Source organism: Notechis scutatus, chromosome 8 (genome assembly GCF_049901735.1).
Source record: "Notechis scutatus isolate UNSWTSFEM ecotype Mainland chromosome 8, rNotScu1.2, whole genome shotgun sequence".
Taxonomy (NCBI): domain Eukaryota; kingdom Metazoa; phylum Chordata; class Lepidosauria; order Squamata; family Elapidae; genus Notechis; species Notechis scutatus.
In genome coordinates, this window is record NC_142016.1 from 4,928,532 (window position 1) to 5,178,529 (window position 249,998).

The 249,998-nt window shown below is 41.6% G+C and overlaps 2 protein-coding genes across 4 annotated transcripts; both read right to left on the reverse strand.

Annotated features, from left to right (window-relative positions):
- Positions 1–23,566: 23,566 nt before the first annotated feature.
- TINAGL1 (tubulointerstitial nephritis antigen like 1) lies at positions 23,567–61,560 on the reverse strand. Of its 2 annotated transcripts, none has more exons than XM_026673685.2 (12): positions 61,279–61,560; positions 56,727–57,059; positions 51,691–51,754; positions 43,920–44,012; positions 43,102–43,216; positions 41,094–41,217; positions 40,569–40,719; positions 39,633–39,822; positions 38,403–38,448; positions 35,893–36,016; positions 28,461–28,506; positions 23,567–26,775 (listed from the first exon to the last, which is right to left on the reverse strand). In XM_026673685.2, exons 2-12 carry the CDS (start codon positions 57,025–57,027, stop codon positions 26,632–26,634), a joined length of 1,398 nt encoding a protein of 465 aa, XP_026529470.2. In that variant the 5' UTR covers positions 57,028–57,059; positions 61,279–61,560; the 3' UTR covers positions 23,567–26,631. The 2 variants fall into 2 exon arrangements, with proteins under 2 accessions (XP_026529470.2, XP_087826638.1); XM_087970512.1 differs by lacking the exon at positions 61,279–61,560 and adding an exon at positions 59,213–59,380.
- Positions 61,561–88,581: 27,021 nt separating this feature from the next.
- KCNQ4 (potassium voltage-gated channel subfamily Q member 4) lies at positions 88,582–217,695 on the reverse strand. Of its 2 annotated transcripts, none has more exons than XM_087970513.1 (14): positions 216,847–217,695; positions 142,220–142,310; positions 129,830–129,956; positions 127,484–127,659; positions 124,906–125,031; positions 124,078–124,188; positions 120,740–120,835; positions 115,036–115,124; positions 106,893–107,048; positions 96,838–97,055; positions 96,339–96,441; positions 95,123–95,254; positions 94,410–94,545; positions 88,582–91,744 (listed from the first exon to the last, which is right to left on the reverse strand). In XM_087970513.1, the coding sequence occupies exons 1-14, from the start codon at positions 217,164–217,166 to the stop codon at positions 91,526–91,528; spliced, it is 2,100 nt and encodes a 699-aa protein (XP_087826639.1). In that variant the 5' UTR covers positions 217,167–217,695; the 3' UTR covers positions 88,582–91,525. The 2 variants fall into 2 exon arrangements, with proteins under 2 accessions (XP_087826639.1, XP_087826640.1); XM_087970514.1 differs by lacking the exon at positions 88,582–91,744 and adding an exon at positions 93,614–93,726 and having other exon boundaries at positions 216,847–217,267.
- Between the last annotated feature and the right edge of the window lie 32,303 nt (positions 217,696–249,998).

Consider the following 249,998-nt stretch of genomic DNA (forward strand, 5'->3'; position numbering starts at 1 on the left):
ATTAATCAATCATTTGACTATACTTTTATTCATTCATGTTTTACAAGATAATCATAATTTACTTAGTTTGTTTTATAACAGTTCATATTATCATCCCAAATCTATCCTAAAATCATTTTGTAGATATAATAAGAAAGAAATACATCTTTATATATTTATTATTTTCTAAGAGTCTACAAATTGTGGTCTCAAAATTATAAAATGACAATGTCAACAGCATATAACGAAAATTTGTATAAGATGTTTTACAGGTGGCATTTCCCCCCGACAAGAATAGCAAGAATGTTCAAGAACAAATCGGAAAAATGTTGGAAATGTCATCAGACACCTGGCTCATATTACCATATGTGGTGGACTTGTGCGGATGCTAAAAAAATACTGGACTAAAATGCACATGTGGTTGGAAAAAATGACAAAAAAACATATAGACTTGAAAACAGAGATATTTTTATTGGGAATTTTACCTGAAATATATAGTAAAGACTTGAAATACCTGATTGTAAATGTATTAACAGCGGCTAGAATTGTATTTGCCAAAAACTGGAAAAATGAGAAAACACCATCACAGGAGGAAATCATTAAGAAAATATTGGAATGTGCTGAAATGAGTAGATTGACATTTGAAATTAGAAAACAAGATGATAAACAATTTTATAAAATCTGGGATCTATTCTATCAATGGTTAGACAATAAAATACAGTAATGAAATATGTAAACTCTTAGATTATTTTGTTTTCAGTTAGCCACCAGCATGTCTTTGATTTAAATTATTATGACTAAATGGTCTGAAGACTTGAAATCAGCACTGTAGAATTTTAAAAGGAAATTCCAAAACAAATTGAACACCAAGGATGAGCGAAAAGCAAATCAGAAAGGATGGATGAGTTTAAAAACTGAGTTAAAAATATCAGGGCAGGCAGGACTCTCCAAAAATAGACACACTTTCCTCTTTGACATAGTCTCAAAACATCCCAGAGTTAAGATATTTCCCAACACTTTAAAAAAAACCTGATTTATAATTGTAGCCAATGGAGTAAATCTGTACTCAGTTGTACTGAGAACAAAGGCTATTGAGAAGTAGGAGATGCAGTATTCCCTCTTCACCTTAGGAAGCTAATTGTCACAGCGTGTTCTGTGAAGAAATTAAATTCAACAGTAGACTTTGCATGCAAAACATCCCCCTGTCTGACTCTGGCAGGGCTGCTTTTAGCCTTAGAACCTGCCTTCTTGTTAGGGATATACACCCTAGCAGAACGTGCAATGGCAGTCTAGCAGACAGGCAGATATGTGAGACAAAACGTTGTAGTAGCTTACACTCAGTAAGACAGATACACTGTGCAAGTTAAATAGTTTTTATTCCAGTAAGAGTTATAGCATAGTCAAACGGTCCATATGTCATACACTAAGTTTAGTCAGTCCGGGGGTTATTCAGTTTGCAAAGTCCAGTGTTGAAAAAGAGTTCATTAAACTTACAATCAATCAGTCCAGTGATATATCTCTTTTGCAGTCAGAGATATGAAGAAAAAATCAAACCCCTTTTCTTCTCTCAGCAAATACGCAGTTATCACCATCAATCTATCATTGTCAGCATTCCAGTATAAGCCAGGGACAAACAGTGAGCTCTCTTGCTCCCTCTTATGGTGATTTTACAACCGCACCCAAAAACTTGGTTTACAGTTTAAAGTGATACATACACTTAAACTCACTAACATAGTTTATATATTATTTTACCCAAACTAAGTTAGGTAACCAATGTTATCCCTAACACTTCTGAACAGGACATACTAAATAGGATCGATCAGTGAACTAACCTTCCTAGCAGGCAATCTTATCTGGCTTGTAAAAATGGCCACCATCTATTTTGGTAGGGTCATTACTTTACAAGAAACCATATGCCTGCATACCAAAAGGGCCATCATTCAAATCATGGTCAGGAAAGACTACTGCTCAGAATGGACAGGGGGATGTGCAGCTCCAGCTTGGGGAGCTGGTTCATGGTTTAATGAGCCCAGTGCTGGCTGGGGAATTCTGGGAATTGAAGTTTACTTCAGTGGTGAGAACAGTAAAGTCCTGCACCTTGAGAGGAAAAAAATCAAGTGCATAAAGTATAGAATAGACAGTACCTGGCTCAATGGTAGTAGCTGTGAGAGGGATCTAGGTGCCTAGTGGACCACCATGGGAGTATGAGCCAGCAGTGTGGTGTGGCTGCCAAAAGAGCCAATGCAATCCTAGGCTGCATTAATAGAGAAATGGCATCAAGACCATGAGAAGTGATAATACCGCTTTATACTGCACTAGTGAGGCCACACTTGGAGTACTGCATCCATTTCTGGTCACCACAATACAAAAAAGATGCTACTTCTGGTTTGAGCTTCTTCGGCGACAGACCGAAACCTCATCTCTCCGAGGCTTCGATCCGTGCTCACCACTGGAGCACCCCGAGCCGGCTGGTTTTGGGGCTAAGCCACCCCGTAGAGGTGGTGAAGAAGGGGGAGACTGCCTGCAGGGTTGAGGAGAGCCGCATCTCTCCTCCCCAGCTGGCCATTACTCCCTTTCCCAAAGGCGGTTGTAGCAGTGGTCAGAAATGGCCACCATAAAGAAGAACTCAACCGGAAAAGAATGTGCAGGAGGAAAATAAGAAGAGAAAGTTTTGGTTGACCGAGTCAAACAGCAAAAGCAACAATTAAGGTACCCTGGAATTTACACTTAACAACATTGTTCCCAAAGAAGATTTTGAAGCTGCGAAGAAGAGAGAGAAGGGAAAGGATTAGTTTTTTTTTCTTCCCTTCCTTATACTGACAGCTAAGAGACTTAAGCAAGAAATTGGAAAAAAAAATCCACTTTGACATTAATAGGCATCTAAGCTGAAAATAAAAGTCAAAGGGATAAATAAAGATTTCTGGACATTTAAAAGTTTTTAAAAGCTGGAAAGGAGAAAAAAAAGAATAGAAGGGCAGGATCTGGAAAAATGGAGGAGACTGCCTGGAATTAAGGAATGGAACTGTAATTAAAAGGAACTTACAGTGAAATTTTAACAAGATTCCTCAAAGATACATTTTAATGGAAACTTGGTAACAAAATAATAGAACCCCAGGAAGAGAAAGTGGAAAAAAGAAGCAAGTAGAAACAGCCTTGGATTATTTGGATTACTTGGTGATTTTTGGTTTTTGCATCTAGATGACTAAAATTAACTGGGTGGTTGTTTAAAAGTTTTTAAAATGGTATCACTCTTAGAAGAACTGAAAATGGAACTTAAAAAATGGAAAGAAGACACACAAGAAGGAGCAGTTCTTTTGGCTTCGTGTTTCAATTCTTAGAAATGGAGATCTGGAACTATGAGAAGCAACAAGAAATGCTTGCAGAACAAGAAGATTGGGACAAAGAAGAAGCCATCTTTAATGATCAAATAATTTTAAGTGGGGGAAAAAGAAAAGGGGGAAAGAGAGTGAAAGGAGTGAAAGGCTTAAGATTAGAAAAAACAACCAAAAAGAAGAAGAACAATTTGAAAGATGAGTATAAGATTAGAAAGCAACAGAAGAGGGGATTACAGATGAGAGAGTTAGAAGTAGAGAGACGAGGGGGTAAAAGGGGAGGGAGAAGAAAAGGGGGAAGAAGGCAAGGAAAAGAAGTTGTAAAAGACAGAAGCAAGAAATGGAGAAACAGGGAAAAGATATAAGGATTGTAACCATAAGTTTGTTTAGAGATAATGGGTGAAAATTTAATTGTAAAAGGGATTCTGCAGAGGTACATAAGATAGCTTTGTTATATTACAAATAGAAATAACTTTAGAAAATATGATGATGGATAAAATATTTATTGTAATGCAGTGGGATGTTTGTTAATAAATAAATGAATTAAAATGATTGAGAAAATTAAAAGGGAACATTTTTAATTATTAGTAATGATTTATAAAAATATAAGTGAGAAATATGGGGGGGAAAAGAATTAACTATGGAAAGTTTATAAGTGTTCCCAAGGAAGTATGATATGTTGAAAGAAATGTTAAAGATGTTAGATTTAATGCATATTAATGATAAATTGAATTGGAATGGATATTCAGTTGAAAAGAAATGTTAAAGATGTTAAGATTTTAATGCATATTAATGATAGAATTGAATTGGAATGGAATGTGTTTTATTTACAAACTATATATATATAATTTTTCTTTTTAAGAATATAGTGTCTATTTTAAGAATATACCAAGCAGAATTCGATTGGAAGTTATGTATTATATTGAATGCTATAATCTTAAAGCTATACATTGAAACTTAAATAAGAGCTTGAATGGAAAAAGTTAAAGGATATAAAGGTGTCATACTGTAATTGGTAGCTACAGGGAAAAATTTGTTTAATAAGAAAAGATAATGTGAAATTGTAACAGGACAGACAAAAGTATAAATATAATGATTTGAATTGAGATAATCAAAACAAAGTTGAGAAAATTAGAAGAGGGGGGAAAACTATGTAGAAAATAAAAAATGGTAATAAGATATGGAATAGAATATAAAAATGAGCATGAAATTGAGTTTTGTGTCTGTATGAAGAAGTGATCACCTGGGACCATGCTATTTTCAAAAAAGATGTTTTATTTGTATTTTGTTTTTGTGAAAACCCAAATAAAATTTTCCAAAAAAAAATAATGCAAAAAAGATGCCGAAACACTAGAAAGAATGCAGAAAAGGTCAACTAAGATGATAAGGGGTCAGGAGGCTATATCGTACAAGGAACTGTTAAGGGAACTAGGTACGTCTAGCCTGATGAGGAGAAGAATTAAGGGTGGTATAACTGCCTTACAGTACCTGAGGGGCTTCCACAGGGAGGAGGAAGTTGACTTATTCTCCAAAGTTCCTAAGGGTAGGACAAGAAGCAATGGGTGGAAGCTCGTTAAAAAGAGATCCAACATGCAATTAAGGAGAAATTTTCTGACAGTGAACAGCTTGCCTCCTGGAGTTGTGGGTGATCTGTACTGAAGGTATTTAAGAATAGATTGGACAGCCATTTGTCCAGGACGAGATAAGGTCTCCTGCCACGGGTAGCGGGTTGGACTACAAGACCTTCCAATCCTATGATTCAATTCTGTCCAATTGAACTAGTTGGGGAATTCTGGGAGTTGGAAGACCACCCATCTTTCTGAGTTTGGGGCACAGTAGTCTAGATTGTTAAAGTACCCAAGAAATTTTAGGCTAAATCATACTATTGCTCTAAACTGGCCAGCATTATTAACACATTATTAACAAGGAACCAGATGTCTACTGGGACTGAAATTCCCAGAATTCTGATGCTGCTTGGGAAATTCTGGGGAATTTCTGTTCTGTTCCCCAAGGCAGTGTTCTAGGACCAACTCTCTTCATACTCTACATAAACGACCTCTGTGATCATATTAAGAGCAATTGCGTTCTCTTCGCTGATGATGTAAAGCTGTTCAATACCACAGACAATACTGCTACCCTACAAAAAGATCTTGACTATGTATCAGAGTGGTCAAACAAATGGCAACTTCAAATCTCAACAAATAAATGCTCTGTCTTACATATTGGCAAAAAAAATCAGAAAATAAAATACAAGCTGAATAGTCAAGATCTTGTTGATGACTCAAGCTCTGTAAAGGACCTTGGAATACTCACCTCTAATGATCTAAGTGCTAGAGCCCACTGCAACTACATAGCCAAAAAGGCATTAAGAGTTGTTAACCTAATCCTACGTAGCTTTTTCTCTGGTAATATCACACTACTAACCAGAGCATACAAAACATTTGCTAGACCAATACTCGAATACAGTTCATCAGTCTGGAACCCACACTACGTATCTGATATTAGCACAATTGAGAAAGTCCAGAAATATTTCACAAGAAGAGTTCTCCACTCCTCTACTCGTTGTAGAATACCTTATGCCACCAGACTTGAAATTCTAGAACTTGAAAACCTTGAATTACGCCGTCTTCGGTCTGACTTAAGCATGGTATATAAAATCATACATTGCAATGTCCTACCTGTCAATGAATACTTCAGCTTCAACCATAACAACACAAGAGCACACAATAGATACAAACTCAAAGTAAACCGCACCAAACTTGATTGCAGGAAATACGACTTCAGCAATAGAGTGGTCAATGTCTGGAATACTCTACCCGACTCTGTAGTTTCTTCCCCAAACCCCAAAAACTTTAACCTTAGACTGTCTACTATTGACCTCACCCCTTTCCTAAGAGGTCTGTAGGGGCGTGCATAAGCGCACCAACGTGCCTACCGTCCCTGTCCTATTGTTTCTCTTATTCTTTTATTTTTCTTATATGTACCCATTTCATGTATTCACAACTATGTATACATTTATACTTATTATCTTGTAAACAATTGGCAAATCAAATAAATAAATAAATATAAATAAATAAATAAATTGAAGTTCCACACATTTTGAAGTTGACAATATTGAGAAACATGAATCAAAACAATGGAATCTTTGCCTTTGCATATGGTGTCTTGGAATTGACCCAAGAAAGTCAGTCCAAATCCAAAGTGAGGACAGTGAAAAAGCATGAATTGCTCTAAACTCTAATGTACTTTGATTGTACTGTTTTATGTTATATGCATACCAACATCAAGGCCATTTTCACTCAACTAATTTGGCAGTGGAATGGGCTTAATTAAATGGTGGTGCAAACCCAGCCATTGCATCTTAAGACACTCTGGTTAATGACTTCATACAATATGTTGAAGACATTGAATGCAACAAGCCATGGCTTACATAGTGATGTGCTCTTTGTTCTGCAATTCTGATTGCCCAAAAAGGCATCCCAAAAGATTGTGTTCTGCAACTTCCCCATCTCCCAGATCAAAGGGCATTTTGGTATACTACCCAGTTCTAGTTTCCAGCTGTTCATGTACAACACTGACTATAATCATGTCTTTGCTGCATCAGCTGCACTCTGTGATGTCCTTCTGGGCTTGTGGAACACATTACTCCACTCAGCATGAGGTGAAATTCTGCTAAAGCTGCAGAAGTTTGTAGTAAGTGGGTGGGGAGAATATAATCCCATCCATTGTGGTGCATATAGCTGAAATTCCTTTAGCAGTGGCCATTGAAGAGCTGTCAGAAAAGGTGGATACAGAGTCAGTTGGTGAAAACTACCTGGGATATCATAAAAATCAGAGAATCCTATAGAGTGGAAGGGAACACAAGGAACCTCCAGCCCTGCTCTGTTTCAGCAACTTTAGAAGAAGAAAACTTCAACTCCCAGAATTCCACAGCCAGTTAATCATTAGAGCTTGGTTATTTGTGCTTTCAGTGAGAACTCTATATTGATTTGTTCTACAGTCCATTTGTTTGTTACCTTGACCATCCATCGTATTCTCAGGAGTCTTCCCCAAGATCAGTGTTCAAAACACTTCCTAATGTGCTTCATCAAAGTCCATTTCTATAGAAACAAAGAGAAGCACCCCTTGCAAAGTTCTGATCTTTGTACAAGTAATCCTCAGGTTTCAACCATAGCTAAGCCAGGCAGTTAAGGTCATAAGTGGGTCACTATGTAATTGGACTCAATTTGACAACCTTTTTTTTCATGTGATGGACATTAATGTGATGGACATTTTTTAATGTGATGGACATTAAGCAAACCTAATGATTTGCATGGGCTGGTTTTTTTTTTCCTGAAACAGGAAGTAAAGGCTGGCAAAACCATCATAAATCACAGCCAGGTGATCAAGACACTGCAAACAGTTGGAAATGTGGACTGGTTGTCAAATGCCCAAAATCTGGTCATGTGCCCACCAGGAGGGTGAGGTCAGAATTTTGAAACTGAGTCATAAGTAGTTTTTGAGGATCTGTCTGTCATAACTTTGAACAGTCACTAGGTAGCTGTCATAAGTAAATGACAACCTATAGATTAGATTAGATTCAACTTTATTGTCATTGCCATGGATACAGGCAATGAAATGCAGTTAGCATCCGACCAGAAGTGAATAGAATAGAATAGAATAGAATAGAATAGAATACTTTATTGGCCAAGTGTGATTGGACACACAAGGAATTTGTCTTGGTGTAAATACTCTCAGTATACATAAAGAAAAGATACATTCATCAAGAATCAAGAATCATAACGTACAACACTTAATAATAGTCATAGGGTACAATCAACAATCAAATCATACTAGGAAACAGTCAATATAAATTGTAAGGATACAAGCAACAAAGTTACAGTCCTACAATCACAAGTGGGAGGGAATGGGTGATAAGGAGTGGTGAGAAGATTAACAGTAATAGTAGTGTACACTTTGTAAATAGTTGAACAGTGTTGAGGGAATTGTTTGTTTAACAAAGTGATGGCTTTCGGGGAAAAAACTGTTCTTGTGTCTAGTTGTTCTGGTGTGCAGTGCTCTATAGCAAAACAACAGTAAAATATAAATATATGTATAGACATTAGAATACCTTTCTCAAGGCCTTCGTTGTTGTGCTATCAAGTGCTCATTTGTGGCATAATTCTTGTCTGGCAGTTTCTTTGTTAGTGGTTGATCCTACATGGCAGAAGCTCTTCAGTATCATCATCATTACAAATATATTAAAGTTGCTTGTTAAACCCCTTTGCCATTAGCTTGGTACAAATGTTCCAAAGAGCTACAAATCAAAATATATGGCATAAACTGTAGTAACCTTAGTAACAATAAAGTGAAAAATCTCAATGACTTGCTCTGCCTACATGAGATCAGTCTATTAGAGATCTGGCAAAGGACCAGAAACCTGTTAACAAATAAAAGGATCTAATATAATGAGTTCCTCCTGAATCAAACAAGCAGACCATTAAATGTACCCGAGAGCCTGGAATTTAACTAGAGGAGCTAAATGAAAAAACAACAACATCCTAATGTTTTTCAGTATGGAGTTCTGAAAAGGCACCAAGTGGAGAAAGATAGAGAAACTGCAGATTTCATGAATCTTAAATGAAGGAGGGAGAGAGAAAGAGGGCTCCTTGCATTAAGAAAGACAGCTTTAAAAATTGTCATGGAGGTAGAGACTTCAAGGACCGCCAAAGTCTTGAAAAGGAAGCAGGACTGGTCTGAATCTCATGTAACATTTTCCTAGGTCTCACAAAGGACATCAGAGAAGGAGGCACCTGACGTTTCCATGGAAGCCACACTTTTTCATCTTCAGATATGCCACGCTGACAAACTCACAGCTTCCACGCAGAAGGTAGAGAAGAGCAGGTATTTTGGGCCGACAATCAGCTTGACCTGAGATGTGTCCTCTGCATTGAGATTAAGAGGTTAAGAGTGGCCTGGAGAGATGACAGACTCAGCAGTCTTCAAGGTGCTGGGGATGTTCTTTATACATCAAATGATGGTTAAAAGGTTTGCAGTCTATAAACTACTTCTGGCAGTCATTTGGATTCATCTCTGAAATGGGAAATGTACTTCTGCTCACTTACACCCACGCTAGACTCAAAGTGTTGTTCATGCTTCAGGTCCAAAAAGCTGCATGTCCCATTTTGTGGTTGGAAAACTGAATGTGTGTGTGTGTGTGTGTGTGTGTACACCAATTTTTTATTATCTCATGGGTTTCAGAAGATCAAGTTTCAAGGTTTTTCCATGTGTTGTCTTAGCAAAAGTAAATCGTCTTAGCAAAAATAAATTGATCTCTGCAGCTTTTAATATCAACTAAGACTGATTTTTTTTTTTTGTCCTTCACTCTGTTTAATCTTTTCCATGTGTTTGAGCAGAGCTTCTGACTCAAGAGGTTTAAAACCCATTGGTGGAAACACTGTACTTCTTACCATTTCATTTCATTTGTTTTTCTCTTTAACTAACGTGTTTCTGCTCTTCGGGCAAAGGGGTTTATGAACTCTCCGTAGCAATTTTCAATGCAGAAAAACAGCAGGAAAGGAAAGAACAAAAGGGATGGAACACAGAGAGAGAGAGAGGGGGAAGGAGGGAGAGAGGGAAAGGGAAGGGGAGAGAGAGCATACTGAAATACTAGACCTTAATATTATAAAAGTATTCTTATTATCAGCTTGAATGGGAAGTGATTTTCAAACAGCCACTCAGCCAACCTAGTTCAGTTACTTTCCAACTAAGGCATCCAGAGTATTAATTTCTGGAACTTAGAAGACCTTGGGTGAGGAGCTGCTTTCTAATCCTACCATTCTGCCAAGGGGTTTCAAAATATCCTGTATTGAATAGATTTTTGCCTGCAGTATTTGTTTTACTTATTAATAAAGCTGTCCAGATATGTGTCTTCCTCCTTCAATAAACTCTTTATCTCTGGCATCTGCTGTGGGCTATTAAGAAAGACTTGGTGGACTGCTTTCTGCCTTTAAGTGCATGTTTCTCCATTTCTCCTTTAGGGAAATATAATATTATGCCTTTTTAATATTTTCCAAAATAATTCATTCTTTGGGAGGGGGGGCTTCCCACACTTATTAGCAAATTATTACAGACTTTTTGCAAGGGATCCATGGATGAGCTTCATCCAGTGGTAGGTACTTCATCTTCAACGCTCCATTTGTGCTTTTGCTGGAATTAGCAGGCAGTCAGCACCTGCTTTGACAACTTTTCACAAAGAACTAAGGGGGGGTGACTCCAAATGGTAAGAAGGATCAATCTAGTGGGCAGGATGTGACTTTGTAATCGTGCTGAAGCATTTTGCATAATATGTCACTACATGGTATAAATAAGTTTAAAGACTGATTAAATTTTATATCAATGCTAAAGGGGCACGTTATGGTTCTCTTTTCCCTTAATTATATTTTTCAATTTTTTGTTTATTTTAATTATAATGATTTTTATCTATAAGATAATTAATGTGTGTGTTGTGGATGTGTGTGTTATACATATATGTATATGAACACACATATACATATATGTATGTGTGTGTATGTGTATGTGTGTGTGTTTGGTATTCAGCTTTGTTCCGGTATTTTCCCATGTCATTATGGTTGTGCTTTTAAAGTTGTAGCAACATTTCGGCAGAATCTCATCTGCCATCATCAGGCTTCTGTATTGTGTTTGTCTGTGAGTCAGACTTTCACAGCCGTTTCTGTTTTAAATTTGGTGCTAGCCTACTGCTGTGCCAGAATGGTTTTTTCTTCATCCTGATTGGTTGGGAGTCTTGGTCTGTGTTTATTGGTCTTGGAGTTTGCTGTGTTCTGCTTGATTGGTGTTTCTAATATCTATAATATAAAGCACAACTATAATGATGTGGGAAAATACCCGAACAAAGCTGAATACCATACATAATACCAAACTTAAAAAATATATATATATATATATATATATATATATATAATACTATATATATATATAAATATATATACATACACCTATGAGCTTATATATATATATATATATATATATATATATATATATATATATATATATATATATATATATATATATATATATATATATATATATATATATATGTTTTCTTAAGTTTATATATATCTTTTATCTGTGTGTATGTGAGTGTATGATTTATAGTCTGTATTTCATTATGAAAATACAATTTAAAAACTTTTTTAAAAGTCCTAAAAAGTTCCTTATTAGCATGTTAAAAAACACACTCAGACCTACTGAGCTTAGCTTCTTAAGTTCAACTGCCTGTATGTTATGGGAAGTCACCCTAAACTGCACATGTCTTCAATAAATCAGGAAGAAAGGATGAAATATCAGGAAAATCTGAGGTGCATAGGTGGTTTTATGGTATAGGAGTAGCTTGTGGAGTGTCTGCAGCCATGCTCGATTTGGACTGGGGTCCCAAGCTTTCCTTCTGTGCAGACATAAAATATTGGATCCCAGGTTCCTCTATCAGCGTGATTATTGGCTCATTGTGCTGGGTAAAAGGAACCAGTGTTGGGCTGGGCCAACCATGCATGCAGTTGACCTCTTTTAATGGAAGATGCTTAAGACATCATAAGAGGGGTCATCCTCCCTCCAAGCTGAATGCTGTCATTGCTCATCAATTCCAATGGACACATTAAAGACCTGCCTTGACATCACATTGGAATAAAGCAGAAACAAGAGAATGCTGTGCGGAAAGGACCCAGCTTATGAAAATTGCATTTTGCTTAGATAGCATCATCATCAAGCCCAACAGGACAGCTCTGAAACAGAACGGAGACTCATGGCGAGAGCACCATGTGCAGTCTCCTCAGAGGGCAGAGATTTCACAAATGAATGGTCTGGCTCTGTATGAATCCAGGACCTTCGCCCTTCCTCCCAGCAAAACAAATAAAAGGCAGTTCAAAGCTCAAAGTCATGCAGCCTGCAGCCTTATAGGAAACTTTAATTATGAAAGTAATTTATAGCACCCCAGGATGCCTCCAGAATACAATTTGGGAGTTGCTGTTAGATGAGTTAACCCTTCAAATCTCCCTGGAGGTTATGCAGTTTTCATGGCAACACTACATAAGTGGTCTGACCTTCTGTAATGTCATTTTGACTTTCCAGTCTAAAGTCAACATATCCTAAACAAGATGGATAAAGAGAGAGATAGGGAGGAGAGATAAGTAATAAATAGAGATGAATGAATAGTTGGATATATGGATGAGAGAGAGATGAGAGAGAGAGAGAGAGAGAGAGAGAGAGAGAGAGATAATAGATAAGAGAAAGATGAGAAAATGATGGATACAGATAATAAATGAATGGATGGATTGATAATGATAAAGAGAGATGAGAGAAAGATAAATAGAGGAAAAATGGATAGATAAATGGGTAGGTATATCATACTAATAGATAAAAGAGAATTAATAAAGAGATATAGTTATAGAGAGATTGATATGGAGAGTGGATGTAGAGAGAGAGAATACTCAAATACTAGACTAGAGAATGGACAGATACAGTACCTATGCATGCCATAAACAGAAAAACCCAAAGCATTGTAATTTTCTTTTCTTTTTTTAAATAAAGTTTTATTTGGGTTTTCACACATACAAAATACAAGTAAAACATCTTTTTTGAAAATAGCATGGTCCCGGGTTGAACTTCTTTATACAGACACAAAACTCAATTTCATGCTCCTTTTTGTGTTCTATTCCATATCTCATACTATTCTGCATTTTCTATATAGTTTTTCCCCTCTTTTAATTTTTTTCAATTTTATTTTGATTATCTCATCTCAATTCAAATCATTATATTTATACTTTTGTCTGTTCTGTTTCAATTTCATATTATCTTTTCTCATTAAACAAGTTTTCTCCTGTAGTTACTAATTGGAGTATGACACCTTTATATCTTTTAATTACACCCATTCAACTCTTATTTAAACTTCAATATATACCTTAAGGTTATAACCTTCAATATAATACATAATACATAATTTCCAATCGAATTCTGCTTGGTACATTCTTATAATATACACTATATTCTTTTTTTAAAAAAAGGATTAGAAATATACGTAATTATAAACCCTCATTCCATTCCAATTCAGTTCTATCATTAATAATCATTAAAATCTTAACATCTTTAACATTTCTTTTCAATTAAATATCATATTTCCTTAAAGACACGTATAATCTCCATAATTAATTTTTCCCTTATTTCTCTTCACATATGTTTTGTAAATCATTAAATATTCATTTTGTTACATTGATTTATTGACAAGCATTCCACTGAATTGCAATAGCTATTTTATCAAACATTTTAATCATACATTGTTGCATATTTTCTAAAATTATTTCTGCTTCTAATATAACAATACTATCTTATGTACCTTTGCAGAGTCCCTTTTTCCATTAAATTTTCACCCATTATCTCTAAATAGGCCCTGTTTCTCTATATTTTGTTTCTATCCTTTATAACTTCTTTTCCTTTTTTTCTTCCCTCTCATCTTCTCCCTCCCCTTTTTACATCCTTGTCTCTAGTTCTAATTCTCTCTTCTGCATTTCCCTCTTCTGTTGCTTTCTGATTTTATACTTATTTTTCACTCTATTTTTTTTGGGGTTGTTTTTCCCAATCTTAAACTTTCCATTCTCTTTCCCCCTTTTTTTTCCCATCTAAGATTACTTGTTCATTAGAGATGGCTTCTTCTTTGTCGCAATCTTCTTGTTCTGTAGGCATTTCTTGTTGTTTCTCATAGTTCCAAATCTCCATTTCTAAAAACTGAAATACGAAGCCAAAAGAACCTCTCCCTCCTTGTGCATCTTGTTTGTACTTTTTAAGTTCCATTTTCAGTTCTTCTAAAAGTGGAACCATTTTAAACAGTTTTAAACAACCACCTGATTAATTTTAGTCATTCAAATACAATAACCAAAAATCCAGAGATCATCAAGTAATCCAAATAGTTCCAAGCTGTTTCTTCTTATTTCTTTTTCGACTTTCTCTTCCTGGGGTTTTTGTTGCGATGTTTCAGTTAAAATGTATCTTTTGGAAGTCTTGTTGAGATTTTGCTGTAAATTCTTTTTAATTCCAGGCAGTCTCCTCCCTTCCAGATCCTGCCCTTTTATTCTTTTTCTCCCCTTTCCTGTTTTCAAAAGCTTTTGATTATCCAGAAATCTTTATTATCCCTTTGACTTTTTATTTTCAGCATTAAATGCCTATTAATGTCAAAGTGGATTTTTTCCCCAATTTCTTGCTTAAGTCTCTTAGCTGTCAGTATAGAAAAAGGAGAAAAAAAACAACAAATATTTTCCCTTTTCTCTCTCCTTCGCAGCTTAAAAATCTTCTTAGGGAACAATGTTATTGTTTTTTTTAAATAGTTTCAATTCCAGGGTACCTTATTTGTTGCTTTTGCTGTTTGATCCGGTCAACCAAAACTTTATCTTCTTATCTTCCTCCTGCACATTCTTTTCTGGCTGAGTTCTTCTTCGTTTCTGACCACCGCTACAACTGCCTTCGGGAAAGGGAGTAATGGCCAGCTGGGGAGGAGAGATGTGGCTCTCCTCAACCTTGCAGGCAGTCTCCCCCTTCTTCACCACCTCTACGGGGTGGCTTAGCCCCGAAACCAACTGGCTCGGGGTGCTCCAGTGGCGAGCACGGATCGAAACCTTGCAGAGACGAGGCTTCGGTCTGTTGCCGAAGAAGCTCAAACCGGAAGTCCCCTGTAATTTTCAACAAAATAAAGAACTTGCAAGTTAGGAAAAAAACAGCTTACAAAAATGTGTGCACTGGCAGAAATGCTTAGAGGTTCTTTTTATATTTATACCATGAATCAAGAATGTAAAGAAATAACTGTCACATCATTTTAATGGAGAATTTTCTCACCCATCTCTCTATCTATGAATCATCTTTATCAACCCAGACAACATAGTCTGATCAAAGAAAATCAAGCCAGATCATTTCAAAGACAGGGATGCCTGTTTGAACTTTCAGCTGCCTTTGGCTGGATTAGATGTGGCCCTAAAATCAACCCTTTTCAATCCACACTAATACACTACAATTTCTATGGATTATTTTGCTTTTGGCATCTTGGCATTTTCTCTTTTGGGCCACAGACTTCCTTTCCTTGCTTCACCTACAGAATATATTTTAATTTTCAATCCCATATCCTGCTTCTCTTTTCCCAAAATACTCTCGAAATCTTGGCAGAAGTCCATGAGAGACTTCAGTGTGTCTCCAGCCCCGCCTGCAGGACAGAAGCTGAATTGCATATCTCATGCTCATCAGAAGGTGCTCTGTTGTTTTATAACGAACAAAATATGATTCATGGCCCTACGGGCTGTCAAAATAGTATAAATGAATCCCTAGTAGGCAATTAAGAGCTGGGTATAAATTTCAGTGACCGGATTCTATAAATTCACACAAACTGCTATTAAATTTATATAGAGATGGTCAACTAGATTTAGGCAGCAGGAAGGCTGTTTCAGTGATAAGCAACGATTTTAGTAATAAAAATGGACTTTGGCAATTTCAGGGAGATTTCCTGGCATTTTGAAATCTGTGTTGGGTTTTGAAAAGCGTCCCTCACTAAGTTGCATTTTCCATTTCCTGCTTCCCTGCAGCTCTCCCAGTTCTTCCCTTGGATCCACACGATACATTTGCGCAGCAAAGTTGCAAAACTTAATCTAACCTCAGTTTTTAACTTGGTTGCTCAGACTGTGGTGTGAACCAGACCTGATGAGGGGGTGGGGGATAGTTTATGATTCAGTGTGTTGTTGAAAGCGGTAAAATATATTGCAGAGTGAATGTTGTGAGTTATAACACAGATTTTAGATCTCAGAAGATGAGTCATTTGTCTACGACATCTTTCTCTAAACCCAGCTTCTCAATTAGGGTACCTTTTTAAAGTAAATCTATAATTTTTCCTAGTCTGGTGTGTGTTTATTTCTCATTTCTAGTGGTTTGCTCTGTTTAACTGCTGACATAATTAAATCATTAGAGAGACAGTTGGTTCTAGTGATTAAAGTGCTGGTCTAGGAACCAGGAGATTGTGAGTTCTAGTCCTACTTTAGGCATGAAAGCTGGCTGGGTGACTTTGGGCCAATCACCAAGAGACATTAAGTACTTAGTCCTGCCTTAGGCATGAAAGCTGACGAGTGATTCTGGACCGCTTGCCCTTTCCCAGATTAACCTACCTCACAGGATAGTGGTTATAGGGAAAATAGGAAGAAATATTAGATATGCTCTCTGCCTTGAACTGTTATAAACAAAATTACAAAGAATGTAAATAAAAAATTCACCGTACCACAATTGATTAATTTCTAGAGAAAATCTCGAGCAGTGTTTCTCAATCTCAGCCACATTAAGATGGATGGACTTCAACTCCCACAATTCCCCCATGGGAGTTGTAGTCCACCCATTTTAATGTGGCCGAGGTTAAGAAACCCATTCTAAATGTGTTTAACAGAGTAGATTACATATTCTCTGTAAAGTGAGACATCTCTATCAGTGTTTAAAATGTGAGGAGATTAAGTGACACTTAGATACGCACACTGGGAAAATCTGGACTTCACATCAATTACTGGAGACATTCAAATCCATCCCCAAGGCAAATTCTCCTACTTATTCATGTGGAGTCACACATTTATTTAGGATATATTTAATTGTCCTTTAACAAAAGCTCCCAGAGCAACATAAAATAAAATGATAAAGGCAATAAAGAGCTAAATGGAAGAAAGCAGCCAAAAAGAAGGTTTGTTTTAAAATCAAACCTGCAGGACAGACAACAAAGGTTGGACATCTGCTGACTTTTACTCAGGTAAAATGATCAAAATGACACACCAATGTGGGTGCCAGGTGGGCCTGGCTGAGAAGAGGCTGAATTTCTCCACCATCTGGACTCAGCCAAAAGGCTTCTTGTCTTTCTGTCTCTGGCCAATCATTCAACAAGACTGTAGTGGGAAATGTTTTTGCATTTATGTTTTTGGTGTCAACTAGAAAGAAATGGATTATATTTTCAAGGAATTATTTTTAAAAAGTTCCACTGCAACAGACAAAATGTAAAATTTCAAAAAACAAACAAACCCGTATTTCTATTAAAATGGTTCTTTCCAAGAATGTGTGGCTACAATTCAATGCAAAAATGTTGTATCTCCTGCCTATGTGCCTATTGAGGCTTATAAACGCATGTGACCTCATCTTGCCTGGAATGTTCTCCATCTAGCTCTGTTTCCTTTGGATGCCGTTTGATTCTGAAATAAATAATGGATTCTTTCTTTCATTAAGCCTTTTTAGGAATGTATGGGGCTGCTGCTCTCAATGCCTTATTTGGCAAGGATTGGCTAAGCTGAGAAGTCTTTTTCCTACCTGGTGTCAGAGTGAGAAACTTAGTTCCCCAAACTACCCCCTACACCTGGAGAAAAAGTTCTTATTAAATTCAGAAATAGCAAGGAAACTGTCTTTTTGTTTGCACATAATGAGCCAAATGTCCTGTATGATAAATGCATTGCCCCATTTTCTCCAGTGAGCCATATGCAAGTGAGCCACCAGGGGGCAGCGGGTACTATGATTTCAATTCAGTGTTAGATTTTTCCCTATGCAGCCTGCAAATGTGCAAGATATCCACTAGGAGGCAGAGGTATCCAAACTTGGCAACTTTTAAGACTTGTGGACTTCAACTCCACAAGACCTGTGAAGTTATGAACCTCACAAGTGTCACAAGGACTGTTTCCCAGGGAAGCCCTGCCTTCTTTCTTCCTCTTCTCAGTTTAGGATATTGGGGGATTTTTTTAGACCTCCTATTTGATCTACACTGCAGAAGCCTTTCTTAAATGACAACTTTTCAGCCACACAGATCTGAGGGACAAACCCCCCCATCGCATGAAGTCAAAAGATACAAAACCCTCAGTTCTTTGCTGCCCTCTAGTGGTGGAAAGGTTAAAGAACCGACCCATAATCTTCAAGCACTGCTTAGTTTTATTCCTTAAAAGTGGTCCAATGATTCAGGGCTCTGCAGAATCAAAATGATTTGCCAAATATTGAAGATATTTGCAAAAATGGAGAACAATGTCACTCTTCCCATTATTGTTACAAGTAAGGCTGTTTTCATATACATTACTATTTAATGGTTTTAATATTGTAATTTTTATATGATTCTGTAAATAAATATTCTACCAATGGGACAATTTTAATTTTTCATACAAGTAAATATCTATAAAGATAACCATACAAGTAAAAGCTCTTTTGTGGTCCTCCATAATTTTTAAAAATTATGAGGAAAATTTTTAAGAAGCACCACTTAAAAAAAAAAGCAGATGATAGTACAACAGGAAAGAAGGAAAAAAATACAGTACACAGAGTAAATACAGTGTTGTGCATGTCAACTGGAGAAAGCTTTTCTTTAAATGGCTTTAGGCAGGGTGGAAAATACCAACCCTTGGGATGCTGCGCATTAAAACTATAGATACAATCCCATTCCAAGTATGTAGACTGAGCAAGGGCAAGGGTATGTGGGAATGACCTTGCGGGGTTGTTGGGGGAAAATATGCTGCCTAGGTAACTATCCAATAAGAGACGGGGAGCCCAAAACTGAATAACGGGCAGAGAAAGAAACTTGAAAAGGATCCTATTTACAGCCTCCTTAGGCTGTAAAAGAAACGGTGAGAAATTTGTACTTTCAGACTTGCAAAATGTCTATTAATTTACACCAAAATAGAATCTCCTGTTTGGGCAGGTTGTTAGACTAGTTGACCTACAAGACCCTTCCAACTTTATTGTTCTGTTCTCCTGGACAGCAGAGGAGCATCGCAAAGCAGCGATGTGAATATTGTCTTCCATACAGAAGTCGGAGGACTGATACCTGAACATATATTCTTTCTTGTGGAGAGACTGGAACGAGGTTATTTCTAGGTCTCCTCAAGACAATATATGGTAACAAGCAGAGGTGGGATTCAGCAGGTTCTGACCAGTTCTGGAGAACCGGCAGCGGAAATTTTGAGTAGTTGGGAGAACTGGCAAATCCCACCTCTGACTGGAGATTTTACAGCAGTGATCCCCAACCTTTTTTACGCCGCGGCCCGGTATCCCCAACCTTTTTTATGGCGCGCCCGGTACGGCATTAGTTGGGCGCTGCTTTTTGATGAAAAGTGCCCGTGAGCTTTCACCCGGAAAAGCTCACCGGAAGCACTTTTTCATCAAAACAAGATGGCGGCGCCCAGCAAGCCAGCGGCCCGGTAGGACTTGTTCCACGGACCGGGACCGGTCCGTGGACCGGTGGTTGGGGACCTCTGTTTTACAGTATCCTTTCCCTGCCACGCCCACCAAGCCCACAGAACCGGTAGTAAAAAAAAAAGGTAGTAAAAAAACATTGAATCCCACCACTATTCTGAAGAAAGGATTGCAGGTAGCTTTTGACTTATGACGTCAAAGGAGATTCTCAGTCATCAGGTCATGGTTGTCTCACAAAGGTGCTTTTTCCAAAAGGCACTTGGACTTTCTTGGTTTCTTCCTTTGAAATCGCTCCACTTCTCATCCAAGAAGCTTCTTCAGTTCTGACTTCAGTTCTAATTGAAACTTCAAAGGAAGAAACCAAGAAAGTTCAGCTGCCTTTCAGAAAAACACCTTGGGGGCTTAACTTATGATCACAGTTGAGTCATAAGTCTGGAGTCAAGCAATTGTATGACCCTTTTTGCCATAGTTCTTAAGTGAATCTCTGCAGTTGGTTAGTGAGTCATGTGGTCATTAAGCAAGTTTGGCTTCCCCATTGATTTTGCTTTTGGGAAACTAGCTGGGAAGGTCACAAAAGGCCCTTTAGGTGACCCTAGGACATCGTAACCATCATAAATGCATGCTGGTTCCCAAACGCCCAAATTCTGATCATGTGACCATGGGGTGCTGCAATGGTCATAAGTGTGAGAAACGATCATAAGTCACTTTTTTTTCAACGCTGCTGTCATTTCGAATGGTTCCTAAACAAATGGTTGTAAGTCGAGGTTGTAAAGAAAGGGGAAATTGTTGTCTTCCTAACAAAAATGTGGAACTTGTCTCCCAGATATGGCTTAGCGCCAGAGCGTGGGAATTTGGCCAACTTTTAAAAAGAGAACAATTTTTTTTTTTTTTAAAAAAAAAGGGAGACAAGGAGAGATCCAGGAAATTACAGGCCAATCATTTTAACATCAATTCCAGGAACATTATGAGAAAAACAATACACTTACAAAAATAACTCCTACAGATGGACGAGCACCATGAAGGCTGCAAAGACTGAGGCTGCCTTGCAGTCCATGGGCGCCAGAATAGAGGCAACCCTCTTAGCGTCGCATGGGTTCCCTTTCGAAAGATCTTTGACAGAGTTTGCCTGGAGGAAACTTAATTGCTCTCGTAGATGGGAGTTCTCAACTTACAACAGTTCATATAGTGATCACTCAAAGTTGCAACGGCACTGAAAAATGTGACTTATGACCATTCCCCCATTTACGACCGTTGGGGCATTCCCTATGGTCACGTGATCAAAATTCAGAGACATGGAAACGGACCCATATTTATGACGGTTGCAATGTCCTGGGAATCCCTTTTGTGACCAATAAAGTCAATGGGGAAGCCAGATTCACTTCACAAGCGTGTTACCAATGTAACAATTGCAGTGATTCACTTAACAACTGTGGCAAGAAAGATCACTGAAATTTCACTGAGCCAATGTCCCACTTAACAACAGAAATTTGGGGCTCCATTGTGGTCGTAAGCTGAGGATTACTTGCAAAAGAATCTGAACCTTCTGAAAGTTTCAGTGCTTCTTCATTTTTGCGGAAATTTTATTTATTTATTTAAAACATCTATATAGCATTACATGTAACACACATTATACTTATATAAAGGCAACTATATCGTGTTTTATGTATATTATGATAATGTATATGTTGCATTACATATAACATAACAGCAATAGTGTTTGACTTACAGCCGTTTGATTAGCAGCCAGTGAAAGTTGCAACAGCATGGGAAACTGTGACTTACGACCAGTCCTCACGCAACTGTCACAGCATTCCCATGGTCACATGGTCAAAATTGGGGCACTTGGTCCTGGCAGGTGTGATAGAGGCCGTTGTAGCATCACCTGATGGCTATTTGTCACCTTCTCAGCTGGTTTCTGACCCGCAAAGTCAATAGGAAAAGCCAGGTTCACTTAACAAGGGCAGTGATCCTCTTAACAACCAGGGATCAGGGATGACTCGCTTAGCAACCAACTTGCTTAGCAACCGAAATCCTGCTCCCAATTGTGGTCTTAAGTCGAGAACTACCTGTGTTTGGGCATGTGTCTGGGTGTGTATGTGTGGTTGTGATAAAGAGTGATAGAACAAATAGACTGTAACTCCTTGCCTATTTGTGTTGGCCTTGTGTGCCCTGATTAAGTGGGTCAGCATTCAAAACAAGGCTCAAGGACAAAACAGGCCCTTCCTTGTAGCTTGAAAGAGCCAAACAAAGTAGAAAGGAAGATGGGGGCCTCTGAGCACATCAGCACACACGTAGACACACCTGCACACACAGAGAAGCATGCACGTACTCCCACACACACGCACATGCACGCCCATACACACCTGCATGTGTATTTTGCACACACACAGAGAGACACACAGATACACACACTGCCCGATGCTCCGGGTTGCCCTCTTTTTGGCGCTAAGGGCTGCAAAGGAGGATTTCCAAGGTGACAACATCCCAGCACAACAGGAAAGCGAGACAAAGGCAGGAGACCTTATCTCGGCTGTCCAGCTTCCCAGGCTTGGCCTTTCCACCACCGTGAAAGCATTCCAACGGAGAGGAAGGGAGCCAAGACTTTGCAAGTCGTTCCCCCCACTTCCTAAGGGAGGCCTTGAACAGGGTGTGCAGCAGAGGTGCAGGGAAGACAGAAGTTGCCTCTGAGCCTTCCACTGGCGGTGATACTTCCTATTTGGTTTTATTGGATGGTGCTTTATTTGCAACCCATTATTTGGATGGCCCCGAATGATACCGGACTCTGCTCTAATCCAGATATAACAGTGGCATTTTCAATTATTTCATTTGCACTTTTTTTGTTGCGGGGCGGGGGGGCGGCAACCCAAACAATTTCAATCTGGATAAAAAAAAACAGACACATCTGGATTTTCAGGCTTTCTTTCCCTTCGCAGCCAAAGAAAATGTACCCTTGCATTCCGCGGCGGTTTGCCATAAGGAGTCCCTGACGTGACGGGAAAACTAGAAAGTTGGTATCCTCGTAACAAAATGGATCGTGCTCCTTGGGGAACAAGCGAAGTATGAACAAAACGCCACTTTTCCTACGGAAAAGCTCTCCCTAAGTCTCCCACTTTCACTTCCTTCATCCTTTTCTTTTTAATTTATTTACAGCAGGTGGCAGCAGTAAGTCAAAGCGGCCTAAGCTCCAAGGAGGGAGACCAGCAATGAAATTTGAAAAGCATCCTAAAAGGAGGGCAGGGCAAAGCATATCTGAATGATCAAGAAAGCTATACAGGTATTTCACCAGGAACCAGCCACCTTCATAGGGGCTTTATCTTTCATTATGATAAGCCACGCCCTATTTCCCCCCCTTCTCCCTCTCTCTTATCTATCATCTATCTCTATTTATCTGTCACCTTATTCTCTCTCTGTTTTCATCTATCTATCTATCATCTTATTTAGATTTTTCATTTTCTTGCTATATATCATCTCTATCATTCTCTCATTATCATCTCTATATTTCTTTCTATCTAATCCAGGGGTGTCCAACCTTGGCAACTTTAAGACTTGTGGACTTCAACTCCCAGAATTCCTCAGCCAGCTGGCTGAGGAATTCTGGGAGTTGAAGTCCACAAGTCTTAAAGTTGCCAAGGTTGGACACCCCTGATCTAATCTATCTATCTATCTATCTATCTATCTATCTATCTATCTATCTATCTATCTATCTATCTATCATCTATCTATCTATCTATCTATCTATCTATTATATCTATCCTATCTTTATTATCTCCTTCCCTTTCTCCCTTTTAATATTTCTGTTACCTCATGTTAATCTATATCCATTACATTTTCAGGCTTCAATGGCTTTGTGAAAATTCAGTAGTTCTTCATGGAGAAAAGAAAAAAAAAAACCTCTCTACAAATAACTTTCACAGCGCATCAACTACCAGTTCTATAAGCTTTAAAATATTTAGACTAATCATCACATTTAATACAGGAAGGGACCTAGATAAAACTTAGCTGGGAATCTAAGACAGGGCTGATAAACTAATCACACACAGTTCCTGCCAGCATCTTCGATGCACTTTATTCATGTCACAAATAAACAAAAGCAAAATAATAAATACTGAAATTGAACTGAAGATGTTTCGTGCTTAGTTAAAATAGCAGTATTTTTCTTTTCCAGGAATAAAGATTTTTACCTAATAAGAGAAAATATTTTTTTCTTCTTTTTGAAATGACATTTATCACCTGGGGAATTTGGGGGAGGGGAATTTTGTTGGCGTTTTGCTTATTCACTCAAGTGTCAACTTTGATTAGGTAACAGGAAGATTCAGAAGTTAGGTGAGGTTGGTCCTGGGAGACGGTAGACTTCTAAAACATCCCAGGGTTGTAGACCTAGACTGGGAAGTTGAAAAGAAATCTGAAAAAGATCAATTGTCAACTATTTCCATAACGTAGCCAAGGAAACTGCATATGTATAGATGCACATGCACAGTGTCAGATCAACAGAGCTCAACTGAAAGGAGGTTTTACCCTTTGGATACACATCTGAACTTTAACTTCTACAGCACAGGGCCTAAGGCTAAGCAAGGGATAGAACAGACAGATAGGCTGGCATGGAGGTCCTCCTTGCCAAACTGAGTGGCTGTAAAACCTACCAAAAATGGAATTACGGATGCCTATGGATGGTGGTTGCATATCAACAGCTCTGTTTCAATTCACCTGAAGGAACTTCATCTTTGTTTGGCCTGGATTGCCAAATGAAGGCCAATTAGACCAAATAATGATTTATTTATTTTTAATAGTCATAAAAACGCCCCTCACTGAGAACAGGACAGATTCAAGCCCAGCCTGAAAAGCTAGCTTTCTACCCTGGTTTGCACAACTATACTTTAAAGCAGATCTGCTACAAATCTAGCAGCTGTGTTTATGGACCATGCTTCGTTGGACTAGTTTTCATTTGATTTTGTTCTTTGGAAACTTAGCCTATGGTACAAGTCCAGCTTTTGGGATTTCCACCAATTGTTCCAATCCATAAAATGGGTGTTTTCAGTAACCAGGTTGAAAGAGACAAGGGATGTTCCTTTTCTTTCAAATGAATGCAACTAAGCAGCCCATTAGACCAGCTTCTAATGGCAGCCTGAAGGCTAACCTTGATTAGTCCCCTCCCAATTCCCCACCAGGACAACTCGGCCGAGATTCCCCTAATCTCTGCTTTGATCAGGTATTAGGGGAGGAAGCTCCACTTTCTCCCTTCATCCTCACATAAAAGAGTTTTCCGGCTCCATGGAAGGACTGCTAGCACAGGCACTTCTTCCAAAGCTCCCCGCCTCGGTCATGCATGAACACGCGCCTTTTAAAGCGCTTTTTTCCGCTTCTTTCACACAAATGGCAGCCGCTCGGTGTTTACATTGGCGCTTGCAAAGCTTGCAGAATGGGACAAAACCAACCTGCCTAGCTGGCTGAAGGCCTTCCCTTTCAACAGCCTTAAGTTCTCAACAAAGGGCCACTAAGCCAAGGAAGGCTTAACAGCGAGAGACTCTCACGCCAGCACGGAAGGTGCAGAGACGGGCATCAAAAGCCAGAAAAGGACAAAGAAAAAGAAAAAGAGGAAAGGCAGTAGGGTAAACCGAGAGTGGGTTCAGGCAGGAGGATAAAAAGTTTTCACTGTGGGTCAGAGCCAGGATGGTGCACCAAGTCATTGGACTCAGCAAAAGTTGGTGTTTGGCTATGCGGCAGGGACATGAAAATAAAAAAAAATATCCATGGGGGTTGAAACGAGGTGGAGGAGACAGGAGGAGGAGAATTTCCTCTTATTTTCCAGTTTAGATGGGCCTAAAACAGGTGGCCTGGGGGCTGATTTCAACTTGGCTTGGAAAGTCAACTGAAGGACTTTGGCAAAGCACTCAGCTGCTGAAGCTGTGGTGGAATTGCATTGTCTTTGGAGCAGCAATACCTCATGGTGGGCTGAACAAGGAAGCTTGAGAAACACAGGACGTCCTCCTTCCATTGTGGTAGACACACAAGGCAGCTTGACCTCATCCTGGTACTCTCCAGGGATTTGTGCCTTGATGTCCATAGATGGCCATGTTAGTAATTGTGGGGCTTGGAAGCCCAACATAGCTGAGAAGGACTGTTGGAGAAAGGGCGGTGTTGCCTAAAGGATATCAAACACTTTCTTCACTTTGATTACTTTGATTATTGCCTTGGAAGACCTGTGAGGTCTCTTCCAGCCCTGTGATTTTATGTTCTAAGATAGGATAGGCAGGAAAGAACTTGTTCCAGGTTGACAGAGAATCGAGGCTAAGCCAGCCTCCCCAAGTCTGGCCTCTCTCCGGATGGGTTGATTTCAGCCTATATAGCTGTTCTTGAAAGGACACATTGCAGACGCATAAAATGAGGCAGGGTTTCTTTCATCTAGTTCATCCGCCATTTTGGAGTCAGTGGCCATTGCTACAGACATGCTTGCTAGGACTAAAAATCCACTTATATGTAGATGTACTACCTGAGATGCTTGAAAATTTGGCCCAAGAGGATGACAACTCTTTATTTTACCATGGTTGCCTCTAGGGAAGGTCAAGCCAGAGATGCCATCACTTCCAAAAAGGTTCTGTAAGGTAGATCACAGAAAGGGCTTTTTTTTAAAAAAAAAAAAGGTGTTGGTTGGTCTCCCAGTCAACAGGTTTCTTCAGATCACTTGCAACTTTCCATCCTTGGTAGGGAATCCTGGCAAGGTTTCCTTCTGATATCTTCAGGTCCCTTTGGTTGTGGGTATGTGAGCTATGCATAACAGAATGTCAGATTGGATATCTTCTCTTGGTCCTTTTCAAGAAACTGTATCATTTTGGTAGTCATTTCAGAGGTTCTCAGGTGTTTTCCCCCCCCACCATCTGAGGAAGGATTCTCCAAAAGACTTTCCAAGTCCAAAATCCATATGATGGTTCTAGGCTTCCCCCAGAACAGAGATAAAGGCTGCTGTCTTTGGAGGCCAAACCCATAGTAGTTATGTCCTGTTGTGACTGTTCTAGATACCAGATGCTTTGAGGAGAAGAAAACATAGGTCCAACAGAAGGAAATAAGTTCTTCCTGTTATCATAATGCAAGGCTGAAGGATCCAATCTCCTTATTTCTTGTGGTGCATATCTTCCATTCCAACCCGGCCCCAGACACCCACCACAAAGGATTCGATCTCGCACTCGTTGGTCCCTCTGGCAATGCGGAAGTAGCCGTGTTCACCCCATGCCTTTCCCCAGGAGTTGGCTGCAATCTGAAGACAGAGATAGAATAGGCTATGAAAGGGGTTTCCAATAGAAAAAGCATTGATGTTTGTCTAATATAGCAGTTTTACATTTGTATTCTTTTTAAAATGCTTACAACAACCCTGGAGAACAAGTCAATAGGTAATCATCGGTCAATAGCAAGAGCCAGTTTCATAACTAATAATCTGAATTAGTCTCTCCACACATCATTCTTAGTGAAGCATGCAAACCAGAATCTGCATTTCCTGCATCGGGTGAGGAGAGCACATCTTTCTCCTTCTGTCCTGGCCACTTTTTACAGAGGCACAATTGAGAGCATTTTAACAAACTGTATGACTGTTTGGTTTGGTGGCAGCAGTGCCTCAGATAGAAAGTCCATACAGAGAGTGGTAAGGACAGCCGAGAAGATTCTGGGAAGCTCTCTTCCCGTTATTCAGGATGCTGCTTATAAGTGCTATGTGTTTAGAGCTCAAAGTATTATCAGAGATCCCCATACACCTACTTCATGGTCTGTTTCTGTTGCTCCCCCCTGAAACCTTGAAGGAGCTTTCAAAGTATTTCTAGTAGGATTTCCAGATTCTGTAACAGCTTTGTTCCCTAGGCCATCCGTCTGGTAAATTCACAAGATTCGTTTTTCTCACCATGTACATGTAGACACCCAAACTACATTGTGTTGTTTCTCTGTGACATGTATATATGTGGGTACAGGCATGCTTTTGTATTTATTTATTTTGCCATGTTTATGTAGTGTATATTGCAGGTGGTGACCCTTTGAGAGCTGTATGCAACGAAATTTCCTTTTAATGTACATTCAAAGTGACAATAAAGTTAGTCTAATTGTAGTGGTTAAGGAGGTAGGATAGAAAGCAGCAGTCTGTGAGTTCTAGGCCCACCTTAGCTATGGAGTTCAGCTGGGTGGCTTTGGGCCACTTCCTCTCTCTCAGCTCACCTCACCTCACAGGGCTGTTGTTGTGTGGAAAATCAGTGGAGAAAGATGTGTTGGATATGTTTGCCATCTTGAGTTATTTTTAAAAATAATAAAGGCGGGATGTAAATAAAATTAATTAATAAACTAGTGTAAGTTTGTAAGTTGTGATTGGGTTAGGTGACTGACCCAATTTTATGACCTTTTTTGCAGAGGTCATTAAGCAAACCAGTGGTTTGCTATGAGCTGGTTTTTGACAAAACTGTTGTAAAATGTGGTCACATGACCACAGGATACTACAAGCAGCCGTAAATGCAGGAGGGTTGCTGAGCACCCAAAATGCGATCATATGATTGGGGGAGGGGGCAGACCCAGATGTTGGAACTTCAAAAAGAAGTCATAAATAGCCATAGGGAGGTCCATAGTATCTTTGAACAGTTGCTAAGCGACCAGTCCTAAGTTGAAGATAAGGATAAGTTCTGGTCACTAAAGGAATCCAGTTAGGATAATAGGCCAGATTTTTTTTCAGAAGTGTAGTAATTTCCAGATGTATGGCCCTCAACTCCCAGAATTATTTGCATTGCCTGTGCTGGCTGAGGATTCTGGGAGTTGAAGTCCATGTGGCTTAAATTTACTAAGATTTAGAAACACTGGTCTAGATGGAAACTTCTGGTTGACCTAGTTAAGTGAACTGAGCTGAAGCATGATATTGTGAACTTATTGACAGAAGGAATACATTTACTATCGTTCCTTGGTGGTGGCACTTACCCAATATTTCCGATTTGACCCATCCGGCTTCCGTTCTTCTCCCCATCTGTGATAAAACAAAACAAAGAGTTTGTTCAATGGGAAAAGAGGAAGTAGGTAATCTAATCTTCTCAAGATGGATATTAGGATTTTTGAAAACTATACATGAAAATATGGGAAAGAAACTGGAATGAACATAGAATCAAAAAATTAAAAAGAAATGCAGACTCAATGGACAATATTGTCAATGGGCCACCATCACAGCTTCAAATTATAGCAGCTACATGGATTTTCTTCATGACAATCTGGTCTTTCGAATCTTCCAACATTGTACCCATCACCCCATAATAAAGTTCCATCCCTCTTGATGCCAATCATCAATTTTCTCCTCTTTCCTTCTACCTTTCCCCAAATAACTGACTTCTCCAGAGAGCTAGGACTTTTCACGAGATGTGTTCAAACAAGGAAAAGTTGAGCCTGGAGACTTGAGCCTCAAGTGGGAATTCTGAAATAATTTATGATCATAGGCCCAACCATTTTACTGTATCCCCTTAAAATGTAATCATTTTCAGCAAGTTCAACCACATGTAAATTCTACTGATAAGCACAGGTAGTCCTTAGCTTAAGATGGGTGGTTAAGAAATAGGAAAAATAAATACATAAGTAAAACGATTGATCACCTAGCAACCATTCAAAGTTCTGACAGATCTACTGGGGGGGGGGTATTTACGACCCAAATTTGAAGTTGCAATAGTCACACACACACACACACACACACACACACATCCCAGTCATGTCATTGCACTTCAGGTGCCTAATAACCGGACTGCATTTATGGCCATTTGCAGTGTCCCACAGTCCTGGGGTCACATTTTACAACTGTTTTGCTGAAAATCAACATTTACTTCCAGTTTTTGGCCAAACTCTGCCCATAGCGGACCTTCGCCTTTCACTCAATGAGTGCGGCCATTTGCTTAATAATCACAATGATTCACTTCATGATCAAAGGTTATAAAATTGGGTAGGTCACATGACTCACTGCTTTACAACTGCCAAGAGGTACAATTGTGATGGGCAGGCTCCATTACGGTTGTAACTCAAGGACTACCTGCAGCCACCCTAAATAAATATGATTCCCACAGGTCGACTCCTTCTCCACAATTCCCCTTGACTTCCTGATGTGCAAGTGATCTTCTGAAAACCACAGCTGGTCAGGAAGCTCTGGAGAAAATGCACAATGCAGACACACACACACAGCTTATTTCTTCTCTTCGGAAATGAAGAGAAGCCGAAGCGAAGACTTGGCGCTCAATCGAGGGATTTCCCATTTCATTTCTGGCTGATAAGCTTAAAGAAAGAGCCTGATTTTGCTTCAGCCATCAGCACGAGACAATAAGATTAAATGGAAAATACAGCACGGACTTTCTGGCTGGGGGCCACCGCTCGCCCTGTGCTTCACTTTTTCCTTCATTCCAACAGAAAGGAGAGTTGCATACCAGCATTTTTGATATTCTTCCTGAAATGAGTAACCAGGACAACCCTGTGTTTACTTCAACTCAGAAATCAGGATAAAATGAAGCACACAGGCTTCCTGAAGCTAAGGTTTCCTCAGAGCACTGCACTTCAAATATGACTGGGGGATTCTAGAAGTCCACCGTCTTCAAGTGGCCAAGTTTGGGAAACACTGCCCTAAACTCACCCAAGTAGCATGGTGGTACAAGAGGCTCAGTTCTCCGGATTAGAACATAGAATCATAGAGCTGAAAGCAATGGTGGGATTCAAATTTTTTTTACTACCGGTTCTGTCGGCGTGGCTTGGTGGGCGGTGCAGGGGAAGGATACTGTAAAATCTCTAGTCAGAGGTGGGATTTGCCGGTTCTCTGAACTACTCAAAATTTCCGTTACCGGTTCTCCAGAACTGGTCAGAACCTGCTGAATACTACCTCTGGCTGGAAGGGACCTCAGAGGTCTTCTATTCCAACCCCCTGTTCAGTCAATACCATCCCAGCCAAATGGTTCTCCAGTATATTTTTGAAAACTCCAGTGATGGAGCACCCGCAATTCTGGGAGGTAAGCTGTTCCACTGATGAATTGTTCTCCCAGTCAGGAAATTTCGTCTTACTTCAAAGTTGGGTCTCTCATTAACAAGCCTCCATCCATTACTTTTGTGCAAATGCTGAGTGTTTTCCCGGAGGGCATTTGTGATCACCAATGTGAAGACAATGCAGCTCTGTTTGGGAAATTCAGGGAATTGAAGTCCACACATCTTAAAGTTGCCAGGTCTGGGGAAAAAAAAATCCTCTGTCTTACCGCTTTGCAGCTTTCCTGATCTGCTGCAATCCAGTTCAAATTCTCCCTCAATTCTTGCCCAAATGGTTCAGAAGCTGAGATGCAAAGATTGCCTTTAAAAGGCAAGTGTGGTTTGTGTGTGTGTGTGTTTGTGTGTGAGGAGAAGGCATCACACTGACTTGTGAGGAATCCAGCTGCCAAGACCATACTCTTGGCAGAAATCCAGAAGGTTTAATCATCTGCATTTCACAGCACAAAAAATTTTCCACAACGCAGATAAAAACAGGCCAACTCTTTCATCCATGCCCAGCACCAAAACAGAACTAATACCAGCTTTGGACCATCCTGCCCGCTTCATTTTCATGACCAAGTTTGATCTAGTTCTAGACAGAGAAATTCTCATTTGTGTGGTTTCCCTCCCCCCCTCCCCATGCTCCTCAAAGAGCAATTTCTATCAATTAATAATATTTATTCAGAAAATGACCGGCCAAATTTAAAAGAACAAAACAAACAAAATCAGAGTGAAGCAAATAAATATAATAAATCAGCAGCTAGCAAAGACCAATTATATCCTGCTTTCATTGAGGCAATAGAACATTGAGCCTCTGCACATGTAATCGATGGTTTTAGATATTAAAGGAGAAAGTTCATCTAAAATTGATCTGGCCACCCAGGTTATTTATCTATTACGGGTACATGTCTCTGTAAAAGGTACAATGTTGTAATGTTGTAATATGTGTGACACGGTTTCAGCCTCCTTGTCATCACATGGGCTAATACGGGCAGTTACAGCGATTGTACTACACCTCTCTTTGTTGTGACTAGGAGGTTTGAACCTGCTCTGTCAGAAGACATAGACTCGAGTGATGAGGAAGATCTGGCATTAAGGTTTGAGCCTGCCTTGTTGAGTAACATAAATGGGAGTCAGGAGGAGGAGGAAGATAGGGCATTGGGGTTTGAACCTGCTTTGCTGGAAGTTTCGGAATCCTCATCCTCTCCCGGACCTTCCTCATTAGTTACACCTGTGTTGGCAGATAATCAGGAGAACGTGCCAGAGCCCTTGGATGAAGATCAAACCGAAGAATCTTGGTTTGATGCAAGGAACAGACGTAAGCAGAAACGTCAAGCACAAACTGGAAGGAGACGTTGAATCAGGGACTGACTAAGAGACTGACACGCCCCTTCAGGAAATATAAGGAGGTGTGTTAGCTCTGAAGCCCTGTTCGGATCAACTTGTTGATTTGCGTTTGCAGTTGGACAATTTATCCTGTTTGGAATTCATCTCTGATTTATAGTGCTGCTCGTTATCATAATTGGCTGACAGCTTCTGGGAAAACTGCCAACAACAAATTCAGACAAAGGAAAGTTAACTCTGTTGTTCCTGGTCTTTTCTGTTTGTATATTTTCCTTTGGACATTAGGACTCTCACCTCGTGGCCACAGGTGAGACAGAACATCTCTTGATGAAGTGCAGAGGGAAGAATGTTAAATCTAACTTTAAAGAATGTGATTCTCAGCTTAGGAAACTTCAGATTTAGCAAGTGATTTTCTGCTCCCCATGTTCCTCAATATAACCATGTTGATCGTATTGAGGGAGCCTATTAACTTCAATCTGAAATTCCACATCCCTTCTTTAAATAATTAATGGCTTGGCTTGATCGTAACCTAATGATTTTAAGAATGGTGGAGAAAGCCCATATGAAGCCAGCTTATGCTCTACCGCCTGTTTCCAGGATGAGGTACAATTACGTTAGAACTAGAAGGGGTCAAATCCACTGGCAAAAATTGCATTTTCAACCCTTGAAGAAGAAACCTGCAAGCTTGGTGATAGCATTTGTTTCTTACAGGGACCAGCCAAATGCCTCTGGGGCCCTTACACATATTTTCTGGTGATTGATGCTCTGCAAATATGATTTGGAGACTTCTGTCCCTGAACCAGAGGTAACTTTGGCTCTTCAAGAATGGTAGACTTTGACAATGCTGTCCTTCATGAACTGGACCTGGTTGTCTTCTCTCTTAGCTTCTTCCTACAAGCTGGAAGAGTTGGCATGTTCTGAGTGCTATCAATTATATAGTGTCACCTAGTGGTATTCAAGAAGTGAGCCTTCTCCGCTGTAGGGCCTCCCGCTTGGAATGATATCTATCTTGCTCTTATTCAAATGAGCCCTTAAAACCTGCCTCTTTCCTCAAGCTTACACTAAGCCAGTTTGGCGTAGTAGTAAAAGCTGATAGTCCACAAACCAGAAGATGGTGAATTTCAGTCTCATCTTAAATATGAAAGTTGGCTGGGTGATTATACCCAATCACCAAGAAAGGTGGACTTTGGACCACTCACCAAAATGATGGTGAGTTCTAGCCCCACTTTAGGTACAAAAATTAGCTGGAACACTTCAGGCTAATCACCAGGAGGTGGTGAGTTCTAGTTCTCCCTTAGTCAAGAAAGCCAGCTGAATTCTTTTGGCCAATCTCTCTCTCTGAGTCCAACCTACTTCAGAGTGGGAAAAATAGGAGGAAGAAAGAATATTAGGTATACCGTATATGCCGGCGGATAAGACGACCCGGCGTATAAGACGACCCCCCAACATTTCCACTCAAAATATAGTTTGTTATATACGCCCCTCTTCCGCACGCCTTCCACTTTTGCACTTTTTTTTTTTTTTGAGGCACTTTTGTCTCACCGTGGAAACGAATCCCGTGAAGCCGAAAGGAGCAGCCAGCCTTCTCCCAGCTCCCAAGGAAACGAGGCTCGCACCGCCTGGGCTCCGCTGAGGTATCCGGCTGGGGCTGTCAGGAGTTGTTACCGCTGGCGCAGCTCCGCTCGGCTCCAGTCCCGCGTTGCCTCGGGAAGGGAAAGGCAAAAAGGAAGAGCCGCGGCGGCGCTTTGCAATGGCAGCAGCGGCTCCTGGTTTTGCCTTTCCTTCCCGAGGCAACGCGGACTGGAGCCGCGCGGAGCCGCGCCAGCGTGTAACAACTCCTGACAGCCCCAGCCGGATACCTCAGCGGAGCTCGGGCGGTGCGAGCCTCTGTTTCCTTGGGAGCTGGGAGAAGGCTGGCTGCTCCTTTCGGCTTCACGGGATTCGCTTTCCACGGTGCGCAAAGTGCCTCAGCCGCGGGCAGCTTCCCAATTACTATTTGCCGGCATAGTAAGATGACCCGGCATATAAGACGACCCCCCCAATTGGAGGCATCTTTTTCAGGGCAAAAAAGTCGTCTTATACGCCGGCAAATACGGTATTTGCTGCATATATTTTTTTTAAAAAAGATAAATAAATAGAGTAGATGGCAGATTTTTCCATGGCTGATTGTAATAATTGTGTATTATTTTTATATTTTCTGTATTCTATGGTTTTACATTCATATTGTATGCTGCCTAGACTCAGGATGGAGTTGGGCAATCTATGAATTTAATAAATACATAGTTAACTAACAAGCTAATTAACTAACTAGTGTTTTTTTAAACCATCCAAGCGAATAGTATTCATCATTCCATCTTGGGGTGATAACGTTTACAGATAAAATAGTGCAAAGGTATTGCGAGGAAAGAACATAAATCTGAAGGATAAAAAAATGAATATTTGACCAGCAGTGTAAAAGCTGTCCAAAAAACTGCTTTAAAAAATCAGTCTGAAATCACCTGTTATCAATCTACTACCTGTAAATGGCAGGTGCCAATGGCTGCAGGACTCTGCCTGGCATTTGTGTGGCTGACAGGAGCTATCTAAAATGAACAGGTTGAGATAAATTCACCACTGTGACTAGGAACAGAGGGGTGGGGGGGAGAAATAAGTGGCTTTCTTTTCAGCTGTCGTACAGAAGAGCCAATAGAGGAACACACCTCACAGGTTAATGGTCTGCTGTGTGAGAGGAAGTCATTCATTTCGCCTGTCTGAAATCTTTTGCTCAGCATTACCTATGTTTTTACTCCATGTCGTACATGACTTGATCCACTTCAATCTTCAGTTGACGTTTTTCTAGGTGGAAGGATCCCAAACTTTCCAGCCTTTTCTTAACTGAAAATGTTCCAGTTGCCCTTTTCGAGCCTGTTATTATCCCTTTAGTCCTTTTTCAACCAGAATGGTACATACAGCAGATTTGCAGAAGACAGTGGTGTCCTCAGACGATGAGTATAAAAGTAAAAATTGTGGTTGTGATGGTATGGTTGAAAATCTGCCTGTTTTTTTTATAGCTGCAATAGCACTTAGACTTATATACTGCTTCATAATACTTTGCAGCCATCTCTAAGCAATTTATAGAGTCAGCATATTGCCCCCCAAAATCTGGGTCCTCATTTTATTGACCTCAGAAAGATGGAAAGCTGAGTCAATCCTGAGTTGGTCAGAATCAAACTCCTGACAATGAGCAGAGTCAGCCGTCAATACTGCATTCTCACCACTGCACCTTCATGACTCTTTGTAGATGACACTAAGTGTGTATGAGAGAGTGTTTGCATTCTTGTTAGCACTATCACTTTATAAAATTTCTGCCTGCTTTTGCAGTTGCATTACCTTTTGTTTCCTCAGTGAAAATGGGGTAGTATAAAGTAATAGATCACCTAGGAGTGACATCTGGAAATTTAACAAATACTAAGTAATATACTATTATAGTGTATTAAAAATACCAATAGAGTTCAGAGTTCTGGCTGGTTCTGAAAGACTGGATTGGGGTAGACAGAAAGCAAAATAATGGATTTCTAACACATTTCCAGGGCCAATAAATAATGGGTAGGATGATGAATTTGAGCAAAATTTTGGAAGCCAGATGTAAATAAAGCTATAAACCTCCAGAGAAGGCCCATAATTTCATATATGCAGGTAGTACTCAACTTACAATGGTAGTAGAGCTTGGCCATGTGGCTGACCCGATTGTATGATTTTTTGTAGTGGTCATTAGTGGTCATTGTTAATGCTATGGTCATTAAGCAAATCCATTGTCGCTATGAGGCATTTGTGCTGAAAACTGGAAATAAATGCTGTTTTTTAGCAAAAACATCATAAATCAAGTCAAGGACTAACTGTAGTTTTGAGTGTTCCTGACACTGTTGTCTACTGCTGGAACCACAGTGCCAAAACAAACACAACTTTGACATTTCTCATTAGACAAAGTATTCACTCACAAAGGGACACCTTGGATTTGGGTTTCTCATTGACTGCTAGTGATCTCACTCACCCAGTAATTTTGACAGAATGGGTACCATGTCGTCGGTACGGTTCTGGCTTCCCAGCTGCTACAGGAGTATGCTGATAAACCCCACTTCGATACACAAAGAAGTCTTCATGCACTTCCATGATGGCTGCAGTGGAATGGAAAGGAGATTATGCATATAGGCTCGAAAAGAATCTGACATGAATACTTTATTCTTCATAACTCAAATACCAATATTTCTGGTTTCACCCACAATACAAAAGTTAAGTCTAGAACTGAGAAGAAATCTAGAGCTTATCGAATTCTCCAACCAGTTTCTATACTTTTGGCACCAAAGAGGACTGTGCATAGGCCCATGACATGTGGAACTTTGTTGCTTACATAGAAGGTGGAACCAGGAAAGACCTTGTTATGGTCAAGAAACGTGGCCTGTTGGTGGCAGTTGTGCTCTCCTGCCTTCCCCATCAAGCTACCCAAGCTTAATGACACTTGACTAGACATAACATTTTGCACCCTTTGTTCATGCAGTTGTGGAAAGCTGAAGAGCAGAGTTTAGTCCTCTCAAGATGAACCACCAACAAGCTTCTAAAGATCAGCACCTTAGGGGGTATCTTCTATCCCAATTTCCAAGATGGCTGGTTTCCCCCAATTCAACTCATAAGAACCCAACCTCGGAAAGTTAAGAAAGCCCACTTAAGGAAGTGGGATGAAGCGGGGAGGCAGGAGGGTCACAGGAGCACTGTGGACTGTTCCAACCAAAAAGCATTAAAATAGCATGCAAGGAACAGTTTTGGGCATCCAGCAGGTTTGAAAGTTTGTTTCCTCAGTTTACTTCTGAGTTGCCATAATGCCCGTGTATTTAACCCTGAGAGTTTTTGGAAGCAAATCTGTTTCCTGATTCATTATTGGCCTGGATTACTAAAACTGCAAATTAGTGTCCAGAGAGAGTGTTGCTGATTTTCCTTTTCCTGGTGACCTCATGGGCAAGTCCACACAGGTTTTTAATAACATTATGGAAAACTTTTCTTATTACTTTCTTCCTGGAGTTTTTGTTCTTTTCGCTTCCCTGGTATTTCCTTGGTAGATAGCCCTGGTATTTTCCATTTCCCACTGAAATGATAACTAGTTAAATCCTGGTTAATTCTGAGCCCAACCAAGCTTTGCTAGGCACCACCACTTTCTTGCCCAGCCTGCTTAAAACTAGTGTGGAAGAAGCTTTGCGGGTCAAAGGCAAACACACAACTCACTTCAGACTGACTGAATTTACCCTCTTTCTAGATTGGCGGAAGGCACCAGATCATTTAATACTTGGAAAGGCTACGTTCACACAAGTTGCTAAACTGGATCAAGCTAACCAAGTTGAAAGCTGTCCACACTTGAATGAAATTGCTAGATTAAATAATCTGGTTAAATGTGGACAAGGCAACACCCTCAGTTCCTGCCAGTTTTTGTAATAATTGTGCTGTGAAAACTATAGTGGGAACTTTGCTCTCCTTGTGGCTTCCAGCAAAGTCATGTTTGACTTTTTGGCCAAAATAGTTTATTCCTTCATTTTGGAAAGAACATTTACATTCCTACAACCAGATAGGTGAAAGGTTTGTCATTGAATGAATTATGAGAAGCATCCTTGTATTTTAACTTGCTATATGAACCAGAGCCTCATGTTAAGTAGCCATGTGATTCATTTTCTTTGGTCCCTGCATATTCTGTGAACACAGCTATTGTTCACAGTCCAACAACACTGCCTTTGTTCACCCAGGTTCAGGCTTCAGCATGCTGTGGGAATCCAATGGTAGTTAATTTTCTGTAGCTAAGAATGGCTCCTTTTCAAAAAAAAACAGATTTCCTTTGACTCCTTCCTTTATTTTATATTATGTTCTCTTTTTGGTTTTCTGTTGTAGACCAATTCAAGGATATTTCCTTTTTCCTTCTGGAAAACAGAAAAGTGGTTTGTTGCTTCCTAAGCAGCTTAAGATTTGAGAGATCATTGTGCAAACAGCTAGCTGCAAACTTCTCCGTTAAAAGTGAACATAACTTCACCAAATCATAAGCAGGCTGTTACAAAGAAAATTAGAACATCTGTATGGGAATAAATAGGTTAAATACAAAAAAAAATATTGCTGGAATTAGCTTTTTTAGATTCTTTCCATGCCTAATTCTCACGGAGTTCTCTTTAGCAAGATTTATTGAGATGAAGTCAATAGGCTACAAGAATTCCAGCAACTGGACTATTTCCAATTTAAACCATTACATCCCTGTGAACATTAGGGCAGAGACCTTCTGATTCTCTTTCTGGCAACCTTACTACAATCTCGTGAGTGAGATGGTCTGCTCACTGCCACTGGAGGAGCTTGCAACTGGTTGTTTACACAGCAATCGCTTGATTCTTAGTAGTCTTGAAATAAATCATTTCAACAAAAAACAGACATTGGATACTATTAAAGGAGGCAACTCAGCCAGCGCTTTCCAGTACAAATCATTTCTCCTTTGTGTGATTTTCCACCCTGATGTATATTTCAGAGAGCCCACCTCACCTTGCACAGGTCCATTTTCCATTAACTCCTTCATGATCTCCTTCTCCTGCAAACAAATGATCGATGTTAGATCAACAGAGAATCAAAAGCAATTATTCATTTCTCATGGCTTCTCCCTAGATGAGGAACTTGTGTTTTGATCAATCTTGGTGCTTCCTAGTATTCATCATCAATCACCAGCCCTTATGGTTAGAGTCAGAGGATTGATGTGTTCTATTACACTGCACATTTAGGGACCGCCTGGTTAATCTGAAAATCTATATATAATCGTGCTGATATTACTTAATAATGGAGACTACCAAGGACTCCCTTAACATTCTTCACTTTTCTCCCAATAATTTCAACACACATTTTCAGAGTTGCAAAAAGTTAGCTCAGGGGCAGGTTCAATTTCAGAGTTCCTTGCTTTGTTGGGCTTAAAGTAGCCCATTATCCTTCCAAAATAGAGCCTGGTGCATCCAGTTTTGACAGGCTGTACCAAAATGGGCAACCATATTCTCCCAGTCTTAGTAGATTAAGCCACTGACTACAGGTAATCCTCCATATGACCATAAGAACAGGGGTGGGTGCAGTGGTTAGAATGCAGTACTGCAGGCTATTTCTGCTCACTGCCAGCTGCCAGCAGCTCGCAGTTCAATTCTGACCAGCTCAAGGTTGACTCAGCCTTCCATCCTTCTGAGGTCGCTAAAATGAAGACCTAGATTGTTGGGGGCAATAGGCTGACTCTATAAACTGCTTAGAGAGGGCTGCAAAGCACTGTGGAGTCTAACTGCTATTGCTAAATGCTATATGCTAAATCCAATTTTAATATCTTTTTTGAAGCAGTCGTTAAGCAAACAAACACCATGTTTGTAAAGCAACTATTGCAATTGTTCAGCAACTATTTTGGTTGTTAAGTGAACCAATTATTCACAATGGGCCAGTTTTGCTAAAACCCAGAAATAAATGCTGTTGTTTTGGCAAAGTTTTAATTAGAGATGTTGTTTTATTGTCCTGTTAATTTTTTTCCTTCCCCAATAGTAAATTGTTGTTGTAAACTAGTTCACTTTTTTATTATACCCTTTTTATTGTAAAGATTGGTCAAACACTGTAATAAAGAAATTTGATTTGCTGACCGTTGCTCTACTTAAATGGAATAGCAATGTCTGCTCTTATTTCCATTCCTCATAGACCTTGACCCTCCTCACAGATTTTACCAGCATGGTAATAAGAAGAAAAGGCAGGACTTACATTTGAGGAGAGACGATATGCAGGTGTGGATTGGTAGATCTCATTGGAGTCAGTTTGTAAGCTGGGGCAGCGTGCTGTGGCTTGTCTCTTTCCCCTGCCAGTGGATCGGGTGTGCATCATGCAAGGTGGACTGGCAAGGGAGCTTTCCTTTTCTTCGCTGGTGAAGGGGTAGCATTCATCGGTCACCACCCTAGAAGACGCAAGGGAGAAAAGAGAATGGTTTGGAGGTGTCTTGGAACTCAGGACTCATGCCCAGGCTCACTTCCAAAAATCAAACTCTTCTCGAGCTAGCTTAACAGTGCTTGAAGATGGCGGTGATAAATAGCAACTTAGAGAAATGTGATCCAGACTGTTGACTAACACAAAGCCATTGAACCATAGAATCATATGCTGTCCACCCTCTACCCTATGTTCTCTAAACACCTTTCTCCTGAATTTCTGCAGGAAACCAAGGATTGTCATACGAATACAGAATAACAGAGTTGAAACAAACATGACAGGTCTTCTAGTCCAATCCCCTGCCCAAGGAGACCTTACACCATCCTGGACAAATGACTGTCCAGTTCTTTTTTTGAAGAACTCCAGCATCCAAAACTCTGGGAGTTAAGCTTTCCACTCAGGGGTGAAATTCAACCATCTTGCACCACCTCAGGAGAGGTGGTAGGGACAATTTGAATCAGTTGGCCCTGCCCACACCCACCCTCCTTTTCTTTCTGAGTCCCACCAAGTGATGCTCACAGAGCTGGTAGGGAAATTTTTTGAATTTCACCCGTTTCCATTGATTAATTGTTGTCACCGTCAGAAAAGTTCCCCTTAGTTCCAGTCATAGTCTAGTCAAATATCATAGTAGGTTGTACTCTTGGAAATGAATGTCCCTTTCATTATTCCCATATTGTCCCAAGCTCATTTGCAAAAAAAAGACCATCAGCCACCCACCCTCTCCCGCGCAGGAACCACCAGGCTCCATCCACGCGGCCTCCATTGCAGCCTTGTTGGTGGCGAGTGTTGCAAGACAGCAGATTCTGGGGGGACAAGGCAGGTGTCATGTGTCCCATGGAATGGATCGAGATCCGGTCAGAAGCCACCGCTGGAGAGAAAAAAGAAACTTGTGGTTAGAAACCTGTTACGTTTCTTGCATCCAACTTTCCAGTTACAGATCCAGAATTGAAGAACAGGAAAAGGGAAACTGAGGGCCAGTGAAGAGAGGGACAAGTGCAATCCCATAAGCATGAGAAAACGGAATCAGATTGTGCTTGAGAAGGCTGGTGCAAAATATATCCATTTGTATCAGTGGAGAAAAACCTTACCCTACTTACCCTGGACAGTCATTTATCCAAATGGTATATAAGGACTGCTATCTCGGGCAGGGGTTGGGCTAGAAGACCTCTAAGATCCCTTCTAGTCCAAGGATTCTAGGATTCTAATGCTCTGACTGTCACATATGCATCCAGGGGTTTCTACCTGCTGTGGAAAAGGCCCACGATCCTGCACAGTTGCCTTGATCAAGAGGCTCATGGATCATCCCAGACCACTTATCGGCAGCATTGAAATGGGAAGGGAGTACTTCGTTGGTGCCCATGTTGATCTGCAGAAAACAGAGGAAAGCAGAAAGAGAATGAGACATTCAATAAACAGAACAATTTTCCCAGGAGTCATAGGAAAAGTGGGATTGGGGGAGCAGGGCTATGAACATTCTGAGATCCCAACCAGATCCCCTGAAGCAGGAACTGCTATTCCATAAACCTTTCCGCAAAGTGGTTGTTGTCCTTTATGCAACTTGGAATGGGGACACTCAACCTTTGTCAACAACAGCAAGAAGAGCAGTGATACAAGGAAGGTAAAAAGTTTAAGATGAGCAGCCACAACAGTATGATTGGAGCTCCACTTTTTTTAGATATGTTGTGAGAGACACATAAAAAAAGAGGTTGAACTTACATTGCAATGTCAAATATACCATTTTTTTTATTTTGAACCCTACCCCGCAGAGTATCTACTCCAATGTTTATCAACGTGGCAACTATAAGTTTTGTAGACTTCAACTCCCAGAATTCCATTATGATGACTTCTGGCATTTGACACAGATCAAGCGAGCAAGAGAAAATGATATTGTTGGTTGAATAAATTGGTATTTCTAGGCAATTTTAAGCTGTGTGGACGAATCAGCTCCCAGAATTCCCCAACCGGTTGAAGTCACCCAGCTTAAAATTACCAAGGTTGAGAAATACCAATCTATTCAACCAACAGTATCATTTTCTGCTATCTATTTCTCAAAGTAACAATGATTTTCAGAATAGATTTAGGATTTAGCAAGAACTTGAGCAAATTTTGCAATCTTTTTATTGGTGAAAATGCAGGCTGCAAGAGGACAAGCAGTTGAGCCTACACACATTTCCATACCCCTAGGCAGCAGCAGGGCTAGTTGCAGATCTCCAAGGCTGTAACTTACAAAACATCTCAATGTTCAAAGCATTTTTCTCTTTCATGGGACAGATTCCAAAACATGATATTTTTGTTCTAGACCTTCTTGCCACTCCTGTTATTGATTCAAGAGATTACAACTAGCATTCCAAGTATTGTAGAGATGCCAAAGCTGGGGTGTGTGTATGCGTGTGTGTTCCCTTCAATTTGTATGGTGCAACAGTCTGGCCATTCTACTGTGTCAAATGCCAGAAATCAACATAATGGAACAACACACTTTCTAGTCCTTGGATATCACTGATACAAACATAGTGTGAAATATTTACTATATTCTGCTTAGATTCGACTTTTCCCCCAAGGATTTTAAAACACTGAAGAGCTATCTTGGTACAACACAGCAAACTGAACCTGGATTTACTGAATGGACCCAGTTCCTTCAATTCCCACAATGACCACAGCCATAAAGCATTTGCCCCTAAAATGCTGTGTGAATCAACCACTGTCAATCTCCTCTCCTTCTTGTTTTATTCAGGTAATTTCAAGACCGGTCCTAATATTTCCACACAATTCACTTACCAAGATTATTTAGCTAACCCAGTTTCTGGACTAACATACTACACTGAATCTTTACATAGCCAATATCAAAACAAAGCTATACTGCACTCCTAGGCCTTGTAAACCATGTCAGCCGATCTAAAAGACACAACATGAAGACTAAGTTTGTGGCTTGGTTCTCATAAGACAGAGGATCTAATTATGAATTCACCCATTTTCTGGATTTGTGTAAAACCCTAAACCACAAACTAATCAAACAAACACCCATCTACTCTCCCTTCCAAAAACTGTAAAGTTTAAAAGAACCAATCTTAATGGGTTGTGTGAATGAAACTACTAGCTCTTCAAAAAGTATGCTGTGTAAACACATCATCCCAGTCTACTTGAAGGTTACAGCTGTAGGGATGAAAGTAGAGGATGGAAACTATGCACCCCTGGTGAAGTTCCTGCCAGAAAAGCAGAATAAATCTAACAAATACATGAGAAAACCACTTACATGAAGCTCATTCATATTCATGACAGATGTGGGAGGCTTGATGGTGCCAAGACGGTACCGAATGCCCTCCTCCAGTGTCATCCCCCAGAACTGGCTGTAGTTTGAAGCTCTCCAGCTGGAGAAAGACAGAAGACAATCTGCTAAAAGGACAATGCTTAGCTTTGCCAAGGAAGAATACTCAGAGTGAGCCATGGTAACATTTCCGTCTCAGGTTGTAACATCTGGATCCGTTGTAGGATGAATTTAGTTTCCTCTTTCCTGGTTGCTAATTAGCTCAGAATGAAAAGCAAAAGTCCGTCTCTCTTCCTGGAGCCTGAACTAGTGAATGGGTTAAGCATCTAAGGCAGGGGTCCCCAACCTCTGGACCGCGGCTCACTAGTGGGCAGTGAGGTATTTGCAACTGGGTCGCAGAAATGGTGGGAGAGAGCACACACACATGCACGTGCATCCTGGCATGAGCAGTGGGCAAGCACATGAAAGCATGCACACTCCATTTGCATGAGTGGCAGGTGCAGGTATGTACTGCTCATGCAAACGGAGCTGCCCATGCGCATGTCTGCTCACACGGAACCATCCCCTCCCCACCCACCACCCACCCTCGTCAGTCCACAAAGCCGGAAAGGTGGGGGAAATTGGATCCAAGGCAGCTGGTTTATTCCAACTGGTTCAGAAAACATGAGCCTTAATTCCCAGCGGTGGTTTTATAGATGCCCACAGTTTTTATTTTGAATTGATCTACTAAAGCATCTGAATGAGACCCAACTTCTTCAATTCAGCCCACGCTTCATCAATTCAAAGAATAGAATTTTTGTTCTTACCCATAATTCCCTCTGTTGATGGCATCGATCATGTCCCCATTGATAAGACAGACACGGTTTTCACACTCCCATTTGCCATGCCCACTGCAAGTACTGTGGAGAAAAGGCACAGAAAGGATCATTAAGGACTCAGAGGAGACTGAGTTAATCACAAATCCAAATCTGAGACCTGCAATGTTAGGTAATCCTCAATTTATGACCAAAATTGAGACCAGAATTTCAATTGCTAAGCAAGGCAGCTGTTAAATCAGTCATATTCATTTTATAATCTTTTCTGATACGTTTATAAGTAAATCACTACTGTTATTAAATGAATAATCTGTTGTTAAGCAAATCTGACTTTCCCCCATTGGCTTTGCTTGTCAGGAGCAGCTGGGAAGCTTGCAAATGATGATCACATGATGCTGCAACCATCATAAATACATGCCAGTTGCCAAGCGCCTGAATTTTGATCACACGACTGGGTGGAATGCTATCATGGGTGTAAGTGCAAGGACCAGTCGTAAGTCACTTTTTCAGTGCCATTGTAATTTCAGTCGCTAAATGAATGGTTGTAAATCGAGGGTTATCTGTATATCTAGGTGACATGATTTTGACTTGTTGGTTTGGAAATATCAAATAAGGCAATGCCTGGTGTTTCAAGTAAGAGAACAGAGAAGATAGGAGAACAGAGCAGCAGAACAAGATGGGGAAAATCTCAAAGAGCGGTGAAAGGAAGGGAAAGGAAAGGAAAGGAAAGGAAAGAAGGGAAGGAAAGGAAAGGAAAGGAAAGGAAGGGAAGGGAAGGAAGGGGAGGGGAGGGAAGGAAAGGAAGGAAGGGAAAGGAAGGGAAGGAAAGGAAAAGGAAAGGGAAAGGAAGGGAAGGGAAGGGAAGGGAAGGGGAAGGAAAGGAAAGGAAAGAAAGGAAAGGAAAGGAAAGGAAAGGAAAGGAAAGGACGGGAAGGAACGGAGGGAAGGAAAGGAAAGGAAAGGAAAGGAAAGGAAAGGAAAGGAAAGGAAAGGAAGGAAGGAAGGGAAGGAAGGAAGGGAAGGAAAGGAAAGGAAAGGACGGGAAGGGAAGGGAGAGAAGGGAAGGAAAGGAAAGGAAAGGAAAGGAAAGGAAGGGAAGGGATGGAAAGGGAAGGGAAGGAAAGGAAAGGAAAGGAAAGGAAAGGAAAGGAAAGGAAAGGGAAGGGAAGGGAAGGAAAGGAAAGGAAAGGAAGGGAAGGGAAGGGAAGGAAAGGGAAGGGAAGGAAAGGAAAGGAAAGGAAAGGAAAGGAAAGGAAAGGAAGGGAAGGAAAGGAAAGGAAAGGAAAGGAAAGGAAAGGAAAGGAAAGGAAAGGAAAGGAAAGGAAAGGAAAGGAAAGGAAAGGAAAGGAAAGGAGGAGTGGGAAGGGGAAAAGGAAAAGGAAAGGGAAAAGAAAGGTGGGCAGTGAGGCAGGACTGATCAAGAGATAGCAAAGAGTTTGTACCAAACTACATGTTATACAGAACAGATTTTCACCTGACTTTTTCCATTGGTTGCTTTCACACTCTCAATCTGATTATAGGATTAACCCATTCTCTGGCTTTGCACATACTATATTGAGAGGGAAGATGATTGGGGTAAAAACATCTTTATCGTAATTAGACTGAACTGTTCAAGATTAAAACCAAACAAACAAATCTAGCATATTGTGCCAAGCAGCTGCATGGGTTAGCACCAACCTTCTTAAGGGGGTTGAGTGAAACATCATACCACAAAAAAAGGTAGAAAAGAAGCAGCTTTTGGACTACTTAAGCAAGTGTTCCTCAAACACAGCAACCTTAAGACAAGTGGACCTCAATTCCCAGAATTCCCCAGCCAGCATGCTGAGAAACATTGATTTAAACCTAAAATACAAAAGTAACAGCTCAGGGACCAAGTGTGATCTGGCACGGATCCAGAATGCCTCAACATTCCTAGACTTCGGAGATTCCTGCACTGTTTAGTGAGGTTATATTATTTAGAGATCAAATAATCTCCTGCTATTTGTTTCCAGGAAACGGAACCCAGAAGCATGAAGGAAGTGTGGGAAGTGTGAGGAGGGCTCAGCAAGAATGAGTTATTTGTGACTTTTGGTAGAAGACATAAACTTTTAAAAATAAATGGATATTTTTTAAATAGCCCTTTCCACTTGGATCTCAGCTCCACCACCTTTTCAAGGGCAGACCTTGACTTGCTGCACAAGAGATAAAGTCCTAATTATGGAATTGCCCTAAAAAACTCATGTGCGTGTTTGTTTCTTGAGTGATTCTTTCCGAGTGCTCAGTTGGCAAGCATACTGCAGAAAAGCTACTGGGTCTAGAATGGGAGTGCAAAGGTTTGACAGCAGGAGAAGTAAACGGTGTTAAACAGGAAGACTGCATTCTGCTTGCAGCGGCTGCTGTTGCTTTTCAGGCCAATGTTCTGGGTCAGACATGTACAAGGACACACACACAAGCTGCAACATTCCTCTTTACTCCTGTGCATTTGATGTAAGTTACTAAAAAAAGGGGAAAAATGACATCAGTCCTTTCCTGCCCATCAATAATCTCTTGATAGAAAGTGGAGATGGGGCACCCCTCCTTCCCACTCCTCCTTTATGTGTTGCCCATTCAAAGTCTCCTTCAAGTCAAGTACAATTCCTGGTGACATCATGAATGGAGTGAGGTGGTTTTCTTGGCAACCACCCAGAATAGGTTGGCCATGGCTTTCTCTCAAGAAGAGTTTTGACTCCCAACTTGCAGCCTTAACAATCCTTGAAAAGCTTCCATTCACCTTCTTCCTGGGTCTTTCAACCCTCTTGATTTTTAGAGATCCACCAAGCTCAACTAATTGGGCATGCATTAGACCTTAGATAGCACAATGGGATCTAGTCAATTTCACAATTCTTTCATCATAGCCAAGTTAAAATCACCATGCTCGGTGTTCCCATGTGATGCTTTGGTGTACTTTCTCCTAGTAGCAGGAGTAAACTCAATAGTTACATTCTCTATTTATTTGTATCCCGCCTTTATTATTTTGATAAATAACTCAAGGTGGTTCACATACCTAACAGTCTTTCCTCCTCCTATCTTGCTCACAACAACCCTGTGACACGAGTTGTGCTGAGAAAGAGTGACTGACTCAACTGGCATTCATGCCTAAGGCAGGACTAGAATTCACAACTTCCTGGTGATTGGCCCAAAGTTATCCTACCAGCTTTCATGCCTAAGGCAGGACTAGAACTCATGGTCTCCTGGTTTCCAGCTTGCCGCCTTCACGCTAGACCAAATTAGCTCTCTTAGTAAAAGTACTGAGTGAACATGGACTAGAAGCTTCAAAAGTCTGAATGAATATTAGCAGCCAGGGAGCTAAGTGGATTTTTTTGGGGGGAAATAACTTCATTAAATCTAGTTCTACTTACTACTTTATTATGGGTCACAGACAAGGAGTACATAAAAATGCAATATATAATAAACAATATGGCATGCACAACAGAAGGCTGGTAGTTATGTTTAGTCTGCTGTCAATAACATTCTACAGGCTGCAAATATAAACTGTGCAAATGAAGAGAGAACTTTGGATTTTTTTTTTCACTCCCAAAGAAGCTGCATTTTCTGTCCAGCCTGGAAATTGGCTAGTTCTTCTGCATGAGAAGCAAAGAAGAAATCCTTGCTAACTCCTGTAATTGAATGAGGCAGGATATCTCCTCTCTCCCCAAACTTTCCATTTTTAGCCCTAACCCCAACCTTTGTAGATTGCTAGAAATCTCTTTCAATTTGTTTAAAGTCTTAGTAGTTCATTCAGAACTAGGCACTTGAGTGCCTAATTAGGAACCTGAGGGTCAGTTTGCTATAGTGGTTAAGGCATCAGGCTAAAAACTGGGATAATAGGAATTCTCATCTTGTCTTGGGCATAAAGCCAGCTGGGTGACCCTGGGCCAGTCCCTCCCTCTTGGCCCTAGGAAGAAGGCAATGGCAAGCCACTTCCAAAACCTTGCCAAGAAAACTGCAGGGATTTGTCCAGGTAGTTGTCAGGACTCAACATGGACTCAAAGACACAAAAAAAACATCCCACAACAAAGTGGGTTTAGCAGCTGTGTGAACCCAACTAGAGACAACAGTAGCTTCGCTCCCCAAGAAATCCATATTATGTTTATGGATGAACTAATTTTGAAGGCTCATTAAGCTTAGTTTGGACGTACACATTTAAACCTAGTAGAGAAAGATATTAGCTGGGGAGTAGAACTGGAAAAGAGAGCCAGTTTAGTCTAGTGGTTAAGGCACCAGAATAGAAACCAGGAGACTGTGAGTTGTAGTTCTGCCTTAGCCATGAAAGCCAGCTGGGTGACCTCTGTCCCACTCTCTCACCCTAGGAAGAAGGGAATGGCAAACTACTTCCAAAATCTTGCCAAGAAAACTGCAGGGATCTGTACACGCGCACACACACACATGCACACACATGTGCACTTTAGTTTTCAAAAGCTGAAGTTATCAAGAAAATAAGAAAAGTCTTGCTGAAGGAAACTAAGGTATCTACTTAGAAGTTTTGCTCCTGTGGCAACCAGATGCTGTTGAGGATAGTAATATTGAGGAAAGGTGCCCCCAACCCAGAAATATCACTGAAACTTTAAAGTTTGTAATGGGCCTTTGCCTGCATGAATTTAGCCCTGCCCTTCTTAAAGCCATCCAGGTTAATATGCCATCCAGGATGTGCAGTAATGAGAGGTCCTTGATGCCTCTGTGGTTGGTTGTTTTCTTACTGACATTTCATTACCCAGCATCAGTGCTACCGGTGCTACCGGTAGCAGTGTTAGTTTTGGGTAATGAAATGTCTGCAACGAAACATACAAGGCTCAGAAAGCATCAAGGACCTCTCATTTCAAGCTACACATATGCTCCTTTATTGGTGCAGAAATGGATTTTACACAATAATGGCATGGAAATTCTAACATGATATAAATATCATCCCCTACATCTGCCTTCCTTTGAATGACGCTGTCCAAATTTGGCTCCGCTGGCTGGCTGGGAAAGGGAGTCATGGTCCAACACATCTGGCAGGGCCCAGGTTGGGGATGACAGCTGTGCAGGCTGCATCTGGGGGTTGGAGCTGCATTTAAGCAGCCACCTTGGCTGTGTGCAATACAACCCTCCCTTTCATAGAAGATTAAGAAACACTGATTAAGAACCTTTTGCCTCTTTGACTGAGAGCTACAAGCAGTATTAGTTACCCTTCATGCAATGCTTGGCATTTTTATTTGGTCCAAAAATCCAACCCACCCACACACACCCCTTCTTCCCTCCCCGCAACCCTCCCGGGACAGCAAACATTTCTCCTTTTATGGACTGGGTTAGCAAAAGCAGCTCATAGGTTTCTGAGTGATGGTGCTGAGAGAGGCCGGTTTCTGGAAGCCTCCCAAGGTGGGAAGTCCTTCAAGAAAATGCCAGCTGGAAATCAGACTTTCTGAAGGTGCTTCTGAAGTCAAGAGAGGCCCAGCTTGGCCAGTTGGTGGCTACACTTCTGGTTTTCAGATTAGAACTCTCCTGATTCGATACCTGCTTCTAAGAATAGGCTCAGATTCATTAGACAGGAAATTCTCTCCCATCATTTTGGGAGAATAATCCCACCTTTTCTGAAGTGATTGTTCAGAAAATATGATTGTTGTTTCCATTTCATCCATTTAGCCTGTGGCTGTATTCATACACCCCTCTGAACTGGGGCAGTGAACAATCTAGCTGTGATTCAATTTCTGAAACCTAGTTAGTTTTCACTTGGATTTTTTTTTTAATACAGCTGAGTGGTGGTGTGAACCCAGGCTGTTCCTTAGCTTAGGGTTGACTTCAGCATCTTGGCTAAACCCAGAAATAGTATATAAAATCATTCATACATTGCAATGTCCTACCTGTCAATGAATACTTCAGCTTCAACCATAACAATACAAGAGCACACAGTAGATACAAACTCAAGGTAAACCGCACCAAACTTGATTGCAGGAAATACGACTTCAGCAACAGAGTGGTCAATGTTTGGAATACTCTACCTGACTCTGTGGTTTCTTCCCCAAACCCCAAAAACTTTAACGTTAGACTGTCTACTATTGACCTCACCCCTTTCCTAAGAGGTCTGTAGGGGGCGTGCATAAGCGCACCAACATGCCTACTGTCCCTGTCCTATTGTTTCCTTTTATTTTCTTATATGTATCCATTTCATGTATTCATAACTATGTTTATACTTATACCTATTATCTTGTAAGCGATTGACAAATCAAATCAAATCAATCAATCAATCAATAAAATAAACTGTATTGAGCAAGTTGTATGAAGGCAGTGGGTGGGAATAAGAAGGATGGCAACTGAAACTCCAGTTTCAAGGCTGACATGCCCAGTTCTGTTCAGTGTATCTGTATAGCTCAGAGTAGTCAGGAGCCCCAGGCACTTGCAAACGCACATAATTCAAATTCCTCTCCGTTCCAAAGTTTCTCCCCTTTGCCCCCAATCATAAACAGGCCCACAAGCCCTAGCTGGAAGAGTGCCCCACCCTACCCCTTTAAGGCAGCCATTGGCCTCTTGGCCTTCATTCCTTTTATAGCTCGTTTTGGAGGGAGAAGGCAGTGGAAACAAGGGTGGGGTGAGAGATGGAGAAAGAGGAGAATGGAAAGAATGGAAAAGAAGATGAGGAGATGTGCCTTGCTTTCGTTTTGTCTTTTTTTAATACTGTGGAACTACAATACCTAGAATCCCAACTCTTAAGCATTGGCAGGGAATTCTCAGAGGACAACTTCCAGATCTATTCTGTAGATATTGGCAATTTTGCAGCTCTTCAAACTTATGGGCATCACATTGATTTAGGGGGGACTGGCCCTTCTACACACAGTACTGTCCAAGTGCACTGAGTTACAGCTCCCATTATTCTTCAGCCAGCAGAGTCACTGAGTGGGCGTTGTAGTCCAATACCTCTGGAAGGGATTCAGATTAGAAATGGCTGCTTTGGACTGCACATTGACTCATTAACCCACAACAAGCCCAAGGTTAGAATGTGGTTTCCCTGAACAGATGTGTTGAGAAAAGTCCTTGTAGGACAAACGGGGTTTGTTGCAACTCCTCAACCTCCTATTTCACTGGCAGGTGGGAAGCTACCATGTTAAATTTCCCAGAGCATTCAGTATCGCATAACCCTGAGGCATGACAGGAACATTTAAATCATTTAAACATTTAATTTAAACAATTAAAATGGGGATATTTAAGTCAGAGGTGTCCAACCTTGGCGACTTTAAGACGTGTGGACTTCAGCTCCCAGAATTCTATACTGGCTGTGGAATTCTGGGCGTAGAAGTCCACAAGTTTTAAAGTTGCCAAGTTTGGGCACCCCTGATTTAAATGTTGACTTTCTAACCATTTTGGCACTTTCTCTGACCAGCCAGCAACCTGGGGAACCTCAATCACCCCCATAGCTTGTCCTGATCCAGAGTGTTAGAACTTTTAACAATAAGGAGTCTCTTTCTATTTTTCCAAGGAACTGCTGAAGAATTTCTCCTAGTGTATTGTGGGATTCTTTTTCTGGCTCTTGTGGGAATACAGATAGTCCTTGACTTAGTAACATTAGTTTAACAACCATCCAAAATTACAATAGCATTGGAAAAACTGACTTACAACCAGTCCTCATGCTTACAATCATCATCGTGTCCCTGCAATTATTGATCAAAATTCAGCACTTGGCAACCAGTTTGTATTCACAACAGAGGCAGCATCCTGTCTGACAGAGCAAAACCGAGAGAAGAAACAGACTGAGATCCCAAAACCCAAGACTTACCAGAGGTTGCAGTTATCATGGTAAGTTGCTCCAGCATGGAACTTGACACCATTGCGAATGCAGCCTGGGGTGGGAAAAGATGCCAGAACAAAGAGGGTTATTCTACAGAGCTCTATATATTTTAAGATGGCTCAGCATTTAGACCAGGACTGTCCAACCTTGGCAACTTTAAGACTTGTGGACTTCAAGTCCCAGAATCCCCCAGCCAGCCATGCTGGCTAGGGTATTCTGGGAGTTGAAGTCCACAAGTCTTAAAGTTGTCACAGCTGGACGCTCTGATTTAGATTAAATTTTTGAAGTAGCAGCAAAGACCTTGTTCTGTTCTTAGCCAAAATCATGGGTATGTCCAAAGAGGGAAAGTCCATGGCATCACATGGAACATGTAATGGCACAAATGGCATGAATTATGTTGTTGACATCAGCTGCAAGGCCAGTTACATCATCCAGATGACTTTTGCAACGGCATCACAATGCAAATGAGGCCTCCACAGTTTGTTCTGAATGCCTATGATACAATGGCTTGCAAAAAAATTGGCTTATGACATGGTCTTTCACTCAGGGGAACTTGAAGTTGGAGGCTTTCCCCTTTGGCAGCCAATCTCTCCCCTCCTGCATCTGGAATGCTCTATTCCTTAGAACAGTATTTGCACAGGTGGTAGCCTCCAGACCCTCTTTGGGCTATCACTTCCAGGATTCCCAGCAACAGGCCCTGGACATTCCAGAGGTTGCAATCCCCCACATCTGGATTGGAAAATTCAGGTTGGGAAAGCTTGTGAAAGAGGTGAAAGGTGAGATAAAGCAGCACCGAAACCTTTAGAATTACAACCATGCAGTTTGAATTTTTAAGAATATGGTACAGGAGAGAGAGAAGAAGGAAGAGAGAACTGAGGTTGACAAGACTGCGCTCCACTTGCTGTTTTGAGGAGTGCAAAAAGAAAGGTGCAATTACTTTTACTGCACTATTTAGTTGATTAATCAAATTTATATGGCCACCCTCTCATGGAAAGTGATTCTGGGCAGTGAATAACATTATTACACTGTACTTTGCTTGTATATTTTTTCAATAAATCAGATGCTACAAACACAGTAACACCATCCATGGCAATGTTTTGTTGTTCTATTTGCAGGCAGTTAAAGGATTGTTGTGTTTTTACACGTGCAAGAGAACACAATGCATTCACAAATATGCACCCTGGAGTGGTTCTCTCCCACTCCCTTTTCCATCTGAACAATTACTTATAGTTTCAGGACCCCACTTCCTTATAAATATACATGGATTAGACAAATGCCTGGCTTTTAACCTCTCCAAAGCACAGTGGAAGCTTGTAAAAGTAAAACTGTATTTAAACCCCCACCATTATTCAACAAGGTTAGGTGGAAATGGATCCAAGGAGGCCAAAGTTTGATTTTAATCCAAGACTTCTGCCCAGAAAAGATTTTGAAGGTTAAACTTTAGGTCTTGAAAAGGTAAAGGGTTGTGTTGAGCCTTCGGCTCATGGAACAGGACATCTTTCAATCAGAGAATGTTTAAATCCAATTTAATTTTAAAATTCCTAACTTTTGGGAAATATTTTTCTACAGATCTTAGAAGAGGCAGTGCAGACTAGACAGGCATTTCCTTACCTGCAGGATTTCCTTGCCTAATAACTTATTATGGTTTGCCACATAGTCAGTCAGATGTTTAGATTGGGTTACACTTTTTTATCCACCTATTGAGTGCTTCCCAAAGACCTGGGTTAGACAGATTTTATCGTTTGATGGTGTTAAAGGGAACAGTGATAGGCTATTCTAAGTAATATTGCCTTTTGCAATTGACCAATGGTGATTTTCTCAGTGTTGATGGATTTCTAGAGATTCTCTATGGAGATTCTCAGTCATCCAGATCATGGTTGTCTCAAGGGTGCTTTTTCAAGAGACTCCTGAACTTTGTTTTTCTTTGAAGACATTTCGCTTCTCATCCAAGAAGCTTCATCAGTTTTAGATGAGAAGCAAAACATCTTCAAGGAAAAAGTCCAGTTGCCTCTTGAAAAATGACCTTTTAGAACAACTTCTAGTGATATTCCAGTTGTTTTGGAAGTTCACCCAAGACACCTGTTGCTATTGGTATTACCTTTGGTTTTTTTTGCCATGATCATTCTACTATTGGCAGATTTTTATATTTTTTTATTTTCTCTATTCTTTCTCTTCTATTCTGCTGTCTCCAGCTTCTGCAAAGTCCATTATCCAGACTTCTTGTCTTATCAATAATTGCTAAGTCTGGAGTGTTATGTGGCAGGTGCTTGTCTGTTTGAATTCTAAAGGAGCCATGGTGGTGCAGTGGTTAGAATGCAGTACTACAGGCTAATTCTGCCAACTTCCAGAAGTTTGATTCTTACTGGCTCATAGTTGACTCAGCCTTCCATCTTCCCAGGTTGGTAAAATGAGGACCCAGATTGTTGGGGGCAACATGCTGACTCTGTAAACTACTTAGAGAGGGCTGTAAAGCACTATGAAGCAGTATATAAGTGCTATTGCTAAAGCCCTACAGCAGTTTAAATTCTTTATTTTCTATTATTTTATGTACAGTATCTTGTGGTCCCACCAGTTCTTGCTTGCAGGCAAGTATTTCTTGCAGATCTTCCAATACACCATTGTTGCTACTTTGTCATGCAGTTGTTTGTAGTCAATCTATGCTATTTTTCTGCAGCAGCTAATTAGGTTGTCCACTGTTTCTTCAGCTTCCTTGCAAAGGCAGCATTTGCTTCTTTCTTATAGGCAGAATTTTCCATTTCAGTTGAAGCAGAAAACTTTGCAGCAATGCATCAGTAGAGAATGCAATGAATGAGTCAACACCTAACAAAGTAGAAACCATGCCGTTCTGGGCAGATCTACAGGACAACCCAAAGAAATACAACAAGGATGCAGCTTGGATAAAAAGAGATGGATAAAACAGAAAAGAAGCTGAAATGAAAGAATTTGCAATAACAGCAGAAGCGGTGGAGAAAAGAGCAAGGAAGAACAAGAATTGGTCAGCACCAGGTAAAGATGAACTGCATGGCTTTTGATTGAAATGCCTGATTGTACACCACACACTCATTGCCAAACAGTTTGACAAGATACTGCAAAGCAGTGAAATTGAAGATTGGTTAACATCTGGCAAAACCTACCTGATAATGAAAGATCCAACCAAAAGGGCAGCACCCGCCAACTACAGTCCAATTATTGCTTATCACATTAAGATATGGGAGATTACAGAATATAGACTACAGTTAGTCTTCAATTTACGACCACAATTGAGCCTAAAACTTCCATTCTTAAGAAAGACAGTTGCTAAGCAAGTCTTGCTCCATTTTACAGCATGTTTTGCCACAGTTGTTAAGTGAATCACTTAAGCTAGTAACACGACTGTTAAATGAATCTGGCTTGTCCATTGACTTTGCTTATCGGAAGGTCACAAAAGGTGATCACGGGATCCCAGGACACAGCAACCATCATTAATACATGCCAGTTGCCAAGTGTCCAAATTTTTAACATGTGACTAGGGGGATACTGCAAAAGTGTAAAAATGCTCATTTTTTTTTAGTGACATTGTAGCTTTTGAATGGTCACTTAATGAATGATTGCAAGTTGAGGGCGAGCTGTATATAATTCTGTTTTTTTTTTCCTACCTCTTCCTCCTTTTCTAAATCCCAACACCATAAAAGCAATCCAGAAGGAGGCTTAAAGCAGTACTTAGGTTAATATTCTGGGTTTGGCCAAAGGCAGATGGCTGGGAGCATCTTTTCCAGCCTCTCAGTCAGGAGGCCAGCAGAAAGAAAACCATTGTACCAAAGCAAGAAAATCAGATTTTCCTTATTGGGGGGCCAAGGAAGCAGATGAGGTTGCTACAGAAGTGACTTGTATACACGATGGGACAGATTGTGGTTGTTTGAAAGGCTGCCTCATAAACCCAGGGATGACCTCTGAAATGTGGGTGGGTGGAAACCCATATGGGTTTAGCAAACAACAATGCAACTACACATTCTCACTGCTCAATTTTTGAACTAATTTATGAAGGTTTAAATTCCTAATGCTTAACACTTCTTAAATGAAAATGAGTCACTAGTTTGTAATATTATATATCAATTAAATAACAATGGTGATGCCCCTCCCGTCCACAACATGTCAGTTTCTCTCATTGTCTTTTAACGGATGTATTATTTATTTTTAATCCTTAGTGAGCCACCAGAGTTGTTCACAAGTCTACAGCCTTAAAAATTGAAATAATAAATAAATACAAAGCTCTATTACTGTACTACTGTTGCAGAAAAGAGCACCATGAATCCTTAAAAAAAGAAAAAGAAAAGAAAAGAAAAAAGGCAAAAAGAAAAAAAATCTAAAATAAAACTTCTTTTAAAAAAGCACGCACACACATAAGGCAAAAAGTATACTGAATTGCAAAGGTGGAATTCTTGGTGCTTTCCTAGTTTCTTCTTGATAGACACTACCAAGAAGAAAACCACATTCCCACCAATGCTGAGAGAGCAACTCTGTTATATGTAAACACTCCCTTCCAGCACTGATTATATTACCTAGTTGGGTCATGAAACATCTGCAAGAAAACAACCAAGCTCTCAGAACACCATTGGCCCCACAGTTCAACCCAGAGCTACAAATATTCTCCTTTATTGAATTGCAAGTATAAACAAACAAAAAATAATAATGGCAAGTTGTCAGCCCAGTGTAAGACTGGTGGTAAGAGAAGGTGTAAGACTGTAAGATTCACAGGCCTTCTTTCCATTCTGATCAGCCCTGCATCCACCACTAGATTAAGGGTGTGCTTAGGATATCAAGGGAAAGGGACCCCCCCTTTTTTTCCCCCAGTCCTGTTTCAAACAGTTTCACTGTTTTCAGCCCTGAATGAATCTTAGCATCTTGTCAGTTAACCCATGGAAGGGCCAAGGGCTGGGCTTAGGGTATCCATCCATCAGTTGGACTTGATTCAGCCCTTATTCTGGTTCAGCAGGAAATTCCCGCAGTACCTTCAAATCAGGTGTAACTTCAAATCCACAACTTACCTTTCTGCACTGGATATGGTGGGTCAATGCCCAAACAGTATTCCCAAAAATCAGGGCAACAGTCAGAGATGGTTCGGTTGCAGAAGAGGTCACAGTAGCAAAGGGTATCGAAGTAGAGGACGGTGCAGGCGTCATCCCTCCCATGACAACAAGCATCCTGCCGACCACAGTATGAGCCTTCTGCATCGCGTATCCCCTGTTCATGCAATCCAGGTGCTAGTTCCCTCCGTGTACGATGTACCCGAGCAGGAAGAGTCTCACCCATCAACAGCAAGGTGCACAGAAGAATCCAGTTTTTCATGGTGTTTTCTGAGTTACTGAATCACAGATGTTCTGGATAGAGGAGACAAATAAATCTGGAATCACATAGCATGACTTCTACTTAGCCCAGTCTGCTAAGAACGGACCCCTTGGAAAGATATGAATTGGAAAGCACTGGGAGAAACATTGATTCTTTTGCAAGTATATTTCCTAAACTGGATCATCAGGAAGTGGAGGGTGAACATTCTCCTAAGAAATTTTACTAACTATAATCACATGCAACCTGAGGTAAATCCTTCAAGACAGATTAGACCAGGAATTCAGTATCATGCAGGTCAAATATTTTTTTGTTGTAAAACTATAGGAACAGAACCTTTCTGTCTGAATATGTTTTCCCTGCCCTCCCTTTATCTTCGTGAGAACTAGGAAGGGTCTTGTGTGAGATGCTTCCTCAGGTTACATTCCTGTTCCAACTCAAGTTCCTTTTATCTGGACAATGTCTTGGTAGCCATTTTTCCTCCTGTCCCACAAGGCCATTTCCTCTTTCCTCTACCCATGGTTTTCACCTGGGTTAGAAATTCCAGGACAATAGGGGAAGGTAGGACTAGACCCATCCCTTGTGTATTACAGCCACCAAAACTACATGAAGGTATCCCTATCAGGTGCAGGCAATCAGATCCATATACGAAGGGTTCAAGTTTATTATATCTACCTATAATACAAGAATCTCCCGAGGCTACTTGCCCTCTCTTGGGAATAAAAAGATAAGGACCCATGAAACTTAAGTGTGTCAATCCTTGGTCTCTTGCTGCTGTGCCACAACTGAAGACTAACTCCCCGCTTGATCCATCCTCTTTGTCTGGCTGGGAGTTTTCCAACAGTTCAGGGAGTCACCAGGATTTTGAGGTCAAGAATACCTTTGCTTCGAATCATATACTCTACAAGTCCCTCTTGGAGTCTCTTGTCCTGCCTTTCCAGCATCTTGACACGGGTAAGTTTTTGGCAAGTGTTTTACCTATAAAATTCCAAATCTGGCCTAAATCATTTCTATTATATTGTCATGTCCATTGCTAGCCCCATCATGTCTCTTGAGCACAGGCTTCCTAACCAGCTCTCAGAAGGGAAGATTACACTCAGGACATTGTCCTGTTTATACAGCCATCCAGAATGGAGAAAAGCAAACAAAAAGTTTGAACTCTCGATCGGAAAGAGCTCACTTGAACTGCGAGAGGAGAGGATAACCATCCCACATCAGAATGTTTTGGTGGAGACTCAGAAGCAGCTACGTCACAGCAAATTAATTCCATGACTGTTGGGCTCCTTCGGCTTCTCACTTTACCCTCACCCACAAAGTTGCAAAATAGATTTGATTAAGGGTCACCATATGTCTTACAAGTAGCCCACTGACTTTTCTGAAGAAAATGGCTGCTCAGCCTTGTCTTCAACACACCTACTGTCTATAGCAAAAGAGCACATAGCCAATAGCCACAGCCACGTCTTTCCTTGCTGCACTTGACAAGTGTCATTTTTCCACTTTGGCTGGTTCAAAGCTTAGCCGAGCAGTCATTCTGCAGTGGATTATTTCAGGGTAAGCTTAAAGACAGAGATGGGATGAGGTTTAGGGGCTGGATGCTCTGTTTCTATTGCCCCACAAGTGCTGAGTAGACAGGCCCCAACTCTGATCCTGTGCTAAGTGGGGATGAGGAGAATCCTAGGATACCATGAGGATTCCTTCAAGTATGCCAGGACTGTGATTGAGGGGTGCCTTGAAGTTGTCCAGCTCATTTATCTGCTCTATGTACAAAGATAGTCTGGCTCACACAACATGCTAAGATAAGGCCAGAGGGTCTCACAATACACTGACCCCCAGATTACCCAATCCTATTTTCGCTTGGTCTTACGAATTGTGGGAACCCAGCCAATCTGAATGGCTTTCACTTTCTCTTCCCAGAGAACTGGACACTAACACTACACCTACTTGGCTTCTTCCCCGGATGTTTTTCTCTTGTGCAAGTGAACTAATCAAAAAGCAGAAAACTACAAACCTAGAATGCCCAAATAAACCCACTTGGGGGAAAAGGTGTTCCTACAGAAGGAAATCTGGGCTTGAAGTCCTATATCCCCCGTTTCAGAAGCCGTGCACCTGATAGGCACCATCTCCACCCCTTTGCACTTCTCCTGCCCTTCCAACTTCCCCAAACCTTCCCCTCATAAGGAATGAAGACCACTTGGATGATCTCAGCCTGCAGCAATGCAGTAGGGTCACCATTTCCAAAACCAGAGGCAGCAGTGGTGGCCACCAACTCCGGAGGAAGGAGCCAAAGGTCAAAAGCCAAGGAAGGAATTTCCTCTGCCTTTCCCGTGCACCTTTCACTTGGTTTTCCAGGATGCAGGGGCCGTCCCACCGAGCTTCAAGTTTCATTTTGATTAACTTTGCTCCCTGAGCTGTTTTAGCAAAGTCCAAGGCAACCAAAGGTTTGCTTTTATACACATCTGCCTTATCTGCCCCGCCCAGCAGTGTGAACTGTAAGATCTCTAGCTTCAGAGGTATGTCCAAGTTCAGAAGTTTCTTTCTTTTGTTTCATTTCGGAAGCATTTTGACAGGGGCAGCAGGAGTATGCAAGGATCCCAGAAGACATTCCTGATCTACTAGAGACCTCCCAGGTCCCTCTGGAAGGCTTATAGAGTTGTTAAAAGCTGCATTGGTGGCTTTCTAGTCAAAAGGTCTGTTGCTGCCCCACCCAGCTACACCGGATAAAGGAAATCTATGCCTGACCAGCCACTCAAACACAAACATCAGCTGCACATTGAATACATGTCACTCTGTCTAAGTACTCAGAGTCCACCTCTACTTGAATACTTACCTAATATGGATTTAAAAAACAATTCTGAAGTTTTAGAATAGCATTGGAAAAATTGTTTATAAAATGGGGAAATGCCCTTCTAAATTACTTTGCATGCCACTTCTGTCACCTTGGGAAAAAGGTAAGCATATTCTTTCCAAAATGATTTTCCCAACCTTCTTTTAGGTCTTGATGAGCTTCCTCTGGCAGAAAGAGGATAAAAATCAAGGACATCATCATTTAGGGCTGATGGGTGGAATGATCGATCAATCCATTCTTTTATTTCAGTACTCCTGAGTCTTAAAGAAATGCACGGGGCATTTTTATTCAATAAAGGAGAATATTTGTAGCTCAAGGTTGAAATGAGGGATCCTTGGTGCTCTCTGAGCTTGGCTGTTTTCTTGCAGATGTTTCATTACCCCAACTAGGTAACAACACCCACTGACTACCAAGTTGGGGTAATGAAACATCTGCAAAAAAAAACCAGCCAAGCTCAGAGTGCACCAAGGACCCCTCATTTTAGAAATGCTTTTTTCCAATATTGTACTAGCAAGTAGCATTGCATTCTTTCTTGCCTATTCTGCATTTTAATCACCTGCTGTGCCCACTTAAGCCAGTTCCGCTTCATCAAACCGCAGGGCTGTGTTCACACACTGCCCTTCACCTGCTTTCAGAATTAACCCATTTTCTGGAAGGAGGATCACCCAATGCACTATCCCTGAAATGATCCAAATTACTTGAGTTCACACAAGGTTATCTCAAAAGTCTCAGTAACCAAGCTTGGCATATAGCAGAAAAAGCAAAGGTCATTTTTTTGAAGGCACGCTTGACTCCAGCCAAGAGACGACACACTTTCAAAGCTCCAGAAGGAACAGAGATTTCGACTTTGGGGGTCCAAATCGGAAAATTGCAATGGAAAGTCAGGAGTTTATTTTATTAAAAGGCATCAGCTCCTTGCTCACTTCATCAGGTGCCTCTGTGAGGGGCAGCTCCTAAAAGTTTGTTGCCATTTAATAAAATGTGTCTGAGGAAAACGGTGCAACGGGTATTAGACATCCTTAGATTTTTCTTGCCAGGTAAATAACATTGCTCTCCTTGCAAAGGAGTTCTCCTTTCAGATTCGGGAGTAGATAGAAAGATGCAGACCTAAAGGACGACTAAGCATCTCCTGGAGGGCATGTCCTTCTCACCTTTCAAAGCGGGGAGCATCAGCGGACGCAACCCCCTTCTAGCTACTGCCCAAATCTGGGGCGCTCTACTTTTCTCTTCCTCCCGATTCCTGGGACCGCATTCCCCCATCATCCCCGCCCCCTCCCCGGGCGCTAACCTGCCTGTAAGCATCAGAGGAAGCGAGGTGGAGAAGGAGAAAGAAAAAAAAGTGGAGTGGGAAGAGGGAGGGAGGGAGGGAAAGAGACAGGGACTTTTGCCCCCGCCAAAACGGCTTGTACCTGGCGCGTCTGTGCGCAAATGGAGCGGTCGGTCTCTCCGCCTCTGGTCGAGCGCGCCGGGCCAAAGTCAGGCGTCGCAGGCGCACGTCCCTCTCCCCTCGCCGTCCCGGCCCTCGCCCTTATATGGAGCCGGGGACTCCCAGCCCACCTCCCCTCCCTCGGGCCCTCCCTTCCTGCCCACTCCGGAGCCCCGAGAGAGGGAGCCAGGTAGGGCGGGCGGCTGGCTGGCTGGTTGGCAGACTGACTGGCTGGATTCGCTCCTCAGATCCAGGGGAAGAACTCGAGGCTCAATCCGAGCGCGACTCGGTACCAATCTCGCCCGCTGGCCTCGAAAGCAGTCGCTCTCCAGCTTCGGCTTCTCCTAGAAACCGCTGCAGCTGCGATAAGCTACCGAGGTCAAAAAAGTCAGGATGGCGACCGCAGCGGTTTTGATACACATCGCATATCTTGTGGACATTCTCCAATAAGAAGGAGCATCGCGTTCGTGCGAGCCTCCCCAATGGGTCATTGGCGCATCCAAAGCACCGGAGGGCAGGACAAGAAACAATGGTTGGAAACGAACCAAAGAGAGAAGCAACCTGGAATTAAGGAGAAACTTCATCACAGTGAGACCAATTAACCATTGGAACGGCTTGCCTCCAGAAATCGTGGGTGCTTCATCACGGGAGGTTTTTAAGAAGAGATTGGACAGTCACTTGTCTGAAATGGTATAGGACGGTTCTCCTGCCTAAGCAGGGGGCTCGACTAGATGACCGTTAATGTCCCTTCCAGCTCTATTCTACAGCATTCTATTCATCTGTGGAGGTCCACCTCATTTCACTGCTAATGAGCCCCCTCCTGGTTCTTTTGGTCCTATCAATGGGCCAAACTGGCTTACCTCCCCAAGTCAGGTGATCTTACACTTACACTGCAAAAACATATGGACTACACAACTCGATCAGGGCAAAGCAATAGACTCAATCTACTTAGACTTCTGTAAAGCCTTTGATTCAGTGGTACACAACAAACTACTCCTAAAACTAAAATCTTATGGTATCTCTGGACACCTGCATAACTGGATAGAAGCATTCCTGTCAAACAGACAACAAATGGTCAAAATTGGGAGCATCCTATCAAATTCTGTACCTGTCAACAGTGGTGTCCCCCAAGGCAGTGTTCTAGGACCAGCTCTCTTCATACTCTACATAAATGACCTCTGTGATCATATTAAGAGCAACTGCGTTCTCTTCGCTGATGATGTAAAGCTATTCAACACCACAGACAATACTACTATCCTCCAAAAATACCTTGACTATGTATCAGAATGGTCAATCAAATGGCAACTTCAAATCTCAACAAATAAATGCTCTGTCTTACATATTGGCAAAAAAAATCAGAAAATAAAATACAAGCTAAATAATCAAGACCTTGTTGAGGATCCAAACTTTGTCAAGGACCTTGGAGTACTCATCTCTAATGATCTAAGTGCTAGAGCCCACTGTAACTACATAGCCAAAAAGGCATGAAGAGTTGTTAATCTAATCCTGCGTAGCTTCTTCTCTGGTAATATCACACTACTAACTAGAGCATACAAAACTTTTGCTAGACCTATACTTGAATACAGCTCATCAGTCTGGAACCCATTTCATGTATCTGATATTAACACAATTGAAAAAGTCCAGAAATATTTCACAAGAAGAGTTCTTCGCTCCTCTACTCATTGCAGAATACCTTATGCCACCAGACTTGAAACTCTAGACCTAGAAAACCTAGAACTACGCCGCCTTCAGTCTGATCTAAATATAGTATATAAAATCATACATTGCAATGTCCTACCTGCAAATGAATACTCCAGCTTCAATCATAATAATACAAGAGCACACAATAGATACAAACTCAAGGTTAACCGCACCAAACTTGACTGCAGAAAATACTACTTCAGCAACAGAGTGGTCAATGTCTGGAATACTCTACCTGACTCTGTGGGTTCTTCCCCAAACCCCAAAAACTTTAACCTTAGACTGTCTACTATTGACCTCACCCCCTTCCTAAAAGGCCTGTGGGGGGCGTGCATAAGTGCACCAATCATGCTTACCGTCCCTGTCCTATTGTTTTTTTTTTTTTCTTATAAGTATCTATCTCATGTATTCAAAACTGTGTTTATTCTTATACCTGTATCTTGTAAGCGATTGACAAATCAAATAAATAATAAAAATACTAAATTCTGGAAGGAGAGTGGAGTGAGAGGGAGAGACAAGGGAACCGCTCCAGGTCCAGAAGGTCAAAGCATAAAGCTTCATGGCTCGGTGGGATGGTGCTCAGGGACCCCTTAACTGTCTGGTTTAAGAACATAATGCATTTGCTTGCCATACCAGTTTTGACTATGGCTTACATACACTAGACTCCTTCCTCCTATTTTCTTCACAACAACAACCCTGTGAGGTGGCTTGGACTGAGAATGACTGGCTCAAAATCACCTAGCTGACTTTATGCCTGAGGCGGGACTAGAACTCACCATCTCCTGGCGATTGGCCCAAAGTCACCCAGCCAGTTTTCATAACTAAGGTGGAACTAGAACTCTCTGTTTCCTGGCTTCTAGCCTGGTGTCTTAACCACTAGACCAGTGGCTACCAACCTTTACAGCTTGGTGGACTGGTGTGTGGGGGGGAGCAGATGGTTCTATGCAAGAAACAGGCATGTGCACTCACGCGCACAGCTCCATTTGCACAAGCGGAGCTGCACACGTCTGTGCTCGTGCACTGCTTGCGCAGCCTGGTTCCGAACAGGCCATGATGGCCCGGGAGTTAGCTGTGGCCCAGGGATTGGAGACCCCTGTACTAGACCACATGTGCCTATAGCGTATATACAGGTCAACTCCAGCTCACAAAAATCGAAATAAAGAAATGCATTTATTTAAGAAAGTGTATATGGCCACCCAACTCACTCTCAGTGACTCCAGGCAGTTTACAACAATACATTGCCACAGACTGACTGACTCTCTCTCTCTCTCTCTCTCTCTCTCTCTCTCTCTCTCTCTCTCTCTCTCTCTCTCTCCTCCCCACCTCCCTCCCTCCCTCCTCTCTTTCTCCCCCTCTCTCCAAAGCCTGGGTGAAGAGCCAGGTCTTCGTGGCACTTGTAAATAACAGAGGGCAAAGGCTGCTGCAGAGAAGGCGCCCTTCTGGGATTCTGAGGAACGGTATGGTTTAATGGAAGGATTAAGGAATACTCGGAGGAGTCCAGAGCGTGCTGTGAGAAACAGGCCATCCTGCAAGGAACTGGGCCCCATGTTGCGTAAGGCAGAGGTCCCCCACCCCCGATCTGTGGATGGTACCATCGCCCATTGGGAACCAGGCCATGCAAGCAGCGGGTGAGTGCGTGAAGCTTCGTTTGGGCATGCACTGGAGCTAAGTTGCGCGTGTGAAATTATCCTCTTCTCCCTGCCAAAGCTGTGGTGTTCCCCCTGGCTGCCGTCGCCATTGCAGCTGCTGGTCCATGGAGCCAGAGAGGTTGGGGACTCTGTGGGGCTTTCTAAGTACAGATAGTCCTTGACTTATAACAGTTCATTTAGTGACCGTTCAAAGTTACAACAGCACTGAAAAAGGATGAGCTTATGACCATTTTTTCACACTTACGTCCAGTCCAGCATCCCATGGTCACATGATCAAAATTCAGGTGCTTGGCAACTGACTCATACGTATGATGGTTGCAATGTTCCAGGATCATGTGATTCCCTTTTGCGACCTTCTGACAAGCAAGGGAAGTCCATTATTGCAGTCATGAAGCTAGTAACACGGTTGTTAAGTGAATCTATCACTTAACCACTGTGTTATACTAGCTTCATGACTGCAATAACTCACTTAATAACAGTGGGAAGAAAGGTGGTATAAAATGGGGCATAACCAGTGGTGGGATTCAAATATTTTTACCACTGGTCCGGTGGGCGTGGCTTGATGGGCACGCTTGGCACACATGCACACAATTTGTGTGCATGTGCGCACCAGACACATACTTTGCGCAGGCACAGAGGCGTTCTAACTCACCTCCTGCAAGCCTGCATGATCCCAGTCGCTTCAGCAGCTGCCACTCGTCGCTCTTCTGTGCCGCGCAAAGCAGCTGCGCTTCAAATTCAGCAGATAAAGGTGAATATGGGAGCCCGGGTGGGCGGATGGGCCCAACAGCAGAGCAGTGGAGAGAACCGGTTTGGTCTCTGCTGCTCATCGCTGCTACGGGATCACCAGAACTGGGCCGAACTGGTTGAATACCACCACTGGGCAAAATGCACTTAACAACAGAAATCTTGGCCTCAATTGTGGTTGTAAATCGAGGATGACCTGTAGTGAATCGCACCCAGAAGAAACTGGCAACCAGTGCAGCTCACACAGCTGGGGTGTCCCAGGGCATCCTGAGACAAGCCCATAACTGCCCTTGGTGCTGCATTCCACATGCTGGACCAGCTGAGCAAATGAAATATTTCCTGGGCAGGGTTAAGGCTTCAAGGAGTGATAAACAGGGAGCAAAGGAAACGCCTATTATCTCCTGGAAGACCTAACTCTCACTTCCACCGAGCAAATTCTTTTCACGGGCATTTTTGCTTCATTCAACAAACTTCCCCTTTTGTTAAGAGACCACACACTACTCCCACCCTTTCTGCCAACATTTGTACATCTTCAAACTTTCCCCCTTCTTTAGTAAATCCATTCTTCCTTTCTGCAAGGGGGTGAATTCGATAACTCAATTAAATAGATTTTAAGGGATGGGTTTCTCTACTCTACCTGGTTAAATCACTTTTTAAGATCCGGACTTCAACGTTTTCAAGAAGAGATCTTCCCTAGATGAACATCTGTTTTAAGGTAGGGTGGTAAGGGAAGCAGACAGAAATTCATTCCTGGATATTTGATGGATGAATAGGCATTAGTGGAACGAGTCAAATAGAACCTCCATATTTGGAAACAGTATAACTCGGTTAACCAGAAAAAAATGGTTTAAAAAACCCTCTAAGCTCCGTGTTCTTTTTACCTGCTTCACTGTATGGACCAAGTAGATTCTCAGGTGTGAAAGTGAAAAACTGCAGGTGGGATGCAATCTGTAGGACAGTGTTTCTCAAATTTAGCCATTTTAAGCTGCAACTCCCAGAAATCCCCAGCCAAGCCATGCTGGCTAGAGAATTGTGGGGGTTGAAGTCTATACAGCTTAAAATTGCTAAGGTTGAGAAACACTGTAATAGAGTAATACAATGTCCAATGAAAGAAGACTTCTTTATTTAGCACACACATACACACACAGAGAGAGAGAGAGACTGCTAATTTCAGAGGAAGGAACAGGGTGAATTGAAGGATGAATTGACCTGTTGGGGGGCGGGCGAAACCTGATAATCCAATTCTGCTCAAATTTCCATTGCCAGGTTGCTTTCCTCCCTCTCCAGTAGTATTCAGAGGCAATATCTGTGCCCAAGGCCAGATTTCTTCCCCAGAGTGAGTAAAGCTATTTTCGCAAACGATGTTTCAAAGGAAGGATTCCCTAGCCTGTTAGCCACACCCTCGTTTTGCAGAAAAGGGGCCACAACGCGTGCCATCCCAGACGACACTCTGTGCCAAGCCGGAATGACACAATGCCTGGTGATGTGAATGCAAATGCAAGCCTTGCGTACGGAGACCAGGCATTCGTGTGATTTAAATTTAAATCTACAGGCAGGCTGCCAACGGTGACCTCAGGAAGTTGAAGGGAAGTCAGGCGGGCTGGTCGTTGCTGGTTCAGGCTGGTTGGAATAGGAAGAGGTTTAGGTAAATTCAGAACTGGCCGGAGCTTGGCCTATTTTTTTTTTAACCCAAAGTTTAGATAGCAGAGGAACAGTTTTCTGACTGACAAAGGAAAACATGCTTTGTCTGGAAAAGATGGTTTGGGGCAACCTGTACAGGCAAGTTCAAAGCCCAGAAAAATGTATCCTAGGTCTGTAGGAATCTCTTTTCTGGAAATATTTCTTCCTGAAAGAAGGGAAACCAAACTACAATAAAGATTTGTAGAAGCAGCCGATAAACCAGAGTTTTAAAATGTTCTTTTGAATTGTGCAGGAACTGAACACAATTGGATGAAATGTCTTTCATGCCCATGAGATTATAGGTTTGCATTTGGAGCAAGATCTGGCTGCAGTTTTGTGGTTTGAATATTAAGATTTGTTTTCTTCTTTCTGATTCATGAAGTATCTCTTATTTTAGAGGGAGGTTGAGTAAGACCGTCAGATCAAATGCCATGTGGGTGCACATAGTAACATTTATCCTCACGTGTTTAGATAAAGGGCCAGCAGCATCAATACTAATTGGTGGGAATTTGGGTCCAAATGATCGTGCTGTCAGGACTCCGACATGCACCCCCATCCATAAGTCTCTAGCCACATCTCTCAGAGTAAAAAAGATTGATTTATTAGGACTTGACATGTCGATGTTTCCTGGTGGCAGCCGACTCTGACACATCATTCATTTCACCCTTGACCCTGGTCTTCCCCCCACCCCTTGGATGTATATTCTCCAATGAGACACATCCATAGCCAAGAGTCATCAATCATGCTCTCCAGTAATAATTTTGCGCGCCAGAAGCTTTGGTTGCCAAAGCAATTATCTGAAGCATTTAAGGAATGCACTGCTTTCCGCCTTCCCTTTCTGCTGACAACTCAAAAAAACAAAGAAGTATTTTTTAGTTGACACGTGCATTATTCCACCAATTCAATGTTTTTGTGAAGAGAATATCTTAAAGGAACCCTTTTATGCAAGAGAATTTAAGGATTCAAAATATAACTGGGCAGGTTTATGTGTCAGGGAGATGACTGTATGGAAGGAGACCACCCACAGAATGCACTTTTGGGGGGAACAGAAAGGAAATCCATAACTGGCCATTGGATTGGATCATGTGATCTTCTGAAAGCCCTCCAGTGGCTGGAGATAGACTCATAATTAGAAAATGATCACCACCTCTTGATATTAACTCTCATACCTCCTTGGAAACATGTAAGAGCAGAAACAATATACCCTTCTGCTCTTGAAAATAACAATCCTAAGGTGTGAATTTAAATGGAATGATGTTAATGCAATAGAACTTCTTAACTGGATGGGAGCCCCAGAAACTATAGAAATTCATGCACACCTAATGTCATGTCTACAGAATATAGAATAACAAGACTTTGGGGAACTTTTAGTCCAATCCCCTGCTGGAGCAGGAGATCCTAGTATTTTTCATTGTACAGGGAGGTTGAAAAAAACACTAGCTTGGCTACTATTACCTATCAATGACTAGCATAGCATTTGAACCAAGAATTGTCTGATTCTATGGTTGGTTTCAATAGTCTTCCTAGTTTGTACAACTGCTGGCTGCTGCTGTAGCTACCTCATGCATGGCATCAGGTGGAAGAGGGTAACACATAATAGATAATCAGAAGGGACCTTGTAGGTCATCTAGTCCAACCCCCCGTCCAAGCAGGAGACCCTACACCATTTCTGACAAATGGCAGTCCAATCTCTTCTTGAAAGTCTCAAGTGATGACGCTCCCACAACTTCTGAAGGCAAAAGCTGTTCCATTGGTTGATTGTTCTCACTGTCAGAAAATTTCTCCTTATTTCTAGGTTGCATGTCTCCTTGTTAAATTTCCATCCATTATTCCTTGTCTGGCCTATGGGGGCTTTGGAAAATAGCTTGACCCCTTCCTCTCTGTGGCAGCCCCTCAAATATTGGAAGACTGCTCTCATGTATCCCCTGGTCCTTCTCTTCCCTAGACTAGCCATGTCCAGTTCCTGTAACCATTCTTCATATGTTTTAGCCTCCAGTCCCCTAATCATCCTGGTTGCCCTTCTATGCACTTTTTCTAGAGTCTCAACATCTTTTTTATAGTGTGGTGACCAAACCAAAATGTAATTATGGGTTTGGAGATATTTAGCAAATAGAAAGGATTCAGAAGATTCAGAAAAGGAATTTGGGTGGGTTTTCCTAAAAGATAAAGATTTATTTAAGTCAATCTTGGAAATCTTGCCCAACTTTGATTTACACTTCCTCCCAAACCATTGGCCATCAAGACTTTTTGTAACAATCTTACTTCAACAGTAGCACCTCTTTTTGCTATTGGCTACTCAAAAGCCTGGATGGAGGACTTTCCTTTCGGTGGACCCAATGTAGGTATATTGATCACAATAAGATCAGGAAATAAATACAGGTAGTCCTCAACGTACAACCACAATTGAGCCCAAAATTTATGGTGTTAAGTGAGAAATCTGTTAAGTGAGTTTTGTTCTATTTTATGACTTTTCTTGCTACATTGGTTAAGTGAATCACTTTTAGTTGTTAAATTAGTCATATGGTTGTTAAGTGAATCTGACTTTGCTTGTCAGAAGGTCACAAAAGGGGATCATGTGACCCTGGGACACTGCAACCATCATACATGTGAGTCAGTTGTCAAGCATCCAAATGTAAATCACGTGACCATGGGGATGCTAGAACAGCCTTAAGTGTGAAAAATGGTCATGTCACTTTTTTCAGTGCTGTTGTAACTTCGAACAGTGACAGTCACTACACGAACTGTTGTAAGTCAAGGACTATCTGTAATTGGAAATAAGTGCATGCACAGTCTTGTTTCAGGTTAAAAAAAAACCAGGACCCATGCATAAAACATACTCAATCTAACCTATTTCTTTAATGTCCACATAATACATTAAAACATAAACTGATCCAGCTGGTTGGTTTTTACAGTGCTGTAAGCCACAAATACAAAGTTAAAATGAAGAACCTAACCTAACTAAATTTACAGTACAAGTAATCCTCAATTTATTGCAAGTGGTCGCTTAGTGACCATTTAACATTACATTGGACACCCCCAAAGATAATTTTTTTATTTTATTTAACCAAACCACCAAAAAACAAAAAAAAAAAAAAAAAAAATTTTACTTTATAAAAAAAAAAAAAAAAATAATTAACCCCCCCCCCCCCCCCCCCCCCCCCCCCCCCCCCCCCCAACCCCCAAACCCCCTTACCCCCCTACCCCCCCCCCCCCCAAACCCCCCCCACCCCCACCCCCCCCAAAAAACCAACCAAAAACCCCCCCCAAAAAAAACCAAAAAAAAAAAAAACCCCCCCCCCCCCCCCCCCCCCCCCCCCCCCCCCACCCAACCCAACCCCCCCCCCCCACAAAAAAAAACCAAAAAAAAAAAAAAAAAAAAAAAAAAAAAAAAAACAAAAACCCACACAAAAACACCACCCACCCCAAAAAAAAACCCCCAAACCCCCCCCAACCCCCCCCCCCCCCCAACCCCCCCCCCCCCCCCCCAAAACCCCCCCCCCACCCCCCAACCCTAACCAACCCCCCCCCCCTACCCCCCCCCCCCCCCCCCCCCCCCCCCCAAAACCCCCCCCCCCCCCCCACCCCCCCCCCCCCCCCCCCCCCCCCCCCCCCCCTCCCCCCCCACACCCACCCCCCCCCCCCAACCCCCCACTCCCCCCCCCTAAACTCCCCCCCCCCAACCCCCCCCCCCCACCCCCCCCCCTTTACCCCCCCCCCCCCCCCCCCATTATTTCCCCCCCCCCCCCCCCCCCCCCCCCCCAAACCATAAAAACCCCCCCCCCCCCCAAACAAAAAAAAAAAAAAAAAAACCCCCCCCTAAAAAAAAAAAAAAAAAAACCCCCCCCACCCCCCCCCCCACAAACCCCCCCCCCCCCCCAAACCCCCCAACACCCCCCCCCCCCCCCTCCAACCCCCCCACCCCCCCCCCCCCCCCCACTTACAAACCAGTTCCACACTTCCAATGGCTTCCCCTTCCCATCCATGGTCAAATGATTGCATGTCAGGCACTCAGCAACTGGACTGCATTTATAGACGTTTGCAGCATCCCACAGTCACATGGCCACATTTTATGACATTTTTGCTGAAAACCAGCATTTACTTCTGACTTTCAGCAAAAATGGCATATAACAAACTATGGATTCCACTTTACAAGCATGGTTAGTCATTTGCTTAAATGACTGCCACAGAAAAAGGTTCTGAAATTGGGTTGGCCACGTGAGTGATCTGCTTTACACCTGTCATGACTTATGACTGCAACGGGCAGGCTTTGCTACAGTCGTAGGTTGAGTATGTCCTACTGTTCATCTGCCTGCCTCACTCTTGTCCAGGGGTGTCCAAACTTGGCTACTTTAAGACTTGGGGACTTCCACTCCCAGAATTCCCAGGATGGCTAGCTGGGGAATTCTGGGAATTGAAGCCCACAGGTCTTAAAGTGGCCAAGGTTGGACAGCCCTGTTCTACTCTCTTCAGAAGATCACAGCTATTTCCTCTGCATGGCCTGGGATAGACCAATGCCCTATTGCACAATTGCAAATGTGAAGTTCCTATTGCAGCAATGTTCTCGTTTGCCCAACAGCACAACTGTCACTTTTGCATTACAAAGGAGAAATTAAGGAGAACTGAAAGCTAGCTTTCGTAAAGAACTGGGCAACCATCTTCTAAGAAAAGAACAAAGGAAGCTACCCGTTCTGAGTAAATCGTGATGGCCCAGCCTTACTCGGTTGGCGAGTCTTGGAAAATGCAAAACAGCATCGCTGAGTCAACCCTTGAGGTCAGGTCCGAACAAATGCTACTAAAGCAAGACCTGCTTGTCCCCTTCTGCTTCCATAGCATCACTTCCCTTCTTCTCTCTCTCTTGCCTGACAAAGAAAAAAATGCAGAACACAAAAAATGGAAAATGCAGTCAGGTGAACTTTTGAAAGCTTTCCACTGACTGAGTGTGCTGAATTTGCTTACTAAAATAACCCACTTTCTGGGTTCCCTAGTACATGGGAGGATAAAGTAATCATTCATGCTGGCTCCATGCCACAATGGCCCAAAACTGATGAAAATGGATGTGGTGACATTGGAAGGCACTCACACCCCAATGCACTTGCATGAGACATTACAGTTTGGCCCTCAATGTGCATTTTGTCATATGCTGTCCAGTTCTATGTCCTCCAATATCATTCTCCTGGGTGTCTGGAAGAAACCAAATATTGTCATTACAGAATACAGAATAAGAAAGTGGAAGGGACATTCAATGTCTAAGTTTAGTCTAACCCTCTGCCCAAGCAGAAGACCCTAACCAGGGGCCCCGGTCCCGGCGGTCGGTCCGTGGATCTTTTTCCGGGCTGCAACTTGGGCCCGCCATCTTGTTCGCCTCGGGTTCGGTTGCTTCTGGGTTTCGGTTGAAGGCTCGGGTTTCGTTGAAGCGGGTTGGGGCCTTGTTTCCAAGCAAACCCCGATGGTGGGGCCGTACTCAGGTCGTCCAAAAAAAACCCTGGTAAGTGGGGCCCTATACAATTCTGAACAAATGGCTGTCCAAACTCTTCTTAAAAACCTCCAATGATGGAGGACTCACAACTTGTGAAAGAAACCAATTCTACTGATTAATTGTTCTCACCACCAGGAAATTTCTCCTTGGTTCTAGGTTGGATCTCTTTTTAATGATCTTCTACCCATTACTTCTTGTCCTGCCCTTAGGTGTTTTGGAGAACCCCTCTTTTCTGTGACATCCCCTTAGATATTGAAAGACTGCTATCATATTACTCTTAGTCATTCTCATCACTAGGCTAGACATTTCCAGTTCCTACAATTGTTTTAGCCTCTAGACTCTTAATCATCTTTGTTGCTTTGTGCAAGATTGTATGAATTTATTCTCTATAGTGCCCAAGGGCAGAACTAGATAACATCATCTGTGTTTATTAATAAATAAATTAATTAAATAATAAATACATAATAAATAAACAATCAGTAGCTCTTTTGAATTCTGCTGTATAGTGCAGTGTTGGTGTGGTGTCGGGGATTTTCAGTTCAATGTGTGAAGGGTGACGGATGTGTGTTTGTGTTTATTTTCATGGTCATGGTCATGATGTGCACTGAAGATGGTGTTCGATTTTGTTGTACAAGGTGCAATGACAATAAAACTAAACTAAACTAAAAGGAAACAGCCGAGCTCAGAGAGCTCCAAGGATCCCGCAGGAAAAATTCAACATTCCTGCTGACAAGTTAAGCTTCCATTCCTTGGCTGAGAGAGATTCACCTTCGATGCCTACATTGCAAAGGCCGGTTAGTTGCACACATGAATTGTGAAGGGCGCCACCTCTCATATTTGACTGTCATTTTAACAGACTGTCAGTATGGATCTCTTCCAAGTTTTATTCGCCTTCATCTCTTCATTTCTGTTTATTTAATCAGCTACACTCTTTGCTGGAGCCCTGTCTGCCTTTCACGCTACAGGGAAGATGCTTAACAAAACATTTTGAGAGTGCCTAAATGAAAGCTTCTAAAGCAGCAGAAAACTGGCTTAGTTGCTTTCTTAGCAAGATGGCATGGGTGGTAGGGTACCCTCCTTGTTTTCTTTTCTTGCCAAGCAAAAAATGCATCCCTTCTTCATTGTTTCAGACCCAGCTCAATGGCCAATTTGCATCAGACCAGAAGGCAGTATACATTGTATGGTTTTCCCCAGCCCAAAACTATTTATTAATTGCTTGATATTTTTTATTATATTATCATTTTCTTCAATTAAAAAAAAAGCAGATATCATGATTCCAAAAGAGTTTATTTACCGGGTAGTTTAGAAAGATCTGTAAGGCAATCAGTCAGGGATGTACAAACTTGCTTATGAAATGTTAAAAATTCTCTCTAGCATAAAGCAGAGGTCTAACGCAGGATATCGACCCGTGCACTCCTAACTAACTAAGCTTCCTCTGCTCTACCTGGCTCACATGTTTAGAAGATGTTTTTAAAAGATATTAAGACTTCAGCTTCTAGCTTTATTTTTATTTACACAGATGTTCTCTAGAGGACCCATGGATATCTCAGGAAATGAAACAGCTGGATGATGGGAGGCCAGAACTTTTCTGGGGAGGGCACTCACTTGTCCTCAAAAGGTGAGAGTAAGCTGGGGAAAGAGAAGCCTCGTGAGATGTTGCTAGATGGGGAGCATCTACACCAGCGTGTCTTCTTGCCTTTTGCAGGTGCCTATGGGCCCATTTTACTACTCTTTTAGAAATAGAGGAGTCCTTGACTTACCTCTATTCGTTTAGTGACTATTCAAAGTTACAAAAGAACTGATAAAATTGACTTAGGACAGTTTTTCACACTTATGACCATTACAGCATTCCCTGTGGTCACAAGGTCAAAATTAAAATGCCTGGCAATTGGCATGTATTTATGACGGGTGTAGTGTCCTGGGGTCATGCGATTACTTTTTGTGACCTTCTGACAAGCAAAGTCAAAGGGGAAGCCAGATTTACTTAACACAGGGATTCACTTAACAACCGTGTCAAGAAAGGTCATAAAATGGGGCAAAACTCACTTAACAACTGTCTTGCTTAATATTGGAAAGTTTTGGCTCAGTTGTGGTTGTAAGTTGAGGATTACCTGTAGAAGATTCCTCTCCAAATTTGGCCATTTTCAAAGGTCTCCAATATCTTATTGTTCAAATCTGCCTACAAGAAATTACTTGTTCCTATAATAGAATAAGTCCTCCCCCCTCCATTCTTTCCCCAGCTTTGAAATAATTTCAGCCACTGTTCCCTCAAAACAGGAAAATTATACAGGAAGACCATTCTTTTAGTTCAGAAAGTACTGATCCAAGTGAGAACTCTCCTTGAGCTTAACTGTGTCAGGACCAATTGGAAATCTCTGACAATGGACCGATTGGGGTGCCAGACTGAGTTTCACTCTTTGGCTTTTGCTATCAAAGAACTCTTGATCTTAATTTCCAACTGAAAATTCCAGGGAGAGTTAAATATTCACCAGGATGATGTTGTTAGAACAAAAAAAAAATATGTACAGAATGTCAGGAAATATGACTCATCAGTAAGTGCCTCTTAGGCATGCTTATCTGAAAGACCACGAAGGATGGGGTGGGGTAAAGAAACAGAGATACCAAAGAAGGGCCTTGGTTCTTTCTCCTGTGTTCTCTGTGCCAAGTCTGTGCCATGTGAATAATTAACCTCTATAACCCTATGCTAATTTTTAGATGTCGGTCCTGCAAAACCTTTTCAAGTCATTTTCCTTGTTTAAATAATGACAAGTCCAATCAAAACTAGCCTTCCTGATGTTCAGCATTACTGTGATTACTTCACCTCCTTCATATTTATTGAAGAGGCACTTTTTATATTCATTTTTGACCCAAGAACATGTGGTAGCAAGTGCTGAGCCCAGAATTCCTGGAAAGCTTGAATAGTCAGCCACGCTATTCACATGAGAGCAGTTTCAAACTATTCAAAAGACAAGGTGGGACACTCCTGCCTTCCTATCATTCATATGTGAATATCATATATGGTGTCAAAAGGGAGGGGTTATATTTGAAAATTGTGCCCATGTTGAAATTTGACAAAGTTCAGAGGAATCTCTAAACAGGGTTCTGCATTTTTGGACATCTTCTAGACGCAGTGATTTTAAGTGCTAAGGTATTTCCTGATGGCCAAGCTTTCTGTTGCCCACTTCTGATTTCAACTGAAGGTGCGAATTGGAGCTGCTTTGATATAAAGGTTTCCCTGTCCAGTTGTGTCCAATTCAAGGGCATGATGCTCATCCCCATTTCTTTAGCCGAGAGAACTAATGTTGTCCAAAGACCATTTGCTGTGGTCATCTGGCCAACATGGCTATATGCCAAAGGTACACGGAACACTGTAATTTTCCCACCAAAGTGGTACCTATTAATCTACTTGCATTTGCATGTTTTCAATCTGCTAGGTGGACAGGAGCTGGGAGGAGGATGGGAGCTTACTCCACGGGGTGTCCAGGTCTTAAACTCAGACTATCAGCTTTCCAACTGAGAAGCTCAATGTCTCAAACTACTGTGCTACTTTGACACCCATATGTCCCTGAAAATAAGACCGGGTCTTATATTAATTTTTGCTCCAAAAGATGCATTAGGCTTATTTTCTCAGTTAGGTCTTATTTGTGGGGAAATACAGTACTAAATGCGTCCATGTGGCTGATGATCTTAACTGGGGCATATATTTGGGGTAGGACTTATATTATAAGCATCCTGAAAAATCACGCTAGGGCTTATTTTCCAGTTGGGTCTTATTTTTTGCGAAACACGGTATATATACTACTAAAACATTTGTGTTTGTTTGTAAACTTCAATTGGGCGAAATGGTGCATCATAGAGCAAACGTTTTTGAATCAATGTACCTCAGTTGGCCTAATTTAAAGAATGTGTCCAAAATCCAGCTTCTCTGGAATTGAAATTCGGAAAAGTTGTGGCCACTTCAGTGCAACTGCACTCAGATACAGCTACGTGATCATCATTTCCAACACTACTTGCCAGCTTCCTACGAGGAAAGCCCTACTCCCATTGCTTTTTTTTGTCCATCTGTAAAATAAGGAAAGGTTTAGGTAAGGAAATATCTATGAAATGCAATGGGTCATGGGTTATCTAGTTGCTTACAAATCTGTAGAACTCATGAACTGACAGCCAATCAACATTTGCCATTCCTGGTCAATACTAGTGCAGAAATAAGTGCTCAGTTGTTATTTAGGAACTGACAATTCCTAAAGTATGTCAATTGCTGAGAACTTTAGGAGTTGAAGTATACACATCTGAAGACTGAACAGATTGGGAAAAGCTACTCTAAAACAATGGCACTTGGTACTTGACCTAAGTCTGATGGATTTTTGATAACTAACTTTATTTCTGTTTTTATTTATTTACCAAATTCAGGGCAACTTAAATCAATGTACTAAAATGCTGTATAATTTTACACAACTTGATAACACCAAACAATACACAAGAACTATATCAGTAGTATGCTTAATTATTAAGTAATAATAAATGTCATCCAAATAAAGATGGCAAATGGTCATTCCTTAAGGACCTTCTTTCTGGAAGAGTCAGGTCTAAAAGCTTCTAGAGCTGGAGTGTCAAACTCACATCATCATAGCGGCCTCACATGACGTATTGGAACGTTTTCCCCTTCACTAAAGTGGGCATGGGCATGGCCAGCACATGACACATCCAGTCTGCGGGCTGGGAATTTGACAGTTCTGTTCTAGAGGATCATCATAGAGGAGACCAGTCTGATTCATCTCTAGAATTGAGTACTAACTCAAATACTCTGACCATTTTAGGTGGGTCAATTCCAGTTGGAGTCAGCTATCCTACAAGGATCTGTTATGCCAGGTAGAGCTGGCTTTATAAATCAAAATCATTTGAATTGTACTTAGACATTTACTGGTAGGAAGTACAAGTTCTGCAAGATAGGTATTATGTGCTCAGGATGATTAATAAATGGGCCACCACATTTGAACCAACTCTCATTGCAAGTACTGTAAACTTCAAAAGCAGACCCAAGTAGAGTTCCCTGCAGTAGTCTAATAGTATGGGGACAAGGGCATGAGCAAGGCAAGCCACTAAAGTTCTAGAAGATGAACATAAAAGACTTGAAAAAGAACTACAGAAAACGCCACAGAAAAAAGACATTAAACTAAATTTGGACATAATTAAACACAAAATGGGTCAAATAGAAAAAGAAGAATTAGCACAGAAAATTAGAAGTGCTAAACAGAACCATTTTGAAGATGCAAACAAACCAGGCAAATGGTTAGCATATAAATTGAGAAAGGAGAAAGAATCAAGGAAAATATTGCAGTTAATAGATGAACAAGGTCAAGTTTGCTACGGCAACAAAGAGAAGAAGGAAGAACTTCTGAAAGTTGGACTAGATTGAGAGAAAAGCGAATGACCAGAGAGACTTTATCTTGTCTGCATGACAACGGCTAAGGCTAATTCCAAGAAGAAATGTCCTTACTGCCAGAGGGGAGTTTTGCTTTTCCCCAGAGGTCCATGAGAAAACACAAGAGGTAAAAGATTTCCCATCCACTCTGTGTTACCATCAAATGTGAGATGTTAGTCTCCAAGTGGTTGGACCTTCCTGAGAGACAAGCCAACACCCTGTCTCCTTCCCAGGCGGTGGGATTGCTACTGCTATATTTTCCCATTTTTCCTGTGAAGAAAAAAGGAACCTTGTGGATTAGAGTTCAATCAAAATAGTATAAACATTACTTATTGGCGATGACCTTTTTTAAGGACGAGGTCTCTGGAAAGCTTGCAAGAACACTAAAGCAACAGCAGCAGAAATGTCAAATTAAATTCCTTTGTTGATTTCTGCGGTTCCTTTGTCAAAGACAATTCTTCCAATGCCATTTTTAGGACCGGCTTTATATAACTGACTTCCAAGAGGAAGAAGTAATCATAACTATCCAACACTTGCGTAGATTAGGTGATCAAATGGAAAAACACTGGCCAAACATGTCCAAAATTAAACATCAATCCAAGTTTTTCAAAAGTGTGCAGCAGTCAAATATTATTGCCAACTTCAAAACAGATCTGGGCTGCTACAGCCATCTTTTCATTTCTCAGCTGGCTACACAGTTTGGGATGGGGGAGAGGCTTGGAATGTCAGACCAGACAATAACAACAGATCATCCCGTGGGAACCAAGGTCATCTCAACAGGTGCCGGCCAGAGACTGGAAGGAGTTATCAGAGAATCACCAGAATACCCAATTGGATAATGTGACAAGGACAGGGGGGGAATATCTATTCTTTAATTATACTAAAACCATGGGAAATAGAGTTGGTTTTGCTTTCATGCGTGCAGAAATGTTATATTCAATAAAACAGTTCTTTGAGAAAGCTGTTTGTCTCAGAGTGCTGAATGGGTTGGGTTCATCAGTCAGAACCTTGACAATTATATTTGTACCACAAGAGGTTGTCCTGTGAACTTATTGCTATAACACACTTTGTACCACTATATTGTTAGGGTTAGACAAGACAATTTCTGAGAGCTAAAAACATACAGAAAGGAAAGGGGGTGGTGGAAATAAAGGCACAAGAATTGCATATTGATAATTGCAAGTGGTCCTATCAGGCAATGCACTGCAAGAACCAAGCCTGGTCTTGGGTGATAATCTAAATGATAACTGAAAGCATCTTGCAAAACTCAGACTGAATTATTACTTAAGAAGAAAGATGGAGCATAAATTACTGTGTTCAGAAACTTCCCTCACTGCATTGATCATGCTTAGATTGAAAGGACCATGATTAGGTTTTCATGACTTCCAAATATCAGCATTTCAAACACTTTGTCCTTCCTATGTTGACCATCAGGAAATAGTATGTGACCAATTTGTCCTCACTGGAACTAATCAGATAATACTGGTACATGGCCTATTCCATCAGGTCTAAACCCTCTACAAATATCATTGCACTTTAGATGACTATATACAGACATTACCTTTAGAAGATATTCAGATCCTATGTTCATCTAGCTAGCTAGATAGCTAGCTATCTCTATCTATCTGTCTGTCAGCTATCATCTATCTATCCATCCATCTATCTATCATCATCTATCTACTATCTACTATCATCTATATCTATCTATCTAACTATATCTATCATTTATCTAATGTATCTATCATCTATTTATCCATATTTATCTAGCTACCTAGGTATATCTATCTATCTATCTATCTATCTATCTATCTATCTATCTATCTATCTATCTATCTATCTATCTATCTACTTATCATCTCCCTCTCCCTCTCCCTCTCGCTCTGTCTCCTGAGAGCTTAAGAAAAAATGGACCGATACCATTCTGATAGATACTCCTTTTTGAAGATATAAGGTTATGTTCCTGGTTTCTCTGTGAGAAGAACTCCTCTTCAAAATCTGAAGTCAACATCCCTGTGAGCTTGTATGCAATTGTGAACAAATCTACATATGTATGAAGACTACAAAGTCTCAGTCCTATCTTTCTGCCTCCATCTTCTCCCATCTCACTAGCGGTGCACTGAAACGCACCATTAGATAGCATTAATTGTTAGCAACAAAATGGTTAGTGTGGCTCTTCATACCAAAATAATGAGACGGGTTACATTAAAGTTTTGAAAATGCAAGGATAAAACCAGGAATTTCCACATCATCTGAACAATTCAGAGGCCAGAGAAGCAGAAGACGGAGGAGCCTCCAAAGAAAAGAGATCCAGAGCAAAAGATCTGCACCTACAGAAGACATAACTTGGGTTTAGGTGTGATTATAATCAATCATCAATATGTTTTCTCCAAAGATCTTAAAGATGTTACATGACCAGGAGCAAAGTTTCACAAATATGTGAGATTAAGTCTTATAACCCCTTGAATATTTAGGTCATCAAGAATAGGAGGAACATCAAGTGGAGGTATTTTGAACTTTGTGAATTTTCTGGCTTGTTTCCAAAGACAGTGTTATGTGAAGAGCATTGTTTTATTTTCCTGCTTTTATTGTGTATTTAGATAGCTCTCAAAAATTTCCAGGCAGAACCTAAAGGTTCTAAGAATAAGAGGCCCCAAATGCAGCCAGTGTTGTAGAAGAAGATCGCCACACCCTACTCTGGTAGGAAGGCCAATCCAGTGCTTAGGCAATGTTTCTCAACCTTGGCAACTTTAAGATGTTTGGGCTTCAACTCCCAGAATATCTTAGCCAACATGCTGGGAATTCTGGGAGTTAAAGTCCACACAGCTCAAAGTTATCAAAGTTGAGAAACGCTGGCCTGCTGGAAACTCAGGTAAACTCTAGATATTCTTCAAATGAACCAGGGAACAGCAATTGAGCAATGTCATTCCAGGAATCAGAACCTTCTTCTTGATGTTGCTTCTGAACCACTGATATTCTTGGAGTGTGCTCAGGCTGTAAATCCTCAAGCAATTTTTGACACAATTCCCCCTGGCAGAAGAATGAACGTGCAAATAAATTCCACAGAGGTTAACAAAGGCGCTCCTTTGAAAATTCAGAAATATGTCGGTTGAAGATCAGCTCTGATCTATGAGCTGTCAAATGCTGGCCTGGGCATGCTAAATAAAACACTTGTTTTATGCTTGTCCATTAATAATCTTTATTCTTTGAGGGAAAAGTTATTATCATTATTATTATTATTATTATTATTATTATTATTATTATTATTATTATTATTATTATTATTATTGTTGTTGTTGTTGTTAGGAATGTAAGTTACCTAACAGTTGGGTTGGAAAATATATAAACCAGGATAGACATTTTAATACTGTCTCTTTAAGAGAGTGCTAAAATTGTAATTGGGTGTGGTTCCTCAAATGGCCATAAGATGGAGCCAGAAACCTGGCTTGTCCTGTTCTGTTCTGGAGAGTGTTGCCTTCCTATTGACTGTTGCTGATCATAGTTGGATATGATGTAAGTCTGTTACTGAACTGTTTTTGATACTGGACTTTGTTATTGGATTATCCCTGGACTGAAAACTGACTGCTTTAACCGTGAATGACTTGGACTGTTTTATTGAACTTTGCTTGACTGTTTTACTGGAAGTAAAAACCTACATTTTACTATACAGTGTAGCTGTGTGCTGTGTGTGTGTTATTCTTCACCACTCTCACTACGTCTCCCTGTGTGCACTCATTCTCCTAACGGGGTATTACCTCAACAATTATTATTATTCAAAATCTCAGCATTGGGGGCACATTTGGATAGATGTGTGACTGGCCCTCTATGAGGAAGATGCAAAGTTTCTAAATTTGATAAACAAACGAACAAATATACATACATACATCAGCCCAGAGCAAACCATGGTGTTTGCTTAATGACCACAGAGGTGACTTTACAACTGTTGCATTTGCTTAATGGCCACTGCAAACAAGTTCATAAAATCAGGCCAGTCACATGAGTGATCCAATTTATAATGATCATGAGTTAGAACTGTGATAGACAAGCTCAGAGGTGGTGTTTGGCAGGTTCTGACCAGTTCTGGAGAACCAGTAGAGAAATTTTGAGTAGTTCGGAGAGCTGGCAAATACCACCTCTGACTGGCCCTATCCCCATCTATTCCCTGCCTCCTGAGTCCCGGCTGATCAACTGGGTCTTCCTCTGTTGCCCTGCACAGGAGAATGGAGCTGGAAAGCAGGTTAGTGAGGTAGGGAGGGATTGGGATTCTGCAGTAACCTTCCCCCCAGGAGTAGGGAGGGAATGGGGATTTTGCAGTATCCTTCCTGTGCCATGCTTACCAAGCCGCACACACAGAACCTGTATTAAAAAAAAAAATTGAATCCCACCACTGGGCAAACTCAATTACTATAGGCACTGAGGTAGAAGATGTAAGTAGAATGCAATGAGAAATGCCCAAAAAAAACTGCCCACACTGGTGCATTTCTGCAGTTTCTGAGTCCTCTTCAAATTAGGGGCTCTTGGTGCTGTCTGAGCTTGGTTGTATTTATGTAGACATTTCATTGCCCAAACTAGGTAACATTACGACTCTGTAAACTGCTTTGAGAGGGCTGTAAAGCACTATAAGGCAGTATATAAGTAAGTAAGTAAGTGCTATTGCTATTATCAGTGCTGGTAAGGAGTTGGGTTTGTGAATTAAAGTAGAGCACCAAGAACCCCTCATTTCAACCCTGAGCTATAATTATTCTTTCCTCAGCTCTTCAACTTATATGGATTTGGGGTGAAACTGAATAGGAAAAATGATTTCCCCCTCCATGGTATCTATCAGCCAAAGATGGACCTAGTGACTGTCCCCACCCTCCTGCCAGAGAATTCATGTTCCCAAAGACATCCCCAAATAGTTCAGGCATTCAGAGACAGAAGCTCTGAACTCTGTCAAACAACAGCCCTGTTCTTCTCCTGGCTAACCAGAGGAAACTCACGTCTGCTCAGAATGGTCACACAAAACCTACATTGTCCTGATGCACATTTTCTTGAGATGCTTCTGAAGTCAGAGCCCATGGAATGAGTGGGTGGATGTGACAAATATGACTCTTGGGATGAGGGGGAAAAAAGATGTGCGAGAGCCTAAAGTTGGCATAGGGATGTCGTAATGGTATGTGAGAATGATCTTGGGAAACAAGGGGAGGGGATGCTGCCTAGGGAACAATTGAACAAGAGAGGCAGGAGCCCCGACTGGCTAAAAGGCCAGAGGGAAAAAAAACCCGGGAAGGATCTTCCCTAAAGGATCAAGCAGTTAAAAGTGCTGGTGGGAGTTTGTACCTTCAGACTTGCAACATTCTGTTAATGCCGCCTTACCATAAAGTAGGATTAGCTCATCTAGACTTGTTTCCTGTTTGGTTTGCCCAGGAGGGCTGGGATCAATCTTGCACGCCTAAAAGTGCAAACCTCCCACTGCCGCTTTTAACCTTCTGATCCATGAGGGCAGGTCCTTCCAAAAGTCTCTTCCTCTGACTGTTAAGCCACTGGAGGTTTTGTATAATTTGTGGATAGGACTTAAAAAATAAGCATAATTGGGAGCCGGTTGGGTATAGTGGTGAAGTCACTAGCCTAGAAATCAGGAGACGGGGAGTTCTAGTCTTGATTTAGGCAAGAAGCCAACTGGGTGCCTGGGGACTCCAGTCCCTCTCTCTCCGCCCTGGGAAGAAGAATACAGTGGTAATCCACTTCTAAAATCTTGCCAAGAAAACTGCAGGGACTGGTCCAGCAGTCACCAGATGTCAACACTGACTCAAAGGAATTAAACAACAACAACAACCAAACAAGGTGAACAGTAAAGAGATAATGTATTTGATTATTAATGTTTGAACTGCGGCTAGAATTGTATTTGCTCAAAATTGGAAAAATGAGAAAATTCCGATGGAAGAGGAGGCGATTAAGGAAATAATGGAATGTGCGTCGTGGTGCATGTGTGCTCTACTCCCCCTTGGATGCCGTGCATCTGCGCATGCGTGCGTAATTCCCCCCTTGCGTGCAGTGCATCTGTGCATGCACGCATGTCTCCTGTGCACCCCCCCTCCACCCCCTGCACATGCGCACCAGATACCTGACAATCGGCTGTTGGGCAGCGGCAAGTGCACGTGCGCAGTGGGACTCTTCTGGGCGACCTCTCGCGTGCCAGGAGAAATGGCTCTGCATGCCATTTTTGGCATGCGTGGCATAGGTTCGCTACCACTGGTCTAGACAGTCACTTATCTGAAATGGTGTAGGGTCTCCTGATTGAGCAGGGGGCTGGACTAGAAGACCTCCAAGGTCCCTTCCAGCTCTATTCTATTCTAAGTGAGACAAAGGGATGAACCCAAAGGCATACTTGTGAGTTCCAAAGACTAGTAAGGGCTGAGAAGCAGGTTCCTCTGGTCCAAATATAAGGTAGCCCTTGACGTAGCAACCACTCAAAGTTCTGATGGACCCAAAAAAGGCACATGACCAGTATTTTAAGTTCTGACAGCTCCTCCCCACCAAGTCACATGATTGCATTTTGCATGCTCAGCAATTGGCCTGCATTTGCAGCTATTTGTAACACGCTACTGTCAATTTCTTTGCTGAAAACCAGCATTTACTTCTGGTTTCTGGGAAAAAATACCAATTGTGGAGAATTTGCTTAATGACTCTGGCATTTGCTTAATGATTGCTCCAAAAAGTTTACAGAATCAGGTGCAGTCATGTGTTGACTCACTTAACGACCAGCGTGATTTACATGAATCATAACTGTAACTCCAGGCTCAATTATGGTTGTAAGTCAAGGACTACCAGTACCATGCCTGAGTCTCACATGGTTCATGGTTTATTTTGATCCATTTAGTTCAGGGGTCTTCAAACTTGACAGGTTCAGGACTTGTGGACTTCAACTCCCAGAATTCCTCCTCCAGTCATGTTAGCTCAGGAATTCTGGGAGTTGAAGTCCACAAGTCGTAACCTTGCCAACTTTGGAAGACCCTTGATTTAGTTGTTCGTTTGTTTTTTGCAGGTCTAGAGTCACTATTTCCTGCAGTGTCACACTGAGCTTCCTTGAAATATTTCCTCTGATTAAACATCCCAAGGGATGTGTACAGCTCACTCTGGCCTTGTTTTCAGAACGAAGCTTGCCCAAGGGCAACGCGGGCAATAAAACACCTGGCTGGACCAGTATAGAAACCCCTATGGGTGAATAATTTGAGTCTTCCTGTCAGAAAACTCACCAAAGAGAGGGAGGGGCAGAGCAGAAAAGGTACTAAGCAGAAGTGCCAATAAGGGCATGGACAGTGGTGAAAGGAGTGGAACACTTTCGCAAAACATCTTTTTTTTTTCTTTTTTTTGGGGGGGCGGGGAGGAATACTGTATAACAGGGGTGTCAAACTCAAGGCCTGCAGGCCGCATCTGGCCCGCAGGGTGCTTAGATCTGGCCTGCAGGGCCTCCCTGGAAAAGTGAAGGACCAGCACGCAGTGCCTCTGTCCGCAAAAACGGAGCGGCTCCGTTTTCAGCCAAGATGGCATCCTGCAACCCTCTGCCAGCAAAAACGGAGCCCGGGTGGGGAACGGATGGGTGCTTGGATTTGACCTGCGGGGCCACCCTGGAAATAGCAAAGGATCAGTCCGTGGTGCCTCTGTCAGTGAAAACGGAGCTTGGGAGGGCCATGCACAGCCTTCCCAGGCTCACTTTTCGGCTGCGACGGCCTCCTGTTAACCCTCTGCCAGCCAAAACGGAGTTTGGGAAGACCATGTGTGGCCCTCGCGAGCTCAATTTTTGCCTGCGACAGCCTCTTGTAACGCTCTGCCGGCAAAAACAGAGGCCGGGGGGGGATCATATGCAGCCCCCTGAGCGCTATCTTCACTGGCAGAGGGTTGCAGGAGGCTGCGAGGGCCTCACCTCAGCTCCCCCTGAGGTATGAGGTAAAACACAACCCTGATGTGGCCCTCAATGAAATTGAGTTTGACACCCCTGATGTATAGGATAGAAGCAGTCTTTGAAAACCTGGGTATGGGAGATAATTAAAAACAAGTAAATAAAATATATAAAATATAAAATATAAAATATAAAATAATATAAAATATAAAATATAAAATATAAAATATAAAATATAAAATATAAAATAATATCAAATATAAAATATAAAATAATATAAAATATAAAATATAAAATAATATCAAATATAAAATATAAAATATAAAATAATAATATAAAATAATAATATAAAATAATATAAAATAATAGTACAATACAAGCAGTCTTTGAAAACCTGGGTATGGGAGATAATTAAAAACAAGTAAATAAAATATATAAAATATAAAATATAAAATATAAAATAATATAAAATATAAAATATAAAATAATATAAAATATAAAATAATATAAAATATAAAATATAAAATAATATAAAATATAAAATATAAAATATAAAATAATAATATAAAATAATAATATAAAATAATATAAAATAATAGTACAATACAATCTTATAATAATAAAATAAAATAATGAAATAAATAATAAAATAAAAGTAAAATATAATAAAATTGTATGCTAATCCCCTCTCATCTATTATTTGGGCTTTTATTCCTCTTGTTGAGTAAGGGGAAGTCTGCTCTTTTGCTGATTAACTGATTTATCCCCAGTAATAGCCCCCTCATTATTTTACCATACCAGCAGAACTGTCAATAGTTTTATTGCAGATTTTATTAAAAACATACCATCATTAGCAATAGCCATAACCCAAATCTTACAATTCGGTAGTAAGAGAGAAAAGTAGGAGAGTGATTCTCACATCCAGATAATTCATGTTGCTTATAGAGATTTTAAAACTATATTTTATGGGTATTTTTCCTCATTTCATACATTTCCCACAGCTATTGGAAAGCCAGTTAATTTAAATAAATCATAAAATTAAATAGTAAAATTAAAAGGTGCCCAAGGAGCAATAGTGAATAATGATGTCAATGGTGCCAATAATATAAACAGTAATTTATATCATTCCACCAATGGCTTTGGGTTGCTGTGAAAGTATTATAAGCCCTCAATGGGGAAAGGAACTGAGCTTCTCACAAGGCTAAAAAGTATTTTTCATATCAACAGGAAATGCACTTCATTTTACCTTGAAAAAAATGTTCCCGTTTGTTTGCCAGAAGTCCCTAAATCCAGGAATCTCAAATTAGGATGCCTGGGGTCACTTGTTAGGGAAGAAGAGAACAAGACATGACAAAGTACCAAACCTATTTTTGCAAAGTGTCTGTCTGTCTGTCTGTCTGTCTGTCTGTCTGTCTCTCTCTCTCTCTCTCTGTGTGTGTGTGTGTGTGTGTGTGTGTGTGTATTCCTTTTCTCTTTGATCCAGGTGTTTAAAAACAGTTTAGAAAAGCAATGGCTCCACTTAGAGGCAATGAAAAGGAATAACCAGAAGCTTTTTCATTGTTTTTATTTAGTTTTGCTAAACTGAAGGGAGCCTTTTATTGGCAGGATTCACATAGCAGCTAAGAGAGTGGAGAGGAGAGATGGTCTTGATAAGAAGGGAAACCCAATTGGAAAACAAATAAGTTATGCCTGTGATAGACCGGCGGTTTTCAAACTTAGCAATTTTCAGATCTTTAGATTTTACCTCCCAGGATTCCTCAGCCAGTATGTGAGAAGTCTGCTATCTGTGAATTTTGACCAGGGTGGGAAGATGCTCTACACAGAAGACCATCCCTGGTTAAAGACTTTTAGTTACTAACTAACACCTTAAATTGTACTGGTAAACAATGTAGCACCCACATCCAATATTGGTAGCCATGCTAAAGTGATTCTCATCCACCAATATCCTGGCCATCCCCTCCCCCACCCCCCCTTTTTTTGGCACCAGCTGAAGTTTCAAAATAGTCTTCAGGGGCAGCCCCATGTAGAAATCTTTGCAATACTGCAATAATGTCAAGAAGGAATGAGGGTGTGAGTTACTCTTGCTAAAACCTACCATTCCATATATTAAGTCATACTCTCACTCATTTGTCCAATATAAATATAAACCAAATACTGTATTATGTCCAATTTGGTTCTTTGCCAATCAACCCTCTATTTATGTTTGAAAATATTGACTGCTGTACAGTTTGATCTTCTCTTAAGATCATTGGGAATGGGAGGGGAGAAGAGGAGGAGAAGGAGGAGGGTGAGGAGGACGAGGACGAGGAGGACGAGGAGGAGGAAAGGAAGGAAGGAAGGAAGGAAGGAAGGAAGGAAGGAAGGAAGGAAGGAAGGAAGGAAGGAAAGAAAGAAAGAAAGAAAGAAAGAAAGAAAGAAAGAAAGAAAGAAAGAAAGAAAGAAAGAAAGAAAGAAAGAAAGAAAGAAAGAAAGAAAGAAAGAAAGAAAGAAAGAAAGAAAGAAAGAAAGAAAGAAAGAAAGAAAGAAAAGCTTTGTGTTCTGCCACCCAATCTTATTGTCTTTCCTTCTCAGACCACTTTCTCAGCCTTGTAAAGCAAGTCAGAGGACACCTGTTCTTCCCCAGCCCTTCACCTCACTCTAGAAGTTATGAACCATCCTTTCCCAGATATTCATTTCTCCCAACAAAGGCCCCATGGAATCTCCCATGAGCAAAGAAGTAATGAGACACACAGGCAGTCATCTACTGAAAATTTTAATGAAACAAATAAGTTAATAAGTTAATAAAGTGAGGTAACTATGCATTGTCTCAGAAACAAAATTTATTAGGAAAACTACCCCGAGGCCCACCTTATTGTCTTTGGCTGGTCAAAGCCATCCCCTGCTCCCTTCCTCCCCCTCTTGCCCTTCACCATGCAGCCCCTCCCCTATTTCTGGAGATGACCATCCTGGATGAAGACTTGGGTGTGTTCTCCAAGGAGGGTGTGTTCAGTGCATTGAGAGGAGAAGAGTCATAGTTTGATGGGGGAGAAGCTGTGAACAGCTCTCGCCATTTCTTCAAAACACATGCATGGACATGCAAAGTGAAGATGCAGTTGGGCAAGTGGGAGATTTTGGACATGCAGCCTAAAGGAGGTGTGAAATGAAAGCTGGACGTGTCCTATGGGACAACTCAACCACAATGGTATTGGTGGAGCTAGCTCTGAGAGGATGGAAAATTCTTCCAGATTTAATTCTGTCCCCTCCCAGTAAGTTAGCCTTCTCCCACCAGATGCCCTCCAGATGTGTTCTATCACCATTCCCATAATGCCCAGCCAGCTGCCATGCGAGCTATAGCTCAATACAATTGGAAAGCCAGTATCTATGCAGCAATCATAAAGGTGAGAATGATGAATGAAGACATTCAATAGAAAAACAGGACTTCTGCTGGTTCTCTTGTTTAAAGTCAACAAGACAACCCACAAGGAGCAGATTTTGATAGCTAAGCAGAGAGCCAAGCAAAAGGACTGGAAGGAAGGGGCTGTTTGGACTTAGAACTTGTTCTGGGATGGGTCTGTGGTTCAAAAAAAAAATCAGTGAATGACCATTGGGAAGAAAACCATAACTACAATCTGTACCAGGAGCAAGAGTAGAAACTCAACAAAGAAGTCACAGATAATCCTGGCTGATGATCTATTCATACATTACATAGTATTCAATGTAAACCTATGAGTTTTCTGTTTTTCAAATGCTGGGCTCCTAAACTCTGAATGTGCCAAGAAGGTCTGCTTGTGTTATTGATCTTTGCTAAGGAAAACACACTCAAGACCAAAAGTCCACCATGAAAGCTGCAGAAGTTAAAATTCATGCAGATGGGCAAGGAGGAAGGTGAGATCTGAAGGGCATCATCAGAGTGGCAGGTGGAACAATGGAATAATTGGAACAATGGTGCTTCTTATCCTAAAACAGTGTTCCTCAACCTAAGCCACTTTAAGATGTTTGGAGTTCAACTCCCAGAATTCCCCAGATGAATTCTGGGAGTTGAAGTCCAGATCTTAAAGTTTGAGGAACATTGTCCTAGAAAGGCTGCAAGGGGGAAATGTCTCCAGAAAAACCCTGGATGGAAATCATAATTTAAAGATTTTCTACTAGTAATAGAAAGGATGTGTTCACAGCTAGTGGGAAATCTGAATCTAAAGCAATGATTCCCTCCAACCTGTGGACCCCAGATATGTTAGATTTCCAAAGCCCAAGTAGTCATATTAGAATAACCATCCAACCCAACTGGAGGACCTCAGCTTGGGGAGGGATACTCAAAAACTACACCAGAGCGCTGATAATTCTACAAGTGTATAGTACCTGAACCAAGCGCTTAATTCATTGCTGTTGAATGAATGGGAAACTCACTCACTCACACACACACATACACACACAAATACATACACACAGTTCCCTGGGAGAGAGCAGGACTCAACTCTCCCTCCAGAGACGGCAAGCTGATGAAATTCCCCCTGAGAACACCAGGACCCATTCTACTCTTAGCTACCTGAATTGGGTTTCCTTCAAAGGTGCACATGGAGAGCACCAAAGGACTCCAAATCCCTGCTTACTTCCTAGGCAGAGAAGGCACCTTAACCACTGCTAGAAATTGGTTTCAGGTTGCATATTCAAGATAGTTGCATATAGCGGTGCTCATCTCCCCCTAAACATGTTTCCATTATGTGGCAAGTTCAACTGTGTGCTCATGAACCAGGGGGAGGTGGGGCATAAAGTGATGCCTGCTACCTAGTGGAACGGGGAGCTAAAAGAGAAGTAGAAAGGTGCTTCAAGGCTGCCAAGAGTAGGGTTAGGCATTGCCAGTCATTAATTGCTTCTAAATGCAGACAAGAAACCACATTCAGTCAAGCTGCAATGTCCCTTGTCGAGCTCGGCTGAAGAAAAGAGTAACCTAGCTTTTGCATAGCTGAAAAAAAAAAAAAGCATCGCCAACCTGGTTGCACAGTAAAGTCAAAGTTTAGAGTCGGTGGCTGTCCCTCCGTGGCTGTCACCATTTGCATGGTTTTCCTTGATGGGTTGGCCATCACAATGAGATCATAAGAGTCCAAAGTAGCCATTTCATCTTGACTGCTGTTTGTCAAAAGGGAATTGAATTCCTCGGTAACCTGGAGGCACCTGAAAACACCTGGAGTTAACTGGGAACCATGACGGATGTCTGCAGGAGGCCGAGAGATTAAAGACAGATCCCTCTGCCCATTATTTCAGGCTAACAAGGCTTGCCTCCCAACAGAGAAAGCGGCTGACTGAGTTTTACATTCCATCACGATCACTGTAGGAAGCCCAGAAACACTGGTGAAGTTACGACTGACTGACAGATGATGGGTGCTGGGACCACCCTGATGTGTCAGAGACCTAACTATTTGTCTACATTTGCTGTAAATGCTCTGGTGCTAGTGGCTTTGCCCCCAATTGGAAGACTTCAAGTAAAGTTGAGGTGATCGTTCTGGTGCAAAGGCAGACGAATCGGATGAGGAAACACCAACAGGGTGAGGCTGGAGAAGATTTCGGCTCAGTCGAGCACGGTCCATAAGAGTAGGCAGGAATTGTCTCCCGTGTCCTCCTTCAAAGGAAAGACTCCCTCCCAGCCTCTCCTCCCCTCGTGTAGCTGGCGTGTGGGTTTTACACAGCTAGTCTGGAGTGGCCATGTTAGTCAATGATGGTGCTAGCCGATTGAGAGATGTTCAAGGTCTGAGCAGAGACAGAGATGTCTTCATGGTCCACAGGACTATGATAGTCAGAGGTGATGTCCGGTTCCCCAGTGCGAACTGGTATAGCGGTCAAGCTAATGGAGTTGATGGAACCCTTCCGTAGGCACTGGGAGTAAACACCGAGCAACAAGTCCAGCTTGTGCTCAATAGACTCAACCTGGAGAGAGAGAGGAAGGGAGAGGGAGAGAGGGAGAGGGAAGGAAGGAGGGAGGGAGGGGGAGAGACAGAGAGGGAGGGAGGGAGAAAGGCAGGGAGGGAGGGAGGAGGCAGATTGGGAGAGGGAGAGGATGAGAAATATCTGAGCTGTAAAATATGGATCAAAGTTATGAGGCTGGACATTTATTATTCAGAATCAGCAGCTATAAAATGATGGTAATTCAGGTGTATAAACTAAAGGGACTGAGGGATGTCCAAGAATTTGACAAGGCAATGGTGAAAATGGGCAAAGCTTCAGCATTCGTATAGGTGGGTCTGAGATTTTCTAGATTTGGGGCAGAAAGTCCTTAATTTTGTTTTTAACTCTGCAAATCCCATTCTTCCATTTTCGTTGCAGGCCAAGTGCCTTATTCCAGGAAAAATACCCAGTTTAGCAAAAGCATCATCAAAATTGGGCTGTAACATTTGTATGGCAACCACAAGTTGGGCCCAGAATTTTGGGCAGTTGTTAAGCAAGTCACCATGTGACCAGATTCAATTGTATGACCATTTTTAACAATGGTTGCAAAGTGAGTCACTCTGGTCATTAAGCAGTTTCCATGTGGTCATTAAGAAAACAGCATATTCAATGGGCAGCAAGAAAACAGCAAAAAAAGTTGCAAATCACATGCTTGGCAGAATCAAAAGTCATGTGAATGCAGGGGGCAGCACAACATTTTATGATGATCAGAATTGCTTTCCAGGCCATTAAGCATCTTTTCTGAGGCCTTAAAATGGTCATTAAGTGAATATTACCTCTATCCCTATGTTGACCAAGACTACTCAGTGTAGCCATACAATATTAATCTATTTCCAGGTGCAATTTCACATAATGAGTATCATGTTTAAAGTCCTCTCTGATTTGGGACTGGTTATCCATGGGATTCTGCTCTCCAAATAAAATTTGCTTACAGGTATTTGTGGTTGAATGTTCCCAACCCATAGGAGTGGAAAGGCATTTCTATCGAATTCCTAAACTGCTGCAGATTCAGAAGATCATGATGTAAAGCAGTGATCCCCAACCTTTTTTACGCCGCAGCCTGGTACCGGCATCAGCTGGGCGTCGCGGCCCGGTACTGGCATCAGCTGGGCGCCGCCATCTTTTTTTGATGAAAAAGTGCTTCCGGTGACCTCACCGGAAGCACTTTTTCATCAAAAGATGGCGGCGCCAGCGCTCGGTGAGCTTTTCCGGTAGAAATGGCTTTCTACCGGAAAAGCTCACCGAAGCGCGCGCCGCCATCTTTTTGATGAAAACATGCTTCCGGTGAGCTTTCTACCCGGAAAAGCTCACCGGAAGCACTTTTTCATCAAAAAGATGGCGGCACCAGCAAGCCAGCGGCCCGGTAGGACTTGTTCCGCGGACCGGTACCGGTCCGCGGACCGGTGGTTGGGGACCCCTGATGTAAAGAACAGCAAGCTTCCCTGTTGTACATGAGAAGAACCAACCTCCTCCCCAGGTCATAAGAAGGTTGTTGCAAATCTTAAGGGATCTGCCTAACTTAATAAATGGGAATGTTGGTCCTGAACAGAACAAATTCAGATGTTGTCATGTTCGTAATTCTTTCCTGTTTCTTTCACTACCTCTTGCTAAATAAAACTCTGTAAGAATCATATTTGGAAAAGTGACACTTTTTAAAGCATCTACCAAAGAGTCACATTGTGCTAAGATGGGACGGAGGAAAAAAAGTCATTTCCTTTCACTATCAGAAATCAGCCAACTTTTTGGCATATGAAGGAATGCACAGGTGTCAGAAGTTGGGAAAAATTTCCTGGGAGAAATGATGGGAATAACTTCTCTGCTGTGTTCAAATAACATGCCTAACCAGGTTATTACAGCAGCTGCCTGTGCATAGCATGTTAAGCTTGGTTACTTTACAACTTGAATAGGATTTTGGGCTTTTCAGGTATGGTGTAAACTCAGGTTCAGCTGGTGTATGGATCAATCTGTTGGGCAAAACCATAAAATGAATTAATTCAGCCATCAGGTTGAGCATATTAGATTAATTCAGCCTCTTTGTTCCTAAGAAGAGGATGACCAGGATCAATTGTTGGCTTGTGAACCAAGACGATCTAAGAAGCCTCCAGTGGAAGCTACAATAATGTCACATATGACATGAAATCATGATGCGCACAATGCAAATTACCCCATTCATGCCATCTGCATGAAAATGTCATTATGCCGTTGATGTCACTTGAGATTACCTCCACAGATGCTCATAATGCTTTAAGGACTTGAACTAGAATTGGGGGAGTCCGAGTTCAAGTCCATCCTTAACTATGGAATCTCCCTGGAGAATAAATCACCCAATTTCAGCTCAGCTCATTTTAAAGGGAAAAATGAAGAAATGCATGTTAGGAATACCACCAAGAGATCTTAGACAAAAGGGGAGGATGGAAATCTAATTATCCGAGAGATGAAATAGAAGATTCAAGCAGTGGCCGATCATAACATGTATAAGAGGGGTGTCAAACCTGCATGATGTATCGTGACCTTTTTCCCCTTCACTAAACTGGGTGTGGGTATGGCAAGTGTGTGATGCATCGGGCCTGCGGGCTGTGAATTTGACACCCCTGATGTATGAAGAGCCCACCTTCCTCTACCCATTTTCCTCCAGGCCCAGCCTTACCTGCTTCTCCACCTTTAGCACTCGGCCCATCATACTAAGTTCATCCACCAGGTCAACCTCCAATGGTGCTTTTTCCCCTTTTTCCCGTGTCTTCTTATCCATGGCGATACCTCCCCGGCCCACAATCTGATCCACACTGAAAAGAGTGAAGAAGAGAGAGATGTGGGGGAGATGACATCAGGTGAAACAAAATGAGGCTATCTGGGTCACTTGGGGAACTAGATCAAGGCAAGGTCCACCTCAGAGAATTCCACCTGAAAGGGTTTTTTTCTGTCTAAAAATTAGAGGCTCCCTGTCACTTTCTAATTATAATATACTCTGGAGCTGTATATCCCCAACATCTCTGCATAAAAATAATTGCAACAGTCCTCTCGAAACCTAAGTCTTTAATAGCAGAAGGTTGGAAAAGACCAACTGCTTTTGCTTTCCTGCCCAAGTGGTTGTGCAGATGCTGATCATCTTTTTACATTTTGTCACTGGGACTTTTCCATTCTCTCGCAGTATCTTGTCTGCAGCTGCATCTTAAACCTACGAAAGAAACTCAGGTCTTTTAAGACTCTAAGTCCAGCTCAATTAATACTGGCCAAAATGTAGTTGTTTCTGAACCTGCTCTCCAGTGGTAGCCTTGCCACCAGCACCATCACTAGTTTTGGCTTCTCAAGTTGCTGGGAAAATAACACTGAGCACCACCGAGCCCCAGTCTTTCTCCTCACCGTGTCTGGAGACTTTTGATTCTGCCAAGCATGTCCAGGTGGCCAGCTGAGTATTGCTCAATCACATCCTTAACATCATATGGTCTCAGGGTCTCCTTGAATTTTCTTTTGGCTACCAGGAATTTAAGAATTCTGCAAGAAAACATGCTCTTTTTTTAAAAAAAAAAAGTTAACATGCGAGGCACCAAAACCTGGAGGAGAGATCCAGATAACCTTTTACTGGTCTGGGTAACCTTGCTTGACCTACCCCCATTTAGTAACTGCTTTTCAGAACTGCTGGTGGGGAGGAAAGTCCTTTAACCACAGATGCCAAAAATACAACCTGAAAGCAGGAGACGCTGTGGCCCAATCATCTTCAATCCAGTGCCCCCAGATTTAATCACCCATAATCCTGATCTTATAGAACAAATAGACTTTCATATTTAGGGGTTTCAGGTCAACCACTTCAGCTGAAGTTCAACAAAGACCAGAGCAAACCCTAAAATGTTAACTAAATGACTAAGTTATAATCACCCAACTGCTCTGCTCTCCATTTTAAAAGCCCACAAGGCAAAAATTGCATCAGTATCAAAGAGTATAGAATTGCTGGGCCTACCAAAGGATTTCCTACTTGAACAAAATCAAGCACAATTTTTAAGATATGTTCCGGGGATGGCCTGAATATAGTGGCAGCAACAGTCAGGACTGAAACAGGTAATCCCACTCCAGCTACTGTATAGCCTAAGTCTTTAGTCATGGGTGGAGCATTCTTCCAACGGAGCCTGGTAGACTACCAAAAATGTCTTAAAGAACAGATGGACACACTTCAACCCATCTCATGGATCAATCAACTTCAAGGAGCAAAAGAGAGACCATCATATCTTCCAATTGTGAATTTCACTGTCATCCTTTTTTTTTTTTTTACTGCTAATGTACAACTGGGATCTCTCCCTTGGTTTCCAGGGATTTCTCCAGGGCAGTTTGCCTGCAAAGTATATATTCAGTCATCCCCTTCTTCTTTTAAAGCCAACTCTAATTGGCTTTAATTTCAATTTCTTTAATCTCAATTTCTCTTGAGAGCAACATCTAGGCGAGAAAAAGTTTTTTCTAGTTCGTTGTGCAATCCCAAATGCTGAGACTTTGATTTGAGAGGACCAAATCAACAAAGCAAAGGAAGAAGTCCTTGTGGACCCAAACCTGGAGCTCTTAGCTTTGATTCCAGCTTGACAGCACTCACCTGACTGCTCGGATCAAGGTCTTTACAGTAGGCATGATGTCTTCAAAAGTCAAGTCACATTGATGGGTCTTTTCCTCACTACTTTCCTCTGTAGGACCATCAGCTGTGGATGGAAACGTGACTTGGTGGGAGGACTAGCCTCTAGGTCAGGATTTCCCAACTGTAGTTATTTCAAGATATGTGGACTTCAACTCCCAGATTTCTTCAGCCACGATGTTGGCTTTGAAATTCTGAGACTTGAATTCCACACATCTTAAAGTTGCTGAAGTTGGGATGCACTGTCCTAGGGGAAATGTGTGCAATATAAAAATAAGAAATAAAATATATCAAATAGCAAAACTACCACATGTTTCGAACTCTTCAGAAACACGAGTAGCAATGGAATAAACACAAATAATCCTTAGCAAGCTTGGTTGATTTCCTCTTAAGATCAACTACTATGAATTAAAACCATATGAAAATTTCCCAACCACCAGCTTTGGCTGCTTCCAAAATTTACCATCCACTGGTGTCCGGGGCTTCAGCCTCAATGAGGCCCGGAACTTTGTCCTGTCATTGAAGCTCCAGCTCTTTTGTACCTTGCTGGGGCTGATGCCTTCATTGACGTTCTCTGTGCTAGGGGAGCGATGGAGCGGAGGCACCAGATGCTGTTTCCCCCGGCTGCCTTGCTTCTGAGAATTGCTCACTCGGATGCGGTCTTTGAGTCCCATTTTATTGCTGGAAAGGGTTTAGAGTGGAAGTTAAGTGGGGAACATGTGACTTGGGGAGGATGCAAAGCCACAGCTGAAGGGGGCCCTAGACTCAAATCTGCTGCACTCCTCTGCTTACCCTTTGAATAGGTTACAATTTTGACTGTGGGCTTTCATGTGATCACAGCAGGCTCTCATTGGCCCTGAAATCCTATATAATTCAGATAGTCCTCAACTTACAAGTGTAACTGAGCCCAGCATTCAATTATAAGCCATGCTGATTGTTAAAAGGGTCACCACATGACTGTGGCTGATTTTATGACTTTCTGAGGCAGTTGTTAGGTGAATCATGACTGTTATTAAATGAGCACCGTAGTCACTAATAGTAATAGCCATAGCACTTAGACTTATATACCATTTCCTAGTGCTTTACAGCCCTCTCCAAGCGGTTTACAGAGTAAGAATTTTGCCCTGAACAATCTGGATCCTCATTTTACCAACCTTGGAAGGATGGAAGGCTGAGTCAACTCTGATTCATTCAGAATCCAACTTCTGGAATGAGCAGTGAGTTAGCCTGCAGTACTGCATTCTAACAACTAAGTGATCTATTGTTTACAATGGGTATTTTTTTTGCTGGAAACTGGAAGTAAATGCTGGTTTCCAGCAAAAAAACATGATAAATCACAGTCATATGTCTGTGGGAACCTGCAAATGGCCATAAATGAGGATGCCAAGTGTCCAAAATGCAATCACATGACTGCATGGGGTAAGGCCTTATTGGGACTTTAAATCTAGGTTATAAGTAGCTCCATGGGGGTCTGTCATAACTTTGAATGGTCGCAATTTGAGGATTTTATGGAAAAACCCCTAAACATGGATGAGAATCAGAGGAAAGTTTGGTCCCCAAATAGAAAGTCATAAAATCAGGCACTTGGAATAAAATAGCTAAGTGTTTTAGCAAGTCATCATTCAAACTTGAAATAATACTTTAGTCAATAAGAGCTTCTATCCTACAATATATATATTTTCTGCATACACAGCAATACTTTAGTATGTGGATCAGCTGCCATCTTACACTTGCTTCTGTTTTGCTGTGCAGTGACAGTCTGCCATGAACTCTAGGGAGGGTGGACAGGAGAGGGACTGCTTGGGGGAAAGTAGCCTCCGTATTACCTGAGATGCTGCTTCAAAGTCAACTGGCTGGGAGAGGAAAGCTGCTGCATACCAATCTAGACTTGAAGTGACTGTTCTGAAAACATCTTGCCTGAACCTGATTGGTCATGGTGGGGGGTGGTCAGCAATGGGAGGCAGTTAAGGGAGGGAAAAATTGAACTTAGGGATTTGGGCACATGATTCTCAGTTCTGACTAGGACTTCTATTAAAACTATACTTTTCTCAACAAAGGAAGCTAAGGATTGTTTCTACTTAGGTATTTCAGTGGTGCCAGGTCTGAGAGTGTGTCAACCTGATCCTCTTGGTTTTGTTTTTTCTGGAGATGTGCCCAATGATTCCACTTCCGAATGAGGTGCCAAGGATTGTTAAATGACATGTATCTTTCCCACTACCACCAACTAGTCTTTGCGGGTAGAAAACAAGCATATAAGGAAGGTAAGTCTTTCCCTGTAGCACTAGTTTTCTGCAAAAGATTAAATAAAAGGTCTCAATAAAAGATTAAAAAAGGATTTTTAAAAAAGTCTCAATGCAAATCCACACCAAGTTCTCCGCAGCACCCACCTCATTCAGTGGTGGGATTCAAATTTTTTTACTACCGGTTCTGTGGGCGTGGCTTGGTGGGTGTTGCAGGGGAAGGATACTGCAGAATCTCCACTCAGAAGTGGTATTTGCCGATTTTCCAAACTACTCAAAATTTCAACTACCGGTTCTCCAGAACTGGTCAGAACCTGCTGAATACCCACCTCTGACCTCAGTGTAGAATTTATGACTTTGGTGCAGTGCGTTCATTATCCATTTGTAGGGTCTACAGGTTGGACCACAAGTCAAGCAGCTGATTTCAGTTAGAGAAAGGATAGAGGAAAAGGGCCCAAACTAGCTCATGCCACAACCCCATTCATAGTCCGGAGCCCTTTCCAAAATACTTACAATAAAGATTGAAAGGAAACAAGCAAACAAACCAAACATGAAACGTTAGAACAATTAAAAGATGAAGAGACTGAAAGACACAACAAGACCAGGGATGCCTGCAGAGGAGATGTTTGGAAGCTCAGCAAGCTCAACCACGAGATAAGCTGGCTGAGAGTTTTATTTAGGATAATGTTTGGCCAATAAACCAAGAACATCTTCCTTGATTGCAAGGGAAAGCCTACAGACCAAGCAAATGTGGCCGTGGAAGGAAGAAGCCATTGTTCCCAGATAATACTTCTCCTTCCTTCCTAACAAGATATTTGACCCAACATAAGAGAATAGAGTGTCGCTCAGGGTTGAACTGTGGAGTCCTTGGTGCTCTCTGAGCTTGGTTGTTTTCTGGCAGACGTTTCATTACCTGATTAGGCAACATATATGCTAGCTTTCTTTTGCTAGAAGACACTGGGGTTTGCTCTCTATTTATATACAAGTGACTTGCTCTGTCAGAGTTGGTGGGAGTTGTTCTTGGTGGTTCCTCCTAGTTATGATCTTATTTAGTTGGGTAATGAAATGTCTGTAAGAAAACAACCAATCTCAGAGAGCACCAAGGATTCTACGCTTGTCCCAATTTGCCTATTTATTCAAAGTACCCAGGAGGATTCAGATGGAGATGGATCTGTGGGGGACAAGAGCTAAAAAAACCAAGATGGCCGCTACAACCATGTGATTGAAGCCTTGGGTCCTTTTTACATGCACATCACTTGCAACTGTTAGATAAATACATGTTTTGCTTCACACAAGCGCAAGGGGAATTGTGGGGGTTGGTAGTGGTGAAAAATGTCACGATCACAGCCACATCAGTACAAATAAAGTCCTGCCCCATTTTGAAACATGTTGCATGTGCAATGAATGTTTAAAAAAAACAGGAGGGGCTTCAATCACAGTATTACAGACATATCTTTCCAAAGGAATCTAACCATAGTTAACCCTAATCAAAATTAACATATGTTTCAGTGGCTAACTTTAAAGTTGACTAACTTTCATTAACTCAACTGAGGTAGTTTGCACTCTCAAAACCTTTTCTCTAGCAGAACATTCAGCTTTATGAATTTGTTCAACTAACCAAACTGCTCGGGTTCATACCACAACCCTAAGTCCTTGGAAAAATTAACCAAGTTAAACCTAACTAATTGTGGCATGTTTAGTAGCCACAGCCAAATAGCATGAAACAGGATATCTTTTATAGTAATAGCACTTAGACTTATATACCACTTCACAATGCTTTCCAGACCTCTCTAAGCAGTTTACAGAGTTTGCATATTGGCCCCAACAGTCTGGGTCCTCATTTTACTGACCTTGGCAGGATGGAAGGCTGGGTCAATCTTGAGCCGGTGAGACTCGAACTGCCTAACTGCCAAAATGCTGGCAGCTGGCAGTCAGCAGAATTAGCCAGAATTAGCCCTTGCCATCTCAGACAGTGTCTTTTTGAGCAAGGGCTCCAGAACTGAATTGTAAAACACAAGAAAACACCGAATTGCTTCTCCTTTTCAAGGATGGCCTCTGAATTCTGCTCAGTAGGAGCACTAGAACCAAAAACAGAAGTCCACAGATCCAAATGGTATTTGACCTAACAGACCCAGCAATGGTTTGGCCAAGAATTTGACTTCAATGGACAGAGCTTCTTTTTCTTCCCACCCAAGCAGAAAAAGGTATTTCTGACTGCACTGTTACATTTCTTTGCTAACCATTCCCCACATGCCTAAGCTAAATATAAATAACAGTCCCTCGCTCACAACCATTGTCTCTATCCCACTCAGCTTCAAGCATGCATTGCGTAACACTTTGGGCTCATGTCTTGATCAAGGGCATCCACCAGGTGTGAGATCATAAAGGTGCCCACAATAGTAAAATCAAAGTTCTGGGTGGACCACTGAACCTAGAAAACAGGCAAACCTTCATGTCACTGTCATTAACCACTAGCCTGTGGACATTTCTCTTTTTCTTGAGTTGGACAATTCTGCTTCCAGCTGGCAAATGGAAGGTTACAAAAACAAATAGTGGTGGCTATCATCTCTGTCTTTCTGCTTACCATCATTCCTTTTGGCAGAGAGGAAAGGCATAGCTTTAAAACGCTGATTGGTCACCAAATGGGAAGAGTCAAAAATCTACAATGGTGAGTTGGAGAAAGGGGATGACACCGTAGAATAGTGTCTTTGTGTGTGTGTGTCAGGAGTGGGGAAATTCCAGCATCTGAGAAGGAGGAAGGATAGGATTTTACCATCTGTAAAAAAAAAAAACCTGCTCCCTATAGTTCCAAGGAACCGGCAAAATCAAAAGCCCCCGATTTTGTGGACATGGAAAGTTGTGCAATGTCAACTTAGCCCCAATGTAGAATTGTCTGTGATCCAAAGGAGATGAAACAGTTCTTACTGGATTAAAGAGGCATCCAAAGAAATAGGAAAGGTTGCCTCACCCATGCCTAGCATAAAGAAATCACTGCATTGTGGACTTCAAGACCATCTATAGCCCAAAGTATGGAAGAAATGCCTCCAGATTTATAGGAAATGCAAAGCCCAGGAAATTAATTCCTCTTTTCAGCAAGGGTCGGAGATTGGTGGAATAAAAGCAAGATAAAATTGGCATGCAGAAATGCCAGTTGCCAAATTTGGTTCAGAGAGACAGTTTGGTGTAGCAGTGAAGCATCAAGTTAGAAATCAGGAGAGAGATGAGGAGCTCTGCTCTCACTTTAGGTGCAAAAGTAACTGGGTGACCTTGAGTCAGTCCCACTCTCTCAACCCTAAGAAAGGATGAAAGGCAACCATCTTGCCAAGAAAATTCCAGGGACTTCTCCAGGCAGCTGCCAGGAGTCAATCTTGGCTCAAAAGTACCACCCACACTACAAACAAACCTTGGTTAGCTATCTTAGAGCCATTAATGGACATAATTCTCACTGCGCAGCTGGCTAAGTAAGGAATCACAAGTGGCCATTTTCTCCAGAAGGCTTGTCCAACAAAACATCCTGTTTTCAATTGGCTTTTCAACTGCAGGTATGACTTGAACTTAGGGAAATAGATGATATTTCATATGTCCCATCTCGTTCCCAAGTAACAAACACCTAAGCAACATTTTCTGACCAATCCTCCAACAAGCACCAGGTTTTTATTAGATACTTTTCATGCATTGTTCCCTCAATAGAGATTTGGAGGATTGCAACTTTGGGAAAAATGCCTTAGTATTTCAAAAAGAGAAAATGACAAGAACTGCACTGCTACATTTGCTTTACACAGGTGACTCTATATCAGTTCAGGAGCCCATGGATTGATTCTTGGGAATTATTTTCCTCACTCCCAAGAAATATTTTTGTCCTGCTGTAGCAATTTTCATAATTCCAGAAGATACATTCCTGCATTCTAAAGCTACCTAGAGCTGCCACATGTCTGGCTTGTCTTTGCTACATTAGCCCTATGAACATCTGAGATCTCCACCTGAAGCAAGCCGTGAAGGAATAAGGCAGCTGCAACAGCAGTGGTCTCTGGTCACTGCCATGACCCAACAGATCCCAAAAAGAGGAGTGAATACTTTTTTTAATGAATCACAGGTGGATAATTGGTCATCTAACTTGCAAAGATGTCTTTGCACAATGACTGGAGGCATTGTGAAAGGGTCACTCTGGAGGCACCATCAGTAAAAGTAGAACACTGATCATTGACCTGCTAATTTCTCACCATCTTGCAAGAATGCACCATTGGGATCATCCACATTTCCCATGGAGGAAAACTGGCAGCTCTTTTTGGCCTGTCTTACTGGGCAGCATGGTCATCAGTGTTGATTTTCTTGAGGAACTTCAAAGCAACTCTGCATTCTCAGGTGAGTTGCCTTTTTCCAGGAAGGACAGAGGACCCTGGTTTTTCCACCTTTGATTGGAGATTATTCCAACAGCCAGTTTTCAATCTCCAGAATTCCCCGTTCCTTTCCCCCATGCAGCTCAATTAAGAAAACTGGAATAACTTCAGGGCCAGCCCTAGGGCAAAATTCCCAACAAGGTCAGATTCCTTCTTCAGCTGAACATAGTTTGGATGGGACTTCTTCCATGACAATCACCAAGTTTTAATGTCATGGATAGAAGAAAGGGGGCATGAAATTGTACATAATCAAGATTCTTTCAATACCTTCTACTGTATGGTTCAATCTGACAAGCCAATGGACTAAGTCTTTCCAGGACTGCTAGGTTATCCAGCCAAGGTGTTCATGGATTGCATCCATATCTTAAATCGAAATCTGCCCATTTGTAAGAAGTTGAATCACTGGGATCAATCAATCAATCATTTAGAAGAATCACTCTGCTAATGGAATCACTACATCTGGAAGGATGAGGGAGATGTTCCTGTCTTCATGCATTCATGTTTCCAAGTGACTACCACTGGCCCTAAGAGTTATTCCAGACCCAGAATATAATCAGGCAGCTACAAGAAGGTAAATCTCCAGCGCAGCTTTATACTTTTGTTTGAAAGTACAACCTGAGGAAACCAATCTTTCTGATTTAAGATTTGGGGGTATGAAAAATCAGAGAGAAACACAAAAACTCCCAAAATAAACTGAAGCAAGGTTGAGGTACAAAGTGTCATGATGGTGGCCCACTAGATTACTATCTTGGCCTGAAATGATTAATTGCATTCCATGTTAGACTGAATATTCAATCATCAGGTACCCTTTTCCATTAGGTTCACTCTCCAAGACTTAAGGAACACAGAAACTTTTTAGAATCATCTCATAGTTGGTTGCTTTGGGAACCTGGACAAATTCTCCTGCCCTACATTTTAAACATCCTAAGAAATCCATACCATGTTGAAGTGTTTTGATTTCTTTTGATTAATCCAGATATTCTCTTAGGGTTGTCAGAAGTCAGAATAATGTGGCTTGGATGGTTGGGGCAAGGATGAAGAAGAGAAAAGAAGCAGGAGGTTTTAGAAGAAAAGAAGAATTCAGAAAGTATTAAGCAGCAACAGGGGTCCCTGGGTTCTTTATCTCCCATCCCAATGTAGCCCATGTTGAATCCAAGTGCATTTGTTTTGACTCTTGCTCAAAAGCTGCACTGAAGACATACCATTATTTATTTTTTTCAGGAGAGCAAACATATCTCCCACCCTGGAAGGGCATCATAACAAATGGGAAGGAAGGACATCCCCATGCACTTCTCCATTGCACATGATTTTTGCAGCATGCCCTCTCTGATATTAAAAAGGGAAGGGTTTGAATCAATGGGACAACCATAATGCAAATAGAATATGAATATCAAGACAAGTCCCCAAACATCTCCTGGACAGCAGATCCAAAGCCTCGGTACCTCTGTTTCCAGCCGGTGGGAATCCGAAAGAAATTCCTTTTACTACTAAAGATCTGGCTAGAGAGAGGAGAAGGAAAACAAAAACAAAAAAACAAGAACAAAAAGAAGAGGGGGAGGGAGAGAAGACAAGAAGGAAAAAGAAAGGAAGAGAGGGGAAAAGGTTAGTAAGGGGAAGGGCAGAGGGGAAAGCCATGCTGAGGCCAACAGGACATGATGAATGTTGTGAGAGCACCATCCACAGAACACCTCACTCAGGATATCCCAAAATTCACTATAATTTCCAATCCTATCATTGATATGGACAACTCACTTGGCCTCCATGAAACAAGCCAGCGTCACCAGAGCTTGCTGGAGGAAGGCTTGGTTTAAAAAATGATCAGTGTAGTTCAGATCTGGAAATGGGCATATTGGCCAAGAAGGTCAGATGTCACATTACTCATGTTCTTCTTGTCTATTGATAGCTATTTCCAATACCTCAATTAAAGGGTCCTCCTCTTGACTGTGAGTAAAACCAAAAAAGAATAGTTTGCTGTTCTCACTGCCAATCCCAATTGCTTTTTTTATGGCTTACAACCAGGCCTTAGCTCAGAGACCTTGCTGCTTTTAATATGAGTTTAACAGGTCTCCTGCACAGGGAGTGGGCAAATAAGATGTCTCTCTGTTGCTTCACCATTCTCTAGACCTGTCATCTTTTCTTTATGCTTCTTTTGAACATAACTTCATTGCTCTTCTGGAAGAGTGCTCAGTAGTCTTAGGACCACAGTTGATAGGTGCTCGGAGAACTATGCTAGGGAGCAACAGAGAAGCACCTCTCATTTCTACTTTCTTATATGACTTCCACACCACCACTGATGGGGAGGTGCTATTCAGGTTGATAAAAGTTTCTGAATGAGGTATAAGAGATGACTCTACTTTGAAAGCCTGTTGCCCAAATCAAAATAGACCTGGAAGACTCTTCCCATGGAGAGAAGAGTCACCTTAAAGTGTTCATCTGACTGCACCAACAGAATGCTTGGTGAAATATATCAGCTTGTGCCCATAACAAAGCTTGTTGAGGACATTATGGGGAAAATATTGTTTTAACACTGGAACGGCCAAAGATGATTGAACACTAATGTCCCGGGCTAGGGACATGATGAAGATATGTGGACATATCTATGGAGATTCTCAATCATCCAGTTCATGATTGTTCCAAAGATGCTTTTTGTAAAGGCAACTGGACTTGATTTTTTTCAGTTCAATTCCAAAATCATTATATTGCATTAATTATATTGTTTCTTGCAAATTGGGCAAATCTATAAACCAAAATAAAATAAATACTGTTTAAATCTTATGGGGGCTTAAGACAACCTTTAACCCTTAAAAACCCTATTCCTTCAAGAGAAAAAACAATCTCATGGAGACTTTTTTCCTACTTGGAGAAATGAAGAGAGAAAACACTACCCTCCCTCACATCCCTGATTGAGATGTTTGGTCTTTCCACTTCTGGTGACACCACAACATGATTAGAAATACCACTTGAGGACTTAAGGAATTACTGTAAAAAGTGGGCCCTGGTTTCCTGCAAAATTGACCTCCCTCATCTCTAAGCACTGATGCAGCAAACAATTCCCTTGGTTCCCCTGTGTTATTTCCATTTTCAATGCTGTTTTTCCTTTCACTCTCCCCAACACACCACGTTATTCCCCCTACCTCAGCAGGAGATGCAGACCACCACCAGCACCTCTTGTAGGAAAACCTACCGTCCTGCTGCCTCCCTCTCTCTGAGGAGGGAATAAAAGCAGACACCACCATTTTAAAGGGAAGGGTTACCTTAGGCGCAAACACTTGGGTGGCGGAGCATCTTCTTCTATCCAGCTTCCGGAAATGATTAGGGAATGGAGAAGTGATGAGAAGATGGACAGAGAAATAGGAATCAAGGGAGACAGAAAGGAGGAGAGAGAGAAAAGATGATGAAATGAGGTGGACTGCAAAGGAGACTTGGAAGGTGGAAACCGTCCAGACCCAGCCATACTGACCCACTTTCTGGAAAGAAACTGGTGCTGAAAACGTTTTGCCACAAGTCCTGCTAGAAAATGAGATTCTGCGTTAGCCATGATGTTATGTGTGTTGGGTTAATCTTTTTGGCGGCACCACCTAAATTTCTCCCTTGAAAAGGCAACTATGAAAATGATCCAGGGGTGGGGTGTAACGCTGGCCTCCAGCCAGAAAAGGGAGATAAAGAATCGTGCATGGTTGTGCCTTTCTTTCAAGGGCCAAGGAGGAACCCAAAGGAAGCCAACTCAACTCGTACCACACGTAGAAACAAACAAAGGAGTAAAACCAGGAGGGAGCAGCAGCACAAGACAGAGTCCACACACCAGAGAGAAAGAGAGAGAGAGAAGGGCATGAGACACACCAGGGGCACGAAAACGTGCAAGGAGGTGGCATCAACCCTACCTTTCTCCTGTGCAAAAAGTAGGAGTGGAGGCTTTCAGGCCAGAGGTGAAGGAGTGATACGACAGTGGAGCTCCATCAGGAAATTTCCTCACCTCAGAGATCCTAAGCCCTCCGTTGCGAGCTCGGTGCAAGTTTTCAAACATAGGGACCAGTTCTCTAGGGTTGGGTTCAAATAAAAACATGGAGAAATTAAAAGCTTTCAAATTGAGAGAAAGGGGAGGAAACAAGCAAGCAAGCAAAAAAAAAAAAGTAGAATGTCAAGGAAAGTTTTGAAAATAGAAGAGGATTAAAAGAGAGATAGAGATAGAGATAGAGAGATAGAGAGATAGATAAAGATAGATAGAGATAGATAGATAGAGAGAGAGGGGGGGAGGGAGGGAGGGGAGAGAGAGAGAGAGAGAGAGGGAGAGAGGGAGAGAGGGAGAGGGAGAGGGAGAGGGAGAGAGAGAGAGAGAGAGAGAGAGAGTGAGAGAGAGGCAAGAAGAAGAAGCAATGAAAAACCTAGCAGAAATTTAACAAAATTAAAACAAACACATTTGTGGACCACTGCCCATAAATTCTTTATAGAGACACTTGTTTTTCTCCATAGGAGAAAAGAATAGCTATCACCTAATTGTTCTGTTTTTGATTGACTTATCTGATAGACTAAATTGATTAGTATTGCTTATAGAATTAGGGTGCATGTCTGATGGGTTACACTGGCCTTTGTTCACATATGTTTAATCTAACTCCAAATCTAATTTAGAAATTAATCCATTTTTTAGTTTGTGGAATATATGGAACTATAAATCAGCCAGATGGCTTATATTCATAAAATACACTAAGCCATGAAAGTGAATGATCAAACTGTCTAAGCTTATCAAATGAAACCAAATTTGTAAGTACTTTGGTTAAGTGTGTTGTGGGAACACTAATTTATGAGCACGAGTTTCTATTTTGGGAAGGCAAGTAAACAAGTTGTCATGAATTATCATAATTTTGTTCTGAGTGTAATGCAAGCTGCAAACCAGATCTGTAGAACATTTCAGATCCTCAGATCTGTAGAATATTTCATTCAGAACTATCTAAAGCAACAGTACCAATCAATGAATCTTACCATTAATTGAGATATTCGGTCTTCAATGCTAAACAATGCCCCATTTCATACTGTTGGGCTGTTCATCATTGATAGTGTTCAGTAATAAACATTATTGAATTCAGGATGGCTATGAAACTTATTCCATATATGTCTCCCAAGGGCAGGCAAGCATACAATAAATATACATGGCAACTGAAATTAGTCCAAAAATTTGCAAAAGGAAAAACAAGACAAAAGGGATGAAAAGCTAGTGCTGGCCATACTTCCATATTGGACTTTGGTCGGAAAATAACAGCAATTTGATGTGGAATTAATCACATAGAAGAACTATCAATTCTTCCTCATTGGATGTCTTCAAGTAACAGAGGGAGTGCTGGACTGTTCTACCAACTCTAGGTTGTGGGCTCCTTTGTACTCTCCAAACTTGGTTGCTTTCTTGCAGATGTTTGATTACCCAATTAGTTAACATCATCAGTTCTAGAAGGGAGTGGTGTTTGTCCTCTCTTTATATACAAGTGGCTTGCCCTGTCAGTGTTGGTGGGAATATTCTTGGTGGTTCCTCAATTAGGCTGTTGTTTCTTGTTTGACTATTTGTTTGAGTTGGTATTTTCTTGAGTGGGATATTGTTTACTTCTCCATTGTTGGTCTAGTGTTAATCTTGGTGTTAATATCTGCTGATCTATGTGTTGATGGCTGTCAAGGATTTTTTTTCTTTTATTTCCTTTTTAGCTTTTTTATTGTCTTTTTGAGTGGCATGTAGATGTTTATCTCATTGTGCCTGTTGATGTTAATCTGTCTAAGTGCCAGGTTTCCAGAAATTCTCTAGCATTTTGGTTTCAGATGTTCAGTTTCCCAGTTGAAATTATGGTGAAGTCTGCTCATGTGTTGTGCAATTAAGGAGTATTCATCATGTCTTCTGACTGCTAGTTGGTGTTTCTGGATGCATTCTATTAGTCTTCTGCCTATTTGTCCTATATATCAGAGCGCACCAAGGACCCTGCAGTTCAGACTTGAGCTGCAAACATTCTCTTCTGTTGATACAAATCTAGATTCACTATACTCAATAGCAACAAGAGGGTTAATAAGTTCTCCTCCATCTGACTCTAGGGCCAAGCAGAATCTGAATTTAGGAGTCAGAGTCAAAGAGTACTGGATAGTCAATATGCCTTGAATATAAGGGTATAGCCAAAAATGATCTAAGAATCCAAATGGTGGATAATGGTCTTTGCTTATAAAATATGTGCTGTTGATGCTAAGTTGTTAGTGTTGACATTCACATCATTACTGTTAAGCTCTAAAATTATCTGCACAAATGGGCCAAATATAAGTTTAATTTGAAGCAAATGCTAGGAAGGTCTTCCTCTTTCACAATGATGTTTCTCTACATAGGATGCAAAGAACCTCCAACTCATAAGACCTCCCATTTGGACCAGTGAAACTGGGGTGGAGACCATAGTTCATCATTAAAACATCACTACTCCAGATCAGTGGTTTGTCCGTGAAGGAAGAAAATAGGTCTCCATACCATGGCCAGATGCTCTCTAGACTATCCTATATGGGGGGAGAGAGAGAGAAAGAGAAAGACGGGGTGCAATTTCATAGCCAAACCACTGAATAGGGGAAGATGGGAATTCTTCTCCCTGATGTTTGGCAAATGTTAATCTTTGGAAACTTCCAATCGGGCAATACTAACCATCATAAAGGGAGCAGGTTTTGCATAATTTATTCTTTCTCCTTAGTGCAGAAACTGTAGCCTTCCAGAATTTTTTTTTTAAGTTTTCTAATGAATTTGGTCAAACCCACCAAAATTTTGCATTCAGCACTGAATGAGTGCAATTCAAAAGGCTTCAGGGTGCAGCTTCCAAGCCTGTGTCATGTACATTCAGAAAAAAGTCCTTGAGGCAAAGATGTTTGGCATTGTATTTTTTTAAAAAAAAAATCTTCATCCCTAAAAAATGTAAGATATTTTGAAACGGGAAAAAGTGAAATGACAGCACAGGCTTCCTGAATCCTGATTCTTCTTTTCAATCATCTTTTCACATAAGGGATAGCCAATGATAATAAATCTCCTCTCCCCTTATTACACTGGTTAATGAAATTTGTGATTCACCAAGCCACACACTGTAATATGGAAGTAAATCAAGGGTATCATCTTCTTGGTCTCCTTGTTTATTAAAAAGGTCCATGAGAAGGTCTGTATGCCAAAAGTACCCAATCATGAGGTATAGAAACTTGTCATTTTTGGCCCTTGTTACTACATTTCTTCTCACTTACTTTCCCCCCTTCCATCTTCCTTCCTATCTCTTTCTCCTGGTCTTGGAGGAGGGTCTAATGTCAAGGTGTCTATCTTGACGGCATGATTCAAGTTCCAACCCTTTTTACATGCAGATGCCATTTTGACATTTTTATTTCTCCCCAGGTGGACACTCATACCCTCCAAATACAGGTTTCCCCTTATTATATAAGGGACACAACTATGAGTTTAAGTAATTGTGCGTTCCAGTTCTAGTAGGAATGAACTGGTGAAGTGGGGTTGAAGTCCCACCTTTGGGGAAGGACATGAGTTGGTGTTCTTTTGGTCAGATCAGCCTCTTGCACATAGTGTTCTCCAAGTCAATTAGTGCTATCTTATCTTGGAGGCAAGATTGAAAGCATCTTGGCAACATTTTGACGAGGTCCCACTCGCCATCTTCAGGCTGGTGCTTTTGGCTTCGTGCTTCTGCGAGCAAAGCGTGATCGGAGCTGCCATCGCCCTATATATACTGGTGAGGAGTTTGTCTGTGTTGTCATTTCTTGATTGGTTGGTGGAGTTGATGTTTGCAGATTGGCTGGCTTTTTCATAAGAACATGTGTGGCTGAGGTATTGGCTGTGTGTCTATCAGCCTCCTTTGTTGTAACGACCTGGGTAATGGGCTGTGTGATGACCTTCTGAGTTCTATTGTTTTGACATCCTGGGTCTTGTGCTGTAATCTCCTGGGTCGTTGGCTGTGTTGCAACATCCTGAGGTTTTGTGGTGTGACCTCCTAAGTTCTGTGATGTGATATCCTGAGTGGGTGGCTGTGATGTGACGTTCTGGGTTTTGGTTTGGCTCCGAATTTGAGGCCTGGATAGTGTTCATGGTGTGTGTCTGTTTGCTTGGTTTGGGGATCAGGGTGTGTGGCAGCTGGTGATGCAACTGTGGTCTGGTTTCTGGATGGTGGTTGTCTTTCATCTATGGGATGGGTTTGGGTTTGAGTCTGGTGAGGGACAATGGTGGTGGTTTCATGTGTTGTTTTGGGTCCGGTGTTGGTTTTCATGGCTGGGATTCATTTGTTGATAAGGGCTAGTTTCCAGATGTGTGGTAGGAGGGAGGCATCATCCCGTTTATTCATGTTATGGGGGTGTTTCTCTATTTCAATGGCTTCCCTGATTATTCTCTTGTTGAAGTGTTCAGTATTGGTTCCCTCAAAATTAATTTCATGTCCTGTGGCTTTAAGGTGCTGGAAAAGGGAGGAAGTATTTTCTTCTTTTCTGACTGCGTTCTTGTGTTCTGCGATGCGTGCATTTATTATCCTGTTGATTTGTCCAATGTATGTGGCTGGGCAATTGTTGCATGGTATTCATAAACTCCTTGGTGTTCTACCTGGATCTTGTCTTTGGGGTTTCTTAGGATGTTGGTTATTTTTTGGTCAGTGCTGAAGGCTGTCCTAATATTGTGTTCGTGGAGAATTTTGCTGATTTTATCTGTGGTGCCTTTGATGTAGGGGAGGAGGGCGATACCGTTGTCCTGTTCTGTGTCTCGGTTTCTGGGGGTTGTCTCCCTTAGGATTAGGTTGGTAACTGTGCTTCTTTGGAATCCGTTGGAAATTAATATGTTAGTGAGGGTGTGTAATTCTGTTCTCAGGTGGTCTTTGTCTACTAGGTGTTTGGTTCTGGAGATGAGGGTCTTGGCTACAAAGTTGATCTGTGCAGGGTGGTGATGGGATTGTGCGTTTAAGTAGCGGTTGGTGTGTGTTTTCTTTCGGTGGATGGTGTGTCCTAGGGAGCCATTGGTTTTTTTGTAAATTAGGATGTCCAGGAAGGGAAGTTAGTTGTTGGCTTCTGTTTCTATGGTGAATTGTATTTTGGGGTGTAGGCTGTTGAGGTGTGTGAGGAAGTTGTCCAGTTTTCTTTCCCGTGTGGCCAAATTACGAAAGTGTCATCCAGTATATATAGGGAGAGAGCAGCTCCGATCACGCTTTGCTCGCACAAGTATGAAGCCGAAAGCACCAGCCTGAAGATGGTGAGTGGGGCCTCATCGAAACGTTGCCAAGTTGCTCTCAATCTTACACGGGAAAAGACCCGAACATGCCAAGACCTGCATACCTGTATGTGTGAAAATCTACACATATATATATATATATATATATATATATATATATATATATATATATATATATATATATATATATATATATATATATATATATATATATATATATATATATATATTTTCTGAGGTTCTCGGGTATTTGTATGTGGATCTTTGGTTATTCGGGTTTTCTCCCGCGTAAGATTCAAAGTATCTAGGCAAGCGGCGAGGTCCCACTCGCCATCTTCAGGCTGGTGCTGGCTTAGTGCCAGTGCAAGCAGTGTGTGACCGGAGCTGCCATCTCTCTATATATACAAGTGGTGGGGGATGGTGTGCTGGGCTGGTTGGCTGTGCTGCAGCCTCTTGATTGGTTGATGGAGTTGATGTTGGTATAATGGGCTGTGTAATGGCCTTTTGTTGTAGAGATATCCTGGATCTTGTGCTGTCATCTCCTGGGTCGTTAGCCTCTTGTGTTTTAACGGCTTGGGTAATGGGTTGTGTGATGGGCTTGTGAGTTCTTTTGTTGTGGTATCCTGGGTCTTGCTTTGTAATCTCCTGGGTCGTTTGTGTTTTGATCTCTTTTCGATTAGCCTCCTGTGTAGTAACAGCTTGGGTAATGGGTTGTGTGATGACCTTGTGAGATTTATTGCTGTGGTATCCTTGGTCTTGTGCTGTGATATCCTGGGTCATTTGCTGTGTTGTGACTTCTTGAGTTCTTGAGGTGTAATTTCTTGAGTTTTCTGATGTGATGTCCTGAGCGGGTGGCTGTGATGTAGCATTTGGGTTTTTAATATGGCTTTGAGTTTGGGGTCTGGGTCTGTGTTCGTTTGGCTTGAGCAGTATGTCGTGCCACATCTTCATGGTGGGGTCAGTTCGCTTCATGTATGGTTCAGAGGAGTTTGAAGTGGGTAGTGATGCAGCTGCAGTGCGGCTTCCACAGACCACAGACCAGAAGCCGCACTGCAGCTGCATCACTACCCACTTCAAACTCCTCTGAACCATACATGAAGCGAACTGACCCCACCATGAAGATGTGGCACGACCACGAACTCAAGCCAAACGAACACAGACCCAGACCTGTTACTACACAGGAGGCTAATCGAAAAGAGATCAAAACACAAACGACCCAGGAGATTACAACGCAAGACCCAGGATACCACAACAAAAGAACTACACATAACACACACACACACACACACACACACACACACACACACACACATATACATATACATATATGCATTATGTTCCATTATGATGCTGCATCTGTCACTTTACAGATGTTAGCACTCCCCACCGATGCCTCTTGATGCTTCTCAATGAAATTCCCGAGTATGTCCACTCCGCCCCTCTGCTACTTGCTTTTGGATGTACAATCCACAACTTTCCCCCTCAAATAATCAGTTTTAATCGTTGTTTTGTGCTGCTTCTGCCTGTTTGGTCTTTAGTTTTGCTTTGATTTTTGAAGACAGTCACTTGATTCCACAGAATTTGTCTCCTTTGTATTTTTGTCTTGTTCTATGTTGAAGACAACTGAAAACCTGCTTCTATACTAAACATTAGAAAAGTGGGAGATGCATTTAGACACAGAGATCCTTGTGGACTGCCACAGGCTGTTTGAGACTAAGAAAATGCAGTCAAAGTAAGTCTTGAAAGAGGACAGCTTTTTAATTGAACAAATTATGCTTAATAATAACAGTCTACCCTGTATGTATATGCATGTGACCCCATTCATGTCTACATGTATGCAAAGGTCCAGAATCATGCTCCCATTAACAGCCCAACTCCTAGCCTCATACCTCTCCATTAGTCTCCATTGCAGCTTCCACCACCTAGAAGATCCTGGAGCCCAGTTTGAGTGGAGGAAACGTCACATGTTATGAAAGATGTGAATGGAATTATGATGCCTTATGGAAAGGGCATGGAATCTGAACATTCAAAGCCCAGCAAACATGTTCAAAGGAAGCGAACTATGAAGCACCAGCCTCACTGATTTTAGCCCTTTCACCATGGCCAGTTCCTGTTCTGCAATTATCCATAATTAATCTACCACCTTCTCATGATGGATGGGATTTAAACACTGGATTGGATAAGAACTCATTTATCAGAGGAACTCCATGTCAGGGAATGGCCACTTGCACGGGAGTGCAAGGCCAGATGAAAGGCACTCCTCTAGCTGGCAAGCAGGAAACAACATCTCCCCACCATCAAAAGGTAGTTCAAAAGAAGGTCAATGGGAACAAAAAGGCTGAAGGACACATGCATCCAATTCCCATGATTCTGTAACCTAATCTTGCTTTCCTTTCCGAAAATTTAATTAATTAGACTCTGGGAAAATCTAGCATTTTGGATTGTGGGCAGCTGCTAAGGCTGGCTGACACTCACCTTGGACCATCACAAGAATATCAGGCACCAAATATCCACCATCTACCACAGTATAGATGCCAGGCCTCCAAGGCCATCATACAATCTCCATTAATTTCTCTGCCCTGTTCTCCCATAAAGTGACTCACATATTTCTCTGGAAATGTGGCAGAGGCAAAAGAGGCATATTTAGCCCTACCAATTACTTGCACAAGTTTGGCTCACTCTGATCTATTTTCCCTACTCCGGCCCATCTCATTGCAATTCCATTAACTTGCTCTTTCCATTTCCCTGCTCATGATTTCCAAGGAACGCCTACCCCCAGCTCTAACTGCCATCCCTCCAAACCCCCAATGTAACTTCACACATACCTAAAAGATGGAAGCATGCTGTCATAGTAACACCAGGTAGCAGTCAGGTAGGATCGGTTGATGTCTGTGGAGTAGAGGCGCCAAGCAGCCTAAATCAAGGAGGAAGGACAGGAGAAGAGACAGAAGTCAGAGCTAGACCAACTGAAGAGGGCTTCTTCTCCACCCAGCCTTAACAAAGCAGGTGTCATGGATGGTGGGCCCCAATCCCACCCCTTGCATTCCTTGTTTGATGCATTTCCTTGGTGAAAGAGACCAGGGATTCCCAAGGGAAGGCTCAGAAACTCCAAGGAACAAAGTTATATGCATAGCACAGCCAGAGACAATTGGAAAGTCAAACTTGAATGAAGATATTAAAAAGAATTTAATTAAAAGATTAAAGCTTCAAATAAAAGCATGATGGCCGTAGCTTGCTAAACTCTAATCCTAACTATAAAATACAAGCAGTATTTTTCCCAGTGAGTTGCTTTTTGTCATCATCAGTCACCATCATCCTTAAACACATCATAAAGGGAGCCTTACCAAGAAGTCACATAAGTAAAGATGACAAAAATACAACTCATAAATATGACAAATTTCAAAAAGATGCAATAGCTTAAAGAAATGGCAGAATCCAGCTTCATAGCCCTTAATAAATACTTTTTTAAAAAATCAGCATGAAATATTGCTATGGTTTTCTTTGCTGGTTTTTCTGTCAGCATAGAGAAGCTAGGAGTAGGAGAAGAGTTGTAGGCAATAAAGAACTGGCTCCAAAAGAAACAGAAATGAGGTGGTGCTGCCACTCATCCCATAGACCTAGTGAAGATACAACCATCTTCACAAATCAGGATCCTGGTGCCTGGTGCTTTTTTCTCCTATTCTTCTAATCAGCATCCTACTTATAGTGAATTACCCAGGTTGACCTTCATCCTAATCTCGTCACTGAAAAACTGAGGCTATGGTTGGAAGTGGCTCATTAAATCAAAGTTAAGGGGTAATGTGGTATCCGTTGGCTAGGTTGGTTGTCAGTATGTATGTGAAACATACTGAAGGGAAAGGGAATAAATATTACTCTGGCAAGTCCTGTAGTAGATTTACCAGATTGGATATTTCTAAATCAGAAATCCACAGACTATGGTACAGGATCCACACAGGTCAAAAGTGGAGACAATTTTTTCCCCTTGAGTTTGACAACATCTGCATGACCTTGTCAATTACTATATTTTCTGAATTGGACTCAAACAAAAAACTCCCTTTTAAGTAGGTTTCATCCCAGAGATGGGCAAAGTTGGTGCATCTCCTGAAGCTTTGCCCTACAACCCCCATCTTCCCAACCAACAAGACCAGAAAAGCCTGCTTCGTTTCTTTCAACATCTCAACACTAGGCTGTCTCCATTTCACACCTCTTGGAGGACACAGGCCAAGACAAAAGCAATGGCGTTGATTGGACCTGGGGTGTTCCACATATTGGATTATTACTAGGAATGTGTGGATACCTCCTCTCTCTCTCTCAAGAACTCTCAAATTGCAGCCACTCTAAATGTGGAGCTGGTTCTGCTTAGTTTCTTATGGCTGATTGAAGGAAGGCGGGGGGAATTCCTTTAGAGATTAATTATCAAGGAGAAAGAACAAGCAGACATATCCTGACCTTTCATCTGCTTTGGAAAAGAGGGCTATGTGAATTGGCCAGTGGTATCAGATGGGAAGAGGACAGCATCCTCACTCAGGAAAGAGGAGGCCAGAGCTGTGTCCCTAAGATAGTTTTGTGTGCCAAAGCAACTGCGTGCATCCCTTTTGTCTTGCCCACATCCATTTCCAGCTGTTGTTGTAGGCCTCTCAGCCCAGGAGTTGAATGGCAGGGCAAGGCTGCCAGAAGGAGACCTTTTGTTGCATGGATTCTCTGGACCACAGAGATAACGTGGTGTCAGAAGTTCCATCTTTCTGACCACAATAGGAGAGGAACCAATCCAGACAGGAGAATGATAGGGAAGAATATTGCCGGATCAGAAGTAATTCTTCAACATAAGAGTGCAAAGCCAATGAAAGAGAAGCCAGAAAAGCAGATCTGGATTTGAGCTTATGGATGGGGAAGGAAATGGGACTGGAAAGGAGGTCATGGCTTAGGATGGGGCTGAGTGGGGAGTGCTATATCTACCCCTGAACTGTACAAACCATAACTCAAAGATGGAAGAATAAGGAAATACTCATAATGAAACAATGGGTTGTGAAGGTGGCAAAGCTAACAGACAATGCAAAATGACTTGTTTGACTAAGGAGTGAACAACAGTTACTTTTAGAGAAGACTGGAAACTCTTTATGTTTTTTCTGCTGAAAATGGACAAAAAGGAATCTGAAACTTTGGGATTATTGATGAAAATGTTTGTTTATGGAAAAAGAGAATCAAGATATGCAATTTGTAACTGTTGCAAAGAAGATTTTTTTAGTTACCTTTCTTTTTCTTTAGTGATTCTTTAGTTATCTTTCTTTTTCTTTTGTTATCATCCCTTATTATTTTGTTTTTTTTATAACTTTCTTTTTTCTACTTTCTTTTTTGTATTTCCATGGCTTTCTAAATCTTATGTAAAATGTTCTCTTAATAAAAATTGTTTTAAAGAAGAAGCAGCAGCAAACTGCTAACTCAGGGTCTCAGCTACTTTTGGAGGAAGGCAGGGGGTCAGGAAGACTTCCAAGGAAATTTTAGAAATTTACTTGCTCAGCAGTAGAACAGTGTGCTTTGCAATTATTCTTCCAAATGCTGAAGAGGTTGTCAAAAAAAAAAAAAAACAGTAATTTTTTAATTTGTGGTGGTCATGTGATATACCCCTTTGATGTGTGTGTGGGGGGGTGTTGGGGTTTTTTTTTTTTTTGTTTTTTGTTTGCAGATTTTGCAAATTTCATCACTAAGCAAAGACTTGAACGCTCTTCACTTGGCATTAGACTTATTAGACTTCTTTACAGTACCAAACCACAAGCTTAAAAATAAAGAACTTATTATCTGTAAGATTCTAAATAGATATCAAAATAGATTCTATTTAATTTTAGCAGCAAATAAAACAATAATTATGCAACATTGGAAAACTCTACATAATGATTGAATTGTGGATTAGCAATGCCTGTTCAATTGCTAGATTAGGAAAAAAAAATCTCAGATAAATTAATGAGACTTCAGAGACAAAAAATAGGGAGATATGTCTGCCACCTTGAGTTGTTTGTAAAAATAATAAAGGTGGGATAGAAATAAATAAATAAATAGAACCCCACAGTTTTATTGGATGTTATGATTTACCTTAATAGCAATAGATTACGCCTTGGTATAATCTTTATTTATGGTACATTTTTATAGTATAGTACCCATCCCTTTGTTCCTATTGTAATAGATCTTTTTATTCTACTGTCCTGAAAAAAGTCAGAAGTCATCACTGTTTCCCCTTCTTGCACTTCTTTCTATTTGTATTTTATCGTATAAGGAACTTTAATATTTTTAGAAAACATCATAATAGATCTTTTTTGCATTTTATATAGCAATAGCAACTTATATACATACCACTCCATAGTGCTTTACAACCCCCTCTAAGCAGTTTACAGAGTCAGCCTGTTGCCCCCAATAATCTGGGTCCTCGTTTTACCCGCCTCAGAAGGATGGAAGGCTGACTCAACCTGGAGCCGGTCAGGATCGAACTCCTGGCAGTGAGCAGAGTCAGCCTGCAATACTGCATTATAATCTCTGCGCCACCATATATCTTTTTTATTTACATCTACAGTATGATAATTACCTGATATTGCTTTAAAAAATATTTTTAAGTTAAAAACACAATACGTCTTGCCTTGAAAGCTCTTAGGTCCCAACTGGGGCACTCCCAGTTAGAAAGGCCGTGTTTTGGGATTCAGTCAAAGAGTGAGGCCTGATGGAACGTTTCCTACATATTTACTTTAAAGGGCAGTATTAGACAAAAGGGCTGTTTTCTTTCAATTTTTGTGGCTTTTATCCAAAGATTCTACGGATTTCATGAGGGACTTTATCCACAATCCTTTGCAGAGAACCCCACTCTTCCGATCTTTGGTTACTGCTCTGCCAGTAAGACATACCCAGAGTAAAGTCTTAACTCAACAATGATAGGAAACTAACTAGCAGAATAATTTCTGTCCTTATTACCTATCCCTATTCTGCCCCCCAACACACACACACACCTGTTTTTCCAGGCAGTTCTAATCCCTTGACTTTCCTCCAAGGAGAGAAATGACACAGCTAGATGATTTTACTTACCCTGAAGCTGCCCTTGGACAGTGTCTGAATAAGGTTGTGGGGGAATGGGGGAGGGGAGACTACTTCATCACTAGTACAGCTAAGGGCAATTTAAGGTGTTCTCACTGCAAGGCTGGGTGGGGGGGGGGGTAAAATCAGGGTCTGTTGGTGCAAGTGGGAAGAGATGGTGGAGCTTTCCCATGGCAACGTACAGAAGGGTTGGGGTGGGTGGGGACGGCCTTGAAGACAGAAGAAAGGGTTGCCACCAGGGTAAGTATCAAAAAAGAAGGTCTTGAAACCAGGCCAAGAAATTAACTTGAGAAAACATCTCAGACAAGCCCCTCCTTAGTTTACCCTGAAGGAGGTGGGCAAGCACATCCAGGCTTGCAAAATTCGGTTACTATAAGTGTTACAATAAAAATAGTTCAGACATACATAGCCTTCTTTCTTACTCCCATCTACCTTGTAGGGCTGACATGTGGGCCCTTCTGCGGCTCTGCCACTTATTTTATAGGTGACACTAGGTCTCCATCTCCTCCTGTAGCCCTACCCCAAGTAAAAAGTTCAGGAATGAAAGAGCTACAGGAAAATGTAAATCTGACCTGTCAATCAAACCTAAACCTTTCAGTGCAGGTAACAGACAGAGCCACGTGCCTCTAGCATGTGCCAGCTGCTAACTGAATGGCTAAGAGAAGAAAGGAGCTTTGCGAATTCTCTTCTCCTGAAGAAATAAAATTTTCATTCAAATAAAGAGAATTGTGGGAATATACCTCATAATTCCAGGAATGTAGGAAAATAAAATAAGGATCATTGAGAAAAACCTTAGGGATATCTGCTATCCAATGTTTCTCAACCTGGACAACTTGAAGACACTTCAGGTTCCAGAATTCCCCAGTCAGCCTTGCTGCATGGAGAATTCTGGGAATTGAAATCCACACATCTTACAAGTTACCAGGTTGAAATACATTGTGCTAGAGCAGGGGTCTCAAACACAATTTACTTGGGGGCCGCTGGAGGCAGAGTCTGGGTGAGGCTGGGCCGCATAATATTATACTTTATATTATACTTTATATTTATATTATACACTAATATTATACTTTCATATCACGGTGGGGGCCACAGGATATCGTCCTGCGGGCCGCAATTGGCCCGCGGGCCACGAGAATGAGACCTCTGTGCTAGAGAGAGAGACAGACAGACAGACAGAAGGGCCAACTACCACATTCAGACATACATGTGTAGGAACATCATTGTATCTGCAATACTGAGAAGAATCCAAGGCTGTGCTTTTCACAAATATACATGAGTTTGTTAATATTATCTAATAGTTCTGGAATGAAGCTATAGAGCACAAACCTGCAGTTGCTTGCAGAAAGAAACTTATTCAAACATTCCTTGGCTTCTAGCACTGAACACATTCTTTAAACATAGAGGGAAGGAGGAAAAAAAAGAGGGGGGAATCCAGGATCTTCCTTTTTGACTCACCTGGATCAAGTTTGCTGCAGGTGTCCTTCTCTTCTCAAAATGTTTTTGTCGATGTTGCTCTTGGACTTTGAGAGCAAACCCTGAGCCTAGAATTCCCTGTGTGAAAAGACAAGCAACAATGGACCTTTCAAAACAGCAGTTCAGTTCTAACTAAAAGGAAGTTCTGAGAAATTGGGAAATTTGTACTATTTGTTGAGAAAATCCAACTACCGTATTTGCCGGCGTATAAGACGACTGGGCGTATAAGACGAGCCCCCAACATTTCCACTCAAAATATAGAGTTTGTTATATACTCGCCGTATAAGGCGACCCCCACTTGGAGGCATGTTTTTCAGGGCAAAAAGTCATACGCCGGCAAATACGGTAAGTTGTAACACTTGGGGTATTCTGGATATAATTCTTGATTGACACCCCCGCCCCTTTCCCCCAAACTTACAAAGCCACCAAAATGCTTTAGAGAGGCAGCTTCGCCTTTCTCAGGCTGGCACTCAATTCCTCTCCCTTTCTTTGTGACACCATTGAGCGATCTGCTTTTTCAGGGGAAAATAAATAAATAAAAATAAAACTGACGAAAAACAGTCGAGTTGTTTCTTAATATCTTTCTACCTCCCCAACCAATTTGTCTCCAAGGGTGCACCACACTGATTGCGACATTAATTATTTCAGAGAGAGAGGGTGGGGGGAGAAATCTTTGCTTCCTACTGTGGCTTTTTCCTGCGCATCGTTTTTTCCCTTGGCTTTGTGGTTGTTACTTCTTACAGGGAGGGATAATGAAATACCCACGCTGGGAGAAAGCGGAAAGGATGTCTATTTTCCTGCTCACTAACTTTCCAGAAAGCGTCGAGTTCCTACCCGAGACTTGCCAAAAGTCCAGTTCATTCATTTGCTACCTTTCTCCAATGAGATCCAGATCTGTTTCCACAACGCGCTTTAGGATCTTATTTTATTATCTTATTATTATCTTATTAGCCTTGCTCGGTCCATCCAAGAGAGAAGAAGGCAGACGGTTTTGCGCTCAGGGAGAAAGAAAAAGAGCCTCTCGCTCACGCTGCACACTGCCCCCCTCCACCCCAGCAACGCTTAGGAAAAGAGTTACACAAGCATCCTTTCCAGAAGTGAATCGGGGGAGGATTCGGAGCAAAGGCTGAAACCGGGAAGAGAAAAATTCCCAAAGAAAATCGTACGAGCAGCATCCCATTCCTGGGAGAAAAACAAAAACAAAAAACACGAACTCTTCCGAAGCACAAAAGCAAGGATGGCGCTTTCTCAGCTTTGAGCTGCGTCGCTGCTCTCCCACCCCTCCACTCGTCCCCACGTGCGGCGAAGTTTCTGCCACTGGGGGGTGGAGGGGATGAAGGAGGTGAGGGATGGGGGCAAAGCCTGGAGCCTGCCTGTCCGCTCGCACGAGGCGGAGTGGGTGGGTGGGGAGGAGGAGGAAGAGAGACTCCGGCTGGGCTTGAAGGGGCTTCGCAAGTTGCGGAGCTCCGCCCCGTCGCTCTTGCACCGAGTGACAACAATGTATTTGCCGGTGTATAAGACGACCTTTGTTATATACTCGCCTTATAAGACGACCCCCACTTGGAGGCATGTTTTTCAGGGCAAAAAAGTCGTCTTATACGCCGGCAAATACGGTATCTAGGATGGTGAGAGGTCAAACGTCTAAGCCAAAGAGATTCCCAATATTTCAGCATCTTTTCGGGGGCTAAAAGACTTTCTAGATAGCTGGATCATAGGGACAACCAGTGCACAACTATGAAATTCTTCTCCTTTTTGAAAAAGAAAGACAAAAACTACAGATAATTATCAGCAGCTAGCTATCTAACTTGGAGACAGCCACTTTGTTACAGTGGTAAAGGCACCAGGATAGAAACTGGGAGACCAAATTTTAGTCCCGCTTTAGATTCAAAGCCAGTTGGGTGACCTTGAACCAGTAACTTTCTCTCAACCCTAGGAAAGCAGGCAAGGGCAAACCATTTAAAAAAAAACCTTGCTAAGAAAATTGCAGGAAGCTATCTTTCTATTAAGAAAGCTAACTTGGGATGATCTCCAAAAAGCTAAGATGGGTCTAACTTGGTTACTCTTTGAGTGAGAGAGTTCTTGAAAACCCCAGAGTATATTATAGAGTATATTAGAAAGTTTAAAAAATATCCCAGAAGATTAATGACAAACCATTAAATACATGCATTCATGTAGTCACCAGGAGTCAAATTCAAGGAGCCTTTCTCATTTTCTCTAAGCAGCTCAGAGTTGTGTGATTGAGATCTCAGCTTATTGTATCCCTAAACAACCTTATGAATTGATTATAACTGAGACTGGTGGGATGGTGGAATCACTGACTAAAGTAGAGCAGCGAGTTTTAAAAAAAGCATGTCACACAGAGTTGCTCTGTTGGAGGAAACATCCTAGATGAGTTTAACAAGGCCTTATTTACTGGTTCCCAAGAGAATGTAGCCACACTGACAGGATTCTTGTAATATGGATGATCAACAATAAAGAAACTGCTCTAGCGTATTCATGAAATTATTCTGGTTTCTTGTACCTGATAGATGGGCCTGAAATTACCTAGTAAGATTGCAAGATTGAATGAGAATTTGCACGTAGATAATCCATGTTCTCTGTCACAACCAATCTACTACCCTGATAGTAGGCAACCACCTATCCCTGGAGTCTGGCCTAGGAGATTACTAGCAATTCCTGCATCAAATGAGGAGAGCACATCTTTCTCCTTCTGTCCTGCCCACTTTCTACAATTGAGAGCATTTTAACAAACTGCATCATTGTTTGGTTTGATGGCAGCAGTGCCTCAGATAGAAAGTCCATACAGAGAATGGAAAGGACAGCCGAGAAGATTATGGCAAGCTTGCTTCCTGTTCTTCAGGATACTGCTTATAAGTGCTATGTGCTTATAGCTCAAAGCATTGTCAGAGACCCCCACACACCCACTTCATGGTCTGTTTCTGTTGCTTCCCTCTGGGAGGAGGTTTCAAAGTATTTCTAGTAGGATTCTGTAACAGCTTTGTTCCCTATGCCATCCATCTGGTAAATTCACAAGATTTGTTTCTCTCACCATGTTCATCTATATATCCAAACTAGACTGTGTTGTTTCTCTGTGTCATCAAATATATGTGGGTATATGCATAATTTTATTTATTTATTTGTTTATTTGTTTTATTTATGTTTTCATGTTTATGTAGTGTGTATTGTAGGTAGAGACCCTTTGAGGGCTGTACGCAATGAAATTTTATTTTAATATATGCTGATTAGTGTACATTTCAAGTGATAATAAGGTTATTCTAAGTTTCCCGAGAGAGTCGGAAGTTCTTCTCATGGGGACTCACCGCAGGAAGGGCAAAGAAGGAGATTCCCAGCAAGGCGAAGCAGGCTGTCAACACCCGGCCCAGCCATGTTTTTGGAACCTTGTCCCCATAGCCAATAGTGGTGAGTGTGATCTGAAATCACAGAAGGAGATACCAGATAAACTTCATAGGAACCTTCTCCTATTGATTGGTTGATACCACGACCATTTCTTTCCTGGCATCTTCCATCCCTCTGGACCAACAGCAAAATCCACTGTTCCTGTGTTCTAACCCAGCTCCCCAAACACGACAAAACCTCTATAGTTAAATAAATGTTCCCTTTATTAGGACCGCCAGCAGCCCTGGCAAATGTTTTTCTCTCATTGCAGGGTACAAATCCGCCCATCCGGAAGATGAATAGTTGTCTGCCACATCTATTCATCTCTGCCCCTTGCCTTTTATCCTCAGAACTAGGGTGGGGCTTCGCTAGCAGTGCTGGGTCTTCCTTCCCAAGGACCAGCCCAAAGATTTCCACTGCTCTGCTCTCCTCTCCTCTGCCTTCTGCGCATCCGCAGTCAGGCACTGGGCCCAGCTGTTCCTCCTCTTCCTCATCAGCCACCTCCAGACCTGGGGGCTGTTGACTCTCCACCTGAGGGCTGACGGCCCAGGCTCTGCCCTCTCTCTCTCTCTCTCTCTCTCTCTCTCTCTCTCCCAGCTCCATTCCCTCTTCCCCCTTGGAGTTCCTGTGCCGATCCTGGTGTTTTGGGTGGCTTTCTACTATTCATTCCCATGTTCTTAGGTTTTCAGTTCTTCCGCTTGCTTAGCAAAAAGAAGGGGGCAGATTTTTTTAAAGAGGGGAAGCACACTTACCGTACCCCACCACAGAGAGTCTGCATAGGTGAGAAAATCATCATTGGCATCTTTTTCCACCAAGTAAACCAGGAAAGAGGAAAAGATAAGGACAAGGAACCCAATGTACCATGCTGTGATCAGCTCCTGCCAGAATCCACCAGAGAAAAGTAGATTTCAGCAAAAGAAACCATAGAGAGAGGACAGAAACTTGCCTAAGGATCATCATCACCATCGTCACTGAACTCAAAACAGAATGTATCGTACTCCTTCTTCCCATGTCATCCACACAGCAGCACCCTTGTAGGCAGCTTGGTCTACAGGTAGCCCTCGACTTAAAACAGTTCGTTTAGGGACCATTCAAAGTTACAACGGCACTGAAAAAAGTGACTTGTGACCGTTTTTCACGGTTACGCCCTCAGTAGCATCCCCATGATCGTGTGACCAAAATTTGGATGCTCGCCAACTGGTCCATACTTATGACAATGGCAGTGTCCCAAGGTCAAGTGATCCCCTTTTGTGACCTTCAGACAAGCAAAGTCAGCAGGGAAGCCGGATTCACTTAACAACCGGGTTACTAACTTATTAACTGCAGCGATTCACTTAACAACCATGGCAAGAAAGGTCATAAAATGGGGCAAAATCCACTTAACAAATGTCTCTCTTTACAACAGAAATTTGGGGCTCCATTGTGGTTGTAAGTTGAGGACTACCTGTACCAAGAACTTTTCTGGCCCAGCTCACTAATTTCACCACTCCACCACCCTGGCCTACTGGAAAAAACTAAGGAAATGCCAAAGGCTTCACCAAGTTTCAGTCTGCATACCTGAAAATTAAGGGAACAAAGGAGCTAATAAACCCCATTTTGTCTCTATTTTCCTACACCAAGGAAAAGCACCTGAGTTGTTCATACATTTGCAGGTAGATAAGACGCCAATAGAAGTGACAGGGTCATTGGACAGGTGGGTAAAGTTGGGAATTGGACACGAATGCCAACTAATTGACAATGTCTCCTTTCATCCCTCATACTAATACATGATTGATGATACAGTGCTAAATAAAATGCCAAGAAAGATCACTTTATCAAAAAAAAAAGAGAGGAAAAAAGCACTGCCTGCCTAAATCATGGAACATTCCTGTATTACCACAGACGCACACACATGCACACACACATGCACACCTGGTGATTCCCTGGGGCATTTGAGAATTGCAAGGTTTCCCTAGGGAACGATAATGTCACTTACTATACTTTCATCTGTCTCTTTCTAATTAATTCCAATTTGTAGATAAAATCACACTTATGGAGAGACCCTATCAGATCTGCACAACACTTGCACAATCCCTGTTCAGTGCAGGTTTCCCAATTGTGCTTTCGCAAGGTGCTACAGTAACTGCATGTCCATCTTTTCTTGGTCCCAGGGAACTACTGGATATTTTCCACCACGCACCTAGAACCACTCAACATTGGCATAGGGATGGGAAGTCAGGCTGCAGACTAGAGTGGAAGAGTCAATGTGAAAGCTAGCTTTCTTACAAGGAGGCATGGACCTCATTAGAGATACCTCCAGGAAATCTCAATCATTTCCTCTCAGGAACTTGATGCCTCCCTTGCAAAATCAGGACCCATGTGGGATTAAATAAGTTACAGCATGCAGAGACAAGCAATCTAGTTCTGACCAAGATCAGCTTCTACAACCAGGAAGAATCTAGGTCCACATGCATGCAGAGATTGAAATCTTTTTTTTTTTTCTCCTGTTCTTTCGTAATGGATTTTTCTATTTTACTCCTGCTGGCTGACTGGTGGCAACTGGCCTGTGTTTCCAAAATGGTTCTCTGTGTAGTCCTCATCTTCTGCTTTGAGAATTTCAACCCTCATACCTCATCACTCCAACATAACTGGAGAATATCAATGAGAATGGAGCCCAAAGAGGATCACAGTAGTTCAAAAGACAAACAGTCCCATGCACAAGAGAACCATTACCTCCATAGGTTGCATGCAACAATAATTTGTCAAACCAACCAATGAAACAATTGTTTCTTTCTCATAGCCTAATAAGGGCTGGAAGTACTTGCTGATTGGTCAACATTGTCAAATGGAACAAAAAAAATGGGGTATGGAAAGTATCCTGTCAGATGAGGATGGCAATGAACAAGGCATTCTGGAGAAGAGCATAACAGGTTGGCCTAAATATGAGCATGAAGATTCCTGCTGGAAGAAAGAAAGTCTGTGATATTTTACTGTAGAACTTGTCGCTTCCTGATCTCAATGTGGAATCATCTAGAACTCAACAGGAATCCCTCTGCTTTGCACTGGTGGCCCTCCAGAGCTCTGTAGAATTACATTTCCCAGCAGCCCTTGGCCAGTGTGACCAGCAGTATCTCTGGAAACTCTGGAAAGTTATGGGTTCTCCAGTCTTCTCTGCTTTTACACAAGCACTTCTTCTGAGATGAAGCAGATGTGGGGAGAATCCCTGAACTTCCTGTTGTGTCAATACCCTCTCCCAAAATGGAAATAGAACAAAAAGCAACTGTCTTTATTTCCATCTTTGAGAGCAGATTCCTGTGCATTGCTTGGGCTGATGTGCCTCCAGGGACTCACCTTGCTATGGGCATAGACCACTGAGCCAAGAAGCTTCCAAGTACCGCCACGGCGGTCCATGCGCACCATGCGTAAGATCTGCAGGAAGCGCATGCTGCGTAGGGCCGAGGTAGCAAAGATGTTCCCCTGGGTGCCAGCTGCAATGACGGCCAGAGAAGCAATAAAGACGATGAAATCTGAAGCACAGGAAGAGAAAGGAAAGACAGGGCAACTTACAATCTGTGATCTAAGCAGTAGCTTGATGGGTGCATTGCCCGGACATCAGTTCCTTGGGTGCAAAGCAAAGAAACCAACCTTGAAAGAAGAGCTAAAAGTGACAAATTCGGTCAAGCACACCCTTACGCTTGTTGTCCTCTATGGGAGTTGTCCTCTATAGAGATGGTGCCTCTGAATTAGAATTAGCAGGTGAAAAAAATAGGATGTTCTCCACAATACGAGGTTGCTCTTCTGTGCCATTTGGGTAGTTCTGAAATCCCTAGGAAAACCTTAAAATATAAATTAGCTTGGTGGACTTAAGTATCAGTCAAGGATTCAAAATCAATAGTCAAAAACAACTGTGGTCTGAAATAGCCTCTGGGTATCTACAGAACCATGGCTAATCATGAGAGGGGAAAATGGCAGCTGGAAGATGGAAGACACCACCTCTATTACCATGTCACAGAGCAGAGATATCTGAGATTACATCAAGGTTTTTGCACAATAAAAACATTCCATCTTTTAAAATCTCTTTGGAGTTAATGGCTGGGTGGAAATAATTAAGGCTTTTCTTAACAATTATGCACATAACTATCAGAAGGACAAACCCAGGCTTGAGAAGAAGATAATTCACTTGACCTTGGGGGACCAGGTGTGTTTCTGGCATCCAGACTTTTCTGATGACCACAGCAATGAGGTCTTCCCATCTTGACCCCAAGAATATCCTGCTTCCAGTTCCACCCCACCTATTTTCTCTGATTTAAAGAGAACATGGTATCCATTCTGGTAACATTGTCAATTCTTCTTCAAGGACAGCTTCCTGAAGGCTTCATGGATAAGGTATGTCAGTGTTTTGGTGACAGTGCAGAAGTGGTTTTCTATGGCTGTTTTCCTCAACATCTTTGTCTAACCTTCAGCTTTGTATTCTCTGGTCCTGTCCCAGCCAAGTCCTAATAGATCCAACCCCATTTAGTTCCTATGCAGACCAAGTTTGCCAAATGCTTTCATCTGCTACTCAAATGGAAAAAGGAAACCCCTATCAGATGCCTCCTTGGAATTATACAAACTCCATGAACTGCATAGTTCAGATGACTTTGAGTGAGGGAGAATTAAGTGATACAGCTTACATATCTGGTGGGCAGAGAAGAAAGTCTGCAACAATGGGCTTTCTAGATGTTGCTGAATTTAAACACAAGCAGCTTTTCAAATGATTGGAAATAACTGGAGTTGAAATCTTACATACTTTGAAGTCATCAGCTTAGAAGTCATCTTACATACCTGGAAGTCATCATGCTAAGTGTCAAGAGTAAGCATCAAGCTGTACTTTCTATTTAAGGGTTGTGTTTATCAATATGTGGTTCGATGCACTGAATGCATCCAGATGTGATGTTTCCCTTGCACGACTCCTCAGGTTCTTCCTCAAGGAGGGATGAGCTCATTTCTGGCATGTCAGGAACTAGGTTAATTAATGACTCTGAACAGCTGGCCAAAAAAGATTTACAGGGGGTTCTGGCTGGGGAGAGCTTGCAGGGCAAGATGGTCGAGGAGGAGGAGGAGGAGGAAGAGGAGGAGGAGGCTTCCATAACGGATCCGAAAGCACACAGGGCAGAGAAAAGACAAGAGCAACTGAGATCTGCCAGATTACTTGGGAGGAGGCCCTACCCATCTTGATGGGTTGCACCGAAAAGCTATTTATCAAGGCAGACAGAGGGAGGCATTGCTGATAATGTGTTTGGCCCGGTGGATTTAAGTTTGTTTGATGGACTTATTTGTTGGAGCAACTTTCCATTGTTTTATGGACTATTGGCCATTGCCTTGTGGACCAACCTTGTCCTGCTTGTGGCTGGATTTATTTGGGACAGTTCTGAGGCTGGGTGAAAGGAACTGCTGGGAAACATCAATAAACTCTCTAAACCACACTTACATGTATGTGTGAATGAGTGGGGCGGCACACCAAAAATTAGGACAATTCTGTGTGTCGTATCAATGCAACCAATATGAGTCTACAACTACAAATGACAATTGTCAGAGCTGCCTGGAGTACAGGATAATTGAACTTTTTCCATTCTTGTTCCTTCTCTCCCCCCCATTAACGATGGGGCACATCAAGAATCCTTCTGACATGCCTTCTTGTCCCCATCAGATGCTTACCGATGACACAAAAGGGTTTGCGGGCAAACCGTAAACGACCTTGCCATCCTCGATAGCGACAACAGCAGCCCGCCGACCAGACACGGACAATGTATTCCACTCCAAAAACAACAATCATGACAAATTCCTACAAGGAAAAAAGAAAGGCAAAAAAAAAAGCCAATGTGAGATTGTATGCATGGAGTGTGAGCAGAAAGAGTGGTTACAAAAGCCCCAACTTACTTGAAGGACTTTAGAACAAATAATGGCTAGCCAGATCAGCATGCACACCAGTGGTTTTTCAACCTTGGCAATTTTCAGATGTGGAACTTCAACTCTTGGAATTCCCCAGCCAGCATACAAATGATACCACTAGGAACACTAAGGCTTATTGCAAAGAAGACACTGGCGAACCCTTTGTATACTTTTCCAGGAAAACTCCATGGAATCACCAAGAGTCAAGCTGGACTTGAGGATATCTTTCTATTATGTTTACCTTGTTTTAGAATCTAATTGTTTGCCGTCCAATTAACTGGGATTAGAACTCCCATTCATATTTACAGCCATTGCTGAAACCCTCAGTATTAATAAGAGGATGATGAGCTATGGTAATGGTGTGTGGGAGTGACCTTGGGAGACGGGGGAAGAGCCACAGTTGGGTGAATTGTTAAATAAGAGACTACTTAGCCCTCAGAAGGAATGTGGACATAGCAAACATCTCACTCTTCCCTAGTTTATTGGGCTGTAAAGTCAAAGAGGGAGGAGAACGGCACTTTCAGACCAGCAAGATACTGTTAAAGTAACCTTACAGTGAAATAGAATTATTTCATCTGGACATGGTTGCTGCTTGGACTATCTCCCAAGACTGACAGTTGCATGAATTCTGATTAAGCACATATAGCTGCATTCAGTAACTGCTCCTTCTAATAGAGAGCTCATGTAAACAGGTTTTGTTTCAAAGTCGTGTGATTAGAGAAATTAATTATTTAAAGTTGTTGCCATGTCAAGTTGTTTAAACCATCTGAATTATTGCAAGAAAAAATATGGAAAATCTGCCTAAAATTGCCAAATCACAGGATATTTAATGAAAACATATTTTGAGTTCACCAATTAGTTCAAATGCATTAGTAGCATTTAAAAACCCCTGGAGGAGGTTGTTTCTAAATTGCCCAGAGTCACTTCTAAGCAGTTATATAAACTAAATGAGAGAGAGAAAGAGAAAGAGAAAGAGAAAGAGAGAGAGAGAGAGATTCCAAAATTAGCAATATATTTTAACGAAACAATTAAAACATTGCTAAGGAGCTATTTGCAAGAATTTTGGAATAAAGAATAGGACTGTTCCATATTAACAGACCAGTGGCAATTATAGATATTCAGAATGTTTCTTATCGTAATTCAGACAATTTTTCCCATATTACCCTTATGAGAGCTTTTTAAAGGCCTGATTATCAACCCATTAGCCCTTTGCGTTGTCCAGGCAAGAACCACCACAACAAATCCTAGTCCTACCTTTCTTGTAGAATTACAGCAACAGAATAAAAGCATTTCTTTCATCCTTTCTTTTTACTTTCTGGAAAAAATAGAGGGGCCCTTCTTTTCTTTTCTTTTTTAAATAAAGTTTTATTTGGGTTTTCACACATACAAAATACAAGTAAAACATCTTTTTTGAAAATAGCATGGTCCCGGGTTGAACTTCTTTATACAGACACAAAACTCAATTTCATGCTCCTTTTTGTATTCTATTCCATATCTTATACCATTTTACATTTTCTATATAGTTTTTCTCCCTCTTTTAATCTTTGTATTTTTCTCAAGTTTTTCTTAATTCAATTTTGATTATCACATCTCAATTCAAATCATTATATTTATACTTTTGTCTGTTCTGTTTCAATTTCATATTATCTTTTCTCATTAAACAAATTTTCTCCTGTAGTTACTAATTGGAGTATGACACCTTTATATCTTTTAATTACATCCATTCAACTCTTATTTAAACTTCAATATATACCTTAAGGTTATGACCTTCAATATAATACATAATACATAACTTCCAATCGAATTCTGCTTGGTACATTCTTATAATACACACTATATTCTTTTTTTAAAAAAGAAAGATTGTAAATATATGTAATTATAAACCCTCACTCCATTCCAGTTCAGTTCTATCATTAATAATCATTAACATCTTAACATCTTTAACACTTCTTTTCAATTAAATATCATACTTCCTTAAAAACACATATAATCTCCATAATTAATTTTCCCATATTTCTCTTCACATATGTTTTATAAATCATTAAATATACCTTTTGTTACATTTATTTATTGACAAGCATTCCACCGAATTACGATAGCTATTTTATCAGACATTTTAATCATATATTGTTTCATATTTTCTAAAATTATTTCTGCTTCTAATATAACCATACTATCTTATGTACCTTTGCAGAATCCCCTTTTCCATTAAGTTTTCACCCATTATCTCTAAATAGGCCCTGTTTCTCTATATTTTGCTTCTGTCCTTTATAACTTCTTTTCCTTTCTTTCTTCCCTCTCACCTTCTCCCTCCCCTTTTTACCCCCTTGTCTCTCTACTTCTAATTCTCTCTTCTGCATTTCCCTCTTCTGTTGCTTTCTGATTTTATACTTATTTTTCACTCTATTTTTTTGGGGGAGTTGTTTTTCCCAATCTTAAACTTTCCATTCTCTTTCCCCCCTTTCCTTTTTTCCCCCATCTAAGATTACTTGTTCATTAAAGATGGCTTCTTCTTTGTCGCAATCTTCTTGTTCTGCAGGCATTTCTTGTTGTTTCTCATAATTCCAAATCTCCATTTCTAAAAACTGAAATACGAAGCCAAAAGAACCTCTCCCTTCTTGTGCATCTTTGTACTTTTAAGTTCCATTTTCAGTTCTTCTAAAAGTGGTGCCATTTTAAACACTTTTAAACAACCACCCGATTGATTTTAGTCATTCAAAACAATAACCAAGAATCCAGAAATCATCAAGTAATCCAGATAGTCCCAAGTTATATCTTCTTATTTCTTTTTCGACTTTCTCTTCCTGGGGTTTTTGTTGCGATATTTCAGTTAGAATGTATCTTTTGGAAGTCTTGTTGAGATTTTGCTGTAAGTTCTTTTTTAATTCCAGGCAGTCTCCTCCCTTCCAGATCCTACCCTTTTATTCTTTTTCTCTCCTTTCCTGTTTTCAAAAGCTTTTAATTATCCAGAAATCTTTATTATCCCTTTGACTTTTTATTTTCAGCATTAAATGCCTATTGATGTCAAAATGGATTTTTTTCCAATTTCTTGCATAAGTCTGTCAGTACAGGAAAAGGAGAAAACCAAATCTTTTCCCTTTCTCTCTCCTTCGCAGCTTAAAAATCTTCTTAGGGAACAATGTTATTGTTTTTTAACAGTTTCAGTTCCAGGGTACCTTATTTGTTGCTTTTACTGTTTGACCCGGTCAACCAAAACTTTCTCTTCTTATCTTCCTCCTGCACATTCTTTTCCGGTCGAGTTCTTCTTTGTGGTGGCCATTTCTGACCACCGCTGCAACCGCCTTCGGGAAAGGGAGTAATGGCCAGCTGGGGAGGAGAGATACAGCTCTCCTCAACCCTGCTGGCAGTCTCCCCCCTCTTCACCACCTCTACGGGGTGGCTTAGCCCCGAAACCAGCCGGCTCGGGGCGCTCCAGCAGCGAGCACGGATCGAAGCCTCGCAGAGATGAGGTTTTGGTCTGTCGCTGAAGAAGCTCAAACCGGAAGACCAGAGGGGCCCTTCTGAAATGCTTTCCATGCCCTCCCTTCTTCTGTGGATGAGATCTATTTTACATGCCAGTTGTCCAGTCTGTGGCTCTTTCTTCCATCTCCCAAGGTCATTGCCACTTACCATTACACAACCTCCTTATTATTGAAAAGTGTAAATGGCTGACAGGAGACCTACTCATAGGAGCTGGGTCTGTCCCAACATTGCCCTGTGTCAATTCAAAATCCATCAGAGAGTTCAGCTGGTCAAAAAAGATCAATACCTTTAAAGAACGTACTTTTGAATTACTAAGTGAAGACTTATGGTTGTATTACTATATGAAGACTTGAGCATTTAATTGAACAGGGGGGTTGGTGGCAGGAGTGGGGCTTACTGTTCAATGTCGTGATGACAGTGTGAGCCCAAATTTAATATCCAGAATGGTTAATACAGGGTTGCTTTTTGTTTACAAAATGACTCTTCATTGATGTAGCGCAAAGACAAATCAATATTGTTTCGTGTGCTCAAGGTTTAAGCATGCCTTGAAAAATTAGGCAGAATAATTTCCCATACGTAACAACATGATGCTTTAGCTGTTTCTCTTTTAACTTTTCTCCCTCATCCCTCCACATCTGTCTGCCATTCTCTTCTTACATTTCCTTTTGAAAACATTTTTCTGTATATTAAAGATAGCAAATAAAACAAACTAAAAAGATAGATGGGAAAGATAATCTACCTTTGAATCTCAAAGGCTGGGGGAATTTACCACAAGGAAAACATTTGAATTTCACAAACCATTTGCCCATTTGCCAAGACGTTCAGCAACCTGAATTTCCGCTGACTTGGAAAACCTTGTCACGGGAAAGGTCAGATAAAATTCTACTTCTGTTCTTATCAAGGAACTCTCTTCCTCTCTCTTCTTCTCTTTTATGGTTGCCACCGTGGTGTTAATGATCCAGCATTTCGACCAGACCTCATAGAGGCCACAATCAGAAACGATGACTCCAAAAGGGCAGGATGGCATAGGGAGCTATTTGCTAAATATAAATGTGCTCGTTGCGACTCATTGATCCTCCCCACACAAAGGCTGGACATCAGCAAAGACATCTTTGGAGCAAAGTGTGGCATTTCATGCTGGTGCTGCAAATTCACTTTTGAGCAGACATTTTGGGGACACATCAGGAGACAACTTGGCATGCAAAGGCCTCCATGGATGCAACATTCCCCAGAGAACAATTTGCTCTCCTGACGTGGCCTTTTCAAAAGTTGCTCGGGGCTAATACCAACTGTGACTGGTCAGCCGGTTGTGAGTCTTTGGCCTCCCTTGAATCCCTGGGAAGTTGTTAATGCTCACTCAGGTAAACTGCTAAAGGTAAATGGGAGGCTACAAAGGACGCATAGTTCAGGTCCAATGAAACAAAAGTGACCATTTAAGGTGGGGAAGAAACCATTGGAGAGAAATGGGGTGGGTGGGAACAGGAGAAGACAACAGAGTTGAAAGAGAATCCATAACACCTGAGGAGTTCAACTCTCTTGTTCCTGAGTTCTCCTTCTTATCTGGTTAGCCAATACAGTCCGTGTTTAAGGATGATGGAAAGTGGATTCTAAATGAGGGTCAATCAATCTGTCCTTTTGATGACAGCATTAAATTGATGCACTAAATCCAGAAACTGATTCTGCAATCTTCCATCCTCTCAGTCTGGTCTGGCATCCTTTTTTATGTCTTTCCAGGATCAAGAATTTCTCTTCTCTTATGTTTTTCATTTATTCCTCAGTTCTTTATCACAAGTTAATGCGAAGATTTGAGGCCACCCACTATTTCTGTAGATGCATAATCTGATTGTTTTGAATAGAAGATCCTTCTTTTTATTTTTATTCTTAACGGATTCATCTTCCCAGCCCTACCTGAAGCTGCTGTGGATTAAGGTTGCATTCAAAGTAAGGGCTCCACCAGTGGCCTATGACGTTTCTCCTGGATGGCAGACTCGGGCACAAATGTCCATCATTCCTGCTCCAATGGGAAATGCAAAATCCTGGACCTGCAGTTTTGCCCCCCAACTGGTCTCACTGTATCCCTCCGTGCATGAATCAGAAAGGGCCTGTTTTCCTGCAATGTCAGCTGTGGCCTCCTTGTCACCTCCCTCTCTATTTTTGTACAAACAGGTACCTATTTTGCTTACTACGGGAAAGTCACACGGACCTTCTTAATTTAGTTTTCAACTCAGAAGAAAGCCAGTGTCAGCTATTTTTGAGAGTTTGGGAGAAAGTTGCTTAAAAAGGCAGATATCTTTCTTTCTGAGATTTTCCTTCCTTCCTTCCTTCCTTCCTTCTTCCTTCCTTCCTTCCTTCCTTCCTTCCTTCCTTCCTTCCTTCCTTCCTTCCTTCCTTCCTTCCTTCCTTCCTTCCTTCCTTTTCTTCCAACTGTTACTTGTTTTTTTCCTCCCTGCGCAGATGAAAACAAGCAAGTTGTGCTGATGGCTGAAACATCCAAATGATTTGTCTTTCTTCTTCCAGCCAGTCCCTTCCATGTAACAGGGCCTTCCTTCTTCCCTTCCCAAGAAGTAGTAAGAGATCATCCTATTCCCAACAGTGAAGGCTTCACTGACTGTTTCTGAATGCTGCAGGGATTATTATTATTTATTTATTGTTGAACTCTGACTCATGTATCCATTGATCATTCCTTGTCTCCTCTCTGGTCTCTTCACTTTCTAATCCTGTCAGGTCCATCTGGTGTCCTTCCTCTCCCTACTTGGCAGTGCCTCCTCCTTAAAACCTTCTCCTAATTCCCTGTCCCTTAATTGCAGACCCAGCTTCCTCCCATCCCTTCATCCATCACTCTGTTTTCCTGGTGCCTCCCCGCCAATTATGTTCACTTATCCAGCCTCATCATCCAAAGCTCTCTGAGGAGTTCTCTTTGCCCGATCAGTACCACCTCATTGCCCTTGATGCCTTTCCTTGCAGGGGCTTTAAAATTGCCGTTTCTGCAGGAGCTTCTTAAATCCCTCTGCAAACAAGCCAAACTCAAACTCTTGCTGTCTTTAATTTGTGGTAGGTCAATTGGAACAAGTGCCCGTGAAACTGCTGCTTTGTGACAAAAACTGCCGTTCATCCCTACGATACTAGAGAAATAAAACAATAACGAGAAGATCTAATAAACATTTACATTCCTCTCCTTCTGCCACAAAGCATGCTTTTTCTGCTAGAGTTTCTCTTTTGGAAGGTCGCTGAAGTTTTGGGGCTGCAACACGCCTACCGTCAGGATGGAGTTTTCCTTATTTCTGGCCTTGCCAAGTCAGTCTCTCTCTCTCTCTCTCTCCTCTAACTTTCTCCCACACACAGCTATTAATCCCAGCCATAACCTTTCATTAGTGCCAATGGGAGATTTCCTTTTTGGGAAATCTAATAGCAAGAGGGGCTGCACTGGAGCGGAAAAGGGTTACCTCGTCCTTCCGAAATGCTTTACAGGTAGTCCTTGACTTACGACCATCCGTTCAGTGAGCATTTGGAGTTACGATGGCATTGGAAAAACAATGACTTATGACCAGTTGTAATCATCTCAGCATCCCTGCGGTTGTGTGATCAAAATTCATGCACTAGGCAACTGACATGGAATTTACAACAACTGCAGATCCGTGTGTGTGTGTGTGTGTGTGTGTGTGACATGATCACTCTTTGCAACTTTCCCAGGGTGGCATTCAACCAGCAAAGTCACTAGTGAAATATAGTTTCTTTTCATGAGCATGTGATTCACTTGATGACTGTGGTAATTCACTTAAGGAGCACAACAAAAAAAGGTTATAAAACAGGGTATAACTCAATGACATCACTTCACGACAGAAATTCCAATTGTGGTTGTAAGTCAAGAACTATCTAGAGTCTCCTTTTCATTTCTGGATTGTTAAACATTAGCCACTAGGAGGCAGTACTGGATCAATTTGATCTGGGCTCAGAAGCTAAGCAGTGGATGGGAGACCACGATGAAATCCCAGGATTGGAAGCTAATTTGGGGATTCTGGAAAAATAAACAAACAAAAGCATCTCGGAAGGAGATTTTATCTCTTCCACAACATGCTTCCATACGATTTCCAAGAAAGCTGCACAGATCTGTCCCCAAAATTACCAGAAGTCAATCTTAGCATCCGAACTTTAGTAGCAGAAAAGGTGTCCCGCAGACTAAACTCTTTAGGGTAAATTGGTGTCTTGGGCAGCATTTTAGAGGCCAAGGAGAAGAGAAATAGAATAACTGAGTTCACCCAATATTTTCAAGGAGTTCCAATGGTTGACCTTTCAGGATTTCTTTCTTTCAAGGCCAGCCAAGACTTTTGGCTGGAATTTCTAGAACTTTGATGGAATCTCTTATCAACTCCACAGTCTCTCCATCACCTACCCGGCTGGATTGCCCCAGCTCAAGAAGATCTGCTTTCATTTCTTAAAGAAAGATCCTCACAATGGAGCCTCCTCTCAGTCCAGGATGGTCTAAGACAGTGGTCGCCAACCAGTGGGCTGGGGACCACTGGTGGTCCATGAGAAAATATCACCCCGCAGAGAAATGTCACCCCCAAAGCAATTAATCCAGGCTGTGTGGGGACACAAGGCTGCACCGCCTACAAGGCCTGTGGGAACACAAGGCTTGCATTGCTTGCATTGCAAACAACATGAGGTAGTGAGGGGAGGGGGGAAAGGGTGGAGGGGGAGGAACTTGCCCTACATGCCCCACATGCCTGGCCTGGCCACTGGGCTGCTTCTTTCCACTTCTTTCTTCTTCTGCTTTTGGTTGCATGTGAGGAAAGCAGCAAAAGTCTTTCTTTCTCTCACCCAAACTCCACCAGAAATGAGTCTTTGGGACCCTGCAAGGCATCCTGCTCCAAGAGGCTGAATTTGGGGGACAGAAAGAAAGACTTCTGCTGCTTCTGCTGCTTTCCTTGCATGAAGCCAAAAGTCTCTCTCTCTCTCTCTCTCTCTCCCTGAGAACGGAGCTGCAGATGGGATCCTGTGATCCCAAATAAAGAACGATCTATAGGAAAACAGGGTGGGGAATTTTCCTGCAGACTTTTTGGGGGGATTTTCCCAGGGTCTCTGGTCCACAGGGTTTAAAATTATGAGTTTGGTGGTCCCTGAGGTCCAAAAGGTCGGTGACCCCTGGTCTAGGATCCCTCAGGAAAGTGGTGCTTCTGCTGGAGAAGGGAAGAAGCTCTCATGTGCATTCATTCAGAGTTGCATAGTTGAACAGCTTAGGTGACCCCTGCAAGCCAAGGAGCTTTCCACCTCTGTGGCTGTTTCTGCTTTAGCTCCCAGAGTCGACAAGCCTTGCCCAGCAGGAGATAATCAAAAAAAGTCGAGATAGAGCCTTGACAGTGTGAAGTTCCATTCATTTTTATGGATATCACAACCACAGTTGCTTTTTAAAAATTTGAACATGTTTAAAATGGTTACAATAATGCCATGCAAAAGGAAAAAGTCTACCCTTAACAGTAACAATGTACTGCAGAAATATTCTCTGAAATAACGGTGTAATGGTATGTGGGAAAGGCCTTGGGAGAAGGGAAGGGGGACTAGGGCACTGTCAGATAAAGTCGGGGAGCCCACAGCTGCATAATGGGCATAAAAAGAGATACATAAAAGAAGCTTGCTAATTTCTCGAGCTGTAAAAGACATTTCTGCATTCAGACTTGTAAGATTCTGTTAATGTAGCCTTACAATAACATTGAATTAGCTCGTTGTGTCTGTTTCCTGTCTGGTTCACCTGTGAAGGCTGATAGGTTGTTTGAAACGGAATGATTTGGAACTGAGTCTCTACTCTCCAGAGGTTCATTTTTGTCCTAGCCCTGCTGGCCTTTTATACAGCATTAAAAACCTGCTTTTCCCTCAGGCATTCAGGCTAGGATGCTAATTGCACCCATCTTGGAAGATGCTATGCTATGGCTTGACAAGCAGATGGTATGTCTGGTCTTTTTAAATTTTTAATGGTCATTTTTGTTGACTGTTTTTCCTGTCATGTTAGCTCAACAGAGCCACTCCAGCAAAATAAATAAATACTATATATTTATACATATAAATATTAAAGATTTACATATATAAATTATATAAATATTTCAGTGGTTGAATCAGTGTTACTCAACCTCAGTGACTTTATAATTATGAATATGCTGGCTGGGGAATTCTGGGAGTTGAAATCCAAACATTTTAAAACAGCTGAAGTTGAGAAATACTGGATTATGTGAACTGAGCAAACCACCAAAAACAAATCCATTAATTAAGAAAAGGAAAAGACCCACAAAATAAGTATAAATATCTATCACGTATGAAATTAATTCAGTTGGTGTCAGGTCCAAGCACACAGATAGGATACTGTGAAACAGGGAGATCCAATCAAGTTAGGTCCTTTATTTGCTTATACTTAATGGACAGAATCTTGCCTAACTAAAGTTATAATTTTCTAATAAAAAAAATTGAGGAAAAAAATAATAAAGTTATAATCTTCTAACCTATTATATATAACTTGAGAGATATTAATGTTATTATGATTATTCATGCCTATTTCCTGTATTCTTACTCATGTTTATACTTATATCTATTATCTTGTAAGCGATTGACAGATCAAATAAATAAACAAATAAAAAAATACCCTGAATCTCTTCCCTCCTCTCCCATCCAGCTCAGGACTGTGCAATCTCTCAATTTGGGTCTCTTTCTGAGAAACCCTTATGTTACGACTACTCTCTGCTCAGTGCCTCTCCGGTGCACATTCCATTGCAGTTGGGCTTATTATCAAACCAGGACCATGGAGCCACACCAGAGGTCATCTTCTCTCCCCAAATATTCCAAAAATGAGAGACCAGACCCATTTCTGGGTTGCAACAGTTGCAGGAGTAAAGAGTAAATTTCTGCCAGCCTTATTCCTGCTGCACCGCAAGAGTGACCTATGGATCAGTGGAGGCGAAGTACTTCTGGGCAAAGAGCCCATTCAGTCAGTTTCTGTAGGAGCTGCAGGCCCATCAAAACCTCGTGGGGAAGGAAGAAACAGGACCCTGCCTCCAAGTAACCAGTCTGTGAGCTATATCTGAGGTGGGGGGCGGGGAAGAGCAGGGGTGTTAATTCTAAGCTGTTGTCTGGCTCCAAAAACCCAGAAAGACACAAGATTCTTCTAATCAGACTTCATTATTGTTCCACCTATGAAACTAAAGAAGACTACTTAGCATCATAAAATGCATCATAAAATATATGCTCTATGAATTATTAGGACAGAGCTGTCTTCACCCTCTTTCTCTCACACAAACTGTTTAAACTCTGTTGTCTCTTGCTCCTCTGAAATGCACTCCCTGCTTTCTGGGAATCCAGGCTATGTCTCATCCCATCACTTCTTGGGATAAGCATGTATGAGCACAAGCATAGCTGGTTTGGTTTGGTGGTTAAGGCAACAGATTAGAAATTAGGAGACTATGAGTTCTAGTCCCACTTTAAGTATGAAACCATCTGGTTGGCTTTGGGCCAATCATCAGGAGACTGTGAGTCCCGCCTTAGGCATAAAAGTTAGCTGGGTAACTTTGGACCAGTCTCTCAGAGCCCAACCCACCTCACAGAGTTGTTGTTGTGGGAAAAATAGGAGTAACAAAGAGTATTGTGTGTGTGTGTGTGTGTGTGTGTGTTTACCCCTTTGAGTTATTTATAAAAGAATTAATAAAAGACAGGACATAAATAAAATAAATAAGTCTCAATTCTGATTCATTTATGGATCCAGAAGAGGGCAGAAAGAAAGCTGAGAGCAATTAGTGGGATCCCAGGTGGTTCTTTAAGCCTTTCAACAAATTAACAAAGGTGACCAAAAGGAAGGAATTAAGCAAGTCAAAACCAATTTTAACATGCATCATTTTGGTAGCATAGTTGTGGCTGCCCTCTTGACTTTTCTGACTCTTCCCAAGCAGACACCTTGGAACAAAATGTATAATTGCATTAATTGCTTCAAAGCCTCAGGGTTAGAAAAAAGATCCAAGTTCAATTTGCAGGGACTCTTCTGCTGAATTGTAATATTTGTATTCCATAGTTGGAACACACCAGCAATCAGAGCCAGAGCATCTTCAGCCAACATACCCCCCAAAAATCAGGCCAAAACATGATAGTACCATCTGTATGACATATTAAGCTCGGTTACAGTTCATCTTGGCCAGTTTCTTGGTAGTTTAAAGGAACATTCAACCCTTGCTGGTTTGGTTCCTTCAGGTTCAGTGCATTGAGTGAACCTGGAAAATTAAGCCAATTTAGCAGCTAAACTTTCCTGGATGATGTGAGTCCAGCCTGGGGCTATTTATAGGAAGGGAGCTTAAAGCAAAGACCATGCAATCTTGGAATCCTGGCAAATGTTCTTCACCAACCTGCCCTACCTCACCTCCTTGTAGCAATGAAAAACAATGACTATAAGAACTTCACTCCCCATACTTACCTACAGAGAAGTTGGGTTCACAATACACTAAACTGTAAAGCTCAGTTACTAAACCAAAATGCATGTGAGTCACTCACTTCCCATGCAATGCCCAAAGAACCACCATTCAGCCAACAGGCTGAGACAATGGCTGGCTTCTCAGAACATGTGGAACCTCAAGTGACTGCATCTGGCTTTAACCAAACAACATAGGGAGAAAATCCCAGAAGAAAGAAGAAGGAGATCTCCCTTACCAGGATGAAGAGATACTCATTGGCAAAGTCGTGATGCTCAGGAATAGTTGAAAACACAGATAAAATCAGACAGCTGAAGACCAGGATAAATCTGCAAGAACAAAAAGGAGGAGAACCTAGGTTAGCCCAAGCTAGAACCCCCACAAATGATTGCGTCATGTGAACACAGGACTTTCTGGTATCACAACTTGTCTGAGAATCAAATCTTGGAGTGAGTTAGGCCAGTGTTCCCACTCAAACTGTGCCAAGCCTGATAAAAAATGTGATTCTGTCCTCAAGGTTTCTCATGATCCTCTGGGGATCCCAACCCATAATTGGAAAAGACAAAAACAAAACTCCAAATGATCTAAAGAGGTTAGGGAAATGTCCTGAAAACAGCAGAATGAAACCTGAAAGACACAAATGCAAACTTCTTCACTTGGAGAAAGAAGTTAAACCCCCAGTTACAGTTGAACACTACTTATGCACAGATAGAATGTTTGTTACAAGTGCATTTGAATGAAGGTTGAATGTGAATCACCAATGTAATCTGACTGCAAAAAATTTCAATTTTAGACTGTTGCAATAAAAATATGCTTCCTAAATTATAATCCATATTAGCTGTACTTTATTCAGAATCTGTTGGCTCCCATCTTGAGTACTTGGCAATTCTGGACACTTATTTTTTGAAAGATACTGAAAAGCTGGAACAGACATAGTGAAGATCAGGAGCTATGGAACTGGGCATGGTTTGCCTTAATGTTAGAACTGAAGGGATTTTCCATAGATAAATTACCTCAATGATAATTATGATGCTCAGTTTCAACTGTACAGGAGCACAGAATTTGGAATGCCAACCCTGAAGTTCCAGGAAGGAAAACCTAATTAAATGCTGGGGTGGGTGGGTGTAAGACCTCTTTGATAAGGGAACCATTTCAGCAGACATGGGACAGACTTCCCTTTATTGAATGGATTCAGACAGAGGATGGATAACCATCTTTGTGGGATGCTTGATTTGGGATTCACTGAGCAGGTGGTTGGACTCAATGGCCTCTTACAATAGTATAATTCAGTGGTTCTCTCTTGTATAAAACAGGTGGGCAAGGAAAGTTGGGTTAGTTGAGCCCAAACCCTAAGTTAGCGAGCAGTGGTGAAGACCTCCTCTTGAGTCAGAACCTGGAAACTTGATGAAGAGCAAATAAATTTGTCCCAATGTGGTGAGTTGGTGAAAGTTTTGAGACCCCAGTTCTAATCCTCCCTTAGCTCCGAAATCTTCCTGGGGGAATTTGGGCCAGTCCTTCTTCTCAGTCTCAGCAACAGGGTAGTATAGTAAAGAAGGAGTTGGATTAGGCAACTGAGTATTTGAATCTTAGGATCCAAGAATCCGAAGGAGCCCTTCAGGCCATTTTGTCCACTACCCTGCCCAATGCAGTGATCTAAATTAAAGCATCCCTGATAACTTATATCCAAGCTTTGCTAGAATACACCCAGAAATGAGCAGCACACCACTTCCCTTGGGAACTGGTTCCATTATCAAACCAACCTGGTTTTGTAAGATATTTTCTCCTACTATTTTCTAACTCCTTCCTTGTACACCCAACTGAGTTCCTGTTTCCACCTTCCAAGCTTTGGGAAATGGAGGAGCAGCAATGCAAGCCATGATAAAAGAGAAATAGGACATTGAATTTTAGTTCACCATATATATCAAGGGGCTGGATCTGAATGTGGGGCTGTCCTCTCAGAGGCTTGCTCCATCCCGCGGTGACAAGCACCATGGCAGATCCAGACCTCTTTTAGCTTGAAGGAGACCTTGACTTATGTAGATCAATGCCCATCTGTTGAGATGGAAATGAACATCACTGCCCATTAGCCATTCATTTGGAAGAGGCATCATTGTAGCCAAAAAGGAACAACACCAGAAACCACATGTTTTTTCCTGGTTATCTCCTCTACTCTTGTGGTTTGCTTCTTTCTTCTGCTTTTTGGATACAAACAATTTGGATTTTGCTTAATCCATAAGCAAAAAAGTCCACGTTTTAGGTGCATCTACCAAACTGCAGATGTACACTTTGTTGATAGGTGGCAGCATGGGACAATCAATGGTGATGGAGAAACTTCCAAATCTGATATTCTGAGCTGAACATGATTGTTTATGAGGGTCAGAAGCTTAAGAAATAAAATAAAACATCCTGGGTTCTAGGCTTTTCCCAAAGTGTTTCATTTCCTGTATTTATCTCCCAAACATATATCTACAATGGAATCTTCTTAAATTTCTCCCACTTGAAGCTAACTTACTCAAAATACAATTCTTGTTTCATTTCAATGTATAATAATAAGGGGGGAGTTATAATTTTGGGATGCTCCCCACAAACACATATAGAAATAAATCCTTGGCAGTTAAAGGTAGCTAATGCCCTGAGTCATACCCAGAAGAAAAAGATTCTAGCCTAGATCAGTCCTTTTGGAGCTAGCTTTATATCTGTTGGATTTTATTTTATTTTATTTTTAATCTGATCAGCAAAGAATTATAAAATTGGAGGTTCTTAGTCCATCACTAAGGATACCAGGGCAGGATTCTACCTACCTTTCATTCTTCCATGAATGTACATGGAAGAAAAAATATCCATGCATAATGGTAGATAGAGATATATACATTTCATACATGCTTCAACCTTGTATTAAAATGTGTTTAATAGCATTATCATCATCAATGTCATGTCATATTTTTTCCCTAGAACTCAAGTAAGCGTTCATCAAGAATGGTGAAATTACTCAGTAAGGAGGATTTGAGGGCCACCAGAAAGAGACACCATAAAAAAGGAAGCTTGAAATATGTCCTTTTGTTGCAAGAAGTTTGGCTTTTTCTTTCTTTCTTTCTTTCTTTTCAACTATGCTTAGCCCAGTTAAGGTGCTTACATGGGTTATTTTTTTGCATCGGAATAGGAGAAAATTAAACCATTATTTCTGGCAAAGACAAAGGGGCATCTTGAGGACTCAATAATGAATATTTAAGGAATATTTGCAGTCCTGGCCCTACAGAATGCAAATATGATTCTTTCCAGCCATACAAACACACCACACTTTGTATTTACCTTTGTCACCAACCTGCCAAGTTGGGTGGCTAGGCTGAGAGAAAGGAGCTCCATGACTGAACTCCGTCTAGATCAGTGTCCCACAAACTTGACAACTTTAAGATGTGTGGACTTAAACTCTTCCACCTGGGAATTTTGGGAGTTTCAGTCCACACATCTTAAAGTTGCCAAGTTTGAAAAACAGAGATAGATAAAGAACGAACTTGAGGAAAGCAAGAGGAAACCAATACCAGAGCTATGAAATGCATTTTATCAGGCAAATACTGATGACCAGATATGAAACAGGCAACGTACAATCAAAACGAGTTCACTAATGTAAAATGTTGCGAGGACTAATATTAAAAAGTTTTTTTGAAAAGTAAAAACAATAAAAATTTACAAAAACACAAAGTAAAGCGATAAATAAGAAAGTAATGAATAGAAATAGAAAAAAAAATATGGAATTACTTCCAATCTTTACATACATAAAATGCATTTATATTTTATATTCTCTTTCTATGTTTACATCATGTCTCTCTTTTTTCCATACTCTACCCTTTCTAATGAAAAAAACTCATAAATCACAAGTTCATATATTTTTCCATTTTAAGCAAAAAAAATCTATAAAGTATTTCCAGTCACTAACAAATGTAGTTATTGTCTTTTCCCTAATCAACAAGTCAATTTTTCTGTCAACTCACCGTTTCCTCCATTGTGAGTAAAGCTGTGGCAATGACCGTTAGCTATTTTAAAAATAATAATAAACTTCTGAAAAGAGGTTCAATGACAATTGCATTTTCAGTCTGCTTGTAAGAAATGGTTGCTAAGCGAATTACATGGAAAGAGTACATACAATCAAATCCAACCCCAGGCAACATAGAAAATAATTTAGAAACATTTTCTCCAAAAGCCTAGAATGTAAACTCTAAAGTCTCTCAGCCAAGATCATGCATCAGGGAGAAGGGGTGTCAAAAGAAAATCAAGATAGCGTCCATGACTACATGACTGAAGTATAAGTAAAAAATAATAATAATTGGAGTTTCTAGGTTTGTTTTAGGTTCGGTGACCCTTTAAACAATGTAATATTGCTTTTATCAATGTATGAAACTGTGATTAGTATTATAACAGGCTTGTTAGGCTTCCTTTAAGGAAAAAAGCAGTAAAGTAGAACTTCCATTTTCAAGAGAAATATATCTCAGATGCTAACAGAGGGGAAATTACTATTATTTGTGATGCATTTTGGTTTGGTGATGGCTGGAAAGAAGATGGATGCAGAAAGTAAAGAAGAAGACCTTTATAGAGATATGCATATGACCATCAAAATTATTCTCTAAATGAATGAGCAAAATGCAATGAGGTTCTCCAATCAGGATGAACATCACAAAGTTTCCTGATAGTCAAGCATCTAGATTTAGATCCAGATTTAGATTTGCAGGACCTAAGAAAACATGGCTAGTCTCAAAAGCTGGAAGGGAGGTTGACTGGTTCTGGGATAGGAGACCATCAGGACATCCCAAAACAACCAAAGAGACTGAAAAGACCTCCCCTTGCACCCACCCACCCATTCAGAAGAAAATAAGGCATATTGCTTTCATAGCCTGCTAAGAAAACTACAAAAACAAAGATGGCCTTGAAGAAGATACAGTATTTAGCATATCTGGAATTTAGCCTAGAAAAACAGGAAAGAATGAGGAAGAAACTCAAAATTATCTACCTTGGCTCACTTTAAGAGGGAGGGGAAAGAACCACTGTCAGCTTTCAAGATTCTGCTATTACAGCTTAATAATACAGGGGTGTTCAGTTAAATGGGTGGCAAGTGCTATATTCTGGCCAAGCCCTGAGGCTCTGATTTGATTCATTTATCATTTTAGAGCAGTGTTTCTCAACCTTAGCAACTTGAAGATGTGTGGACTTCAACTCCTAGTATTCTCCAGCAAGAATTGTTGGCTGTGAAAATCTAGGACTTGAAATCCACCCCTCTTAAAGTCATCAAAGTTGAAATATGAAATGGAAACTTATTTAAAGATGAGTGAAATGGATAATGATATGAGATGATATTGTGGAAAGGGAACTTCATGAGGACAGTGGTGACACCCAAGCAGGAAAAGCCCAAAGGGAACATCAGGCCAGCCATAAAACAAAATTGCATAGGAAAAGGAATCAAATAAAAGGTATTAAAGAAGCCCCTTAGACAAAAGCCCAAATAATTAAGAAAACTAAGGAAACAAGAAAAGAAAACCCTTACAAACATAAGACATGCCAAATCAGCTAAACAAACAGACAAAAGACACAAAATATATTGCAAAGGAGACAGACAGGAGATTGCCACAAAACAAATATAAGAAAACATTAGGAAACTGATAATCTAATCAAACTACCCTGCAAAGTTTGCCTTCTGCACCCCATGGAGTTTACCCTCTGGCAGAAATGAAGACAACCTCTGACAGGATTTAAAACATTAAGAAATACAAACACAAGCACTCACACACAAAAGGAGAAAAAGTATAAAATTCAGGGCTTTATTATACTAAGAGAGCTAGCTCCAGGAACGCAGACTTCTTGCTATCTCTCGCCTTCCTGAAAAATAAAAAGAACCAGCTTCCAAGCAGTTGTCTGAATCTTTGCACTGGAGTGCTCCCAGCAGGAAAACCGAACCCTCAGAAGAAAGGCATTTTCCAGCCTTTCAACACTATTATTATTATTATTAGATTAATGGAAATGAAAGTATGATTATGTACAAGTGTTATAATCCGGAATCATGTTGCTCATGTGAAGAGATGTGTAAAAATAAAAAAATAAAAAACTTTTTAGAAAAAAAAGTCATCAAAGTTAAGAGACATTGTTAAAGGATCCCAATATCTTTACGCTTGAAACTTCCTGGCTCAATGTCTTTGATACCCCAGATGCAAAGTCCACCATTCCAGATCATTGTGTGATTAAATCTTAAATTACAATTCCGTGCAACCCCAAGGAAGTTTTAGTCGCCCTTCTCTTTCTGAATATGCAGATATTGGGATTTATTTATTTAATTACAAGTTATTAAACTAAAATACCAAAAAAAAAAAAAAAACCATCCCAAATCTAGTAAAAAAGAAAACACCCAAAATATGATTGATCGCAAACAATAATAAGCAAAATAAAAAGGGGGAAATCATGTAGGGATATCAACTGTAGAACAAGTATTAAACAATATATGAAAATTGCAGACTAGAGGGAAAATCCAATTATTGTAAAATATGAAATTACAAAGGAAACCAGAGACTGGTTTATCTATTATATGGGAGGAAAAATTATTCTCATAGATTAGATCCAAACAGAGTTGGAATTCAGTGAAAATGTAAAAAAGGAGCAAGCAGAGGGAATGGGGTGGAGTTAAATACACTATCAGTCTAGAGTCCTTGCATTGCCACAAAAGACCCAAATCCAGTCGTCCCCCCCCAGCCCTTGAATTCAGTTGGCCCTTATGGGGCACCAATTTAGTGCTGATGGTTAATTGACTAGATTCTTAATAAATCTTAAATGCTGCAACCTTATAAATAATCCTGAATCTTTGTGTTTCACAGACATGTACACAAAAGCTAACTTTAATCTTGGCTTAATCATTTCATTTTCTGCTTCAGCATGTTGAGAGAATCCACCTTATCTGGTTGGTTTATTTTTGAAGTATTGAGCAAATCCAGAAGGAAGGAACAAAATTAAGCATGAATGCAAACTTTGGGCAGCTTGAGGAACCCCTGCAACACTTTTTTCAGGTAATAAACCCTTTTACCAATTCTAACCTTCCATATGAATTTCTTTTCTCACCCAAGGTATGCTTTTTATGGCTCACTTGCTGAGATTTTCAGCTTTTCTACTGGCTACAGTATTTTCCTAGCTCCAGCTGCTTAAGTTAATTATTTTGGTTTTATCTCTTAGTTCAGTTAATTGCTTTGATTTCTTTTTTAAAGCATTTAATAATTTTAAAGAATAAGAAAAACAACATTCAACTCCATGATCGGACCTAAAAGCTTTTTGATTTCAAATCGTAATTGAAATGTTAATGAAATATTTGAGTGTTTCAAGTTATGGTATGGAAAATTTCAGGAGGACCTTCCTTCCTCCTTCCTTCCTTCCTTCCTTCCTTCCTTCCTTCCTTCCATCTTTCTTTCTTTTTTCTTTCTTTTTCTCTGTTTCTTTCTTTCTTTTCTCCTTCCTCCCTTCTTTCCTTTCTCCTTCCCTCCCTCCCTCTGACCACATAAATAAAACCAGACAGCAACATTCATTTTGTTGGAAATACTAAAGAAATGTGAGTCAGATTCTTTGGAGCCTTTGGAAGGCATCTTGCACCAAGTTGGAAACTGAAGCCCACCCAAAAGGTGTTGAAAAAAAGGATTTGAAACTCATTTCATGCTGAGTTGGAAAAGGCAATGCCTGAAATTCAAACCCACCGGATTTCAATTCTGCCGATACTGGTTGTTTCTAAAAGCTGAGAAAACCTGCAGTCAAGCTAAATATATCAGTGTCTTTGCATTTCTTTTGACAAAGGAAAGAAGGGGATCCTGATGAAAGAAAAGAAAGATGCAGTCAGGAGAAATCACCACAGTTTTAACGGGCTGCTTCAACAGAGACTGCAAAACGTTCCAACAAACTTCAGGAGAGACAGGAAGAGAGGAAGGGACAGAGATTACAGAATTACAATGCTTTTTTATTAATAATTTTATCAAAACTTACAAATACAACGTATTTGTAAACTTTAATGATAAAAGATTAATACAAAGTAAGAAAAATTTAAAAACCAAAAAAGACCAAGACAAAAGTACAGAGAAAAAGAAAATAAGAAAAAAACAATAAAGAAAAAAGATATTTTTCCTCCATTTCCTCCATCTAGATAAGTATTAACAACCTTGGTAATTTAAAACCTTCTCTAGTAACTTAATTTAAAAAAATCTCTTCTTCCCATCACTCATATCTTATCAATCAATACAATTGTAAAAACATATCACTCGGCCCTAACCAGCGAAACTCTTTTAGGGCTACCAGAAAAAAAATAGGTTATATATTTTAACCTTAATCAAATGAATCCATTCATATTCCAACTTATTGCTTTCCCTATGAAATAAAGCAGTAGAAATCTCTCCTGCTATATCATCTGTTATTTATAAACAAATCATTAAAACCTCTTCATTCAATACTGGTGGGTTTTTTTTTTAAAGGTCCATTAATAGCTACCAGTAACCACAACACACGCACACGTATATATTAAATTCAGAATGGCACTGCTTTTAAGGCTGAGCAGATTGGAAGGGCAAGCATCAATTAATTGAAAAGGGCTCGGTCCCATTATTATTTTCCCACCCATGCCTGTCAAATGCTTGTGCTCCAAAAGATCTGGATTGGCTATGCCAAATTCCAGGGTGTGGTGCTATTGGCTTGCTTCAAGGGCCAAACTCTGGGTGCAGAAGCTCCACACTGAGAAATGACCTCTTGGCTGCAGAAAAGCAGAACCTTTTGGTGATGGCACCCAATATTTTGGGACTTTCTGCTCAGCAGCTTTGCTATTTTTTAAAAATACAGTGTGAACTTCCTGGCCATTGATTAGCTCCTAATAAGCACTAAAGGTAACTTGAATTGCCTGGTCTATGGCATTTTATTTAAGATTGCAATTGCTGTCATCCTGATCTATCTCTGATGTCTTTTCAATGCTGCCCAGCATCCATCGTATTCTTCCAGCAACTCATGGCTCTTAATGGCACAGAGATATTTATAACTGCCTTCTATGAGAACACTTATTTGCAATTAAAATCACTGTCTTTACTGTTCTATCTGCCATTTTTATTTTGTCCTTTAATATAGATGCTTTTTTCCCTCCTCCAGCTTATGCATTTTAGTATTTTAAGGCATCAGCCTTTCTGTAGCCATCTCATAAAAGGCAAAATAGAAATGCTATATATAAAAACAAAGGCACTCCAGACATGGATTGAGATAGGAGCCAACTCATAGTTGTGGGATGCTGCCAACTTTGTGGGGTTGTGGTACTCTAGATCACTTGCATTTTTCCCCTCTTATGCTACATACTAAAATATGGCATTATTTCTTTCCGTACATGAACATCAGTCTGTTGCAACAATCATAAAGGTGCACAGTTGCGTGCCTACTGTCTGAATAAAGCCTTTTGCTCAAAAAATGGAATTGTAACATCCCAAACTGGACTAATTTGAAGTGTCAAAGCAATGCACTGTGAAAGTGCTTGCTCCCTTTGTTACCCAGGTGTCCTTAAAACAGAAAAGTATCTTTGGCACAATTAGCAGAGAAAGAAATAAAAGGGAAAACAAAGACTGCTGAAGACAAAGAAATGAGATGTGTGCAAAAATATATTTTCCTCCTGATTCAGCAATTCTAAATATGGAACATGGAAAGATTAGGCCACAAGCTTGCATAACGGTTTACAAAGACCATCCATCTCCCAGGTCAGCATCCCGCCTTAGAGATTAGCAGCAATAACATGCATGCATTAAAACTGGACATATTTTTAACAGATGATATGGGGCAAAACAGAATGCTGAAAATTTTGATCACTCTGGAGGACATTGGTATGTCCTTCCTAGCTGAAGACAAGGAGAAACAACCCAGAACTCTTACAAAGGAGAAGTTTGAGTTTTGCCCATGCTGGCCATGTTTCCTAAGACTTACCAGCCAAACCTAGTGAAGATTTGTCCATCCTTACTAAAGGATGTGATGACCTAATAATCCTTGTTAGTGATGATGATCCAACTTGATCAACACAGGCATGGTCTGTAGAAACCTTCTCCTTGTCCCATTTGATGCTACAGCTGAAACTCAGCTGGGATGTTGATTAATCTAACATTGACCACAGGAAGCTGTATTACCCCAAGGTAAGATGATCATCTCATTTAGCCCAACATTACTGCTCTGTTGAGCAACAGCTCTTTGCCAACAAGCTGTAATCTTCAACTAAACTTCAGACAGGAAGACAGTGCAGAGAGTGGTGAGTAAAGAAATTATTGATTCCTTTCTATCCAGGACATGGCATATAAGCATTGCTTGACCAGGGTTTGCAGGACACCTTACGACCTGTTTTCCTTGCTACCTCCTGGGAGGATTTTTCGTGGTATCCAAAGCAGAACATCCAGATTTAGCCAGTTTTATTCTATACAGTATCAACCTTGTATACTCTCAAACTTTCTCTTTCCACTATGTATTCAAGATGGACAGTAACTAATATTTATATGTTAGGGTACATATGTATGTCTTGCCTTCTTGGCAGTTGTTTTGGCCTGTAATTCTCAAAAACCATTGGTAGTACAGGCCAACTTCAGAAACAGAGGATTTCCCATTGGAAAGATACTTGGTTGTTTCTTCTTGTCTTAAGCTAGGAAGTGGAATCTACTCTACTTGAATTAAATGGAGTTCTTGGTCATCAAAAGATTCAGGAAGTGCCTTTACCCACCCTAAGGGAAAGCAACAGAGAACCCAGGAGACTAAACTCGAAGTCTGAGAGTTCTTCAGCCTGTTTTGCTTCTGAAAAAGCCATAGAAAGTCCTTCCCCAACACATTATCAGAAAATTCTTTATTTTAAGCTTCAGCTCTGGTCAATGGCTGAGAAGAAGAGGAGGGGGCAGTTGCTTGGAGATTTAGTCTATCACTATGTATTTGTGTGATGACTATATTGAGGTTCCACAGACAAAAGAAATATACCATGGAAAATTGTTGGCTGGGGAGGAGATGAAGGAAAGAGCTTTGGGATTTCAAGGTTCATGGCACTGTTTGGCATGTGGAAGGGGCAAGACTTAAATACTCTGGACTGTAGGGCTCATAAAAAAACAGAGTTGGAAGGAACCTTGGAGGTCATCCAGTCCAAACCCCTTGCTCGAGCAGGAGAGTCTATTCCAAATATTAGCTTCTACCTAGGATCAAACTCACAGCCTCCTGATTGTGAGGCGAGAACTCCACCTCTAGGCCACCGAAGAGAGGGTTGTTGTTGTCATCTTGAGTTCTAAATATGTTCAACTTGTGAATGGAAAACAAATGCTAATCTGCAAAGAGGGCTGCCACAAAGAAGGAGTCAACCTATTATCCAACTCACCAGAAAGCAACGGATGGAAACTAATGAAGGAGAGAGAACCAACTGTGATGACCCGTAGTCTCTCAAAATAACCCCAAACCCAAAACATACATTAAAGTCCAGTAATGTCTTCAACTTAACTTCACTGTTTTATTAGGCACAATTTAAAGTCACAAAAGTAAATAATGAGGCCAAAAGAAAACCAAAACAAACTGCATTGATGAGAGTTCCAAAGCAAGCCAAGATAATTAATCATACATTCCAGGAAGATAACCAAGGAGAGTCCATGAGAAGAATGCCAGCAAAGATAAACCTCTTTCAAAGTAAACACTAAACTTTGACTCCAGCAATTCTGACTATGCAGTTAGAAACTTATATACATAGCTCCCAGCTGCAAGCCACAAGGAGGATCATGGTAATCTCCTCCTGAGTAGACCTCACTTTTCTCTGATCCTCTCCTCCCTGCGTGACCTAAGATGGATAGGGGATGGGCCTGGATCCTCCTCTGATTGCTCAGCTGGCCTCTGCCCTTCCCCAGCCTCCTCCACCACCTCTGGAGCCACACTCCCACTCCCTGTTGGCTTTTCCTCCTCTTCCTCAGAGTCAGTTTCCACCAGGGGCATGACACTATCCCCCCCGCATGGCCTCCTCCCCCAGGACCAGACGGAACAGGATGCTGAGGAAACCGAGCATGAAAGTCCTGGACCAAACGAGGAGCATGAACATCAGTGGCATCGACCCAGGTGAAGTCCTCTGGTCCATAACCTTTCCATGCCACCAAATACTGAAATCGGCCTCACAACTGGCATGAATCTTGGATGCTATCCACTTCATACTCCTCCTCTCCCAAAGGGACTACTGGGGCTGGCTGTGATGGAGCCAGTTTATGTGGACTGTCAGCCGAGGCAGGGACTAACAGGGAATGATGAAAAAAGGATGGATACGCATGGTCTGTGGCAGGGAGAGACGATAAGCCACAGGATTGATCACCGTCTCGACCAGAAAAGGTCCCAAGTAACGGTGATCGAGCTTTTTCAATGGTTGTGTCATTGGTAAGAATCGAATAAAGAGCCAAACCCGATCGCCTACCATTAAAGGTGGAACATCATGACGATGTCGGTCTGCAAACCATTTATAGTCCTTGGCTCTCTAGTTGATCGCGGACCATGTGGTGCATGGCTTTTAACTCCTGCAAGAACATATCTACTGCCAGTACTGGGGAATCAGATGGGGCTCAAGGAAAAAGTCATGGATGAAACCCATAGTTAGGCAAAGAAAGGGGGCACATGGGTGGATGCATGTTGAGCATTGTTATAAGCAAATTCTGCCACCGGCAGCACTTCCACCCAATTGTCTTGTTGAGTATTGCTGAAACAGTGGAGGTACTGCTCCAAAATAGCATTCACTCTCTCTATCGCCCCATCAGTTTTGGGGTGATGAGCAGACGACAGACATGCCTGAACCTGCAGTTTCGCGAGTAGGGTCTGCCAGAAGCGTGCCATACATTGTACCCCCCGATCTGATATCATGCGGTCTGGTAACCCATGCAACCAGAAAACATGGGAGATAAACAATTGAGCCGTTATCTTGGCCGATGGAAGACCCGCACATGGAATAAAGTGGGCCATTTTAGTCAACATATCCACCACCACCAAAATGGTTGTGGCACCATTCGATGGTGGTAACTCAACGATGAAATCCAATGAAACTGCCCCCCCATGGTCGTTCTGGCGTGGGCAAGGGCTGCAAGAGACCAGGGGGCACACCAGGAGCATACTTGGCTTGGCGACAGATCCCACAGGACGCCACATATCCCGACACATCAAGTTTAAGTCTTGGCCATCAAAATGTCCTAGAGATGAGGTGCAGAGTTTTGAACACCCCAAAGTGTCCCACCACCGGACTATCATGACATTGACATAGGATAAGGCCACAAAGAGGACCTCCAGGCATGTAAATGCGATCACGGAACTGCAACAGGACCCCAATATATACCCAAGGAGTCTCTTGTCTCCCATTCTCATCCAATTCTCGACGTCGAGCTGCCACAAATGGGTCCTGCCGCTGTGCCTCCTGAATCCTCACTCAGAGGTCCACAGTTTCCTCGGTGGCCGCAAACCGCTCCAACGGAATCACTGGCAAGATTTTATCCTCCCTTCAGGTATACTCAGGCTTCCGAGATTGGGCGTTGGCGCGTTGATTCCCTCCACTCAGAACATAGGTCATCTGGAAATCAAATCGAGCAAAGAATAAGGACCATCTCACCTGAGGCTGGTTCAATGTCCGAGCTGTACGTAGGTGTTCCAAATTGCAATGATCCGTCCGAACCTCGATTTGGTGATGAGGCCCCCTCCAGGTAGTGCCACTATGTCTCAAAAGCTACCTTAACCACCAATAGCTCCTTGTCCCAAATCATATAGTTGCACTCTGAAGCTGACAATTTCCGGGAATAATAAGCGCACAGGAACAAGGTGCCTGCAGGAGCATAGGCCTGGAGGAGCACTACACCAACAGCCACATTGGAAGCATCTGTTTCCACCACAAATGGCTGTCCTGGATCAGGGTGTTTGAGGATAGGCTCAGAAGCAAAGGTGACTTTCAACGCCTCAAAAGCTGCCTGCTCCTCAGCACCCCAATGGAACTTCTCCCCCTTCTTGAGCAGATTAGAAAGGGGAGCAGTCAAGGCAGCAAAGTGGGGAATAAATGCGTGGTAGTAGTTCGCAAACCCCAACAGTCATTGCACATCCTTAACCCGCTGTGGAGGTTCCCACGCCTGCAACGAATGTATCTTTTCCAGGTCCATTTCCACCCCGGCAGGTGAAATACGATGTCCCAAAAAGTCAATCATGGTTTGTGCAAACTGACACTTCTCACGTTTAGCAAACAGGTGGTTATCATGCAAACGTTGCAACACCAGCCACACATGTTGCCCGTGGTCCTGCAGGGAGTCTGAGTAAATTAAAATGTCATCTAAATAAATGACCACAGATTGATCCAACAAATCACAGAAAACATCGTGCATGAAATGCATGAACACAGCTGGGGCATTGGTTAATCCAAAAGGCATCACGGTATACTCAAAATGCCCGTACCTCGTCAGGAAAGCTCTTTTCCACTCGTCCCCTGCATGAATGCGAACCAGATCGTTGGCCTCACACAAGTCCAACTTCATAAAGATCTTAGCTTGATGAAGTTGTTCAATCAGTCCAGGGATGAGGGGAAGCGGGTACCGATTCCTCACTGTGATTGCATTCAACTTGCAGTAATCACAACACAAACGTAGCTCCCCTGGTCTCTTTTTTACAAAAAGCACCGGTGCAGCCAATGGGGAGGTAGAAGGCCAGATAAACCCTTTCTGGAGGTTCTTGTCAATAAAATCCCGCAATGTGGCCAACTCTGGTTCCAACAGGGAATATATCTGACCCACTGGCAATTTTGCATTGGGCAACAAGTCGATTGGACAGTCATAGGCCCGATGCAGAGGCAACTGATCTGCCTCCTTCTCCCCAAACACATCAGCAAAGTCCACCAACTCCGCAGGTAGATCCAGGTCCACGGGCGTAGCCACACTCCCTGCACAGGAGCACAAGCAATGGTTTGTGCACTTCCTATCAAGGAACTGCACAGCTCCAGATGACCAGACAATCTGTGGATCATGGGCCTGTAACCACTCCAAACCCAGCACCACCAGAAAATGAGGCACTGTGGTAACGTAGAACATGGTTTCCTCCACATGCTGCCCAATACGCATGCAAAGGGGTTTGGTTGCAGCAACCACAGGTCCCGAACGAAGGGGCCGACCATCAATCATCTCTATCATTACTGGCGGGGACACTTGTTGCTGAGGAATGAACCACTGCTCTACAAAATGAGCATCCATGAAATTGGCTGTGGCCCCTGAGTCAACCAAGCTTGGATCCCCACTGCTCCCACACCAGGCATGAACACACTTGCTGTCAGTACAAGATGCTTCACCAATAACAATTGTGGTGGAGATGTCAAAGGTGGCAAGGTTGGTGAAGATGGCGGGCCTAAGGACTTTACACCCCGACCTACAGACCCCCGTAGGCTGAGCGATGCTTGTTTCCCACCACCATAGGCATCACTGCTGTGGATATCTTAATAGGACACTTGGCCGCAAAATGGCCTCAATTGCCACAATAGAGGCATAAACCATCACGATGACATCCATCCTTTTCTACTTGAGTCAGGCGAGGGCGGCCAGCCCCCAACTGCATGGGTTCCTCCAAAGACACTTCCACCAAGGGCACCGTCTTGCTGGAAACAGATATGGTCTCTGTCTGTTGTCGCACCCATCGCTGCTGAAGTCTAGCATCGATATGAAGACACAGATGCATGAGCTCCTGAAGGGTGTGAGGGCATTCAGTGCGTGCCAACTCATCCAGGAGGTCTGATGACAAACCGTCCTGGAACTGGTCTAATAGTGCTGCCTCATTCCATTGTACATCCTGAGCAACCACCCGAAAACTAGCAATATAATCCATGAGTGAGCCACGCCCCTGCTTCAACTCTCTCAAACATCTGTTTGCTGTTTGGCTTCTAACAGGGTCCTCAAGCATGGCCTGAAACTGACGTCAAAACTTGGCATAATTGTCCAACACTTGGTTGGGCTGGGTCAACAGAGGCATCGCCCAACGTGCTGCAGAGCCTGACAACAAACTAATCAAAAACCCCACCTTATCCCAGTCAGTGGGAAAGTCCTCAGGCTGAAGGCTCATGTAAAGCTGGCACTGCCCCCAAAATGCTGGAAATTGGGCCAGCAAACCATCAAATTTATCTGGCACTGCCACTGGGCATTTTCAGCATGCCAGGCAGCTTGCATTTGTGCCACCTGTGCAGTCAAAAGAGCCACTTGCTGGCTTAACTGGGCAATCTCTGCTCTGAGCTGATCCATGGTCACCCCACAAAAAGCAAAAAAAAGTTGAAGGGGAGCCTGGAGTCAAAATGTGATGACCCGTCGTCTCTCAAAATAACCCAAAACCTGAAACATATATTAAAGTCCGGTAAGGACTTCAACTTAACTTCACTGTTTTATTAGGCACAGTTTAAAGTCACAAAAGTAAATAATGAGGCAAAAAGAAAACCAAAACAAACCACATTGACGAGAGTTCTGAAGCAAGCCAAGATAACTAATTATAAACTCCAGGAAAATAACTGAGAAAAGTCCGTGAGAAGAACGCCAGCAAAGATAAGCCTCTTTCAAGGTGAACACTGATTGACTTCAGCAATTCTAACTGCGCAGTTGCAAACTTATATACATAGCTCCCAGCTGCAAGCCACGAGGAGGATTATGGTAATCTCCTCCCGAGTAGACCACATTTTACTCTGATCCTCTCCTCCCTGCGTGACCTAGGATGGATAGGGGATGGGCCTGGATCCTCCTCTGACTGCTCAGCCAGCCTCTGCCCTTCCTCAGGCTCCTCCACCACCTCTGGAGCCACATTTCCACTCCCTGTTGGCTGTTCCTCCTCTTCCTCAGAGTCAGTCTCCACCAGGGGCATGACACCAACCTACAACGAAGGAGAAATTTCCTGACAGTGAGAACAATTAATTAGGAAGACTTGGCTCCAGAAGTTGTGGGTGCTCCAACACTGGAGGTTTTTTGGAAGAGATTGGACAACCATTTGTCCGAAATGGTCTCGGGTTTCCTGCCTGAGCAAGGAGTTGGACTAGAACACTCCAAGGTCCCTTCCAATTCTGTTATTCTGTTATTCAGTGGCATGATGAATGTTTAATCCAGCGCTTCTCAACTTTGGAAACTTTAAGATGGATGGACTTCAGCTCCCAGAATGCCCCAGCCACCATCTTAAAGTTAGGAGATGCAAATTTATTCAAAGGAAAGTTACATGGATATTACATCAGCCAAGTACTTTATTACTCTCTTGCCAGCATTTAGAAATCTACCAGAATATATCAAGAAGAAACAAACAGCTAGTTCGGTTCTTGATATGGTATAGAAAGCTCATCAATTTTATATACAAACTTTTTTTAAAATCAGTTAGATGAGTTTCTCTGGGAAGTCTTCAAAAACATAGGAATAAGATTTCAGCTTTGAACTTGATGAATCTCAACAGAGTTCTTTCTGGAAGGGAATTCTTTTTAAATCCATTTCAGTGAATAATAAATAGATAATAGTAATAATTCACCAATGGCATTCTACTTCATTAAAATTTTATATATTAAATGAGTATGTTTTCTAGATTGGTTTGGCAATCTAGGGTGTAAACAAATAGCAGATATGTTCATTTTAGTGGCAATATACAATAGCCAGATTCTTTTTTTTGTGCAACTATAATGACGTTTTAATCATATATATATATATATATATATATATATATATATATATATATATATATATATATATATATATATATGTATGTATGTATATATGTATATGTATATATATTTGTATATATATATGTATGTATGTATATGTACATATGTGTGTGTGTGTGTGTGTGTGGTATTCAGCTTTGTTCGGGTATTTTCCACGTCATTATAGTTGTACTACTTAAAGTTGTAGCAATGTTTCGGCAGAATCTCATCTGCCATCATCAGGCTTCTGTATTGTGTTCGAAATCTGTGAGTCAGACTTTCACAGCCGTTCTGTTTTAAATTTGGTGCTAGCCTACTGCTGTGCCAGAATGGTTTTTTTTTTCATCCTGATTGGTTGGGAGTCTTGGTCTGTGTTTATTGGTCTTGGAGTTTGCTGTGTTCTGCTTGATTGGTGTTTCTAATATCTTCTCTCTGTTTTGTAGCTTTTTTTGTCTTGATTGGCTGGCAACATTGTGTTTCCTGTATTGGAGGCTTTTAGTGTGGCTTGGCTCCAAGTAAACAGACAGCTATCATTTATTAGGAAGCTAAGTTTCATCTGGGTGCCTGGTTGGGGTGTGTTTGAGCTGGAGGTATCAGGGGGAGTCTGCTTGTGCCCAGGTGTTTGCCTGGCTTGTGGTGTGGAGATTTTTTTGTTTGTGAGTACAGGCTTCCAAATAATTGACAGTCTGGTGGAGTCATCTCTTCTATTCATGCTGTCAGGTCTTTTTTCAATCTCTATGGCTTCTCTGATAATTCTGTAGCTGGGGTTTTCTATAGTGGCTAGGGTTTTGGTGTCATTGAAGTCGATGCTATGACCTGTGGCTTTCATGTTGTGGACTAGTGAAGAAGTGTGTTCCAGCTTTTTTACTGCATTTTTGTGTTCATCCAGGAGGGTGCTTATTCTTCTATTGGTCTGTCCAATGTATGTGGCAGGGCCGGTTGGTTTACAACTTGTTTTTTGCTTCCATTTTGTAGTCTTCAATTACAATTACATTGTATATATTCTCATATTTTCAATCAAGTACTAAATACATTAATATCATTGTTAATCAATCATTTGACTATAGTTTTATTCATTCATGTTTTGCAACACCAGCCACACATGTTGCCCGTGGTCCTGCAGGGAGTCTGAGTAAATTAAAATGTCATCTAAATAAATGACCACAGATTGATCCAACAAATCACAGAAAACATCGTGCATGAAATGCATGAACACAGCTGGGGCATTGGTTAATCCAAAAGGCATCACGGTATACTCAAAATGCCCGTACCTCGTCAGGAAAGCTCTTTTCCACTCGTCCCCTGCATGAATGCGAACCAGATCGTTGGCCTCACACAAGTCCAACTTCATAAAGATCTTAGCTTGATGAAGTTGTTCAATCAGTCCAGGGATGAGGGGAAGCGGGTACCGATTCCTCACTGTGATTGCATTCAACTTGCAGTAATCACAACACAAACGTAGCTCCCTGGTCTCTTTTTTACAAAAAGCACCGGTGCAGCCAATGGGGAGGTAGAAGGCCAGATAAACCCTTTCTGGAGGTTCTTGTCAATAAAATCCCGCAATGTGGCCAACTTCTGGTTCCAACAGGGAATATATCTGACCCACTGGCAATTTTGCATTGGGCAACAAGTCGATTGGACAGTCATAGGCCCGATGCAGAGGCAACTGATCTGCCTCCTTCTCCCCAAACACATCAGCAAAGTCCACCAACTCCCGCAGGTAGATCCAGGTCCACGGGCGTAGCCACACTCCCTGCACAGGAGCACAAGCAATGGTTTGTGCACTTCCTATCAAGGAACTGCACAGCTCCAGATGACCAGACAATCTGTGGATCATGGGCCTGTAACCACTCCAAACCCAGCACCACCAGAAAATGAGGCACTGTGGTAACGTAGAACATGGTTTCCTCCACATGCTGCCCAATACGCATGCAAAGGGGTTTGGTTGCAGCAACCACAGGTCCCGAACGAAGGGGCCGACCATCAATCATCTCTACCATTACTGGCGGGGACACTTGTTGCTGAGGAATGAACCACTGCTCTACAAAATGAGCATCCATGAAATTGGCTGTGGCCCCTGAGTCAACCAAGCTTGGATCCCCACTGCTCCCACACCAGGCATGAACACACTTGCTGTCAGTACAAGATGCTTCACCAATAACAATTGTGGTGGAGATGTCAAAGGTGGCAAGGTTGGTGAAGATGGCGGGCCTAAGGACTTACACCCGACCTACAGACCCCGTAGGCTGAGCGATGCTTGTTTCCCACCACCATAGGCATCACTGCTGTGGATATCTTAATAGGACACTTGGCACGCAAAATGGCCTCAATTGCCACAATAGAGGCATAAACCATCACGATGACATCCATCCTTTTCTACTTGAGTCAGGCGGCGGCCAGCCCCCAACTGCATGGGTTCCTCCAAAGACACTTCCACCAAGGGCACCGTCTTGCTGGAAACAGATATGGTCTCTGTCTGTTGTCGCACCCATCGCTGCTGAAGTCTAGCATCGATATGAAGACACAGATGCATGAGCTCCTGAAGGGTGTGAGGGCATTCAGTGCGTGCCAACTCATCCAGGAGGTCTGATGACAAACCGTCCTGGAACTGGTCTAATAGTGCTGCCTCATTCCATTGTACATCCTGAGCAACCACCGAAAACTAGCAATATAATCCATGAGTGAGCCACGCCCCTGCTTCAACTCTCTCAAACATCTGTTTGCTGTTTGGCTTCTAACAGGGTCCTCAAGCATGGCCTGAAACTGACGTCAAAACTTGGCATAATTGTCCAACACTTGGTTGGGCTGGGTCAACAGAGGCATCGCCCAACGTGCTGCAGAGCCTGACAACAAACTAATCAAAAACCCCACCTTATCCCAGTCAGTGGGAAAGTCCTCAGGCTGAAGGCTCATGTAAAGCTGGCACTGCCCCAAAATGCTGGAAATTGGGCCAGCAAACCATCAAATTTATCTGGCACTGCCACTGGGCATTTTCAGCATGCCAGGCAGCTTGCATTTGTGCCACCTGTGCAGTCAAAAGAGCCACTTGCTGGCTTAACTGGGCAATCTCTGCTCTGAGCTGATCCATGGTCACCCCACAAAAAGCAAAAAAAGTTGAAGGGGAGCCTGGAGTCAAAATGTGATGACCCGTAGTCTCTCAAAATAACCCAAAACCGAAACATATATTAAAGTCCGGTAAGGACTTCAACTTAACTTCACTGTTTTATTAGGCACAGTTTAAAGTCACAAAAGTAAATAATGAGGCAAAAAGAAAACCAAAACAAACCACATTGACGAGAGTTCTGAAGCAAGCCAAGATAACTAATTATAAACTCCAGGAAAATAACTGAGAAAAGTCCGTGAGAAGAACGCCAGCAAAGATAAGCCTCTTTCAAGGTGAACACTGATTGACTTCAGCAATTCTAACTGCGCAGTTGCAAACTTATATACATAGCTCCCAGCTGCAAGCCACGAGGAGGATTATGGTAATCTCCTCCCGAGTAGACCATGTTTTACTCTGATCCTCTCCTCCCTGCATGACCTAGGATGGATAGGGGATGGGCCTGGATCCTTCTCTGACTGCTCAGCCAGCCTCTGCCCTTCCTCAGGCTCCTCCACCACCTCTGGAGCCACATTTCCACTCCCTGTTGGCTGTTCCTCCTCTTCCTCAGAGTCAGTCTCCACCAGGGGCATGACACCAACCTACAATGAAGGAGAAATTTCCTGACAGTGAGAACAATTAATTAGAAAGACTTGGCTCCAGAAGTTGTGGGTGCTCCAACACTGGAGGTTTTTGGAAGAGATTGGACAACCATTTGTCCGAAATGGTCTCGGGTTTCCTGCCTGAGCAAGGAGTTGGACTAGAACACTCCAAGGTCCCTTCCAATTCTGTTATTCTGTTATTCAGTGGCATGATGAATGTTTAATCCAGCGCTTCTCAACTTTGGAAACTTTAAGATGGATGGACTTCAACTCCCAGAATGCCCCAGCCACCATCTTAAAGTTAGGAGATGCAAATTTATTCAAAGGAAAGTTACATGGATATTACATCAGCCAAGTACTTTATTACTCTCTTGCCAGCATTTAGAAATCTACCAGAATATATCAAGACGAGACAAACAGCTAGTTCGGTTCTTGATATGGTATAGAAAAGCTCATCAATTTTATATACAAACTTTTTTAAAATCAGTTAGATGAGTTTCTCTGGGAAGTCTTCAAAAACATAGGAATAAGATTTCAGCTTTGAACTTGATGAATCTCAACAGAGTTCTTTCTGGAAGGGAATTCTTTTTAAATCCATTTCAGTGAATAATAAATAGATAATAGTAATAATTCACCAATAGCATTCTACTTCATTAAAATTTTATATATTAAATGAGTATGTTTTCTAGATTGGTTTGGCAATCTAGGGTGTAAACAAATAGCAGATATGTTCATTTTAGTGGCAATATACAATAGCCATTTTTTTGTTTTAATCATATATATATATATATATATATATATATATATATATATATATATATATATATATATATATATATATATGGCCTTCGGCTTTGTTCGGTATTTTCCCACGTCATTGTAGTTGTTCTTTTAAAGTTGTAGCAACGTTTCAGCAGAATCTCATCTGCCATCATCAGGCTTCTGTATTGTGTCCGTCTGTGAGTCAGACTTTTACAGTGGTTTCAGATTTAAATTTGGGGCAGCCTATTCATCAAGATACAAACCCATAAACACAGACCCAACCATATATCTGGAAAAATTAACCAAGAAGAAAATTATAACCAGCCAGATGAGCAAAGAGATCCAACAGATGATCATCCCAAGAGAAAAATCTTCCAGATGCCCCAAACTATACGGCCTCCCAAAAATACACAAAGAAGGCATACCTCTCAGACCCATAGTCAGCTCCAGAGGAGCACCACTACAAAACCTAGCTAAACACTTAGCAAAGCAGCTACAGCCCCATGCTGAAGCAGCAGCTTCACATGTACAAAACTCATACCACTTCTTGGAAATGATCAAAGATCTACATGTGGAGCAAGAAGATCTGCTTGTAAGTTTGACGTGGTTTCACTATTCACTCAAGTCCCGATAAAAGAGACCCTTGAAATCATCAAAAATAAATACCAACCAGCTAAACACATCATGGAACTAACAGAACACTGCTTAACCAACACATATTTCATATACAAAGGGCAAAGATACAAACAAATTGAAGGAGCCCCTATGGGATCACCACTGTCACCCGTCATTACAAACCTGTTCATGGAAGAATTCGAATCCAGAGCCCTGGCCAATGCCATCCACAAACCCAAACTATGGTTAAGATACATCGATGACACATTTGTGATTTGGCCCCATGGAAAAGAAAACCTAAACAATTTCCTAACACACCTAAACAGCACACACCCCAAAATCAAGTTCACCATGGAAACGGAAACAAACAAACAACTACCATTCCTAAATGTACTAATCTACAAAAAAACAGATGGCACACTAGGACACACCATATACCAGAAGAAAACACACACCAACCGCTACCTCAACGCCCAATCCCACCACCACCCAGCACAGATAAACTCCGTGGCCAAAACACTAATCGCCAGAACCAAACGCCTGGCAGACAAACACACATTAAGACTGAACTATGCACCCTGACTAAAGTACTGACAGCTAACGGCTTCCACAAAAGCAAAATCACCAGCTTGATCCACAAAAACACACTGAAACATAATAGAGACCCAGAAGATGAACAGACCTATGGAACAGCTGTCCTGCCCTACATAAGAGGTACTACAGACAAAATTAGTAAGGTACTACACAGACATCACATCAAGACTGCCTTCAAAACAGACAGAAAAATAGCAGCCATCCTTAGCAACCCCAAAGATAAAATTGACCTGGAAAACCAAGGCATATACGAAGTCCCCTGTGCATCATGCCCAGCCACATACATTGGACAGACCAATAGAAGAATAAGTACCCGCCTGGATGAACACAAAAATGCAGTCAAAAAGCTGGAACACACTTCCTCACTAGTCCAACACATGGAAGCCACAGGTCATAGCATCAACTTCAATGGCACCAAAACCCTAGCCACTATAGAAAACCCTAGCCACAGAATCATCAGAGAAGCCATAGAGATTGAAAAAAGACCAGAAAGCATGAACAGAAGAGATGATTCCACCAGGCTGTCAATCATTTGGAAGCCTGCACTCACAAACAAAAAATCTCCACACCACAAGCCAGGCAAACACCTGGGCACAAACAGATCCCCCTGATACCTCCAGCTCAAACACACCCCAACCAGGCACCCAGATGAAACCCAGCTTCCTAACTAATGATAGCCGTCCATTTACCAGAAGCCAAGCTGCACTAAAGGCCTCCATTAAAGTAACACAATGTTGCCAGCCAATCAAGATACAAAAAGAGCCAAAAAACAGACAGAAGATATCAGAGACACCCATCAAGCAGAACACAGCAAACTCCGAGACCAATAAACACAGACCAAGACTCCCAACCAATCAGGATGAAGAAAAAACCATTCTGGCACAGCAATAGGCTGCCCCAAATTTAAATCTGAAACCACTGTAAAAGTCTGACCCACAGACGGACACAATACAGAAGCCTGATGATGGCAGATGAGATTCTGCTGAAACGTTGCTACAACTTTAAAAGAACTACAATGACGTGGGAAAATACCCGAACTAAGCCGAACACTATATATATATATATATATATATATATATATATATATATATATATATATATATATATATATATATATATATATATATATATATATATATATATAACACACACACACACACATACATACATACATACATACATACATACATACACATATATAATTACACAAAACAGCCTTTGAAAAAGAATCACCCAGCAGGGTTAGTGTATATATTTTGCACAATAGAAAAAAAAACCTGCATAAAAAATTATTCAGTTTCTAATCTAAGAAGCCAGATGGCTCCTGGATGAAATGTATTCTAAACAATGGGAAATTATATTAGTAGGAAACTAAACTCAGCAATAAACACATTTGAAAACCCCCATAATGAAAAATAGTGTTTGTTAAATTTGGATATTATTTATTGCACATATTAAAAGGTTTTCCTTACTAGATGGTCCCCATCAGCAGATATGTGATTTTGGACAAATTTGTTTAATGTTGATGATTAATCTGTATTCTCAATTATACATACACTAAATCCCCAGTTATAAGCATTTGTTTATTTATTCTTTTATTTTTATTGACTCAGCCTTCCACCCTTCCAAGGTCAGTAAAATGAGGACCCAGATTGTTGGGGGCAATAGGCTGACTCGCAGGGCTGTAAAGCACTGTGAAGCGGTACGCAAGTCTAAGTGCTATTGCTATCAAAACGTTGTGAAGTGTGGCATGTGAATTGTAATTGATCCGTGTTAAGGCTGTTGTGTGAATGCAGCCACAGAGTCGAAAAGTTTTCTTTAAAAAAATAGCTGGGCATCTTTAAGTCGCTGAAGATAAATGAGAGGCAGGCAGAAAGAGGGTCTTCCAGAGGGAGGGAGGGAGAGGGAGGGCTTCTAGCTGAGAGAATGAATGTCTCTCTTTTTTTCCCTTGCTGACCTAAAGACTTACAATCAAATCAGCAGTAATAGGAGTTGTGGGGACATAAGCCAACTAAGAATATGAGGAAGAATACTTCCTCAAATTCTAACTCCTTGGCTTTTGAGCTCTCACCATGCACCATGTTAGATCAATTCCTTCATCATCTGCAGAATTCCCTGTCTGGCTATAAGCATAATACCATCCCCTTCAGCCTTACTGTCTCCAGGAGCATCTCAGTGGCGCATCCAAACATCCTGGACTGACTTTCCCCACCAGATTGATTGAATGACTATCAAGGTCAATGCTGATTCTTAACAACCACATAAATAGATTTTCTCCATGGGGATCGGTCCCTAACTTGGTCTTCCAGGTCTTCCAATGATGGATTCATTACCACTGTAGCAGAATCTATCCCATAATGATAGATAGATAGCATCACAGAATAGAATTGAAATTATCACTCTCATAGTATTCAGACTCAGCACAGCCAATGGTGGTTCAGGAGTGACATCCCAATGCTGCTGAAGGATGCCAGGTTGGAAGGAGGCCCTCTAAATCAAGCACCTTTCCATATGTATATGATGACCAAGGTAGGTAGTATCGATGTCCTGTGTTTGCATTTGATTTCTTTTTCTTAAATGAAGAACTTTGCATATCTCTGTCACATACCACAATTTAATTTTCAGCTATTTCTCTACCCTGTCAAAATCATTTAGGGTTGTGGTCTATATGCAGAAGACACACCTCCTAAAAGCTAAAAATAAGCCAAAGAAGGAAGCTGTCAAAAGAACCAGCATCCTTCTACCTTGGGGAATGTTCCACATCATGGTTCTCCCAGTCTTCTCCAATTTGGAAGAAGTACAACTTCTTTTACCCTCAGCCAGAAGGGCTGTGATAGAATTGTGGGTGATGGGAGTTGACATTGACATTTCTACAAGATGCCAGGTTGGAAAACACCAATGCAGAGAAATCTATTTCTTTCTAACTTTAAGGGTTTAAGTAGCTACTTTAAGTAGCTCAGTGCTACTATGGGGAAGAGAGAGGCAGTGGAGGGGTGGGTGGGGATAGCAATATCCAACCTGTCTCAGTCCTCAGACCTATCTGCATGCCTAGACCAAGACCTAATTCCCAGCAGTAAACAACAATGACATCATCTGAAACCAAAGGATAAAGAAGTAAATTAGAAAGAGCTAACACAGTTTTTCCACCGGGATGAGCACCGCCTGAGCAAAAGTTGCCTTTTATGGTTGCCTTTTTTCCCCACAGGGTCTCCTTGCATTGTCAGGAGCTTCACATTCCTCCAAACAACATCAAATAAAAGATATCCATGTGAAGTTTCAGATGCCACCTACGGTCAAGATAACACTTCCTCTGAGTCAATCTCAACTCCTGGGGACTACATGAGCCTGTCCATTTGTGTGTTTTGGAGAATGTATGTTCAAGATGATACTCTGGCTTTGTTACTGTCTTTTAAATATAAAGAGCAAAGCCATCAAGTTAATAACATAAGCAAAATATCAAGAGTTTTCCAACTAGTTCACGATTCCTACTATTTTGCAAACACCGCAAAAAGACTGCTCTGATTTAGGTCAAAAACTCAGTTGAGCTCCAACTTTAAGTTCCGTCATCAAGCATTCACTTTCAGTCAAGGTATTCTAGTCCTTGATGGCTCAAGGGTAAAATCGGTAGAAGGTTTGCAAGTCATTGAGGCCTTCTTCTCCTACCTGATCTGTCAGCAGAACATGCTAAGAATTTGGTTAAAAGGGAATTCTGTGTAAAAGAGGGAAGAGTACGGTTTTCAGAAATCAACAATTCCTCCACAGAATACAGCTCCTGTCATTCTTAACCAGCATACCTTGGTGGACTGAGGTGGTCTTATATCTTGCATTGAGTTAGCCTTCACAACCAGACATTAGGCTCTTCCTCAGAACTTGCTTATCACAGCACAAGAATGCTTTACTAACTATTTTTGAAGGATGTATCCTCAAGATCTCACCTCTACATCATCCGGATGCCCTAAAAAGAAGTCTTTAGCTAATCTCTTAACCTCTTTCCTAAGAGGTGTGTAGGGGGAATGCATAAGTGCACCAACATGCCTACCATCCCTGTCCTATTGTTTCTTTTATTTTTCTTATATATATCCATTTCATGTATTCATAAATATGTTTTTACTTATACCTATTATCTTATAATCACTTGACAAACCAAATAAAATAAAATAAAATAAAAATAAATAAATAAATCTAGTTTGGAATTGATGTTTTCTTCTTTGGGACCAAAACATTCTGTGAGGTTACTCTAGGAGCTCAGGGTTGAATGTGGGATGATACTGTCAGAGACGTTGATCTGCTTAATTCTACCTGGTCCAGTGATGCTGCTGTGGAAATGGCCTTTCCCTATCCAATTGCTGGACATTGTGCCTCTCTGTCCCTGTTGGTTTTGGCTGCAGAGAAATTGGACAGCAAGTTTTTTTTTTCCTTTGCATTGGAATATTGAATGTTCAGGCGATCGATAGATTTGTCAGCCAAGAACTTTGCTCTTTGGTATCCAGATACATCAGGACATTCTCTGTGAGTGTGTCTGAGTTGGAGATGAGGTAGTGAAGCAGAGAAAGTGTGTGAGATACACCCACACACACACTGGCGTTGAATGGGTGGTGTTGGGGAAAAGCAGCTCTTAATCTAGAGTGGAAAAGCAAGGAGAACATGATGATACAGGATCCTCTGATTATATTTCAGCTCAGCTCTTCCTTTGATATGGTCAAATGACTAAATCAATAAAGGTTCCATTCTATTCTGCTCCATTCAATTCCATCTATTCTGTTCTGTTCTGTTCTGTTCTGTTCTACTCTACTCTACTAATACTTAGCAATTCCAATAACTGAGACAGACTTTTTCTTTGCAGAAGATAGGGAAGGGGTTATTTGATACAAGTACTGTATATTGACTTTTTTTGTTTCTCAGACAGAACTAGTGTCAAATTCCCAGGAGATTGATAATCCTGTCAGAAGAAGCCATGCATCCAAAACAGTGTTTCTCAATCTTAACAATTTTAACAAGCGTGGACTTCAATTCTCAAAATTCCCCAACCAGTCATATAGGCATCAAAGCATCCTGTAAGACTTTAGCCCCCTCCCTCCCTCTCTCTCTTTCTCTCTCTCTCTATCTAAACATCTATCTCTCGATCTCCCTACCTCTATCTCTCCCCAGCCTATCTCATAGGGCAGACAAGGGAAAAAATTGGAGGAGGCAGAATTACCTTGAGGTCCTGAGTACAAAACTAATAAATAAAACCTAAATAAATTAAGCACAGTGGTGATCACTAAATGAAACCTTCTAGCTCACAAGTGTAATACTTGTGATTGTTAAATCATATAAAAAGAATGTCAGTGGATGAGTAATTGGATGCTTCTTATCGGAGAAATATCTTCAAAGGGAGTCAAAAAGACCTTACATGAGTCTTGTAAATAATGAAAAGTAGCTGGAGATGAGGACTGAGCAGAATACACGGCCCTTCACTGCTCATTTGGGTCAACCGTTGTGGGGGAGATGGGGGTCTTTGAAAACCTACAGGATCTGTTTGCCCCAAGGCAAGACTGGGATCAAGAAGGGGTTGATTTTGTTGGTACCTTCTTCCCTCTCCCTTACTGTCTTGTCTTTAGCATTCATCAGGACAGTTTGCACTGGTGGAGAAGGAGGGATAGTAATTGCACCGCCTCATCACTATGGGAAGAACTGCTTGGCTGAAACTCCTGGACAGCTTAATGCTCCCTTTAGAAATGCAGAAGGACTTGCTGGCCTGCTGAATTATTAAAGAGCACCCTGCCATCTTCCCATTCAGCATTTCTGATCTTAACCCTTTTGAAACAAGAACTCAGAGGCAGGATGGGGATGTGAGAAGAGGTGAAACATCCAGAGACAGAGACCTCAGGTAGACAGAGGGCAGCTGCAGGGGAAAGTGAACATGGAGACAGAAGAAGAGGGAAAGATAATCTACTGGGGTTCCATAAGGGATTCAAGAATCTCAGTATGTCAGCTTTAGGGGGGGGGAAATGATTTGAAAAAAGATGCTCAAAAAATGAAACCATGATTAAGGAAAGCTAAATCAAAGCCTGATCGTATGTCTTGCTTAATCAAGTCAGGTGCACCCTACCTGTTATTTTTAAATAGGGTTATCCTTGTGACCTGATCTCTCACTCTTTGATTAATTGATGGTCCACTGTATTGTATGGATCCAGAATGTGGGCTTTTGATTCTATCCTTGGGTCACAGTCTAAAAAAAAAACCATCTAATTTCTTGTGGAAAAGCACACACAAATATCAATGCCCCTCAATCCTTCCCAATCTGATTATCTCCCAACTGCACTGATACTACAAGTCCCAGAATTCCATGTTGAGCAGGTAACTGTAGAAGCTGCAGACTATTGGGGGCAGTCTCTGTAAAACTGATTTTAAAAAGCAACAATATGAAGAGAATGCACAAATTCCCCTGACTGTTGTTCTTTCTAATTTCTGTTTACATTACAGTTCCTCTCTCTCAGCACAATCCACCTCACAGCGTTGTTGTAGGCAAAAAAGGAGGAGGAAGGAGTATTAGGTATCTTTGCCACCTTCAAGTTATTTATAAAAGATAATAAAGGTGAGAAATATCTACCTACCTACCCTACCTATCTATCTACCCCACAGATGAATTCTGGGAGTTGAACTCCACAATATCTTAAAGTTTCCAAGTCTGAGAAATACTGACCTAGCCCACTACAACAGTGATGGTGAACCTATAATATGCACGTCAAAGGTGACACACCATAAAGTTCTGGTGACGTGCCAGCATTCACCAATACCTGACAATGACTATTCTAGGAAGCATGCCTTGTTCTTGCACATTTTCGGAAGCTGAGGGGTGTGCTCAATGGGGTGTGCTCTCACACAGTCTCTTAGCCACCCCCAGAAATCACTTGAAAGGGCCATGCTCTTATGTGCCCTCAAACCTTCTGAATATAAGTGTGATAGTTTATTTCATTTTTGTGATCATTTGATATTTCTTTATATGATATATAACACACACGTGATGAGACTGGCTTGGGTTTGTTTTTAAATAAGTGAATATGCAAACCATTGCTTTCCTTTTGTTTGAGTGTGCGGTGGTGACATGCAATCAGAGTTAAGTTGGGCTTTTTCCTAATTTTTTGACATGCCAAGCACATAAGGCTCACCATCCCTGAACTATACAGTGCCTCATCTCCTTCAACCCATCAGAAAACACGATTCTGCTTTTTAACTGCCTTCTCTTTGGTATCTAGCATACAGTCTCTCCGTCCTTCCATCGGCCTTCCTTCCAAAGGTATGTTTTGCATATCCCCGGCCATCTTAAATGTCCTCCTCCAAAGTCATTCTGCCTTTCCGTACTGCCCATAATGTGCATTCTCCTGACCCAGATATAGCACTCTAGGTATTGACTAATGAGGAAGAAAATAGAATTTTCTCTTCTCCGAAACTAGGGAGGTGATTGGCAGTCAATGAAACAAAACAAAGCAAGCAATTCTGATAGCTTAAAATAAAAAGCAGAGAGCTTCCTAGAGAATTGTTATTTTATGTGCTCTGATTAGCTTTGCTTAACCCAGCATTATCGCAGACAAGCTAAGAACTACAGCTCCAGCAGATCCTAGGTTAACGAAAGCAACTCTGAAGCTGGGGGAGCTTAAGAAGAATTTGGATCTTCACAGATGCATGGAATCGATCTGGGGACGAAAAGCAAACAAGGATGCCAATAACACAGTGCTCTGCCTATGAGTTTCTATCAAGGTGGACACCAGAGAGAGCAGAACCATCATAAGAGTTGGAAGGAAGCTAAGAGCTCTCTTAAGGTCACTGCAGGATGTTGAACTCAATGGTTTTTCATCTGAGTCTATAAAACTCTTTCTTAGTCCCTCTGCCTCCCACTAAGTGGGCAAGCCAACGTTGATGGGAAGAGCAGCTTTCAGAAAGGAAGGCATAGAACAGATTTGAGCACCATCCACTCTTAAACATCACAGAAGCCAGTAAAGGTTTTCCTCCAGTTGTGACCAACTCTAGGGAACGGTAGTCATTTCCGTTTCTTGGCCAAGGGAGCCAGTGTTAACTGAAGACATTTTCCATGGTTTATGTGATTACCAAGGCAAAAGGCCAGGGCACACGGAACACTGTTGCCTTCCCCTTGAAGTGATACCTATTTAACTACTTGAATGTGCATGCTTTCGAACTGCTAGGTGGGCAGGAGCTCAGGCAAGTAGCAGGAGCTCATACGTTGTGTGGCACTCAGGTCTCGAACCCAGGCTGTCAGCTTTCCATCTGATAAGCTCAGTGTCTTTAACTGCTGAGCCATCGCACCCCCTTATCTCAAAAGCATCTTAAGCAAAAATCTTGCATCATTTGGAGATTTTTAAAAAAACTACCCACCCATCCAGACATACCAAAGCAAAGTCTGGGTGAGACTACCATTTATAGTTAACTGAAGAAAGAACAAGGATTTCATGTAAACCTTTAATCAGATCAGCCCTAAATCTTTTGATTCCGTGTGAACATGCCCCATACAATACAAGGCGCCTGCTGCAATTCACTGTTAAGTTTCCCAATGGTTCCTTTGGGGAAAGGCTGACTCAGGTGCTTAGCTCCTCAACCACAGCAAACTAAGAGCCTAGCCCTTATGGTTGCAGAAATATTATGAGAAAAGAGCATGCCAGCCGTCTTCCGTCTTCCTGCCCCCTCAGCCCAGGAGTGAAAGGAAGCCGTTCACTGCTCTGTGAATATTATGCATGCATCTCTTCTGCTGGCAGGCCAATATCTAGGCTAGGAGATGTCCATATATGGCAAGGGAATGTCATTGCAGGACACAACCAAGCTCTGAAACGTATTCCGTAGCAAAATTGGGAGTCTTTATTTTCTCTGCAAATACTGGATGCACAGTACCATCTTCATTTATAGAGTCTGGAGACTGTGATCTAGAAGGTGCCGTTATAAGTTTAACCTCTGTTTGCAGCTGGGAACCAAGCAATTAGCTCAGTTTGTGCCTTCTCCAACCATCTCACTATTCTTAAAGGATTAACTGCAATAGTTATTCCACTCTAATTTTATTTATTTATTTCTTGATTTATTTATTTAAAACATTACTGTAGCGGTCTATCTTAAACCAAACTTGGGGCAGCTCCTGGCTTTAATACTGTACACGATATTTCAGTTTACAGGCATAATGCATTTTCATTTTCTCTCTGGTAGTCATTAATACAGATTATGCAAAAGGCTATTTGTATGAATTGTGTTATGACACATCCCTGAACAGAAGAGATTATAGAATTTCTAGACCGAGGTGTCTCTGAACATGAACAGAACAACTTTCTTATGGTGTCTGTCATGATGAGTCTTGTGCTGCAACATTAGAAGCAGTGAAATAGAAGTTGTACGCAACTATAGCTTAGCCTGAGGACAAAATGCTTAAATAAGACATCCTCATTTTCCCATTTCTTCTGTGTGCAGGATTCGGTTTCCAGGAGGGAGGGAGGGAGGGAGGTGAAAGGTGAGAGGGAGGCTTCACAACTTTTACATTGTTACTTGTGCTCAGTTCTTGTTGTGTATAGAGCATGCTTTAGCCCAACACTTTGGCACCTTCTCCAATGTTTGGGGCATTAATTCCTTAATAAGAATTACTGATTACTTGATCCCCTTCCTTGGTCTTAGCATACTTAGATGCTATCTGAGCACACCTCTGGACAGACCAAACAAGGTATTATTTGTGTTAGGGCAACAACAGTTCCTGAGCCAAGGAAGCCAAACTGCGAAGTGGGGCTGGTTTCCCAACCATGGGAGGAAGGAGGGTCACCCTTCCCCCTGTTCTCCAGGCCTTTAGTCCCTGGAGTTTCTGGACTGGCATCAGCAAATGCCTTTGAGGATGTGGGGAGATCCTTTGCCCCCTGAAATTGTGCTGCTAACGTGTTCTCAAAGACTCAGTAGACAGTTGTCCCATCATTTATGGCGAGCTGAGTTTGGATGCAGCTGGCTTCTGTTCATGGACTGTGAAAAATGCCGGATCACTGCTTTACTGTGCTTAGTAGTTAGGAAAACTTTTACTGATTCACATGAGCTGAACTGAATTGAGCTAGTCAGATAACAATTCCGAATTACTCCTTCAATCTGGGCAGATGTGATGTGAGACCCTGGCAGATGACATCGAGGGAGGTCCATGGAAATGCAGTAAAATGCTAAGAAAATCAGCCAAGTTTCTAGCAGCAGTTCAACTATTTAGAATCATAGACTTTAGTTCATTTGGCATTACACTTCTAACAAATTTGGCTATCAGCATATATATTTTTCCTGCAGATTAAGCGTTTCCTTCATTTTAATGACTCCAAAAAGTAAGATCAGGCTTCATCCCTGGTGACTCACACAGGCTTTCCCCCAAAAGACCCTGGTGCTCCGCCATTCCTCCTCTATCAGCTTAAAGGCTACTCCAGCTTCCACCCAATTTATTGGAAAGATGGAAGTGACATTGGAAGAGGGTGTCAATGGCACCATAGACTCAGCCATGAAGATGGTGGAACACCAATAATACAGATGTTCAGAGCAGCCCATCAACTCAGGTGCAGTAGCTTACCTCTTCATTGGGACCCAAAAAACTATCACTATTAATTCACTACAAAAAGCATCTCCTGAATTATCTTCAGCTTGTGATCCTGAGAACTGCAATATCCTCTCAGTGGATAGGACCAGATTCAGAGCAGATAAAAGGAAAACTCTTTGTCTCCTTTTTAATCCCTTCATCTTCTCCATCCCTCCATCCCACATCTCAAGACCTGCACTCCAGCTGGTCCCAAGACTGGCGTTTCTCAACCTTAGCAACTCTAAGATGTATAGACTTCAACTCCCAGAATTTCCCAGCTGGGCATGCTGGCTGGGGAATTCTGGGAGTTGAAATCCACGTATCTTTAAGAGTTGTCATGGTTGAGAAACAGCGCCCCAGACCACCAGCCTCTATTCAGAACACTCATTCATTTTTCAAAACAGCTGCTCCTGATCCTATAAAATCTTGAAAAGAGATGGATTTCTACCCAGGATAAAAAAATAATGTCTCTTTCAAGGTACACAAATTCTAGGGATTACAGGAGCATAGCCAGGTAGGTGGGTTCCTTGGCATTTCAAGGAAATCAATTTATCCTACATTTCTTCCAAAATTTTCTTTTCCTTCTTAACTTCCCATTCTCCTGAAGCTCTGAAATTCCAACCAGTTACCCATCCATGGACTAACCATGGCAACCGAAGTTGAACGACTGAGATCAGCCAAGGTCAGCAACATGGAGAAATAAACAGGCGTGGTTATGCACTTTATACTAGTAGTCAAAGTGTTAGAAAGTCAGATTCAAGTGACATTTAGAATGCGCCCTGAGGGAGAGTAATTCTCTTACACTTTTTCTTCCCTGTTTCAAATATGATGAAAGAGAAACTGCTTTAGAAATTATTTCCAAGAAGCAACAAATGTTGGAAACAATCGCACAGATTAAATCCAATCTAAGTATAGTACACTACTCAAAAAAATAAAGGGAACACTTAAACAACACAATGTAACTCCAAGTCAATCACACTTCTGTGAAATCAAACTGTCTACTTAGATAGCAACACTGATTGACAATCAATTTCACATGCTGTGGTGCAAATGGAATAGACAACAGGTGGAAAGCATAGGCAGTTAGCAAGACATCCCCAATAAAGGAGTGGTTCTGCAGGTGGTGACCACACACCACTTCTCAGTTCCTATGCTTTCTGGCTGATGGTTTGGTCACTTTTGAATGCTGGCGGTGCTTTCACTCTAGTGGTAGCATGAGACGGAGCCTACAACCCACACAAGTGACTCAGGTAGTGCAGCTCATCCAGAATGGCACATCAATGTGAGCTGTGGCAAGAAGGTTTGCTGTGTCTGTCAGCGTAGTGTCCAGAGCATGGAGGCGCTACTAGGAGACAAGCCAGTACATCAGGAGATGTGGAGGAGGCCGTAGGAGGGCAACAACCCAGCATCAAGACCGCTACCTCCACCTTTGTGCAAGGAGGGACAGGAGGAGCCCTGCGAGAGCCCTGCAAAATGACCTCCAGCGGGCCACAAATGTGCATGTGGCTGCTCAAACGGCCAAAAACAGACTCCATGAGGGTGGTATGAGGGCCCGACGTCCACAGGTGGGGGTTGTACTTACAGCCCAACACTATGCAGGGCGTTTGGCATTTGCCAGAGAACACCAAGATTGGCAAATTCGCCACTGGCGCCCTATGCTCTTCACAGATGAAAGCAGGTTCACACTGAGCACATGTGACAGACGTGAGAGGATCTGGAGACGTCATGGAGAACATTCTGCTTCTTGCAACATCCTCCAGCATGACCGGTTTGGCAGTGGGTCAGTAATGGTGTGGGGTGACATTTCTTTAGGGGGCCGCACAGCCCTCCATGTGCTCGCCAGAGGTAGCCTGACTGCCATTAGGTACCGAGATGAGATCCTCAGACCCCTTGTGAGACCATATGCTGCTGCGGTTGGCCCTGGGTTCCTCCTAATGCAAGACAATGCTAGACCTCATGTGGCTGGAGTGTGTCAGCAGTTCCTGCAAGATGAAGGCATTGATGCTATGGACTGGCCCGCCCATTCCCCAGACCTGAATCCAATTGAGCACATCTGGGACATCATGTCTCACTCCATCCACCAATGCCACGTTGCACCACAGACTGTCCAGGAGTTGGGGGATGCTTTAGTCCAGGTGTGGGAGGAGATCCCTCAGGAGACCATCCGCCACCTCATCAGGAGCATGCCCAGGCGTTGTAGGGAGGTCATACAGGCACGTGGAGGCCACACACACTACTGAGCCTCATTCTGACTTGTTTTAAAGACATTACATCAAAGTTGGATCAGCCTGTAGTGTTTTTTTCCACTTTAATTTTGAGTGTAACTCCAAATCCAGACCTCCATGGGTTGCTAAATTTGATTTCCATTGATAATTTTTTTGTGATTTTGTTGTCAGCACATTCAACTATGTAATGAACAAAGTATTTAATAAGAATATTTCATTCATTCAGATCTAGGATGTCTTATTTTTGTGTTCCCTTTTTTTTTTTGAGCAGTGTATATAAAATCATACATTACAATGTCCTACCTGTCAATGAATACTTCAGCTTCAACCATAACAATACAAGAGCAAACAACAGATACAAACTCAAGGTTAATTGCACCAAACTTGATTGCAGGAAATACAACTTCAGCAACAGAGCGGTCAATGTCTGGAATACTCTACCTGACTCTGTGGTTTCTTCCCCAAACCCCAAAAACTTTAACCTTAGACTTTCTACTATTGACCTCACCCCTTTCCTAAGAGGTCTGTAAGGGGCGTGCATAAACGCACCAACGTGCCTACCGTCCCTGTCCTATTGTTTCTTTTATTTATTTTTTATTTTTCTTATATGTATCCATGTATTCATAACTATGTTTTTATTTATACCTATTATCTTGTAAGCAATTGACAAACCAAATAAAATAAATAAATAAATAGGGTGTGTTTGCATTGAACAGGCAGCACTTTACACCAGACCTTTCATCTGCTTGTGTATTTAGCCTCTTTTCTGACTTCCACTGAACCATCAATTAAGCAAAGTATTTTATCTCACCCATTTGTTGTGTGGTACATTTTTAATCCATGTATATTTTTAAACCACTGACCTAATAAACATTATGATTAAGTAAATGGTCTGGCTTCACACCACATATTAAGGCTCAGCAAACAAGCAAGCTAATGTTAAAATTAACTAGATAGCCTGTGCCCTATGGGGGGTCATCATTTCAGAGGTGTTTCCTGACCTAAACAGATAATCAGAATGACTGCAAAACTGACCGCAAAAAAAATCAGTGGAAGCTGAAGTGACTTCTGACTTCCTGCTGGCTTCTCCTTTGAGTTTCCTTGCTGAAAACTGGCAGTATTAATCAGAAATCCTTCCTTCCTTCCTCCCTCCCTTCCTTCCTTCCTTCCTTCCTTCCTTCCTTCCTTCCTTCCAGTGGTGGGATTCAATTTTTTTTTACTTCCGGTTCTGTGGGCATGGCTTGGTGGGCATGGCAGAGGAAGAATACTGTAAAATCTCCAGTCAGAGGGGGTATTTGCCGGTTCTCCGAACTACTCAAAATTTCTGCTACCAGTTCTCCAGAACTGGTCAGAACCTGCTGAATATCACCTCTGCTTCCTTCCCTCCCTCCTTCCCTCCCTCAAATTCTTGCTTTCTGTGAATTGGGAAAGTTATGTGTGGGTGCACAAGAGGTGCCATGCTTGTGTGGGTGTGCGCAAGAAATGATGCATAGGTCTGGGAAGGGTACATGGGTGAGTGGTATGAGTTGGGAAGGGTCTGTGCTGCGCAGTTAGGGAGCACAGGGAGGTCAAAAAGGCTACGTGGGGGGGGGTCATGGTGGTGTGTAAGAGTTGCTGCATGGGTTGGGAAAGCCATGGGGGCAGCATGGGTTGGGAAGGGTGCCTGGGGGCCCATTGGGAGTGCCTTAGAAGTGCAAGCCAAAGATGGCAAGTGGGAGGGCAGTGCTGGTCATGTGCATGAGGGCGCCAAGGGGTGTCAAACAAAACAGAGAAAGGAAGCTGGGGCTGCATTGGTGTGCAAGAGGTACTGTACTATGCAGGTTGGGGAAGGCACATCGGGATCATTGCACAGGTCGAGGAGGGTGCGGGGGAGAAACCATCCCCACTGTGAACATTGTCAGGAGCAACACTATTATTCCAGCTAAGAAAAAATGCCCCCCTTGAGAATAAGATTGGAGAATTCAGGGACAAGTTCCAACTTGCCATTTTGTCTCCAACAATAACCAAAACATCTGAGGACCATCCAGAGAAGGGTCAACAGGAGCTTCTGTAGAAAGTTAGCACCCACCCCTCTCCTAGAAGAATGAAATATTTTGAGAAATATTTAAAAAGCAGAATATTATATTGCCCTGGTTGAGAAGCTTTTTTAGAGGGAGAAAGCAGCCCCCAACTTTTCTTAATAGCTCTCAGCAGATGTCAGCACTTAAGAGATAAAGAGCTTATTGAAAGAAGCCAAGTATCTAGGTAGCTCTATTCATAGGCAAAGCAAATACTGCAGGCAGAAATCCATTCAAGACAGGATATTTTGAAATTCCCTGTAGCAATATCTGAACAAAGGTAGGATTAGCCCTCAGCCACAATAGGAATTGCCCAACACCCTTTCAGAACACAAGCACCCTCAGAAACTTCAACCAAATTTAGCTCAAACACCTAGGATTTGTACTTTGCCTATAGAGCCAGCTATGACCCCTACATAACCTCTATGTGGCCCCATGGGAATCTGACAACAGCCAGTAGAGTACATGTTCTTGCACAGGAACAGGAAGCTCAAGTGCAAAGCTTAAAGAAGATGTAAAAACCCCTCACTCTCAACTCCATGTGGTCAGTTGCACCAGAACCATGTGCTTGTTGGTTCTGCTTCATCGTTAAACCATTTTTCCAATCAGCCTCCATGTTTCCAGTGTCTTTCACCTGGCTTGGAATTGAACTAGATGGATATTTCTTCCCACACTTCCCAACTCTAGACTTCTTCATCTCTGAATTTTGCCAAGAGCCAACCCAAATGAAAATTTCACAAGGCCTTCCTCCAATGAAAAATACAGGAACCGCACGGGAGATCATCTGAGTGGTCAACTTTACTCATTTCATTTTGGTTTATTATTTTGTAACACAAACCACCCTTCTCCTACCCCCCAAAAAACAAGTTTGAGTAAGTTTTATTAGCTCGGATCCAGAAAGCACTGAATTGGTATTTCAAGTGGAATGTTATTCCTGCAGTTCCAAGAATGGAGCTGTTAAACAGAGATGTTCTTCGCAAAATTATGCAGCTAAATGATGTAGCAGCAGAAATTTGGAGCACCAGTGAGCTACGAAGAGGCTCCAAGTATTTCCAAGAACTATAAGCAGTTCCCAAGAGGGCGCTTTGGTATCTGGGATGACTTCTTTATGATATGCTTGAGCTCAAGTTGGGTGCCTGCCTGTTTTTCTGCTTTTGCTTTAGAGACTCCAGATGGGATTAGCATCCCAAGAAAAGGATCATCCAAAGCATGGTATTTGGAGGGGGGTTATGTGGGAACGCTATTAACTTGATCATTTGATAGGTATTAGTGTCTAAAATAATAGCTGACTTTTTAATGGATCATCGCACAGTCAGACAAATGTTTAGACCGGGGTGGGCATTTTTGTGCACCAAGCAAGTTCTTCTCAAGGGTCTAGGATAGGAAGGTGTTCCAATTTCATGATATTAAAGGTATTGTCACAGGATGTAAGCTGTTCAAATAAAGCTGCCAGCTGGAATTGACCGATGGGGATTTTGTCAGTGTTGATAGTGTTCAAGTGGTGCTCCAATTGTTTTGGGATTTATTTATTTTTTGACAGTCATTTTATATCTATTTGCAGCTCTTTGTATTTTGCTATCTTCTCTATTTTTTTTCCTTTTTTCTTTTGTTATACTTCAGACACTGCCACATCCACAATTCATACTTTTTTTTTCTTTCTTATTGACAATTGTTAAGTCTGGGATATTATGTGGCAAGTGCTTATCTGAATTCTAAAGTCCCAGAGCATTTTAGATTCTTCATTTTCTAGAACGTTGTCTATTTTATGAGTCCAGCAGTTTTTGCTTGCAGGCAAATGGTATTTCTTGCTGATCTTCCAGCACACTATTGTTGCTACTTTGTCATGCCGTTGCTTGTAGTCGGTCTGTGTGATCTTTGCAGCAGCTTACCTGGTGGTCCAATGTTTCTTCAGCTTCTTCCAAAGGCTGTTGATTGCTGACTTCTTTTTATTATTATTGGTAATATTAATTCCTGGGCTAAAACCCACCGACTTTTATATCCTTTACCCAAGAAATCACATGTAACAATGGGCAGCTAAAAGGAAGGAAATGAACTGAATGAATAAAGAGGAGAAATCTGAGGCAGGGTTGGGGATAAAAAAAATTAAGATGTGGCTGAACTAAAAAGAGGAGCGGGCTTTCAATCTATTCTTGCAGTCACAAGTTCACTTGTTTGAATTCTGCCTTCCCCGCCAGCATCATTCATGCTCCATAAATATAACTAAATCTTAACAATATTCAGTTGTCATTCATTTGTTAGATTCATATCAACTTGTTGAAGGGTTCTGGGGGGTTCTAGTAGACCACAGATTCGACATGAATCAGCAGTGTGCTGCATCTCCCAAAGGAGCCAATATAGTCTTGGATTCAGGGGTGGGATTCAAATTTCTTAACAACCAGTTCTGTGGGCGTGGCTTAATATCTGGGTGTGGCTTGGTGGTCATGTGACTGGCTGGGCATGGCTTATATGTAAATATTATAAATATTGATGTAAATATTATTATTTTTATTAAAAAAGAGCAACTTTTACCCAAAATCGGGCAAAGCAGGCAGGCAGATTGAGTTGCTCATAGAATCACAGATTTCCTCAGAGATCTACCATTCTGCCATCTGCTACCTGCGTCTGCACTGAAAAATAGATGCTTCAATCCTAAGGAAGATTCAGCTCTGCTTTTAAATTAGCTAGAAAGCAAGAAATCCAACAATGTCCTGCTTTCTAGCTAATCTAAATCTCCTGGCACAGCAGAACAGCTGATGGGGGGGGGGAATAGCAATTTGCCAAATGCAGGCAAGTTTGATGGCATGCATGCCAGGTAAAAGTGACAAGGCAAAGAGGGGAGGGGAGGGGCCAGACAGTGGTGCGATTTACCAGTTCTCCAAACTGCGTAGAATCATAACAACTGGTTCTATAGAACCGGTCCAGCCAGGTGGAATCCCATCTCTGCTTGGATTGCATTAACAGAGGCATAATAATGCTGAAATCATGGGAAGTAATTGTTTTTCATCTATACTGCAGTAGCCAGGTCGCACCTGAATTATCGTGTCCAATTTGGGTCACCGAGAAAGTTGCTGAAGAACTGGAAACAGGACAGAGAGCAGAAGCAGAAACTCGAAGGTGGATTCTCTAATGATTAGTTAAAAGAACTGCATATAGCAATAACAATAGCACTTAGACTTATATACCATTTCACAGTGCTTCACAGCCCTCTCTAAACAATTTATAGAATCTTGCCCCCAACAATCTGGCTCCTTCTTTGATCATGGTTTTACAAAAGATTGTGGATATGTTCTGTGACCGTGATGCAATGATATGAGAAAAATTAATAATGTTTGACTAATCTGTTGGTCAGGATTTTTTAAATGATGTTTTCAATTCCCACCATCCATTGCCAGGTCAGCATATCTACACATCAGAACAGACCTCAAGATAAGCCCTCATCCAAGTTGGGTTGCTTTGTCTTTCTCTTTTGCAACAGGGCGTGACAATCCTAATGTGGTTTGTTTACACAGCTTTGTAATAAAACTATATAACTTTCTCTTTAACGCAGGGGTGTCAAACTGCATTTCTTCGAGGGCCAGATCAGCATTGTACTTCTCCTCCACAGGCCGGCTGTGCAGGGAGACAGGATGGATGCCTCCTGCAGCACCCTGCTGGCCAAAACAGAGCACACGTGGAGTAGCACCCCCCCCGTTTTGGCTGGCAGTATGCTGCAGGAGGCCATCCTGGCTGAAAACGGGGCACGGGAGGCTGTGCACGGCCCCCCTGCACCCTGTTTTTGCTGCCAGAGGCACCATGGGTGGGTCCTTTGCTGTTTCCTGGCCGGCCCCACAGGCCAGATTTAAGTACCCCATAAACCAGTTCCAGCCTACAGGCCTTGAGTTTGACACCTTTGTCAGATACAGATACAGATAATCAGAGTTGGAAGGGACCTTGTAGGTCATCTAGTCCACCCCCCACCCCCCCCCGTCCAAGCGGGAGACCCTACACCATTTCTGACAAATGGCAGTCCAATCTTTTCTTGAAAGTCTCAAGTGATGAAGCTCCCACAACTTCCGAGGGCAACTTCTGTTCCATTGGCTGATTGTTCTCACTGTCAGAAAATTTCTCCTTATTTCTAGGTTGCATGTCTCCTTGTTAAATTTCCATCCATTATTCCTTGTCTGGCCTACAGGAGCTTTAGAAAATAGTTTGACCCCTTCCTCCTCCCTGTGGCAGCCCCTCAAATATTGGAAGACCTCTATCATGTCTCCCCTGGTCCTTCTCTTTACTAGACTAGCCAAGCCCAGTTCCTGCAACCGTTTGTTGTATGTTTTAGCCTCCAGTCCCCTGGTTGCTCTTCTCTGTACTTTTTCTAGAGTCTCAACATCTTTTTTATAATGTGGTGACCAAAACTGGATGCAGTACTCTAGGTGTGGTCTTACTAAGGCTTGATAGAGTGGTATTAGTACTTCCCTTGAAGTGTTGTCTTAACAGAACACGTAAAGTTTAGACAGCAAGCATGCTGGCTGTCTTTTTAATGCAATTATAGCATAGCATCTAACTATTGAGACATTAATTGTTGTATTATTTACATCAATAATACTATCACCTAGTTAACACTGAGCCAAAAAGAATATTGTTATTTACTATATTAGGCTCAAGTTCCCTGCATTTCCACTTTATGGTAAGAACTCAAAAATTTCAAGGTAATTCCTTGCATTTGATTTTATCTTCGATATGTATATGCCATAATCCTCATCTACTTCCAACAATGTAGTTGCATGGATTTTTTAAAAAAAGATGTTTTGCTCTTTTTTATCCATATAAATACATGATGGAAACAGACATTTATTTATTTATTTATTTATTTGCCCTTGGGCCATTTAATAACTAAAGGAAGTAGAGCCATGAAGTAAACTGGTCCCAGCAGAGCACCCTAGCATGGGAATTCACTCTTATGGTATATTGTCTACAGGTGAAAAACAGATGCAATTGCACTGCACATCAAACCAACAAAAATTCAATTGCACCAAACATGTCTAGTAAATCAGCCAACAGGGAAGAAAGAAAAAGAGATACCCAAATATGACTATCCAGAAAAAAGCCATCAGACCATAAGCAAAGATAAATAAATCATCAGAGTAATAATTGTCAAGGAGATTGCAAAACATTGGAACATACTAGGAAAAAATGTCCAAGAAAAAAAAAAGCTGTCTCAATCAATCAACCATCAAACTGATAATCCATGTTTTGGTACATTTGTGTTGCTGAATTGGCCCTGCTCAAACGAAGGGACATTTTATTTGGCTGAAGCTCCTCTTTTTCCCCTAACAAATTTAATTTAATTTAAAAAAAACCTGATACCCAATGGGAAAAAAAAGAGCCCAAACTTTAACCTCAAAAATATATATGATGTCAGAAGAGACAATCTTAGTTGAAAAAAGAAATGTTGCTACTGTGTTGGGTGAATTTAAAGTTTTCTGAAACAAAGTTAAGAACTGGTAGGAATGGTAATACTTTTTGAAGCTCTGGTTTTGGAAAAGCAGACTGATTTTTTTAAAAAAAAATCTCTTTCAGACTCTCAGAAACAAAAACAAAATGTGGGACAATGTTCAAAATTTGATGTCCCCCAAAAGTGAAGATATAAGGCATTTAAAAAGTTCCTGCTTACATAAAATAAATAAGAATGTCCAAGTGATACAGAAATTCTGTGTCTCACAGAAGAAAATCACTCTAATGGCCTCTAATGTCAATTAGAAATATATGAAAAATATAAAAAGCAGTCTCTTTGTCAAACTGTATTACAGAACTTCCATTAAAATTCTCTCCATGAATTGGGTAAAAAAATATATCACCCTGTGATGACCTGGGGGGGGGGGATACAAAATACACACAGTCACAAAAACCCAGTGAAGCCCCTTTTATTCCTTCATTTTGCTTCCAAGCTCCAAATATCCTTGACGGAAGACAAAAAACTCCCACACAAGCAGATACAAGAAGGAGGAAATGCCGTTTAAATTATAAAGAGTGAAAAACAACACAAACCAGGCAAGATAAGGACTTGAAGATGTCCACAGATAACAGCACACACACTGGGAAGGACGCCAAACTCAGAGAGGAATCATAAATTAGAGATATTTCCACACTTTGTTTCCAGCGCTCGCCTGTGCGCATGTCCGTCCTCTTATTCAGTTGTTACAGCTACAGCCCATGAAGAGGATCAAGGCCCTCTCCTCCTGAGTAGACATCTCTCCCTTATCCTCTCCTCCCTGCATGCCCTAGGATGGAGAGGGGACGGGCCTGGGTCCTCCTCTGACTGCCCAGCCGGCCTCTGCCCTTCCCCAGCCTCCTCCACAACCTCCGGAGCCACACTTCCACTCCCTGTCTGTTCCTCCTCTGACTCAGAGTCAGTCTCCACCTGACACACCCTCTATAAATGTGCTAAACCAGGAGCTGAAAATAAATTTCCTTCTAATCCAGATCTAGGGATGAATTTGTTTCCAAAAATATATATTAATATTTCCTAGAGAGAACCCACATTATACTGGAATACGCTAGATTTTCAAGCTACCATTCAGGAAGATCCCAAAGTTGTTCATAAGAAGTTCCAGAGAAATGGGCTGAACTTCCTTGGAAGGCATCTTCAATCATCTCTCTATCATAACAATCACAGAAGCACCACTAAGGACATGTATGGCTGTGTCTCTGAACTCAGAGCGGTCATGTGGAAGTGTCAAAGGACAAACCAGCCCACTGTGCTCAACATGCCTAAAAATCCAATGCAATGGATACTGAGTGGTGAATAGAATGTAGGGCTTCCTTAGATATCTTTGGGAATCTAGAACCATAAGACCAGAAAACAGAGCTCACTCAACTGCCCAGCCCCCAGCTTGTGTGACTTATAACTTCACCATCCCTTCCTCCATCCCATCCCATTATTCCTCAAATAAAACCCTAAAAGAGGAATGGCTTTGCGGGCATTTGGACTCATGTTATCTGGCCCAAACCCAACCCACATTCACCCTTGACATTCCCTAGTGAAGGGCGTAGGGACTTCTTGGCTGCCTCTAAGTCAACACTCAACTCCTATGGGAACTGGAAGGGCCGCTTGCCTCTTGTATAAACAGTGTGTCTTATAAATCCACGCATGCCCTGAATATAACTACCCCCACTGGTGGAGCAGCATTTGTTTTCATGGGTAACCATGGCAAGGGCTGCGAGCTGTTGTTTTCCTTGCCTGTGTGTTACACTCCAGACCTGACTATCTCAGCATTGCAAATGCCAAAGCAAACCTGAAAATTTGCAATCCCCTGAGGAAGCTGGCTCTAAGCCCAGCTCCAGCTTTGGTATCTTACAATCCAACAGGCCAAATTTTATAATACTATGTTAACATTGGAGTAATTAGATCCAAACATTAATCCAGTGTTACAGAACTGCCCCGGGCATAACCTTCTGCAATCATTATATTCCTTAATTTCTTGTATCTGGAAGAAGGATCATATCTACAGATGGAAACCCCCAACTGTTAAGTGGATGAAAGTTCTGCAAATCTGAAGAGGAAAACATAAACAAGATACAAGTCATCTATTATGTCCAAGTGATTATGATATTAAGTTTTTATTAAATTAAGCAGAAAGTTCACGTCCGTTTCACTCAGCCAGAAGAATGGCCCTGTGGGATGTTCTGCTTACTTGTACGCTATGGAAAGGCAAGTTAATTTTCCCATGGTGCTATTTTCCCTGTTGCCTTCTGGCCTACCAGCTCCACCTATTTTTTTTTATTTTTTTTTTATTTTTTAAAAAAACAGAAGTTTCAAAGAAAGGCCATCATCTTTGTTTACAAGGACATCTTTGAGCTACTCAACGATGGGTTTTTAAAGAAGTGAAAGTGGTAAATAGCTAGTGCCCGGTTTTGTCCAGAAGAAGAAAGTTTCCCATTTCATATAACAAACAAAAGCCCTAAACCCAGAGTTTTTTTAAAAAAAACCACAATCACTATGGTCATGTAACAGAGCATGTCCATACAAATAAACCATCTTCTGGTTCAAAACAATGGTTTGAATCAGATAACACGTATGGTGATGACCATTGAAGCCCAATGACCAAATCCTATTTTTGACTAGGTAGATTTTATGCACAAAGATAAGAGAATCTGGAAGGAATAGAGAGTAGAACTTATAATCATAGGGCTGGGAGGGACCTCAGAGGTCTTCTAGTCCAACCCCTTGCTCATACCATTCTGGTCAAATTGTTGTCCAGTCTATTCTTGAAAACAGAAATGGAGCACCTACAATTTTGAGAGGCAAGCTATTCCATTGGAAATTTCTTCTTACTTTTAAATTGGATCTCTCTTTAACAAACTTCCACCCGTTATTTCTTTTTCCTGTCATCTTGAGCTTTGGACAAGTGGGCAGGAAACTAGCATCCTTATCCATCCTCCTGTTAAAACCTGGCAGATACATTTTGTACCTTTGTGATCTTTCAGTGGAAGCCACTGTCCTTAAAGGGCCATGGCCCCTGCCATAAGAAATGGATGGCTGGATGATTATGCGCCATCAAGTCATTTCTGATTCTTAGCAACTCAATAGATTTTCTCCATGATTGATCCCTACCTAGCCTGTTCTTTTCTTCCCAATAGTGCACTTTGTCACCCACCATTGCAGTCATCCACCTTTCTTTTTTTCTTTCTTTCTTTCTTTCTTTCTTTCTTTCTTTCTTTCTTTCTTTCTTTCTTTCTTTCTTTCTTTCTTTCTTTCTTTCTTTCTTTCTTTCTATCTATCTTTCTATCTTTCCCAGCATTACAGGCTTTTCCAGAGAGCTTCACATAATATGTCTGACACTATAAGGAAAGAGACTTTGGAGACTTTGGAAAATGAAAGTAAGATAAAGGCTTCAAGTCTTAATCAAGAGTCAGTCCTTATGGTCTTCCAGTTTTAAAATGAAAGACTTGTTTTCAATTGCTTATTTGGAGAGCATCTCACATGTCTGACTAATGTAATCAACTTGTATAACCGTCTATCTCAAGTAGTGACTCTGGGCAGCAAATAATATTAAAATAAAATTACAGAAAATTACAACTAGAAATACAAAAAATAATCATGGATAATGCAAGACAGGTGAAACAGCAGCTATTTAACCAGAACTGAAATACTGAATTGCACTTATCAAGATGGATGGAACAAAAAGACCCTTGTTGACTGCTTTGCTCTCTTCTCTAAACCCTAAAAGAAGCTTGGATGTTGTTTTTTCTTTAGGGAGGGAGGGAGGGAGGGAGGGAGGGAGGGAGGGAGGGAGGAAGGAAGGAAGGAAGGAAGGAAGGAAGGAAGGGTTTCCAAAATGCAGTGACAACTTCCCACAAGGAAACTCAATGGGGAAAGCAACAGGAAATTTGCTCCCATTCCACCGATTTTTTTTTCCTACCTGTGGTCATTCTGTTTTTCTGTTTAGGTAAGGAAATACAGTACAATATCTCTGAAATGATGGCCCAGTGAGTCTAGTTCTTAATCCGGTCAACTGACATGTTTTGTTTCCTAGAGTTCTCTGTTTCTGACCTGTGGCAGATATCAATTCAAGTGAATAACAGAGGAGCCATATTCATCCAAGTCATTTGTGGACACAGTAACCAATTGCCTAACATATCAAGCCATGAAAAAAATAGTACGAACTAAAGTTAGCATGCCGCCCAGATCCATAATTAAGTAGGCTGCAGAAATGGTGCTGGAACTGCATGAGCAAAAATATGTTTCCCTTTCAGTCTATCTCCACCTTAACCCATACCCTGGCATTAGTGTGCAGGAGGTATCTCTGTTTTTTTAAAAAAAAAAAAAAACTAAAGCATTGCCATTCATCACCAAAGACACACACCACCATTTTGTCTTAACTTTCTAGATTTAACTTTCTTTTAACTTCCTTAAATTTCCCGCAGTGCATCCACACGCATGTCACTGGGCTCTCGGAGAGAAAAACTGAAGCAATTTTTCCTAACAGTGGTGGAGGCAGCCTGGCAGAGGCAAGCAAGGAAAGCAAGCATTTCAAGTTGAATCTGGGACAGTGTTAGGAGGACTCGGCCTGTCCAACCTAGACTAGCCTTGAAGGTCTTCAAGAATTCGTTCTTTGTTCTCAGCTCATACTAATAACACCCCTCCAAAGAACCTCATGCATTGTGCTATCCAATTGTCTGGCAATGGCTTCTTCAATATTGGGGTACATATGCAAAGAGTACAGGCAATCCTTGACTTACAACAGTTCATTTAGTAATAGTTCAAATGATTTATGTCCATTTTTCATACTTTATACTGCAAGAGCCATGGTGGCACAGTGGTTAGAATGCAGTACTGCAGGCTACTTCTGCTAACTGCCGGCTGCCAGCAGTTCAGCAGTTTGAACCTGACATGGCTCAAAGTTGACTTAGCTTTCCATCCTTCTGAGGTTGGTAAAATGAGGACCCAGATTGTTTGGGGCAATATGCTAACTCTGTAAACCGCTTAGAGAGGGCTGTAAAGCATTTGGAAGCGGTATATAAGTCTAAGTGCTGTTGCTATTAAGACCATTGCAGAATCCCAATATTCATATTCAGATGTTTGGCGACTGTTTCATATTTATGATGGTTGCAGTGTCCCCAGTTCATGTGATTCCCTTTTCCAAACTTCTGACAAGCAAAATCATTGTGGAAGCCGGTTTTGCTTGACAACCAGCTTAACCGCTGCAATCACTTGATAATTGTGGTGAGAAAAGTCGTAAAATGGAGCAACAAACGTCTCACTTAGCAACCTAAATTTAGTAATTATTTAGTTCGATTATGGTCATAAGTCAAGGACTACCTCTTATAGGGCGGCTCCCAACATTACATGGGGTCAGCAGACAATGCAAAGCCAAACAGGAAGGAAAGCTAGAAACAGCATCACTCTGCACATGGTGAACTAAAGCCATCCCATGGGACTTGGGGATTTTGAGACAAGAAAAGTAGAGAGGGTATTAATGTATTTTATGTATATAGTAGATAAATTACTCTACCCTTCCCTGATTGAGCTACACCTGCATGTCCCATCCATCCATCCATCCATCATCTGGCAACATCCCCTGACAGAATGTAGCTCAAAAGGGCCAGCAAAACTCAATAAAATTCTCCAGAATGACTGAAAACCAATGTAAATATTTCATGACGAGCCTTCTGCAGGCCCCCACCCCATCCATCAAAGAGCCAGCCCCATCAAGCAAGTAGAATTATACCAGTGTTGAGGGCACATAGTGAAGTTTTTGTAACACTCGGGTCAAAAGCCTTTGGGGAACTTACACACACACACACACACAGACACAGAAAGAGATATGCAGATAGCTAGATAGATGGATAGGTAGACAGATAAGAGATACCTAGGTAGCTAGATAAATACCCTTTCTCAAAATAAGAAGTGAAAATTCATCTACTCTGCAGGTAAACCATCATGTGTGTGTTTGAGACGGGGAAGTACATAGATGATAGTGTATGAGAGATCCAGACACACAGAGAAAGAGTGGTACAAACCACCCCATCCAGTAGAAATATCAGGAAATGACTGCTCTTCTCCAATGTTGAGCTGCCATCCCCCCAAAAAGAAAAGTGAATCCTGCTCCTCCCATTGAAGTCAGTCTCGACATGGTTAGGAGAACTGAAATCCAGCTTAGCCAGAAGATATGAAGATTGGGAGAACACAAATATACTAAAGGGCAGAATGGGTGGCAAGCAAACCTGTGTTGGAAGTATCCCATCCTTCTCTTCCATCAAATGATGGAGCTGTATCTTTAAAGAAGGAGAAAACCAGAGATAAAATTATTTGGTACTTGGCAACCAGGGTTGTTGGCCAGCAGAGGAAGAGCAATGATTAGACAAAGTACGGAAATGTTTGCACTGTGATTAATGCTCTGTAATTGATACACTCTCATTCCTCTGGTATACTTTTATGGATGCATTTCCAATAGACAAGTGTTTCTCAACCTTGGCAACTTGAAGATGTATATACATCAAGTCCCAGAAATTCCCATCCACTCTCAGAATTCTGAGAATTGAACTTTACACATCTTTAAGTTGCTACGGTTGAGAAAAAAAACTTCTGTAGGTACTCTACACAAAGGCAGGATTTGTCTGCTTGTTTGGTCCGAGATTTCTTTTCCATAGTTACATATCTTCCAGTGCTCTGCCAAGAGATAGGGAGTCTTGGTTGATCAGAGAGGCAGAAAAGGAGGTGACAACTGGCTTCTTTCAGAATGATCAACATTGTACATGGCGGTTGGGTTTATGCAAGAGGTAAACCCTGGTTGTTTCTGGGTTTTCTGTCTTCAAGAGTCTTAACTCTGGACCAGTTTTCTTGGAAAAATTTTGAAAGTGATTTGCCGTTGCCTTCTTCTTCCTAGAGTTAAAAGAGAGTGACTAGCTCAAAGTCACCTAATTTGCTTCATGTGTAAACCAAGAGAACTCAGGATCTCCTAGCTTCAAGTCCAGCTCCATCACGATCTTGACTGAAGGTGACTACAAGTTCCTGCAATTTTTCTAGCAAGATTTTGGAAGTAGTTTGCCATTTTCTCCTTCCTTCCTTGGGTTGTGAGAGAGGGACTGAACCAAAGTCACCCAACTAGCTTGGTGGCCAAGACAGGACTGGAACTCCCAGTCTCCTGATTTCTAGCCTGCTGTCTTAACCACTACACTAATCGTTGTGTTTGCATAATACACTATGATATATATATATATATATATATATATATATATATATATATATATATATATATATATATATATATATATATATACATATACATATACACACACACACACACACACACACATATATATAATAGCTTAATATCAAAAGTGCTTTTTCAAAAGGCAACTGGACTTTCTTTATTTTTGCTTGAAGATGTTTCACTTCTCATCCAAGAAGCTTCTTCAGTTCTGACTGAATGGTGGAGTATGGAAGGATCTGAAGAAGCTTCTTAGATGAGAAGCAAAGTGTCTTCCAGAAAAAAGAAAGTCCAACCATGACCTGAATGATTGAGAATCTCCACAGACATTATAGCTTAATGTGATAGCCTGGTCCACACAGCATACAATACAATACAATAGCCTCGTTCCCACAACACATGAATTATAAATGCTCCCTAGTTTAGCCTAGTATTATGGAGTACAGGCCTGTCTCCTTCTTAACCAAATTCACAAAGTACATTAAATTAAAATGGCATCAGGTAATTTGTGAGTCATTGAGCAATGCTCAGTCAGGCAAATGGGCTTATTCTTTAAACCATGGGATAGCATGGTGTGCAAACTCAAACAATGATTCACTTTAACTCCACCAACTGAAACAAGGTACAAATCAAAAGAAGTTTCTTAGAGACTTCTGGGAAAGAAATGGCAAACACAGAATCAATGGCCACGTGGAATGAAGAGTCAGTAAGTAGACTAGGTTTTTGAGATTGCTCTCTGGAAAAGGAGAGGACTTGAGATCAGTCATAATGATCCAGACAGTTGCTTCTCATGAGGAGAGAGGTCTCCAGTGCATTTAGAGCTCTTGAAGAGAAAGGAAAAGCCATCTTGCTCAATGCACAGACAGCACCCATATGGATACTTCCCTTTATAATCAATTTCAGAAATTGCTTGTTAACTGTTTTTCACCTATTAGGAATCTTCAGATCAGCAAGTGTTATAGCACCTTGTGAAATGTTCTTCAATCCTTACTGAAATAAGTTTTAAATCCAAGTTGAAAGGTGTTTTTTTTTTAATCTTCCTTTTGGAAAGAAAAGAAAACAAGAAAACCAGAAAACTTTATTTTCGGAAACACCCACAGATTCCCAAATCATGCATCCTGGCATCTCAGAATTATTCTAACTGTCCCCAGGGCACTTTGATGCACACAGGGTTCCCTGCCTAAGCAAGGGGCTGGACTAGAACATCTCCAAGGTTCCTTCCAACACTGTTATTCTATTCTATTCTACTTAAGGAACCTCTAGTGCAGGGGTGTCCTAACTTGGCAATTTTAAGACTTGTGGGCTTCAACCCCCAGAATTTCTCAGCCAGCCATGCATGTTTACAAGTCTTAAAGTTGCCAAGTTTGGAGACTCCTGCCTAGTGGCATCATGAAAAAAAATACAAAGACATTAAGGGCATTGAGATTAAGGGCAAGAAATTTTGGAAACCTCTGGCACAATTTTTTTTAGCTCCCACAAACCAACAAGGTTTCCTCCTACGATGAGAAGAAGCCTTTCCTGTCCAAGATTCTATAGAATATACTGAAAGGAAGGTAGGAAAACATAAACATTGAAGATCCAGACAAGAGTCAGATAGCTTAAGATCAAAGATCTCTCTCTCCTCCATCCCTATTAGCTGACCGGAGCAAATCAAGATCACATTCCAATAGTTTGGAGGAGGAAAGACTGTAGGAAGCTGCATAGTTTATGCTTCAGCCTTTTTTTGTACTACTACAGTCCAGTTATAATCTCTTCTTAGGATCTTTCTCCAAACTGTTCTGGGAGAGTGCAATCAGCCCGATATGCAACGAGCTGAAGTCTTATCAGACACCAAGATAACAGTGAATCTGAAACATCACTTTTCCTTCTTTAGTTATCTTCCCCAACCTGGCACCCCTCAGATGCCAGGTCACCCAACTCACAGCCCATAGAGAAGAACTGCGCTGTCCCAAAAAAGAGAATCCTAGCCCAGCATATTTTGAAGGACACCAACTGTGGGGAGATTGCCTTAGCATAGCTCTACCTGGGTAGCCAGTATGAGATGCCACGCTGAGCTCCTGGGAGAAAGGACAAGGAGAACAAGCAAACTAAGCTAAAGCCATTCTGACCTCAGGGGAAAGATCAGGACAGAATTATCCAGATCTCTATATTCAATTACAACTTTAGCAGAATCAAAACAGAGCAGTTTTGCTACTCTCTAACTAAAGGTGCCCATTCTAGGCCTGACCACAGAATTCAGTATCAAGATCTCCTTGACATTCTGAGGAGATTTCACGTTCACTTTTCTAAGTTTCCCAGCCTTCACACCTAGGAGGATGTATTTTGAGATGGAGAAAAAAACACCTCCTGAAGACTTCCGGTGGCACTTCTGTTGAAGACGGACCAGAGACCATGATCGTGCGTGGCCTTGATCCGTGCTTGCCCTGTTGGAGGGGTCCCTATGGGGGTGGGGGAAGAGGGGGAGGCTGCCAGCTGGGTCAAGGGGAGCCGCATCTCCCCTCCTTGGCTTGGCATACTCCCCTGGAAGACAGGGAGAAGCAGCAATTTTAATGGCTACCCTGAAGACAGAAAGCTGCCAGGACATATGTGTGTGCTGGAGCGGTAAAGAGGTGAGTGGCGTGTAGCCAGATGAAAGAACTTGAACTTTTTTTTTTGACAACCCCGAAAAGCAGAAAGAAAGAACCCTCGTTTGGGAGTGTGACAGCGGCGAATGGAAAATAAGAGGAAAATACAAGGTAAATAAAAAACCAGAAATAAAAGAACTATATGAAAGTAGACATTAAATTTGGAACAATATACAGAATTTGGCATTAATTAGATAGAATGCTGGACTTGCCTGGAATGGATTATTTAAAAAAAAAAACACCAATGGGTAAAATGTAACATTAATATAACTGAAAAGAGAAAAAAAAGATTTTGAAAAGTGGAAACGATATAGAGCGCCATCTAATGGTTAAAGATATTTCCTCTTCTATGTTTTTATGGAAAATTACTGGTCGTATAAATGTGTGAAAGAGAAAAGAAATGAAATAAAAGACTAAAACATAACAAGAACCCCAGAACTTTTAAAGGGGGGGGGGCGGATTGCAGCAAAATATAAACAGATGTAACATCTTGGAACTATCTATTACAAGGAGATAGAAGGAAGGGAAATTGAGATAAATGGAGACTTTTGGCAAGGACCACAACAGAAAACTCTGACTTGTAATAAAATAAAGAATAACTCAACAGATTAAAAAAATTGAAGAAATAAGCAAAGAATTTAAGTCGGAATTGCAAATTGTGAGAGGAATGTTAAAACAAAGAATGAGAGTATTGGATATATTGGTAGGCAAAGTAATGGCGATGCAGTTCGGAGAAGAATGAAGAAAACTTAGAGAGGAGGAGTTAAAGGGAAAGGAAAGCAGCCCAGATGAGCATGGAGAACAAGGGCAACTGCCAAAAGACATAAAAGAACCTAAAACTAAGATATTGACGATAGAGGCAACAAATAAAAGGGAAAACGCTCCCAAGATTAAGCAGAAGAAGAAGAAACTGTAGAAGAAGAAATTTCAAAAAAGAGAACAGAGAAGGGCGGGGGAAAAGATGGTTCATAGGCAGAGGGAAATAAAAATATTAGAAGGGAAAAAGAGGAAAGACCAGGAAAATCCAGAAAAGGGAAAGCTGGATAAAATTAAAAGAAATGACAAGGCCAAGAGATTTAGAGATAAAGGTTAGGGGTAGTATAAAAGGGGGATACTACATGGGAATGTATATTGGTATTATTATTTTTTTAGATATACAGATTGGGGAGATTTGAAGTTTGAAAAAACAGAGAATATGACAAATTGGGGGAAAATATGATTGAAAAGTGTGAATTATAGGTTATGGAAGCAAAAAGGGAAACTTAACTTTCTGTTTTTCTTTCTTTTCTTTTTTGGTGTATATATGAAATAGAAAAAGTAATTGACAATACAAAGGATATGAGAAAACAGAAAATATGACAAATTAGAAGGGATTATATTGGAATATAAAGTATCTATAATGAGAGTATTATCTTATGATTAAAAGTAGGGGAACGAAAATTTATCAAATTGTATAGGCAAATTTTGGCTAAGCGGAAATAAAGAAAAAAACATGATGACTATATAATTACATATGAGAAAACTGAAGATAGAGTGAGAGACATTAAGAAGTTACTATTGTTGTTAATCCTTTCTTTTTTACATAAATATATTTTAAAACATGCAATTGATTATTTAAATGATAATAGAAAAACAGAGAACATGGCAAACTGGGAGAAAATATGCTATTATGAATAAAAGATGTGAATTATACAAACTTTATAGATTAAATTTGGTTAAATGGAAGCAAAAAGTGAAACTTAATTTTCTGTCTTTCTTTTTTTGGTGTTCACATGAAATAGAAAATGTAATTGATTATATAAAGGAAATGAGAAAATAGAAAATATGATAAATTAGAAGGGATGATACTGGAATATAAAGTATTTATAATGAGAGTATTTTATTATGATTAAAATAGGGGAATGAAAATTTATTAAAATTATATAGGTGAATCTTGGCTAAGTGGAAATAAAGAAAAAATATGAAATGGTTATATTAATATCTCTGAAATAAATATAAGATACAATGTAGATTGGGGGATATACTATGTGGATCCTAAATATATTAGTTTCATTTTATTTTTACTCTTTTTTGATTGTTTATTATATATCGGTCTAGAAAAAGCTAAGGATGATAATGATGTATAATGTAAAATAAAATAGGTGGTAAGCTGAAAATGGAAATAATAGGGGATAAAGAATTGAAAATATATGTGAGGATGAAATGATATTGATATTGAACTAATGAATTGAAATATGAAATGAAAACTTATCTAAGATTAGTGGAATGGATAATGACTTGATGTGATGTTAAACAAGATAGTTGGGAATGTAATTATGACTATGCATAAATGTTGTAATCTGGAATCACATTGCTCACATGAAGAGATGTGTAAAAAATAAAAATAAAAAACTTTTATTTTTTTTAAAAACCTCCTGATGTATCCAAAGCAATCAGCCTACTTTCCATTGAGTACAGTATCTTCTGTTATCTACCAAAACCCCATGAATAAGGCAGCAGAAGCAAAGAAACTTCACAACTTAGTCAACAGTTGTAGAATTCAGTTTTTCAGGCCATCCCATTTTAAGTGCAGCACAACCCAGATCTATACTGATGTCACCAGCAACATACATACTTGCTAGAACGCAGGTGCACACAACCCTACAATCTTCAGTATCACAATTCATGAGCAGGATGTGAACACGATGCTCTTTGCAAGATCACCAACCAAGCCAGCCTCTTGCTTTATATGCATCCAAGTGGCACTTAACATCTTGGTGGGGTGGCTTTCCTGCCGTCCGAGCCCTTTCGAAGGAGCAGACGCCACAGGCTCAATCCTGAATCACTTGTGTGGAAAGCATGTGTTGTAGCACACAGCAACAACCTCTGCTTTCTCCATCCCTCACCCCCTGTTGCCTACACCATCTTTTCACTGCTCATCCACTGCCTTTTATTAAGTTGCAAAAGTGGGACAATTACATTCTAACACATTTCCCTAGCATGCGGGAGAACAAGTGTTTTCCTAACTATTTCAAAAGAGGTTTTGAGCACCATTTGTCATAGTTCTGGCAGCCCAGCTGCCAGGTGGCTCTTTATAATTAAGCATCCTACTATTATCGTAACATGCACCAGCCCAGCACAGGCAGATTCTGCACCTCTCCAACCTTCTTTATCTTCACTCACCAGCACACACATCCCTTCACCGCTGGGGAAGGTGGGGGATACGTTCCCTTCTGAAGGTGCTTCCTGCTGACAAAGCAACCTTTTATTTTAGCTTCTCAAGAATGGGGATACAAACACCCAAGAGTTTGGCTACCTCCCACTGCACTGTTTGAATCTGGAGCTGGGCACAACCTTTAGATTAAATGCCCCCTCGCTGATGCCATTGTCAGCCTTCAAGATCTTGTACTACTGCTTTGCATCTTTTGGCTGCCATCAGTAACGGGGGGAGGGGGGGATAACGTCTGGGAAGAGAGCTGGAGGTGTTACATTCTTGTGTTGTGTAAATGAGGAAAGGGGAGAGTATAAATTCCTGTTTAAGTTTCTATTTCTCGCTTAGCTTTCTTTTCTCTGCGCAGCTGTAAACCTTTATCAAAATATGCCAAGGTCAACGGACAGAGGCCTCATCACCACCTGAAGATGTCCACATGATCATATTCAGAACTTTTAATTGGAAGTATCTTTTGAACTATGGGGGGTGGGAACAATTCCATCACTTTGTATATCTGATTTGCATGCCTTATTTCTCAGATTCAGAATCCTACCGATGCTACCACTTCATTTTCAGTAAAAGACATCTTTTCTCTAACCTATGGAGTCTAAGTATTTCTTTCTTGAATTTTGAATGGAGCACCGACTGACAGCCATCCTCAGAACATTATGCTAGGCACCCGCTGCTTTCCACCACTGTTTTGAAGCATGAGGCAGCCTGAAATTCTCCCTTTGGTCTAGCAGAATATTATAATAATCAGGGTAAACCAAGGCAAGAGTACTTTGAGAAAATGCAACGACTAAGACAGACATCACAGGTGAGAAGGCTCATCCTCTCCTGGAACCACACATCCAGTGTTAGACCAAGTGCTGGTGGCTGTAGAAGACTGTGAAGAATACAGGAGCTCACAGAGAAGAAGAAAATGACAGCTCAGTCCTGGAAATGTGTGAGAAAGAGACTCAAAATAACCCCACCTTGATTTTCTTTGGAATAAGAGAGGGCAAAGAGAAACATCGGCAGCAACAAGTTTCTGTTATTATACCCAGCAAGATAAAGTAGCAACGTGATATCGTGACCTGGCCTACCCAAATGCTGATCGTGGCTGACCTAATCGCCATTCTAGGGCTGTGTTCACCTATAGCACTAAGCCATGATGAGGCATGTTTGCTTTTGGCTACAATTAAGCACTGTGATTTGTCACTGCCATCAAACCTTTAACTATAAATCTTACTTCAATGAACCATGGCTTACTGCGAGGTAGGGATGGTTGAGAAAGCTGCCCAGAAAGAAGAGTCCACCAAAGCCACCCAGGCCATAATAGGTCATAGAAATGGAGCAGAACCAAGGTTCTAAATTTTGAAGAAACAGGCAAGCTTGGACTTCAGCAGAGGGATCCAATTCCTGCTGAGGATTAAATTGAGCACTTTTCCCACTGATCTTGTTGTAGAACAATGAAAAGATCCAGGTGCTTAAAACTTGAGCAATTTTTAAGTGGCTGCTGTTCTGCAAACATTTACAAAAGGATAATGAGATAGTTAAAAAAAAAAAAACCAGGAAAAACAGATCATAAGTAGTTGAAAACCACAGCCATGCCTTCTTCCTCCTACACCGTAGCTTCAATTTCCTGAAAGGATGAGTGAAGGATAGTTTTATATATCATAACAAATATATTAGGGTTGACATCAGGCTAAGGGGGTATACATGACAATTGACCATTTCAACTCACAAAGCAACGTGTAATCTGAAAGGCCTCTTCAAGAATTCCCTTCATCTAAAAGGAGATACCACTTTCCAGTTCCAGCTCATGACATAGCTCTGTTTTCAACATGTGTGAAGGATTACCCACCACTATGACATCTGCAAAGGACCCTGGGAAGAAGGAAGCAGGGCAATCAGATGCTGTGACCAAAGGAGATTGGCTGGACTACTTTGCTGATTTCATTCAGGATGCCTCTCAACACATTCACAACTTTCATCAGTGGAACAACAAAACTCTTTTTTTTTTAATCAAAGCCACAGCACAGAGACAGTCAATCAAGTGTTCCTCAACCTTGGAAACTTTAGGATGGGTGGACTTTAACTCCCAGAAATTCCCCCAGCCAGCATGAATTCTGGGAGTTGAATTCCACCCATCTTAAAATTCCCAAGGTTGAGGAACTCTGGTATAAACAGTTGTCCTGAGAGGACCACGGGGAGCATCCCTGGCTTTACTGCTGTCACTTTGTCATTTCAAAGCCCAATAAGAGTTCACTCTTCCTTAGTGGATTCTTTCCATCTGTTGGAGTATAGCTCCCATGATTTCACCCATCATCACCTTTAGTCCTGTTGACAGGGAATTATGGGAAAATTATAGTCCAACACTTCTGGATAACACCAGGATGAAAAAAGCTGGGAGATGGTGGGACTATCTAACTAGGAATCTGAAAGTGGATTAGAGGTAGGAGTTAGCCATGACTTAAAAATGGTCCTGATGGCAGATGAGAATCAAAAGCAAAGTCTGTGGTAGCCTGGTGGCACCATAGCAGTAAGAAATCTCCTTCTCATCTGCAAAATTCCTAGACAAGTCCAAGAGGTGCTAAACACTTGGCCTTTTTCTAAAACTGAAAATAAAAATGACTTTTTCTCAGAGCCCCCCCCCCCCACTCTTTTTTAAGAAGAAAGAGTTTGGGTTAGTAGGATCCCAGCAACTAAATATTTCCCAACATCCATACATTTGGAGAAGAGGGTGTGTGTGCTCTTTTCTTTTCTTTCTTTTTTAAGCATCTTTCTATGAACGAGCAAACTGGCAGATGTGTTCAATAATATTGAAGGAGTTTTCGGGTGACTTCCGTTTCCTGAATTTTTATCAGTTTGGAAGACAAACATCAGCTTGCATTTTGACATCATTGTCTCCGCAATCAGGTTAGCATACTAATCAATGCCCCTGAAGTTGGCCTGTTACTTGCATTGGTCCATTGTCATTTTCATGCGCTGCAAAGAACTTTGGCAGAGGGACAATCTGGCCTTAGATTGCCTGTTCCAGCAGGCCCAGAACAAACCCAACTTAATGCCACCAGAAAAGTTGTGTCTTCTCAAGACCGTGTTGGCTAAGGATTTGAAGCGTTGAGCCTCAAACACACCTGGAAGGCACAGAGTTAGTTCGGGCCTTTAACTACCCAAATATTGCCCATGGTGTTTTATAAAGCAAAAGAAAAGGCTTCTTTGACTGAAACACAACTCCTGGTGACTTCAGGAATATACTTACTTAGTTTCTTTAGCAACTATATGATAATGGATTTCCAAGCTTACTTCTGTGATATTTTTTTTCAACTTCCACCCAAGTACTAACCAAGTCTGATTTTGCTTAGCTTCCCAGCCAAACAAGGTCACCCAGTGCTCCCACCAGCTGAGATGCTTTATAAAAGAGTTATCTCTTCCTTCTGCCTTCTGCCACCTCACCAATTAAAAAACTGAGTTGTTAGCCACTCATAAATGGATGCTCATTCACATTAAAATTATTTCCAGCATGGTCTCCAGGACAAAGTTGTGAGACACATTCAGCCCCAGTCAGTCACTAGCTCCTCTCACAGAAGCAAAAGGTCTTCCTTCTTTAAGATGCCACTCTTTTCTGTTATGAAATCCTCAGAATATTTTATTGGCTGGGCAGTGCTGGACTTCAGGTTTTAGTGATCATGGTCTAGAGAACAGATTTCTTGAACTCACATCTTTAGAGGTGTAGTGGTCTGACCACAGGTTGAAAACCCTCCTTGGGGAACTGCTTTTTGATTAGAGGTGCGGAAAGATGACTCTGCCAGCTGCATTGTTACTACTGTTATTTATTTGCTAAGTCGTGTCCACCTGAATTAGAAGTGCACAAGGTGCCACTTTGGAAAATTAAAGCTTCTTGCAAATTTAAAGGGGAATCCTCAGGTTACCTGAGGAACCATCTCAACGCAATGGGATTGGCCCAGCCCACTTGTTCCAGTGGAAGAGACATGCTGAAGATCCCATAAGTCAAGTGAGGTCCAGGAGAAGATCCTTTTCTGCTCCCACTTTCCAGAACATCATGCCCCTTTGAGGTGAGATTCACACCCCTTTGGTCTTCTGGAAGAGCCTGAAGACCTGGCTCTGCCAATTGGCCTGGGGTCCCAATGTAGATGATTCATCGTATATTACTTCCTTCCTTAGCCATCTTCGTTAATTTTAAGGTTAGCATTTATTGTTTTAAGGTTTTAGAAGATTGTGGTTTTTCTTTTGTTGTAAGCTGCCTGAAATCGCATGATGGCACAATGGGAGATGTATAAATTTAATAAATTAATGAACATATCTTTTCCAGAAATTGACATATCATTAATTCCCAATGCAAGGGTTACCCCTGGAGACATATGACACCTAAACATGAGATTTGTGGAAACGGGAGATCAAACAACCCATCCCATTGATCTCCATGGTCCATCAAGCCAAATGTCCTCCAGCAGTCCCATTGAAATAAATGGGGAGATTGAATACAACAGACAGAAACAGCTTTCTTCCTCCCCCCCCCCCACCTGCACCCCCATTAGTTCCCTGAATACAGAGATCCAAGAAAGGAGACGAAATCTGCTGAGCAAGATTTTTATGTTGGTCAGGACAGAAGTAATATCTTGAATCCCCAGGCGTGCAAACAACATTTGCAAGGCCACACAGTTTGCATTAAGCAGCAAAATCAATGTTCCAATAAAGGTAAAGGTAAAAGTTTCCTCTGTCCAGTCATGTCCGACTCTAGGAGGTTTGTCTCCTTTTCTTAGCCAAAGGTTAAGAAGACCCTCCTGTGGTCATGTGGCCAGCATGACTGTATGCTGAGATGTCCAGAATGCTGTCACCTTCTCACCAAAGTGCTATCTATTTTATCATCTCACATCTGCATGCTTTTGAACTGCTAGGTTCACATGAGCTGGAGCAAGTAACAAGAGTTCATCCCATCATACAAGTGCTTGGGTCTCAAACTTGGGCTATCAGCTTTTCAACTGACAAGCTCAGCATCTTTAACCACTGAGCCATCATGGCAAAACAGAGATTTAACTCCCCTATGGTCATCAGTTCACTTGCTCTTTTCCATCGCATCCTGAACTTCAGAGTCGAAAAGGTGAGATTTTAACACGAGATCTAAATAGGTAGATTTCTAAGTTCTAAATAGGTATGAATCAACAAACTAAATAACACGGAAAATAGATCTTCAGGCTGGGGAAGGAAGAAGGGGCACATTCCCCTTCTAAAAAAGAGCCCATAATTACCTTCTCCTCATATGGCTTGACTTAATGAAATTTTCTGGTGGAAAAGGAGAAATTGGGCTGAGTTATTTGGTTTCTTTTCTTGCAACCATCTCCCACTTCCAAGCAATTAAGGGCTGGGCTCAGGGGACACTTGGAAAAAAAGACAACCATCACATAAGCAAAAGGGAGAATGGAGGAATGGGGTGCAAGCATTGAAGAGATCAGGCATGGTAAAAACTAGGAAAAGGGTGAGTCTGTTAGAAGGTGCAGCAAATTCAGTGTCCACTCTACATTCATTCTCTTCCAGGTTAAGAGTTGTAATAAGGAGATTTCCTACCTTCCTGCCAGCCAGATTCTAGGGCTTGGAACATTTATAGAAACCCCACATAAATTTTAAGAAAATGCAGGCACCCATTCTATCAGCTTGGACTTCACAAAAATAATAAGAGAAGAAATAGCACTAGTTGTTATTCCCCAACAAAAAGTTGAAATTGGAAGTCCCGTTCTCCTCTTCCCCCTTACAACGTCTTTCCTAAAGTTTTTATGTCTTTCAGAAAGTTGGAATCCTCCGAAAGGCTGTCAATACTTCTCCTGCTTCAGCCTGCCTAGGGATATTTTAGCTACAAAAGGAACAGCACTCGGAGGACAACTGTGTAGGTAGTTTACACAAGAGTTATTAATATAGTGCCCTCTGTGTACTGTACTATGTAAACAAAATTTGGGAAAAGAGAATTGGTCTCATCCAGGAGATCCCTTGTACCAGAAGCAGAAAATAAATTGTGTAAAGGGACTGCCTATTTCAAGTGCATGGAGATACTTCCCATGGTGCAAATTTGGCCCAGAGGCAAAAGCACCAGGACAGAAACCATGATATGGTGATTTCTAGTCCTGCCTTAGGCAGGAAAGCCAGCTGAATAACTTTTTGCCATTTACCAGGAGATAGTAATTTCTAGTCCCACCTTACGAAACCCAGCTAGGTGATTCTGGAACAGTCGTTTTCTCTCAACCAATTTACCTCAAACGGTTGTTGTTGTGGGAGGAGAAAGGAGTGTTAAAATACATTTGCCACATTGAATTATTTATGAAAATAATAAAGGCAGGATCAAATGTAAATACATAAATAAAAACAAACACCAATAAGACCAAGGAGCTTATAGTGGACTATAGAAGGAATAGATCAGACAACCAGCCCTTGCTTATCAATGGAGACTGAGTGGAGCAGGTGGACAGTTTTATGTTTCTGGGTGTTATCCTAAAAGAGGACCTGACCTGGGGCATTTCACATTGCAGCACTGGTCAAAAGGGCTCAGCGGAGATTATACTACTTAAGACTTCTCAGGAAACAACTGAATGAAAAACTGCTGGTGACCTTCTAGTACTACTGCACCATAGAGAGTATTTTAACTTACTGTACCTGTATGGTTTGCCAATTGCACAGTGGCAGATAGGAAAGCACTCCAGAGGGTTAACGTCATTGCCCAGAAGATCATTGGTTGCCCTCTCCCTTCTTTGGAAGAGCTTTATAGCTCCCGCTGCCTTAAGAAAGTTCAAAACATTCTTAAAGATCCATCTCATCCTGGGAACCCTTTTTTTTTTAAACTATTACCATCTGGCAGACGGTACAGAATAATAAAAATAGGGACAAATAGGCTGAAAAACAGCTTCTATCCCAAGGCAGTAGCTCTTTTGAATTCTGCTATATAGTGCAGTGTTGGTGCGGTGTTGGGGGTTTTCGGTTCAATTGTATAGAATGTAAAGGATGTGTGTTTGTGTTTTATTTTTATAGTTATAATGTATACTGAAGATGGAATTTAATTTCATTGTACAAGGTACAATGGCAATAAAGTCAAGTCAAGTCAAGTCAAGTCCAGATGGCTAAAACAGCCTGCGAACGATACAGCCATGTGGAAACAGGGGACCACCATGAAACCAACTTGAGTACACTACGTGAACACAACCTAACAATTACAGATTAACAGAGTTGGAAGGGACCCTGTAGGTCATCTAGTCCAACCCCCCCACCCCACCCAAGCAGTAGACCTTGCACCATTTCTGATAGATGACAGTCCAATCTCTTCTTGAAAGCCTCCAGTGATGAAGCTTCCACAACTTCTGAAGGCAACTTTTGTTCCATTAGTTGATTGTTCTCACTGTCAGAAAATTTCTCCTTATATCCAGGTTGAATCTCTCCTTGATCAGTTTCCATCCTTTGTTTCTTGTCTTACCTACAGGTGCTTTGGAAATTGTTGACTTTAAACATCCCTCTTTTAAAATGTACATCAAACATAAGATGAGAAGTAAGAATCTGGAAGGTTGCAATCAATAAATCATTTTCCAGACCGCACATTCTGCATTAGATAAGAAATGCTTTGAAATTTGGAGGGGGGGGGGGAAACACAGATTATGTTGATTTCCTCATCTATGAAAATCAGTGAAACCAGTAAAAAGTGTGCTGCCTACCTCAACCTCTAAATATACAATGCACAGCAGGACAGCTAGAACATGACCCAGATTTAAATGGAAAACAAAACTGATCGGGAATCCAATCGGTGTCCAGGCACCAGATGTGCCTAATAAGAAAAGACCAGTCCCAATTAGCACATCATATTGACTCTTGTGCATTTCAACATTAGTTTCCTTCACCTTTCACCAGATGGAGAGAAAGGAGAAGGAAGACCTCCCAGCAGGGGAACAATTAACACCTGCTTTTTGATTTATAGCCTTCCTGCTTTCTTCAAAGCTTGCAGCAATTCCAATGTTTAAAGAAATTGAGCTGACTAATTAGGTGGAAAAGAGCTTCCAATTGGGCACAGCAGATTTAGTCTCCAACGCCTTCAAATTAAGACAGCCCAAATTATATAGGCCCTCTCCTCACCCCAAGACCAGAGAGATTCAGAGATCACCAGTAGTTGGCTGATTAACCTTTCTGTTGAACTCAAGAAAAAGATGCCATATCTGACTATTAAGTCAGATCATTAATGCTTGTGGGTGCTTTGTAGAACAACAGTACTCACTGCTTTCTCATTTCTCATCCTTTCTAACAACCATGATTCTGGGTGGCTTCCAATATTAAAAAAACAATATAGGAAACATAAAACCTATCTAGATAGATAGCAGCCACATCACAGGCTCTAAACAACAAGCCCACTCTCAGGTCCTCTAACACATCCATGATTGAGAGCCTCTGAAAAGCCAACAGGGTTGGAGTCAACCTGTCTTTTGAGAGAAACAGTGTCCACAAGGGATAATAGATAACAGATAACAGATTAACAGAGTTGGAAGGGATCTTGTAGGTCATCTTCTAGTCCAATCCCCCGCCCAAGCAGGAGACCATACACCATTTCTGACAGTCCAATCTCTTCTTGAAAGCCTCCAGTGATGAAGCTCCCACAACTTCTGAAGGCAAGCTATTCCATCAGTTGATTATTCTCACTGTCAGAAAATTCCTCCTTATTTCCAGATTGAATCTCTCCTTATTCAGTTTCCATCCATTATGCCTTGTCTGGCCTTTGGGCACCTTGGAAAGTAGCTTGACCCCTTCCCCTCTGTGGCAAATATTGGAACACTGCCATTATGTCTCCCCTGGTCCTTCTCTTTACTAGACTAGCTTGCCCAGTTCCTGTCTCCATTCTTCATATGTTTTAGGCTCCAGTCCCCTAATCATCCTGGTTGCTCTTCTCTGTACTTTTTCTAGAGTCTCAACATCTTTTTTATAGTGTGGTGACCAAAACTGGATGCAGTAGTCTATGTGTGGTCTTAGGCTTTATAGAGTGGTATTAGTACCTCGCTGGATCTTGATTGTATATACCTCTGTTGATGCAATTTAGAATTGCATTGGTTTTTTTTGGCTGCTGAGGCACACTGCTGGCTCCTATTTAGCTGGTTGTCCACTAAGACTCCAAGATCCCTCTTATAGTTACTGCTATTGAGCCTGGTTTCACCCAGTCTATATGTGTACTTTTGGTTTTTCTTGCCTAAGTGTAAGACTTTACTTTTCTCTACATAGAATTTCATTTTGTTAGATAGGGTCCAGTGTTTGAGTCTGCAGAACTCCAAACCAGAGATCTGGTGACTGTCTATGGAGAGCCTCAATCTTCCAGGTCATTTTTGGGCCAGATATGCTTTTTCCACAAGTCAACTGAACTTTCTTGCGGTGGGGGGGTTTAGTTTTTTCAGAACTGAAAAGCTTCTTGGATGAGAAGTGAAACATTTTTTTAAAAAAAACTCAAGAAAGGCGAGTTGACTTTTGGAAAAAAAAGCCCTTTTAACAACGGCGGCAAGAAAATAGGGCAAACTCATTTAACAAATGTTTCACTTAGCAACAGAAATTTTGGGCTCAATTGTCATAAGTTGAGAACTACCTGCAAATCAAATCAAATATCTTTATTACAGTCTTTGGTCAGCCTTTACAGTAGAGAAAGAGAAATAGTTGAATGCAACAAATTGTTACTTGGAGGAAAAAACCCAATAAAATAACTTATATGATTAAATGTTTGGCATGATTGTGTGATTTGATGAAGATATTTGGCCACCAGGTATCCAAGTGTAATGTGAGCATCTCTTAAAAACATAGAATTAATTGGTATAACCCTCATGTTCAGAGATGATTGGGGTGATCAGAGCAGTCCTTGGGATATCACGAAAAGGACAACATACAAGGACACAAAAGAAAATTCCTACATCCCTGGAGCCACCAGAGTCCTGTTTTAGTCCCTGCAGATAAGAATTCCCATAAAATTTTCCTGCCAGCAGTTTGGGAATGTAAATAATTTATTTCCTCTAGAGTAATTAAAATAAGTGATAGCTTCTCAAAAATCCAGAGCTTTCCCTAAAAGAAACAGCATTTTCTCAGTTCAGAAGAGTGTTTAATAAATGCTTCGCCTTGTGAGCATCACTGCTGGAGATGCCAACAATCCTGTTTTAATCCAAAAAGCAAATATTTCAGAACTGGGGTGAAACATAAAAACTGGCCAAACATCACCACCCATAGTCACACTGTGAGTGAGATGGGTGGTCTCTAAATTTTATATCTAAACAAATAAATAAATAAATTATGCAAATCATAAAATGCATCTACATTACCACCTTCTTAAAAACCCAGAGGAATTCAGAAACCCAGTGGTTATTTATCTGATGCGATGTTTGATGCATTGAGTTTATAAATACGCTAACGCAATGTTTCTCATCTTTTTCCTTCCTTGCCCCAAATCACTTATCAGAAAGTCCTTTTTTATCCCACGTAGGTAAAACACTTTGAGCCAGTTTAAAAGCCTCTGTTGTGATTGGGTAATGGGTTTGTGTGTGGTTATCTAAAATCACTTTTACCCAATTTCCATAATTTGCCAGCTTTGGAAAACATTATGTGAAAACATTTGTTTTTTTTTAAAATCAGCAAATAGAATAATACATAGAAAAAGCAATGCTGAGAACGGAATTTTAATATAATGGCATTTTGGTTTGAGAAGCAGAAACATATTAAAAATAGGAAAAATGATGAAAGGTGATATTTGACCTTTCAAAACATGTTTATTACATTTTTGAATAAAACATTATTTTACAAATTATCCAATGTTATTTGCATTAAGGAAGGGAGGAAGGGAAATGGACTTAATAACTAAAAATGTTTGAATTTTGACTCATAACTTTTGTATAACTGATTGTAATGGCTTTTAATTTTATTTTAATATAGTTTGCTGCTCAGAGTCCCTTGTGAAGTTCATGCAGGATTTAATCAGCCGTACAAACTGATGGAATAAACAAATAAACATTTGCCTGATGAGGGCCAAGATTGCATTTAACAGAATAACAGACTTGGGAAGGATCTTGGAGGTCTTCTAGTTCAACCCTTGCTCAGGCAGGAAACCCTTTATCATGTCACGCAAATGGCTGTCAATTTTCTTCTTAAAAATTTCCAGTATTAGAGCGTTCACAACTTCTGAAGGCAAGTTGTTCCACTGATTAATTGTTCTATCTGTCAGGAAATTTCTCCTTAGTTCTGGGTTGGTTCTCTCCTTAATCAGTTTTCATCTATTGTTTCTTGTCCTGTCTTCAGGTGCTCTGGACAATAGGTTGACCCCTCCCCTCTTCTTTGTGGCTTTGGAACACTGCCATCATGTCATCCCTAGTCCTTCTTTTCACTAGACTAGACAATTCCTGCAACCATTCTTCATATGTTTCAGCCTCCAGTCTCCAAATCATTTTTGTTGGTTTCCATTGTACTTTTTCTAGAGTCTCAACATCTTTTTTATATTGTAGTGACCAAAACTAGATGCACTTGAGACAGAATCTTTACCAGTCAGCTCAACTTATTTTACAATATGGTCAATAGGACATTGGAGGAACAAATGCTGCCCACTTGGATCTTCTGGACAGTTCAGAGCATCAAACTAACTAAAAGGCAAGGTATAAAACTCAGGAAATAAAAAGAATTGGCTATGTATAATATAGGTAGTCCTCAGCTTATCACTATTTATTTAACAACCATTTGAAGTTACAATGGCACTGAAAAAGTGATTTATGATAGGTTCTCACACTTATGAGCATCATAGCATTCCCACAATCTCATGATCAAGATTAAGGTCCTTGGTACCTGGCATGTATGCACGATGGTTGCAGCATCCAGGATCATGTGATCACTATTTGCAACCTTCTCTGAAGGCTTCAACCAGCAAAGTCAATGCAGGAAACAGTATTCGCTTAGCGATCATGTGAGTCACTTAACTACTACACTGATTTGTGCCAAAAAAAGGTCATAAGATTTGGCACAACCAGAGGTAGTATTCAGCAGGTTCTGACCAGTTCTGGAAAACTGGTAGTGGAAATTTTGAGTAGTTCGGAGAACCTGTAAATACTGCTACTGGTTGGCCCTGCCCTCATTTACTCTCTGCCTCCCATTGAGTCCCAGCTGATCACTGGGTCTTCTTTGGTTGCCCTGCATAGGAGAATGGAGCTGGAAAGCAGGTTAGTGGGGTGAGGAGGGAATGGGGATTTTGTAGTATCCTTCCCCCAGGAGTGAGGAGGGAATGGGAATTTACAGTATCCTTCCCCTACCACACCCACCAAGCCACCCCCCACAGAACCAGTAGTAAAAAAATTTGAATCCCACCTCTTAACAAATGTTTCACTTAACAACAGAAATTTTGGGCTCAGTTGTGGCCATAAGGTGGGACCTTATTGAAAGGTTTCTCCCCAGATTTCCTGCCACCTATGTTACCGTTTATGAGATAAGCCACCAAGAGACTCACCTTCTGTCCCTTAATGGTTTGTGTTTGTAGGAAAAAGTGCAGAAAAGAGCAACAAAGATTATTTGGGGAAAAGAGGCTAAAACATATGAAGAATGGTTGCAGGCATTGGGTTCATCTAGTCTAGCGAAAAGAAGGATGAGAATTGACACAATCGTATTGTTCCAATATTTGAGGGGTCAGCGGATCCCAGGATCCCTTTTAAAAGCTTGTTCAGGGGTCCTGAAGAGCTACTTCTGAGCAAGTTGTTTACTCATGTAGGCTGGGGGGAAAAATGCCATTTTCTGTAGACTTCATCTTGCATTACAAGGAATCACTCCATCACTATGCCTTATCCTCGTTAACAGAGCTGGCCCTCTTGAAATTAATAAAAAGAGTCAAACTATTTCTGAAGCAATGTCTGGGCTGCCTACAAAAAAAATAAGGTGTCCAAATCCAGAAAAAGAAAAAAAAAACAAGAGCAGGAAAAATGCAAACAATTGTTTCTCAAGTTAGCACCATCATGATGAGCTTCTATATTGGTATGTGAGAAAGACCCTGAGAAACAGGGGGAAGAGATGCTGCCTAGGAAACAAACAGATAAGAAAGAGCATAGTCAAAGCAGCTGCAAAATGGGCAGAGAAACAGACTCAGAAAGGAACCTCCTTAGCTTCTCAGGATATAAAGGTGATGGGGGGTGTTGTACTTTCAGATTTGGAAGATTGATGTCAGCCTTCCCAGTTATATCAGACAGGAAACAGACCAGATGAGCTACCTCTACTTTATGAACAGAATCTTGCAAGTCTGAAAGCATAAACTTCCACCAACTCCTTTTCAGCCTGAGAAGTTAAGGAGGGTCCCTTCTGAGTCTCTTTATAATGTAGATGAGGGCTGTGTCCTCTCTTATCTGATCATTTCCTAGGCAGCATCTCTTCATCCTCTTTTTGTTTCTCAAGGTCTTTCCCACACACCATTTATACTTCTGCAGGGGTAAGCAAAGCAGGGTGGGATGGAAAGCTACACGTTACATGTTTCATTATGCAAAAACTGCCATTATGCAAGTGTGTCATTGCATGATTACATCACGAAATGTATGGTGGCATCAGGTCATACTAGCTTCTACTAGGTGCATCTGACCAGCCTTTAAGAGGTTTAGTTCTAAAGTGTAGTTTTTGTATTGTTCACATAACATCTTTAACCTGGTTACTGAATTGTTCCCTTTTCTGGTTTGCACAGTCAGAAGCCAATTCAATGGACTGGGTTCCACATTACATGCTGAATCAAACAACTAGAATAAAAACTTATCAAATTTATCAAGTTAAAGTTTATGCAACTTTAATCAATGAATAAAGAATTTGAGATTCCTGATTTGCCCAGACATTAGGAAAAAATATTAACACCAGGGCCAAAATATTCAGTTGATCCTGGATTATATCATATTTAACCCCAAACAATATTTTAGATTCCTTGGACCCCACTGAGTTTATATAACAGAGGCTTATATAAATCATCAGGAGATAAAATGAGATTAATGCTTCATTTAAAGATATGTTTGCTCAGTCCTATGGTTGCTCAATTCTGCATTATCTCAACTTCCAAACTTGATGTAGTATTCTCAGAGGTTCGAGTTCTTTTGAAGTACATTCCTAATGCTTGGAAATTGATATTTGGACAGAGAAAGCAAATTCTCAGTGCCCTATTTTGTACTAAAAATTTATTCTTCATTGTCTGAAAGGTAAAACAAATGGCACCCAACTATCAATTGTCTGCAGAGTGTGTGTGATTAGCAATTTAGGAACAAATCGCTTTTCATTGAATGATGATAATAGAATAGAATAGAATAGAATAGAATAGAATAGAATGGAATGGAATGGAATGGAATGGAATGGAATAGAATAGAATAGAATAGAATAGAATAGAATAGAATAGAATAGAATAGAATAGAATAGAATAGAATAGAATAGAATAGAATATATGGAATGGAATTAGAATAGAAGAGAGAATAGAATGGAATGGAATGGAATGGAATGGAATAGAATAGAATAGAATAGAATAGAATAGAATAGAATAGAATAGAATAGAATAGAATAGAATGAGAGGAGAGGAGAGGAGAGGAGAAGTGAAGTTGGAAGGGACCTTGGAGGTCTTCTAATCCAGCCCTCTGCTCAAGCAGAAGAACCTATACCATTTCAGACAGGTGATTGTCTAGACCAGGGGTGTCAAACTCACATCATCATTATGGCAGCATCACATGGTGTATCAGGACTTATTCCCCCTTCACTAAACTGGGTATGGGTGTGGGTGGGAGCTTGACAATCCTGGTCTAGACTCTTCTTAAAAACCTCCAGTGATGGAGCTCCCACTATTTCTGAAGGCAAAGCTGTTCCACTGGTTAATTGTCCTCCCTGTGAGGAAGTTTCTCCTTAATTCCAGGTTGCATCTCTCTTTGATTAGTTTCTATCCATTGTTTCTTGTCCTGTCCTCTGGTGCTTTGTGGAATTAACCCCATCTTCTTTGTGGCAGCCCCTCAAATACTGGGATACTGCTATCATGTCACCCCTAATACTTTTCTTTAGACTAGCCAGACCCAAATCCTGCAGCCGTAATTGAAATGTTTATGTACAACTTGTATATATATATCCTTTTATAGGTCCTGTTTTCCCTTCCTTCCTCATCTCCCTCTCTCTTTCTTTTCCTTTCTTATTCTTTCCTTAGTACCCTTCTTTCCTCTCTCTCCCTCTTTCTTTTATTTCTTCCTCCTTTCTTTCCTTCCTTCCTTCCTTCCCCATTCCAATCTTCTTCCTCCCTATCTTTCCTCTTCCTCCTCTGCCTCACTCTCTATGGTTCCTTCCACCAGCCATCAAATCTTGAACTTATTATTGTGTCTTAAATTCAATTTCTGGAGATAGCTCTAGGAAATGAATGAGGTTACTCACTGAAGGCGAGCTTATTTAATTTTAGAGAAGGTTGGAAGGAATCAGAATGGGAAATGAACTTCATCCCCACCGTCAATTCAATGTAATATTGTATTAGTGCTTGTTTAAAACTTTGAAATCATTTGGTTGCAGCTATCTATTTTTGGGGGAGTGATTTTAAAGAAAAGACTTGGGGAAGAGGAAGGAATCTACCAGCCACTGTTATATGCTTATTTTTTTACACTTGTTTATATTTACTGCAAATTAATTAACTATAACTGAAGGGTTAGCAACGGAGTCAAATTAACTAAATTTTAATTTAATCAAGGTTATTTTGGATGGGTCATTAGAGGTTAATCTCCCTGAAATTTAAATAAATCCTAGTAATTATGTCTAAATTTAAATTGACTGCTGTAAATGAGCCTATGCAGATTTGTGTCTACCAGCGTGGGTGCACTTCAGATAAATATTTTTTTTTATTATGAAACTAAAGTATATATCTGGAAATATCTGAGCTGGAGATTAAATAGGAAAGCATCTGGAATGCTACAGGAACCACAAGGCTGCAGCAAAATGCAAGACCAAATCCATCTTTAAAGGCACTTTTTAAAATGCAAACTAAACACTGGGAGAGTCTGAGTAGCTTTTTTTTTCACTATCTTCCATCTGCTGAAACTTGTTGCAAACTTCTTTGGGGAAAAAGTTGGAATATCTTGCTCAACCAAGTTAACTTCATCAGTGAATTCATCAATTTGATACCTAAAACTAATCCAACCTATTGAGTTCATATCACAAGTTAAGCCACAAAGAAAGAAGCAAACCTGTCAAAAATGATCAGATTGGCATGTTGAGTAAAAACAGGATGTGGGTTTGTAATGGAGCTGGTGAAGCACAGGGCGCAGCTGCAGACCGAGTCACTCTCTGGAACTTGCACAACTCTTAAAGCACAGGGCATCTTCCCAACTCAACTTCTCTCCACTAAAAGCCACGAGAGCTTTCGAGTTATACAGAACAAATCTTTGTGCCAACGATTTCTTGATCCTTTTAATCAGCAAGAAGAGAAGCTTCTCCGCTCCAAATTTCCCAGGGATGACCATGTCCCTCTTGATGATGATTCCAGCACTTAGCAGGGATTGGTGAGCTCTAAACCATGATATCAGACTGGACTCGCCATCCCCAGGATGACAATCTAGATCTGATCATATGATGCAAATGTAGTTTCTTCCTGGAATTGTCTTGCCACTTAAGGCAGCTAGCTAGACAGAGTAGAAAAACCATGGTATTGCTTGCATGTGGGAAGCCCTTCAGGATGGGGTGGAACATCACTTATTTATATTTTTACTTATTTATAAAATTTATTTGCTGCCCATCTCGTATCCAATGACTCTGGGCAGAACACCATACAAGATTATGCAAGTAACGGTAGAAACCAGTGGCATCTAGGTAAGGATGGGGACAGGTCAGCATCTATAAGGGTCTTGAATGGGGGTGTGTGTGAAGGAGGACAGACTTTGTTAAAGAAGAAATAATTCTTTCCATGGACTGTGATTCGTCTTGCTTCAACAATGGACAAGCAAGCCTATTGACTCCTGCTTTGGGCAGTGGGCTGGACTAGAAGACCTCCAAGGTCCCTCCCAGTCTGATGATTCTGGTTCTTCTTATAAGTTGGAGAAAAAGAAAACAAGACAACAGGGAGAGGGAGAGGGAGGGGGCAGTTACTCTTTCCTTTACAATGATCAGAATGGATTGGCTGAAATCTGCTTTTGAATTTTGAATAAAAGTGAAAGTTGAGGATGGGAGAGGATGGGAGAGACCCTGCTAATAAACCTTGTCCAGTCTGTCTAAGCATTCTAAGCGGTTGATGACCCAGCACACCTGGCGAGCATCCTTTGGGACAAGGCTGCATTCCAAGGATCCCTTGAGTTTAGCAATCGCTTCCCATTTAGAAGCGGTGCTGGTTAGCATCTTCTAAAGCTGCCTTGTGACAGCCTCCCACACCCAAGCATGCTTGCAAAACTTTGCTCTGCCTTATTTACCTGACAAGTGCGGATGGATGTTTTGCTCAGCTAATCTAACCTAATCTATACGGTCCTATCGGGAGCAATCAGCATGCACATTTCAATACTCTTGGGAACCTTTGGAAGAATTATTGCATGAGCTTTTCTGCACTCAACTGCAGTTTATCTGCCAGATGTAGTTCGGTCCTAAGACAGATTATTTCATATACTTATTTAACCAAGAAATTAAACAGGCATAACGTTTTTTGCTGTAATGTTTCTTTGTAATGTTTCTCTGTAATGTTTTTACCGCCATTCTCCCACCTCAAAAAAAAAAAAAAAAAAAAAAAGGTTTTTAAACTATATGGTGAAGGAATTTGCGTGGGTATGAGCTACAAAGAGGAAAGACAGAAATAGAGGCTGTGTTCTTGCAAAGCACTTACCTGGCCACTTAACACTCTAAGAACAACGTTCACACATGCTAAGTTTGGCTCCTACGAACCTTGCTTAATTTCTCTAAGGTTTAGTAAGGGGCACGAACTCAACACATCTGGTTGGTTCGTTGTTCTATACCAGGCTTAGAAAATGGGTGAGTTCGGTGAGAAGGTCCCCTGCGTGGAGTGAAGAAAATCGCCGGGGCGCCTTCTCCTTAACCACGGCCCTCTTACAAGACCAGAAGAGTTCAATGACTCTGAGGCGCTTGGCGCGGGGCAGCACCGCTGACAACCCCATAGAGATCCCAGGGACCGACCGGATCTCCTGAAACAAAAGTTCTGGATCGGAGAACTCACATGAAAGCGTGGTAGATGAACGCCCAGCCTCGGGGTCTTTCCAACACGTTGTAGAGGCAGTTCTGAAGGCGGCGGTATCGCTTCTGCGACGCGGATCGAGCTCCGGAGCCCCCGCGTGGGACCGGTAAGGGAGTCCCAAGGAGTCCCAGGCGCCTGGGGCTGGATCCAGTGGCGGCGGGGGTCGCCTCGCTCTTCTCGGTCTGCACGGCTGTCAGGGCTACGAATTCCAAGCCCGGGGCTTCTCCGGCGCCGCCGCCGCCGCTGCCGTGAACCACGGACGGAGGCAGCACGGAGCGGTCCCCGCCGGGAGCCCCGGCCATCGCGCTGAACAGGAAGGGCGAGCGCGCTCACGGCATGGAGAGGGTTGAGTCCCGCGGTAGGTCAGCCCGGCATGGCCCCGGCTGCCAGAGGGCTGAGGGGCTCAGCCGCGATCCTACCCGTTGGCGCCAGCCCTCCGGAGCCGTCCTTCCCTTGGCAGGGAGGATGGAGGTTGGAGCCTCGCTCGCCCGGGCTCAGGAGGGAGACGGAGCCCGGGACTTCGCCGCGGGATGCGCCCTGGGCGCACACGGGGACACTTGCCGAGCAGCCTTGCGAGCTCCCCCCGGTTCTTTAAGCCACTCGGGGAAGGCGTGGGGAGGGAGAGGGGGTGAGAGAGGCAACTGGAGGGACGCGGATCTCCCTCCCCGCTTCTTCGGCTGGATGCTGCTTCTCCGCCTACGCCCAAGTTTAGAAGAGTTGCCGGCTTCGCGTGGCGCTGCGCTTTGGAGAACTGGGCAGTGTCAAGAGCGCGGCCGGAGAAAACAGAGGCGCCAACAGCAGCAGCAAGAGCAATTTCTGCCGGTGCCGCCGCTGGCTCTTTCTCCTCCTCTTCCCTCGGCCCCTCTCCATCCTGCTGGGTTTTCCACCTGCCTTTTGCTTTGCCAACTCACATGGCATCCTTCTCCCCCCACCCCCACCCCACAACCCCCGCCTCGCCGGCTCGTCTTTCCGACGACGCGGCGAACCCTCGACGCTGAAGGGGCCGGGCACCCAGCAGCCAATCACGCCTGCCGCCGCCGCTGCCTCCTTCTTCTCGTCCTCCTCCTCCTCTTCCTCCCGAACAGGCGACTAACCGCGGCTGGAAGGAAGCGCGACTTTCAATCTCCGACGCGGGCGCTGAACTGCGCCTTCTTCTTCCAGACACGAAGAAGAATGGAAAAGTTCCTTCAAACGAGCCCTGGGCCCAAGTTTCTGTTTTTCTTCATTCATTCAGCCGGGTCTGCGCCCACATTCGCTATTGCCCACTCACCACGGCCAATTGGCAAGGGTCAACTCGCCGTGGGACCATTCGGTACGGAAGAAAAGTTACACGAATACCGAAGAAATAGAATCATTAAAGAAAGGATGGCAAAGGAGGGACCAAATGAAATGTACTGTAGATGACAAAAAAATTAAATATTTTTAAAATTATTTTTACTAATTAAATTGATTTGAATTGTCTATGGCGAAGTTGGACGTGGAGAGTTGACCATAACAAGAGTTGGCTGTGGTGAATTGTCCCATTCTGCCTGAAGCAGGCCTCTTTCCTGCAGTTCCAAGGTTTGGCTCAGCCCAAGGGGTCTCTTGGTTCTTAACCTCTGAGATGCGTTTCCAGGGTTTCAGCTTTCCCTTCGGATAAAGGGGAGCAGGTCTGGCCTCATGCTGGCCCTCCCAATCTTTTGGTAAGGGCAGTGAAGACCAACACTCACATGACTGAATTGTATTCAATTGTATGTCTTTGATTAAGGGCAGTTGATTTAATTGCTTCCTCCTTGGTCTTGATTAATTAAAATTAGCTGCCAAGTTTGGAAGGAGGATGAAGGCTGTGGAAGGAGAGAGCTACTGGTTTGTGTACCCATTAGATGAGGGAAACCAAGGACAGCAGGTAGAACCACCGACTTTAGAATTAAGAGCAAAGGAAGTGGTGGAGAGATTCTGCCCCTTAGGATCAACCATCACCTGTAAAGGAAGAAGAAGTCAAGAAATATGCCACAGACCAACAATTGATCACACCACTGCAAAGGCCATATTCAAACATTGTGATGTGTTTGTACCTACAAAGATCAGAATTGTGCAGGCCATGGTGCCCTCTGTGACATTCTATGGATGCTTTTTAGGTGTGAAGCGAAAAATTTTCAAACAAAAAAAAAAAACTTAAGAAAGTCCAGTTGGCTTTAGGAAAAAAGCACCTTTGAGACAACCACAACCTGGATGACTGAGAATCTCCACAGAATTTTAACCAACCTTAGAATTAACAGTGGAGATAAGGAAGTGATAATAAGATAAGAGCACCTGCCTCTTAGGATCAACCATCAACTGTAGGAGAAGAAAAGTCAAGAAATATGCCACAGACCAGCAACTGATCACACAGTTGCAAAGGAAAAGATATTCAAATGTTGTGGAATTTAATTGTTGGAAAATTTTGGAAATTTTTGTATTTACTTATTTATTTACTTTGTCATGTTTTTGTAGTGTATGTTGGAGGTGGTGACCTTTTGAGAGCTGTGTGCAACAAAATTTCATTTTAATATATGCCGATTAGTGCACATTCAAAGTGACAATAAAGTTATTCTGTTCTGTTCTATTCTATTATTTCATTCTTCTATTTTATTCATTGTGAATTAGATGCCACCTTGAGAGAAAGTCTTTTGAGTTCCACCTGGAGACAGGAAGATAGACAAGAATGCCAATTAGCAGAAAACTTACCACTTTGCTCATTGGCTGTCAACAAGTATATTGATATTAAAAGGCAAAGTCATTCTTTTTCCAGGATAAGATCGTTCAGTTTTACAGCATTGTATGTGCAAAATCAGAGGCACAATGGCTCAACAATTAAAGATGCTGAACTTGTCAGCTAGAAAGCTGACTGCCTGGATTCGAGACCTGAGCGCCGTATGACAGAGAGAGCTCCTGTTCCTTGCTCCAGCTCCTTTTGAAAGCATGCAAATGCGAGTAGATAAATAGGTACCACTTCAGTGGGAATATTACAGTATGTCATGTGCCTCGGTACATAGTCACGCTGGCCACATGACAACGGAAATGTCTTCCGACAACATGGCTAAGAAATGGAGATGAGCCCCACCCCCTAGAATCAGACATGCCTGGACAGGGAAACCCTTTCCCTTTTCCAGGCGCAAATCAGATGGCTGTGAAAAGCAGAGGTTTGAGGTGATTTGCAAAGTTGGCAACTCTGCCAACATTGTGGTCTTGTGAAAGCCTTGCCAAAGCTTTGAAGTATGACTGAGTGCTCAGTTTAATGGATCCTCTTAATAGAATCCTAACTACAAGCTGATTAATTGGGTGGAGCCTGCTTTAATTGGACAGGAAAACAAATGCGAAATGGAATTGGTGGTGAATAGAGATGGCATCCAGAGGATTTTCTTGCTCTTCAAATAGGAGTGGGCAAAAAGTATTTTTTCCCTCCTTCAAAATGATCCTTCGCCAGTCATCACCCTGCTGGCTGGATGAGGAAGAGAAAGAGAGAGAAAGGGGCGCCCTGCCTACTATTTTCCCCAGAAGAGCCCTGTGGGGTGGGATGAGTTGAGAAAGTCGCCCAACTGGCTTTCAGGGTTAAATCAAGATAGAACTCCTGGTTTCTAGGTCAGCACTGACATCCAAACTGGCTGTCTTTATTTATTTGCTTTATTTCTATTCTTTTTTTATGGTGAAGGATTCCAAAATGGCTTTCATTAAAATAATAACATGTAACTCCACCAGGGCATATTCCAATCCTTGTAAAGAAAATAAAGGGTGGGGGATTACTTTCACATTGCACTTAGAATGACAGGACTGGAAATGACTGGTGTTTTTTCAAACTTGGCAACTTTAAAATGTGTGGACTTCAACTCCCAGAATTCCCTAGCCAGCATGGATTCTGGGAGTTGAAGTCCACATATCTTAAAGTTGCCAGGTTTTGGTGGGGGGGAGAAAGCACAGCTTTGAGTCATCAAGTCTGATCCCTACTTAGAACTGAACTCTCAGTTTAAGGTCTCCAGCCGATGTTTTGCTGATCTTCATTGAAGATGTCCAATAAAAGGAAAGCCTTCACCTTCACCTACACGGACAGGGCAAGCCACTAGAGCAGGGGGTCTTCAAACTTGACAGCTTTAAGATTTGTGGACTTCAACTCCCAGAATTCTTCCTCCAGTCATGTTAGCTCGGGAATTCTGGGAGTTGAAGTCCACAAGGCTTAAACTTGCCAAGTTTGAAGACCCTTGCACTAGAATATCAACCAAGAGCAAACCCCACTCCTTACTAGCACTTATGATGTTACCTAATTTGGATAATGAAATGTCTGCATCAAATCAACCAAACTCTGAGAGCACCAAGAACCCCAATCTGTCCCTAACTTGAGTCTTCCAATGATGCCCCCATCATCACTATAACTGGGTCCGTTCACCTTTTTGGGAACTTCATTCTCTTCTTGTCCTTCCTTCCACCTTTCCCAGCACTAGAGCCTTCAGCAGAGGAGTAGTTCTTCACATAAAGCATCATTTATCAGCAAAATTATTTATCATGCTCAGTGCATTTCTTAGTTTAGTTCCTATGCTTTTTCACCCCCTAGGCAACCTGCAATGTTCTAAAAAATGCAATTGAAAAATTAAAAAGAAGTGCACTTTAAAAGAGCACCTAAAATACACCAAGTATACAGGCAATAAATTGGCAGGAAAAAAAATGTACTTTAAAAAGCTCCGCTGCAGCTTACGTGTTAATTGCCTTTAAATGCTGCAAGGTGCCCTGAGTAATGCACCAGAAGAAGCATTTGTAAAACTTACAACATACAGTAATGGAGGTTGGCTTTATGACCCTTCCCAATGGGCTTTGGCTGCTTTCATTTAGTCTCTCTTTCCAGAGGGCTGGAAACAGGAGATGTATGTTCCTGTCACCTTTCCCCAAAGGAACCGACATAAAGATCTGGCAATTTAAGAACCAGCCTCTTGAGAGATACAGTAAGCTGTGCACAGAATGAACTGGGTTAGCTAGTTCATTAGATGCAAACCTTGCCTCATGTGAGCTACTGAACCCTTCCTGGCTGAGGGACCCTTTTCCAAATATGGAGACTTTAAAAAAATAAATGGAATGCAACTTCATCTAGAATCACACAATTGTTTGGCTCCAGGCTAGGGTTCTCACCACGTCTTGTGGCAATGTGTTCTAGAAGGTAATTTTTAGATACTACGGGAAACTGTAATTTAGTAATTCCTTGGAGCTACTATTAATTTACAGAATTAGATAACTGAGAGACAAAGAACCTTCTCTGTTCATGTACTATGCAGAATTAGTGAACCATACACACAAAAATACACGCATACGTGTATCCCCAATTGTGGCCATAAGTCAAGGACTGTCTGTAATTATATACATTAACAGCCTAGAACAACTGAATAAACTAAACATCAGGGGAAAAGATCCAATCTCATGCCCATGCAATATTTTTTTAAATCACTGTTCCCTCAGTTGCTTTCTTCTCTTTTTAAAAATAAAATTTTTAGTCTTTGTGCACTTGTCTTGTCCTTTGAATCTCCTGTGCTACAATTCTTCTTTTCACCTTCACTGTTCAAAACTACATGTGTATTTCAAACATGCATAGTAGCCGTACGATAGTGACCGTCTTATTTCCAACATATTTAAAAAATCATCCATATGAAGTTTGCCCTTTTCACAGTTGCCCGGAAGCTACAAGTTCACACCCAAATAAATAAAGCTGTTTTACCACTGTTACAAGGCCCAAAGACTGTGTTCTCACAAGAAAATTATTTTTCAACAATTTTGCTGGTCTGCGACCGTAATAAAGATTGATTACATATTCAACAAGCATGTGACCGTTAGGGAGGGCTGCCACAATGGCCATACATGTGAGTCATCATCACTTTGAAGAGTTGATGAACAAATGGACGTTAAGTAAGGATGATCTGAACCAGGGCAGTAGCAAGTCCAGGGGGCTTTCACACAACAGCAAAGCTTTGAGATTAAATTTAGTTATGCTTTATTTTGTATTTTGGGGGGTGATCTGGGACATTTATTTGTTTATTTCACATTTTTGATAAATCCTGGTGATGTACAGCAGATTAAAATGACGAAGAAAATAATTTTACCACTCACCATTTTTAAAATTGTTTAATCTCTACCTCAGATGGAGGAGCAAATGAACATTGGTTTTGTGTATCATCTAACTATGGTAGGTTAACTTTATTTAAAGAGGCCTTTCTATTTTTATTCTGTACATTCTCTGCTTTCCTATATAGTTCTGAATAAAATTTTAAACAATCAACAATTTATATATTTCACTTCTATTGGCCTCTTTCCCTGGCCTCTTTTATCATCACATTTTGCAGAGGTTGTAAAAGTTCATCCTCAAAGTATTTACAATAAAAAGCTAATAATCCATCTGGTCCAGGCACCTTTGCTAGTTTAATCTTTTTTTTTAATAGATTCAGAAACTTCTCTCATGGTGATAGGTTCATTCATAATTTGTTCCTCTGTTCCTCTGTAATCCTCTGTCAATTTTGTTTCTTTGGATATTCATCAATTCTCTAAAGACATGTCATTGCTTAATACAAATTGGAATAATATTGATAAAATGCTTTTGGTATAGCCAGACTGCCCATTAGTACGGTATCTGCCCATTGTAATTGCAATATCATTTTATTTTATTTTTATAATTTATGTCAACCATTGCCCTGGTTTCTTTGCTAACTCAAAGAGATTTTTTTGCTCTGCATAGTTCATTTATATTTCCTTTTCTCTTGTTAACATACTAGGTAACTATCATTGTAAAAACTTAATTTGCTGAGAAATATTTATCTACACATTTCTTTAATTCCTCTTTTTGCTTCATCTTATCCAAAACAGCTTGTGTTTTCTCTTGCCCCACTTTTAAATTCACCATTAAGTTGTATAAAATAAACTGTGATAAAAGTTTTACTTGTATTCCAAGCCATTTTTAAACCACTGTCTTTGTTTAATTCCTTTAAAAATATATTTTAATTTCTTTTTACAATCCCCCATGATTTCTTATTTCTCTAACAATATATCATTTAGTCTCCATCTAAAAGAATTGGATTTCATTTTATAAACCAAAACTCACAGGATTATGATCTGAAAACGTCTTTGGTAATATCTCTAGAAATCTTAGTAGCCAAATTCCTTGAAATTTGTATCGTATCTATTCTTGAAAAGGATCTGCGTCTTTCAGAAAAGTAGATGTACTCTCTTGAATTACCATTTTTCTCTCTCCTTATGTCTATGAGCCCTAAATGGCATTCTAAATGGTACTTCATAATAACAGTCAAAATCACAGACTGGCTCATATACTACCATTATCTTTTGTTTTGTAAAATTCACCAAAGTCTGCACATAATAATAATAATAATAATAATAATAATAATAATAATAATAATAATAATAATAATAATAATAATAATAATAATTTCACAAAGGTCCAGCTTGTTGTCTGTTTTAAATCCAAGTTATTCAAAAACATTTCTATCCTAAAAAAAAAATTCAAAAAAAACTGTCTCCTTTATTTGTTTTAAATTTTCCTACAGTCTTTGTTAAGCTTTTTGCCAAAAGTTTTTCAATCTTTAAAACCCCTTCTTTTCTTTTTAATCATTAAAGAATGGTGACCTACTAAGTTGAATTGCCTTATCCTGCCACTCAAAAATGTTTCTCTTTACCTGAAAATTAATTACATCCAAAATAGTTTAAGAAAGTGAGGTTTGCATGAACCTTATGTCCATATAGACTGCATCACGACTGTGAGCTTGATTGAAATCCCTCTATTCTCAGCCATTCAACTTATGAGTTGACCACAAAAATCTACATTTCTGCTGTCTACTTACTAGGGCCAGCTATTTTACAGAGTGCATGTGGATAATCCCACAATCTATCCAGAGAATCTGCACCAAGCAGAATTCACAATCTGATTGCCAATCTCTACTGTCCCTGCTCCTTCAGGGATGTCTAGTTTGCCAATGATCGTCACCTGGAAGCCCCTTAAAGAGGGCTGTTTGGCCAACTTCGCAAAATGCCAAGAATTGGGTATTTTTGCACAAAATTTCAAAGGCAAGGAGTTCCATACTGTGGGGTCCAAAACTCATTTAACAGTAGTTTCTGTAATTGCCCCATCAGTCATCAAGCTCTGTTATTCTGGCCCTGTTGCAGCTTCTGGGTTATCCTCAAAGACTGCCCCATGTAGAGTATGTTACTGTAATCCAGTTGATTGATGATCAGAGAAGAAGTGATCATTGCCAATGGAACCTGGTGCAGGTAGGGCCATCAATAATAGACATGCCATTTGAACTTGGCAAGTGCCCCGTGACTAGTCTTGTCTCTCCCTGCTGCTAATACAGCAATGCAAGTCCAAGGGGACTTCCAGATCTCCTTCAAGGGAAATCCCATCCTAGTCAGATCACTGCCAAACTGATGTTCTTTATTGTATGATTTATTATATGATTATTATATGATGCTCTTTATTAATAGAAAGCAGTTTGGTGGAATTTCCTATTCTCTCAGAGTTTCTCTACACTGTTCAGGGTTACCAACATCTCTGGTTCATCCTGGATGGCAATGGACAACTGCGTGTTATCTCTATACTAATGGCATTTCACCCCAAATCAATGGATGATTTCAAAGATTTCGTCTAGATGTTAAGATGTGAATTGAAATATTGCACAAACCCAGCTGGTTTGATTAATTTTCAGGTCATGTTATCATGCAATCACAGATTGTACATCTTATTGTACAAATCCAAAATCAAGATAGATTGATTTTGAAACTCAAGTTACATTTGCTTGCTTGTACGAAGCCCCTTAATCATAATCAACCCTGGAGGCAGGATTTACAGCACACAATAGACCACACTGGTTTGTATATTGCCTAAATATCATTTTGGCACCCTCTAAATGTATTGAGAATGCACTGGGAATTGTTAGAGCTGCAATCCTAGCACACTGGGGGAGGAGTATTATATTCCAACTAAATTAAGACAATAAATTGCAATTACATTGTGGTTTCTTGTCCTCCCATTTTGGAGAGCTCTCCAGCTGGGCTTTTGGCATGCTGAATAACTTGGCCATTTTCAGACTAGTCTGACATTGGTAATCAGTTTAATGCAGATCTCCCTGAGACCGACAAAGAACTAGTTGGTTGGGTTGATGCAGGATTAAGGTGGCTGCATCCTCAACAGTAGTTCTTGATTACAATCATTCATTTGGCCACTGTTTGAAGTCATAACATATTGAAAAAAGTGATTTACGACCGGTTCTCACATTTATGACTGTTGCAGCATCCCCACGGTCATGGGATCAAAATTTGGGTACTTGGCAACTGGCATATATTTGTGACAGTTACAGAGTCCCAGGGGGTTCTCCATTTGCAACCTTTCCAGCTGTTTTTTTTACAATGTCAATGGAAGAAGCAGGTTTGCTTAATGACCACATGATTCACTTTACCACTAAGGGAAAAAAAGGTCACAAATGTGGGCATGACACACTGAACAATCACATTTTTAGCAACTGAAATTTATCATCTGTCTATCTATCTATCTATCTATCTATCTATCTATCTATCTATCTATCTATCTATCTATCTATCTACAGGTGAAACTCAAAAAATTAGAATATCGTGCAAAAGTTCATTTATTTCAGTAATGCAACTTAAAAGGTGAAACTAATATATGAGATAGACTCATTACATGCAAAGCAAGATAGTTCAAGCTGTGATCTGTCATAGTTGTGATGATTATGGCTTACAGCTCATGAAAACCCCAAATCCACAACCTCAGAAAATTAGAATATTACATGCAATCAATAAAACAAGGATTGTACATAGAACAATATCGGACCTCTGAAAAGTATAAGCATGCATATGTACTCAGTACTTGGTTTGGGCCCCTTTTGCAGCAATTACTGCCTCAATGCAACATGGCATGGAAGCTATCAGCCTGTGGCACTGCTGAGGTGTTATGGAAGACCAGGATGCTTCAATAGCGGCCTTCAGCTCTTCTGCATTGTTCGGTCTCATGTCTCTCATCTTTCTCTTGGCAATGCCCCATAGATTGTCTATGGGGTTCAGGTCAGATGAGTTTGCTGGCCAATCAAGCACAGTAATCCCACGGTCATTGAACCAGGTTTTGGTGCTTTTGGCAGTGTGGGCAGGTGCCAAGTCCTGCTGGAAAATGAAGTCAGCATCCCCATAAAGCTCGTCTGTGGAAGGAAGCATGAAGTGCTCCAAAATCTCCTGGTAGACGGCTGCGTTGACCCTGGTCTTAATGAAGCACAGTGGACCAACACCAGCAGATGACATGGCTCTCCAAATCAACACAGACTGTGGAAACTTCACACTGGACTTCAAGCATCTTGCAGTGTGTGCCTCTCTATTCTTCTTCCAGACTCTGGGTCCGTGGTTTCCAAATGAGATGCAAAAGTTGCTCTCATCAGAAAAGAGGATTTTGGACCACTGAGCAACAGACCAGGTCTGTTTCTTTTTTAGCCCAGGTAAGACACTTCTGACGTTGTTTGTTGCTCAGGAGCAGCTTGACAAGAGGAATACGACATTTGAAGCCCATGTCCAGGATCCGTCTGTGTGTGGTGGCTCTTGATGCACTGACTCCAGCCTCAGTCCACTCCTTGTGAAAGTCCCCAACACTTTTGAATGGCCTTTTCCTGACAATCCTCTCCAGGCTGCGGTCATCCCTGCTGCTTGTGTACCTTTTTCTTCCACACTTTTCCCTTCCACATAACTTTCTATTAATGTGCTTTGATACAGCACTTTGGGGACACCCACCTTCTTTTGCAATTACCTTTTGAGGCTTTCCCTCCTTATGGAGGGTGTCAAGGATGGTTTTCTGCACAACTGTCAGGTCTGCGGTCTTTCCCATGATTGTGATTCCAATGAACCAGACTGAGACCATTTAAAGGCTCAGGAACCCTTTGCAGGTGTTATGGCTTAATTAGCTGATTAGAGTGGGACACTTTGAGCCTAGAATATTGAACCTTTTCACAATATTCCAATTTTCTGAGATTGTGGATTTGGGGTTTTCATGAGCTGTAAGCCATAATCTCAATTATGACACATCACAGCTTGAACTATCTTGCTTTGCATGTAATGAGACTATCTCATATATTAGTTTCACCTTTTAAGTCGTATTACTGAAATAAATGAACTTTTGCACAATATTCTAATTTTTCGAGTTTCCCCTGTATCTGTCTATCATCTTTCTTATTGGCCACCCATCTTCCCACAGAATATCTCTGGTCCCAACTGTGGTCATAAGTTGAGGACTACCTGTTTTTCGGTTTGGTGTAATGGCCTGGGTCACACATTATGTTAAGGCAATGTCGGAGTTCATCTGTGTAGAACCAGTTGGGCCATATACCTAGTTTCTGCATTTGCACAACATGATAGCCTTTAGTTTATTCGTGCCTTGTTATTTGGTGGCTGCAGCCCCATTGGTTAATTTAGAATAAAGGTGTTGTAGAAGCACAGGAAGTAGCCAACCCAAATTATTTCAGTAAACCTGGGTTGGATGGACCAGGGGCTGAATCCCCAAATCACATTGAACTACTCAGCATCCATGCACATCGCAGGTTGCCTGACTGTGTGGCATAACCTCAGCCATTAAGTTGCCTTGGCAATGACAAATCCTGATTTGCTCTCTTCTGCTTCCCTGGAAGAACCACTTTGCTCAATGTGGACTGAACCCAAGGTAGGCGGGGCGGAAGGGTGGAGTGAATCATCTCTGAGAATGGCTTCCTCCAATGCACTCAAGAGAGTAGCTTTCTCCAAACAACAAGGAAGGAGCATGAGAATTAAAGGCCCATGCACTAGTGAATTATTCAGCAGGTGGTGAAGAACTCTGGCAGGGCACCCAGCCTAAGCAGCACCATTGCACTCGGAAGACTGTCAGATACACCAGCCATAAAAGCGTCACTAAGTAATAGATCTACCACTTATTTTGACCTCCCTGCTAGCTGCAGAGCTGGGGGCAAACATGGACAAGATCCAATCTCTCAGGAGTCAGCAGGGAAATGCACAGTTCTAGGAAACAGTTTGCTTAAGTGTTCCTGGGGTGTCTGCAGGGCCTGGTCATAAAAGGCAAGGAAGCAGTCGTGACAGTGCAATCAGAACAATCAAAAAAGGCAAGGAAGCAGCCATGATGGCACAATCAAAGTTCTACCTGTTTTCATGGACATCAGATCGTACAATCATGGTTACCTTCTTAATGGCTTTGTCCACTGGATTTCACTGTTATTTTTGGGTCTTCATGGATTTCAGTTGTCAGAGAACCCTGAATTTCCAGTTCATCTCCCATGTCAAAAGAAATTAACTTCATTTCAATGGCTGTCTTCCTTTTTCCTGGATCCTTACAGATAGTTTGGAGCAGTTCTTCTCAACTTTCACTATTTTATGATAAGTGACTTCAACTCCCAGAATTCCCCAGCTAGCCAGGAGAATTCTGCGAGCTGAAGTTCATACATCCTAAAGTAGCCAAGGTTGGAACATAGGATCATAGAGTTGGAAGGGATCTCGGAGGTCTTCTAATCCAATCCCCTAGTCAAGGAAGGAGACCTTATATCATCCCAATCAAATGTCTGTCCAGTCTACTCTTGAAACCTCTAGCAATGGAGAACCCACAACTCTGGGAGGCAAGCTATTTCATTGATGGTTTTCACTGCCAGGAAATTTCTCCTCACTTCTAGCTAATCTCTAACCAGCTTCCAACCATTATTTCTTGTGCTGCCCTCTGATACTTGGGAGAATGTTGGCCTCCCAACTCTATGACAGCCCTTCAAGTACAGGGAGACAGTTATCATGCCTCTCCTAATTTTTCCTTTCATAGGATAGACATACCTGGCTCCCTCAACTGTTTTTCTTGTGATTTAGCTTCCAGACCCCCAATCATCTTTGTTGCTCTTCTCTGCAATCTTTTTAGGGTCTCAGCATCTTTTTTTACATCATGGTGACCAAAACTGAATGCAATAATCCAAGTATAGCCTCACTAGAGCACTACAGATCTGCACTATCACGTTTCGTGAATCTTGATGCTACCCCTCTGTTGATGCAGCCTAGAACTGCATTGGCTTTTTTGGCAGCTGCAGCACACTGCTGACTCATAATTAAAACAGTGATCCACCTAGATCCCTCTCACAGGCACTACTCTTAAGTCAGGTTTATTCTATAGCTATGCATTTGATTTTTTTCCTGCCTAAGTGCAGGACCTTACTTTTCTCATCATTGAATTGCATCTTTCTGGATAGGGCCCAAAGCTCAGGTCTGTCAAGATCTTTCTGTATCTGAAGTCTATTTTCCAAAGTGTTAGCTTTGTTAGGTTGAAAAAAACACTGCTTTGGAGTATCAATGGTCCAAAAGCAGATGACCCCTCCAATTCCATGTTGCGCCCCTCCCCCCAATCTAATTTCATCTGCCTACCAGATTGTGGCATCAAAACTGGCAGCAGAATCCTGGATCCCTCAGTACAAAATAATCAAAATGCAATATATATTTTTTGCTCTATCACTAACCCAAACACCACCGGAAGCAGACAAGAGAGTAAATCATATCTCCTAACTTCATCTCTTCACCAAAAATCCACCTACTTCCTTCAGAGGTCTGATGTTTTTAAAAGCACAATCCTAGCCAGATCTAGCAAACTAACCATAGGGCTCTCCGGGGGTCTTGAAGCAATGAAAGGGACCCCAAGCTGAATGGAACTTTTTGGATCTTGGTTGGATCTTTTCTTTCCCGGTTCCTTTTCCTTTAACTTTTTCATCTTTCTCAAACTATATAGGCTGCTGAGAAAGAGCTGGAACTTCTATCAGATGCCCAAACAAACTTATTTGGTTCTGTCGAGTCCCACATCTAACCTTCAGGTTACCTACATCCTGGGAGTTTCAGATTACCCTCCTCAATCTACTCTCTGGGATCAGCAACTGAATCCAACCAGGTCTGCTGATGTCTACTGACCAACATATCCTTGTTGTCAGCTAAAAGAATGAAATAAATAAGGGGGATGGGGGAGGAACTAGGAGTTATTCTGATGTACTTGCCAGCTGACAGTGTAAGAGAGAAGACTTGGCGCCTCTATTTCTGGGATTGGCCTTGTGCACAGCAACTTGCTGATGAGGGGGGTCTCTTGGTGGAAGTGTTGTAACCTGACTACTGAAAATAGGAAGTCTCCCAGATTGGATTCTGCATGCGGTGACTTTTTTGATAGCAGAGAGGATGGGAGTTGCAAAAAAAACAACAACCACACATGCATTGACTAGACAGGCTGGTTTGGGAGGTTGTTTTCTTCTGGCATCCAGGGAATGGGTTAGGGAGAGACTATCAAAGGTCCAAAAGTCTCCACATGCTCTCCAGAAAGGCTGAAATGGATATTGGCGCATGGAGCATATGCCCGTGAGGGTGTAGACACACAGGCATTTTCTCGCCAGGTGCCAACCCTTGTGCTAAAATCATTCCAAACGGAGATTACCTAAGGGCAACAACAAGAGTGAGATTTAATGTGGGAAAAACTGGGAAGATCTGGTTACGCAAAGCAAACAGAGAGCTCTGCTTCTCCAATTGTTTGGTGGCTGAGGCAGATTCATTCAGAAGTCACCGTAGACAATCCTCTCTTTAGGAGAAGGGTCTCCAACCTTGCAAGTTTAAGACTTGTGGACTGCAGCTCCCATGCTGGCTGGGGAATTCTGGGAGTTGAAATCCACAAGTCTTAAAGTTGCCGAGGTTGGAGATAACCGCTTTAGGAGACTAGAAGCAGTGAAGCCTTGTCTTTGGCAACATATATTCTCCCCCCGCCCCCACCCCCAACACACACACCAAAAAAGTCATTGCCCCCTCATGAGCTGTGACAGCTGTTCTATCTTGTCTTTTCCTTTTTGGTGGCTCTTTTGAACCTAGAAACCTCGTTGGATCAATTTCATAACCGAGAATGTCTTTGGTTCCTTTTTGCTTTGGTCCGAAGCCAAGGAGTCTAAATCAATATGGCAGCAACCAATCCATCAGATCTGACATGGGTTTTGGGAAGCCAGCCTGCATGCTGCTTTCTCCCTGGCAGTTGCTGTCACCATAATCTTGGTTAGCCGGATGAAGCTCAGAGCTCTCCTCTCGCTCCTCCTCCAGAGCCTTTACAAAAGGTTTTCCAAAGGTGGAGCTCTTTATATTGTTTCAGCTTAGTTGTTTGCTTGCGGATGTTTTATTATCCAACTAAGTAACATAATCAGTAATGAAGCATCTGCAAGCAGAATAACAGAGTAACAGAGTTTGAAGGAATCTTAGAGGACTTCTAGTCCAACCCGCTGCTCAAACAGGAGACCCTATACCATTTCAGACAAATGGCTGTTCAATCTCTTCTTTAAATTCTCCAGTGATGGAGCACCTACAACTTCAAAGAATCACTCTCCGCAATAAGCAAACAATCAAGCTCAGAGAGCACCAGGAACTCCACAGCTCAACCCTGAGCTACAGATATTCTACTCTATTGGAGATTTTCCAAGATCTATGCTAATCAGAACAAAGAGTTCTGAGAACTTGGAGCCCATAATCCTTTGGGGAATCAGACTACAGTTCCTGGCAGGTACCTCAAGAGAACATTGGGATCTTCCTATAAGATTCAGGACACAAAACCAAATGGCCAATGAAGGATTGCCTTCTTCCACTGGAAACAAAGCAGATTTGGGTTCCAAGCACTGGAGAGACCACTGGAGGCTAAAACATACAATGAACAGTTGCAGGAACTGGGCATGGCTAGTCTAAGGAAGAGAAGGACCAGAGGAGACACGATAGCAGTCTTCCAATATTTGAGGGGCTGCCACAGAAAGGAAGAGAGGGTCAAACTGTTTTTGCAAAGCACTGAAACTGAACAAGGAGGGATTCAACCTGGAAATAAGGAGAAATTTTCTGATAGTAACAGTAACCAACCAATGGAACAGCTTGCATTCAGAAGTTGTAGAAGCTTCACCACTGGAAGCTTTCAGAAAGAGTTTGGACTGCCATCTGTTGGAAATGGTGTAGGGTCTGCTTGAGTAGGGGTTTGGACTAGATGACCTACAAGGTCCCTTCCAACTCTGTTAATCTGTATTTGTATCTAGAACCTAGTCCTATTGTCTTCGTGATGCAATGAGAGTGTAGTAGATTTAAGACAGTTCTGAAATCTGCCTTGGAATTTTTCAAAAAGGTTCTTCTCCTTCCAAAGACATTGAGATCTTGTCAAGGTGCTCAAGAATTACGACTGTTCATTTCTTTGAGGACTGCTTTGCATTGTCAAAGGACTGGAGTGACACATCTCCTCCAAGCTGCTTCACAAAACAACCTGGTCTACCTGTTCCTAAGAGCAAAGCAGCTACATTGCTCAGCCGAATTTTACCTCCTTTCAGACTGCTATTTGCCAGATCCTTTCGGTCAAGGATGATGATGAACTCATTCAGAAAATTCCAAGCAACCTTACACTGACCTACTGCTTTCATATTTCCATTGATGATGTTTCTGAACTTCCTTTAGAGGTGAGAGAAAACAATGGTAGTTGGGATGGCTTTGTTGTTTATTACTTATTTTTCAATATGTTTGAAGTTTCCCTGACTACAGTACCCATACAGTAGAACCTCTGGTCATGAATGCTTCTGACCATGACCAAATCAGGTTCCAACTAAAAAATTCATAAAATTTTTGAATCTGGTCATGAACACATACTCAGGTAGTGATCAAACATGGCTGCAGCCAATTTTCCCTTCCGCACCATTTTTTGTAAGCACCAAATTTCCTATTGTGGGACTAATGATGAAATTAGGTTCAGGTCACAACCAAATCAGGTTGTGACCAAAGTTATTGAATGAATTATGGTTGTGTCCAGAGGTTCTACTGTATTTCTCACTTTGCAGAGCCATGAAAGAGCATTTTGCCCTCTAGTTAATAGAAGGAAATATGATGATTTTAACTTTCAGCAGAGTAAAGAACAACTGGGCACTTCATGTCTTCTCTTGGGATTTGATTGGAAATCAGGAAGCCAGAGAAATGCTAAACCATTAGAGAGAACACTAAGTGATGAAATCCTTCCTTCCTTCCTTCCTTCCTTCCTTCCTTCGCCCTCTCCCTCCCCCTCCCCCTCTCTCACACACACATACCTTCTTGGCCACATCTTCACTAAATAAGAATGCCTAACTCCACCCATGGGAATATCTCTTGAATTTTTCTCCTCCGTTGAAATAAATGTTGAAAATTAGTTGTTTTTTTCCAGCCAACTGAATGTGACAAAAACACAAGAGCAAGTCTTTGCTCAGCATGCAGAAAATTGGATTTCAGTTTCTCAGGCATTAATGCCAGGAATGACAACATCTGAATTTAAACCTGAAAGATTGGACTTTCCAACCAGAGTCTGGCTGAAGAGGTTGGACAGTGATCACAAGTTTTGCTAAGTTGGCTAGAGCAGGGGTCCCCAACCACCGGTCCGCAGACCGGTACCGGTCCGCGGAACAACTCCTACCGGGCCGCTGGCTTGCTGGGCACCGCCATCTTTTTTTCATGAAAAAGTGCTTCCGGTGAGCTTTTCTGGGTAGAAAGCTCACCGGAAGCACTTTTTCATCAAAAAAAGATGGCGGCGCCCAGCTGATGCCGGTACCAGGCCGCGGCGCCCAGCTGATGCCGGTACCGGGCCGCGGCGTCAAAAAGGTTGGGGATCACTGGGCTAGAGGATGGGGCCCCTGAGATTTCTATTGGGGTTGGCCATCCAGGAGTTCAGACAGCTATCACTAATTGCAAGAATTCCAAATACTTGCAAATCCATGGATGAGAGTCAACATTAAAATTTTGTTGCTGCCCTTCTATCTAGGCATCCTCCAGTGTGTTAGCCTGTAATTCTTCACCTTCCTGATAATTCAGGAGATTGTGGCTCTTCATTCACTCACTCACTTATTCAATTTCTATAGCCACCCAATTCAACCAATTGACTCTGGGCAGTTTACAATTCTAAAGTTTTAAAACAATTCAAACACTTTAACAGACATTAAAACAATAAAAACATCAACAGAATGAATATGTACAAAGATGAGCCATGATGATTACCTAACTAATAATAATCCCAACTAACAGGGCGCTTCACACATTCCTAGCCCCAGGCCTGGATACATAGCCAAGTTTTTAAAGCTTTGCAAAAACGTAACAGGATGAAGTCCATTCTAAGGGGAGAATAGTCCACAAGTCAAGGTCTACAGCAGAAAAAGCCCTTCTTCTACTTCCCATCGGTTGGCACCGCTTGGCTGATAGGATCTGCAGCATGCACAATCTGTTGAATCTGATTGGATGGGTAGAAACTCTTGGGAAAAGATGGTCCCCTCAGGTAACCTGGACCAAGATTCCACCCCTGAGCAACTCTCCCTAATCTGGTGCCCAGGGTTGGGATTCAATTTTTTTAACAACCAGTTCTGTGGGCATGGCTTAGTTGGTGGGCATGTGACTGGCTGGGCGTGGCCAATTCAATATCACTCACATTGAGGCACGCATCTCCTCGCCTGGGCTCTCGTGACTGTGGGGATGCTGCAACAGTCTTAAGTGTGAAAAATGGTCATAAGTCACTCTTTTCAGTGCCATTGTAACTTTGAATGGTCACTCCACACAAGCAAAGGACCAGCAAAGGAGGGGGAAAAACTTCAGAGAAGTTCCAGAGACAGGAAGTCTAGTCCTCCCAAGAATGTAACAAGGGTTAATGGAGAGGCAGTTTCTGTAAGCAACACCAGAATGTTTCCTTCCTGCCTTCCTTACAGGATTAGGCCAGTAATTTCTTCTAACAACCGGTTCTCCGAACTGCTTAGAATGTTAACAACTGGTTCTAGCGAATAGGTGTGAACTGGTAGAATCCCACCCCTGCTGGTGCCCTCTAGACTTTGGTTCCCAGCATCCTTTAGACTGCATAGCCAACAGTCAGGGGCCCTTGAAGTCCAGGTTGAAAGCGGTAAGGATGCCCTAAAGCTTCTGCAACCTCTGCCTTGAGCAATTAGAGAAGGGGAGCACTAGGAAGGAAAGACTCCTTATTCTTACTCAATTAAGCTGACTTTCCCCTGTTCTCCTTTACCTTGGTGGACCCTGACATATTTTGCATTTATGCACAGTTTTATGCACAGCTTTGGTGGGGAAATACTGCATAGTCATATCTTCTCAGTGGCTTACCCTCTCTAACAGCTGTAAAAATATCATTCCATAAATTAACTTTGCATTGGAGTGACTTCTATATGGCAACAGAGCCAAAGAGAACGGTTAAAGGAATCAGGTATGTCTCTAGCCTAACAAAGAGAAGGATTAGAAGTGACATGATTGCTGTCTCCCAGTACTTGAGGGGCTGCCACAGAGATGAGCTCTCTTGAGTATTACTCTCTTGAGTAAGCACCTGAGGGCAGGACAAGAAGCAATGGATAGAAGCTTGTTAAAGAGAGATCCAACCTGGCACTATGGAGAAATTTCCTGACAGTGAGAACAATTAACGAACAGAATAACCCTTCTCTCAAAGTGGTGGGTACTCCATTGCTGGAGGTTTTCAAGAAAAGATTGGACAGCCATTTATCTAGCATGCAATAAAGTCTCCTGCCTTGACTAGAAGGCCTCCAAAGTTGGACTAGAAGGCCTCCAAAGTTGGACTAGAAGGCCTCCAAAGCAGGGGTGGGTCTCTCCCGGTTCTGTCCACCTCTGTAGAACCGGTAGCTCTGAAGAACAGCAGACACAGAACCGGTTCTATGTCTGCTGATGTTTTTGCCCACCTGCCCACCTGGGCTCTTACCTGATCTTTATTTCCTGATTTTTTAAACTTCAGCTGCCGAACAAGGCACAGCTGCAGTTAAAAAAGCAGGAAAAGAGGGCTGTTTCGAAGGCTGCGTCTCTGCACACAGCATGCTGATGACGATTTACAGGAGCCCGGCGTGCAGGGAAGCTCGTAAATCCCGAACTGGTAGTTAACCCTATCATATCTATCCCTGCTCCAAAGTCCCTTCCAGTCCTGTGATTCTATAATTCACACCAGAACGAAGAGTGATTTCTCCAAATCCTCTTAATCCAGATGTGAGGAACATCTTTGCTTATAAACACTGCATAGAGGTGCACAGAGAAACACAACCTTCCTCGTAAGCTCTCAAACACACAGAATCAGTCTGAGAGTGAGATGGATGGTCTCTAAATAAAATGAATAAATCTTAAACCTGAGGGCCACAGCTTCCATCAGTTTGAGGGTCACACCAGGCCTTGTCACAGGTGTGTTCTAAAAGTGAGTGGTGAAGAGCCAAGGTAGTCCTGGTTTTCTGAGGGGCAGGTTAAAGGAGAGGGATGGGTGCCATAAAAACCAAGGCTTAAGGTAAACATTTTGCCCTTTCTTGGTAAAAAAAATGGACTGAATGTTTTGAGTACTGCCCACTCTGAAGGAATGGTGGAGAGTCACCCTCTGTTTTCTCTTGAGGAACTGTGCAGGATAATTTCTACCTAAGAGAAAACATCAGAAAGTGACTGAATTGCCAACCTCCATCCAGTGTGCAAGACTCTTGACTGTCTTTATATGTGAATGAGGCCCAGGTGAGCACACCAGAATTTCTGAGAGTCTTCCGAATTCTATGGGGGCTTCCAGTCACCATCAATTATCCAGAGCCCAAATGCAGCTCCACAGGGAAGGCAGATCAAAATTCACACATTAAAAATGAAGATTCACCTTGGGCAGCTCTTTAATGTCCTCAGCCATAAAGTAGTAAGCCGCAGTTCTAGCACCAAACAAATTTTAATTCACTTAGGGACATGGGGTATTGAGAGAATCATCCCCTGGCATTTCTCTTAATAGATTTCTGGCACAGCATCTTCAAGAATCCACTTTGAGCTTTCTATTGAGTAGTCTTTCCTAAACAGGAGTCACAATTTTTCTCACCAACAAATTCAGTTAATAGAGGAAACACATCTGTAGGACACTGAAGTGAAATAAGTTGGTGTTGTAGGTACTATAGGGAGGGCTGTCCACAAAGTGTAGTAAAAGTCAAGATAGTGGCCGCAATGATGGAAGCTCTGCCTATTTTTATGTTCAATGTGCATAAATTAAGACGGAACTTCAATCATACCTTCGTGGCCATTGTCTTGACTTACTTGATCCTATCCTATAGACACCAGCAGAGTACAATAAAGAAAAAAGTAGAATCCTTGAGTTAGTGCTGTGCTGTCTGAAGATGTTTCAATAGTCATGTGGTCAGCATCACATCACAGCATAAAGTGTGCAGGGAAACACAGAACACTGTTACCTTCCCACTGAAGTGGTGCCTATTTATTTACTTGCATTTACATGCTTTCAAACTGCTAGGTTGGCAGGAGCTGTGGCAAGTGATGGGAGCTTAATCCATCACATGGTAGTAGGACTCAAACTGCCAGAGTTCTCTGGCATCCTTTAAGCCAATGAGCCTCTCTGAGCTACAAATATTTTTGTTTAAATTCAGGTTCTTCTTCCTTTTAAATAATTATAAATCATTATTCAATAACCCACCGTTACTGCAATCAACTGGATGGTCATTAAATGCTTGCCTTTTCTGGAGAATATACAACAACAGGGCCTCACCCCAGAGTATTTGGTGCTACTAATTCTCAAAATTTGCTCAAGGTTGCCCTTGATTTCTGAATCTGCCCTCTGACCTGGTTACTTAAGCCACAGAGAAAGAAAGCAATGCCAAGAAAATCAGGGTCGATATAATAATATTTGCATTTGTTAACATCATATGTACCTAAATGCATGCTGAAAGCAAAAACATTAAGCCTTAATGACCAACTTCTGAATGATTAAGATGTTTCATCTCTCAGTGTTTTTAAGCTAAAGAATACTTACAATTTTTATTTCTCTTCCCTCTCCAGTCAGTCTTATATATCTCTGCCCTTGGAGGCAAATGGCCTCTAGCATATTAATTGCTCCAGAAAGCAAAGATCTGGGAGGAGAGCCTTGCTTCAAGTTGATGAGCCACTAAAGCTCTCCCAAATTTATCTTAATTTACAAACAAAGAAATGGTTTCTCTAGGATCCTGATACCAAGGTTGGGCCTGCCTTAATTTCATTAGCTGGCGGGTTTTGCATTGATTCTCCAAGATCTGCCCTTGGAAACTTTATCCTAATTCAGAGCATTGAATGTTATTGAAAAGACCTTAGTGAAGGCAATGCCTAGAGAGTATGCTATGAAGCAGGAAAGAGAGGAAATCAGCCTTGAATCCATGTGACTTTCAGTCAAGACAGGCGATTAGCAAATTCACATTTGTGAGGAAGACTGCTATATTGACAATAAGTCAGTTTTTGCAGGGCTATGTCCATGTGTAGGAAATTGAAAAAAACCAACATTGTAAGTACCAATGGAAAACAATTACCTCTCAGGGCCTATTCACAAAAGAAACATCCAGAAGATAAACTGCTGAAGTTACTCCACATCTACGCCTGAATCCAGGAGACACTTTTGATCAACTTTCTACCTCCATTTTTCTGTGGTGTTGCTAGTCCAGAATACTAGTCCACCTGGTTGCTTAAACCGTCACCCTTTGACCCGATGGTTTGAAAAATAAGTGAACATAATGACAAGAAAAGCAGAGCTGATATTTTAATATTTGCATGTATCTTACATGCACACTTGCCAACATTGCCTTCAACCAAAATATCTATGGGTTATTCCAAAAGGGTAGGGTGAAGGTCATGATTCTGACTGTTCAAACATCCATTTATTCTTCCATTAATCCTCCTGATTACTTCATTCACTCTTTCTGCTTTCAAAAACAGTATATAGGCCCATGATGGATCCTGAGATGTTCTTCCCAATATTCTGATACTTGAGGTTGCAACTGTTCTTTGCAGAAACCCACCTTCCTCTTTCTTGATTGGACTTAAGAGTTGGCGGGTAGTCAGAGCAACACCCTGGCCATCAGGACTATGTTAGCTGTGTACAAGATGCACTGACCTCCAAAATAACCCATCACGCTTTAGCTTGTTGTGCAAATCCCAACTACAAAATTGAGAAATGATACCAGAGGCCGTGCAGAAAACAGTGCTGAGTAGACATGGTTCTGTTAACAGAACGTATCTTGAAAACCCAGCTATTGCTTTCTCTTAATATAAAACCAAGCAGCTGAAGTATATAGGAACTCCATCTTAAACCACAAGACACCTTCAGACAACACTTTTAGCTTAGCTATCAAATTAATTTATCTTCCAGATTTGTTCCATATATCAGATCACTAGAAGAAAATATTTGTAGTTCAGGATTAAACTGTGGGGTCCTTGGTGCTGTCTGAGCTTGGTTGTTTTATTGGTGACTCCACATATCAAATCATCAAAAATCCTAAGACCTGATTTGACCCAACTTGATATTGTGCCTTCAGGACTCGTGTAAACTTCTTGAACAAGTCCATGACAAAATTTTCAGAAGTGGCTTGGTGTTGTCTTCTTCCTAACATTATGGTTGGGAGAGAGGAATTGACCCAAGTCACCCAATCAGCTTCTGACTAAACTGTAAGAGAAGAACAGGTAGAGCTGGGGGATGAAGTTAAGCACACCATCAGTTTAGAATCATTGCATTCCCACATATGCTTCAAGTCCAACCTCTCCTGAATTACATTGACCCTTATCTGGTGCCAATTTAATGTTGAACTTTAGTTGACAAGATTCTTGTGTGCTGTAACCTTACAAATGGTTCTGATCAGAGGTGGTATTCAGCAGGTTCTGATCAGTTCTGGAGAACTGGTAGTAGAAATTTTGAGTAGTTCAGAGAACCAGCCAATCCCACCCCGCCCCCATCTATTTTCTATTCTTCTTTTGTTGCCCTGCACAGGAGAACGGAGCTGGAAAGCAGGTTAGTGGGGTGGGGAGGGAATGGGCTTTTGCGGTACCCTTCCCCTGCCACACCTTACCAAGCCACGCTACACCCACCAAGCCACTCGCACAGAACTGGTAATAAACAAATTTGAATCCCACCACTGGTTCTGAATGTACTTGGCAAAGGCACGACTACAGCTCAAGTCTTCTTGCTTGTAGTTTAATCCTTTAATCACTTTAAAGACAAAACTCTATAAAGCGCAGAAAAGCAAAGCAGAAATAAAGTAGCCCCATTCCACATGTTTTGCAAATGCATCTGCTAGGTCATGTACTGACCTGGTTAACTATATTGTACAAACACAACCTCTACTTTTTTTATTTACTAGATTATATTCTCTCTTCAAGAGCTCTCTATATAATCCTTTTCTAAAAACAGCATCATGAGATCAAAGTGGATTAGAACCATGGTCTCCTAGACCTCATTCATCTCCTAAACCATTATGTCACACTGCCCCCCACCCCTAGTGGAATTTCTAACTCTCCTGTCCCCTTGTGAGTTGTGGTGGATCAAAACCGTCCATAGCTAATCAACCTGGTGTCTCAACTAAAAGAGATATTGGTGAGGTTAAATGAATGCTACTGGGACCTTTATCAAGCTAGACTTACAGAACCTTGGAAAGCTCCAAAGTGCCATTTTATCCCAGAGTTTGTGGCATGACGGATTCTTTTATTCTTGTGCAGAGGGGTTTCCCTTTCGTAGATCAGGAATTATTGGCTTGCTTTTGTCATGGGCTCTTTTAAAAACCTAGCCAAACACAATGACTCCTTCTCGGGAAAATGAAATTGTACACATGAAATAAAACATAGATGGACTATATAACAAAGGAAACTTGTTACTCAGATTTTCAAATAACACATATGTAATATATGTTCTTTATTAATCCATTCAATCAACAGCAAGACAAAAAAAGACTGGTAAGTTAAAATAATTATTTCCCCTCCTCCAAGTCCACAGACTAATTACATGAAATATGTTCACCTCAATTTTTAGGCTGGGAATATCACTCAAATGTTAAGTACCAACACTTAGCCCAGAAATTAACTTTACAAGAAACCCCTTGTAAATCAAAATTCCTGTATTTTGAGCTCCTGCAGCCACCAAGAGTTTGGTCAACTGAAGAAGCCTGAAGGCTCACCTCAGAGTACAGGGACCCATGGTGTTCAATTATGAAATAAGCATATCTTGAATTCTCCAGAATTCAAGCTATGCACTTCTTATTCATATTCAATCATGGATATTTAGCTCTAGTTGAGGTAGAGCATCTATTAACCTCTCTGGGTTTGTTTTTGTTTGTTTTTTTGTTTTTTGCAGAAGAGTCAAGCCCACTGTTTCACAGAGCCTCCCAGGAATCAGTCAGAAGGGCTCCAATCTAGTGAAAGGCAGTGTCATGCCCCGTCAGAGTCTGAATCCGAGGAGGAAGACAAACAGCTGGCAGAGAGTGGGAGTGTGGCTCCATTGGCTGTGGAGGAGGCTGAGGAAGGGCAAAGTCCGGCTGGGCAGAGCAGGGAAGAGATAGAACAAGGGAGAGGGAGTTCATAGGAAGATCCAGGCCCACCCTCTCTTCATCCTAGGACATGCAGGGAGGAACGGAGAAGAGAGCAATGTGATTTGCATGGCTTACAGGGAAGGAAAGGGCCCTGATTTCCTTCATTAGCCACAGCTGGGAATGAAAGTTTAAAAGAACTGAACGCTGACTGTGGCAGCTGCTGGGAGCAAACATGACTTTATCCTTGCTTATCTGTGTTCCTGGCATCTTCCCAACCGTGTGAGTTTTGCTGTGCCTGCACATCTGGAATTCTTGCTCCTGCCCTGCCAAACTAATTACCTCATTTTGGCCTGAGTGGACTTATAATTACACTTTGTGTTGACCATGTTTTGGACTTGATTCGTTATAGTCAAAGGCTGTTCCTGGGAGAGTTTTTCTCCAGCCAGAAGGTAACCTGGACATTGGGGGAAAGGTTGGAGCTATTGAAGGGACTCTTATTGATTATCTGACTGTGTTGCCTTTGTGCCACGCCCTGGTTCATCACAGGCAAAGAAATCCCAGGGACACCTCTAAAGACAAACACCCTAAACCCAGGAATGCCCTTTTGTTATCAACAAGCTAGGATGCAATGCACAACAATAAGGATTTATAAGATTCTTAACTAGGTCCCAGTTGCACGTAATCCCAATCACTTGGAGACAGTTGCTCCTCAGAAGTAGGGCTCTGCAATTGAGTAACTCTTTATTCATGAAGAGGTCCATTCCTCTTTAGGGCCTTATCTGCTGAGCTTGAACTTTCACTCATCCTGAATAGACTAAACAAGTCATGTGCAACATGTTACTGACAGGTGATGTCATTTGTTCTCCAGGGATTCGCATGCATTCACCTGTCCTCTTAAGATGGATATGTTTCCATTTCGGATTTGTTTCTCTCCGCATTTTCCTTAGGTTTCCCTTTGCCTAGGAACTGGATGCAGAACAGAAAGTTCAGAATGTCTAAGGCAGGTATGTCCAACCTAGACAACTTTAAGTCCTATGGACTTCCAACTCCCATAATTCCTCAGCCTGACATGCTGACTGAGGAATTCTGGAAGTTGGAGTCAAGTCTTAGAATTGTCTAGGTTGGACGTTCCCTGATTTAAATCCCCTGATTTAAGACATCTCTAGCTCCAAATCTAAATACCTAAAAATGACCATCCTTCAGGACCTTTTAAGTCCAAGAACTGGATTCCTTCTGTGATAAAACATTTCTCCAGAGGTCTCTCAAACTATAAGGTGAATAGTCTGGCTTTCTGGATACAGGTTGGGTAAGTTTAGTTTATGAATACAAAATAGGGTCTCCAGTTAGGTACAGAAATCAGAGGCAACATCTGTAAGGGACTATGAGAGGAGGGTATGGAAGATAAGACTTCTCCCTGTCATCCTCCAGCCTCCATGCTCCAAGCAAGTAGAAGTTCCAAGGGCAAAAATGTTGAGTTTGTTGAGTTCACCAACCTAATACCCAGATGGGAAAAGATGTGACCTTGATCCTCCAAGCTAAATTCCATGGGGAGGTGGCGGGGATCAGTGTGTGATTCCTTTGGAAACAGGCCATTTAGTTAACAGAGTGGCAACATCATCATGCAAAGAGTGCCCTCTGCTGAAATAAAGGAGAAAGATCTCAGGATTCATCCAAAAGTGGATGGCCAAGAAGCCAGCTTTTCACCAGCCAGCTAGTTAAATGGTCTTCTGGTAGGAGAATCATCTGATAATTTTCTCATCATCTGAAAAGACAACATGCCTTAAAGGAGGGCAATTTGAGGCTTCAGAACTGAAACATGACCAACTGTCTTTCTTGGGCCTCTTCCTGGCCATGATTGCTGAAAATTGCTAGTCCAGCTTTTTATCACTTTAAGATACAATCCCTATATTATGGTTTCACCAGTGTTAAAGACAAAATTCAAACCCAAGAAAAAAAACTCTGAAATATTGGCCCCCACCAGTGTTTGTGACGTGACCCTGTTCACATTGCATCAATGGTTCTCTTACTCTCACCCAAAATGTTATGCACAGTTAATAGAATTATAGAATCCAAGAGCTGGAAGAGGTTTTAAAGATCATTGATTCAAACTGCTCAATTGATAGATTATCTCAAAGAGATGATTGTCCAGTTTCCATCTGAAGACCTCCAGATATAGAAATGTCACCACTTTGCATGACAGTCTATTCCACTGGCTGATAGCATGTACAGTCAGGAAATTTCTCCGAATGTTTAGCCTGCATCTTTTTCATGAAACTGTAATGGTTCTAGTTCTCCCCTGTGAGACAACAGAGAAAAAAACAACTTCTATTTGCAACTCTTTCAGATATTTGAAGATTGCTATCATATCTCTCCTAAAGCTAGACATATCCAGATCCTTTATCTGTTCCTATTAGGTCTTCATTTCTAGATTCGTCACCATCACGGCTGTATCCTATGAACATGCTGATCCTCCATTTTCAATTGTATTGTCCAGAATTGGACCCAGGATTCCCAGGGCAGAGTAGAAAAAGCATTTATTTCCTGTTCTCTTATTGCCAGTCCTCCAATGTTTTTTCATCCCATTTGTTTTCATTTGTTCCAAGTCCAGTCTTCCCACTTGCCAACCATGTCAGTTTTTATCTGGGTCTCTTACCCAAAATGCAGTCTGGCACTTTCTATTTGAGAAAGAGGAAAGGGACCATTCAAGATCCAGAGACTTTAGGATCAGCTATCATAGTGTAAGAGTCAAGCTCTGTTTATAGTTGTTGGTTCTTGGTGGGGTTGCTCTTTTTAAATGCTAGCCCATGGAGAAGGGAGAATGATGGTCACCTATCAAAGCTTCAGGCTTACCTCAGGAGGAAATATCGTCACTTCATGCTTGTCTTACTTGCTCCTCATCTTTACTTTCCTCCTTTGACAGCCATTCTTTTGAGAGAAAAAAGTGAAAATGACAGAAAGAATGAAGTATCTTTCGTATCTACAAATTGTGTTGATAAGAGAATTAGCAACTGTGTCCATGTGAAATTTTATTGAGCGCATCTACTCAGAGCTAAAAAGAAAGTAGTCCATAGGAATTCCTAACAGGGAAATGGTCCATAAATGGGACTGTTCATATTTATGTGAAAGTCCACAAGTTGGTCCAGATAAACTCTCAAGTTCGTGCAGCATCCTAAGCCAAAAAATAATAATACTTAATCCTGTTTTTTTAATAACATGCCACACATGTCTCTGCAGTGCAGTGCAGATACATTCATACAACATGGTAAGCTGTCGTCCAGTCGTCTTCCTCTTCCTCTCCACCTCCTCCTCCTCCTCCTTGCTCGGTTTTTACATCACTTTAAGCCACGACAAAGTATAAGGTGTAGATTCACACAACCAGCAAAGCCAAACCAAACATAATGACTTGGTTGATATGAGAAAGCCTGCCAGTTCAAAGAGCTCGAAGGTAAGATTCCAGCCAGCAAACCCTAGGCCAATCTTGTCTCTGCTCAAAAGCCAAATAGAACCAGATCTGGCCAGGGCTCATATAGGAGACAACCAGGAAACCTCCCAGCTGGGAAATCAAACCTGCATCCTAGAGGAAAGAAGTGGCAACCTGCTTCTGTCACACTGCCCCACCCAAAAAACCCCTGCCTTGATGCATGCATGAAGCCATCAGAAGTGGTTTCTCCCTGAAAAATGACGGTTGCTTCCTTGGTGAGATTTCAAAACATTGTTGCTTTAAAAGTAGAAAATCTTCCCTGAATACTTTGCATTGCCGTTTTCTGCTCCTGGTTTTTTGCTTCTTCCCTTCCAACTTACAATTCCTAGCGTCCCTTAGGGAAAGGGAATGGCTGCCAAAGCTATTTAAAGCAGGGGGATATGTTGTCCAGAGCATATATAACCTTTCTCCTCCGGAAATGGGAAAGGGAATTGGCAACTAACGGGGGGAAAAAAACAAAAGAGATACCTAATATGGTTGCTGCTGTTGTTTGCTCCAATAATAGGAGGTGGATTTGAGTGAAGGAAAAAAAAAACTTGTAGGAATTTAGAGGAAGTTTGTAAGAGTTTGTAATAGTATCAGCAGTATATCTGGGGGAGTATATCTCAAACTTACACCAACTGAGAAAATGCAATATATTACTGGCATTGCCCCACCTAAGGTCAGGACAGAGGTAGCAGCAGAATGAGAACGAAGCAAGAGAAAGATAACATCTCTGAATGGACATATGCCCTAAGCCAGTCAACTCAGATCTAGGAGCAGTTTTATGGAAAGAACATTCTTGTGGGTACACAAAAACAAAATTGAATGAAAAGGTGGAGGAAGGAGACCATCGAGCAAGGAATAACATTAAAGGAGAATATGGCTGAAGGATGTGGCCTCCCTTATACTACCTGGAGGGCTTTAAATAAGTTGAGAGTTGGAGTGCATAAGTCTAAAACTAATATGCTCAAGTGGAGGCTCTTAGAGAATAACAACAAGCCATGCAAATGTAGAGACCCAGAGCCCGACCCAACTGCTGATATGTCGGCTACTACCAGAAACATGTATCGATAATGACTTATTTGGGACCAAAGACAAAGCCAAGAAGGTGGCTTCATTTTGGGGGTTTAAAGTTTGACCTAGATGTGGAAGAAGAGGAATCTGACCGAGAGCCAGGTCTGACTCTTGAGGTGAACTATGAAGGCCAGGTGGGCTTTGAAAGCCCAAGCCCAGGCTCTATGCTCCAAGTGAAATCTTCCTTAAAATCAGGCTGTTATTTTGTTAATAATACAGATAGTTCTCAGCTGATGACCACAATTCCTGCTGGAATTTTGCTTGCTAAGTGACCAAGTGATGTGGTTGTTAAACGAATCATCATGACTGGACCTGATTTTAGGTCAATTTTACTGTGGTTGTTAAATGAATCACATCATCATTAAGCAAATCTTGCTTCCCCAATTGACTTTTCTGGTGGGAAGCCAGATGGGAAGGTTGAGAAAATGTGGCCACAAAACACTGCAACTGTTGTAAATGCAAGCTGGTTGCCATGTGTCCAGTTGTAATCAGGTGACCAAGAGGTGGTGTGATGGTCATAACTGGAGGACAGGTAATAAATTGCTATTGTTAAAAGAATGTTAGTAATCTGAGGACTACCTATAATTTGATTAAAGTTTATAATTACGAAGATAAAAATCTGAAACAAACTAAGAAAAAATAGAAAGTAGGGATACAAAGAAATAGCAAAAAGAATGAAAAGAAGACTTCACCAGACATACCAGTATAAACCATTTCAGTGACTTAACATCTTCTCTAATATTTTTTTTTACAAAATCCTCTTCTTCCCACATTTCATCCCACATCAAACTGTAAAAAAATCTTCGTTTGGAACTGATCAGCAAAAGCCTCTTAAGAGCTACCGGAAGCAGTAAAAGTTGCTTGTGGCAAGATGGAAGGCAAATGAATTTAATAAATAGACAATAGATGTGTATTAGCCTGAATTAAATAAATCCATTCTGTAATCTGAAAAAAAAAAAAAAACCCATTCATAGTTACCAGCCATCTCCCTCTTTTCTTCGAAGCAATAAGGAAAGATTTTGCTCTTACTTCACGCATAGTTTTTTCCAACTTCCAATCTAGTTGAGCACCCTGACATTTGTTGATGGCGGCCCACCCAGGTGTTAAGGAAGCCCAATCCTGCTTTGGACTTGCAGGGAAAATCATGACAAAAATGAAATTAGGGGCAAGGGGGAATCCTATTGTTGTAATTTTGCTAGCTTGATCAGGAAAGACTTTTGCCGCTGGTATGCAGTAAAAATTATTAGGCTTTTTATGTTGCGTTCTTATTCTTAACTATTCTTATTCTTTCAGAAGAAGAGACTCTAATGGCATAGATGACACTACTTCTCTACTAAATATCCTTTTTGTCTCCCATGTAGGCAGCAGTTGCATTCACCCATTATACTGAGGCATAATACAGACTTCCTGAAGAAGTGTGTAGCTCACGTAGCTTCCAAAATCGGTTACAGATTTATTGAATAGTTAGTTATTTATTGGCTTACGTTTTCACATTTTATAATTGTTCTTAATTTATTAATTCCTTGAACTCTTCTTTGTGGACTTCTAGCTACATCAGGCGGGCCACATGAGAGACAAGGATTGGCTAGAAGCTGAAGGGCTATTCTGATATTCTTAGTCAACCAAACAATTGTTTTGCCCCTGCCTCTTCTTGATTTTTAACTGATCTAGTGTCAGCACAAACAAGTACACTTTCCCATAAGTGTAGAGTATTAAACTAGCTATTTTATTGCTCAATGCGTATTTCACAGCAATCTTCTCACATAAGGATTCCAGGCCGATTCCCTGCTTGACCCTTCCTTCTGTCCAAGACTATCTCTATCCAAAACCTGGTGGTTGAATGAGGCATTGAGGAATTTGCTATTATCCCTGGGCCTGAATTCAAATTTTAAAAAAAGTTTCAGTGTGGTTTTAGTTGATACACTCCAGAGAAAGAGTTAATTTAGCCAGAGTTCAAATGACCAGAGCTGCTGTGTTACCATTTTCACTACAGAAGTCAGGTGTATGCTTCTTGATCCAAAAACCCACAAATGTCCATATTGCTGTGTGTTCCTTTCTTGCTTTCTACATTGATTTATTCTGCAACCAAACGTTCAGGCAATCTTTATAATCTAGTCTACATTCATTAATGGAAAAAAAAAAACACAGGAGACATGTGAAAATGTTGCACTAATGTATGATGTGGATGGTTTGCTCTTGCTTCACCCATCTTGCAATATATGAATTTAACCACTGGTTTTTAAGCCACATTTACAGTTGAGCCAAGGTACAAAACCCATGTCTGAAGTCCATATTCTCATGATAATTGTGACCATTTATTCTGCATCAGTTAGCTTTCATTTCAAATTCAGGATTTGGTTAAACCTGGTGGTTGTGCTGTTTCTCAGCCACATGAATTACTTCTCTCATTATGCTGGCTCCAGGGTACCTCTATGAATTAACAGAATAAAAGTTGGAAGGGATCTTGGGAGCTATTTACAGATTTTTACAGATTAAGAGAGTTGGAAGGGACCTTGTAGGTCATTTAGTCCATCCCCCCCCCCACCCAAGCAGACCCTACACCAGGGGTGGGCAAACTTTTGGCTCGGGGCCACATTGACTTTTAAAATTTGACAGACGGGCCGGGTCAGCACAAGATTTTTTGGGAATCGCCCCCTTCCCCCCTTCTTCTCCTCCTTCCCCTCCCCTCGGAGGCCCCTGAGTCAGGAGTTGCTACTGCCGGCGCAGCTCGCGCGGCTCCAGTCCGCGTTGCCTCGGGAAGGGAAAGGCAAAAAGGAAGAGCCACGGCGGCGCTTTGCAACGGCAACAGCAGCACCGCGAAGGCTCAGGCTCAGTGGCTCCTGGTTTTGCCTTTCCCTTCCCAAGGCAACGTGGGACTGGAGCCGTGTGGAGCTGTGCCGGCGGTAGCAACTCCTGACAGCCCCAGCCGGACACCTGAGCGGAGCCGGGCGGAACTGCCTGTTGCTGCTGCGGGCGCTGCTGCGGGCGTCTGGCTGCCCAAGTAAAGAACCGCACCAGCTCAGGGCAACTGTGAGGAGCAAGAGGGGAAGCCAAGGTGTGCTCATTTCATAGCAGTCAACTTCTCTCTCTTTTGCTCCAGTTAGGTGCTCCCGGCATGCACAAGGAGCATGAAGGAGGCAAACACCGCACGGATGCATTTTAAAGTCGAGAACTTTGCCCAAGACTTTCGTGTACGGGCTACAGGGCCTCCCCCCCCCCCCCCCGCCCCCCCCCCCCCCCCCTGACGACCCTTGACTTTAGAG

What these genes read in the sequence shown, in the direction of transcription:
- KCNQ4 (XM_087970513.1), bottom strand. Translation starts at nt 217,166, where the DNA reads ATGGCCGGGGCTCCCGGCGGGGACCGCTCCGTGCTGCCTCCGTCCGTG. An exon ending in ACTTTTTGCACAGGAGAAAG is followed by an intron (nt 97,056 to 106,892) that starts GTAGGGTTGATG and finishes AACCCTTTCCAG; the next exon opens with CAATAAAATGGGACTCAAAG. An exon ending in GCCCCGGACACCAGTGGATG is followed by an intron (nt 96,442 to 96,837) that starts GTAAATTTTGGA and finishes TTCCATCCACAG; the next exon opens with CTGATGGTCCTACAGAGGAA.
- TINAGL1 (XM_026673685.2), bottom strand. Translation starts at nt 57,027, where the DNA reads ATGAAAAACTGGATTCTTCTGTGCACCTTGCTGTTGATGGGTGAGACT. An exon ending in CATGATAACTGCAACCTCTG is followed by an intron (nt 44,013 to 51,690) that starts GTAAGTCTTGGG and finishes TTTTCTCCACAG; the next exon opens with TACTTGCAGTGGGCATGGCA. An exon ending in ATCAACAGAGGGAATTATGG is followed by an intron (nt 43,217 to 43,919) that starts GTAAGAACAAAA and finishes GTCTTTCTCCAG; the next exon opens with CTGGAGAGCTTCAAACTACA.